General features: G+C 49.0%; 7 protein-coding genes and 1 pseudogene across 10 annotated transcripts; 3 read left to right on the top strand and 5 right to left on the bottom strand.

Moving 5' to 3' along the window:
- Positions 1 to 12,959: 12,959 nt before the first annotated feature.
- LOC144160019 (galactose-3-O-sulfotransferase 2-like) lies at positions 12,960 to 16,492 on the bottom strand. The gene is made up of 3 exons (XM_077691642.1): positions 16,476 to 16,492; positions 15,185 to 15,880; positions 12,960 to 13,567 (listed from the first exon to the last, which is right to left on the bottom strand). Exons 1-3 carry the CDS (start codon positions 16,490 to 16,492, stop codon positions 13,159 to 13,161), a joined length of 1,122 nt encoding a protein of 373 aa, XP_077547768.1. The 3' UTR covers positions 12,960 to 13,158.
- A 2,679-nt stretch (positions 16,493 to 19,171) lies between these two features.
- LOC144160020 (uncharacterized) lies at positions 19,172 to 21,143 on the bottom strand (annotated as a pseudogene).
- A 14,498-nt stretch (positions 21,144 to 35,641) lies between these two features.
- Positions 35,642 to 42,433, top strand: LOC144160021 (galactose-3-O-sulfotransferase 2-like). Its single transcript, XM_077691643.1, has 5 exons — positions 35,642 to 35,658; positions 36,227 to 36,922; positions 39,483 to 39,825; positions 41,573 to 41,950; positions 42,068 to 42,433. The coding sequence occupies exons 1-5, from the start codon at positions 35,642 to 35,644 to the stop codon at positions 42,431 to 42,433; spliced, it is 1,800 nt and encodes a 599-aa protein (XP_077547769.1).
- A 25,669-nt stretch (positions 42,434 to 68,102) lies between these two features.
- LOC144157900 (galactose-3-O-sulfotransferase 2-like) lies at positions 68,103 to 73,009 on the top strand. The gene is made up of 2 exons (XM_077688616.1): positions 68,103 to 68,794; positions 72,441 to 73,009. Exons 1-2 carry the CDS (start codon positions 68,106 to 68,108, stop codon positions 72,925 to 72,927), a joined length of 1,176 nt encoding a protein of 391 aa, XP_077544742.1. The 5' UTR covers positions 68,103 to 68,105; the 3' UTR covers positions 72,928 to 73,009.
- Positions 73,010 to 91,253: 18,244 nt separating this feature from the next.
- Positions 91,254 to 172,077, top strand: LOC144159111 (galactose-3-O-sulfotransferase 2-like). Of its 3 annotated transcripts, none has more exons than XM_077690398.1 (4): positions 91,254 to 91,304; positions 161,798 to 161,898; positions 163,849 to 164,544; positions 168,641 to 172,077. In XM_077690398.1, the coding sequence occupies exons 1-4, from the start codon at positions 91,269 to 91,271 to the stop codon at positions 169,089 to 169,091; spliced, it is 1,284 nt and encodes a 427-aa protein (XP_077546524.1). In that variant the 5' UTR covers positions 91,254 to 91,268; the 3' UTR covers positions 169,092 to 172,077. The 3 variants fall into 3 exon arrangements, with proteins under 3 accessions (XP_077546524.1, XP_077546526.1, XP_077546525.1); XM_077690400.1 differs by lacking the exon at positions 91,254 to 91,304 and adding an exon at positions 107,894 to 108,424; XM_077690399.1 differs by lacking the exon at positions 91,254 to 91,304 and adding an exon at positions 127,506 to 128,269.
- Positions 172,078 to 194,758: 22,681 nt separating this feature from the next.
- Positions 194,759 to 207,884, bottom strand: LOC144157901 (acetylcholine receptor subunit beta-like). The gene is made up of 8 exons (XM_077688617.1): positions 207,770 to 207,884; positions 205,359 to 205,507; positions 203,196 to 203,240; positions 202,969 to 203,078; positions 201,299 to 201,395; positions 200,114 to 200,274; positions 196,776 to 197,038; positions 194,759 to 195,211 (listed from the first exon to the last, which is right to left on the bottom strand). Exons 1-8 carry the CDS (start codon positions 207,837 to 207,839, stop codon positions 194,901 to 194,903), a joined length of 1,206 nt encoding a protein of 401 aa, XP_077544743.1. The 5' UTR covers positions 207,840 to 207,884; the 3' UTR covers positions 194,759 to 194,900.
- A 4,389-nt stretch (positions 207,885 to 212,273) lies between these two features.
- LOC144159113 (neuronal acetylcholine receptor subunit beta-3-like) lies at positions 212,274 to 230,507 on the bottom strand. Of its 2 annotated transcripts, none has more exons than XM_077690402.1 (8): positions 230,378 to 230,507; positions 227,953 to 228,116; positions 223,431 to 223,475; positions 223,167 to 223,279; positions 220,847 to 220,952; positions 217,613 to 217,770; positions 214,583 to 214,864; positions 212,274 to 212,742 (listed from the first exon to the last, which is right to left on the bottom strand). In XM_077690402.1, exons 1-8 carry the CDS (start codon positions 230,436 to 230,438, stop codon positions 212,559 to 212,561), a joined length of 1,113 nt encoding a protein of 370 aa, XP_077546528.1. In that variant the 5' UTR covers positions 230,439 to 230,507; the 3' UTR covers positions 212,274 to 212,558. The 2 variants fall into 2 exon arrangements, with proteins under 2 accessions (XP_077546528.1, XP_077546527.1); XM_077690401.1 differs by having other exon boundaries at positions 212,277 to 212,742; positions 214,605 to 214,864.
- Positions 230,508 to 232,533: 2,026 nt separating this feature from the next.
- On the bottom strand, positions 232,534 to 242,834 carry LOC144160022 (acetylcholine receptor subunit beta-like). The gene is made up of 7 exons (XM_077691644.1): positions 242,673 to 242,834; positions 239,766 to 239,810; positions 239,503 to 239,615; positions 239,280 to 239,382; positions 236,101 to 236,258; positions 234,010 to 234,269; positions 232,534 to 232,790 (listed from the first exon to the last, which is right to left on the bottom strand). Exons 1-7 carry the CDS (start codon positions 242,832 to 242,834, stop codon positions 232,534 to 232,536), a joined length of 1,098 nt encoding a protein of 365 aa, XP_077547770.1.
- Between the last annotated feature and the right edge of the window lie 8,287 nt (positions 242,835 to 251,121).

The following is a 251,121-nucleotide window of genomic DNA, read 5'->3' on the forward strand; positions in this document are numbered from 1 at the left end:
GTACTCAAGTGCTCGCGGCTGCTGCCGTAAGTCATAAAAAGAAAAGCCGCAAAAACACCAGTAAATTTCACCTAATTATTGTCTTCTAATTTAGAAAGCAAGCTTTATTTTACAAAAATTTTGAATAATAATAGTTTAGTAAAGTTCAGTTTTTGTCCCCTAGGGGCGCGTCAGTACGCTCGCCCAGCAGCTTTAACGGAGCAGGGAGGTCTGCGCCGCCCGGATTCTGAAGTGGGGTTTCGCAACTGGTATATATTGAAGAACTCTGGTTCTAGCCTTCTACCGGCGAACTGCTGCTGCTTCCGGGGAACACTAGACTTCAGAGGACTTCCTCTGGCATGGCTGCGGTTTTTCAATGATGAGGCAACGTCATCTTTCCACGCCGTTGCGATGAATTTTTCTTCCACAGCGCTCGTGTGTGTCAAGTACTCTCCCCTGTGTCCGTGTGTAAACCGCGCTGTCGTCTCCTAAGCGTTTAGCTCAAGTTCCACATCTTAGACATAGTCTCTATGCTGATCACAATACTCTGTGGTGCGCCGGAGGTAGTGATGCACAAATTGAGGAGGCGCTTTAGTCAGGCACAGACATCGTTGTAGCAGAAGCGGCACTGGCCGGTCTTGAATTATCCCCGAGTAAGTTGGAGCTCTTGACCCTCCCTGCCCCCCGCCGGTCACGCTCCACTCCAGACGTAACAATACGAATGCAAAATAATCCCTTACCTTGTGTCCCTATTCTTCAAGTCCTCGGTTTGATCATACAGCGCAACAGAGCCAATACACGATATATCTCTCAACTCACCTCACATGTCAACCAAACTATTGGCCTCATCTGTCGCATAACAGCTCGAAACAAAGGAATAACAGAATTTGAGCGCCTCCGGCTGGTTCAAGCATTCGTGCTCAGTCGCCTGACATACGCCCTCCCGTGCCTTAACCCAAGTAAAACGGAGCTGTCTAAAATCAACTGTCTCATACGAAAAATGTACAAAACGGCGCTTTTATTCACTCAAAGTGCTTTCACTGCCAAACTGCAACGTCTAGGCATTTACAACACAGCAGAAGAGCTCATAGAAGCCCATTCTCTCAGTCAACTTTCCCGCCTTTCTACCACTTCTACTGGCAGATACATCGTAGAGTGGCTCGGGCTTCGTGCACGGATTGGTGCTGACCCCAAAGTATACATTCCTGCCGACTTGCACAATCTCCTGCTCATGCGGCAGATTCCCCGCAATATGCACCCGGAGCACAATAAATAGTAAACGCCGTGAGCATCGCGCACGCGTCCTAGCCCGCAAATACCCCGTGGGTCAGTCCATCGCCTATGTGGATGCCGCTAGTTATACCCGTCACAACGCCTACGCAGTCACCGCCATCTTTGACCCAAAAGCAACCTCTTAACACTCACTCACTATCCGAGCGCTCTCCCCTGCAACTGCGGAAGAGGCGGCTATTGCTCTTGCGCTCACTCATCGCCCTACCCCAACAACTGTTATCTCCGATTCGAAAACGGTCATTCGAAATTTCGCCCGGGTGATTATTTCCCCGCAGCCTCTCAAAATTCTCCTTCAAAATCCTCCCACTTCCCCCGCGGAGTTGATTTGGACTCCTGCCCATGCGGGGCTGGAAGGAAACGAAGCGGCTAACCTTGCAGTTTGAGAGCTAACCCACCGAGCTGGGCCAGGTAGCATCCCTTCCCATGGAGCCCAATCAACCCGCGACAGCCTTCTCACTTTCCAGGAAATTACCTGCCACTACCGCCTCTCTCGCGGGCGCTACCCTCCCCCCCATTGGTCACTCTCTATCACCGAGAACGGTATTGACGCCTTCTCCCGACCAACACCCTGCCCTGTCGCGTCAGACTACACGCAATTTATCCATCTGTGTTTCCCTCTCCGCAATGCCCCGACTGTGGAGCCCACGAAACAGTTGCCCATATTATTTGGCAATGCCCTCAAAACTCATTCCCTCTCGTCTCTTGTGTGTAGCACTGGGAGCTGGCGTTAGGCAACTCGGATCCCGGGTCCAGCAAGGACTCGCTGAACGAGCAGCCCAGGTCTCCGGCGCCCTTCAAGCGCTGGTCACCACTCGTCGTTGACGCAACGGTTGCAGAATAAAGTTCTCTCTCTCTCTCTCTCTCTTTATCTCTCTCTCGAGTAAGGAAGCTCTACCACTGCTGAGGCTTGTGCAATTACAAATTGCATGGTAGAGATGCGGCACTGTGTGATATACTTGTGCGCAGAAGGTGAACGTAGAGTCTTGTTGCATACTTGAAAGCGTCCCAGCACCGGGCTCTGTCGCCTCCGTCATGCGAGGTAGCGTGGTGGTCGGGCGGCTAGCAAACATTGCTACCTTGGTGACGACGACAAGAAGCCGAAGGCAAACTTAATTGGTTTGCTGCGTGGGGAGAGATGAGCCGAAGCGATACAGGAACAATGCCCTTACGGGCGAGGTTGCAGTACAGGACTCGACCAGAGCGACAGCATTGATTCGCTGCTTCAAAAGGAATGCGTTTCTGCGCTCGGGGCCCTGTATTTATACCCAAAGCGCCAACGGAAAAACATAGCACGGACGGTTATTTCCAAACGCTTCGCTGCACAGAGCACCCACGTGACATTCTGTTCGCGCAATGGAGAACTGCAATTCAACGTGATCATTGGCTGATGCCAAACCTAAAGCGACCTAAAACATACCAAATCATCATTATTAACAAAAGCGACGCGTAGATTTCGGTGTATAAAAAATTAAATTTGAAAAAAAGCAAGAAAAAGAAACCAAATATATGGACCTCCTGGGGCTCGAACCCAAGCCGTAAGCTGCAGTATTTAGGGCTCTACGTCGAGGCTACAGAGCAAGAACAATTGGTTGGTTTTAGCAGGCGCTCAATAGAATAGCGTGCGCAGTGACATCACACATGTCACGTGGGTGCTCTGTGAAGCGAAGAGTTTGGAAGCACGCAGCACGGACACAGACATGCAACCCTCTTTCCGGCGTCCGTGAGGGGTCGGTATTGGCGGCGCATGCACCCTGAGTCTGAGAGAGGGGGAGAGGAGGTCTCGGCTGCTGCGCCCGCGTCGCCGGGTCAAATCTCAAGACGCCGAAGTTTGAATCACGCCGACAGCGAGGCGCCCTTGCGTCGGCCGTTCTGCGGCATGTTGTGATCTGTCCGAGGCAGGCTTGCACTCGCAAAAAATTGCACGACGCGCGAACATGGTTGTGGCGCACAGAATCATAACAGCCGGTATTGTGCCATTTCAACGTTTACAGGATTGTTGTCCAGCTGAGGGCTTTTTCCACGTGTGACACTGAAATCGGCAGGTTTATCAGAACCTGTGTACCACATATAGTGACGCCCTTCGAAACAATTTGGCGCCGGCTATAACCATCTTTGCCGCGCTCAGAAGTCTCTGATTCACATCGTCACGGATTTGCACGCCGACTCGGATGACATCGCACCGAAGCTGCCTGTGGCCAATCCAGTTGACCGGCTGCCTGCCAAAGACGCGCTCAGTCACAGCTTCTGCGACGTCGCCATTTAGCGGACTCATTGCATTTGATGCCCTACGCTGGGCTCACTTTTCAATTTCAATTTATATTACGCAATGAAATTACCCAATAACAAAGTAGAAAAAAAGTTCACTGGTTTCTTGTTGCTGTGAAATAGGGAGAAAATCTCAGATTTCTCCTTTCCTTTATGTTCCACGTGAGGTCTTTTTTTCAAGGGAAGCCAGCAAGCGACTCCCAGGTTAGCCTCCCTAGGTTTGTTCAGGGTGGTCTTCCTCCACAGCATTCTAGGGCCCTTATGTGACCCTTCTTCTGCAAATCTGCCTGGCGAAGTTCGCGACGTTAACGTATTGAATTGAATAACATTTAGTGGGGTGGGGAAGGCCACAGGACCGTAGTTGGGAAAAGATCGGAAGGGAAGAGAAGGACGTGGTGGCAATCAGTCAGTCGTGATGGGCCTCGTTGGAGATGGTCAGTGATATCTCAGGCGGACGGGTGCATAACCCATGTCGCACCACCCTTGCCAGGCCAATTTAAAATGCGCCTAGAGCACGTAGGAAATTAGTGTCTTCGTAAGGGGGTCATCAGGAGACGAGTTAGGGAGCAGAGAACGTAAGGCCAACGTACCCGCTGGGCCCTTCGATTCGCTCCATCCCTCCCTTTTCACACGCGCGCATTCACCCACGCGCAGACGCACACACACACACACACACACACACGCGCGCACACACAGACACGCACACACACACGCATGCACGCACGCACACCCACCAACACACGCGCACACACATACGCACGGACGCCCACATGTGCACACATACACAGACACACGTACACACGCACACACACGCACACGGACGTACACACACACGCATGCACACCCACCCACACACCCACACGCGCACGCACACACACTCGTAAGCACGCACGCGTACATGTGCACACACACAGACACACGTACACACGCACGCACACACGCCCGCACACACACAGACATACATACACACCCGCACACGCACGCACACACATACACACGTACACACACGCACACACACGCACGCACGAACACACACAGGCACGCATGCACACACATACGCAAGCACGCGTACATGTGCACACACACATACACACGCATACAAACGCACACACACGCATGCACACACGCACACCCACACACACAACCACACTCACACGCACAGACACACGCACACACACACATGTCTCTTTACAGAGACCGTCTTCTCATGTCTTTCGCTTAAAACTCGCTGTCATTTATCGCAAAAAATGGCGTTAGTCGCTTTCTTCTCCCTCCAACCATTCATCTATACGTACGTCATATCAAACGACACATCGCACGACACGCAGACAACGACATGGGGCAAACGATTCCGTCTTGTACACTTGGGGTGCGAAAAAACCGACGTGGTGCTAATCTTAGCCTTACATACTAAACTTTTTACGCCATTTCTAGCCAGAAAGGGAGTAGTATAAGCGGAAAATGGTGTTGGTAAGCCATTACATCCTCTTGTTTGAATGTCGACACCCTTATTCGTAGCTCTACACCCTTCTTGTGTGAAAAAATGGTGTTCACCAACTTCAGCACACTTGGTTCTTGGTAAGGGTTTGAAGGGGTGTGGAAAAACTTCAGCACCCTTGGTTCTTAGTAAGGTGTTGAAGTGGCGGGGCCCGGGGTGGAAAAGACGTTCAGGTGTTGATTCGTTAAGGTTATGTATGCATATATAACTGCACTGCGAAGTACAAGACATCCCATCATATCCTTCTCCCCACCACATAAACAATGTTCAATAACACAAAAGTTGTTCGTCTGCAATGACCGCTCATTTCCATATGTGGTACGCTTCATGGCTCAAGTTTAGATCTGGTATGTGACCCGTGAACCTGAACTTTTAAAGTTAAAAATACCATATACATACTAAACTCTGTGCACCCTTATTGCCTACAAAAGGTGCAGCGTAAGTGGAAATAGAATGTTGGGAAGTCACTGCACCCAATTTTTAAAATTCCAACACCCTAATTTCTAGCTTTACACTCTTTTTTGCGTGCCGTAAAGGGTGCTGAGCGACTGCAACACCCTTGTTTTTTTTTGTAGCGTGTTTAAAGGGTGTGGAATGGCTGTACAATTGCAAAAAAAAAAAAACAGTGGAGCTGGGGGTTGGCCTAGCCTCGTCCGGTGTAGCTGAAAGGGTGTAGAATAGATGTACAGTTGCAAAAAAAAAAGAAACAGCCGAGCTTGGGGTCACGTTGTCACGTTGTTGCTAAGTTCTGCTAGGTTTTTCTAGGCTTTACTAAGTTTTGTTAGGTTTTTCGAGTATCTTGCTAGGGTAAGCTAAGCGCTGAGGGGTGAGGCCAAGCTTAGTTGGATTTTACAAGGCTTGTCTGGTGTGTCCCCCTGACTGACAGCGGATCCAAGGGGGACACAAGCTACGTCGACCCCAGCGCCACTGTTTCTCCAGCCTTGCACCACTATAATGCACGATGCGCCAATTCTTTTTTTAGTTTTAGTATCCCAAACAGTCTGTTACCTTTATAATGATATCAGTAAGGGGTGCGCACACGCATGCGCCCCCTGTGCTCACAGTCGAATCGGCTCGAAAGCCCTCTTCACTGTTATAAAGCCCAATCTGCGGGGGAGCACCCTTTACAGGCGGCGGACTTCTTTTTCTGGATATTTTTTTTGCTAACGCCACCGAACCTAGCTCAAGCTTAATCAGCTCCGCTGGTAAGCAGTTATCGAATTCATATTGTTTTAAACATCGTGAGGTCCAAAACATCCCCCCGCTTGTAGAACATGTTCAGTCCACCCGTCTAAACGGCTTTGAAAGTGCGGAAGGGGCATGGGTCTTGTTGCAAGATGTAGCGCCCGTCTTTGAAGAGCCCGTTTAGGGCGTTAGCGAAGAGCTCGTTGTCGATGACTTGGCTGGATGCGGGTTATAGTCGGAAATGCGTGGGAGCCTAATGAGTCCCTTGTTTGGGCCCCGCGCATTCACAGAACACCAACCGCTGCTGAGAACCTTGGACACATACTCGATCTAAGATAAAATAGTCTAACCAGGCTATTGTGATACATTTTCTTTTCGTATAGTTTTGATAAAACAAAAGATACATCGGTTTACAGAAACCAAACTCACTCCTTGAAAATTTCCGTCGTTCGGCGATTTTTTCGCCCACCGCAAATGCGGAAACCGAGAAATATCCAGCTTCGCTGTCAAACAAATGAAATCCCACTGCTATTTGTTGGGAAAGAATACTGCCAATGGTCTATAATATCGCTAGTCTAAATGTCCTGGGCGGAAATTTGGTCCCTCAATGCAGATCTGTTGGCTGCATGACGAAGCTCACATTGGGTGAGATCCGAAGAGTAGCACCTCGACTGTCGGCTGCGGAAGGAGCTAGCACGTTTCGGGGACATGGACTGGCAGCACGCAGCCGTTCACATCCGCACGCATTCGCCGGGGCAATTATCTCGAATATCGAAGGGCCCTCCAAGGGGTCAGAGAACACTTGCGCATTGTCTGCTTCAAACAGATTGTGAGAGGAGCAAGGAGCTAACACAGCCACACGTGTGCATAAAGGAGCTGCACTTCGCCCTCCTCCACATTTGCAGCCAAGGTATATGAAGCTTTCACCCAAAACCGGCTCCTGAGTGGCGCGCTCAAGACCCGTTAACTTGAATGATTGGGTCTTACCCGCCGCGGTGGCTCAGTGGCTAAGGCGTTGCGCTGCTGAGCACGAGGTCGCGGGTTCGATTCCCGGCCGCGGCGGTCGCTTTTCTGATGGAGGCGAAAAGCAAAAACGCCCGTGTGTACGAGATTTCGGCGCACGATAAAGATCCCCAGGTGGTCAAAATTAATCCGGAGCCCTCCACTACGGCGCGCCTCATCGCCTGCGTTGCGTCGGCGCGTTAAACCCCACAATCAATCAATGAATGATTGGGTCGCAAATTTGTTTACTGGACCACATGCAGAGCCGCTGAAGCACCACCCACGGAAGACGATGACATAGAGATGAAAGGGACTCATGCAAGTGGCAAAGATTGCGATATGCACGGAAGGCGGGCGGTGACATCAAGGGCGCCTACAAAAGCTGGCCTCTGCTTGTAGGTGACGTCGTGAGTGTTCTTAAACCCCATTAGGACGTCACGAACTCCTGCCGGTGTGCAAAAATGTGAATAAGAAATTAAAAAAAGAAAAAAACATGCCGCACCCCTAAAACTAGAGAGAATAAATGAGGAAAATAAAGCCCCTAAAATTAGTTACGGGAACGCGATGGTGATCTTTATCATCTGGCCGTACGTAAATATCCAAATCAAAGTTATCCAGAATCATCAACATTCGGTATGTTTTCCATTTGTGCTCAGGGACCCTCAGAAATATGGGCCTCATTGAAACAACTATCCCTCTGCTACCGAGTCAGGCAAGGAGTTTTTACCAGCCGAGCTTTGCTAGGGCTGAGCTTTACGACAGTCGGGTGTGGTATCGCACCACACTTCTTCTGGAGCAAGTTGTTCCGCCCCTCCGCCCCACCCCAAAATAGAGCTCAGTGAGGGAAAAATCATAGAAACATAAAAGTAGTCCAACGACCTCCATATTTTACAGAAGACTGCTTATATTTCCTCTAAAGTCATGTGTCCTATACTGCATTTGTTCTTATAGATGAAGCCAACCTTCAAAGAATGGGTGTAATCTTCGTCTTTGTAGGCTGTCTTTCCCGCATTGGTTGTTGCGCCGCGAAGAATTGTCATCTACTGTGGGAGAGAGAGAGAGAGAGAGAGAGAGAGAGAGAGAGAGAGAGAGAGAGAGAGAGAGAGAGAGAGAGAGAGAAATCCCGTTAGCTGCACCCCCTGCTGCGAGTGGCCCAGCGTGTCCTGCCACTGCTCAGTGCTGCCCAGGGGGAGATGGGTTGAGGAGACAGTCTACATGCCATGACTGAAAGTGTCACCGAGGGGACAGCTGGGGGAAGGCGAATGAGAGGGACGGATTTTGTGTAGCAGGGAACGACTGACGCCGGCATTGCTGTGAAGGTTTTGCATTCGGGCATCCCTGCCCGTTGGTGAGGGATGCAAGGTAAAGGAGGATAGCAGATGCGGGAGAGACGCTGATGCTCCGTGACTTCTTGCTACGACAAAAGTCGACCACGGGCCGACCGAGAACCGTGGTAGGGCGCCTCGGGGGAGTATGATTACAGAAAACGGCTCCAAATTTGGTGTTCTTAGCAATGAGTGTTTAAACCACACAGCATGACTTTCTGCTGTCCGCCCGCCATCTACTGAGGGAGGTTGGTTACAGAAAACGGCTGCAAGTGTTGTTTTACCGCAACTATCTGGAAATAAACTATATTATAATGAGGCGCTAAGACGACTCTAAGTTCACGCTCCGCAGCTCCGCTGGCCATCCTTCGCATAGGGGTAGGGCACTGATTTTTTTAATGGCGCGGGTCGAAGCGTCGGCTAACTAATATTTTTTTTACCTTACCATCGACGTAACAGCGCCAAAGAACCAAATTCAAAGATGCAACCTTTTCTTAACTAGTAGAAGATGCTCGTTTAAAATAACAACGTCGGTTTTAATGCGACAATCCATGAGGCCCTCTGTAATAGAAGACAGCGATTGTATCCATTATTTAGAGCGTCCTTAACCGCAGACAATTTCCACCGCATTGGCGTTTTCTATTTTCTTTTCGTCCTAACAGAGCTGAACTGAGTGGCAGCAATAACTTGAGAGAAACCCAAGATAAAAAAAATGTAAAAACGACATTTTTGTTTTCAATGAACACATTTTCTGTGAATGTGCATTCTACATTGTCCCGGGCAATATTGTCGTCGTATTACAACTAATTACATCGCAATCACATACAATGGTGAACCGCAGCGGCCTACAATTTTATACCTTGCTTAAGAGAGCGCAACAAGACACGTTTACGAGCGCGCGTAGCTTCATCTGTAGTTCATATCACAAGCTACCTGCAGCACTGTGGAGGCTACATTGTTGTCCCCCTCAGGGCGCCTATCTCCCCGCGAAGGGAGCGACAAAAGGCGCCGGGGCCTTGCTGGGCCACTTGCCGAGAGGGAAGAAGGGAGTGTCCTTTCACGACCCCCTTCACGGCGAGTTAGACGCCCTCAGTGGGCGTACTATTGATAACAACGTAGCCTCCACAGGGCTGCAGCTAGCTTGTGATATAAACTATAGTTCAACAGCGGCGGATTCGGTCGCTGTTAATGCCTCCGAGCAGTAATGCAACCAGCGCCCCTCTATAGAATGGCGCCGCCTTTTCAAGACCGTCATGCCCAGTATGATACGCCAGCAGAGCAGTGATTACACATATCAGTTACGGCGGCGGGGGCAGTGCCAACACACTCTCAAGACGGCGCACGGCCGGACTGGAGCAGCGGCGAGCGCGCACTTTCATACGGCCTGCGCACCCAAGAAGGAACCAATACAGCAGATTCTTTACAGTGGGGCGCTTCGAACCAACCCTCTGCCCTTCCAACCCGCCTTCGACGCATCGCCTCTCGCCGAACAGCTGTGTGTTTTTGACAGTGCGCTTCGCTGCCGGCGGGCCGCTCAGCCCGACCGGAGCGTGAATAGCAGAATCACGTTAACTAAGCGATAACCCTATCTCCCTCGACGGGAAATCATTCGCGTCACTGGTCGTGCCCTGTGCGTGTGCAAACCAAGACATCATCCGAAAGGAAAAATAAAAAATAAGAAATGATATTTCAGTCACGGAAAGTGCCGTGTTTATTTGCCTGTCTCACCATTTTCATAAAATACAGTCGCTGATAAGATATGAAGGCCTCGCATATTTTTCTTCATGTGCCTCGAGTTAAAATGTTTCTTTCAATTTTTTGATTAGGCGCCTCCGAGTGATAATGTTAGGCTGTTTGACCCTATTAGACCGAAAATTCAGAAGGGGGGAGGAGTCGCCTGTTTTAATGACGCACATGTAAATTTACACGGACAGGTATCGCGTGTAGCCACGGCAGGGCTAGAGCAGTGGCAAGTGCGCGCGCGCCGCCGCTCTACCTACCCCGCGCGTGCTGTAGGTCAACCGGCGAGGGTTGGTCCGCAGCGACACGAACTAGCGGCGGTCAAAGGTGGGAACTATACTCGAAGCGCAGGCCGTATGAAAGTGCGCGCCCGCCGCTCCTCCAGCCCGGCCGTGGACGGCGTTCCTTGGTTCCCCTCGGCGCCCATACGCGGCGCAGCGATGCAGTTTGGCAACCTCTCCCGTGCTCCGTTTACTTCTTCGTCGGCCTGTACCTATACTAGAATACCCACAGCCCCTAAGAATATTGTATCTACTTCAATTGAACTGAAACACAGCTTGACGCACTGCCGTCGGAAGGAGATTCAGGCTTTCATTGTCGACAGCAATGCATAGGTGGTGCGTTGATTGCGTTCAGCTGTCGTAAGGACGATATTCTTACTCTTTCAAAGTTGAGCGGACAAGGTGGACGTTGTAGTACGCCAAAAGTGGAGCTCTTGCATCATTTCCAGAGCGCAGAAATAGGAGAATGAAGACACGATATCATCGCATACCTTTTGTGCATACCTGTGCATATAACGAGACTTGCACCATGCGGAGCTCTTTAGAAAGCATGTGGTTTTTTCCTTAAAAGCAGCAGTAAAATTTGCAAGGGGTCCTATTTTTTGCGCTAAAGGAGCGGCTGAACGCGCAAAGCCCACTCAATCCCTTGCCTGGACAAGCTGATCACTATCATGTGATCTGCCTACTGTGCACTTAGATGCAGCGTTATAGAGGTTAATGCAGACATAACTGAGGGCAGGACACAGTGGTACATTGAAATTCGACTTCATTTGTGCGCGTTCTTAAGTGTTTTAAAATTGTATACGGACTAACGTGAAACCCGAACACATGATTACGAAGTCAATGATGTGGCTAAACCATCTTGAGCCTTCGCTTTAACCGTAGCCAACTGACTTCCGGACTGAAGTTAACAAGGCAACAGAAAGCACAGCTAACAGGGAAAATTCCGCCGTCGAAGCTGCTCCTTCTGTGGCCTAGTAAAAATAAAATACACGAAATCGTTGAGAAAAGTGCGGCCTCGAAAACTACAGAAAAGAAAAAAAGAAGCTGCATAAGTGTCGCTTAAGGCACCAAAAACGTGTCTTTCTACATGGCGGGCACAATATTTGGTGCCGAGCATAAACTGCGCCCACGCGTATTTGGGAGCTTTTGTTCAATAAAAATAACCAATCAATGATGGCTAATACTGCCCACTTAAAAATCGCTGTTTGCGTGGAGACATATTCAGAGCTGTTTACGAGTTAACCTTACGTAGTGGCTCACATACGAAAAACGTAATGTACAAATGACACCAACAATAATGAAAAATAGTTGTAGCGAACCAGATAACTGGATTTGTAATGTACGATTGGCGTCACTTCCCGCCCTCAGAAGGCGCATGCGCACTCGGTCCGACAGAGTACTGCGTGACGGCTTTTCTTATACGGCATGGTTTCGCATACTTCCTATCCGTTGCATGCCGGGTAAAAAGATAAGAAATTCAACGGCGCATGCACGGAACGTTTTCACGTGCAACGCAAAAAACTAAATAGCGCTCCCGCTTCGGGCCAACTACCAAAAATGGCGCCAAGGCAGAGGAACTGCTGTGACCTACACTATGATGTAAACTGTGTTGTCTTGAGCGATCTCTAACATTAGGAATTACTATTATTCCATAGTTCCAGGATGAATGACGGGAGGGACACGTGGGAGAAGGGCTAGGGAGCGAAAAAAAAGAAACAGGCTAGTGTATGTGCAGAGCTAGGTTGAATTCGATTTTTTTCGCTTTGATAAATTCTTTGCCAGTCTGTAATCCTGTGTACAGCGGTGAAAGGTGAAGATGGAAACACAGATGAACAACATAAGACACGATCATTTCTTAGAATCACAAGCGAAAAAAAAGCGGCCCCGAATTTTTTTTAAAGAAGTAGTAAACTCGTGGCTGTGCGGGCAGCCTCGAGTCAACTCGTTAGACTCGAGGCGGCCCGAACTTTGATAAGTCCTCTTGGGAAATTATCACAAAAACCCCGGAAAACATGGTTCCACAAAGGTACAGTACATTTTCAAGTGTGTTTTACAAGTACGAAACACTAACACTCCTCCGTCACGGGACAGCCTAAAGAGCTCTTCGAACTTTTAATTATAAAAAAGCTGTAGCTGTGAAGCAGTCCTTCCAGATCATGAACCACGTGTGCGCCACTTAAAAACGAAAATATTTGCCATAGGCTCTTCGTACACTTCCTAGCGATTATCGGTCACGAGACGCACACTGTACCAACCAGGGCACAGCGCTTGTAAACTAAGGCGCAAGGAAAAAAAAAGCTCATCAACGCTTCCGAAGTCATATGCAGAGTTCGTTGAACAGCGTTTGTGGACTGAGGCGTTACGTGAAACACCTTCACAAACGAACCAAGCATAGAGAGTCCAGTCTAGCAAAGTGTCTTTGGTCATTCATCACGAACAAAAGAATGGAGATGAACAACGCCGACGTCTCTTAACGTGACCTGGTGCCCTCTGCGTTCAAACGCTATGTTTTGTTCCCATAAATGGATGCCTAGGCCGGAGGGATGAACTCTTGGCGGCTTTCGATTTGCAGCTGTCCTTGTCAGCGTCAGGAGCGGCGTGTTTCCTGGAGCGCGCTTTCTTGTGGCATGTCACACTTCCGAATCATCCTCGCCTTCTGTGTCGTCCTGACCTGCTCGTGGAATTCGAGCTCCGTCCAGGTGAGGCGGCGACAGAGTTTGCTCGTGTCGTGGGTCTTGAATGCCACGATGTCCTTGCGCTTCTTTATGGTGGAAACATTCTCCATAGGTTCTTCAGCCATGACGCAGCGGTCGTAGTAGTACCGCTGGGCGGCCCGCAGAACCGCCACCTCCTTGGCCATGCGGTCCTCACCGAAGGCCTTGACCCGGTCGTCGAAGACCTTCGCGAAGTGCTTGTACAACTTCCAGTCGACCGAGTTGAGTTGCAGCAGCCGCTTTTTGGTGTCGTCCGAGAGCACTTCTTTGTACGCGCTGTACCTGCGCGGGACGAAACGGGATATATGTAGAGAGGGCCTGCGCACATTCGAAACGTCACAGGGAAAATGTACTACGATCGCAATGCGGAGACATATGCTTTGTGGAGAAAAACACTGAACGGACACTTTTTGCATCTACAGTAGACGTTCCCATGCTTGACTTGCCGACTTCGTCTCTGCCAGCGATACGATGCTCCCCTTTTTCTTGCAGTAGGTTTACTGCCGGAAGGTGCATGTATGATAATTTTTGGCTCAATTAAGCTATACGTGGGGTGAATATGCACACCGTAGACCTACCTATTGCAGGCGCAATCATCCTTAGCTGGACAAATAGCAGCGGAAGCTGACGTAAAACAACCCTATGATATAGAATAATGCGGAATATGCTTACCACAGCTAAGAAAGCATAGCTAGGTTGTGCTACTTGCGCTACCATTATGTGTAGACTAAGGTGCCCAAAAAAGTGAGCAAAATGCCTTAATAAGTGAGCAAAACCACCCGAAACTGAATAAAATCAACCGCAACATACCTTAAGCAGATGAAATGGCGATAATGTTTAAAAAGTGCTCAAAATAGGAGGAACCGTCCTAAATGAACGAAATAATTTAAACTTCCGCATGCAGGCGATGGGACTGACTTAAAAGAATCGAAACTAGTGGAAGTTAAATTTTCAACTGCAAGAAAAATTACACTTTAACGAACGCAAACAGATTAAACGAGCAACACCAATTCTTCTGGGATTTAACGAACGCAAACACATTAGACGAACAACACCATTTCTTCTGAGATTTGAACCCAGCTTGGCACCTATCCAACCCAAGGCGGAATCTCCATATGCCAAGATATTTTTAACACACCAGGAGATACGCCCGTCAGGTTCTTTTGAAGCGAAGGTTTCGTGTTCTCACTGATGGCGTCTGTACCGCAAAAACGGGTGAAGTGAATTAAAAAATATTTCCCGTGGCTGGAATCGAACCTCGGTCTCTCGTATTGGGAAGCCGGCGTTTATCCGATTGCCTCATTTCGACATTTTTTTTATTACAGTTTGTCTCAAACTAAAAACTAGGTTACAGTGATTTCATAACATTTGCCCCCCTTGCTGGCGCTCACTGGCGCTCACGCATTCTCACATCATGACAGAACTATTAGGTGCCCTTTAACCTTTGTGCCACTCTCTAGCGCCCTTTCGATGCAGTTTTTATGGCCTAGAGTCAGTGACTAACTGAATTCGCAACATCCACTTGAATGTTTCTTATTCAGAAGAACGATGTTGGAATTGGCTGAAACCTGTGCTTTGCCGCTTAAGTACTTACTATTTCATTTGTTTCATATAATTTTGTCATGTGTGAATCACCCCACCATTTCCAGTATTAAAATATGTTTACTTATGTACACTTCTGTACGAATCCAGAAGGCCACCCCAATCCCCTGAAGCAGGAATTACTGGCAATAAAGAGCGGGAAAACAGCTTGCAAATGGTATTTTATACAACCTAATTCGTCTCTTTGCACCATCATCGCTGCAATCATAAACGGGGCCAGCAAACGGAATCCTCTTTCACGCGTACGACGACACAGCGCACACAACACGCTTCCGCAAAAAAAAGAGCACCACGTACCTGGAGTTGAGTTTCAACGCCACCATGTCCGTGGTGTTCCAGCAAAGGAGGTGCTTGAGGAGGACAAGTGATTCGTCCAGCCTGTCCGCCAGCATGACCAGGTCGAAAGCGGTGTCGATTCCGATCACGAACTTGTCCACCACGGCCTCCGAGTCGTACAGCCCGTTGTAGCCCAGGTCGAAGGACATCTGGTTCAGCCCCACGCTCTCCTTGACTAAGCGATGCCCCGAAAGGTACACCGTGAGATTCTTGTCACGGACGAACGCCGTCAGGTTCCTCTTGAAGATGGAGGAGAAGTTGCAGTAGGAGTAGAGGGACTCGAACAGCGAATCGGGCCTGCGGAGGATGGTGATGTAGAGCGTGTCGTGGGGCATGAGCTGCCGCATCTCTTCGAAGTTGAAGCGCGTGTGGTGCGCGAGGATGTTGTAGGTCATGTTGCAAGCGGGTAGGTCGGCCACCAGCTTGCGGTTGAAGGGCTGCGGATGGCCCAGGTAGTGCGTCTTCTTCGACTTTGGCAGCACGAAGTTGAGGTTGTGTGCGCTGCCGAAGCGAAGCAAGATGTTCATCACCGTCGAGCTGGCGCACTTGTGCGTCTTGAGGAAGACGACGTTGGTGCGCGGAGGCGCGCACGACTGCAGGTATGGTGTGTTCTCGGGCCACGTGATGGCAGACCTGGCGTACTGCTGCGTCTGGATACTGGGAAAGGGAGCAGAGGAGACCACGTGATCAGGTTTCTTGAATGCAAAGCGCAACATGCTTAAATAAAAGGCAGTACATAGATCTTGGCATCCTTACATTCGTTTAAAAGGGAGATCAAGGATTTGGACTCACAGTTTCTGCTCCTTCACTAGTTCTTCCCGTCGGTCTAGTTTTTGAGATCATATTGTTATCTACTAAATTCGTGTTTAAAAATTTTTTATTTACTACAACCAACTTTCAGCATTTCCAGTATCCACTGCCTGGTATCCCGTCTTTCTTAGTTACTGCCGATGCGCTGATTTTTGTTTACAATTTTTAGTGAGTAAGCGAATCAATATGCTTCGGATATCTTGGCAAACCCATAAGAGTGTTTACATATATACGTTTGGATCACATAACCTGCGGTATCGGCGAAATGTTTACACATTGTATACAGACTGCCTCATTGAACAAAGTGTATTCAAGCCTACATCTTCAAAAACCTCCACAAAAAACTGCTTGCAAAAATTAAAACAGGGCTGACATACACAACTTCATGTCTGCATGTCACTTAAGAAAAACAACAAGCAGTTCATGCTTAAGGGGGACTCACCTGACCACATTTGGCATTGGACTTATTAATTAATTATCCACGGGCTTCAAAACCGTCTTGTGGCGATGCAAATGTTTTTACAGATGCATGAATATGTTCCTAAGGGCATAGACTGCTTATTTTATACATATATAATCCCTTTACCTTAAAAAATATATAAACAAGAAACCCATTTTGGTTTATCTAGTTTCCACTAAATGGCACTGGTTGTCTAGAAAGCCAGAGCTTTGTTTTTTATTTCAGTACAGACGTGACGCATTTCCAAAATAAGCAAGCCAGAGCGGTTGGAGCGTTTTTATGGATCTGTAGAGATATTCGTATTGGTGCCCGATGGGTTTTGAGCCCATGGGTCATAAAGTAGTCACTCCCATAGAAATGTGATTAACTGAGTCCCCCTCAAGTGTCTTTGGTTATCAAGCCGCTGCTATTCGGCCGCAGTCGCTGCCGACGAAATCAGAACATTTGCAATCTGCAGCCGCCACTACTTAGCCGCCACTGCTAAAGTGTTTTAGTTTTAGTAAATAAATGCCCACCTGTAAACTAAATCCAATTCGGCCACCCCATTATCACCCAGTAGAACTGCACAAAGCGGGCCGACCTCCGACTTTTCCTCACATCGTTTGAATACCTTCCTGCTGTGGTAGCTCTTCAAGAGCAGGCAGCTGTGCCAGGCTCACAAACTATACTACGTTTCAGCAGGACCCTTTATCCTGCATCTGCATGCGTAAAAATTACACGAACTGCCTAGTTTACCTTGACCTTAAGCCGAACTTCTCGTACGTGACGGTACCACTCCTTCCACAATGCAAACAGGACCCACCTCTACACGTGCTAAACATATATAGTTCGCCGAAACTAGCCAACAATTCATTCGCAGACCTTTTTAGCCGCGAAGAAGAAGACGAGCACCGTTGGGGTGTCGGAGTTTCTTCAGGGTCGAGATCTGGCGTATCACGGTACTCGGTACACCCTCGGTTTTGTTCTCAAGCCGGACTTCTTTGAGGACGACGTACCGGCCGGTGTCCCCGTCCCGATCCTTGGACACAACGCCGTTGGGACGCTGTTCGATCTTCTGAAGCTTTTCACTGAATCAGTGTGCCATGAAGCCATGAGAACAGAGATGGAACCCCAAGGCCTGGCCGCACACGCACTGTTGTTGTTCATGGTGACCTGGCACATACCCACGTGGGGATTGGCCAGGAATCGGGTGTGACGAGGGCTAATGCACACGCCTAATACACTGGAAATTATGAACCTCGCGATTTATATGCAAAAGGGGAGCATTATTAAATATAGAATTTGTTGAAAGTTTAAAGAGAATTCGGAACAGAAAAATGAGCTTTTGGGGCCGAAAAAAGTACATGCAAGAATCAAGGCTAACAGGGCAGGCACCTGGTCTCGGAAACATATGCATGAATGGCTGAGGCCACCCCTCGGTGGCAATATCCCACTCACCCAAATGATAGTAGTACGGCCATAGAAATTGGAAGGCAAATTTATCGCAACGGCATGGCAAGATGACGTTGCCTCATCATTAAAAAACCGCAGCCATGCCAGAGGAAGTCCTCTAAAGTCTAGTGTTCACTTGAAAGAGCACATCGGCACAGAACAGGGAGGATTTTAGAGAAGCAAAGGTCCAGCTTTGCCTGTACTGCCAGAAAAAGCGTAGTGGCGGCGTCGTGAACTACATAGGACGCCCGCTTGATGGCGCTGTAAACACGGCTTTGTAAACATGGCGGATGCTTTTTGCACAGGCCGCTTGAGCTCCTTAATAACATGGCTGCCCTCGCGCGGCGGCCGCCGGCTCTCTGCTCCACGGCCGGACCGGACTCTCCTCCTCCCAAGCGCGAAAGGAGCGTCGAGTCCGGCCGTGGCTGCTCCTGCTTGTTCCTGGCTGGCACGCTGGCCGAGTGTTTACTTGCGCCGCGCTAGTGAAGTGATGGTACGCCAGGTGACCAGATGGCCTCGACTGGCACAGACCACAGTGAGCAGCAAGTGAGAACAAATCGTTTATTGACTTCCGCAAGTTTACAGAAGCCAGGACATCATTTCATTTCGATCGCTGCAATTGTACGTCCCTTTCGTGACATTTTTTTTGCCATAACAACTCGTTCACTTGCGCTAAGATTTCGAACGAAGGGCACATATTGCTTACAATATTCTGCTGCTCGTATCTTTTGTTCTTTTTGGACGTCGCAACAAGTTACGAAGGACACAGACGCTTGTAAATTCTCTCGGATTAAAGCGATAGTTATTGCGAACTCTATCGCTTACTGCGAACATATCTACATTTGGACGTAGCAATGGAAATAAAATCCGTGAGCGAGTGTTTGAGGCACGGCGTTTTTTTTCTCTATCTTTTTTGGGGGGTGCGACAGGCCCCAAGCACGCGCTAAGCAGCATCACAAGTTGAAAGAAAAACACCTACGGCGTTAAAAATATTTATCTGACTTTCTTTACCAACACTTCAAAATTTTTAAAAGTACTCCGACATGCTCTGTTGCGTGAAAATTGCTAACTAGTTTGCAGGGTGTCGAACCGAAAAAAATACCGGTTCGGTTACGGTTCGGGTTCTGGTGAAATAATTTCGTTCCGGTTCAGTTCCGGTTCGACAAAATCACGTACCGAACCGGTTCCGATGAGTTGAATTATCACTGAAATTCGAAAAAAAACATTTACTAGTTTATTGGAGTCAGCTAAGTGAGGGCCGCTTGAATCTTGTGGCTGTCGAGGAACCGATCACCAACCGGTGGCGCCGCTGTGTCTTGAAGAAACAGGAGGAGGGCTCGCCAGAGCTCGGTGGCTCGATCCGGAGGCTTGGGATCCGGACAGGCCCATGTCCGGAGAGAAGAAGGCCAGGGTCCCTGTTTTATGGTGGCCAGGGCACGAAGCCTAGCTGGAATGTAGAGGGGGCACGCCCAACACAGGTGGTTGAGATCAGCGCGGCAGTTGCACGTGGAGCAGGTGCCAGTTACAGGCGGTGGTGTGTCACCTCTGTGGAAACGGTTCAGCAAAAAAGGAGCAAGGAGTGTGCCAGTCTGAATTCTTCGAAGCAGGACAGACTCTCGCCGTGTGAATATCTTCGAGGGGAGCGGTGGTATCAAGAGTGGATTGCCAACTGCTGTGAGGTAGGCCGCACGTTGTTGTTCTGGCAAATACTTGCCTGCCATCGGATCTGCTAGCTCGCGTGGGGTAGCTAGGGCAGAAAAAGGAGTATCGGGAGCTTTAGCTAGCGCGGTGTAAAGGTGAGCGCGGGCTAATCTATGAGCCTTCTCGTTTCCGAGGATACCACAATGCGCGGGGACCCGGAGGATGGTAACATCATGACCGCGTTCACGGAGTAGGCAAGCCTGGTGTCGCATCTTCTGCACCACATGATCTGTGTAAAGAACATTAGCGCATGCTCGATGGGCAGCCTGAGAATCAGTGTACACACGATGGTGAACGGGGTAAGTTTCAGATGAAGTTTCGAGGGCCCACTCCAAATAATCTAGAATAACCATTACTCTGCGCAGGTGCTACACATCGCCTCTGTTGATACATGATGGCGTCGGTTCTGGCACCCATTTGTCTGGTACCACGCAGTGGCATAGCAAGTGTTGCTGGTACCATCTACCGGAAGTGCAGCGTCCGTGTATACGATGCGTTCAGTCAAGCGGAGGGAGCTCGTAGCCTTAGCATGCCTCTTGGCATAGGCAAGGCGCCGCACTCGCTGAGTGAGGTCCATATTAAGCGAAATTTGCTTGCCATCGACTTCCCACGGCGGTGTTTTGTTGGGCAGAGTGGGCAATGTGTGGATTCCATACCCAAGGAGCATGAGCGTGTACCGCCCGGCATTTGTCGCGCGAAGCCTTGTCTCCTGTGTGCGGATGTGCATGTCGACGAGCTCAGAAAGGTTGTTGAGCTTGCTACAGCTCTTGAGCGCATCGAGGCGTGTGTACCTTGGAAGGCCAGTAACAATGCGTTTGGCCTCGTTAAGTAGCCGATCGAGCGCGAGCATTTGTGTGCGGTTGACCGGACGATACGGCAGTCCATACATGATGCGGGAAACGAGAAAAGCTTGAGCAAACTGTCGCATTTCGCAACCACGAGTGCGGTTAGAGATTCTGCGTAAAGAGTGCAGGATTTTTTTGCTGGTCCTAGTAACCCGTTGGAACCAAGTGCTCGCTGTGCAGTTCTCGTTAAGGTGCATACCGAGTATTCGGATAGATTTCCGAGTCATGGGTCGATCACCGATGTAAAGTTTAAAATTCCGTTTTTCTTCCTGTTTGAGAGGGTTGTGTCGGCCACCGGGAATGACGACGAACTCGGTTTTGTCTGGGGCGGTGTGTAAACCTGTTTCCGTCGCGTAGTCGTGAATAATGTTGAGGGCTTTTTGTGAGACCTCCTCGTGCTCACCGATGGATCCTTGTGGGTCCACGCAGTGACATCGTCAGCATACACCGCGGGTTTCAGGCCCGGTACGTCCGCAAGGCGTCTTGGCAGCTGATGCATAGCTATAATAAACAGGGTGGGTGATATCACCGAGCCTTGCGGAACGCCTACCTTTTTAACTCGTACAGCACTGGCGTCTTGGCCAAGTTCGACTTGGTAGCTTCGGCCTTCTAGAAAGCTCGCTATGAAGTTGTACATTTTTCCTCTGATGCCAAGGGCACGTGCTTTGGTCATGATGGCACTGTGTGGAACGCCATCAAATGCCTTGCGTATGTCCACTCCAACAGCAGCTCGTGGGTGCACTGAATTAGTGTCGAGTACATCCTCTTTTAGGCGGAGGAGCACATCCTGTGTTGATATCCCAGGGCGGAATCCGTACATTGTAGGAGCCAATAGGTCGCGATCTTCAAAGTACCACAGCAAGCGTGTGTTGACCATTCTCTCTATTACCATGCTCTCCATTACCCAGCGTGTCAGTTTACGTTGATTGCTACCAAACGAAGCAGCAGATGCGTGAATATACCATGAATGCTAGTACTGGTGTGATCTTCCTATCCGATTGGGTGTCTTACATACCTACTGCGACATTTAAAGAGAGACTTGCAGCCTGAGCTCAGCGTAGATCAGCCATGCCGGGCTCCGGCGTTTGCTGTCACAGACAAGGAAGAGCGGAAAAGAGGGCATCTATGCGCTCATATTCCGAGCAAGGTCAGTAACATTGTTATTTTATGTTTGTCGTAGTTTTTGCGTTTATAATACTGTACTGTGTACCTAAAGCTGCGTGAATTCTTGTTTGCGTGGCCGCCTCGGCCTCCTAGCTCTCGTTCTCGTTCCCGATAGTATTGTGACGTTAACAATTTTTGTATAATCTTGAATTCAAATTTAGTGTGCGCTTCATACTTGGACGAGGAACACAGACAGTGGAAAAAAAAAAACCAGACGTTGGCGCGCAAACCAAGACCTGCTTCGTGTAGACAACGTCGCTGTGGCTTGTATTTTCCCAGTCCCTGTTTCTCGTCCAAGTATGCAGCACACGCTAAATTCAAATTACTATGCTACGTCCCCACACACTCCGGCCACAGTTTCAAGCGTTTCGTTGTTGTTCCTTTTGTGTAGGAGCCCATAACATTGCTCAAGTTTGATCGAACCGGTGGCGTGTACTCCCCGAAGCACAGTCCTGGATGTGTGAGGTGTAGTGCCTCGATCGTAAGAATTCCTGTGTTTGATAACGTTAATTCCATGAATATGTCGTGCGCACGCATCACAGTTCTAGCGCTTCGGGCAGTTAAGTTGCGTTGCGGGAGATGAATGGGAAACGTCGGTTCTGTACAGAGAACGTAACTGCTACAGGAACGTTAATTTGTAGATGTAGTTCCTTTTATTTGGTGTTCTATGTTTATTTATTCAAGATACCCTTATGGTCCCACGGGCATTAATGAAAGGTGTGGTACCTGAGAAGATTGAACGAAGAATAATAACACCAGAGAAGTCTGCCAATCGGATACAAGAAAAAAAAGAAGAGAAAAAATACAACAGAAACGTCAGTGTCCATACGCATACTAAAAAACGTACACGCAAGGAACACAATAGTAGTATACTGTGTTTAAGCTATTTGGTCATTTCAATTTTGAATGGGAGCATCCTAAGAAAATATATGTAGTGCTTGACCAGTTTTCAAAATGGTATTTCTTTTTTGCTTTTCAGTGACAGAGGTCTCAACGAGCATCTGGATGCACCTACGACGTTTGTGCTGGGCACCTCTGATATCTGTCGTCTTGTATGGTTGTGGAGCTGGTAATAAATAAAACTTAAAACTGTGTCTTTTATTTGGTATATCCCTTTTGCATATAGCAGGACCGTGGAAATGGTGGGAAATAGTGCAGGAACGTGGAAGTAATATGGAGGACAATACACGGGCACTTGCATGTCATCGTCCCCTGGTCTCTTATCTTGTATTTACGCTGCAGTTTAAACAATGAAATCCCAGGAAGCCAACATTCACAACCATTTCATGTTGTACCTCTCAAGCTGAAAAGTTATAATTCATTTGTCCGAGGAAGATTTTAAAGGTCTTCACAGGAGCACATGATTAAAGATTGATATGCTACACTGCAGGTTCACTTACAACAGAAGGTACTAAAAATTTTGCATATTTTAATACTGGCCTTCACATCTGCTCTTGAAGCCTGTAAGTTGGAAGCAATCTAATGCTTGCTCTACATCGGGTACTCTGCCTAGTGTCATAGCAATAAAGCATCTTGCAATCACAGAAATTTGTTTAGAATTAGAGCCTCGAAATAAGCTACGCTACCATCTATCGCCAATAAATGTGCATTTTGGAATGACCAGATGTGGAAACTGACTTACAGGGGCAATATCTCATCCTGCGTTTTTTTTAGTTGAAAAGTGGCACACTGCACAAGTTTAAGTGCTATTGCGATTACCCCGGCCGGTACACGCGCGCACTTCTAGGAAATGTCGCAGCTCTGCACCGAATTTTTCTTTGATTTTCTCATCGTTCTTAAAAAAAGCAAGAAACCCAATTGCAGAGGTATTTCCGTGTCGGAGAAAAATAATGAGTAAGACGTCCTCTAAGTCTGATGATTGGTTGGTGCGGCGCAGAAGTAATTTTAGGGTCACACAGAGGAGGAAATGTTGAAGTTTGTAGGAATAAAGGAACCAGCGCAGAAAAAAATTCTGGGCGATACCATGGACACGGTCAGGTAGGAACGCTCTGCATTAAAAAAACATCGTCAAGCAAGACACCCGTCAAAACTGATATAATTACAACAGGAAGCATAAGTACCAGCCTCTTTCTTGCGTCGTCTGCTGCTAGGCGCCGGCACTCAGCTTCTTACAGGGAATTCCTTAGGAGGCGACGAGCGAGGCCAAGCCTACTCGCTGACAACACATTCCCTAAATGTCCATAACTTTTGTCCCTAACTGACAGTAGTTTCAGGAGCCAATCAAAAGGTATAATATTTTCCTCCTTTTGGCCGCATGCGGTATTGAAGACTGCGCGTCCAGTAGTGAAGGTCAGCTGGTCGTCCTAGGTGGTACCCAATGGCCCTCATGTGACGAATTCGTGCTACCTGGAGGCCCGAGCATGAACCCAGGAGGTGGTCCAGGGTCGCTTCAGGGCACAGGGTAAGGCAAAATTTTGAAAAAAATGATTTATTGTTTTTCTTCGCAATTAGGGAAGTTCAATTCCTTGTGCACATTTTCCATATTCACACTTACCTTACAAAGTCTTATTTCTCGCTAAAAAGCAGTTTTCCCGTAAGCAAGTAGTAAGTGCCCACATCCTCTTAAGATGTTCTCAGGGTTTATTGTCATTTTTTTTTCATCAGAAAACTTCCAGTTTCAGACCAAAATGCTTTTCTGGAACCAGCTGTATTAAGAAATTGCATAGCAACCATTGCATAGCTTATTTTTCAGCGAGAGCAATCCCAAGACCCTGTTGCACGTTTTTCCACATTTGCCCTTCGAAGCTGCGCACAAAAAAACATCTTTTTTGGTCTTCAAACTCTAATGATTGCAACATTGGATGCTGTTCATTTATTAAATGATGAAGCAACGCATGAGCCAGCATTTTGAAATCATTCAGACCAAAACCTGGAAGCAAGACCACCATCAAGTGGCTTAAAGAGGTTGACCACAAGCAAAATACTTTGTGAACAGATCTGTATGATGGTGCACAAAATAGTCAAGGAAGGGCAGACGACCGGGTGAAAAGCGAAAAAAAATCACGTTGACAGCGATTATAAACCTGGTGCTTTTTAAATAAATGGCTCCAGTGGTGTTTTTCGAAAAAAAGTATTGTTTTTGACCCATTTTTTCACCTATTTTTTTTCACCTATTTTTCACGAAATGCCATGAATTTTTTAATAATTTAGCATCCATGAATTTTTTAATAAAAGAACACTGTAAATATCCCTTGTGTACTAATTTCCTGTCTTATATTTGCGTAATGTCTTGTTCTTGTTCAACAAAGTTGACAAGTATGAACAAATGAACCAGGCTTAGACGTTAACATTTGGCTGTGAGTATATAAGACAATTGCGCAGTAAGAAGTATAGTTTGGCCGGGTGGCTGAATCGAGTTACAGACAGACAGACCTACGGACAGACAAACAGACATACAGACAGACCAAAATTTCTGGGTTTAAGTAGCCCAAGAAAGATTATCATCTTTAAAAATGTTTGATTGTTTCAGGGACCTCGCACCGCACACATAGTTCCCTATGTGAAAGCCCTGTTCTAAACAGGTAGAAATTTAGTCCATTGCTAGGAACGCAAAGCACGAGCGTTTCTTTTTCTTCTTTGATCTTCTTCCTCGTGTCAGTATTGCATCGTACCCACGTAGGGGATTGGCCAGGACTTGTGAGTGGACTGTTTGGGAATGGGAACAAATAACAATAATTTTCGCCTGATGGACCTTATTATGTTTAAAGCAGATTGAACCTGACACAAATACTGTTCGGGCTGAGCTTCCGTTTCTCAACCAATTTCGACGACCAGGTCGGCCGGCTAGTTTTCTCTGTGGTCTTGATCGGCGAGCGACGCAGTGAAGCCATACGGAAGACACTGCCAAAACGTTACAGAAAGCGTCACAAAACCGGGCCAGGAGGATGGCGAAAGGAAAACAGCACTTTTGAATTAATTTTTATAGCACATAAATTCCCTCAAATGCACCCACAGGAGCCAAAGCATGGCTTAGGGACTCCAGACTTCACTTGGGCAACTATTCGCACGATGTTTACAAATCGATTTTATTTCCTTTTAGTCTTAAGTATTTTCAGTGTTTTCATCGATAGGCTAAATCTACCTGCTACACGAATTGCTATCAGACTTTTTCAAACTGTGTTTTCGTAAGCATGCAGACAAACACTAAAGATCATGCGGTAAAGTACCCATCTAGCATTTTTAGTCTCTTCCCGATACTACCCAACCCCCTATCAATCATGTCAACGCACTAGAAACAGGAGATGGCTCCAGCTACCCAGTAATGCATTGTCGTTCTATTTTTCTCCTTCGTGCATGAAGCTAACGTTGCTTGCTGCTGAATTCTCAGTTCTGTCAATTTCACTTCCGTCTTAAAGTATGCATTACCAAAGAGCACTGATTGGCTGAAAGCAGACAACCCAGATGTGACAAAGCACAAGCAAAGCGGGGTGTCAATTTCTGCGTGTGTGACTCGTCAGAAGCATCGAAAGTGTCATCACGTCAGATCGAAACGGACATGTTTGAGTCGTGAAACACTCAAAATGCTTCCCCCGTTCTTGATCCGATGTCTTCAGGCCACTACACGTCTCTTTGCGAGGCGAAGAACCGTTTCGAAACAAGTAAGCGGAATCTGGCATGTGTGTGATCGCCAGGTTATGGGCCTGGTCAACATTAGGAGTTTGAGTAAGGTCACGATTAGCCGCCCATCGGTGGCTTCGCACACCGAGTGGACATCACGAAATTGTTTGCCTTTGGGCGTTGTCCACTTGTCGCGCGGTGGGCCGATTGCAAATACAGACAGACAGATAGATAGATGGATGCAATCCGAAAAGCAGTTAATCTTATTTGGTTGAACTAAATGGCATCCTGATCCCTGGATAACCGGAGGAAGAAATTTTAGGGAGAAATACTCCTATATTTTCACCGCCGAGCAGACGTACTGAGGCAGAGAAAAATAAGCTAGTGTGTTATCCAGTACGTGTGTGTGTTGAAAGAGAAAGTGGAGGACAGCGGGCGATTGAGTGGTCCGGCCTGTGTATTGGTCATACATTCATTTAACGGTGACCGCCTGACAGCTTTGCCAAACAACGGTCGCCTAAGGGTCTTTGAATAATGTGGCAGAAGGCTAGGCATCGCTTCCGGAAAACTAACCTCCGGGAGAGGGGTGCGGGGACAGTTAACCGAGGAAATTTCTAAGGGGGGCTAACTATAGGGGCTTTTTAGCCCGTCTTTTTAAAGAAAACGTCGTAGCAGATGTGAGAAATGGGTAAGTCGATGGTCTAATCCTTCTTTGAAGAAAAAAAAAATGAAACTAGTGCAATTCATTTTTAATTTTTTATCGTAAGGTATCGTTACGTGTTGCACATATCGGAGCGGAATAGTCATGCCACAAGCAGGGGGCAAGAAATGCGACAAAACCGCTGAATGGTAGCGCCACGTAACCAGCGGCGGCTGAGTGCATTTATGGCAGGCTGGCTAGATTGGCATTGGCAAGGCCTTCCCTTCGGAATATCCAAGCCCACGAAATTGTTGACCAGTGACCTCTACTCTCAGCCCTCTGAGCGAAGTCTTTTCATCGGGCCTCCGGATGTGCCGAAGACGGGGCAGCGCCGGTGGATTCCGGAGTCACTAGCGAAAAGCGCCCTCAGCGTGAGCGTTATGGCAAAAATGCAGCCAATGCTCCAGACACTGGGCGAAGTCATGTAGAACCGCGAGCTCAGCCGGTACCAAAGGGTGACCACTTCGGGCATGCATAGGGCGCCGTGGGATCTCACATGCACGCGCCAGGCCGGAATAAGCCATCTTGATGTTTCCTTCTACACGTCGTCGAACAGGTTTTGTGGCTTGGGGTCCCCGGGCGGGATTCGGTTCGAGTGGCATTAGGCGGTGCACTGTGAGAGCTACCACAGCTCTTAGCAAGGTTCACATCCAGTAGAGTCTTGCACTAACGGCTTTGTCTATTTGCTCCTTTGAACTTCCGTCATTTATTCGAACATTAGGTACAGTCTTATGCTGTTGGGAAAGTCATCGACAAGAACAGCACCATTTAGCTGTCGGAGTTGCTTCGGGAACGAGGTCCGTTGTATCGCTGTGCTCGGTACACCTTCGCGTCCATTCTCCAGCCGGATTTTGGTCTGGGTGATAAACCTTCCTAGATCCTGTCCCGAGCCTTGTACACAATGCCGTTGGGGCCTTGATTTTCTGAAACTTCTCGTCGAGCGCAGAGATGAAATCGCAAGGCTTGGCCGAGAACGCACCGAATGCCTGGCACGCAGTGGTTGTTGTTGGTCCTTTAAATATTGCGCATACCCAATCAGGGGATCGGCCAATCAACAGAGGACGGTGAAAAGGAAAAAAAAAATATTCTTATTTAATTACGGACCGCTAAGAAAAGATAGTTTAGAAAGGTTGGAAAGCGTTTTGCACCCATAAACGACAGAAAAACAAGAACTGAATATTGAAGACGACAGTAAGCGATCCCAATCATAATGTGAATCGGTCAGAATTTTTAATGGTTGCCCGGGAGCCTAAAACCTTGTCGTGTGCAATCCAGGCGTCTTTTTCTTATCGTTCGAATTAATGGCCCGTTGTGGCATTTCAGGCGCACGGACAACATCACAGATGCGATTTTATAGCTATCGCTGTGAACATGTTGAATCCTACGAGTACCTAACGATCTGTCCTTGACACTTCGTATCACTGAATATCGTACCGTTCTCAGACAAACCACTCGGTTTTCTAAGACGTCACATTCGCCGTGATCCCAAGCCTGTTAAACTACTCGCCTATAGATTCACTGCTCGATCCCAACTCCAATAAGCGTCTCCGATCTGGAACCCACACTAATCATGCCTCAGCGATCGACGCACCTTCCGTGCTTTGCCTCCGCCGTCCACGAGATGTGTTCTGCGTTGATGCTCGCAGGCTCTTTTTCGGAGCGAGATGCTTCGCCACTTCCACCGTGTCCCGGTCACCTGCGTGGCGTTCCTGTTGGCCGCTCTGCTCGGAGTGTTGTTCCTCACGAAGTAAGCCTACTTTGTTCCACTTTCCGCGAACGAGCGCAGTGCACGAACGCTCTGGGTATAGTGTTACGAAGACACTAAGCAACGGCTGCTGAATGCGCGCCGTTGGCTTTCGCTCAAGAACGTTGCCGAAGATTGATCCAGTAAAGGTTTGGTTTGTTCTTTCGTTGTTGTTGAGGATGATGATCTGCGTTGGTGCCTGATGGTTGCGGCACTGATGACATGAGGATGATGGTTGATGGAGGGTTTTTAAAAACTGCATATTTACACGGAAGGCATATACAGGATATTTACAGACTGAAGTAGACAGAGTAAGAAATAAAATGGGGTTCTAGGTCAGCTAAGACTTTGTGCACGCGGCACCCCGTCAGCGACGGACCCTGACCTAAAACTACCCAAGTGGTGAGATCCTCCCTAGCCTGATCTGGCTATCCCGGCAATACGCCGGCCGTGCAGAGCACATTAAAACCCTTAGGATTCGACCCCGAGACCTCGTGTCTCGTGGTTTTAATGGGTTACTTAGGCCCCACCCCCGATACACAGGCCAATCGGTATCTCCTGGGGACCTGATAGGATGGATTAGTAAATCCGGGCCTAAACCACGGTGGGCAATCCCCGCCGTAACCCTCAAACGCTGGTCACTCTCTCCCACCCCAGAAAAAAAGGAAAGGATCCAAAGCAAACCAAACAAACACGGCAAACACTCAAAAACCCGCGGAAACACGTGTAAGCGGCCGGGAACAAGCCTCCAGGAACGCGGCCTGCGCCGCCCGTTCCCACGCTTCCCGTCCGAGACCGGGCAGCTACTCAAGCCAGCTGAAACCCATAAACATCCGTCTTAACGACCCGGCGCGTCCCCAAGATTCTCCGCCGTTGACATGCGATGCCCTGTTAATTGGACCGTGGGCCAGAAACAGCGCGTAGGGACAAAAAGGACACGGCGGCCAGCTCAGGCGTCGCCTCTGCCCTGCCCATCCCGGGCCGCTACGCGCACACCCTCACACGCCTCCACTCCGCGGGCGCACGGGCCAACAAAGAGAGCACTTTTCCCCAAATCGACTGCTGTCCCGCTCCAGCCGACAGCTCCAAGCCTCCCCGTCATCAGAAGAGCGTCGGGCCAATTGGTTTTACAACCGTCCCTCTGGCTAAACGCGCGCGCAGGTAGCCCCCTAAGAAACCGCCGCCACGTCCGCGGAAAGCGCCTCGAACATCCGACCCACGCTTTTCCACGCTCGTACTGTGCTTTGGAACGTGCCGTTCAAAACAACGCCACAGCCCAGCTGAGGGTCAAGACAATTCGTCTCCACGCAGGCGGCATGATCCAAAGGCCGTTCGCTCTTAGCAAGCTGGCTGCTATAAAGCCCTTCATGCGCCCTTCAGGAAACCGCCGCTTCCCACGCGTTCGACTCTACAGAGTCGCTGGCGCCTGGAACCCTTACAGATCTCAAACTTTGCAAAGAGTTTCCTCAACATGAGTGCCTGTAGCCACGTCTGGAGGAAAAAGACCCGATGCGCTGTTTAAAAAGCTTTCGGACCACGTTTTGCACACATAGCCTGTTTCGCAGCCTAGAGTTCTTCAATATGTGTGGGCCACATTTGCGCACGTATGGAGACTGTGGCCGAAGACAGCTGAAGGTAATGGGTGGGTGGTAGGTTGGCTCTATAGACAGCACACGTCTCACGCAATGGCAACATTACAGGCCACGGCCCTAGGTGTACAATATTTATTGGAATAGGGCCTAAGTTTACACTGACTGGCTGAAAAACATTTATTTACAGAAGTTTTTACAGTGAGGGTGGAGAGCGGTCTTTAAGGGGGCGACCCGTAAAATGACTAAGGCGAGGGCCCGTTGAGCCGTCAGTTCAGAGCAGCCGAGCAGGGCTGCCTCCCAGTCCTTCCGGAAAAGGTTGTGTAGAGGGGGTAGGTTTGGGGTTTTTTGGCACGCCTACACCATGTGGAAAATCTCAGAGGAATCTTTTTCGCAGTGCGGACACTTCCCTGTGTAAGCGAGGTCGAAGTGCTTTAAGACTGCCCGGCACAAGAGAGTTTTGGTATAAAGGCGAAGGGGGATGTGCTCCTCCGCCTCCGTGAGGCTACTACAGTGCTTGGGATAGACGGAATGGCCGAATAATTAAAACTTTGTGACCTGCTTAAATGTGTTAGTGGGATTGGGTTCTTGGTACAGATCGGTAGGGGACGAGATGATGATGCCCGGAGAGTGAGAGCGCGGGCAGCGGCGTCATCCGCCTCATTACCCTCAAGGCCCGTGTGAACCGGAGCCCATATGATCGTTCGATTCGCGGAGGCACCTAGGTAGTTACTGTTTTGCAGAATTTTGTAAGCAAAGGACTGAATTCACCGCTGTTCGACATTGCGGCAGGCACCCCTTGAGTCGGTGATAATGACCCGCGAGTCCTGATCTGGGCCGGCTAGCGCGATGACAATCTCCTCCGCCTGTGTAAAGTTGCGTGCGCGGAAAGTGAGGCCGTTCAATGCGGTGTTTTTGTGGACGACCGCGGCAGTGTACCAACCCCCGTAGTGCAGGCCGGAGGTGTCTACGTAAAAGACTACGTTTTTACGACCATAGCGGTGAGCCAATGCTTCTGCCCGCTCGACGCGTCGGCCACTGTGGTCATCTCGTGTCATGTTGGCCAGAAGAGGCCGCACTTGCAGGGCGTATCTCCAGACTTCAGGAATCTGTACCCGCTTTTCCGTATGTATCGAGTGATGGATGTGTAGACGGGCAAGGAGGCGGCAACCCGACGGCGTCTTAGAGAGTCTAGTGTATTGATTCGTCGAGTGCGCCTCACGCAGCTCCTTGAATGTGTTTACCATACCCAGGCCTAGAAGTTGCTGGTTGGAGGTGTGGAGCGGAGGGTCGAGAGCGCGCTTGTAGATTTTGCGGGTAATGACATCGAGTACATTTTTGTCAAACCTGCGTAGGTGGAGGTATGGAGCCGAGTACAGTTCTCGGCTGGTTACGAATGCATGCGCCAGCAGAAAGCATCTTTGCATCGTAATCCCCCGTGCTTATTGGAAACCCGGCGGATCATCCGGTCCCCCTGGTCCCCCACTTTACGTAATTTGGTCAATGTTGTGTCTGCTCTGCGGTGTTTGTGAACGAAGAGCCCCAGTACGATAATCTCATCGCGTTCGGGTACGAGTCGGCTGTAAAGGGACAGGTTGATTTTGGTGGGGCAGTTTTGTGATGGGCGTATGTGCACGAATCCCGATTTATAGGGGGAGCACTGAAGGCCGCAGCTGCGGGCATAGTCGTCCACGATGTACGCCGCTTGCTGCAGGTTGGCCTCCATGTCTCCTGTCGAGCAGATGGTCATGTCGTCGGCATACAGCGCATGCCAGATGCCTTCGACTTTCGCCGACTGAGCAGGGAGCCTTATCATTGCCAGATTGAATAGGAGGGGCGAGAGGACCGCTCCCAGCGGGGTCCCTCGCGTGCCTATTTGGTAAGGGCGGTGTTCCATATCCTGAATTCGAATATATGATTGTCGGTCAGTGAGGAATTGCTTGAAGGAGCCATGAAGAGAAAACAAAAGTTTGTTTTATTCGAAAGATTAGGTGTTTCATAGTACCCCAAGCGCTTTCCCGGAAGCAAATGATGCTTTATTCACTGAGAAATAAGGCAATTTAAGCCAAAATTTTAAATCTCCCGCTAAAATTGCACATTTGGTGACGTGAGCAACGGCGTCACACGGGCCGGTCTATGAAACAGATACTTAGTATGTCGACTCCGTATAGCACCCACACGCGGGAGTCGACCGAGACGGCGGCCATTTTAAAAATACTTGTAAAACCTAGTGCACCCGCAGCCCTAGTCATGGAATCGCCTGATCCGGAGAACAAAACTCTCGCCGAGGAGCTAGGGCTTGCATTTAACAACCTCACACCACTTGAACGCTCAATGCTTCTAAGTGCACGAGCGGCAAGAGTTGTGGGATACGCGGTGGACGGGAAAGCGACCATTCCGCGATAGCCACAACAGACGAACGCCCTGCCATCGGCACCGCTGCCTCGTCAGCCCCGTCGCGACGGACGAATACAGACTGGTACGTATGTGCCGTATTTTTATTACGGTTAATAATAGTTCAACTTCAGTAGCAGTATCGCTTATGCCAGTTGGCCGGTGTCGTGTATGGAAAGCCGTTCGCGCGAGCTCTCTGCTTCGACCAGAAAGATACGAGCGTCAATGCGCGGTGTTTACGGCATTTTTCCCCCAAGGTCAGAGCGCCTCGAACCCGAAAATTCGTCTGCGCGATGGCGAGATGTCGAGCTCGGCCAGGCGGTAGTTTCGTACGCATTGGCGCACACGCTTGCGTGTTCGTTCGGAACTTCAACCGTTTACTCCACCGTTCTTTGTCATAAAAAGAATGCGCAGTATGTTTCACGGGCATTTAGCTCGCTATGCAAACTGTAAGCCCTGCCTAACATGCGTTTGCTTTTGCCGGCCTCCGCCAATCGCAGAGCATTCCCCAGTGACATCATAGGTTCTGTTGCGGAAAATGAGCTGGTGGGTCGCATGGTCATTTCCTTTTTTCCTAATTATGTAGATTATTTGAGCGAAGTTTGCGTTATAAGTGGTGTCGTTATGGTTCTAACGAGGCAATCTTTCGAATGAACCAAACTTGTGTTTTCTCTTCATGGCTCCTTTAATATAGATGAAGGCATATTGACCACCGTCCACTTGTGAGACATGTGTTAGGATAATTTCGTGAGTCACGTTATCAAAGGGCCCCCTTCAAACCCAAAGCAAGCACAACTTTGTCGCTGAGAGGGTACTCGACGGGATCGAGGATATCACTATCGAGGTGGAGCAAGACATCCTGCGCGGACCGGTGTGGGCGGACCTCGAACATGGTGTCTCCAAATACATTTTTGTTCTCCAAAAACTCGGACAGCCTGTCGCGCACCCTCGTCCCCATTAGTTTTTCCACACAAAAAGTAAGGGAGATGGGCTGGAGGTAGTCAGTGTTCAATGGCTTTGCCCGCTTGTGGTATGCAGGTGATCAGGGCGGTCTTCCAATCAATTGGGAGGGGTGTTTCCCCTAGGCAAATGGAGTTTATGTAAGGAAGAGCATGGTGTAGGCAGAGTCTGGAAAATTGGCAAGTAGTTTCACTGTGATATAATCTCGTTCTTGTGCCGTTCCTCGTCTCATTTTTGCTAGGGCCACCTTCAGATCGTATAGCTGGAACGGTTGATACATCTCCGCGTTCTCGCTACGTGCATACGAGTACGCGAACCGTCGGGGTGTTCTGCTGTGTGCTTAGGTATTGGTCTCGCAGTTTGCATGCCAATTTTGTCGTGTCCCCACCGAAGCTGCGAATCGCTCGTTGGAGGTGCTTTTGTGTCTCTGTTCAAGTTTGGGTCGGATTGATCAAGGCGCGGAAGCGGCGCCAGGTACTCGCGCTGGACATTTGCCGCGTGGCCGTGTTGCATCGGTTCACCCTGTTAAAGTCGGCGAGTTGGGCCGCGTACTCCGTCACTCGCTGGGTGAGCTAGGCGATGCGAATTTTCAGTTTTCGATTGTGTTTTTTTCGGCGCCACCGCCAAACGAGCTCTGTGCCGAGCACCCCAGAGGGGAAGGAGGTAGTTATTCACCTCCGGAGTCGCCTCCAAGAGTTTAATGTGGGTCTCTGTGGAGCGAAGGGTCGAAACCAATTGCTGGGACCAAGCGTGTTACGCTTGCTCCTGAATGGGGGTGTATTTAATGTATGTCTGTCGAAATTTAGTCCAATAGGGTAATTTGTTCTCTAGGTAAGCTCTTGCCAAGAGACGGGTGCGAATGGTGGGGCTGAGTATGTAGTAGTCGCTGCCGAGGGTCTCCTCGGTGTTGACCCAATCGGCATATTAGATGTTTTTGGTGAGCATAAGGTCTGGACATGTGTCCCGGGTCACGGAGTTACCCACGCGAGTTGGGAAGGGAGGGTCGGTGAACATAAGTTCCGCCAACTTACGTCCACGCCGCTCTTCACGCACATATCCCCAAAGTGTACTGTGGGCGTTAAAATCGCCCACACTCACCAGGGGGTCCTTGCCCGCAGCCTTTAAGGAGCGGCTGAAAAGGTCTGCGAATGAATTGTTGGCTAGTTTCGGCGAACTATAGATGTTTAGCACGTGTAGAGGTGGGTCCTGTTTGCGTTGAGGAAGGAGTGTTACCGTCACGTACGAGAATTTCGGCTTAAGGTCAAGGTAAACTAGGCTGGTCGTGTAATTTTTACGCATGCAGATGCAGGATAAGGGGTCTTGTTGAAACGTAGTATAGTTTGTGAGCCTGGCACAGCTGCCTGCTCTTGAAGAGCTACCACAGCAGGAAGGTTTTCAAACGATGGGAGGAAAAGTCGGAGGTCGGCCCGCTTTGTGCAGTTCTACTGGGTGATAATGGGGTGGCCGAATTGGATTAGGTTCACAGGGGGGCATTTATTTACTCAAACTAAAACACTTTAGCGTTGCTGCCCGCTCTCCCATGATGGTGCGGAAGCGCTGTATTTGCCGTTAAAGTAGTGGCGGCTGCAGAGTGCAAATGTTCTGATTTCGTTGGCAGTGACTGCGGCCGAATAGCTGCGGCTTGAAGACCAAAGACACTTGAGGGGGACTCAGTTAATCACATTTCTATGGGAGTGACTACTTTATGACCCATGGGCTCAAAACCCATCGGGCACCAATACGAATATCTCTACAGATCCATAAAAACGCTCCAACCGCCCTGGCTTCCTTATTTTGGAAATGCGTCACGTCTGTACTGAAATAAAAAACAAAGCTCTGGCTTTCTAGACAACTAGTTCCATTTAGTGGAAACTAGATAAACGAAAATGGGTTTCTTGTTTATATATTTCTTAAGGTAAAGAGATTATATATTTATAAAATAACCATTCTATGCCCTTAGGAACATATTCATGCATCTGTAAAAACATTCGCATCGCCACAAGATGGTTTTTAAGCCCGTGGGTAATTAATTAATAAGTCCCATGCGAAATGGGGTCAGGTGAGTCCCCCTTAAGCATGAACTGCTTGTTGTTTTTCTTAAGTAACATGCAGACATTAAGTTGTGTATGTCAGCCCTGTTTTAATTACTGCAAGCAGTTTTTTGTGGAGATTTTTGAAGATGTAGGCTTGAATACACTTTGTTCAATGAGGCAGTCTGTATACAATGTGTAAACATTTCGCCGATCCCGCAGGTTATGTGATCCAAGCGTATATATGTAAACACTCTTATGGGTTTCCCAAGATATCCGAAGCATATTGAATCGCTCACTCACTAAAGAACTTTAAACAAAAATCAGCGCAACGGCAGTAACTAAGAAAGACGAGATACCAGGCAGCGGATACTGGAAATGCTGAAAGTTTGTTGTAGAAAATAAAAACTTTCAAACACGACTTTGGTAGATAACAGAAGAACTAGTGAAGGAGCAGAAACTGTGAGTTCAAATCCTTGATTTCCCTTTTAAACGAATGTAAGGATGCCAAGATCTGTGCACTGCCTTTTATTTAAGCATGTTGCACTTTGCATTCAAGAAAGCTAATGACGCGTTCTCCTCTGCTGCCTTTCCCAGTACCCAGACGCAGCAGTACGCCAGATCTGCCATCACGTGGCCCGAGAACACACCATACCTGCAGTTGTGCGCGCCTCCGCGCACCAACGTCGTCTTCCTCAAGACCCACAAGTGTGCCAGCTCGACGGTGATGAACATCTTGCTTCGCTTCGGCAGTGCGCACAGGCTCAACTTCGTGCTGCCAAAGTCGAAGCACACGCACTACCTAGGCCATCCGCAGCCCTTCAACCGCAAGCTTGTGGCCGACCTCACCCCTTGTAACATGACCTACAACATCCTCACGCACCACACGCGCTTCAACTTCGAAGAGATGCGGCAGCTCTTGCCCCACGACACGCTCTACATCACCATCCTCCGCAAGCCCGAGTCGTTGTTCGAGTCCCTCTACTCCTACTGCAACTTCTCCTCCATCTTCAAGAGGAACCTGACGGCGTTCGTCCACGACAAGAATCTCACGGCGTACCTTTCGGGGCGTCGCTTAGTCAAGGAGAGGATGGGGCTGAACCAGATGTCCTTCGACCTGGGCTACGACGGTCTGTATGATTCGGAGGCCGCGGTGGACAAGTTCGTGCTCGGAATCGACACAACTTTCGACCTGGTCATGCTGGCCGAGAGGCTGGACGAATCACTTGTCCTCCTCAAGCACCTCCTTTGCTGGAACACCACGGACATGGTGGCGTTGAAACTCAACTCCAGGTACGTGGTGCTCTTTTTTTTTGCGGAAGCGTGTTGTGTGCGCTGTGTCGTCGTACGCGTGGAAGAGAATTCCGTTTGCTGGCCCCGTTTATGATTGCAGCGATGATGGTGCAAAGAGACGAATTAGGTTGTATAAAATACCGTTTCCAAGCTATTTTCCCGCTCTTTATTGCCAGTAATTCCTGCTTCAGGTGATTGGGGTGGCCTTCTGCCTTCGTACAGAAGTATACATAAGTAAACATATTTTATACTGGAAATAGTGGGGTGATTCACACATGACAAAATTATATGAAACAAATTTAATAGTAAGTACTTAAGCGGCAAAGCATAGGTTTCAGCCAATTCCAACATCCTTCTTCGAAAAAATAAACATTTAAGTGGATGTGGCGAATTCCGTTAGTCACTGACTCTAGGCCAAAAAAACTGCATTGAAAGGGCGCTACACAGTGGCACAAAGGTTAAAGGGCACCTAATAGTTCTGTCATGATGTGAGAATGCGTGAGCGCCAGATATCGTCGAGTTCTGTAAGCATGTGTGTGTGGGAAGCTATGTTGACATTGCTGCCGAAATGGGAATAGCAATAATCAGCGACTTTCTAGCTGCTGCTGTCATCTTTCACTCGCCAATCCCCCTGAATGCGTGTGTTAGAACTGTGGATTAGTATTCAACGCTTCAGCCAGATTTGTGAGTTTGCCGTGAGCTTCTGACGGTTGCTGTCATAGTTATTTGCCAATCCCCCTGAATAGATATGCGAGAATCGTGGCTGGGCATTTTGAAGTCGCAGTCAGGTAGAAATTGGTGAATGATTACCGAAACTAAAAAAGGGAAGGGAAGATGTCCTAGAAACACCTCGCCTCCTCAGACGGTGGCCCTTGAGCGTAGGCGGCGTCCAAGACTAGTTTTGTGAGAGCTTTTCGGTGAATCAGCCAATAGCTTCTGATGGCTGCTGTCCTTGTTACTAACAAATCCACCTGAGTGGGTAGTATGTTGTTAGGCCGTCGCAGCCAACGGGAATTTCGCTGACGGCTTCGCGCTACGCTTCTCTGGGGACGCCGCTTTTTTCACCGAATTAGCCGACCAAAGCGACAGCGATGCTGAAGCATTAAAAGCGTGTTCGAACGTATACCCAAGTACTTTTAAAAAACGACGACGATGGTTGGGCACCAAGCTTTCTCGTGACAGATCATCTCCGTCTTTACGCGGTGGGGTGCGGGGTTTCTCTAATTTTGCACGTTCATGCACCCCTCCCCAAAACCCAACCACTTCGGCCATGCACAGCTTGTGGCGCACAAGGATGGCTGACAGGCATGCCGATCCCAATGCGCGGCCCGCCAGAGAGTATTTCATTGAGAGTATGGTCAACATACGTGAGGTATACAGAGAGCTAAGCGAACCACCTGAATGGTTACCAATGCTAGATGAACTTGTTCAGCTGAATAGATTTTAAAATTGTGTTATCGCAAGGGGGGCGAAATTTATGAAACCACTGTAACCAAGTTTTTAGTTTGAGACAAACTGTAATAAAGAAAACAAATGTGGAAATAAGGCAATCGGATAAACGCCGGCTTCACAATGCGAGGGACCGAGGTTCGATTCCAGCCACGGGAGATATTTTTTTAATTCCCTTCACCCGTTTTTGCGGTACAGACGCCATCAGTGAGAACACGAAACCTTCACTTCAAAAGAACCTGACGGGCGTATCTCCTGGTGTGTTAAAAATATCTTGGGATATGGAGATTCCGCCTTGGGTTGGATAGGTGTCAAGCAGGCTTCAAATCTCAGAAGAAATGGTGTTGCTCGTCTAATATGTTCGCGTTCGTTAAACCCCAGAAGAATTGGTGTTGTCCGTTTAATCTGTTTGCGTTCGTTAAAGTTTAATTTTTCTTACAGTTGAAAATTTAACTTCCACTAGTTTCGATCCTTTTAAGTCAGTCCCATCGCCTGCATGCGGAAGTTTAAATTATTTCGTTCATTAAGTACGGTTCCTCCTATTTTGAGAACTTTTTAAACATCGCCATTTCATCTGATTCAGGTATGTCGCGGTTCATTTTTTTCAGTTTCGGGTAGTTTTGCTCACTTATTAAGGCATTTTGCTCACTTATTTGGGCACCTTAGTCTACGCACAATGGTAGCGCAAGTAGCACAGCCTAGCTATGCTTTCATAGCTGTGGTAAGCATATTCCGCATTATTCTATATCATAGGGTTGTTTTACGTCAGCTTCCGCTGCTATTTCTCCACCTAAGGATGATTGCGACTGCAATAGGTAGGTCTACGTGGTGCATATTCACCCCACGTATAGCTTAATTGAGCCAAAAATTATCATACATGCACCTTCCGGCAATCAACCTACTGCCACAAAACGGGGAGCATCGTATCGCTGGCAGAGACGAAGTCGGCAAGTAAAGCATGGGAACGCCTACTGTAGATGCAAAAAGTGTCCGTTCAGTGTTTTTCTCCACAAAGCATATGTCTCCGAATTGCGATCGGAGTACATTTTCCCTGTGACGTTTCGAATGTGCGCAGGCCCTCTCTACATATATCCCGTTTCGTCCCGCGCAGGTACAGTGCGTACAAAGAAGTGCTCTCGGACGACACCAAAAAGCGGCTGCTGCAACTCAACTCGGTCGACTGGAAGTTGTACAAGCACTTCGCGAAGGTCTTCGAAGACCGGGTCAAGGCCTTCGGTGAGGAACGCATGGCCAAGGAGGTGGCGGTTCTGCGGGCCGCCCAGCGGTACTACTACGACCGCTGCGTCATTGCTGAAGAACCTATGGAGAACGTTTACACCATAAAGAAGCGCAAGGACATCGTGACATTCAAGACCCACGACACGAGCAAACTCTGTCGCCACCTCACCTGGACGGAGCTCGAATTCCACGAGCAGGTCAGGACGACCCAGAAGGTGAGGATGATTCGGAAGTGTGACATGCCACAAGAAAGCGCGCTCCAGGAAACACGCTGCTCCTGGCGCTGACAAGGACAGCTCCAAATCGAAAGCCGCCAAGAGTTCATCCCTCCGGCGTAGGCATCCATTTATAGGAACAAAAAATAGCGTTTGAACGCAGAGGGCAACAGGTGACGTTAAAAGACGTCGGCGTTGTTCATCTCCATTCTTTTGTTCGTGATGAATGACCAAAGACACTTTGCTAGACTGGACTCTCTAAGCTTGGTTCGTTTGTGAAGGTGTTTCACGTAACGCCTCAGTCCACAAACGCTGTTCAACGAACTCTGCGTATGACGTCGGAAGCGTTGATGAGTTTTTTTTCCCTTGCGCCTCAGTTTACAAGCGCTGTGCCCTGGTTGGTACAGTCTGCGTCTCGCGACCGATAATCGCTAGGAAGTGTACGAAGAGCCTATGGCAAATATTTTCGTGTTTAGGTGGCGCAGACGTGGTTCGTGATCTAGAAGGACTGCTTCACAGCTACAGCTTTTTTATAATTAAAAGTTCGAAGAGCTCTTTAGGCTGTCCCGTGACGGAGGCGTGTTAGTGTTTCGTACTTGTAAAACACACTTGAAAATGTACTGTACCTTTGTGGAACCATGTTTTCTGGGGTTTTTGTGATAATTTCCCAAGAGGACTTATCAAAGTTCGGGCCGCCTCGAGTCTAACGAGTTGACTCGAGGCTGCCCGCACAGCCACGAGTTTACTACTTCTTTTAAAAAAATTCAGGGCCGCTTTTTTTTTCGCTTGTGATTCTAAGAAATGATCGTGTCTTATGTTGTTCATCTGTGTTTCCATCTTCACCTTTCACCGCTGTACACAGGATTACAGACTGGCAAAGAATTTATCAAAGCGAAACAAATCGAATTCAACCTAACTCTGCGCATACACTAGCCTGTTTCTTTTTTTTCGCTCCCTAGCCCTTCTCCCACGTGTCCCTCCCGTCATTCATCCTGGAACTATGGAATAACAGCAATTCCTAATGTTAGAGATCGCTCAAAACAACGCAGTATACATCACAGTATAGGTCACAGCAGTTCCTCTGCCTTGGCGCCATTTTTGTTAGTTGGCCCGAAGCGGGAGCGCTATTTAGTTTTTTGCGTTGCACGTGAAAACGTTCCGTGCATGCGCCGTTGAATTTCTTATCTTTTTACCCGGCATGCAACGCATAGGAAGTATGCGAAACCATGCCGTATAAGAAAAGCCTTCACGCAGTACTCCGTCAGACCGAGTGCGCATGCGATTTCTGAGGGCGGGAAGTGACGCCAATCGTACATTACAAATCCAGTTATCTGGTTCGCTAAAACTATTTTTCATTTTTGTTGGTGTCCTTTGTACATTACGTTTTTCGTATGTGAGCCACTACGTAAGGTTAATTCGTAAACAGCTCTGAATATGCCTCCACGCAAACAGCGATTTTTAAGTGGGCAGTATCAGCCATCATTGATTGCTTATTTTTATTGAACAAAAGCTCCCAAATACGCGTGGGCGCAGTTTATGCTCGGCACCAAATATCGTGCCCTGTATGCAGAAAGACACGTTTTTGGTGCCTTATGCGACACTTATGCAGCTTCTTTTTTTCTTTTCTGTAGTTTTTGAGGCCGCACTTTTCTCAACGATTTCGAGTATTTTATTTTTACTTCGCAACGAGGGGAAAAAGCTTCCCCCATGCCCCACAGCCCTCGGGACAGTCCTTTTTCTACCGAAGGAACCGAGGGCAACGTTCGCGAAGCTGGCGCGCGGTGCAATCGCTGGGCAGCTCACGGCGCAGCCTGGCGTGCTGAACGTGCGTATGAATGCGCGCCGTATCGTCGTGGCGGCGGACGCGGGCACCGAGGAGGCCATGGAGGTGCTCCTGGCCATTACCACCATCGGTGGCATCGACGTGAGCCCGCGAGAGCCGTCGTCAAGCAGCACGGGCGTCATCGTGGTCGACGACATGGCGATCACGGCCGAGGCAATTGCCACCAGCCTCGAAACGCCCGTGCCGGTGCAGTCAGCTGTTCGCAGGGGGACTGCAGTATACCTGCGCTTTTCGGCGACCATCCCCCCTGCGGAGGTTGCGCTGCACAATCTCCGACGGCCAGTGAGAATGTGCCGACCGCGGCCACTGCAGTGCGGCAGGTGTGGCAGGCTGGACCACGCCACCGCGAGCTGAAATCGCGAGAGGAGGTGCTGGCGATGCGGGGGTTCCCACCTGAAGGCAGCGTGCAAGGCCGCGAAGCCTTATTGCACCAACTGCGGGGGCCCCCACATCGTGCTCGACCACTCCTGCCCGCGCTGGCAGGAGGAGCGCCGTGCGTGTGCAGAACTAGCACGAGCCCCGGCGCTTGCCTCTCGCTTTGACGTCCGTGCGGCCCTGCGAGCGGCCACCCAGCCACAGCCAACGCCTGTCGCTCCCGATACGATGCGCCAGCAGCCAGGCAGCAGCAGCAATGCCGTCGGGACGCAGCAGACAGCCCAGCGACAGCCCAGCAGCCAGGCAGCCTCGGCGCGGTCGAAGCGAGGTCGGAAGAGCGGATGCAAGCAGCCGCCCTCGCGGCCACACACCGAGCCCCTTCATGGCTAGGAGCCGCCGCACACAGCCACTGGTGCCTACAGTGCTACATTGGAACGTCAATTCCCTGCGACCGCGTCGTGCGGAGTTGAGTGCGTTTCTGCTGCAGCACGAGCCCCATGTCGTGGCTCTACAGGAGAGCTATGTGCGTGCGGGAAGGGACGGCTCGGGGGGGGATTCGCCTGCCGGGCTACATCGGCTATCACAGCCCCACGGCGTGTGACAGTGCCCAGTGCTCGGCGGTGGTGTGTGGCGACCCGTCCCACCCCCAGGAACCTCGCGTGCCTCACTGTTTGTGAGGAACGATGTGCAGCACGCAGAGCTGGATACCAGTGCGGTGACGACAGTGGTGCAGGAGTGCGTGGCAGTGACGTTAAGGCTGAGTGCGAGTGGTGCAGACATTACAGTGTGCAGTGTGTACGTGCACCCTGGTCAGCGCTGGGACGCGTGCCTCCTGGATCGGCTGGTGTCCCTGTGCACAGCCCGCCATCTCCTCTGTGGTGACTTCAACGCACACCACACTGCGTGGGGAGATTGCCGGATGGACGCTCGCAGTGAGCATCTGTGGGACGCCATGCTGCGCCTCAACCTGTCTGCGCTGAACACTGGTGAGAGCACCTTCCGGCGTGGCAATTCCGCAGCCACCGCCATTGATCTCACCCTAGTATCAGCCGGGGTTGAGGCCACCTGGAGGAGGGAGCCCAGCACGTGGGGCTCTGACCACTACCCACTGCACATCGCACCACCCGACAGGACAGCCAAGCGAGCCGCACTGCACCTCGTCACCCACTGGGACCGGTTCCGGCGCTGCCTCGCCGAGCAGGACCTGAGGGAAGGAGCCGAGCTGTTCCGGGGCCTGGTTTGCTGCGCCAGGAAATCCACACAGAGCTGCACAGTAGCCGAGGGGGCCACCACGCCGGACCTGAAGCTGCTGCAGCTGCGGGCGGTGCCCAACCGCGCGGAGAGGAAGGCTCAGCGCTCGGGGGAGCGGGCGGACTGGACGGTGTACCGGCGAGTGGATGCGGCATGCCGCCGTCACGCCAACCGCCTGAGCCGGCAGCGCTGGGCCGAGCTTTGCGTCAGCTCGGAGGCCGACCCACGCTGCCGCCGCCTCTGGGGCATCTTCAACTCCATTCTGAAACCCCAGAAAAACCGCAACCCCCTGGCTGCCATGACCATCCGCAAGCAGGCCAGCTTTGCGGAGTTGGCCGACCTCTTCGCTACACAATTCCTGCCGCCACACCAGGCGGAATCAGGGCCCGCTGCGGCTGTTGCTGGGACGGGGGAGGTGCACCACCCCCTCAACAATGCCCCCATCACAGAGACTGAGCTCCGCAGTGCCCTCCGCAGCTGCAAGCGTAAGGCGGCGCCAGGAGCAGACGGCCTCACCTACCAGATGATGCGCAATCTGGATGGGGTGGGGTTCGGCCGACTCCTGGCCGCCTACAACGTCATATGGGACACGGGCCAACTGCCACCTGAGTGGCTGCTGCTCAGCCACTCAGGTGGCAGTTGGCCCGTGTCCCATATGACGTTGTAGGCGGCCAGGAGTCGGCCGAACCCCACCCCATCCAGATTGCGCATCATCTGGTAGGTGAGGCCGTACCAAAGCCAGGCAAGGGCCTTGTGGCAGTCACGGCATACCGGCCTGTGGCCCTCACATCTTGCGGCTGCAAGCTGCTCGAACGGGTGGCACTGCGGAGGATGGAGGCCATCGCTGCGGAGGAAGAGGCCATCCCCGAGCAGCTGACGGGCTTCCGGAGGCACCGAGCAGCCACCGACTCCATCGCCGACGTCGTGGCGGCCCGTGAACACGCCAGGGCCACCAAGCAGGTGGCGGCCCTGGTGCTGCTGGACGTGAAGGGCGCCTTCGACAACCTGCAGCGTCATGCCATCTCTCCCTGGCCATGGAGGAGGCTGGCATTGGGGGCAAGCTGCGGGGCTTCGTCGAGGCGTTACTGACGGGCCGCACAGCGCAGGTGCAGGTGGGGGACGCCCTGTCGGCTCCCCGGCCGGTGAACGTGGGCACCCCACAGGGCTCCGTCATCAGCCCCTTCCTCTTCAACCTGGTGATGGCAGCCCTGCCAGGCTGCCTGCCCAGAGGAGGGGGCCACCGAGTGTACATTTCGGTGTACGCCGACGACATCACCTTGTGGGTGCTGGGGCCCAAGGGTCAGGGCCGAGCCATTGTGCAGCAACTGCAGGCGGCCATGGATGCAGTCCGTGCCAAGCTGGCGGGCGTCGGCCTACAGCTGTCGGCGACAAAGACCGACGCCATGCTGGTGCATCCGGACGCCGCCGCCCGTGGATGGACCCGGCGCCTGACCATCGATGGCGAGGAGCTCCAGTGGAGAACCAGGGTGCGGTACCTGGGGCTCACCCTGGACCACCGACTGAACTTCCGGCAGGCGGCCAAGGAGCTCCGAGCCAGGGAGCAGCTGGCCACCATGGCAGTGCACAAGATGGTGGCCCGGGATAGCGGCTGCTTGCAGCGGAAGGCCCTCCGGCTGTACAGTGCCTCGGCGGTGGGTATCCTTATGTACGCGCTCCCACTGGTGACCCTGCAGAAACCCACCTGGCGGCAGCTGGAGGGAGACCACCGCAAGGGGGTCCGCGCTTGCCTCGGCCTGCCCCAGAGCTCGCCGTGCGAGAAGACGCTGGCCGAGGCGGGGGCGTGGACCCTAGAGATGACAGCTGACTTGCGGGCACTTGGCCAGATTGACCGGCTGAGACGCGCAGAGGGGGGCGGTCCGCTGCTGCGGCGGCTGAAGAGCCACCACCACTCGCGCATGGGGAGCATGCTGATGCTCTACGAGGAGGTGGTGGGCCCCGTGGATGCGGGACCTCGTGGCCCCGCTCCTGTTCTGGCAGCTGACGTGCGGCTGGACCTTCCGGGGCTGCACAGCAAGTGGCGGACACCCCACTGCGGGCAACTGTAGCTGGCCCGGGGTGTCGTCTGGAGCGACCTAGACGGCCACGCCCTAGAATACACACATGGCTCGGTGCAGCAGCAGCAGGGGTCGGCCGCAGCGGCCGCCGTGCTGGGAGAGGCCACCCGACAGGCGCGGCTGTCCTATGCCTCTTCTTCGGCCACGGCTGAGCTGGTGGGGGTCGGACTGGGCCTGGACCTGCTGCTGGAGATGGAGCCCTTGCCCGAGCGCTGCACCCTGCTGTGCGACTCCCGAGTGGCCCTGATGCGCCTTCAGGACGGAGACTCGCACTCCCTTTTGGTGCGTGGCATCCGGGAGAAGGCGGCACAGCTGGCGGACCGGGGCACTCAACTGTGCCTGCAGTGGGTCCCCGCCCACATTGGTCGGGATGGCAACGAGCGGGCGGACGAGCTGGCCGCCGGGGCACACGCGCTGCCTCCCGCGGACATGGTGGCTCAGGCGGCAGCGGACGACGCCCGCCTGCCCATCCAGCGACAAATCCGGACCAGGCATCCGGACCCGCGGCTGCGTGTCGGAGGGGGCCTGCCGCCTGTGCGGGCCTCACGCCTGCCTCGACGACTGCGCTCGGCCATCCTGCGCCTCCGCGTGGGGGACGTGTGGGCGATGGAGCGGAAGCACCGTCTGGGGCGGGCGACCAGCCCCGCCTGCACCCACTGCCGAGCGCCCGTGCAGTCCCTGCCGCACGTACTATACGAGTGCCCCAAGTTTGCGTCAGGGCGGGCAGAGCTGCTGGTCGTGCTTCACGGAGCGCGGCCACGGAGCGGGGCCACGGAGCGCGGCCCCCGGGCAGTGCTAGGGAGCGAGACAAAGTGCTCGAGGCCCTGAGTACATACCTGCGGGCCTCGGGGCTGCACAGCGCACTCCACTACAACTCTGCCTAGTTGCCAGTGCTGGATTAAGGGGGGGGCTAAGGAGGCTGCAGCCCAGGGCCTCGTCTCCAAGGGCAGGGGAAGGGGGCCACATTAACTGGCCTAATGTACGGAACCTCAGATAATGAAACTTCGAGCGACACGCGTGACAGGGAGAAAAGCAGAACGAGGAAAGGGGGGCCCACTTCGTTCGGCCAACCCCAAGAAAGCAGCGGGGGGTCGCGGCGGCTTGTCCGCTGAAGTTTCGACGCGGCCCCTTGTTTCCGAGCGAGGGGGTTCAGGTTGCCAAAAGCGCCATGTGTCTCGTGTTGTTAGTTTGTTTCGAACCCTGCGGGGATCGTTCGGTCTCGGGGCGTCCGCTATTAAAAAAGAAAAAAAACATGGGTTAGCCGCTGCGCGCGGGCTTGGGTATCCCGTTTCGTGTGTCTCTTCCCCGTAGACGGCGGAAGGGAACGGCTCAGCCTCCCAGGAAGTGGAGTCCGAACTCGCAGCCAGCCGAGTTGACAATTCAATGGGCCGAACTAAGCAAGCAAGATTTGCAGCGGTGTTCGGCTGCTGCTTCTCAGTGTTCGCAGAATTCAGCTTCTGCGTGTCTTTCGTCAGTTGTCATCACGCCGTGCGAGAGTCGGAGCATAAGAGGCACACACGTTCCTGTTGTAGCTTCCAATTACGCAGCGCTCCTCTGAAGGGATGGGCCCTAACAGTGCCAAAGCAGCGAGCTGGGTCGGCCCACCCTGTGTACATCGTTCCAGAGGATGCTTGCTTTCTCGGCGTCTGTTTTCTGTTTCACCGCCAGCTGCAATGCGTTGAGCTGCCATCGGCAAGCCGCATTCGTCTTGACTTGAAACGTCCGTCGTAGGGAAGGAACACCGTTCACCAGGCTGGACAAACCTAGACGCGCTGAAGATAACGCGGCGCCGCGAAGCCGTTAAAGTCGCAGCGGGTGGCCGACCAGCGTTACCGAATCCATCGGGCGGCCAGCCACTGTGAGTGGTACGCTTCCGATGCGTTGACTGTGTAAATCTGACGGTTGTTTGCGCCGGCTGCGCCGCTGCTCGAAATTCGAGAAGCCCAGAGTCGAGGCGGCGCGTCAGTTGTGCCCGAAATCCCGAAAAAGGCGGCCTGCAAGAGGAACAAAGCAGGAACGATACGTACGATAGACATCGCCAGTGGACTGCCCGAGCCCCGGCTCTGGGGCACCAGTAACATGGCATGAATAGACACCCTGCTCATACCGAGAAACAATTTAAAGGCAGCGACGGCTGTGTTATTTATTGGCAAGCCATTCGTTTCAAGGCCGGATCGCTTTGACGGCGCGAGCTTAGACCCTGCGTCGCATTCCCCCGACAGGTTGGCGCCAGGCATCGCGAACCCTGGGACTTACGTGAGAGAAGGCACGTAGTGAAAGGCGTGGTTAAAGCAGACCAACGGACACTATGGGAGAGACGGGTGCGCAGAAGGTGAATGGTGCATTTGGACCGGGGCTGGACATCTTGAAATCAACCAATCGTACTTTAGGGAAGAGGGAAAACCTCGCATTACGATTGGACAGGACAGTATTGTTTTTTTATGTTGCAAAGTGTTTGTAACGTCATGTACATAGTATGTAAAGTCAGTGGAAATAGCGTTACTTCTGGTGTAACATAAATGACTTCGCCGCTGTCGTCTCGTTAAGATGCCAACAGATAGAAGCAACGAGTTTTCCTTGGCCTAGCGTTGGCGCACGATCCAAGTCTCATTTCACCAGCTTGGTGAACGAAAGGAAATAGCTAAAAGAGAAGATGTCCACTCGAAAGCATCAAAGTGGTGCGTCCAAACGAAAGGCAAAGTTGGAAAGAGAAGAGCGTGAAAAGAAGCTGCCAAAGATGACGAAATATCTGTTGAGTGCAGCTTCCGTGAAGTCGTGTCATTGCTCCAGTACGACTTCGTTTCAAAATCCTGAGTGTGCCGGGAGTGCTTCTGTGGAGGACTTATCGACTCCATCACAACGATTCCCCGGTGAGCAGCAAGACTTCACTCCCCTTGGTTCACCGGGTTCTGCGCAAAGGACGGCAACCTCCTCCGTTTCTACCTGTGAGCAACCGACGTCAAGCAAGCCCTGTCCTGTCCCTACGCAAGCAACATCCATGCCACTCGGTGCAACCCCTGCCATGGAGTTCCACGTGTGCGTTCTGCCCCACCCGATTTCTACTGCTTCTGATCAACTGGCGCCACACCTCTCCAATCAGCCCGCTGATGACGAGCTCCAGCAAACGACGCTCAAAGACCCCGCTGACTTTTTTCACGGTAGCTCGACTGCGGATCATCTTCCCGCGTGCCTCGACAGGACGGATCAGCTGGCGTCTTGTGGCGACAAACTACAGGACCCACAGCAGCAAGAGGTAGGCCCCGAGATTCTGCAAAGTGACCCAGCTAAGTGGCCGGACATTATTACTGATAATTTTCGGGGCGAATGCATTGAGAAGGGGCCGTTGTATTTTCAAAATCGGGCAGAAAGTTTTCCGTCTTCCGAAAGACAATACAAAACTCAGAAACGCTATATGTCACCTCATCTTTTCGCGAGAAAGGCTGTCAATGGGGAGGCATACGAGCGACATTGGTTAATTTATTCGAAGTCCAAAGGCTGTGCTTACTGTTTCATGTGTAAACTCTTTTCGAGCAACCCGAGTTCTTTCACCACGCACGGATTTTCTGATTGGAAAAGAGGAGAAGAAAAGGTTTCCGCGCATGAAAACAGTGTCGAACACCGGAACTGCGTGGCAGCATGGCTAACCCGCTCTAACTCGAGCAGCACAATTGACAAGGAGCTGGTTAAACACCTGGTCACTCAGACCGCTTACTGGACAGAGGTGATGAAGCGCGTAGTCGTAGTGATCAAGCTTCTAGCTGAGCGTGGCCTGGCGTTTAGGGGCAGCGAGGAGGTTTTTGGCTCCCCGAGAAATGGCAATTATATGGGAGTACTTGAAGCCATTGCCCAGTTTGATCCCTTCCTAGAGGAGCACATCAAACGCTATGGGAACAAGGGGAAAGGCCACCCATCTTACTTGTCAAAAACAATTTGTGACGAATTCGTCGAGCTCATGGCCAAGGCTGTCAAGGACAGGCTCACTGACGAAGTAAAAAGGGCAAAGTACTTCTCTCTAATTGTTGATTCGACTCCAGACCTTACTCACGTTGATCAGCTGTCAGTGGTTTTACGGTACTGTTTAAATGCGAAAGTGCACGAACGCTTTCTGGGGTTTGTTCCCATTGAATCCCACACTGGCTTGTACCTTTTTGATACCGTGATGTCCCTACTGACAACCAACGGCATCTCAATTGGCAACTGTAGGGGGCAAGCGTATGACAACGCGAGTAACATGTCAGGCAAATACAAAGGACTGCAAGCACAAATCAAACAGCTCAACAATTTGGCAGTATACGTCCCGTGCGCTGGTCACTCACTGAACTTAGTTGGCGCATGTAGCGTTGACAGTTGCCTTGAGGCCGTCAAATTCTTCAGTGTCACTCAAAGACTGTACGTGTTCTTTGCTGCCTCCCCCAAGCGGTGGAAATGTCTTCTGGACAGCATGGATTCCACTGGGGAACACCTCGTACTAAAAAGCCTTTCTCAGACCAGGTGGTCAAGACATGCTGAATCATGCAAGGCTATTATGAAAAATTTCAGTGCAATTTTGCGTTGCCTTGAACACATCGCGAAGAACGAGGAAGAAAACGGTGACACTAGGAGTGAAGCGTGCTCGCTCCTTAAGAAAATGGCAAAACTGGAGACGGCATTCATGGCGATTTTCTGGTGTGAAATCTTGGAGCGTTTTGACAAGACGAGCGTAGCACTTCAGAAACCAGGCTTAGACATTTCAACCGCTGTAGACCTTCTGAGCTCCCTGGAAGGCTTTGTTGATTCGTTGCGACCTCTTTTTGATACCTTCGAGGCGAGAGCACGCAAGCTGAGTTCTAGTCAGTGCTATCAGGATGAAAGCAAACGCATCGCTTTGAGTAAGTACCCGGACGGGAAAAGCGATAGTACGCTGCGTGGTAGAAAAAAGTTTCTTGTAGAGACCTATAATGTAGTACTTGACTGTCTAGGCTCTGCTCTGCGAGTGCGAAAGGCTGCCTACGCTGATCTTTGCGAGAAGTTCGGATTCTTAAAATTGCTGACGGAAAATGGAAGCATGATCTCTCTTGCACAGCAAGCGGAGAGATTGGTGGAGACCTACCCAAACGATTTGGAGCCAGTATTTCCGGCTGAAATCGTTCAGTTTGCGAACTTTCTGCAAAGCTCTGTGTGCCAAGACACGAGTGCCCTGGGTATAATAAAGTTGCTACACGAAAGACAACTGATTAACGTGTTCCCGAACCTTTCCATTGCATTAAGAATGTATCTAAGCATACCCGTGGCGAACTGTGAGAGCGAGCGATCGTTTTCCAAGTTGTCACTGATAAAAAATCGCCTTCGTTCAAACCTTCTGGACGACAAGTTGAACTCGCTTGCTATCATGTCCATTGAACGTGACCTTGTAAGAGACCTATCTTTCGAACAAACTATATCGGATTTTGCCAAGGCAAAGGCCCGAAAGATGCCGTTTTAAAAGAGCACTGTTAGCGCTATACATGAGTGCCCGTGAGATTTTTTCTTGTGTCTTCTCCCAACCTGCATGAGTAAACGTTGAACTGTAACCCAAAAAAGGGTACGTCTTCTTGTTCATCTTTGTTTGTTGTTCTTGCAATGTAACTCCCGCTTTTAATCATCCGTAGTAGTCTGTTTTCTTCTCTCGAATCATTACAAATGGCGTTCGTTCGCACCACGTGTATTTGGTGTCCTCTTTTCTTCGTTTGTTAACTGAGCCATTATCAAAGAAATGCTTTATAATTAAAGTTTGTCATTTAATCTGAAGTATATTGTCCATTTTCTTGTGCTTGCAAGCTCTTAAAATGAATATATACCGAATCTACTATGTACTTATTGCATAACATGAATAACAATTTCCGCACTGTGATGCTTCCGTTGAATTCCAATAAACACTGTTCTTGATACAACGGCATGTCTCCTCACGAGATTATAGATTTAGGGGCCCACATAAAACCAAACGCTTAAGAAAACATATCTAGATAAATCGAATTCACATAGTAAACATAGCTGTGGTGTTTTCACTGGGTGTTTTTCTTTTTTTCTTGAGCTGGACCAAACTGTACCAATGGCCGCTCTGTGGTTTACGGCCACGGAACGGACACGTATCGCGAGTTACGACGGTCGTGTTAGTGACTGCGTTTGTGTTGTGTGTTGCAAAAACAGATCTGATGCATCACTATCGCATGAATCCCATTAATCGTACTTTGTTCTTTTGTAATTGGAATACCTTTTTTAAAATAAAAAACTGCTTTTAGCTGAAATAAAACAAAATGGTACATTTTAGTAGTGGAGCGGGGGGAGGGTGGGGACGGAGGCTTTAAGAGAGAGAGAGAGAGAGAGAGAAAGAGATATTTTTATTTCGGGTAAAAAAAGGCGTAGGGGATGCAGGGGGGCGGGTGGGGGGGGGGAGTCGAGGGCCGACACTAGCGCAGTAGCCCAGGGCCCCCATTTTGCTTAATCCGGCCCTGCTAGTTGCCCAGATTGTGGTGGTGTGCTGCTGCTGAAGCAGCTTCTGTACTTGTTTGTGTGCGTGTGTGACCCCTTTTACATGTGTGCTTTGTCCTTTGTAGATTCATGTGTTGTCTATATCTGTAGTTTTCCTCTGTAATGTTAATTTTCTCAATGTGCAACTCCTTTTTTTATCTTATTCCCCTTTTTCCTTTTTTTTCTCTTTTGTGTTTTATATTTACCCTTGTGCGTGTTACATACATTGTAATGTCAACCTTCTCCCCTATCCTCCTATTCCTATGTATTCTTTTCTCCCTATCCACCCCCTCCCCCCCTACACCAGCAGGCATTCCGGTGTCCGCCCCCTAGGCGAGACAATTTACGCCTGTTGGTGGATTTTCCTTTTCCTAAGAACAATAAATACATACATACATTTTTACTAGGCCACAGGAAGGAGCAGCTTCGACGGCGGAATTTTCCCTGTTAGCTGTGCTTTGTGTTGCCTTGTTAACTTCAGGCCAGAAGTCAGTCGGCTACGGTTGAAGCGAAGGCTCAAGATGGTTTAGCCACATCATTGACTTCCTATTCATGTGTTCGGGTTTCACGTTAGTCCGTGGACAATTTTAGAGCTGTTAATAACGCACACAAAGGAAGTCGTATGTCAATGCACCACTGTGTCCTTCCCTCAGTCATGTCTGCATTAACCTCTATAACACTGCCATCTAAGTGCACAGTAGGCAGATCAAATGACAGTGATCAGCTTGTCCAGTCAAGGGATTGAGTGAGCTTTGCGCGTTCAGCCGCTCCTTTAGCACAAAAAATAGGCCCCCTTGCAAATTTTACTGCCGCTTTCAAGGAAAAAAACCGCATGTTTTCTAAAGAGCTCCGCATGGTGCAAGTCTCGTTATATGCACAGGTACGCACAAAAGGTATGCGATGATATCGTGCCTTGATTCTCCTATTGCTTCGCACCTGCAATGATGAAAGAGCACCACCTTTGGCGTACTACAACGCCCACCTTGTTAGCTCAACTCTGAAAGAGTAAGAATATCGTACTGACGACAGCTGAACGCAATCAACGCACCACCTATGCATTGCTGTCGACAATAAAAGCCTGAATCTCCTTCCGACGGCAGTGCGTCAAGCTGTGTTTTAGTTCAATTGAAGTAGAAACAATATTGTTAGGGGCTGTGGGTATTCCAGTAGTTGTAGTAGGTACAGGCCCACGCAGAAGTAAACGGAGCACGGGAGAGGTTGCCGAACTGCATCGCTGCGCCGCGTATGGGCGCCGAGGGGAACCAAGGAACGCCGTTTTGAGAGTGTGTTGGCACTGCCCCCGCCGCCGTAACTGATACGTGTAATCACTGCTCTGCTGGCGTGTCATGCTGGGCATGACGGTCTTGCAAAGGCGGCGCCGTGCCATAGAGGGGCGCTGGTTCCATTACTGCTCGGAGGCATCAGCAGCGACCGAATCCGCCGCTGTTGAACTAGATGAAGCTACGCGCGCTCGTAAACGTGTCTTGTTGCGCGCTCTTAAGCAAGGTATAAAATTGTAGGCCGCTGCGGTTCGCCATTGTGTGTGATTGCGATGTAATTAGTTGTAATACGACGACCATATTGCCCGGGACAGTATAGAATGCACATTTACAGAAAATGTGTTCATCGAAAACAAAAATCTCGTTTTTACATTTTTTTATCTTGGGTTTCTCTCAAGTTATTGCTGCCACTCAGTTCAGCTCTGTTAGGACGAAAAGAAAATAGAAAACGCCCATGCGGTGGAAATTGTCTGCGGTAAAGAACGCTCTAAATAGTGGATACAATCGCTGTCTTCTATTTCAGCGGGCCTCATGGATCGTGCGCATTAAAACCGACGTTGTTATTTTAAACGAGCACCTTCTACTAGTTAAGAAAAGGTTACATCTTTGAATTAGGTTCTTTGGCGCTGTTACGTCGATGGTAAGGTAAAGAAAATATTGATTAGCCGACGCTTCGACCAGCGCCATTAAAAAAATCAGTGCCCTACCCCTATGTAAAGGATGGGCAGCGGAGCTGCGGAGCGTCAAGTTAGAGTCGTCTTAGCGCCTCATTATCATATAATTTATTTCCAGATAGTTGCGGTAAAACAACACTTGCAGCCGTTTTCGGTAACCAACCTCCCTCAGTAGACGGCCATCTATTGATAGTAGAAAGTCATGCTGTGTGGTTTAAACACTCATTGCTAAGAACACCAAATTTGGAGCCGTTTTCTGTAATCATAATCCCCCGAGGCGCCCTACCATGGTTCTCGGTCGGCCCGTGGTCGACTGTTCTCGTAGCAAGAAGTCACGGAACATCAGCGTCTCTCCCGGTCCTGCTAACAGCCTCGACCATGCATCCCTCACCAACGGGAAGGGACGCCTAATGCAAAACCTTCAGAGCAATGCCGGCGTCAGTCGTTCCCTGCTACACAAAATCCGTCCCTCTCATTCGCCTTCCCCCGACTATCCCCTCGGTGACACTTTCACTCATAGCATGTAGCCTGTCCCCATAACCCATCCACCCCTCTGCTGCACTGAGCAGTTGTACGACGCGCTGGGCCACTCGCAACAGGGGGTGCAGTTAACGGGATTTCTCTCTCTCTCTCCCACAGTAGATGGCAATTCTTCGCGGCGCAACAACCAATGCGGGAAAGACAGCCTGCAAAGACGAAGATTACACCCATTCTTTGAAAGTTGGCTTTATCTATAACCACAAATGCACTATAGGATACATGACTTTAGTGGAAATATAAGCAGTCTTCTGTAAAATATGGAGGTCGTTGGACTACTTTTATGTTTTTATGATTTTTTCCGTCACTGAGCTCTATTTTGGGGATGGGGGGAGGGGCGGAAAAACTTGCTCCAGAAGAAGTGTGGTGCGATACCACACCCGACTGTCGTAAAGCTCAGCCCTAGCAAAGCTCAGCTGTTAGAAACTCCTTGCCTGACTCTGTAGCAGAGGGATAGTTATTTCAATGAGGCCAATATTTCTGAGGGTCCGTGAGCACAAATGAAAAACATACCGAGTGTTGACGATTCTGGATAACTTTGATTTGGATATTTACGTACGGCCAGATGATAAAGATCACCATCGCGTTCCCGTAACTAATTTTAGGGGCTTTATTTTCCTTATTTATTCTCTCTAGTTTTAGGGGTGCGGCATATTTTTTCTTTTTTAAAAATTTCTTATTAACATTTTTGCACACCGGCAGGAGTTCGTGACATCCTAATGGGGTTTATGAACACTCATGACCTCACCTACAAGCAGAGGCCAGCTTTTGAAGGCGCCCTTGCTGTCACCGTCCGCCTTCCGTGCACATCGCAATCTTTGCCGCTTGCACGAGTCCCTTTCATCTCTAGGTCATCGTCTTCCGTGGGTGGTGCTTCAGCGGCTCAGCATGGGGTCCAGTAAACAATCTGCGACCCAATCATTCAAGTTAACGGGTCTTGAGCGGGCCACTCAGGAGCCGGTTTTGGGTGAGAGCTTCATATACCTTGGCTGCAAATGTGGAGGAGGGCGAAGTGCAGCTCCTTTATGCACACGTGTGGCTGTTTTAGCTCCTCGCTCCTCTCACAATCTGTTGGAAGCACACAATGCACAAGCGTTCTCTGCCCCCTCGGAGTGCCCTTCGAGATTCGAGATAATTGCCCCTACGAAGGCGTGCGGATGTGAATGGCTGCGTACTGCCATTCCATGTCCCCGAAACGTGCTAGCTCCTTGCGCAGCCGACAGTCGAGGTGCTACTCTTCGGAGCTCACCCAATGTGAGCTTCGTCATGCAGCGAATAGATCTGTCCCCATTTGCGGTGGGCGAACAAAATCGCCGAAGGACGGAAATTTTCAAGGAGTGAGTTTGGTTTCTGTAAACCGATGTATCTTTTCTTTTATCAAAACTATACAAAAACAAAATATATCACAATAGCCTGGTCAGACTATTCTAGCTTAGATCGAGTATGTCTCCCAGGTTCTCAGCAGCGGTTGGTGTTCTGTGAATGCGCGGGGCCCAAACGAGGGACTCATTAGGCTTCCACGCATTTCCGACTATAACCCGCATCCAGCCAAGTCATCGACAAGGAGCTCTTCGCTAACGCCCTAAACGGGCTCTTCAAAGACGGGTCCTCAATGCTACATAGTGCCTCAAATGAGTCCGTATATTTGACGGAAGGCCCGGTGTTGTCTGGTCACCTTAGCCCAGTTTGGCGTTGCCAGTGGCCTGTCGAGCATGATTTAGTGGGCGTCTACCTCCCTCCCTATTCCCCCTCTTCCCCCTCCAGTGACCTTCGGTCCTCCCCTTCCTAATAAAATAATTTATCATCATCATCAAAGACGGGCGCTACATCTTGCAACAAGACCCATGCCCCTTCCGCACTTTCAAAGCCGGTAAGACGGGTGGACTGAACATGTTCTACAAGCGGGGGGATATTTTGGACCTCATGATGTTTAAAACAATATGAATTCGATAACTTCTTACCAGCGGCGGTGATTAAGCTTGGGCTAGGTTCGGTGGCGTTAGCTAGCAAAACAAAATATCAAGAAAAAGAAGTCCGCCGCCTGTAAAGGGTGCTCCCCCGCAGATTGGGCATTATAACAGTGAAGCGGGCTTTCGAGCCTGTTCGGCTGTGAGCACAGGGGGCGCATGCGTGTGCGCACCCGTTACTGATACCATTATTAAGGTAACAGTCTGTTTGGGATACTAAAACTAAAAAAAAATATTGGCGCAGCTTGCATTATAGTGGTGCAAGGCTGGAGAAACAGCGGCGCTGGGGGTCGACCTAGCTTGTGTCCCCCTTGGATCCACTGTCAGTTAGGGGGACACACCGGACAAGACTTGTAAAATCCAGCTAAGCTTGGCCTCACCCCTCAGCCCTTAGCTTACCCTAGCAAGAACATCGAAAAACCTGACAAAACTTAGCAAAGCCTAGAAAAACTTTGCAGAACTTAGCAACACCGGACAAGGTGACCCCAAGCTCGGCTGTTTCTATTTTTTTTTGCAACTGTACATCTATTCTACACCCTTTCAGCTACACCGGACGAGGCTCGGCCAACCCCCAGCTCCGCTGTTTTTTTCTTTTTTTTTGCAATTTTACAGCCATTCCACACCCTTTAAACACCCTACAAGAAAACAAGGGTGTTGCAGTCGCTCAGCACCCTTTTTGGCAGGCAAAAAGAGTGTAAAGCTAGAAATTAGGGTGTTGGAATTCAAGAAAATGGGCGCAGTGACTTCCCAACATTCTAATTCCACTTACACCCTGCACCTTTTGTAGGCAATAAGGGTGCACAGAGTTTAGTATGTATATGGCAATTTTAACTTTAAAAGTTCAGATTCACGTGTCACGTACCAGATCTAAACTTGGGCCATGAAGCGCACCACATAAGGAAATGAGCGGTCATTGCAGACGAACAACTTTTTTGTTATTGAACATTTTTTAAGTGGTGGGGAGAAGGATATGATGAGATGTCTTGTACTTCGCACTGCAATTATATATGCATACATAGCCTTAACGAATCAACACCTGAACATCTTTTCCACCCCGGGCCCCGCCCCTTCAACACCTTACTAAGAACCAAGGGTGCTGAAGTTTTAAATGCGAATGCATTTCTTAGTCGAGCCATGTCAGGCGCCGTGCGGCGTCCACGCGCCCGCAGGTGTTATCTCTCCGCTCTCACCCCCTCTCCCATAGCAACAGCTGCGAGCGCGCGCGCTCCTCCTCTCCCCTAGCAACCGGAGCAGCTGGTGCGGGCGGATCAGCGGCGAGTGAGTGGAGAGGAGGAGCGCGCTCGGGCGTGTGAGGGCGCTCGCATCGCGGGAGCTCGCCGGAGCTCCAGCGTGTGTGGGAGTGTGTAGGTGAGAGTAGGCGCGGTGGTTCGGTGCTTCTCCTCTCGACGCTCGCCCCACTCTCCCACGCCCGCATGCTTCTCAAAGACCCTTTGACTGTGCACTTTACCGACCACAAGGCAGTGATCGTGGCCGTCAAGTACAACGACAACACAAACAGGTGTTAAATAAATGGTTACGCTACAAATCACCGTCTCGTCATTAATTATAAATTCCGCGCACTCTCGCGCAAAAGAAATGCATTCGCATTTCCTCACGATTCCCACGATTCCCTTCGGGGAGGTGGGGTGAATTTTTTTTCCACACCCCTTCAAACCCTTACCAAGAACAAAGCGTGCTGAAGTTGGTCAACACCATTTTTTCACACAAGAAGGGTGTAGAGCTACGAATAAGGGTGTCGAGATTCAAACAAGAGGATGTAATGGCTTCCCAACACCATTTTCCGCTTATACTACCCCCTTTCTGGCCAGAAATGGTGTAAAAAGTTTAGTGCGTAAGGCTAAGATTAGCAGCACGTCGGTTTTTTTGCACCCCAAGTGTACAAGACGGAATCATTTGGCCCATGCACGGTGGCCCCATGTCGTTGTCTGCGTGTCGTGCGATGTGTCGTTTGCAATAACGTACGTATGGATGAATGGATGGAGGGAGAAGGTAGCGGCTAACCGCATTTTTTGCGATAAATGACATAACGATTTTTAAGCGAAAGACATGAGAAGACGGTCGCTGTAAAGAGACATGTGTGCATGTGTGGGTGCGTGTGTGTGTGCGTGTGATTGTGGTTGTGTGTGCGTGTGTGTGTGGGTGTGCGTATGTGCATTTGTGTGTTTGCGCGTGTGTATGTGTGTGTGCACATGTACGCGTGCGTGCGTATGTGTGTGCATGCGTGCGTGTGTGTTTTCGTGCGGGCGTGTGTGTGCGTGTGTGTGTACGTGTGTATGTGTGTGAGTGCGTGTGCGGGTGTGTATGTGTGTCTGTGTGTGTGCGTGCGTGTGTACGTGCGTGTGTATGTGTGTCTGTGTGTGTGCACATGTACGCATGCGTGCGTACGTGTGTGTGCGTGCGTGCGTGTGTGTGCGTGTGTGGGTGTGTGGGTGGGTGTGCGTGCGTGTGTGTGTACGTCCGTGTGCGTGTGTGTGTGCACATGTGGGTGTCCGTGCGTATCTGTGTGCGTGTGCGTGGGTGGGTGTACGTGCGTGCATGCGTGTGTGTGTGTGTGTGTGTGTGTGTGTGTGTGTGTGTGTGTGTGTGTGTGTGTGCGCGCGTGGGTGCGTGCGCGCATGTGAAATGGGAGGGATGGAGGGAATCGAAGGGCCTAGCGGGTACGTTGGCCATACGTTCTCTGCCCCCTAACTCGTGTCCTGATGACCCCCTTACGAAGAGACTAACTTCCTACGTGCTCTAGGTGCATTTTAAATTGGCCTGGCAAGGGTGGTGTGACATGGGTTTTGCACCCGTCCGCCTCAGATATAACTGACCATCTCCAACGAGGCCCATCACGACTGACTGATTGCCACCACCTCCTTCTCTTCCCTTCAGATCTTTTCCCAACTACGGTCCTGTGGCCTTCCCCATCCCACTAAATGTTATTCAATTCAATACGATAACGTCGCGAACTTCGCCAGGCAGATTTGCATGAAAAGGGTCACATAAGGGCCCTCGAATGCTGTGGAGGAAGACCACCCTGAAGAAACCTAGGGAGGCTAACCTGGGAGTCGTTTGCTGGCTTCCCTAGAAAGAAAGACCTCACGTGGAACATAAAGGAAAGGAAAAATCTGAGATTTTCTCCCTCTTTCACAGCAACAAGAAACCAGTGAACGTTTTTTCCACTGTGTTATTGGGAGATTTCATTGCGTAATATAAATTGAAATTGAAAAGTGAGCCCAGCGTAGGGCATCAAATGCAATGAGTCCGCTAAATGGCGACGTCGCAGAAGCTGTGACTGACCGCGTCTTTGGCCGGCAGCCGGTTAACTGGATTGGCCACGGGCAGTTTCGGTGCGATGTCATCCGAGTCGGCGTGCAAATCCGTGACGATGTGAATCAGCGACTTCTGAGCGCGGGAAAGATGGTTATAACCGGCGCCAAATTGTTTCGAAGGGCGTCACTATATATGGTACACAAGGTTCTGATAAACCGGCCGATTTCAGTGTCACACGTGGAAAAAGCCCTCAGCTTGACAACAATCCCGTAAACGTTGAAACGGCACAATACAGGCTGTTATGATTCTGTGGGCCGCAACCATGTTCGCGCGTCCTGCAATTTTTTGCGAGTGCAAGCCTGCCTCGGACAAATCACAACATGCCGCAGAACGGCCGATGCAAGGGCGCCTCGCTGTCGGCGTGATTCGAACTTCGGCGTCTTGAGATGCAGGAACGTGGAAATAATATGGAGCACAATACACGAGCACATGTATGTCATCGTCCCCTGGTCTCGTAATCTTGTATTTACACTGCAGTTTAAACAACGAAATCCCAGGAAGCCAACATTCACAACCATTTCATGTTGTACCTCCTAAGCTGAAAAGTTATAATTCATTTGTCCGAGGAAGATTTTAAAGGTCTTCACAAGAGCACATGATTAAACATTGAGATGCTACACTGCAGGTTCACTTACAACAGAAGGTACTAAAAATTTTGCATATTTTAATACTGGCCTTCACACCTGCTCTTGAAGCCTGTAAGTTGGAAGCAATCTAATGCTTGCTCTACATCGGTTACTCTGGCTAGTGTCGTAGCAATAAAGCATCTCGCAATCAGAGAAATTTGTTTAGACTTAGAGCCACGAAATAAGCTACGCTACCATCTATCGCCAATAAATGTGCATTTTGGAATGACCAGATGTGAAAACTGACTTACAGGGGCAATATCTCATCCTACGTTTTTTTTTAGTTAAAAAGTGGCACACTGCACAAGTAAAAGTGGTATTGCGATTACCCCGGCCGGTACACGCGCGCGCTTCTAGGAAATCTCGTAGCTCTGCACCGAATTTTTCTTTGATTTTCTCATCGTTCTTGAAAAAAGCAAGAAACCTAATTGCAGAGGTATTTCAGTGTCGGAGAAATAATGAGTAAGACGTCCTCCAAGTCTGGTGATTGGTTGGTGGGGCGCAGAAGTAATTTTAAAGTCACACAGAGGAGGAAATGTTGAAGTTTGTAAGAATAAAGGAACCAGCGCAGGAAAAACCTCGGGGCGATACCATGGACACGGTCAGGCAGGCACGCTCCGCATTCTTAAAAAAAAACATCGTCATGGAAGACACCCGTCAAAACTGAAATAATTACAACAGGAAACAACAGTACCAGCCGTTTCGTGCGTCGCCTGCTGCTAGGCGCCGGCACTCAGCTTCTTACAGGGAATTCCTTAGGAGGCGACGAGCGAGGCCAAGCCTACTCGCTGCAACAACAAATTCCCTAAATGTCCCTAACTTTTGTCCCTAACTGACAGTAGTTCCAGGAGCCAATCAAAAGGTAGAATATTTTCCTCCTTTTGGGCGCATGCGGTATTGAAGACTGCGCGTCCAGCGGCGAAGGTCAGGTGGTCGTCCTGGGTGGTACCCAATGGCCCTCATGTGACGAACTCGTGCTGCCTGGAGGCCCGAGCATGAGCCCAGGAGGTGGTCCAGGGTCGCTTCAGTGGCAGGGGCCTTACAGAAGGGGCACGTTTCTGGGGGAAATTGCGTCCTCCATGAGGCTTTTATCGCCGGGCTCAAAGTTGCGCCCACGCGGATTCTCGAAAGCGCCACCTCCTCGCGGCGGGTTAAACCGCCGGGAAGGTTCCACGCGGGGGTAGAAGGGCACGCGTGGAACGCCGGAGAGACTCCTTACGAATGATGAGGGGGTCACTCTGCGACAACTGGAGCAGGGGTAGCGGCCTAGTCACCCTCTGGGGATGGTAGGCCGCGTCAGCGTCAGTGTGGGCAGGTGTCGAACGTCTATTCCAAAGAACTCGCACGGGACACGGGAATGAGTTCACAATGCGATGCAAAGTCAGCCTGTTCATTAAGCAGTGACCCTTTCTGTCCTGGAACCCAGATGAAGCAGGTGTCGAGCAAATCGGAAGGCACTAGATAGTTGAATTCACGAATAATGGTGGAATTTTCGGATGATGACAGACCCTCAAAGATTTTTGGCACGTATCCACAAGGGGGTATTGGCCAGGGCTTAATCAATTGCTGAAATTCTCTAGGACCTCAAGATACTAATTTATTGCAGGAAAGAACGAGGCCGTAATATGAAACTTCGCTATGATTAAAACCCTAATTATTCATAAATTCTTACACTTCCGCAATTCAAGTTACGTGAAGCAGAAATAAAAATTTGGATACAATTATATATATCCCTTTTTGCATACCCGAAATTTCTGGCGTAAATAGATAATATTTGTGGAACCGATAAAGTCAACCCCAAACGCTCAATTGGGTGTCTCAAAAGCAGCTGTCTAGCTGCCGAGACGCGGCGACAGGCGAGGAAAAATGTTTGATTGTTTCAGGGACCTCGCACCGCACACATAGTTCCGTATGTGAAAGCCCTGTTCTAAACAGACAGAAAAAGCACGAGCGTTTCGTTTTCTTCTTTGATCTTTTTCCTCGTGTCAGTATTGCATCGTACCCACGTAGGGGATTGGCCAGGATTTGTGAGTGGACTGTTTGAGAGTGTGAACAAATAACACATACGCTATGGTGCGCAATAATTTTCGCCTAATGGACCTTATTATGCTTAAAGCAGATTGAACCCGACACAAATACTGTCCGGGCTGAGCTTCCGTTTCACAATCAATGTCGACGACAAGGTCGGCCGGCTGGTGTTCTTGGTGGTCTTGATCGGCGAGCGGCGCAGTGAAGCCATACGGAAGACACTGCCAAAACGTTGCAGAAAGCGTCACAAAACCGGGCCAGGAGGATGGCGAAAGGAAAACAGCACTTTTGAATTGATTTTTATAGCAAATAAATTCGCTCAAATGCATCCATAGCAGCCAAAGCCTGGCTTATGGACTCCAGACTTTAATTGGTCAACTATTCGCACCATGTTTACAAATCGATTTTATTTCCTTTTAGTCTTAAGTTCTCAGTACAGTGTTTTCATGGATAGGCTAAATCTACCCGCTACATGAATTGCTATCAGACTTTTTCAAACTGTGTTTTCCTAAGCATGCAGACAAACACTACAGCTCATGCAGTAAAGTACTCATCTAGCAATTTTAGTCTCTTCCCGACACTACCCAACCCCCTGTCAATCACATCAACGCACTAGAAACAGGAGATGGCTCCAGCTACCGAGTAATGCATTGTCGTTCTATTTTTCTCCTTCGTGCATGAAGCTAACATTGCTTGGTGCTGAATTCTGAGTTCTGTCAATTTCACGTCCGTTTCAAAGTATGCATTACCAAAGAGCACTGATTGGCTGAAAGCAGACAACCCGGATGTGACAAAGGACAAGCAAAGCGGGGTGTCAATTTCTGCGTGTGTGACTCGTCAGAAGCATCGAAAGTGTCATCACGTCAGATCGAAACGGACATGTTTGAGTCGGAAAACACGGAAAATGCTACCCCCGCTCTTGATCCGATGTCTTCAGGCCACTACACGTCTCTTTGCGAGGCGAAGAACCGTTTCGAAACAAGTAAGCGGAATCTGGCATGTGTGCGATCGCCAGGTTAGGGGCCTGGTCAACATTAGGAGTTTGAGTAAGGTCAGGATTAGACGCCCATCGGTAGCTTCGCACACCGAGTGGACAACACAAAATTGTTTGCCTTTGGGCGTTGTCCACTTGTCGCGCGGTGGGCCGATTGCAGACAGACAGATAGATGGATGCAATCCGAAAACAGTTAATCTTATTTGGTTGAACTAAATGGCATTCTGATCCCTGGATAACCGGAGGCAGAAATTTTAGGGAGAAATACTCCTATATTTTCACCGCCGAGCAGACGTACTGAGACAAAGAAAAATATTCTAGTGTGTTTTCGCGTACGTCCATGTGTTCAAAGAGACAGTGGAGGACAGAGGGCGATTGAGTGGTCCGGCCTGTGCATTGGTCATACATTCATTTAACCGTGACTGCCTGACAGCTTTGCCAAACAACGGTCGCCTAAGGGTCTTTGAATGCTGTGGCAGAAGGCTAGGCATCGCTTCCGGAAAACTAACCTCAGGGAGGGGGGTACGGGGACAGTTTGCCGAGAAAATATCTTAGGGAGGCTAACTAAGGGGGGACGATTTAGCCCGTCTTTTTAAAGAGAACATCGTACCGAATCATCATCATCATTTATTATACCCTTAAGGGCCCCTTTCGGGGTATAATAGGGGGGAGCAAATACAGAAATTCCACAGCAGGTGATGGTCAATGGTACAGGCGTAGAAGGTAGGCAGATTCATAAAGAAATGGCAGCAACACAGCAAATATATGTACATATGCACCTAAAGGAGCTGTAACAATAAAATAAGGAGTGATTACTCGTTTCAAAATAATTAATATAAGCCATTGATTGGCCACATCAACCAATCAATCCCACACATATCACTCATACACAAGCCCACACAATCACACACACACAATCCCACTCATAGCAGTCATTGACATAGAGTCACTGACCGCGTGGAGTGGTCAAACCATTTCGTCAGGCGGGCAGCTCATACACAAGGCCAAAGCCGAACGCCTAGCGCAGTCCCCGCGCGGACAACATTCCAGTGTCCTTGCTTCGTCGCCCCGCAGTTGTGCGCGAGCGCTCGCCGGCACAACGAGGCAGTCGCTGATCCCCTGAGGGACGCCGTCCGCCGCCGGACTCGCGGGAAGAATGTGAGGAATTGAGAAGTAGATGACCTAATCCATCTTTCAAGAAAAAAAGGAACATGAAACCCGTGAAATTCATTTTTTTATTGTAAGGTATCGTTACGTGTTACACATATCGAAGCGGTGTAGCCTTGCAACAAGCAGGGGGAAAGAAATGTGACAAAGCCGCCGCGTAAGCAGCGGCGGCTTAGCGCATTTATGGCAGGCAGGCTAGATTGGCCTTGGTAAGGCCTTCCCGTCAGAATATCCAAGCCCACGACATTGTTGACCATTGACCTCTGCTCTCAGACCTGGAATGATGCTTGGGGGCGCTAGTTGGTCACTCTGAGCGAAGTCTTTTCGTCGGGCGTCCGGATGTGCGAAAGACGCGGCAAAGCCAGTAGATTTCGGAGTCGCCCGCGAAAAGCGCCCTCGCATGAGCATTATGGAAAAAAATGCAGCCAATGCTCCAGACACTGGCCGAAGTCATGTAGAACCGCGAAACCAGCCGGTACCAAAGGGTGACCACTTCGTGCATGCATAGGGCGCCGTGGGATCTCAGGCACGCGCCAGGCCGGAATAAGCCATCTTGATGTTTCCTTCTACGTCGACGAGCAGGTTTTGGGGCTTGGGCTCTCCGGGCAGGATGCGGTTCGATTGGCATTTGGCGGTGCCCTGCAAGAGCTATCACAGCTCTTCCCAAGGTTCACAGCCAGTAGAGTCTTGCACGACCGACTTTGTCGATGTGCTCCTTTAGAACTTCCATCTTTTATTCGAACACTGGGTAGAGTCTTATGCAGTTGGGAAAGTCATCGACAAGACCAGTACCTTTTAGGTGTCGGAGTTCCTTCGGGAACGAGGTTCCTTGTATCGCGGTGCTCGGTACCCCTTCGCGTATGTTCTCCAGCGGATTTTGGTCAGGGCGATATACCTTCCCGGATCCCCTTTTCGAGCCTTGTACACAATGCCGTTGGGGCCTTGAAGGTTTTCTCAAACTCCTGAAGCTTTTCGTCAGGTCCTTTCGCGGTGTAGACTTGAGCGCAGAGATGAAATTCCAAGGCTTGGCCGCGTACGCACCGAATGCCTGGCACGCAGTGGTTGTTGTTGGTCCTTTAAATATGGCACATACCCAATCAGGGGATCGGCCATTCAACAGAGGATGGTGAAAAAGAAAACAATTCTTATTTAATTACGGAGCGCTAAGAAAAGATAGTTTAGAACGGTTTGAAAGCGTTTTGCACCCGTAAACGACAGAAAAACAACAACTGAATATTGAAGGCGAGAGTAAGCGATACCAATCATAATGTGAATCGGTCAGAATTTTCAATGGTTGCCCGGGAGCCTAAAATATTGTCGTGTGCCACCCAGGCGTCCTTTTCTTATCGTTATAATTCATGGTCCCTTGTGGTATTTCAGGCACGCAAACAACATCACATATGCGATTTTATAGCTATCGCTGTGAACATGTTGAATCCTACAAGTACCTAACGATCTGTCCTTGACACTTCATATCACTGAATATGATATCGTTCTCAGGTAAAGCACTCGGTTTTCTAAGACGTCACATTCGCCGTGATCCGAAGCCTGTTAAACTACTCGCCTATAGATTCACTGCTCGATCCAAACTCGAATAAGCGTCTCCTATCTAAAACCCACACTGATCATGCCTCAGCGAAAGACGCACCTTCCGTGCTTTGCCTCCGCCGTCCACGAGATGTGTTCTGCGTTTGATGCTCGCAGGCTCTTTTTCGGAGCGAGATGCATCGCCACTTCCACCGTGTCCTGGTCACCTGCGTGGCGTTACTGTCGGCGTCTCTACTCGGAATGTTGTTCGTCACGAGGTAAGCCCGCTTTATTCCTCTTTCCGCGAACGAGCGCAGTGCGCGAACGCTCTGGGTATAGTGTGACGAAGAAGCTAAGCAACGGCTGCTGAACGCGCGCCGTTGGCTTTTGCTCAAGAATGTTGCCGAAGTTTGGTCCCAAATCTTGCAACGAGTTTCCTCAACACGAGTGTCTGTACCCACGCCTTGAGGAATAGGACCCGATGCACTGTCTAAAATACGTTCGGACCACGTTTTGTGCACACAGCCTGTTTCTCAGCCTAGAGTTCTTCAATATGTGTGGGCCTCATTTGCCCACGTGTGGAGACTGTGGAAGACAGCTGAAAGTCATGAGTGCGTGGTAGCTTGGCTCTATTGAGGGAGCACATTTCTCTCGCAATGGCAACATTACCGCCCACGGCCTTAGGTGTGCAATATTTATTTGAATGGGGCCTACGTTTACACTGACTGACTGAAAAACATTTCTTTACAGACGTTTTTACAGGGAGGGTGGGGAGCTGTCCTTAAGGGGCCACCCCGTACAATGACTAGGTGGGCTCCCCCTAGGTGAGGGCCCGTTGGGCCGTCAGTTCAGAGCAGCCGAGCAGGGCTGCCTCCCTGTCCTTCTGGAAAGGGTTGGGTAGAGGGGGTAGGTTTGGAGTTTTTTGGCACGCCCACACCATGTGCAAAATCTCAGAGGAATCTTCCTCACAGTGTGGGAACTTCCCTGTGTAAGTGGGGTCGAAGTGTTTTAAGACTGCCCGGCACAAGAGAGTTTTGGTATAAAGGCGAAGGAGGATGCGCTCCTCCGCCTTCGTGAGGCCTCTACAGTGCTCGGGATAGAAGGAATGGCCGGATCGATAAAAGTGTGCGACCTCCTTAAAGGTACAAGCAGGATTGGGATAATGGTCCGTATCGCTAGGGGACGAGCGATGATGCCCGGACAGTGAGCGCACGGGCAGCGGCTTCAGCCGCCTCGTTACCCTCAAGGCCAATGTGAGCCGGAGCCCATATGATCGTTCGATTCGTGGGGGCACCCAGATAGTTACTGTTTTGCAGAATTTTGTAAGCAAATTACGGAATGCACTCCTGTTCGATATTGCGGCAGGCAGCCCTTGAGTCGATGATAATGAGCCGCGAGTCCTGATCTGGGGCGGCTAGCGCGATGGCAATCTCCTCCGCCTGTGTAATGTTGTGTGCACGGAAAGTGAGTCCGTTCACTGCGGTGTTTTGGTGGACGACCGCGGCAGTGTACCAACCCCCGTGGTGGAGGCCGGAGGCGTCTACGTAAAAGACTCCGTTTTTACGACCATAGCGGTGAACCAATGCTTCTGCCCGCTCGACGCGTCGGCCACTGTGGTCATCTCGTGTCGTGTTGGCCAGAAGAGGCCGCACTTGGTTCAATGAGGCAGTCTGTATACAATGTGTAAACGCTTCACCGATCCCGCAGGTTATGTGATCCAAACGTATATATGTGATCAATCTTAAGGGTTTGCCAAGATATCCGAAGCATATCCATTCGCTCACTCACTAAAAAAGTTTAAACAAAAATCAGCGCATCGGCAGTAACTAAGAAAGACGGGATACCAGGCAGTGAATACTGGAAATGCTGAAAGTTGGTTGTAGAAAATAAAAAAAATTTTCAAACATGACTTTAGTAGATAACAAGATGATGTCAAAAGCACGAACGACGGGAAGAACTAGGAAAGGACCAGCGATTGTGAGTTCAAATCCTTGATCTTCCTTTCAAATGAATCTAGGGGATCCAAGATCCGTGCACTGCCTTTCATTTAAGATCGCTTTGCATTCAAGAAACCTGATCGCGTGTTCTCTGTCGCTCCCGTGCGCAGGACCCAGATGCAGCAGTACGCCAGGTCTGCCATCACGTGGCCCGGGAACACGCCGTACCCGCTGTCGTGCGCGCCTCCGCGCACCAACATCGTCTTCCTCAAGACGCACAAGTGCGCCAGCTCGACGGTGATGAACATCTTGCTTCGCTTCGGCAGCGCACACAACCTCAACTTCGTGCTGCCCAAGTCGAAGAAGACGCACTACCTGGGCCATCCGCAGCCCTTCAACCGCAAGCTGGTGGCCGACCTGCCCCCTTGCAACATGACCTACAACATCCTCACGCACCACACGCGCTTCAACTTCGAAGAGATGCGGCAGCTCATGCCCCACGACACGCTCTACATCACCATCCTCCGCAGGCCCGATTCGCTGTTCGAGTCCCTCTACTCCTACTGCAACTTCTCCTCCATCTTCAAGAGGAACCTCACGGCGTTCGTTCGTGACACCAATCTCACGGCGTACCTTTCGGGGCATCGCTTAGTCAAGGAGAGCGTGGGGCTGAACCAGATGTCCTTCGACCTGGGCTACGACGGTCTGTATGATTCGGAGGCCGCGGTGGACAAGTTCGTGCTCGGAATCGACACCACTTTCGACCTTGTCATGCTGTTCGAGAGGCTGGACGAATCACTTGTCCTCCTCAAGCACCTCCTCTGCTGGAACACCACGGACATGGTGGCGCTGAAAGTCAACTCCAGGTACGCGGTGCTCTTTTTTTTTCGGAAGCGTGTTGTGTGGGTTGTGTCGTCGTACGCGCGGAAGAGAATTCCGTTTGCTGCCCCGTTTATGACTGCAGACTGCAGTGACGGTCTTGCAAAGATACGAATTAGGATATATAGAATACAGTTTCCAAGCAGTTTTTGCGCTCTTAATGCCAGTAATCTCTGCTTCAGTGGATTGGGGTGGCCTTCTGGCTTCGAACAGAAGTATACATAGGTAAACATATTTTAATGCTGCAATTGGCGGGGTGATTCATACATGACAAATTTATATGAAACAAAGGAAATAGTAAGTATACTTAAGCGGCAAAGCACAGGTTTCAGCCAATGCCGACATCGTTCTTCTAATAAAGAAACATTCAAGTGAATGTTGCGAATTCCGTTAGTCACTGCCTCTAGGCAAAAAAAAACTGCATGGAAAAGGCACTAGGGAACTACAGAAAGGTTAGAGGGGACCTAAGCGATCTGTCATGATGTGAGAATGCGTGAGCGTCAGTTATAGGCTAGTTCTATAAGCAGGTGTTTCTGGGAGGGTGTGTTCACATCGCTGCCAATAATGGCAATTGCAAAAATCAGCAAAGAGTTTGCCGCGGCTGTTTTCATCTTTCACTCGCCAATCCCCCTGAATGCCTGTGTTAGAACTGTGGGTTGGTATTTGCGCCTGAGCCAAATTTGTGAGTTTTCCGTCAGCTTCTGATGGTAGTTGTCACAGTTATTGGTGAATCCCCCTGAATAGGTATGCGAGAATTGTGGCTGGGCATTTTGAAGTCGCAGTCAGGTAGAAATAGGTGAATGAGTACCGAAACTAAGAAAGGGAAGGGAAGATGTCCTCGAAACGCCTCGCCTCCTCAGACGGTGGCCGTAGAGATTAGGCGGCGAACGAGGCTAGTTGGGAGAGAGTTTTTCGGTGAATCAGCCATTAGCTTCTGATGGCTGCTGTCATTGTTACTGGCAAATCCACCTGAGTGGGTATGTTGTTAGGCCGTCGCATCCAACGGGAATTTCGCTGACGGCTTCGCGCTACGCTTCTCTGGGGACCCCGCTTTTTCCCCCGACTTAGCCAACCAAAGCGAGTGCTAGGCTGAACCATTAAAAGCGTGTTCGAAAGTATACCCACGTACTTCTAAAAAGCGACGACGATAGTTGGACACCAAGCTTTCTCGTGACAGATAGTCGCCGTCTTCACGCGGTGCGGTGCGGGGTTTCTCTAATTTTGCCCGTTCATGCCCCTCTCTCCAAATCCAAACCGCTTCTGCCATGTCGGCAATGTCGGAACAGCAACCGTCAGGCAATCGGATAAACACCGGCTTCACAACGCGAGGGGACCCAGGCTCGATTCCAGCCAGGGGAAACATTTTTTACTGCGAAGCAGTTTGCATTCCGGTGTCATCGATTTACTCGGCGCCGCTCCGGGGCCCCTCCTCACCACCACTGGCACCTCTTTCACAACTATTTTATTTGCCGCCCTCGCTGGTGCCCCTTTAGCAAGTTGCGCAGTCGGCAGCTAACGGCGGTATGCGGTTATCAGATGATTGCAGAAAGTAATCTCAAGCGCGGATGGGCGTAAAAAATGCACTGACGATATTACTACAATCTCTAATATGAAATTTGTGCGCAGCGCGAGCTGCAGTTCTTTCGGTCACGGCGCATTTCTGTTGCGTCTCAGGAAGTGTTCGCCTGATCAGTGAACATAAGGCGGCGTGCTACACTCTGCTGCTACCTCGCAAAGCCCCGCCGCCGCCGGCCAGCATTTTGCAAATCGTGTTTGAACCTCCCGCGCAAATGTCACGTGGTTCGGATTACCCCGTACATGGTAGCTGCGAGGATGTTGTTGCCTATCGCGTTTAAACCTCCTGCGCAAACGTCACGTGGTTTGGATATGCGAAGAATAGAACAGCGTTTGGGGAAGTGTCAAGGGAAGGGCGCTCCTTTGTGGCGACACATGAAACACGTGTGAGGGAAAGGCAGTGAGAGAGATGGCGCCGTAGCCGCACGTGCCGTAGCCCACTTTACTGTTCACCCTTCACTAGACGCTCCTCTCCGTTCCCTTTCTTTCGTCGCTGCTGCCTTCGCTCTCAAACAGACACCGCTCCCGCGAAACCCATTTAACGGCTGCCAAGGGGCTGCCCCCTAAAACGACCGAAACTCGCCGTCGTGGCGTCTGTCACTTCTAAGCGCGCGCACATGACCGGTTGCCGGTTTATGCGTGCGAAGGTTTGTAGTGAAGAATAGAGGAGGGGAGGCGTGCAAGCGCAGCTATAGGTGTAACGCCCGTACTGATGGATGGCATGTCTGTTGTGCTGGTGCGAGATTTAAACGCGGATGTAAAACGGCCCAGTGGCACCTGTGCAGAGTACTCAGTGGTAGAGTGGATTGGTTTGTGTATTAGGCTATGTTCAGATTATCGACGCAAAACCCTTATCGTGATCTATGGACGTAAAAAATGCCATGTCACGCAGTTCGGTTGGCTGAGACGTCAAATAACGTAATTCGTTAACGTCATTAGGAAAGTTGCGGTAACTATCTGAATCCGGCCTTACAAAAACAGTAAGATGGTTACGACGCGGGAGGGACACAGGCAGTTACATGTTAATCTGCAAGAACGAAGCTTGGATCCGTTACCGGTTCATTCAGCTAATTGTCTAGGAAATATGCTCCATCGCAAATTACGATAAACGTGTCTTATTTCGTGCACTCCGTGGACTGCGTCCAGCTTTGCCGGTCATCCTTCTTCGCAGAGTGGAAGGGCACTACTTTTTTTTCCTTAACTTCACCTGTTTTCGTGGTACAGACGCCATCAGTGAGAACACTAAACCTTCACTTCAAAAGAACCTGAAGGGCTTATCTCCTATCGTGTTAAAAAATACCTTGTGATGTGTAGATTCCGGCTTGGGTTAGATAGGTGCCAAGCTGGGTTCAAATCTCAGAAGCAATGGTGTTGTTCGTTTAATGTGTTCGCGTCCGTAACTTTTTTTTCTGTAGTTGAAAATTCAAGTTCGGCTAGTTTTGATAATTTTAAGTCGCTTCCATCAACCTTATTTCAGTTTCAATGCTTTCGTCCATTCAGGACGGTTCCGCCTACTTTGACCATTTTTTTAACATTATCGCCAATTTATCTGCTCGAGGCTTGTTTCGGTTCATTTTTATCAGGTTTGGGTGGTTTTGCTTACTTATTAGGGTAGCTTCGGATACGGATATTGGTAGCAAAACAAGCACAGCCTAGCTATGCTTTGCTAGCAGTGGTAAGCTTATTGCGCATTATTCTTTATAATAGGGTTGTTTTACGTCAGCTTCAGCTGCTCTTTATCCAGGGTAGGATGATTGTGCCTGTACGTCTATGCGGTGCATATAGACCCCACGTATAGCTCAATTGAGCTACAAATTATCATACATGCACGTTCTGACCATAAAACCATTGCCAGGGAATGGGGAGGATCGTATCGCTGGCAGAAACGAAGTCAGCAAGTCAAGTATGGTAATATCTACTGTGGGCGCAAAAACTGTCCGTTCAGTGTTTTTCTCCACAAGGCAGGTGTCTCCGAATTGCGATCGGAGTACATTTTCTGTGTGACATTTCGAAGGTGCGCAAGCCCACTGTACATGTATCCCGTTTCTCCCCACTCAGGTACAGCGCATACAAAGAAGTGCTCTCAGACGACACCAAAAAGCGGCTTCTGCAACTCAACTCGGTCGACTGGAAGTTGTACAAGCACTTCGCGAAGGTCTTCGACGACCGGGTCAAGGCCTTCGGCGAGGACCGCATGGCCCAGGAGGTGGCGATGCTGCGGGCCGCCCAGCGAGAGTACTACGACCGCTGCGTCATGGCTGAAGAGCCCATGGAGAACGTTTCCACCATAAAGAAGCGCAAGGACGTCGTGGCATTCAAGTCCAACAACACGAGCAAACTCTGTCGCCGCCTCACCTGGACGGAGCTCGAATTCCACGAGCAGGTCAAGAAGACACAGGAGAAGAGGATGCGGAAGTGTCTGGCGCGCCACATGAAAGCGCGCTCCAGAAAACATACCGCTCCTGGCGCAGGCAAGGGCAGCTCCAAATCGAAAGCCGCCAAGAGTTCAACCCTCCGGCGTAGACGAACAAAAAATGGCGTTTGAACGCAGAGAGCCCCAGGTCACGCAAGAGCCGTCGGCGTTGTTCATCTCCATTCTTTTGTTGGTGGTGAATGACCAAAGACACTTTGATAGAGCGATCTGTACAACGATGTGCCTTGGACACTCTGCGCTTGGTTCGTTTCTGAAGGTGTTTCACGTAACGCCTCAGTCCCCAAACGCTGTTCAACGAACTCTGCATGTGACTTTCGAAGCGTTGATGAGTTTTTTTTTTTTTTTTCCCTTGCGCCTTAGTTTACAAGCGTTGTGCCCTGGTTGGTACAGTGTGGGTCTCGCGACTGATAATCGCTCGGGAGTGTACGAAGAAACAAGACTATTTTTTTCGTTGTTATGTGGCGCATACGTGGTTCTTGATCTAGAAAGACTGCTTCACTGCGACAGCTTGCTTATAATTAAAAGTTCGAAGAGCGCTTTTGGCTTTGCCGTGACGGGGGTATGTTAACGTTAAGTACTCATAAAATACACTTGAATATGTACTGTACTTTTGTTGAACCATTTTTTGGGGGGCTTTTGTGGTAATTGCCCAAGAGGCTTTATCAAAGTGGGGCAACCTCAAGTATAACCAAGTGACTCGAGGTTGCTCGAACAGCCACGAGTCGACTACTCCTTTAAAAAAAATTCCAGGTCACTTTTTTGCGTTTCTCATGCTGAGAACTGACCGGGAATTATGTTTTAACCTGTTTTTCCGTCATGACCCTTCACCGCTGTACACGGTATTACAGACTGGCAAAGGATTTATGGAAGCAAAGCAAATGAAATTTTACATAAAGTTGTGCATACACTAGCCTATTTCCTTTTTTTTTTTTTGCTCCCTAGCCTTTCTCCCAAGTGCCCTTCCCGTCATTCACCCAGGAACTATGGAATAACAGTAATTCCTAATGTTCGCAATCGCTCAGAACAACGCAGTTTACATCACACTATAGGTCACAGCAGTTTTTCGGCTTTGGCGCCTTTTTTTGTTGTTGTTGGTCTGAAGCGGGAGCGCTATTTAGTTTTTTTGCGTTGCACGTGAAAACGTTCCGTGCATGCGCGTTGAATTTCTCATGTTCTTACCCGGCATGCAAAGCACACGCAATATGCAAAACCATGCCGTATAACAAAAACCGTCACGCAGTACTCTGTCGGACCGAGTGCGCATGCGCCTTCTAAGGGCGGGCAGTGACGCGAATCGTCTCACCGGTACGGTACCAACATCCAGTTAAATATTTTTCATTTTTTATGGTGTCCTTCGTACTTTACGTTTTTCGTGCGTGAGCCACTGCGTAAGGTTAACTCGTAAACAGCTCTGAATATGTCGCCACGCAAACGCGATTATTTAAGTGGGCAGTATCAGCAATCATTGATTGCTTATTTTTACGGAACAAAAGCTCCCAAATACGCTTGGGGCAGTTTATGCTCGGCACCAAATATCGTGCCCTCTATGCAGAAAGACACCTTTTTGGTGCTTTATGCGACACTTATGCTGCTTCTTTTTTTCTTTTCTGTAGTTTTCGAGGCCGCACTTTTCTCAACGATTTCTAGTATTTTATTTTTACTAGACCACAGGAAGGAACAGCTTCGACGGCGGAATTTTCCCTGTTAGCTGTGCTTTCTGTTGCCTTCTTAAAGGTGTTGTGCCACCAAATTTGTTGTTTGTGCATTCTTTGTTGCAAACGTTTTATATTTCGTTAGAAAGCATGATACATGCTCTCACATGCACATATTCTCAGTAAAAAATTTATTGTCGCACGATTCATGTGAACAGGATTCGGTTTCGGTTTCTGGACGCCGATTCAAGCAGTGACGTCACAGTGTTGCGAGGACGCTTTGCCACGTGTGTCTACCGTGCGGCGCTGCGGTACGCTGCTACTTTACTGCGGCGTCTGCTCCCGCACACACGTGCTTCACCACGGAAGTAAACACGCCGGCTCGTCATGTCAAGCCACGACAGCTCCGACACGGACTCTTTGTCTGCATCCTCGGGTGCAGACAAATGATAACCATGGATATGCAAACCATGCCCCTTAAAAAAACCGCTAAAAAAAAAAAGCTGCCCCCGCCGCGAATTGAACCCGCAACGTTGACCGAGCGGGCCCGACGCGCGAGACCACTGGGCCACCGAACTTTTTTCTTTTTTGTATTGCCTGCTTTGACATTTCTACAGCACATCACACATCATGTATGTAATGATCTGTCAACCCTACTTGACTGACTACGTGGCTTTAAAACTTTCTAAGACACTAAATAGTCAAGCACAGGCTCAGGAGGATCATCCTCAGCACGAAACACTTTCCGTATATACTGTACGTTTTCAATGAAATTTTCCCTGACAGGCCGGGCATTTCTATCCGAATTCCTCACCGCCATTCTCGTCCTCCATATACGATGAAGGCTGAGGAGCATGATCAAATCGTATGGCACACCGCCCTCATTTTTTTCAGGTAGGAACTGAATTCCACGCGGCGTTATGGGTAAGTCTTTCTTTAACGTACGTTGGAGGACGTCCCAGTGGAACACTGGGTCCCAACAGTCGATGAAGATGTGAATTATAGTTTCTGGCTTTTTGCACAGTCTGTAGTCGGTTGTCCACGGCACAAAAATACCTCTTTCTGCTATCCAAGTATCTATGGGAAGGGTTTCACTGTGTAGTTTAAAAAAAAGGACTTCATTGCAGGCTTCATAGGCATACTTTTAACCCTCCTTAAACATCAAGCCCTGTGCCCGCACCGTATAACGACCTATACAGTGGCAGAGGTAAACAAACATCCACTAAATCTTTGTACAGGTACTTCCTGGAAACACTACACAGGTAGTCGAAAGAAAACCGTACCTTCAAAAATTCAAAGACAGAGCCACTTCTCGCAAATATCCTTTCACCCCCCCCCCCCCCCCCCCTGCACACAACATCACTTGAAGACACAACAAAGTCAGGCAGCACATTTTTCAACCGCACTTGAATTAACTAGTGCGCAAGAAGGCGTCTTTTTCATTCCGCACAAAACAAAACCTTGCGACAACTTGTCGTAAAAATAAATGACAAAGACCAAGACCCCCCTTTTTGACTGGGCGCAAGCGCTATTTAAGAAATTTGAGTTTACAAGCCAGGAATTCTGTAAACTAGCTAGTAAACACCGACGTACGACTCCAAGGATGGGCCTCCATCTAGTACACCGGCTATTTCGCCGCGTGAAACAATTTGTTCGGTGGCGCAGTGGCGCAGGGTATTGCCCCTGCCCTGCGCCACCGAACAAATTGTTTCACGCGGGGAAATAGCCGGTGTACTAGATGGAGGCCCATCAATTAGGACGTTACGCAGAGTAACAATTGTTACGTAGAGTAACAATTTGCGACCCAATCATTCAAGTTAACGGGTCTTGAGCGCGCCTCTCAGGAGCCGGTTTTGGGTGATAGCTTCATATACCTTGGGTGCAAATGTGGAGGAGGGCGAAGTGCAGCTCCTTAATGCACACGTGTGGCTGTTCTAGCTCCTTGCTCCTCTCACAATCTGTTGGAAGCCCACAATGCGCAAGCGTTCTCTGCCCCCTTGGAGTGCCCTTCGAGATTCTATACTCGGATACAACTAAAAAAAAATGCGGCTTTTCTTCATCAAAGGACCCCCCTCCAGCCAATGGTGTCACCGTATCAACGTGACGTCATGGTAGACCGCCTCCACGCCTCGTTCACGGAAGAAATCACAGAGCATGTTCTTCCGCGCTTACGGACTTCTACCAAAATGGCCACCTCCGCTGTTCGCATGGCTGTCCGCGTCAATCCATCGGTGTCGTCGGCTCTGAGAATGATTTTTAGTGCCGTTCAGTCGTATTCCTTGTTTGCGTGTTGTGTGCAGTGTTCTTAACATACTCGGTAACGACAACCGCTATGGTGTTTTCTCTTCTGGTTTGTGAGCGACCGGCGTTGCCGGGAAACAGCCGCCGCTGCTGGTACTGGACTCTGTGTACGCTGCGTGATACAAAGCGGTCGTCGTCATCCTGTGCGGGCGTTAAGTCTTGAGCGTGAAGTGCTTCTCGTTCTACCGTTTAGTCCCTCCTGTGTCTGTGCTACCCACGTTATCACCCAAGTGACTGCGACAGGGGGCGATAACTCCTTGTTTATTTCTCGTTGATTACGCCAGTCGCAAATATTACTGTTGTGCATAGCGCACGACGTTAACGCCATGGAGAGTTATGCTCGGGGCCACTATATTATCTCTATGCACGGGGCGAAACGCAAACAGCGCGATGTCGCGCGCTGCATTTCGTTAGAGCATATGTCGAGCCGTGTGTCCCAAGTCCATGCAGGGCGCAAGCGTATTCGCCCACATTGTGATCAAGTCGCAAACACAAGAAGCTGAATTATCGCGTTTTTTGAACGTGAACGCGTACGAGCTGCAGCTTAGCTGCGTGGTGTGATTTAATATGCAACCTTTTCTATTTTGATTCTCCGTTACGCTGAGATTCCATTGTTAAATGTGTTATTTGCAGCTGGCATGTTTTCGTCGCCTGTTTTAAGTTGGAGCGCTTTAAGTTGTTGTTTTGGACAAAAACATTTGTGAATCAAATACGAATAGGGATCTGCGTTGAGTTTGCACTGTCTATGATAATAAAGATTACACATGAGTATTACCACTGTAAGTTCAATTTCATTGTCTTGCTTAGGCTTCGTGAATGAGCTGTGCTTCGCGATAGGGAAATTTCATGAGCTAGATTTCACCGGTATGACCAGCTGCAACAGTGCATGTGAAGACATCAAACGCAGCACTGAAATCAAATAAACCACCTTTCAGCTTTTCCTACTCATGCGCATGCATATCCTTCACCAATCAAATTCTTGAATCAGAGATGTGCATTATTGAAGCTATATAGGCAGAGCTAGCCTTGTGTTCATATCACTTAAGTAAGAAGCTGCTGCTGTAATGGTAATTTGTACGCATTCGCTGTAAATTCGATAAAGAGGAGTCAGGGTGAAAAACGTGAGCATTTCACCCATTCTCCCTGTTGCATCACAAGTGGCTGCTTGAGCAAGAAGCTCACTGCTCCAACAGTGCTCAACATCGTGGATGCCAAGTCGAACACTAAGCTGCTGCTTGCTGCAGCGCTCTTCACAACGCAACACGTGCAATGTCTACGCATATATTAGGAATGTAAATCACCGTGACAGCACATCAATTGATGCCAAATTCATGACACGGGCAATGGAGTATGTCTGAAGGGTTACTTAGTGATCTGTACCATAGAAAGTTATCTGCACTGGTTGATGTATGACATGTCGGTTGAGTGGACGCATGGAAGCACACATATGGTACATATCGCTCCGCTGAAACTGGTCAATGCATATCGTACTTTTCTTGTTACGCAAGAGTCGGAATTGGATCATATGCTCAGGAAAACATTTATTATCTTGCCAAAAATGCAATATATGAAATTATTCCCATACAAGGGAGGATCGATTGACGCCAACATTGTTTCCTCATCCCAAAGCTTTGGGAATTGTTTTTATTGACGTTGTGCTTCTGCATTTTATCCAGTGGCTTAGAAAATAGATAAAACCTATTTATCCCAATTTCTGCGTAATACAGCAGATAGCCAGATAGAGGCTAAACAGAATCAAAGTAGAAATAAAACACCGAAGCAACTTTTCTGGTCCTCACTGCTATCATAAGTTAGATTTGGCTCAGAGAGCTAAACAGACACACTGCTGAATTATGCAGAGCAAATGAAATGAGCAATTAGAGACTGAAGCAGATTTATTTGTTCTTAACGCTCTATCAGAAGACAACTTGGCTCAGCCAGCCACACAAGCAGACAGTTACAAGCTTTCATGTAGGCATTTTATTTGCAACTGTTTCTGCATCCCATACGTGAATACGTGTCCAAACAATGTAAAAAAACTTGCAGTGAAAACTAGTGTCTTGTTCTGTAGGTGAAACTTGCCTTTATCACCATTTACAGTGTCGCACAAGGAGCCCCAACGCCACACAACGCAGAAGTGATTCTCCTTGAAGTGAATTTGTGAACTCGCTTGACTCGGCTTGCACATACCTCATGCTATACATGCGAATAGTAACCCTTCTCGTGCAGTGTAAGCGTGGCTTTACTTCCAGAAAATAGTTTGGAACACTGCGGGTTTTCTCTAGCTCGAGATGTACGATTTCCTTTTATGAATACATCTGCCACGCAGTATCCTGTAACGACTGAACTTATTCGGCTTAATTCCTGCACCACACTTTTAACAAATGAGATCAGAAACCAAGCACTGCAACAGCCTTTTCTTATTCTCATAGATACATATCAAGGCAATCAACCATAAGCCAGCACCACACAACACACCGCTCCGTTCACTACAGCAAATGAGATCATTACCCGATTGTTGAAATAGTTTCTGCCGCCCTCACTGTTACACTGTAAGATCACTGTTGAGTCTACGACACAGCAGACAACACTGAGTAATGGCAAATGAGAACACAAACCAAACATTGCAATGGCCTCTTCTGATTCCCATAGCTTCATGTCCAAGCAATCAACCCTGAGCAAGCTACGCACCACACACAGGCTGCTTAGTTAACTCCAGAAATAAGCCTTAATAGAGCACACAAACGGCATATCTGGTCTTCTGCAGCTATGGAAACACAGGTATTTAAGCTAAACGCCGCACTCCACATTAACTGAAAGGGGCAAAGGCGGCACTGGCGAATAGTTCGCAGCCTAACACATCTTGAAAGGACTCAGATAGGTCACAGTTGGAGTCCATGCCATCTTCACCTAGGTCTATTATAATAGGTTAAACATGCGCACTTGCTCCACCATCTCCTCTGAACTTTGTTTCAATGCTGATCACATGCTGAAAGGTGTTTGCCCTGTGCTTAGCTGTTACCTTGGCAACTTCTTCCCTCAGGAGCACCTCTACATCTGCCAGCTTAAATGTGTCATTTCTTGCTGCGACGCCTCACCTCATCTGTGCCCATATGCGCTCAATAGGACTGAGCTCACAATGGCAGGGCTCCCGAATACATCCTGTCCTTTCAGCTGCACTGTCAATACGATACCTGATTTACCGTGTCTTAACAGAGGCCACAAGGCTGAGGAGCTCCGTTTTAAGCGTTTTTCATCCCAAGCAAGTCCTACGGACGTTACCCAGTCCTGAACAACATTTTTGCGCGAAGTCGTCGTAGGCACTGCTTCTTCCAGCCACGAGTAGTACGAGGTATTGTCCATGACAATTACACTACCGAGTGGCAGTTGTGGCAAAACGGCACCAAACCACCTTTCAAAGCGGGTGTCGTCCGTCGCCTCGTGGTAGTCGCCTGCCTTCGTACCTCCAAAGATGTCCAGGCATACACCGACGAAGCCACCCTCGCTGTCGATGAGCGTTACAATCAGGCGCTATCCTTTCCCTGACGGCTGCATCAAACCTGTCGTCAGACCAGGCATGAAGGCGTCGTGGTGGGAAGCAACCGTCGTGTCCGTCAAACAGTCGATATCGTGTGTCCCGCATTTACTCAGGTTTCATCAAAGTAGAATATTTTCGATTTTCAATCCTGTACCTGGAGATGTCGTAGAGGTACTTCTGCTGCCACGCGACAATGTCGTGCCGGTTGATCAGCAGCGAGTTCCGGCTCCTCTTCTCATACCTGAACCCGATGTCATTCAGCAGCCGGCGCACAGTCCATGGCTTGAGACGTTGCTTGAGAGGAGTAACATCGCCGCTAGCGTTGACATCCGCAGCAATTGCCGTCACTGTCGAGATCCCATTGCGGCAAAAAAGGCGATGCACGGACGACCGCAATGCGCACTTCGTGAAGTCGTCGTACACTTCTGTGCGTCGTCTCTTTCCACCGCTTCGCGGGCACTTTCGGGAGGGCGTCGCAAGATTGTCATCGTAATTTTTCATCTCCTTCTTCACGTCCATCACCAAACTCACGCTGATTCCACGAAGATCGCTCATTGCCGCGACCGTTTCTTCACCGCTGCGTTCTGGGTGTAGATGCCGCAAGCGAACGTACTCGTTCCGGATCATCTCCCGCCCGCAGCTGAAGATGACATGACACTTTTGTTTTTCTTGTACCATCGGCGTAGCCGGCGTAGCGTGGATGGGAACGCACCACTACCCTCAGTCGAGAACGATAACGCAGACTCGGACGCCACTTCTTCGGGCTCCAAACCAGAAAAGGAAACAGGCAATGCATAAAACCACAAGCAAGCGGTTGAGGGAAAACCCGGAAGAGCAGAAATTTACCACCAGCAATAAAATTTAAACTCACTACTCCGGCTGATGAATAAGTTTTCACGCGTTGAATTATATCGGCAAATAAATAATTTTTAGCTAAGGTTCTTATCTCGGCCCAAAATGAAGGCGTCCTGAAGAACTACTTTTCGCCGCGGACTCACTCAGAAAAGCTTGGCTCCGAGCGCTGCCTGCAGGTGCAAGGCGGTCGGCCGCGACGTCACGTTGGTAGAGCGACACCATTGGCTGGAAGCGGGTTCAAACTTTTGATGGGAATATCTGCTTTACGCGGGATAGCGTTGGACCCGTCACTGAGCAGAAGATTCCGTCGAAAGCGTGCCATAGTTATGGATGTCGGATTTGTGCCCAGATTCACTACAGGACCGCCTAACGCGATGTCAGCTGAAGAATCCGAAGACTAATCGAGTCCTTCACCTGCATTCCCAGGAATGCCCACCATACGCGCAGATGACAGTTATTTTGGGGATAAGTACCAACAAGTTCTTAGCGGCCCACCGTACAGCTCGAGCTCTTGTCACCCGAGCAGGCCCTTCTATTGGCTCTACCCACGGCACCCCCAGCTTCCGGGACGCTCTCGTACCGGGATATTACCCAGCACTTCCGCCTCCTCCGCAGTTTATACCCTCACCCACACCCTTCCCTCACCCACGAAGCCGCTCGCCACTGGCGGCTACTACAAACCCACACAACCCCCTGCCGAACTCTCCTACACCGCATCAACCCCAATCTCTACCCTTCGCCTCTTTGCCCTCAATGTCTCCAGCCGGATACCCGCTACCATTCCCTTTGCGAGTGTCCCCACGACCCATTTCCCCCTTTTCCTTCCCCCTTACACTGGGAGCAGGCTCTGGAGAGCTCCGACCCGGAAGTGCAGGTGGCACTAACCAACCGGGCCGCCCAGGTCGCGGAGAACATCGCATCCTCCGCCACCCCTCTCCCCTAGACCCAGTTTGCAAATAAAGTGTTTCTCCTCCTCCTCCTCCTCTTAGATGATATGCTTCTCAGATTTGCCAAGCGAGGCGCTGATGGAAAGCCCGATATAATAATTAGTTTGATATGACGATTGACAATAACAAAATGGTTAGGAAAATGGGGAAGGTGTTCTTCTGAAATATGTCAGCGACATATCCGGCACTTGTTAATACCGTGAACATGATGGTTAAATGGAGAATAAGCTCAAACTCCAATGCAGTCATAAGGAAAGAAACGTTTAGCAACGTTAGACAACATTGAACTGGGGAAAAATGCGGTATCCTGTTGTTGGATTCGTTACAATGATATCAAGATTGCGGACCAACTGTACGAAGTTGTTTGAAATGTTCTCCTAACTCTTACGTTAACGGCGCATCCCGAATTGTCAACTCACCGCGCATACGCTTGTTCATATCTGGCTTTTTCGCAATATACGTTTCTTTTCCTCCGACTCGCCAGATTTACTTCTTTTCTGGTTTATTGTTCTACCGGGAAGGAGGAGGAGGAGAAACTTTAATTGCCGAGCATGTCAGCGCTAAACGCGCTGTGTGAGAGTGGATCCCTCTTCACAGGATTCCATATGCTGCCTTTGCCACATGGCCCCTGGTAACCAGCCGTAGCTGATCCTTCAAGGTGGGGCTGGACAGCAAGATCTCCCATCGCTCGCTAGCGGTAAGGGTGGGGTTCTTGGTAGAGGAGTTGCGGATGGGAGGTGGGTGTTTTGGGCTGACGTCGCACTCTCCTATCATGTGGCGAAGAGTACCGAGCTGCTTGCATAACGGGCAGGTCTTGTCGTACTGATTTGGAAACAGCTATTGAATAAGTGAGGTTGAGGGAAAGATCCTGATTGAATCTGTCGATACAGTACTTGCGGCTCCCGCGTGAGTTCTGGGTGCGGGGCAGGAAGTTTCTGCCTATCATCTCGATAGTTCCGCACTATCTCTCTGTAGGTGACCATAGGTTCACATCTGACCTCCTCCTTAGCCGTTGCCCGGTACGTTAACGCGCGGGCCGGTCGGTGGGCAAACTCACCGCCCTCCACCAAGGAGTGGGCTGGAACCCATACTAATTCAACATGGCTCTCTGGGGGTGTTTTGTCTCTCAGGATGCGAAGTACCCGCCGGGACACCCAGCCTGAATGGAAGTTCCTGTACGCCTGCTGTGAGTCGGTGACAACCTTGGAAATTCCCGGAAGGGTGAGGGCTAGGGCAATCCAACTCTTCCGTTTCTTCCACATCTCTGATTTGAAACGATGCGCTTGTCAGCAGCTCGCCCCTAGTTGTCACCGCCGCCACCGCTCTGGTCGTCCCCTTGTTTTTGGAGGCGTCCGTGAAGACGACACCATCTTCGCTCTCCAGTAGCCTGTTGAGGGCACGAGCCCTAGCCTCACGCCTGCCGCCATGGTGAGCCGGGTTCATGTTCTTTGGGAGGGGCTTGGTCTTTATTGCGTCTAGCCATTTATCCGCAAGCTGTTCTCGACCGGTCAGCTCTGCCACGCTCCAGCCGATTCTTCCCAGGACACGGCGGCCCACCTTAGTGTGACTAAGCTGCGGTACAAGACACTCCGTGGGCGTAGTTCGTTCATGTTGGAAATGCGCCCGTCATATCGTCTTTTGTTTCCCGTATTACAGCGCATTTTGAACCCTTAACGATGGTACTCTAGCTGGAATTTTTTCAGATCATTCTTTACGTATTTCCTGTGTATTAAATTTATATTTGTGCGGTATTGAACGGAATGAAGTGAAGTGCGTTGGTGGCGATAACTGAGTGCTGAGAAACTCTTTTAAATTGAGTTTGGGAAATACGGAATAACCAAGCCACTCGATAATATATCACCACGCATTCTCCCTCCATGGGCTCATTCATGCGAGCAGAAAACAAACGTGAGCCGTCAATTTTAACGTAACGGGTTATGTCACAAACCACGGTCTGCGCGGTGGTCCTTGTCCTGAAAGCCGATCTGCCTTCGGCTCGCAAAACAAGTTAATGAGGAAGACTGAGACGCCATCTGTCATACACGGTTGACGTGCGCTCGCAAACGACGGCTTCTCGTTTCCCTGCGTTGTTTTCACCGTGGAAAAGAGACGTTCATCTCGCGTGCAGAGCATAAAAAATGCTCCTGTGAGCGCAAGGTTTGTGGTGTGTGGTGAAGTCATCTATGAACACAGGGCTTGTAGACGGGTGGAAAGCGCCTTCACGCCTGTCACCGTTCTCAAGTGCTGTGTCCTATATCATACCGTTAAGATAGACAAGAAATAGTCTGCTTAAAAGCGGCACTACATCTACAAAGGAATGCTTCAGATTACTGACATGAAATCTTCTACAACCCAGCGCAGGGGAAGGGAAGTAGAGGAGGAATGAAAGGATAAAGTAGAGAGAGAGAGTGGCGGGTTGCGAAGATGTACGACTAACCTTGTGACCCAGAACACCAATGATCCGAAATTTTCCGAAACCACCCCGAATATGCGGCCCTTCCGAATATTCGATGCCCGTGAAATCGGTCATCGACTGCGCTCTTTGAGGCACGGCTGTGGTTCGGAGACGGGCTGTGTACATAGGTATCGAGCAAGCACACGCTTGCTCACGCCAGCGTTCGGCGCAGAACAAAAGCTAGCCCTGTCGACGGCTGACAATGCACGCTACTGGCTTGTGCGACCAGCTGTCGTCGTCGATCAAAATTTGTTCGACTTTGACGCCGGACGACGAGACAATACGGCCAGCGGGCGAGAGTGGCTTTCGAATAATATACGCGTGAAGGCGCACGGAGAGAGAGAGAGGCAGGCCCTGAAGTGTAATGAGCAAGTCCTATGTCGACGAACTCGCGTCAGCTCGACGGGGACACCGGGCTGCACGCGAACGGCAGCTCGCCGGCCTGATTCGCCAAAGTGATAGCAAGATCTTCTGCGAGAAGAGAAAACTTTACCATCGCTTCCGAAAGACAGTTGTGAGAAGTTCTAAAGCTTTGTCCAATCCAAGGAAAGCGCGTCCAATCGATCTTCAGACCTACAAAGAGCCCATTCCAAACGAAAAACGAACCCATGCGACGATTTTTCGCGCAATTAGTAAACGCGCCTATACGAACGATCTTATTGCATATTCATTTCATTTTATTTCAAGTCTGCATTTATTTCACGTTTTTTGGTGCACAAGGATGCGGGAGAAAAAGCCACCCAACGGTAGCTTGACGAGGCCCCTGCCTCTTGTAACATGGACAACATTAAGCACAGTACATACAAGAGCATTTCGTTGTCAACCACAGACAAAAGAATATGTTGTCAATTTTTCAACATTGTATAAATACATAGTTACGCACAGATACATCAAATACATACATACGCGAAGGTAAAATCAACTTGGCATACATGCTAAAATTCCCATGTATCCCGATGAATGCAAGTCAGAAGTGTAACAAGTATATACACCTACATACAAATGCAGGACAGACCAATGCAATTCTTCATACTTTTACATCAGCATCAATCTTCCAATAAACACAAAATTTATTTAATAAAATCAGGAGTTGATACACTGATACATTGACACAGATTGATACATTGTTTGTGAGACAAAAGTGCTCCTTCTTCTTTTTCGCTACGTGTATTGTTTTATAGAGCGGTTCCTTTTTGGCGATAAGCGTTTTGGCATAATGGAATCCCGATTGCACGCACGCGTCGTGAGTCCAGAGATGCTCAGAGCTCTCCGGTCGACCAACTGGTGTATGGGGAAATGCATTAGTTTTTTGACAGGACGGCGTGAGTCCCACTAGGACATCTTTCACTTAAAAAAACGTATTTACTTGGCATTGAATACTCATTAGTAAGGCTTCTTTGTTTCAGCACAGACACAACCAAGGGTTGAATTTGAATATATCTTGAATAGGCTTTCAACTGCTGTTTAAAATGAGTCATTAGAAGCCCGGATAATATCATTCTGGTAGTTCCCACCTGCATTGTGAGTTAAGGTTCGAATGCTTGTCCTTAGGCCTTTATGCGGTTGGGTCTGCAGCCTGGTGGTGGTGGCCCTACTGAGCCCGTGGGAGCGATGGTGGTTCATTGCACGACCGCCGCAACACTCGAGCGTCGAGAGAATAACGAGAATAAAACTTTATATAGATGACGACTAGAGTTCTTAGGTGTCGGCCACAAACCCCTGGACTTTGGCAGCGTTTCGGGCCAGTTGGATGGCCCAGAAGGGATCCTCCGGGTTGAGTAACTAATATACAGTGGTGGGCGTTGCATCACGGTAGACAACTTGTACGTTTAACAAGAACAGCACGCTGCTAACCTAGAATATCTTTATCTACGACAGCGTGTCTAACGTGATCGCGCAGGATCTACATTTTTAACATTGCAAGGCGCAATGCGGGACTGCGGGAAAAAAATGAAGAAAACCTGGAGATTAGAAACGAAAGGAAAAGGCTGTTATGACTCACTGGCGCCATGTTGCGAGGGTCAGTCGCCCGCCGGTCGACCACCCCACCGCTTGTCGACGGAAACGAAAGGAGGCCGACACGACGCCGCGGCGGCCACTGATTGACAGCGGCTTTTGAGCGGCGTTGAGTGTTGTTGACCCAAAAGGGATTAAGGAGCCGCCGGTATTCCCCCGGCCTGAGCAACTGAACGCGTGTGCGCGTGAAAGCCCAGACGGCGACGAAGAAGGCAGTGGCAATGGTCAAGCCATTAACCCTTCCCGGAGTGATTCCACGAACCTTGGTAATCTGTGCTGTTGGGCTCCCTGGGAACGCAGCGCGCGGCAGACACCAAAAGAATACGCGGCGCCCGCGCGGGTCCTGACGAGTGGCAAGGGTGTGTGTGTGTGTGCGTGTGCTGTGCATCTGCCGACATACCTGAAAGGCGTGTCCCTACCCGAGGGCGGTGCTTCACAGCGAGGAACGTACACATCACCATTGGTCCGCATTGTTTTGTATGGGGTTCCCTAACCTAGGGAACTAGGGATCGGGGGTCAACAAAAAGGGCGTGCTGCGGCCCGCCAAGAACTGTCTTCTGTCTTGATCTCGACAACTCACTGTAAAAATGTAAATAAACCTGTTGAGTTTGCTCTAAGCTCTCCCCTAGTCCTGGCTCGACGGAGCGACGGCGACCGGCCCCGCTACCAGCAGACTGCGGTCGCTACAACTCGCAACAAGGCGAAGACGATCGAGAGGTAGGCTACGATAAACCAACTGGCGGTGTTGGATTAGCTAACTAAATTCGTTTGACGGTTCACGGATCCATTCAGATTCGGCCGGTGAGGGTGGTGGAGATTCACGCCTCGTTCAAGGCCCCCGCCACCTCGTTGGTATTCAGAGAAGCAAGTATACACATACAAGAACAGTACGGTGCTGTTGACGGCTCCACCGCGGGGTGTGGCGCTCTCCGGGTCGTCCATTGTTCCTCTCCATGTGAGGCACCGGAATAAGCGACGTGGTGCAGCGGAGACATGGCCACGTCGTTCGTGTCCTGCGTATCGGCGTGTGCCGCGTTCTGGCTGGCGTGTAGCAAGAAATTTCCCCGTCCGCTTGTAACCGCTGCGGCTGCTATTTGTTCCTCTCTTTGTTATACATTAGCTAACACACCCGTGCACGCACAGCCAATGTGGTCCAAAGAATGTATGACACAGCTGGTGGGTTAATTAGTCAATCAAAGCTTCCTTGTGAAGGAAAGTTTGACATCCACCTGAATGCACCTATACGGCTACAAAGCAGCAGCTGTGAAGTTTCAACTGCGAAGTTTCAACAGCAGCTTCAACTGCGAAGTTTCTGAGGAAGCTGTTAAGCTTTCCTTTGTAGCCGTATGGCTGTATTCAGGTGAATGTCAAATTTTCATTCACAGAAACTTACTCCACCTTGGGGATTTCCCCTAAATCTGGTCGATTAGCTTCCTTGTACTACATCTATGCATCCGACTCGGGCGATGGAATATCCAAGCACATTCACACAGAACACAAATAAGCCGAAATGGGAATAAGTGGCTTGTCGCATAACTCAGTACCAAGTCGGAGTTTTCAATAATCCTTCCTATGGGAGTATCGACTTACTCCGATTATTGCCACTGTTTATTCATTAGCATATGGGAATTTCATTTTATTGCCACTAGAATGGGAGTTTTCAGGGGAACCATTGGGAGTATATTATTTCCTCCAACTTGGAGTTTTCAGGGGGCGCGTTGGGAGTACTGTTGACCTGCATTCGGGGTATTTTTTTGTTTTCCGGCGTTTTATAGAAGCGCTACAGAGGAATTTTTTACTGTGTGTTGACTCCGTAATGAGCGCATGGGCCGCATTTTCATTTTTCGTTTAGGAGTGTGTAGGAACCCCATTGGAAATAATTTCTAGTATTTCCCCGCATCAAACGTTTTAGTGGAAAAACGCGAACAGTTTGTTTTCTGAACGCAATCAATTTATTGCATAGCAATTACATAAATACAAAATACGTGTTAACACGCGAATCAACACCGACATCGATTATGAAAAGTAACAGCGCAATAAACGACGAGAAACACAAAAGAAATTCACAAGACGGTCGCTGACTCACAACTAGTATTTTATTGAAAATGAACACAAATTTATAGACGACACGTACAATCTGATGTGGTGAAAACAAACAAATGTTGAAACCTCTGATAAAACGACGCAAAATCCTGATAACCGCTCACAGCGTTAGGTGGCACCTAAAAAAGCTTTTTTTTCTACTCGTACAGCGACAGAGAAGGCTGGCTTACACGGTTGAAGTTCCCAAGGACCATAGCTACAATACTTTGACCTCAACTTAAAGTTTAAGGAGGATCATGTATGTCATGTAATTCGGCATAATAATGAACACGCTCCGATCAGCTTTAACAAATTCGTGTGTGCATGAGATTGGGGTCAATTTTCAAGTCCAGGTTAATAGGCTTAAACAGCAGGGTACCACCAGAATGCCGTCGCGCAAACCTGCGAAAGGCTAATAGAACTTCTCAAACGCAAACCAGACCGCGAGCAAAAACAAGATAAAAATAAGGAGAAAATAGCAGTCACTCTGTGAGCGGTTACCAGGCCTTTACGCCGTTTTAGCAGAGGTTTCAATATTTGTTTGTTTTCACCACGTCAGATTTTACGTGTCGACTAAAAATTTGTGTTTCTTTCCAATAAAATACTACTTGCGAGTCAGCGCCCGTCTTGTTATTTTCTTCTGTGTCCCTCGTCGTTTGTTGCGCTGTTACTTTCCATCGTGAATACGTACCAACTCGCCCAACTTTCCATCTTGTTGACCTACACCGAGAATACAAAGTATCTTGGTAAAAACTTGGTAGTAGCATTGCACTGTGCGCAAAGCAAGGGTGAATTTCCGAGGGGAATCGAGGAGGCTATGGCTGTGCGGAGGACCAGCCAGGCCTATAGCGTCAAAGTACCGTGAAAAAAAAAACGTAACCCACGCAACACGAAACGCATTGAGAAGAGCTCATGACGAAATACATCATGAACAGTGAACGAATATGCTCATAGAGCAAATGCAGTCATTACCTCCATTACCTTCAGGCTAAAACGCCCGTGTGTTGAGATTTTGGCGCACCGCAGCTGCGTCTAAATTAATCCGGAGCACTCCAAAGGCGCGCCTCATACCCCAGCGGCAGGTTCGGCACGTTAAACCCCCAAAATTCAATTCAACCTCCACGACAGGCAGACGTTTATTGTGACCCGTCAGGTGTCTACAAACGCGGGACAAAGTTTGCAAGGACGCGCACCATCGAGCCCTCAGATTCGTGCTCCTTACGCCCCGTTAGACCCGGGACGTAAGACGAGCGCGTCTGATGCCGTATGAATGTGCACTCGTTCAGCGGCCGCGTCAAGGAAGTCCTGGGTGACGAAGACTGTCGGACTGGCCAGAAGAGCTAAAGGTTAAGGGCCTAATTCCTCTGCGAGCGCGAAAGTGACAGCTAAATTACTGCAACAGCTCTTTCCGGCGCGGCGAAAACTCGATATCGCGGTCTCTTGAAAGCAAACTGCAGACTCTATATACGTACAGACACGTCCCCTAACCAAATTATCCGCCACACAGCGCAAAATATCAAAGAACACGCGCATGTGGGTACAGTAAAACAAACCAAAATTTTTCAAACCGCAAACCTACTGACCCAATATCAGGTGTTGGACACGTGAGCTGAGAAATTCGTTCAGCCATTCTTTTAACTTACTTTGGGAGTTATCGTTGTTCGTATCTTAAGTTCACAAACGCATAGAGATAAATCTTACAAGTCCCCTCTCCCTAGTTGCGTGCTAGCAGTCATCGAGATTATCGCTGACACTTATAACTTATATCGACCCATCTCGCTGTACCTTTCTGCCTTTCCAACCTATTCTTTTTTTCCTCGCTTCTACCAGAGGGTGCCACGCGGGGATGTTCGCCGATTGCGTGCATGGGGGCGCACGGCGGCCCGCAAGCACGCACCCTATACCTTTACTTTTCATACCTCGCGTGGGCTTTCTCTATGAGCCACTCCGAAACAACCGCCTTGAGCTGACAAACGAGCCGCGAAATTAACTTTTTCCCTCTTTTGTGCCTGTCTTTCTACCGGGCTCGTGTAAATAAACACACGGAGCCAGCGACGTAAGTGGCTCTTCACACGCGACCGATAGCAGCGTGTCGAGCGTATACTCTCAGCCCGAAAGTTCCGTAGTCTGGTCCACGTCACAGTATAGACTGTATGCGCCAGCAGCTGTGCCAGCTACTTTCGCATGCAAATTGGGCCGCGGCCGTTGTTTCGGTCCCTGTATCGCCTGAAGCCAACAGGTGGACAGGCGCTGCGTCGCGCTGACCGCGTGCAAGTGGACGGTGAAAGAGACGTACCCGTTTGTCACCGTCGCATGAACGATGCAGCAGAGGAATAGTAACTAGCGTTGCCGGCATGCATGCATCGCTCTGGCCGTGTCATTTTTCGAGAGGTGCGTAGTGTGGAATCGACGTGTATCACGGAGGTTTTTGGAGGCGTGTGCTGGCTGACTACTGAAGCTTTCTTGGCGTCGATAAACTGGATGCCATCGCCAGAATCAGGGAGCATGTGTCCTCGAGCAACGATGTGACAAACGAAGTGTTTTCGCCAGTTTTCAAGCTCCGAGTACTGAAGTCAGGACCTCCTCCTGCCGGCGAGTAGGGAACAATGACAGCTCGCCCACAGGCACTCGCTGAGAACAAGGTACGATTGCTGTTTCTGTATTCATTTTTTACAGCCCGTTAATATGTCGATGAGGCGGCAAAAAGTTTATCATGACTTTTTAGATCTTTTCAGATCCACTGACAACGGAAAAAATTGTAATGATGGCCGGCGATTTCGGACTCACCACACGATTACCCCGTGTTGGCCTGCGTTACAGCGCATGCCTCCCCCGGAATAAGTTATAACAAATTACCCTAGGCTATTATTATCATCGTACACCAGCATAAATTATCCAGTCAATGCTCTAATAGTTTTCCTCGCTAGTGACTCAGCTAACTACCCTCACCGCAGCTTAAGTCTACTTTCTTATGGCGAAAGCTTGCCACGCAGTATGAAGAGAAGCAAATATATAAATACACTCCAGATTTCAGAAAAAAGAATGCAGCAGCGTGTGCAGCCCGCATCGACGATATGAAATCTGCAGGAGGTGATGTACAAAAGCTTTTGCAGAGTAGGGCAGCTCCACACCAAGTGTTCTGCTGTAGACTGCTTGACAGGAGCGGTGCACAAAGGGCAAGTCGGTGTAAACTGGGCATGATAAAAATGAAGTGGTCACGTCCCTGTCACAGCCGGTGCGAGGTCCGGACAGCGCGGGGTTGTGAGTACTCATGTTGTGCGCCTAACATTCCTTTGCACTGACAAGGCATGCCCGTAGCGGAATATGTACCATCGGAAAAAAGAAAAAAAAACATAAAATGAGGAAAGGTGGATGATGATATGGAGGTGGGAAATGCGCTAATATCTACACACAAGGACACGCGCGAAGAGGTCGGTCATCGATCGAGATATTCCCATCCCCTTATCTTTATCTGTTTTTCGACTTTTTATGTCTTTCTTTGTTTCGAGAGCATACATTCCGCGACGGTGAAGTAAACTTGTCGTTAGTCAGCGCCCTGTCTTATCACTTCCTCTGTCCCGTTTAAGCGCTGTTGTTAAGACTCAGTACGTACCAACAAGCCCGCACTAACATGTTTTTTAGCTCTTCGTTATACACGCATGGGCCGGCATCTGCAGCCTGCATTCAGAAGTAACTACATGTTGCGTTGGCCCCATATCACGCGGAGTGGGCGAGGATAGTTGTCCAGCGAACTGAAAAAACTACGACAAGTGCGCTATATACAAGAATCCAGCGAAGCTCTCGAACAGCTGCTGATGAGCAACTGGGTGCACATCTTGTGTTTAAGACGGGAAAATAAGCGTGGTTGTATCTGTTGCCTATCACGCACAGCGAGGATTTCCCCTTGGGCGGATGGACACTAATCTGCCGTTACGTGAGTGCTCACAAACGGTTGTGGCTTTATGTTCAGACAAAGTAGAGCGTCATTTGCAACGGTATCCGATGTTCTGGCGTCGCAAACATCAGCGTGTACGAAGAGGAAGTGGTGGACTTTGCCCATGGGCTATGGTAACAGAATCGCTATCGAAAGACTGGAGTGGAAGTTGGGAAACAAAGTTTAAGGACAGTGGACGCACGTACCGGACAAAACAACCCCCCTCCCCCCTATTACAATCCCAGTGTGTCTTGTGGTTAGAGGTATGCGTCCACAAACGTGGCCTTCAAAGAGATTAGCATCGCTCGGTGTCAACGGCCTCACTCTCCTCCGTGGTCGCGGTGCATCCTAGAACGTATTTTTCTGCCCTTATCTTCTCTCAAGAGCTCCTGAAGAGATGCCGCACCGCCTTATCTGCAAAGAAAAAAAATCGTGGAGCGTAAGCGAAGAGCGAATGAGCCACGGTAACCTGGAGGAAGCTGTGATCGCACTTTTTTGAGTGCCGCAGTAAATATCTTTATCACCGTGACACGACGGCAACAGCTATGAAATTTCCTTTCCTGTCTATACACCTTGGCGTGCCCCTCTGGGCAAATGGAGTTTTTCGTATCACGACAAAGACCGCCACTTCAAACTAAATCATCCTACATCACACCACTTCAAGGCTAGCTAGTACGATCTAAACTACTGACTAAAAGTTAACCAAGTGCAAGGCGTTGAGCTCATGGGTCCGCGCCTGTAATAGCAAGTGAAAAACAACAGCCATACCATTCGCTTCACAGTGGAAGAGCGCAATCAGGACTGTTTCTTTTTCAACGAGCCTGTACGAGGTGGAAATATTTTCCCCGCGTTGTTGAAATCGTCAACGCTAATCGCCTTGAAAACTGGGGCAAACGGTTGCGATAACGGAACGTCCCAGCCCATGCAAGCTTCCCTGTGTAGTTCGGACAAAAGCGGCACAGATAAGGTAGAAACAAAAGCCTTCCGTGTCTGCTCCTCTCCAGTGTTCTTACCTTGAAACGGGATTGGCAGCCTCGGCCGCACTGCACTGAGGTTTCATGAGCTCGGCCAATGGGATAAAACGAAGGAGACTTATTGGTCTCACAGTGATGATCCCGTCGGAAGGCTTTCCTGTCTTAATGGCGATGGCCCTGCAGAAACGCCCGTGACTCGCGTGCTGAACTCGCCTGCCGCTCTGCTGTGATGGCGGTGCCTGATAAGGACCTCCTGTGAGGGGGATCAGAAAGCACAAACGGCGGTTTCGAGTGGGGTTGAAATGGCTCTCTGCGGAAAGCTTAATGATAGAAATCGGGATGGCCGCTCAGTTGCGAAGATGCTATCGGAATGCAACCCAGTGAACGGCGACTGTCCCTGAAGGAAATACTTGGTCCTTCGCGAAGAGCGGGAAGTTCGAGACTTTTTTTGAAGACAATGGCGCACCGCCTGATTACTGATGTACGTCTACGTCGTGCTGACTCGGCTCTATATACTACTACACAATACCAGAGCGATGAGAGTCAAGAGGGCGAAAGGGCGCTCTTGGTTCGCCAACTCTTCGCGACTGGCTTTGTTCGTATACGCTGCTGCTGCATTATTTATTACATTGTGTCTAACCTTCAGCTTTCCGGGACTAAAGCGTTTTCCTGGTAAGTGTCGCAAGGCAGCATTCGTTTCTGGATCACAATGCCAAAAAGGAATGCCGTTTGAGCAAAACTGAATTACGTCATGTAGTCCGAATATACACATTTCGTTTCATTTATTTCCACCTAAAAGGGCCGAAGGCATTACATAAGCTGGGCGGGGAAGGGGAGGGGGGGGGGGGGGGGGGGGGTATACAACTCAACAATACTGAAACAGCAGAAAAATAGAAAAATAAAAAAAACAGAACAAAGGTACAAATGAACATCGCACGGACAATGATGACAAAAAACAGGGCTCAAAAGCGTAAAATGGCATAGGTCTATTGCATTCAGTCAGATTGCGGCGTGTGATTTTCAAGTTTATACCCGATAGTTTGGCGGTTACAGCACGCGGGCAGGTTTTTCCGTAGTGTTATTCCCTTGGGAAGAAGAAGAGTTGTCACGCTGAAGTACAGCGGGTGATTGGAGCTAGACGGTGGCGGTGGTTTCTGCGGGATGAAGTTCTGTGTGGCGGTTGCAAGAGACGTGCCGTGATTGTGGGTGATAGAAAAAAAACCGCGGATGAGGCACAGCCGAAAAACGATAAGACTAGGTTCAAGTAACGGAGGGTTCAATGGTCCTTTTTGTGCGGGGACGCTGATTTCGTTAGACTACTGGGAGCAAATAAGACGGGCGGCGCGGTTTCGGATCCCTTTTAAATCAGAAGTAAGATATATTTGCGAGGGGTGCCAAATTGGACAAGCACATTCGTTGTTTCGGTGGCACAAAAGTTTTGTAAGCTAACATTTTAATGTCTGGCGAGGCTAAGTTCAGCTTTCGGCGCAAGTATACCCTAGTGTGCGTGAGGCTTCCGAGCAGATAGTTCGTATATACATGGGTTGATTATGACAGTGACGATGACATGCACTCCAGGTGTTTGTATGATGATGTCGGATGATCGTATCTGAATAAATGCTCTGGACGTGATGTGCCGTGTTCATTATGCGGATGAACATCGACATTGCTTTACATATTGTTATGTATCACACCAGGTTGCAATCAGTTGAAGTTCATGTTGCCAACGCTGTAGACTGGATTACGGATCGGGGAGTACAAACCACAATCATCAGCAAAAAGTATTAACCTGGTTGATATGTCAGTAGGCAAGTCATTTATGTAAATTATAAAAAAATAAGTGGGGAAAGGCAAGCACCTTGGGGGACGACCGACGTTACATCAGGCAGAGGTCAATTGTAGTTGTTTGTGCTTGTGTACTGCTTCCGGTTTTCTCAAAACTTTTTCTATCCAGGAAATTGTGTTGAGAGGGATTCCAAGGTTACAGAACTTAGCGAGCAACTTGCTGTATGTGAGGGACATGGTGGAATGCTTTCAAAAAATCTAAAATATGGCTTCGGTTTGAACGTTTTCGTCCATGAAGTGTAGTATATCGTGAGTTTCGCACGACAGTTGTTTTCGGAAGCCGTGGATATATATATATATATATTATAGTGCGAAAGACGAGCAAGTGGCGCGCAGCCACCATGCGAGCACTAACGAACAACTGATTTGCTACGCGGCCACAACAGTCAGCATTGTCCTTGTGATTGGCGTATGCCCGCTCAGGGGGACTGATCACCTGGTTTGTACAGACGACGACGAGGCAACAAGGTCAGCCACCGCAGCGGCATCGTCATCGGCATGAAGCTCGTGGAGTGCTCGAGACATTCTGCCGGCTGGGCCACCGATCCGTTTGCCACTTTTGGGTGCCCCTCCTTCCTCCCGCTGTCAAGGCAATAAACCCGCCTTACAATATATATATATATATATATATATATATATATATATATTATTTATTTATTTGAATACCCTAAAGGCCCCGAGAGGCATTACATAGGGGGGGATATTATCCATACAATATATATATATATATATATATATATATATATATATATATATATATATATATATATATATATATATATATATATATATATTGATTGATTGTAGGGTTTAACGCGCCGACGCAACGCAGGCGATGAGGCGCGCCGTAGTGGAGGGCTCCGGATTAATTTTGACCACCTGGGGATCTTTAACGTGCGCCGAAATCTCGTGCACACGGGCGTTTTTGCTTTTCGCCTCCATCCGAAAAGCGGCCTCCGCGGTCGGGAATCGAACCCGCAACATCATGCTCAGCAGCGCAACGCCTTAGCCACTGAGCCACCACGGCGGGTATATATATATATATATATATATATATATATATATATATATATATATATATATATATATATATAACACAGAAATAAGAATTAGCAGTCAAGAAAACCTCGGAAAGCAAAGGGGAGGATGTGGTAGGTCATTTAAACCGATTAAAGAATTTGGAAAGAAAGAAAGAAAGTGGAGCATTTTTTCTCCACTTTCTGTCTTTCCAAATTCTTTATCGGTTTCAATGACCTATCACATCCTCCCCTTTGCTTTTCGAGGTTTTCTTGACTGCTAACTCTTATTTCTGTGTTATTTTCAACGAGCCCCTCATTTCCTATTCTGATTCGCTATATATATATATATATATATATATATATATATATATATATACCCCCCCCCCCCGTGGTGGTCATCGCACCAGACCGGTATGCTGGAGGTCGTGGGTTCCGATCCCACCCGGCGGTCATTTTTTCACCACTTCTGACTCAAAAAATGCTTCATCCGTTTCTATGACCTACCGCATTCCCCCCTTTGCTTTCCGAGGGTTTCTTGACTTCCAACCCTTATTCTGTCTTAATTCACCGAGCCCTTCATTTCCCATTTCTTATTTTCTGATTCGCTTAATATACACACATATATATATATATATATATATATATATATATATATATATATATATATCTATATATATATATATATATATATATATATATATATATATATATATATATATATATATATATATATATATATATATATATGTATTTTTGTTTGTGTGCAAGCCGCGAAAAGCCACCAGTCGCGCTCGGTAAGAAAAATGGAGAAAAACATGCACACACGGCGAGGTCTGAACCCGCCACCTTGGGATTCAGGGTGACGGTGCCTTATCAGATGGCCTACTTGGGTGTTTGTATTCTCTGTCACTTTCTGGATTATTTACAGTAAGCTAACGGCATCCTACACTTGGGGGTGCGATCTCACCCTGGACGGGTCCTTTACATCATCCAGGCAGTAACACCGCCCACAATACTTCCCGAGAGCTAATCCACAGGGCACCACGAAGGATAAAGGCTGCTGCAAGCCCGCTGCTCACCTACCACAAGATCACTCAGCTTTACACGATCGGACGCAGGGTTTATCCCCCGGCCCACGAATTCTCAACGAAAGCCCAGGAGAGGTCACTTGGGTAGCTTCAAACAAATACGCTTCTTTGCCCAACAAAATTGCACTTGCAGTGTATCTCACCCAGTACTCCGCTCTGTGTCAGTTTGTAGCGAACCTGGCACGCTCTACCATATGGTTGGAGGGTGTCGAGAAAGTCCCAGTATAGGCACAATTCCTCGCCCTTCTCATGAACAGTGGGCGAGCGTGCTGTACAGTTCCAGTCCGGATGGCCAGCTTCGATTAGTGGAAAGGGCCGTCGCAGCTGGAACTAGGCATGGGGTCCTGAAATAACAAAGACGCCACTTCGTAATCGTTTTCACTGATAAAGAAGTTCTCTCTCTCTCCTTCTCAACTTTCGTCCTTAACCTTTCTCCAAACTTGTGACCAAACTACTTCTCTATGCTTTTCTTAGTGTGCCGAACTGCGGGCTTTCATTTCTGTATTCATTCAAGAAGCCCCCGTATAGAGAGATATACCTGAAGTTGGCTACACATTCTCTCTATTACCGTTGGCTTGGTAACGTACGCTACTCTTGCGGTGCACGCGATGTTCCTGCACGTATGACAACAGGCAATGCGGGACACCGCTTTTCCAGAGAAAAACAATGGGGATCGAAGTCGTTTAATTCTTCATAACCGCCAGCCCCCCGCATCGCGCACTGCCGTCAAAAAAGGAAATATCCATGCGTGAGCCAATCGGTAATCGAAAAAGACTGCAGCTGCCACAGACTGGCCGGAGCACGCTGTACAGCCCAGTGATGCTTAGTTCTGTTTTCGTCGTCCTCGTCGTTCTTAATGTTAATTTTTATTGTCGTCGTCACCGTTATTGTTTGTTTGTTTGTTTGTTTGTTTGTTTGTTTGTTTGTTTGTTTGTTTGCTTGCTTCTTTGCTTGCTGGCTTCTTTGTTTGTTTGTTTGTTTGTTTGTTTGTTTATTTGTTTGTTTTTGTTTTCGCAAAGGCTAGCGATGCGAAATTCCGTTTGTCATTCGCCGTAACGCATACGGCCCAGGCGTGACGACGCGTCACTCCCGCGGCTATGGCGCGCGCACAACAAGGTTTCGGCACTCGCATGCATTTCGCTGGGAATTAGGACTTCGCAATGGCGGCGGAAGCGTCGCATGTGTTTCCGTAGCACAGGAATCTGCTTTTGTGCAGGTTTCTCCCCCCCCCCCCCTCCATGCGTGTCTATCGTTTCTTTTGCATGATTCGTCATCATCAGTAACAGTAATGTAATGCTAAATGCTAATTGTCTGTACACTAAGGGACGTAATTCGTTTCCTCAACGATTATCTTTATAGCATTCAATTTCTCCTAAGCATACGAAAGGTTGCCAACCTACTTTCCCCCCATATCATCGAGAGCCCAAAGCGGGCTGTCGGCTCGCCCTCTGCCAGCTGCCGATCACAAAGCACTAACTTTTTTTTCCCTTCTTTTCTTTTTTTTTTTTCGTTCGCTAGCGGCAGCGCGTTAGCAGTAGAATTGATTTATTGAGGGGTTTAACGCGCCGATGCTACACTTGTGCTATGAGGGGCGCTGTAGGGGAGTGCTCTGGATTAAGTTTGACCACATGGAGATCTACAACGGCGTGCGCCGAAACCTCGACACGCGGGTGTTCTCGCTTTCGGCCTCCGTCAGAAAAGCGGCGGCCGCGGCCCGGAATCAGCAGCACAACGCCTTGGCCACAGTGCCACCGCGGCAGGTGCGGTCAGTAGAATCAGCTGCCTGGCCCCATTCAGTGACTTTCGGCTGGCGTAATTTATTGTTTACTTTTACTTATAATATGTTTGTCGTGTATCGACGGGGTTTGGGAGCTAAGGGATGTGAGATTACCGCACGGTATGTCCTGTCCTGGTAAGAGGAGCCAAGCTTTCTCTTAGAGAACCTGTATTGTCACAGCTAACGTGATAAGACTAAGTTAGGTAAACGTAGTTCGCATGAGTGGCCTGACTTTCCTGCTCTTTGAATATGTTAGCCCGGAGTTGAACTGGCGTTATCGCTGAACCCTGTCGCTTTTTACGCATGCAGTCTTGAACCTCGCACAAGTGCAAACACAACGCAAAGGCAGCCAGAGTGATGAAGCCTTTCACCGAGATGCAAATTTTGACACACCGTGGCCTCTCAGCCTGGTCTTTTTTACTCTTAATCTCAACTGAGTGCCGTGGTTTCGATCGATAAGGAGAACAAAAGGTTTTACAAATCTGGTGTCCGAGGAAAGTGCCCTTGAAGCAAGCATTTCGAAACCAAAATGAAATTAGAGGTTCGTCAGGAATTTGATTATTCCCGAACCGGGGTTTGGGTCTGTTATTATAACCGAGCTAAGAGCCGTTGCTGCAACGAAGTTCTACTGGATGCCGAGTCGGTGGATAAGGCCGATCAATCATCCGCGGTCGCTTGGCTCGACCTTTGGCGAAAAGTCAACAGGACGCTCTTCCTCTGCTCTCCGTGCGTTGTCGGGACACGGTTCGGGGCAACGTACTCACGCATACAGCGGCAGCGGAAATAGCGGGACCTCCTCGCCATGTCGATGATTCCCCCCGGGTACACACCTGAGTACAGACGGAAACATGCTGAACGTGCGTGCCGGGGAAATCCGGTCGTTCCGCGAGACGGAGCGACCGATCCAGTGACAACTCACTCCGCGTGGCCGCCGCATCCCCTCGTAGCGCGTACCTTGATGGATTAGGAACATCGAAGGCAGAGGGGAGGGAACGCGACGCACTCATTGACGGGTCTGCGTGAATGAATTGTGTCGTCAGTCACGCTGTCTTTCACCCACTCATTTGAGGGGAATCTGGTCGTACTTCTCGTTCAAAGTCGAATAAAAGAATAAGAGGGACGAATGTACGCTGAAGTATAACTTAATTGTAAAATAATTGCTTAATCTTTCGAGTGTGTTTTTTGCCGAATAACTGCTGAAGTCGCTAGGCTGTATACTGAGCCAGTTTAAAGTCGGATGGATGGATTGTAAGGTTTAACGCGCCGACGCAACGCAGGCGATGAGGCACGCCGTAGGGGAGGGCTCCGGATTAATTTTGACCACCTGGTGATCTTTAACGTGCGGCGAAACTCGTACACACGGGCGTTTTTGCTTTTTGCCTCCATCAGAAAAGCGGCCGCCGCGGCCGGGAATTAAACCCGCGACCTCGTGCTCAGCAGCGCGACACCTTAGCCACTGAACAAACGCGGTGGGTCGCCAGTTTAAAGTCAGCTTCACTTCTAGACACGTATGCATTACTGGGAAGAGCTTTTTTATGTGTTTTATCAGTTTTTTTATATCAAAGGAAGAAGACCCCAGGAACTGTTATTAAATATCTCCGTTGCATCCCTTGCACCCACAACGATTTGCACCGAGTTTCATTGAAGTTTTGCGCACAAGTAAAGACAAGTGCTTTGCTGGAAATACATTTTTCATCTGGGGCAATACCGGAGGTCTTGTGTAAAATATAACGTCTCTGAGGCCTTATATTAAATATTTCCGCAAAACCCAATGTATACCTACAGAAAGCTATACACTAAGCCCCTTGAAAGTGTGCTCCACTGCTGCGCACAAATGCATTGCTAGAAAGACACTGTAGAAGTCTGATATCAAGGTATTAAGGTCCTACAGCCCTTATTAACAGCATTTTCTTCTGCGGCGAAAGTGTGATACATCGAGTTTACAGACAGACTGACGGAGAGAGAGATACGTTTATTAGGAAAAGATTGGCCGCGTATCTGCTCCTCTCGTTGCAAATGTCGACGCAAGACAATAGTCGACTAACGCCCCTGGCAAGTAAATGCAACCCTTTTCTTTCCCGCTCACTTCTTATGCTGTTCCTCTCCCGTCTCGTTCCTTCCAGGATAACACGCTAAAGGTCTGCTCAACTCAATTTAAATTTACCGCGTTCCACTACTACAAGTGGGGTGCCTCGATGCCAGCGCTGCCGTACGGCGGTGACACGCGTGAATCGAGGCACCCGACCACAACGTTTATAGAACCATTGAGGTAAGCTAGTAAGAAACTCTATGTATAGAACCACGTTGCCCTACTCCACGAACGTTCCAAGCGGAACGCGGAATGTCTAGTCGAACCTTTCGTTGCTGTTGCCGTTTGATTTTTTCGAATTCCGTCAGGTAGCGCGGGCAACAGCAGGCGACGGTTTTCTACAGTTGATGTAGTATTTTATTTGCTATCGCAAAAAAAGCAAGCACTCGTAACTTTTTAATAAAGGAAAACTGCAAATATTACTCATGTATTGATTTTCTGCCTTGTATCTGAGTAACGTCTTGTTCTTGTTCAACAATGTTGACAAGTATGAACATTGAAACCGGACTTAGACGTTCAGATTCGACTGACAGTATATGAGACTATTGCGCAGCATTTGCTGAGTTTGGCCGGCTGGCTGAATGGAGTGACAGACAGACAGACAGACAGACAGACAGACAGACAGACAGACAGACAGACAGACAGACAGACAGACCAAAATTTTCCCGTTCAAGCAGCCCAAGAAAGACTATCGTCTTTAAAAAGGAGGAGTCGCGATTGCCCTATGGGTAGTTCTCTCCTTCCAGGGCTTCAGACTATTCTGGTCCTCTCCGGGCTCGAAGAATTAAGTCCTTCTGAATCCCAAAGTCGGAGCTGGCCAGAGCTGGCTCCCATAACGCGACCGTGTTTGTGGGCGTGTGTCCTGAAGGCTAGATGATAGGGTAGACCATAGGCCCATGTTGCACGAAATAAGTTTAAAGGGTTTTCGAATTCATAGCATGCGTCCATGTGGGTTTGAGGGAACATTTTGAATAGCCGGGATTTATTAGGGTAAGTGTTTGTCTGGATTTGCCTCAGTGTTTGAGCTTCAGCGCCAGGAAGGTTCTTGTCCGGGTTAGGGGAAATGGCTCGTTCACCTCGTTGGACGGTGAGGGATTCTCCAGAGCCGCTTGGAAAGGACTGCCCAAGGCTAGGACTGTTAGCCCCGCGGTTTGTAAGATGTCGCGCAGCCTGGTCAGCTCTCTCGTTTCCCTCCAGCTCCTCGTGTCCTGGAGTCCAGACAATGCGGTGGAACTGATTCGGTGTTTTTGGCTCCAGCTTTTTAAGACGTTGGTGAATTCTTCCATTTATGATATTCTGCATAGCCTTTCTGAAATCTGTGACTATTTGGAGGCTTTCGTTCTTGTGCTGCCCATACCTCATTGCCAGGAGGAGAGCACCACTTTCGTCTTCATCGGCCGTGGTGTGTGTTAGTGTGAGGCAATCTTTGATGGCTCCTTCGTGATCGAGTATAACGAGGGAGGCATTGTTCCTGTTGTAGAAAGCAGCGTCGGTGTTGATGACTTGTTTTGTTTTGTTTTCAAGTTGTTTCCGTAGGAAGACTACTCGTACTCTTCTCTCTTTGTGCAAGTACGGGTCCATGTTTCGAGAGGGGGGGGGGGGGGGCACTTTCAGTCTTGTTCGTACTTCTCTGCTCATGGCTAATATGGGCTACAGACTGATGTTCTTCGTCGTTAAATCCACAGGAAAATTCTTAAGCATTCAATAAAAGTTATTAAACTAGTAGACCGAACATTCGTGGCTGTGGTGGCTGGGACCCCCCCTCTCGTTCGCCCTCAGCCACATCCGCCGTGTAGCCGACGACCTACGAGTGCATGGCTGTACTAAGCGAGGAGGAATGGAGGAGCCATAAGATACCACAAGTGACGTCGCATGCCCAAACCTTCACGCAGGGCCGGGTTAACAGTGCTGAGGGCCCGGTTCAAGAACCAAAGGGGAGCCATTCCCCACCCTCCATCCTTGCCCTATCGTGATTCACGATTTTTAGAATTCCCTGCAAAAAACAAATGCCATACTCTCAGGATCTCCAGAGGGTTTATGAACATCCCCTGGGCGTCTACTTTCTCGCAGAGCACGTCGAGAGATTGTCGTCCGGATTGAACTATATATATACCAGGAGACGAAGAGACATAGATAGAATTAAGATTTGCCGGGATACTGGGCTCCTACTGAAAGAAGGGTAAACTGCGCGAAAAGTTAAGACGAAAAGAAGGAAGGAAAAGTTAAAAGGAAAATACGAAATACATACTACCCTTAAAATTGCAATTCAATTCTCGTATGTGTTTCTTCCATTCGCCTTATCTTTAGCGCAGTTTACACTTGCTTCAAACAACAATGTTAACCCTCAAACATCTGGAAGCGCATTCGTGAAAAGTGGCTTCCTCTATCTGCTTCCCTAATTCGGCAGCGCACGCTTTGGTTGCCTGCGCGTGAGCACTGGTGAAGTAGACAGGTAGGCCTTTTTCAGAAAATGTTCGCATATCCATACAGTAAATGCGCTACCAATCGTCTGGCTATTTTGTGATTTCATCCATCAAAAGAAATTTCAGCTCTCCTAAGGTCGCGTTTCCATATAAAGAGTGATATGTATATTGTATACGCCGACTGAGAGCAACAAATATTCTAAATGGCTCATTATTCAAATCTTTTCATCATACGGGAGGCTAAGCCTTTAAAGGAGCCATGAAGAGAAAATACAACTTCATTTAATTTGAAAGAACTAGGATTCAGTATCTCACTCAGCTCCATTACAGCCCCAAAATGTGTTTTTTAACGAAAAAAAAAGCAAGAGGTATTTAAAAACTTTCAAAATTTGCGTAACAGTGACGTAATATGAGCAAGAATGACGTTATATGGGCCAACAATAAAACATAGTTTTCAGTGCGTTAACTGCACGTTAGCATTCAAGTGATGCCGTCAAATGGAACTACAGGCCCCATTACAGACGTCCAGTTATGTGTCGTCGCGATAGGTCAATTAGGCGGCCGCCAATCGCACAAACAAGGTTCCGTGACGTCATAGAAAAGTTGCGGGAAATCGGATAGGGGGTCGCGACTGCTTCACACGTTTTCTTTAATATCTCCGATATTTGTTCGAAGATTGCGATTATATTGGTATCATTGTTATCGGGACTAAGCACTCTTTCTAATAAACCAAACTTGTATTTTGTCTTCATGGCTCCTTTAAGAAAATGTGGTGCCTGTAGAAAATGAGATCGATACCGAACTATTACAAAATGTTATAAATAACGCCATCGAATAAACAATCATACACATACTTCTTACGCACAGATCATTCACTTTTAAACCAGTAAGACATTTATATTTTTGCAGCCAATATCCACTTTTATAAGAGTAGGAAACACATTCATATTGCACACACCTTTCCTGCTGTTGAACTGCGGCATAAATTTACATTTTCACCAGACATTTCTACTTCAACACGGTGTCGAAAATACGCTATGCGTTCCGCAAAAATTCTACGTTTAAATGGGGCCTGTATACGTATTACGTGTTTTCCTATTTTATTCATATTTCAAGAAAAGAAAGAAAGGTATGTACGTTTCTACAACCGGTTTCGTTTCTTCTACTGGGACAGTTTGTTGACGAGATCTTGAACATTGACACTTCTACGAATCTCCGTCTCCACGCCGCGAAAAATCGCTTAGGCGGCTGTCAGTCATCGTTGATCCAAGCCTGTTCGTGTTCAAGTTCAGACTTCTGAATGACCGTTCGCCGTGCATTTTTTTACCATTATACACAAAACAAAAATAATCCTAACAGCAACATGAACATCTCGGAATGATCCCTCAAGCTTTTAACGAATTACAAGTTTCAGGATGTCTGCCCCAAACGTGTTCAACGCCTTCGTTGCTCGCAAATCAAATAAACTGTTCAAGCTCATCGGGAAATGTGCCGGCCAGATCAGAAGGATACTTTTCGCGAGGTCCATCACCTGTATGTGCCTCTCCGCTGAGGAAAAGCAGTTCCAATCTTTAATTAGAGTAAACTGCGGGAAGGCTTAGGTGTAAGCGCTCATGGCGAGCTGTGAGAGCGTGCAGGAGATTTTGAATCATGACGAAGACGGTTTCACAGCGGAACTTAGCTGAAGGGTGTTGTGGCTCTGGCGTGCTCGTGCCTTCGGGGCTGTCGTATCGGGTCGATTGTTTTCGGTACTTGCTTTGTAAGAAACAGTGACCGACGTTTCCTTCGCAAGCTTTTAGGTGCGGAGTACCTTAGGACCGCACAATGTCCGTCCGCGTCCGTGAGCATAGCATTTACAATCGCAAAAAATCACACAGGCACCGGCAGGATCCGAGCGTATGTCCGGTAGACCAGTGTCAGTCGTCCGACCCAGTGGGCTACGACCGTGAGTTAGTACCCCGGAGTAAAATGGCTTACTCCCTCGCCTGTAACGGTGCGGATTACCTTAGGACCTCCCAACGTCCGTTCGAGTCCATCCGTGCGCACACCACCATCATGCGAAAATCAAGCGAAATATGATTTGAGCCGTCAGTTGCAGTTTCATTTAAGGAATAATCAAGGTGCAATTCACGGCACAAATCGAATGGCGGTCGGGGCGCAAATCGGATGTCACTCGGGGCGCAACTTGGATGTCGTTTCGAGTCCCCGTACTCCGCACCCTCGCCATCGTCCACGGAGTGGAGATGCTGCCATTTTCAATTTCCATCGAACCTCGCTCTTAAGCCGGATACATAATCACATAACGATTTCATCAGACTTGCGGCAGCATTCAATGTCAGTGTCGGGCTCTTAAGTACCATGCTGGCGGCATTGAAGCGCTGCAAAACTCTATCACAGAACTCGGCCATCCGCGTGGTTTCCAATGCTATCATTGCCTTCAGCAAAGAAATTGCCTCGTGCTTCGTTTCCGCCAGTTCATAATAACCTTTAGATAATTGCATCAGGGCGGTTTTGACTTTTTTAGAACCCGCCACGAGAGCCCTCGTTCCATCCGCTAGCGCTGACCACCGCGTATCTGAGACTGGATTACAGCGGACGCGTCTTGTTTCAAGTGAGCCTGGAGTACATACCAGCGATAAGTAAACGCAGCAAAGAAAACGCATAGAGGCTGTACAAGCCCAAAGAAACTAACGGCTTGCCCACGAGACTCTACAGCGCGCTTCAGACTGACGAACTGTGAGCTGACTTCAGGGTTATGCACATTATGCAACCGAAAGCCTTTTCGAAGTATTCCCTATTCAAATAGATAAGCTGTGTTTCAACCAGGGTGAATGAGAAGGAGGCTTAAACGTTTTCGAACCAAACCACGAAGCCTGCAATTTTGCCCGTCCTCGGGAGGCCCCTCTAAGCCTGGGGGGCCAGGTTCATTTGAACCCTTTTAAGTTAACAATGGATAATCCGCCTGTGCTGTTACGCCTATTGCCAAAGCACAGAAGCAGGGTTAGATTTACTCCAGAGTGTTGCACTAGCCGCAACGTCTCACGTTGGCAGCTCACAACTGCCTAACAGTCTCCCTACATTCTTAGAACTCCGGTTATAAACGAAAAATGTCGGAATCTAACGGCCAGCAGATATCGAGCACGTTCTCTGGCGGCTTCGTCATTCCGTGGCGCCGTGCGGCGCGTCTCGAAGTTTAATCTCTCTGCTGAGGGTTGCGAGAACCCTATCAAGACCGTGTGTTGCATACGCAATGGCGAGCGTTGAGTCACACCGCACACCGCGCTCCGCATTAACTGAAAACACGGAAAACCAAACACCGTTGCCGGGACTTTGCAATACCACCAGAAACACCACAGGAAGTAGCAATTCAAACAAGCGCTGTTGACCATGTGACGCTATCTGAACGTTCGCAAGCATGGAGGAAAGTATTCTTTCCTCCTTGTTCGCAAGGCAAGGTCGCCGGCGAGGCAGAAATAATTGGGAGAGTCCTTCTGGACCGGTAATATTTCAATGCCGAACAGAGAGAGAGAGAGAGAGAGAGAGAGAGAGAGAGAGAGAGAGAGAGAGAGATAAAGAGAGAGAGAGATAAAGAGAGAGAGAGAGAGATAGAGAGTGTGTAAAATAGCATGACGCCCGGCGAGTGGGAGGAAGCAATGTAGCTGAGAAAATGTAACACAGAACCGATCCGACAGAAAGAGAGTACGTAGCAGACCAGGGGCGGTGTTGGTGTTTCGCAAAAAACTGTAACCGGAGCATCGTTGTTGCACACGCCCACGCTACTCCGCTCGTCTGGACCGCTCTCGCGTAGACTGGACAGAAAACGGAGACGCGAATAGGGAGAGAGCGAGAGAGAGAGAGAGAGATAAAGAGCTATGAGAAGGATGAGGGTAGCGACTGATTAACGGACGGACTGTTGATCGGCTGCTGGCGCTGTCAAGCCGGAGGGCCTTTTCCCGTCCCCTTTCCCGTCTGCTGTCGAGCGCAACCAACGCGAAGCTTCAAAGAGGAACAGCGCCGCAGGGGGGGAAAGATGACGTCACGGGGAGAGGGCGACTCTGCCGGCGTTTGGCGCGCGAGCGACAAACACACGCCGTGCACCACTCGTGACGGCGCTCCCGAGTCGACCGGTGGTAGCGTGTGATATATACACCACGCTGTCGAACTTGCTCCGCAGGGTGGCTCCCGTTCTCGGACCAAGCCGGAGCCCTTGCCCGAAATTCCGATCCTGGATTGTTCTCGAATCTTTTCGAGGTTGAAGTTAACACCCACGGGCTGAGTTCCGTTTTCTAGTCTCAGTGTTACTGCTTCTCGAAACGTCGCCTTCCTCTGAAGTGCCTTGCGTTCTGCGACCGTCAGGAATCGCTGCTGTCCGCAGTACGGATAGACGCTGCTGGTGTGACCAGCGAAGACCTGGTGGAAGTTGAGGTCGTGTCCCTTCGCCGCACGACGCGGCGCTCGCCGAAGCCTCGTCCTCCGTTCAAGTGGCTCGCCGATTTCGGAGGGCGCGTCTATCAACGAGAACGGACGGCCTGCGATGAATCGCTCGGAGGAAGTGGCATTGAAGCGGAAGACGGCGCCGTGCGTCTCTTTCTAGGGCGTCAGCTCCCAATGCTGTGAGTTCCCGTTACTTTTGCTTGTCGTGAAGTGGGTTAAAAAGGGCGGGTGAGAGGATAGCTCCTTGTGGAGCACCACACGTGATGAGAAAATTGATCGAAGACGCAGGGAAACGGGGATATACGGAGATACAGAAATGCAGGGAAACGAGGGCAAGAAACTTGTCATACGACAGCTTGACGCGGTCCCAGTACCCATGGCATACATACAAAGGCAGATAATTTATGTGCACATGAAGTTTCTCTCCAAAGTAACACAAAGCCATGTGAATAATGTACACATGGAAGACAACGCATATAAAAACACGCAAATGTTTTCCTCCTGAGTAATGAAAAATCACGTAAGAGATTTTTACACGGAAAACAACTTCGTTATAAGCCTCGTTATAAGCGAAACTTCGTTAAAAGTGATACTTTGTCATAGACGGGGTTGATCTGATCTCTGGGGACTGCAATGAGGATGATGAAGCAATGCGAATAACGCGAGATTTGTAATAAAGCGACTTTCCTGTTCTGTATAGGGTATACGCCCTCTCTTGTGATGTGGTAGTGCGCATTAATTGAACCCCCTGTAACCTGAATGCAACTGCCTTGAGGTCTTCCATATAGGATGTGGCGAAATTAAATAAGGTGTTCTTTATAAAGTCCATTCTTGTATAAATGTCGAGGTTCAACTACAATGTTCAACACTAACACTAAGTTCAACACCAACTTAAGGCACATAATCATGTGGACATAGGCCAAGACCAGAACATAGGACATAGGCAGATTTGGAGCGTCGCGTGAAGGACAATTCGGAGCACACCGTGTTAAGTATAGCGGCTTCCTTGGCTGCTAACTCGGATGGTTCATCTACCATTGGGTATAAGACAGCTTTATGCAAGAAGAATGAAGCGGTATTTTTTTTTTACTTTTGTACTTGGCTCCAGCTCACGTGATCGTTCGTTACAAACGGAGGCCGGCAGCGTGCGGCAATTTCAATCATCTTCATCAAAGAACTCCCTCCTCAAACGTTAAACCTTTGAGGAGGAGGACTGCCGTAGGCTTACCAGCGCCCTTCAATTAGGCTTAGCAGTTCTGCATCAATGATGCCACAAAACCGAGGCCCTCGGGACGAGATTATCTTATCCCTTTTGGAAATGGGTAGCTCGTTGAATGAACACGAAAAGCGCTGAGCTTGGCTTGCTAAATGAGAAATAGGGAAACAGACGGGCAAAGAAAAACACGCACACGGCGCGCTCACAGGAGCATGATTACGGTCCAATTAAACCACAGTCACGCATAAACAAAACATTAGGACTCTTGTAGCCCGTTTTGTATATAGCGCTTTGGGGGCCAATACCTATATCAGTACATCGAGGTCTTCCTCGAACACCGTGAAGCCATCCTCAAAATTGGTGAGATGGAGTGGTAAGCGCTTACACCTCGAAAAATATACATGAGCAATAAGTGCGATCACGCAAGCCCTTTTATATATTTTCAGCTTCTCACGCATTTTCACGCGTTACCTTTTCATATACATTTATTCAATACAAATAGCGTATATATGTGGCGTTCTTTCCAAAAATCAGTTTGTTAGTTGCGCTGTTATCTTCTGTGGTAGTATTTTTGCTGTCCTCTGTTTTTCAGAATTTAAGCGCTTTCCACTTCAGCTGTGTAGCACAAACTAGCCCCCACTGATGCTCAAACTATATAGGGACTTCGCCGATCCCTTGCCAGCAGGAGGCTGAGGCACTCCGCAGGGGGCTGTAGTGTGCCCCATCCCCCTTTTTTTAAACATTGCTTTCGTAGGCCTCCCTGCACTTCCTAATTAGCAGCGCCCAGGGCATCAACCACAGTTCCCCGGGAGCGACGGAAAAGTGGATGGAGGAAGCAGTTAACGTATAAATAGTAAATAACGGAAAGTCATGGACACTCAGCTGCGCCCCCCCCCCCTCCCCTCAGGCAAAAAAGCAACCATCAGGAATACCAATAATCAATATTCGCATGGTGAAGCCCACTATCATCCCTGCCCAAGACGGCAATACACCAGGTGTGACCTCCCAGGATATCAAAACAAACACCACGACAATCGACAAGGTCAAGACCATGACTTAGTAAGTCACGCACATGGTCAAACGCGTTGCGAAAAAGGCCAGAGGCACGGGCGATTACGACACGTTCCAACCTGTACGGGCTGTCGTCATCTTTCAGATCGCACGCTCATTACCTTAGTAGTACGCTCATACCTTCACCGGCTGCGGCGGAACAAGTTAAACGCCGTCATGAGGACACCGGCTGCAAACAAGGCCTCCAATCGGTGTCTCAACGGACATGTTACTACGTCTCGGTCTAAACACCACCGCTGATGAACTTATCCGGTGTAACATCTCCCGCCAGAGGGCAGAGTTAAGCACCAGAGGAACCGGCCGATCCACCTTCACAAAATGACAGATCCATCATTGACTAGGACTGTCAGTTCCGCTCCAACATCTACAACCACCATGCACGGACATCCCCCGTGACTTTCTCCCGCTAAACATGTATCTAATTGCCGTTAGGCGATAAGCCAGTGGCCTTGAAATCCCTTTCGTCTCTGCCCGGAGCGTTTTTCAGGCGAAAAGAATCAAGAAAATAAGAAAAGACGAATAAATACCGGCATGCTCAGTGAAAGCAATGCTTTGAAATGCGAGTGTGCTATTTAGAACCGCCGATCTTGCACGACCGTTTGTCATGCGTGGCACAGGCTTCATCCCTATGCGCGGCCTATCCAGTCGAACCTGTATATGCCGACTTCGAAATCGATGAGCAAACGTTCGATATAATAACATGACTGATAGCTCGGTGTACAATGCATACATAAATTTTCTCGGCTGTATAGATGTGAACAATGCATCTAAATGCCTGAGCTCGACGTAAACGGATAGTGTAATGTATAATTGGAGAACGAATTAATTTGTTTCATACAATTTTAAAAGCGTTTGGGCAGAAGACAAGATGGAGTGATAGAGAGAAGCATGTAGGCGACTGTAAATGCCGGCAAACCTCTCTGCTTTTCCAATAAAGAGCCTGATGATGATGATGATGATGATGATTGCTATTGGTTTCCCCTTTGAAGCGGGGTGATGACATGTCATCTTACCAAAAAGGACTAATATAACCATGTTTTACACTCTTGGTTTAATACTAGCGCTGCTTAGGGCAGGCACTAAAGCTTATTAGGCCCGAAATACTTTTTTTTTCCTTGTTACAGGTGGTAACGGTCATAGGCAATATTCCCCTTTCTGCTTTTCGTTCACCAGCATTCTAATCTTCTTTTCGTCCCCTCGACAGCCTTGAAGTTAACTTCCTCTGTGATACCCTTAAATCCTAGGGCTTCTGGAAGCCCAATATTCCCTTCATGTAGATTTGGATGGATACCCTCACATTCTAACACTATGTGCCGCATAGTTTCTGTTTCTTTTCCGCAGACCACACATACCCCATCATTTTGTGAATACTTCCCCACAAAACTCTTAGTTCGCAGGCAACCTGCTCTAGCCTCAAAAAGCAAAGCACTGCCCTGCCATAGCCATACCTCTCTCTCTCTCTCTCTCTCTCTCTTCAAGAACATGTACTGATCCGATCAAAAGTAAACGGAGCATTGGAGTGATGACCGAAATAAGGCCCCTAGACTATCTCAGGTGTTTTAGCCGAAATCCACAGCTGCCCCGCCCAGGAGCGTTGGCGGGAACCAACGGCCAGCGTATGGGGGATACGTTCCTTCTGACCCGCCATCCTATATCAGATATTCGTCGCTCCGCTGGCGAGTCAGATTGGGCGTAATAGTTCTCAGGGGGCAGCGCTATGGGCTATACAAGCTGGTTGCATTTCAGCTCGCAGCCATTAGCGCTACCAAATACGTTGCTTCTGAGTTCGAGGAAACCCGCGAAAACGTTCTTTTTGGTTCTATAACGTGCAATCATCCACCCCCATGTTGACGGGTGGAACAATACATTATTTCGTGGTTATCCGGTTCCCAGCAGCGTGCCTTTGCGGTATACAAGACATTATAAAGTGTCGAGAGAGAGAGAGAGAGAGAGAGAGAGAGAGAGAGAGAGAGAGAATCCACTGTATTGGAACTCTGGTTTTAGGGTGGGGGAGTGGCGGTAAATTCGCCTGAAGAGTGTAGCACACTCGGAGGGTGAATCTCTATCAAATTCGAAAAAGAATTGAGCGCGAACAAATGGACAGAAGACACAGAAAAACCAGACGGGACTAGCGCTTGTTTGCGCTCAATTCTTCTGCGAATCATGAACCAACTATAGCCTAACACAAGTTCCACTAAGTTATACTCGACAAAATTATCGTTATTTCGAGAAAGAACCCCATTTTCATTTTTCTTGCCTTCTTTATTTCAGTATAAAGGGCTTGCGATTAAAAAATTGCTTTATTTGAACCATAACCTCTATGACCTACGAAGCCCCTTATACTAGTGGATATGCGAGCAGACGTAAACCACACACCGCGCGCCCTTTATTGCGGAGCAGATTCCAATGGCATGGGCATTATGTAGTACTCCTTCGTCGGAGCTGTCCCGAACTAACGACAGCCGCACCTTGTGAGCGAACAAGGTAGCACCAACTAAAATAACACGCTTTTTTTCCGAAATAAGGATAATTTATCTACAGATTCATCCTTTGAACGTGCTTCCTGTACTCTCCGGGACAATTCTGTTATCGGTTTATGATGTCTTGCATAGCAAAGGCATGCCGTTGGTAACTGGATAGATCGGCAATACTATCCCGCCCGCTAACGTGCATGATTGCACTTCGAAATACAAAGAAGACACGTTTTCGCGGGCCCGCAGCTTCGACGAACTCAAGAGCGGCTGATTTGGTTACCCCTGATGGCTGCGATCGGAGGTGCAATCAGCGCCATTGCATAGGATAGCGCTGCCCGTTCGAGAACTGTTACGCCCAGTCTGACCACGTGCATTTTTTTTTTCTCGGGAGCCAGGAATGTACATATCACGTATAGGTGCCAATCGCCGTGAAGTGAAGCTTTACGTTTGTGCTTGTACACTAGCTGACATCATCACCTGCATGTTTTTACGGGTTAAGATTTCTTTCCGTCGAAAACGTCGCGCGGAAGGGTCGTCCACCTCGACCGGCACGTTTACATTCGCGGCTTCGACAGCGGAGACGCTCCTGCTGGCCTGCATGATGTTTGGACTCCTCCAGATCCAAGAGTAGCGAACATTAAACACGCCGGAAATATATAAACGACTTCCCCGCCGCCAGTCGCTTCCTGGCCCGCAGCCACGGTACGCGGAAGCCGGCGTTATCTGGTACCGTTAGACAAAACCCCGCGATGCGTCATACCAAAAAGCAGCAGCAATGGCCGCTCCCTGCAAAACCTGGAAGAAAGTCAAAGAAAGCTTCGCTTTAAACAACACACAAAAGTATGTCGAGGCTGTTGGATTATTTGCGATTGCATATCAAACAGTCTCCACGACGAATCGCGGCGAGCGTCGACGTTCCCTGTGAATGATGCGGCGCACGCATGGCGTCCGCTGTCCAAGGTTACGCATACGGGCACGCGGTTGTCTTCAAAAAACACCGGAGGTCTTTCAAGGCTCTGCGCACCGAAGCGCGTAAGAATCGCTAAGAACTTTCCAGGAGCCGTACTCGTGCGCGACGACTCGGCGATGCGAACGTCGTAATCTGCGCGCCGTGCACTGGGAGCCTTCAGGGTCGCACCCTGGGACAAACGCTGTTTCCCCCGCCGCCGCTGTAACCTATAATATGCAGAACCGCAGACAGTGTAGATGCGCTGCAGTGCGTGCCTGATTCAGGCCGTCGCGACTTTCCCTACGGGTGGAGTCAACTTGAGGCGGATAAGTGAGAATAACGGGCTCACTTAACGTTTCAGGGCCAGCGGCTGCAGTCGGTGCCGATACGGTGTCAGAAGAGTTGCGGTTCCGTGGCATAGGGTGCTACAGATGTCGCAAAGAGACCTTGACGTTAGGCTGCACTTGGTGTCACAAGGTATAAAAATGGGCGTCAAAGAAAAAAAAGCGGCAGCAGTCCCGTTTCTCACCGCATTAAGACAACGATGAGGCCTGGATAAGTGCGTTTTAGTGTACTCCCTTTCGTGGCTGATGCACGCCCAACTAAGCATTTCCATCTACTGCTCGAGGGTTGTTACGAAGTCCTCCTTTTCGGGTATACATCGGCCGCTGTGTTGAGCTGTGCCTTATTTATTAGCTGGCCCGACATTTCTTGCGCTTAACATGATCCCCAAGCTTTTGCAAGAGCCACAAGTAGAACGAGGTTGCCGTAAGGCTAGAAGTCTTAGGACGGTACATCCTATAAAAAAAATAGTTCTTGCATGACATGGTATGAATTGGTAAGCGCATTGTTGTGGTGAAGCCAACTCGGTAGGAAGAGTTTACCTGATTTAAACTTGATTAGTTAACGTTGTGGACCCATGGTGATGGGTGGTCTCATTGGTCTAGAAGTCGCTGGGCGGTCGGCTCTTTGTTTTTTTCTACGATATGCACAACTGTGGTATACGAGGAACAGCGGCGAATGGTACTTCTTATGTTAAGGCGAAAGATTGAGTGTGTCGTCAAACGCGAAAAGTTACCGTAGTCGTAGTCGTCGGCGGCATCAATGCGTATAGTACCGATATGGCCGCCGCTGGGATGTGAAAACGAGTTGGGTTAATGTTGGATTTGAACACTGGTCGCCAGAGCAGCGGCCAAGTTCTCTAATCACAGCGCATTTTGTTGCATGGCCTGAAGTATCGTACTCGCGGTGCCCCAAGTAACATTGGGCTATTAAAACGTTTATCTAACCCTTGCTTCCCCTTGCTCTGATTTTGCAACAACGTCGACAGCCTTGACTTTTACTGTCTGGACATTTGCCTTCGTAGCTGAGTCACAGCACCATCTAAGATAGAGAAACATTATTAGTCATTAGGCTTATCAGTATCCTCACGCCCGCCCTCGACAACTGAGGAACAAAATTATTTCTGCTCGTGCATTGCACGTCGAAGGATGAGTTCCGGTTTGCGCTTCTTATAGGGTTGGCGCTGCTTTGCGCGTCATGAAGACACCGGCTCAATCCTGGTTGACTGTTTCGCTTGATTTGATTAATTGTGGGGTTTAAAGAAGTAGTGAGACGAAATTTCAAAGCTAAGATAACTATGTAAAATGCTTCCTTTTTATAAGGAGACGCCTACCAGCAAGTTTAAACAGTAAGCGTTTAGTATAACATATTTTAAATCAATTTTAATCTTTGCCCGCACGAGAAAGTCCAGAGTGGGCCGACATGACATCATCTGCTCCTTGCCCCAAACTTCGGGCGTCGGGGCTCCCGTGACGTAGCCGACGCACTGGCTGCGATTGGCGCGCCCTGCTACGCCATGTGTACACGTCATGGTTTTGGGACTGACGTTATGCTGCACGGGCGCGTGGGGATGGTGAAGACCTCGGCCGCTCTGGGCGAGCTCGCGCGCGCGCGCGTCCAGGCCGGCAGCGGTGCGGCAAGGATGGGGACGTCACGGGCGACCTCCTGTCAGGGCGGCCGCTCGGCGTTCGTTTTGTCGAAACCGAAACTGACACGAATAAACGACGCCGTAAATGATTGTTTATCGACCGTCTAATGTGCCATTCTGGGATTAGGGGGTTAATAGGCACCCATAGCAGCGAAAACAACGTAACATGTATATTTCGTGTCAGTACTCCTTTAACGCGCTTACACTTCACTGCACAATATCATCCCTGAAGCATTGATTGATTTGATGATGAGGTTTAACGCGCCGAAGCTACGCCCGGGCAGTGAGGCGCGCCGTAGTCGTGGGCTCCGGATTAATTTTGACCACCTGGGCATCTTTAAACGTGCGCCGAAATATCGAACCCGCGGGCGTTTTTCGCTTTTCGCCTCCTCCAGAAAAGCAGCCACCGAGGCCGGGATGGAACCCGCGTCCTTGTACTCAGCAGCAAAATCACTGTTGCACTCGTGCAGCGTAAAAGGTACACACAGCGACAACGAAAGGCCTTCTCTTCCAGTCGGTGTTTCTCGATGACGGGCTGATGCGTCACACACTCGCGGTTGCACTGCAAGATATCCGGCGGTACTTTTCCGCGGGAGAAGCCGTTTTTCGAGGATCTCTCCTCGCTTAACGTCTTCCGTAGCGGGAACGGCAGACATGCGGCCCGCCATCTCGGAATTCCTTCCGCTCGAAACGCCGGATGCCGTGACGGGGCAAGCGTGGGCGAGGACGTCGCTTGGGTGTCACCACCGAATAAAAAGAGCTCCGGCGACTGCTCGTCCAACACCACCTAGGTGGTGTTGGCTCGTCCGTTACTGTATACCAATCGGTCTCCCATCGCCGGCCCGCGCGTACTTCCTTACCTTCGTTGACCTTAGGTTCACTCGCTCCAGTCACCGCGCCCTGCTCCTTCTCGTACGTGGACGTGGGCTCGTCTTTCAGACTCGGGGGTGACATTGTGAGGAGGACGCCAAGCAGACGGAATTCCGCCCGTTCAAGGTTCCTGACGCTCGCTTCGCGAGAACATATCGTAGCAGGTGCGGAGTGTGTCTGCATTGCACTTCAATTGAGGGTTTCGGTGCAATGCGGCCGAATGCAGTCTGAACTGCAGCCAGTGCACAAACTGATGGGTGATCATCCCGATGGAGTCAGCAGCGATTGCAGTGCGGTTCCGGATGTGTTCAACAGAATCTTCATTAATTCGCCCCTCTCCTCCCTCCACCCTCCTCGCCTCATTGTCTTCCTGTTCCATTTTTATATTGTATTGGGGATGAAAGCGCCGAAACTGCACGTGGGCTGTGAGGCGCGCCGTAGTTGAGGGCTCCGGATTAATTTTGACCACCTGGGGATCTCTAACGTGCGCCGATATCTCGAACACGCGGGCGTTTCTCGCTTTTCGCCTCCTCCAGAAAAGCAGCCACCGCGGCCGGGATCGAAGCCGCGTCCTTGGTCCCAGCAGCGCGACGCCTTAACCACTGAGACACCGTTTCTTGTCAGCGAGGCTGCAAGACACCAACAACGGACAATGACGCGGGGTTTTCGGCGAAAGGACTCCACCAATGCTGTAGCGCAGTATAGAACAATGAAGTCCCGCCCGTTCGCTGGACTTTTTGGCTTGAATTCCAAAGCTACCCGCCGCGGTGGCTCAGTGGCTAAGGCGTTGCGCTGCTGAGCACGAGGTCGTGGGTTCGATTCCCGGCCGCGGCAGCTGCTTTTCTGATGGAGGCGAAAAGCAAAAACGCCCGTGTGTACGAGATTTCGGCGCACGTTAAAGATCCCCAGGTGGTCGAAATTAATCCGGAGCCCTCCAGTATACGGCGCGCCTCATCGCCTGCGTTGCGTCGGCGCGTTCAACCCTACAATCAATCAATGAATTCCAAAGCTGAGTTTGCTTGAGTGAATAACAGGCCGCTACAGGTGCGCTCGGAAAACGTACAGCCCGGAATTCGCGGGACGTGGTGCGCTAGCGCGCAGCTGGTTCGGCGACGGTGCAGACGTAATCACTTGATCACCGACGCGGATGTGCAGGCATGCGTGTCGAGAGAGGCAAGCGCTTATCGTATAAAGCTCATACGCCGAGTAGGGGCTGCATCATAGCGGAGCGTCCGCAAAAGTGAATTACGAGATCAGTTACGTCAGAGTCCTTCAATGCTTTGAGGCCATTGCTTCAATTCTTTGAAAAGCATTGAGAGACTCTGAATACGTGCTTTACGTACGGGCGTTCGTACTAAAGTGTTCCCACCGCAACTGTATCCAACTCAATATACTGTGCGGCCAAGTCATTGGAGCTAAGGCTTTTTCAAAAGCATTGAATGGTGTTGAAGTGCTGGTGAACAAGCTTCCTACAAATTGGACTTGATTTTTTTTTAGTTTTAGGGCTTAGCGTGTGGAAGCTGCACCTATGGGCTATCGGGTGCGCCACAGTGGAGGGCTCCGAATTAATCCATACCAACTGGAGATCCTTAACGTGCGCCGAAATCTTGGCAAGCATGCTGGCGTTTCCGTTTTCGCCTCCATTACATTTTTCTCCTCAGGCGTGCAAGGCCTTAGATGGAACGAAAAGAAAGGGCGAGGGATCAAGGCACGTCCTGTAATCCTTCCCCGCATGATGACCAAAGGCGGGACATAGCGCAAAGTTGAGTGACGTTCCATCCATTCTCGAACGCAACGTGACCAGCGAAATAGGAAGCGGTATCACAATCCCACTCTGTTCCGACTCCCCTCATGAGTGTTCCTCTGAAAAAGCCGCGTGAGCCAGTCAGTGAACGCTCCGCGAACTTCAGCTCCTCTACAAGGAGACATCTGAACATGCCATTGCTCAGCGAACTTCAAATGGACCCATTGCCTTTTGCGTGTCTTCGTAAATACCTTCCATTCCATCCCCTGGTCCCTCCTGCCTCCTTTCAATCTATAAAGGCATTACTAATACATCTCGTGAACACGTGGAGTGACGTAATCAGTGACGTCATCACACGACTTATCTTAACTGCTTTGGTGCAGAGGACGATTAAAAGCCAATCAGCGTCCCACAAAGTGACGTCCTCACTTTTCAAACCACGCGCAGGGCTTCCACAATCCCTCAGATGGCCACACAACGCCTGTCACATTTTTCCCCCTCTTTTGAACCGAGCGGAAGGCCTACATACGGCGTTGATTGTGGAGCATAACTTATTCATGACGAATGCCATCAAACAGTGATTAACAAAACGGTTTGTTTCCTCGTTGCCGTAAAAAGCGTGTTGAACTAGATAACTAAGTGGAGTGGACAAAGAACAAACAAGAGATAAAGCCACTACATCGTTATCGCAGACACTCGACACTTTATCACCCACGTAGGCACGTTGCCCCCGTCGCCTCGTGATCGTTTCCTTGACCCACACGCGAGCCATGGAACTGCTTCAGCTCCGTTTCCACTCAGATTCCACTCAACCCGCTTTTCCACGTCATTCTTTTGTAGCCTAGCGTAACAGTGTTCTACTTTTATCCACATCGAATGAAGGAGGCCTAGGAGAGCAAACATAAATCTAGCTGGCCGGAATCACAATAATGTTGCTTCGATTTGGTTTATTGGCAGAGTGACCATATGCTCTGACCACAAAGCGAGACTGGAGATAAGAGTGGAGGGAGGGGAGGGGCGGCGTAAGAAAGGGCCGTGGCACGTAGCTTAAATCATAAATTGCACTTTGTATTACTATATATGCACTACTAGGCCTTCCTGCTCCTCCCAGTTTATTCCTGGCCAGCAACTGATACTTCTTGCTTGAATTAATTGCCCTCATCAGTTCTTCATCTTCGCTGATATACACGCAATGTGCACATTCACCTCCAGCAAGAGCATTGCTTTTACTGTGGCCAAATGAAGCTGCGTCTTCTGTGCAGTCAACCTGCTACTCATCAAAGGATATCCCCTTTCCACTGGTGCGTTTGTGCCTCCTCGCAAGCACATGGCGCACTAGATGATTCTCTGAATATTGTTGCAAGGCACGCCATTTGTTTCGAAGTGCTGAGGTGTGTCCACCCATCGTTCATCAAATGTAGAAGGGTGTGATAAACAGTTTGTTGGTACACTGTAACTTCAAGAAAACAGCTCAGACGTTGAAACATGGACTTCAAAAAAACAGCGCAGACGACGGGACTAAAAGCAAGAGACACAAAACACGAACGCTGCGTTGTGTTTCTCGCTTATTCCTGTCGTTAAAGTTCCTCAAACGGTTTCTTTTGGCTTTTTCGTTCCTCCAGCTTTTCATTCGTGACCGAGGGCTTATTTATACCCGTCTTCCATACATTCGGCCGAAGGCGGGACAAAACGCCGTCCCTCAAGCAGGCTGCCAGGACAGCGGGGACTACAGCCGCAAAATCGGAACGTCGATCTGGTCACTTTATTAGAGGACATTAGGATATTTATACACACGGTGTTAACTCTACGGGAGAGGGTTGGTTTGGAAGTGGAATGGAAGAATGTTCGGAAGTTTGGGGCCGTTTTTGGGGATATTTTACAGAAGCGGTGGGCACACCACCTGAAACGGACGCGAAAAACTATGCAATTTGTCGTCCTGCGCCAGCATCGTTACTCACTACGGTAAAATACTATAAGTGAGAGCCAGGAGAAAGTTTTTGATATATATATATATATATATATATATATATATATATATATATATATATATATATATATATATATATATATATATATATATATATATATCAAACAATTTGCAATGCGATGCGGGAGCTTTGGGGAGAAAAGCTGTTAAGCGGTTGGATGCATATTCAAACAAGCATCCGGCATGTGCGACTTCTTTCAGCGAACAGCGACGAATAACGCAAGCACGTTCGACGACGTACACAGCGCGGCAACGGTGGTGACTATGATGGCCTCATGCTGCCCGTAATGCGGCAATTATCCGTACACGCGACATCGCAGAGTGCGCCCGTTGCCAAATGGTACCTAGTGACGACACGCTGTTCCGTTTCCTTCCTGGCGCTTCGTCATGTCGCAAACAACGGGGAAACGACGGCTGCACGCTGGCTGCAGGGTCTGTAAACGCTACGACTGCGTTGCTAAGGTGCTGCGACTGATACAGCCCCCCCCCCCCCCCGTCCCGCCCACGCTCAAATTTTGTTGTTTATCGCGCGGAAGGTTTATCCTGGGCTATGACACGCGCCGTAGTGGAGGGATCTGCCACACACACATAATGCATTCATGCATACACACACATACATACAGTTATGCATACGTACACACACGGATACATACATGCACACATACATATATACATACACACACATGCACACATACATACATACACACATACATGCACGCACACATACATGCATACATACATGCATACATGCATGCGTACATACATACATACATACATACATACATACATACATACATACATACATACATACATACATACATACATACATACATACATACATACATACATACATACATGCGTACATACATACATACATGCGTACATGCATGCATACATGCATGCATACATACGTACATGCATGCATGCGTACATACATACATACATACACGCACGCGTACATAAATGCATGCATAGATACATGCACGCATACACACACACACACACACACACACACACACATATTGTTTCATGCGGGGCTCTCACGAACCTCGGGAGCCGTGAGGAACACGGGGCCGCCTGCGAACGTTCGCTTTCCGGCCCCATGTCGCCTCGGAGTTGTTGCGCTGAGGTGTTGCGCTGCTGAGCACAAGGACGCGGGCTCGACTCCCGGCCGCGGCGGCCGCTCTTCTGATGGAGGCGAAAAGCAAAAACGACCGTGTGTACGAGATTTCGGCGCACGTTAAAGATCCCCAGGTGGTCAAAATTAATCCGGAGCAGTGAAGATGGTTGTGATTCGTTCTCTCCGAAGTCCGGTGTCGATCAGGAACCCAATCGCCCGGGCTCCGGTTGATTTGGCAGGAGGCTGGCAGGGCGATGTTGTTGAAGTTCTTGGAGATGGCGGTCGAATTGACGAACTCGAGGCGTTGGGGTTGATTAAATGAAACGAAGAGTTTATATACAGCTATTTACAGTAGGAAAACTGGGCACATGAGTAACAAAGGAAAAACTTCGAACTTCAGCTATACGCTAGCTCCGAGTGCGCACAAATCACTCGAACTCCTCAACTTCGTCTAACTCTCCTATTTTCGGAGCGTACACAAACCGCTCGAGAAACGACGGCCAAGACTCTGTCTCGCCGCAAGATCCGTCTAGTTGCCCGGTACGGCGCTGTACCCTAAACCTCCGACGCGATCTTAACATCTAACCTAGGGGGCTCACAAATCCCAACCTAGCTTTAACGGTCGAGACTCCTTGTCCCGCCGGGAACTACCCAGCTCGGCGCTCAGACCAGAACGATTTCCAACGGCCAAGTTCGCCCTTATAAAACCTCGAGATCACCCTCTCTCGGGAACGCCCCGGTAGCTTTCGTACACGCGTAAGGGAGTGCCCAAATTCACGTAGACAGCTGTCACTCAGCACGCCACGGAATATTCAATGAGGCGCCGCCATCTTTGGGTCAACGGCACGCTCGCAGACGAGCAGGTGCGTGCGACCCCGCGGGGTGAGAGCGAAAGGCGGCGACAGTGCACTGTGCCGGCCGGTTTGCGTTAACAATAGTGTCTTGCGCGGCGCGCGCTTCGACGCCGGTAATCCCACCACCTCCGCTCGTCATGTCGACGGTTCCCAGAATCCGGCGGCGCCGTCTGCTTTCTCAATGGGGGATTATCCCTGTGGTATGCGGTGGGCCAGACAATCCGTCTCCCGTGCGCGCCGTGACGAATTGGCGACGGCTGCGGCGTAGAGTCCACAGTGTTGAGCCCCCAGACAGAGGGGCGGGTTCTCACGCGCAGCCCGGGCGCCTGGCCGCTAATCTCATAAGTGGACCTTACAGGAGCCCTCTACTACGGCGCGCCTCATCGCCTGCGTTGCGTCGGAGTGTTAAACCCCACAATCAATCAATCAGTCAGTGATGATAGGGGCAAGTGTTTCGACCGCCCGTTTGGTGTCGTTCGCTGGTCGGAGGAGGCTCACGACGTGCGACTGGCAAGCCAGTGCAGTCGTGCCATCGTTGCGATCGTCGTGAGGCCACAGCCAATGAGAGCCCGCTGAGCCCCAACCGCCCACAACCGGGTTGCGTTGCTCTGGTCGGCTCGGGTGTCGCGAACTTTAGGCTTAGCATCCTGGCGGATATTTGATCGCCGCTATCTTTGTAACTGCGAATGACAATCCATAACACAACTTTTCACCACACTACCGTCCCCTTTCTCGCATGTGGAACTTTATTTAAGCTATAACTGCCATTTGAGCGATCGGTGACAAAGTCATCTGCGTAGCCTGTTTCGATGCTTCTGCGCAGGTATCACTATCTCTCGGCCGCTCGGCGCACCGCGCGTCGCGGCGACCGGTCAGCGTAGGCTTGCATCGCGGCAGATATCTGATTGCCGCTTTTTAAAATAAACCCTGACAACAATCCCTAGCACAATTTTTCACCACACTAACACCTACTTTCTGGCATGTGGAACTTCTTTTTAGCGATCAGATTGATTCAGAAGAGCAGCGACGTCCTGGTCCGTCCTGCCTTGGTATAGCGACCTGTAAATGGGCATAGGCATCCACCTATCTACATGGTCTCTACACAAAATTTTCGGTGTCACTCCACTCCGGTAGTCTAGAGAGAACCAGACTGTCAGGAACCGGAAAGTGATTACAACCTCCCTGAGGTACTCTGTTGCAGCCCAATCACCCTCCGCACCTGTGGATACTGTAAATTCATGCAGGCATCTTCGAAGGCGCACCTGCACTAGTGTGCGCGAAACATTGTCCTTTATTAATTCCGTGTTCCCCATAATAAAAAAAAACAAAAAAAAAATCGGGGAACGAAACCCGCTCCAGCCAAGCTATGGCAGGTTAACAGCCAATAAAAAATAAATAAAAAGGAGCGATAGCCCAAAAAATATTTTTTTTTGTAGAAACCAATTTGTAGATGAAAGAAAAAAAAGTGATACTTAGCACCAAACCAAACCCTCCACGCTTACCCAAATCACAGTCAGCAAGCTAATAATAGCGAACTGGTGAAGCACCAATGACAAAAATAAATCAGAATCAGTACAAATAAAACAGACACACTAAGGCAGCCCCGCACACTGCGAAAAGAAAACAAGCATCTGATAGGCGATCAAATAATACGCAGCTTCTGCTTTTTGGTTGTATAGTCAGATAAGAACGTCCTCGTGAGGCCAATCACTTCGGCCAAGGTGGCTCCTTGAGTGCGCCTTGGCTCCCGGCTCGACGTCATCTGACAAGCGCCCAGACGGGTTTCTGCCGCTGCCCGGATGGCTTTTCTTTTACGGCGCCCGTTATCTCTTCCGGCCCTTCTGCAGACGATATTTGCGTGTCCGTTATCACCCGCTGAGCGAAGGGGACCGCGTGAATGTGGCGGCGTTGCGTCTCTAGGACAGACTGGAAGGGAAGCCGGGGTTCTTAACATGTCTCTAGGTTTACGCCCTCCACGTGCCGAGACGTGAAGGGTGAGATCCGCTTGTCTGTGCGGGCCCACGCACGTTTCAAGCGTCCGCTAATCTACAGCTGAGAAGGACCAATGGCCACTTATTTGTCTTTTTTTTTTGTACGTTTCGAGGTAAAGGGGACACTGCAGATTATTTACACTTGGGAAGGTACCCGAGAGTGCTGTGAGGATTGATTGATTGATTGATTGAATGATTGATTGATTGATTGATTGATTGATTAATTGATTGATTGATTGATTGATTGATTGATTGATTGATTGATTGTAGGGTTTAACGCGCCGACGCATCGCAGGCGATGAGGCGAGGCGTAGGGGAGGGCTCCGGATCAATTTCGACCACCTGGGGATCTTTAGCGTGCGCCGAAATCTCGTACACAGGGACGTTTTTTGCTTTTCGCCTCCATCAGAAAAGCGGCCAGTGCTGTGAGGATCCTCGACACTAACATCACTGGTGGTATATTGCTGCTCGTTTGCGCCACGGGACTACAATACAAGAAAAAAAAACAGGCTAAATCATGCATGGCATGAAATATACGAGAGTTATGAACTGCACGCTACTCTAAGATTAACCGCAAGCAAAGTGGTATTGGGCTGGGCATGTTAACAGGGTTACCCGCGCACGCAGACAGGGACACGAAAGGAAGGAACGACAGGACAAGGCGCTTGTCCTGTCGTTCCTTTCTTCCGTGTCCCCGTCTGCGTGCGCTGGTAACCCTGATAATATGCATCACCCACCAAGCCATCCTCGTAGGCTCGGCATGATCGCCTTGAGTGCAAAATGCGACTGCGAAATCTTGTGCCGGATTCTTTTCTTTTTAACGCGAAAGTGTTTTAGGCCCGGGTACACCAAGATGTCACCGACGTCATATCCGTCACGGAAATGACATCGCCAGAAAAAGTTCCATTGGCGCGGCACCGCCCGGATTCGAGCCACGAAATCTCCCGCCGCAACGGGCTATCAATTCAAGCGCGAGTAGGCCTACGAATGCGCCTTATGTCTGTCACACTACCTTATTCATTGAGATGGCGCTGCCGTCTAGGAGAGGCGAAGCGAACTAGTTCATCATGACGCTAATGAGCGCCCCTGCTGCTTTCGGTTTCAGTTTCGTTCGCACGGTGGTTTTCAAGGGGCTGTGATTTCAGTCTGATTTACGTTCTGTTCCGGCGCGTGCAATCCAGAGTCTAACGCTCATGCGACTAACGGTGTCATACCGACGTAATGTAAGTAGCGACGTGGAAGTTCATATGGATGCACAATAAACATTCAAATGCTCCTACGAAGGCACATTTGACTTTCGTGCTTTACCGATTCTTGTGAAAGAGGCATCAACCACATTTTTTTTTTTTCAAAGGGGGGGGGGGGGTGCATCTGCATTCGTGGGCGTCCTGAGGGCACTCAGGCTTCGACTCACGCACGGGCATTCGTATGCACCGAAGATCACTTGAATGCTAGTCAGTGTGAGTACTCGTTCACTCGTACTCACAGCGGCTAAATCGTGTGGGCACTCCGGAGACTACAGTGGTGGGCAAGAACTTTAATGCTTTGAATAGTTGAAAACACCCCGGCAAAATAGCATTGCTTCAACAAATTGCAAAACCCTACTTTGATTTCATTCGATGATCTACACCAAAAAGCCTGGAGCAATATCTAGCACGCCGACTGTTTTGAACATCCGATCACCTCGAAACATGAAGTACAGGGGGGATTAGAAGAAATGCGAACAACGGAGCACACAGCCTCCGACGCATGCCGCACCGTCTGGCTGCAGTGTCAGTAAACTGAGCGCATGCGTAGTTCTGTCGGAGCGTTTGAGAGTGTGTCCTACTGTTAGGGGAAATGCTTGATAAAGAAGCGACGCCGCTCATTTATTTTGAGGTCTTTTTATCCTCTGTCGCCACTGAACATCCTGTTATCTACTGCATTCGGGGGCCAAGAGCGCAGCAGGCTGATTGCAGCTAGCATGATGTCCTTCAACGATCATCCTGCTCAGTGGCGACGCAGCGTGAAAAAGCGTCTCAAAATAAACGACGGGCGTCCCTTTTCGATCAAGCATTTCCCATAAATGTAGGCTCCACTCTCAAACGCTCTCGAAGAAGTGCGCATGCGCGCAGTTTACGGACTTTGCAGCCAGATGGTGCAGCATGCGTCGGAGGCGCCAACAGATCGCATTGTTTCTGGCACGCCTTCTGTTTTCCGGTCATCCATGCTCTGTAAATTTGTAAGTTTTGTACCGTTCTTATTTGGAGCTCGTTGGAACTTGTGCACTCAAGAAGACGAATGAAATTCCCGAAATCGCTGAGCATCTCGCATACTATGTCGCAGTGAAACTCATAGCTTGCGCTGAACGTTCCAATGCTTTATTAGTTATTTCTAACATTGCTGAGAATAACTTGACATTGCGAGGGGGATAAAGCGAATTTAAATTAGAAGTTTAGTCAGCCGAAAGCGTTGTAACCCCTCCACCTCTTGCTCTTTCTCGGTCCGTTTCAAGTCCATACACTCGGTGCGAGGCTTTCATTAGCTTTTCTCCTCACCTATTTAATCTATCTTCGCATGTGTCAGGAGGTTTCCGGGAAATTTGAAGTCAGCTCCGATTCGGGAGTGCCTTCGAAGAGGCGGTTGTGTTGCCCGACTCCGAGAATCTGTGTTGCTCCGGCCATCAACCAACGCGAATAATCTCAGCTCCCCTCCCACCCAAACGTTGCCTCCCACCAACAAGACGTCAGGAACCGGCGTCTCGTCAGTCGTCAAGCGCAGAAAGAAGCGAAAAACGAGATGCCGATAACGCGCCGACCCCGCTCTCTCCCTCTCCTCCTCGAAGAAGCAACAACTTTCTTTCTCGGGAGCATGCGAGCGCTTTGCCTCGCATTTGTGGCGGCGGGGCTAACACTGGCAGCCAGGGTGGGGGAGGGGTACAGCCATAAAGAAGCAAACCCCCGAAATTGCAGCCCGCGCGCACGCGGGCTTCTGCGGAAGTGGGTGCAGCCGCTGGCGGCGGCGGGTTCGTCTGCTGGGTGACTCGGTCAAAAGAAACGCATCCCCCTCTTCTTCCTCCTCCTCCTCCTCCCGTTCCTTCTCTTTCTCTCTTGAAGGTCTTTCACGGGCCCTTTCGTTCATTGCACGGGGCGGGACGGCCCGAGCGCGCCGGAACACGCAGCAGACGATACGCAGAAAACCCGCCGGATCCGCGCAGACGATCAGCGCACGCAACTTCAAGTTCGTCTGCTACGACGACCGCGCCACTTGCAAATCGCGCCGGCGCTGTGCACGCTGCATTGTTGCTTCGAGAGCGTCCTCGTTGCCGGGATCCCCTCCCTTCTTCTCCCGACGGCCGCTAATTTTAAACCGCGCAGCCGCGTTCGACCGAAGCCCTGCCCACGCGCGCCCGCCAAGCCCCGCCGAACCCTGAAGGTGTGGAATTCTGTGGTCCGGGTTTCCGCGAGCCGGCGTGCCGGCTAGTGACGTCCCGACGTTGCGCGTACTGGAATGGACCCAGTGACCAGCTGTCGTTGTTGGATGTGTCGCGCCGCTGCTGTTGCCATCCGCGCTTGACGAGTGGATACGCCGGAGTCGACTGCGGGATGGGTCCCTGGTGTTCGGGCGTGCGGATTTGGTTTGTGCTGTAAGTGCGCGGAGCCCCGGCGGTCTTCCAGAATACGACGTCTGTTTGAGTGCTAGGGTCACGGTCGTTGGCTTCACCCATCCATCCCCTCCGTGACGACTAACAAGACTTGTCCGGGAAATAGGCCGCAAAGGTTGGTTTGTCTCCTCTTTTTTCTATTATAGCCTGTGAGGCTTCACTTAAGAATACGCGAACGCTGATCGTCGCCAAGAATTGCGTTAGTTAAGTTCTTTGCATTTTACGGAGTCTTTCTCAAAAAAAAAAAAGACAAAAAAAAACTATGCTTTTATCTGCCCAACCTTTCCCAATTCTACGATTTTCTTGGCGCAGTTCCGCCGTCAAGAGAATAACTGCGAACCAAAGTTAACTACATTAGGTGGAAATATATATAACGCGACTAGTTGCGACTCCGTGGGACCTATCCTGCGATATGGTCCTCTGCGCACATTGGAAATAGCTAACGGTAGGGAAACGAACTTTGGGGGAGGCAGAAAAACACTCGGAAAAGCCAATGGCACGCGTAAAATGCCCTATTTTCTTCTTAGAAAAACACGTGGTTTGCACGAGGACAGCCCAGGAACGTACTTATCTTTGCGGATGACTGTGACGCGGAAACATGGATCCTAATTCCTGACAGACACATTCAATTTTCAATGAACGCAGCCAAAAAAATAAGATTCCACGAAAATCTCCGTTTATCGGTGATAATTAGACGGACGAAACAAAAAAAAAGCCCGTCCGTCCGCGAAAGTGCGCTTGGCCGACATCGTTCTTATCAGTCCGAAAGGATTTCAGTGCTCGATCGCCCAAGCAGGTCACTACCGGCTCCGACGCGCGCAGTCATTTCAACGCGAAGCGTTTTCTAAATGCATCGGTTCCGAGCAGTGCTCCCGTTACGGCCTCGATAGACAAAATTAGGGCACTCGTACTCAAGTCGCTTTATTTCGGAAGCAGTGCGCACTAAAGGCGCATCGTTTACATCCTTCGAGGGCATGCTTATTTACGAGCGTACGCTGCAGTTCCTGCGTTATGGAGGAAGTCCCTAAGACGTCCACAAATGGTCGTGGTGACCTTAATAAGTTCGTTCGCTTTGCCTTAACCGCGCGGCCTTGACGTATACAATGTATCTTTGGTAGCGTCAGCGCCGGAGGGCGTAGAGGAAGAATGGGGTGGGGCTAATTGCGTCAACGCGGGGGGAAATTGGGCCCTCGCTTTGTTTTCTTGGACACCCGTTAAACGGAGGGTAAACTCCGTTTCGGTGAACTCGGAGAAACGAGCGATTCTGCGAGGGCCGGAGTACACGTACACGGCTTCTGTCGGAACTGCCGTATCTCGGTCGAGTCGGTGAGGTTGTCTCGTTTTTCATGGCCTTCTCGGCCAGCTGATAGTGGCAGCTGTGCTTCTACAAAAATAAAAAAAAATTATCAGCCCTTCTACTCTGTCTGAAGGACGGGCAGCGAAGCTATGGCGTGTTTTGGCTGTAGTTACCGCACATCTTATCTCCAGTCCCCAAAGTCGTGAGACCCGAAGGAACCTTTTTATGTGACTCCCTCGCCTACCGCAGCCTGGCGTTTTCTGTCTTTTTTTAATCTCTCTTTCTCTCTCTACCTCCCACCCCCGTACTCTTTCTTTCTGTTTCCCTCTTTCATTGATATTGTCATCGGGTCTGTGTAGCCGTACGGCTGCATTGAGGATGACAAACTTTCTTTTGCGGAAACTTACTCCACCTTAAAGATTGCCCCTAAATCTGACCGTTTAAAAAGGAGTATTTTTGACGACCCAAACTTTGACTGTGTCTTCGTGCCTCCCTTTAATTTGTTTTCCGGTCTACTGGCGGCGACGATATACGGCCTTCGCAGTTGGAACCAAATCGCGTTTTTCTGCTCTGCCACCTTTCCCGTGGAGCTCAAATTAACAGAGGCGCGTCTATCGATGTTCAGCGGCCTCCCTGCGAAACTTCCGGCAGCGACGGCTTCCACACACAAGCACGGGCATCGCCACGGCTCGCCGAAGTTGGCAGGAGACGGACCCAGACGAGCATGCCATAAAGTGATCAGGCACTGTTGGCGCGTGCTATGCGATACACCGAGATCGAAGGGTCTAGTCACGCGACACTTTCTAGTCCAACGATAACTTTCCTCCCTGTGGCGCCAAGCTTTTATCTACACAACCATTCGACGCTGCGAGTTCATCCAGCCGTGTTGTACTTCCGAAAAAAATATTTTTTTTTTTTTTGTCAATGAGAATCAGCGAGCTCTTTTTTGCGTATTTGGTATTGATTTTCGCAGAGAATGCACGCACGGGGAAACTCCATACAGAAACTTTTGAAATCACGCCGATGAGTTTTGTTGGACGAGGCACCGTCGTTAAGTTTTAGAGCGAAAGCTTTTGGGAACGAGGGCGTTCTGTCAAAAAACTGATGCATTTCCCCATGGACCGGTTGGTCGACCGAAAAGCTCTGATAAGATCCCTGGACAAACAGCGCATGCGTGGAACGGGGCTTCCATTGTGTCAAAATGTTTCCTTGAAAATAGCGAGAAAGGAACGGTTCTGGATAAGACAACACACGTATCGATAACGAAGAAGGAGTGCAGTAGCGTACCGTTATCTTGTAAACCACGTATCGGCATACAATTAGATCTTCCGTGGATGCGTTTACTTGGTGTGCAAAAAATGGTTGCCCGGGTTCGTTCTTCGCGCTTCTGTCAAGTTTCTTTGGGTAGGGACGGTGAAGTTTTATTCTTAAAATGCACATGAATTGCAGGGTATTGAGGAAGCCCCGACGATTGAAGTAGTGTACGTCTAGTCTCCAGGCACGACTGGTGCGTAAATTTAGCAGTTGTGCTGCCGTAGAAGTGTGCTAAAGTAATGGATGGAACAGGCCAAATGCGAGCTAGTTGGTTCTTGATAATTACCCGCATGGAAGTTATAATGACTGGCTGTTAAAAAAACTACATGTCATACGCCAAATTAGTTGGAGGAACCTCGTTATAACGAAATCGCTTTGTTCGAAGTTTTTCATGTGCTCCACTGCAATGCCCCGAGAACAAATTAACTCCGCTTGTAAGGAAATAACGCTTATAACCAAGTCATTTTCTCTTCTGCCTAAGACTTTTACGACGGTGGTGTATTGTATATGCTACAATCCCGCCTTTGCGGTTGTATTTAGATCGATTCGGCCTCATCTGCGAGGCGTAATTATGATACCGTCAGTTTTTTGACACAATTTGTGGCGTTAGTTGAAGTTGTCACCTGCTGCGCCCATTACTCAACGGGGACGAGGATATCACCAGTTTCGTCCGGTCGCGCTTGGAAACTTCAATCGCGCTTGGGGAAGCAGCAGGATTGAGTTCGAGGGGGATCGGTCTCGAGCGCGATTGAAACTGGCCGTGTAGCAGCGCCCGATCCGGATTGAGCTCGATCCGGACCGACTCAATCGCGATTGAAAGTGGCCGTGTGTATAATGTTTCTTGCGTTTTTTTTTTTTTGTTTAAGAAAAACGCCTATCGCGGCAGGAACAGAGCTGTGTGAGTTAACAATGGCTGGTTCCTTCAAATTAAACAAACTGATACTTTATCTTCACGGCCTATTTAAGCGTTACACTTACTGTAAAACGAACAAAAAACAAAACCACGGGTTCATCACTTCAACACGCCTCACTTGCGTGAAGAATTGTACTGTGCAGTACGGTCGCGTCTACAGCGGGGTGTCTGCGAATTTATCGCGTGCATTTCGATCCCACGGTGTATCACGCTGAAGGAGGTACGCGATAATAGATAGAATAGTGTTCCGACGACGTGGACATGCCGGCCAGATAACAAAGGTGCCGGCATCGTTCAGGCGGAATTTCACGTTAAATTCCTTCCGATATCTTGGAGATCGCTACGGCTGGCGACATTTCGAGCTGCGTTGGCGCTCAGGAGGTGACGACGTCTGCGGGCTGAGTGTGCTCCCACGGCAAAGGTAACGCGCGTCTTTTTAACTTTGTGCAGTGCTTCTCGGATGGGGGTCCGTGGTCAACAGGTGCTCCGCGAGGGCATTTCAGGGGTCCGCGAACCTATATTCCTGTTACACGGCAAATGTAATGTTGTTCAAACGGAATGACATTAGCTGTTATTGACAGTCGGTTTGGCCGTTCGGGTCTACGGGGACTACGGGGGAGGGGGGGGGGGGGGGGAATGAATTAGTGATATCAGTGACGGTTAGCAAGCTGGCAAAATTGCAAAATTATAGTTCAAGTGCGTGTAGAAGGTTTTCATACAGAATAGCTTTTTAGAAGAAAACAAATAATTGTTTTTTATAATTAAAAGGCACAAAATCACCGTTTTTGGTGACATAAGTAGACATCACAAGCCGAGACAAGTCCCCAAGAAATCCTTACCAGCGTGCATTGGGGACCAGATTATTTTTGTAAGTTCTTGTTTGCCTTTCTTTATTTGAAAAACAATACGAAGGGGAAAAAAACTTGCGGACAGTTTTAGAAGCAGTATTTAGTTCAGTGCTGAACTTTCTTGCCTAGTAATGCACCGCGGCTGTCGAGCCTACTCATTTGGCCGCTGAATGAGCTTCCCAACCTCATATGTCCGCTAAATACCATTCGCCTCGAATGTCATTCGGTATTGTCGTGTAGCGTTGAACTAAACATTTTTTAGAGAAAATGACATTCGCTCTAAATGTCATAAGATCTGCCATGTTACAGGTCTCCCACTCATTTCACCTTTCTGCCGACCTTTGCTGCAAAATTAAAAATGTGCAAACGCTGCATGACAAGTACGTTTTTTTTTCTTCTCCGCGTTGCACATCGTTTAGCGTCGGCCTTTGGCACAGCATGCCAGCTATGCAAGAAAGCCAGACACGCACCCGCCCAAGGCAGCATATACGAGTTTGGGCGACTTTTGGCTGTAAAAGCAGATCGTTTCCCAAATGACCTACACCAGCATAAAATTCAGCCCCAAAAGACGGAAATTGAATATGTCTGGAAGAATTTTGCTTTATGTGCAAATTGTTTCTTCGACACACTCATGTTCGAGAACCACGGGTTTTAAGTGCAACGACACTAGACTGAGCTCGCGAGGAAGGAGGTGGGAGCATTCTTTAATGGGTCGGCAGAGGTTAATGTGCAGTGAGCAATAGAAGTTGCCAATACTAGTGCGTTATCTCCGCAGATGTATGCGCTCGCTACCGACAGGTCTAGGAGAAGGGGAAGGCCATTAACTTTGGTGGAGGGACGAAATAGGAAAATTCGGAGGCAAGGAACGCACTCGTGCAGATCAGGACAGGAGCGGGCCCTTTGGAGGTCTTGGGAGAGGCCTTCGTTCTGTAGCAAACGTAAATAGGCTGATGAGGATGATGACGATAATGATGATGATGAATATGGAATTTTATACAGGTCCATAGAGACAACATGGGGGAAACTTGTGCTGCCACGGAAGTCCCCATATAACAAAGTCGCGTATTTGGGGAACTCCGTTCGGTATTGAAGTTACTCCACACAGCATCGTTCCTATACGAAGGGGCCTTCATATTTGGGCGCAAAACGTTGTTTCCCAATTATCCCCTGCCCCCCTCGCCTCATTCGAACGGCGTTTTAAAAAAATCGGCAAGATTGACGTGCAGAAAACATGGGCTGTATAGCTGAAACAGTGATTCATTCCTCTGGCAAGGGAAGAACAGCGTGGAGATATACTGCTTAGCTGTAAATTTTAATGAAACATCTCTTTAGGCAATCATTTTATCACTGCTAAATTTTGTTTCGTTTGATGGGGGCCAGCCAAAACTCTATAGAAGCGGATTACAAATTAGGAGTGTTGGTCATGATCGCCAGAAATAACTAAATGCTCGGGAAGAAGGCCCTATACGTTTTCCCTGCGATCTTCAGCATAACTTACTACACTGACGCTAATTGCTCGTAACTAAAACCTGAAGCGACTGTAAGTAACCAAAACGACCTGTCCAAAATGCGGAGTATGTGCGAGAGTCACAGCGTATACTTCCAGCGCTACTGCCAGTTCTTTGGCAAGCATAACATTCGTCAAAGCGGCCTCCTTCCAAAAAAAGGGTAGCAACGCTTGGTGTCTTCTTGTTGGTGAAAATGAAATCCAAATAACCGAAACACCGTTTCACAGCCCCGCTTCTCCGGCGGTAATAAACTGGAAGAGATAACGCGACTGTTTTACCCAGCATAACGTTGTGGAGTGTGGGTTTGGGATAGTTGGTGTCGGTGGCCCTCATTTTAGTTTTAGCGCGAAATTAAAGCGAGCAGAAATAGAGAGAGACGAAACGTGCACAAGCACTACACTCAGGTACAACTTAAGAACGGCAACGGAAGTTGCCGCTGTGCCTCATCACCGCAGCCGGATGTTACTCCGCGTGGCGCAAGTAGGGCGTTACTGGGAGTGTTTTGAACATGGCACGAGCCGTTTCCGGGATTTTTTTTTTTTGACTTAATATGCTGATAAACGACTCCAGGGACGACAAACTACGTGAGAAAAGGCAGGCGATATGACGCATTCATAGTAATCGCCTTTCAAAACGGGCGCGCCCGTTTACATCTGGGTCTGTCGCTTAGGCGGAGTAATATCGTACATGAGCTGTTGCCGCTATTAACTTATTCCCGAGTATAGCACAAACATTCTAGAGAGAGATGGGAGAGAGAGAGAGAGAGAGTAACTTTATTAAGCACGAGGGTGCTGGTTTGGGCCTGTTCGTGGAACATGACAAAAAATCGAAGCGCTAAAACAACAGGGAGGAGCGAGTCGAACTTAGTTTAGAATTGGATGCGCTTCTCATGGCGCTGAACTGAACTCTCTGGGCCACGAGTTGGAGCATTGTTAGGCACTAGTGCGAGCGTAATTCCTTAGTCCATGGGCTGTTTGGGATCCAGTATCCCTGGGCGCAAGCAGGAGTTGGTCCCCAGACCGACAGCTGCACAGCTGTATCTTCCCCTTGCTCAGGGAGTTGTGCACGTTTTGGGCTCTAGAGAGACCTAAATTCCGAGGGAGTGGTGGGGGAAGTGGGGAGCCGCTCTTGAGTACGAGTTGTGCGGGAGGGAAGTCTGAACGCCCTTTCCGCACTGGAGGGGTGCGTTTTGCTTTTTCACACTTACCGCGTGAGTCAGCCAGGACGTTAGGGGGGGGGGGGGGGTATAGATTTGCTCAAAAATTGTTTCATTTGCATCCAGGATCGGTCGACAGTTGGTACTGAAACTCGGCTGATATTCGTACAGAGTCGGCATTGCGCCAGCAAAAAGAAAAATAAAACGTAGAGAGAGAGAGAGAGAGAGAGAGAGAGAGAGAGAGAGAGAGAGAGAGAGAGAGAGAGAGAGAGAGAGAGAGAGAGAGAGAGAGAGAGAGAGAGAGAGAGAAAAGAATCGTAGTAATAAATTTGCCCCTACCTACAAACATCTAGTTTGTTAAATGTAAACATGCTCCTGCTAACTCTTTTATGCCCTGCTTAAAATAATCGTGTTTGGTTTGATTAACGTAGCTTTTAGCAAAACTAAACCAAGCTTTTAATCCTGATTGTATTTATCATTCTTTTGATGGGTAAGTATTCTGATGAAGTGGAACGATCATCCGAGAAGGCTACTTTGGCCGCTGTGACAACACGCTTGCCAGACAACGTCATATCTGCCTGAAATTGGACAGTAATGAAACAGACCAGCCAACAAACTAATGAAGTCTAAAGCGCCAAAACCTGACGTCGCTAATTTATTATACTGTTCATTCACTCCGGGTACTCCGCATTATCTATGGGCGTTCTCTTATCCCGGACGCCCTTGCAGCTCGTTTGTGTTTCAGGCAGAGCTCTCTCCAGAGCAAAATTAGAGATAAAATTTTCGGTGTACGTTCTTTATTTTTTGGGGGTAAATAGCGTCTTTTCTGGCTGGAATTGAACTGAGTGGGTTACCAACGGCTAGTTCTTTCAAAGTGAACATGTGTTGTACTGTGCCTTCATGGCCCTTTTAAAAGCATTCGAAACCACGGACGTTACGGAACAGACTACGAGGATTGAAAGGCGCTGGCCGCTGCTTTCAAAAGGGGGGATTGTTGGCGTAGGCGCCTGTGGGGTTCGTTCCTTCGTTTATACATCGCCGGACGGCTGTTCGGGGCGGCCGAACATCTGCGTCTTGCGCTCCATGGGCGCAGCCGGTCACGAGCTCCGGGTGCTGTGAGTATACGTATCCGCGCCGAGATTGTAATCCCCTTTGCCGCCTGCGCGGGCGATGACGGGACACGTGTCATAAATATCTCGTTGTAGCTGCCCTAGCGACTTAACGAGGGGACACACATTCTGTGGGTCGGCAGGTTAACGCTAAGTGCGCGAAGGCACGCGAATTATGCTTTTTTCTCTCTCTCTCTCTTCGGAGCTCCGGATTTGTCGGACTAAAGTCACTTTTACGCGAAGGCAGTGTTGATTTGCGGAATCCAGGCGACATCATTAAGATTGCACGTCTTTGTGCTCTCTGGCGGGTTTGGACGGGTTTCATTAATGTAGCTGAGCTTAACAAAACCACGGTACCAAGAGATAAAAAATAGTAGTAGTACTAGTAGTAGTACCCTCCTGAAAGGTTCCGTATGTATACGGAATAATGGGAATACGGAGTACTTTCCTGGAATGACACAAAGCCGTCACAAAACACGGAATAACTTTGAGAAACACACGTGGACAAAATACTGCATACTTATCCAAACATTTGACACCGATTTTATGTCTAAGTTTACTAGAACCGCCAAATCATTGTCCATATGAATTCCGTATATACGGAGTATACGGAAAACATACGGAGCCTCATTTTGCTTATTACTGAAGATAAAAACACGCAACCTGTGCCAAACGTTTTTATTGCGCGAAATAATGTTATTCCCTGTTTATTAAACTAACGTGTCCTTTAGGTGTGATTGGGGGCGTCATACTCTGTATGAACTCCGTATTCCAATAATTCCGTATATACGGGACGTTTCAGTAGGGTAGTAGGAGTAGTAGTAGTAGTAGTAGCATAATATATTAATGGGATGACGCGAGGCCTAGTTTAGGAAGTGAAGGTTAGGAGGGGTCAAGTGTGGCTCACTTTGATGTCTCCACAGGCGCAACTCGATAGTGAGCTAAGTGTCTCTTTGGCGTCAGTTCGGGGCCACGCATGCGTTTTGGCGCAGCCAATGGTCTGGGTCTTCTTATCTTAGAACTGGACTCACTTCTCATGGCGCTGAACTAAACTCGCGGAGCCACGAGTTGGAGCCATGATAGAGCAGGCGCGCCTTTAATTGCATCGCGTGCACGAGTTTGTAGCGGCGTATACCAGCGCGCACGAAAGCAGGACGTCCCGTCGGCAGCCGGAAAGTGCGCCCGTGAGGGCAGTCCTAGATGGAGTCACGCAATCACTCCGTCCGGCACAATAGGCGGGGGGGGGGGGGGGGGGGTGTATACGAGCCGGACTCTGGCGAAGGGTCCATAGTTCGATGATAAAAGAAGCCCGGGGGAAGAGGAGAGTATAGAGGCTATTCACATGCCTGCGACCGTTTGCGTGGAGAGATGCAATCACTGTCGTATAGCGGGAGTTGTAAACCGGCGACTGCTCAAACATTGTTGCGTGCGTTTCGTTCTGGGGGCGGGAAAGGAGGGGGGCGAAAGCTTTGGAATGATGAAGCTGGTAGCGCGTTGTAAGGCTGAGTTTGCCTATTTTCGCTCGTTTCTTTTAGGTGCGGAGTACCTTATAGGGCCGCACAATGTCCGTCCGCGTCCGTGCGCATAGCATTTACGATCGCAAAAAATCACACAGGCACCGGCAGGATTCGAGCCTGTGTCTGGTAGACCGGACAGAGTTAGTGCCAGTCGTGTTACCCATTGGGCTACGACCGTCAGTTAGTGCCCGAGAGTCAAACGGCTTACTCCCTCGCCTGTAACGGTGCGGAGTATACTTAGGACCTCCCAATGTCCGCCCGCGTCCATCCGTATGCGCACACCACCGTCAAGCGAAATTCGATTTGAGCCGTGAGTCAAGCGAAATTCGATTTGAGCCGTGAGTTGCAGTTTCATTTAGGGAATAATCGAGGTGCAACTCACGGCTCAAATCGAATGACGGTCGGGGCTCAACTTGGATGTCATTTCGAGTCCCCGTGCTCCGCCCCCTCGCCATCATTCACGGAGTGGAGATGGTGCCATTTTTTTGTCCCCTGCAACCCCGTTTCAACATAGCTACACAGGGTTGAGGGCCGGTTGCGAGGTGGAGTATAACAGGACGCGAAATTAACAGCTGGTTAAGCCAGTCACCGGCTTCCCGGAAGCATACCTTGGGTGGCAAGGAAGACAGCGATACGCAAGTTGGAATTATATTGCCCAATCGCAATGCGGGCTACCGCGTTTCCTTTGGGTTTCATGGCGTTGAGGTCATCTTGTTTTGTTCAAGTTATCTTCAAGGAAGCGGAAACCATAGACTGATAAGAGCATAAACGAAGGCATGCATAGTAAACCCTGGCAACGAACTCACTTCGTTCAATTTCTCGCTTTATTCTTCCACTGTCCAAACTGCATTGCATGGAAAGCAATTTATACCCGCTTTTGACGAAGTTCCGCTTATAACGAAGCCGGTTGCCCATCTCGATGCTTTCGTTTAACGAAAGTTTAGTGTATCTGGAACAAGTGCTACGCTCCACCTAAAGAAATGTGCACTCCTGCAATACCCACAATTCGAACCGCACGTTTGTACCGCGCACTCAAAAGTTAAACGGGGCTGGAACGTGAACCATTGGTGTTGGGCTCAAAGCAAGAAACTAAGCTTCCCAGGCGCGAATGCGCATTGCCGCACAGGAGCAGCGGCGAATACGCACGCCGTCGAGCACGCAGAAAGCTCGAGCATCGCGACACTGTTGAACTCGAGCTGGCTTCCTTCTAACAGGCTCTGGAACGCGTTCCGTGCGTCGGTTTTGCCGCAATGCACCCTATTAGCCAACCGCTGTTTCGGCGAATCACTCCAGCAGCCGATTAATGGTTTGAACTGTCAGGTCAAATCAAGTATGTGTCTCGGAATAGGGAGCAAGTGGGCTGGACAAAAAGAGAGCGGAGTGGGTCAGGGAACAAACGCGTGTTAAGGAGATATTAGTAGACATTAAGAAGAAGAAATGGACGTGGGCAGGGCATGTAATGCGAAGGCAAGATAACCGTTGGTCATTAAGGGTAACAGAGTGGATTCTTAGAGAAAGCAAGCGTGGCAGGGGGCGGCAGAAAGTTAGACGGGCGAATGAGATCAAGAAGTTTGCGGGGATAAGTTGGTCGCAGTTGGCACAGGACCAGGGCGATTGGAGATTAATGGGAGAGGCCTTTGCCCTGCAGTGGGCGTAGATAGGCTGGTGATGATGGGCTGGTATGTTAAAACGCGAGAAAACAGCGCGAGAAACGGGACGTGTACTTCTGCAAACACATCGCTGCCTAACAACAACCGGTGTTGTTAGCTCGGTGTTTGTCTCTCCCAAGTTTACGTCTTGTTTTTTCGCGCTGTTTCCGCACGTTTCATCAAGTGAGTGTGCCGTCATGTTTATGCTCAGCGAACGCAACGTTTCGTGGTGAGCAAGATGGATATCGCATATTCGAAGTCTCAAATTTATGCTTTGTGTCGTAAATCGTCACGCCAGTAGCAGTTATTGGTTACTTAACTTTGTTGTGCAGACTCACATCTATGGATATTTAAGGCTGCGCCGTCTGAGCGCAGACGTTTCGTTGTCCCATGATTCACGCCAGTCGTTCGCCATAATTTTCTCGCTTCGCAAGTACGCCAGTGGAAGCCCGACTTAACACTCTCTCCACCCTCCTGTCTTCTCTCTCTTTCACTCGTGTGTTTTCTCCAAGAGCTTCGCAAGCGCAGGTGCTGTTCTCTGTGTCTCCAGCGCCTGCCAAGGGCAAACCAATTAATACTTTCCCGCTGGCCCTGAGTGAAACAAGAGACCCTTCCCGCTAACGACAGCGTGCGCTGTCAAAGCGTTAATGAGAGCTCGAAGTCCAGTAACGAGGCGCCGCAATGATTCATGCAGGGCTTGTGTCGTTGTATGTATGAATACGTGTGTATGAATATCATAGGGCTTGTATGTATGAATTAGTCTCCTACTCGTCTTCTGTGAAGCAACGTTTCCGTCACTTACTAAAAGAAGTTCGGAGCAAAAACAATGAAACGTTGTTTGCCGAATGATTCAGTTATCAACGGCAGTACCCCAGTCCCTGGTGTTCTTTTACCGCATTGAACTACAATTTATTTCCAAGGGAAACATTGTTTTCGCTTCATTCGAAATACTGGTCCTTCCCGGTGTTTCTTCGACGTTTGTTTTAGTCCGAAAACAGCGGGAATGAGAACGCACTTCACTACTCGGCCTCCCATAGCCGCGATTCGGAACGCCAAGCGTGACTTCTCAACGAGGCGTGTAGTTCATTTCACTGGGAAGCGGTGAAAATTCCGCCTTGCGCGGATGTCTATTAAATCTATTAAAGTCTGGTGAGGCGTTGGATTGCTCACTGACCTGATTACAACCCGACACGATGAAGCAGCAGTCGCCGAGCGGCTCGCGCTAAATTTAACGTTGATTCGACCGGAAGACTGATCAATACCTTTCGAGGTATGATTGGTCGAACTTGTCTCATACGATGACAGCAACCGTGCGGTCTCGCGGGAATCGGGTACATCAGGGCAGTCGCCATCGAAACGCCGATATCGAACGCAGAGTCGTGTGTATTGCAGTCGAACTCATAAATTTGTGGAGCGGAAAAGGATATGAGCGCAGTCGGGAACTCCAAAGGAACGTTCGAAATGAACCCACACGACCGTTTTTTTTTGTTTTGTACTCCATCACATCCCCGACCCCACAGTCACATTTGCCCTTACTGCAAAAAAAGCTCAACGAAACACTGCATCCAACTTGCGGCTAAAGTGCTTCCAGTCGATCGTGAAACATTTGAAGCCACAAATCGCAAACAAAGTACGAAAACATGCGACGATTTTTCGCGCATGAAGTAAGCGTATCTACGGACGATATAACTGTACACCGATACGTGGATTATAAGATAAAGGTACACTCTTGATAAAAAAAAAGTCGTAAAAAAGGTAGTAACGGCCGTATTTACTAACTCATTAAGAACCGTACTACCCCGCGGTTTCGTACGTAGGCTCTTCCACTAGCATTTGCATGGTTAGGAAATTAACTGAGTGTAGGAAGTAGTATGCACTAGATTAAGGCCGTGCTTATGACTAGGTTGTGCATGGCCAGTTAGTAAACGCATGTCAGAAGAGTGCTATCACTGGGACTTTCAGTGGAGGTAGTAATGCTTACTGCCCTGACTAGCGGTAAATTTACGACCTCCACTCACTAAGCACCTAGTGTATACTGGGACAAGTAACTTGTTATTATTCCATTAGTGAACACCCCGACCTTTTTTTTAGGAGTGTATACCATTCTACTCATTCTTCATGATCGACGCGTGGGTTGTCTTATCTAAAACAGTTCCTTTTTCGCAATTTTCCGTTAATCGTTTTGACGCAATGGAAGTGCTGTTTCACGCACGCGCCGTGTGTCCAGAGATTTTCGGTCGACCAACCGGTCTATGGGGAAATGGATTAGTCTTTTGACAGGATGCCGTCGGTCCCGTTAAGAAAGCTTCGGCTTTAATATAAATAAACACACACGTAGTGCAAATAATTAGTACATTGGCCGTGTCATTCCTGCTGTCACGTTAATATCTGCGATTACTTGTTAGCGTTCCTTATTAGCGTTAATTAGTGGGGGATATGGCGGAATATTGTGTTTCTTTATGGGCCTAATAGAGGTGCGCGTGTTATGTTCAGGGGCCAGAAAATACGGCATACACTTTTAGCATAGCGCTGTTCTTAAAGTAGTGCTTTTTAGTTTCATCCCACTGTGCACGGTAAGTGCCTGCTGCGTGCTGTGCTCACCTCGCGTTCCAAGTCTGGCAATTTAAACGCCTACTTTTATTAAGAATGACGGGCACAACCAAGAAATCCTCGCTGCGCGTGAGATTTTGTTATAATAAGTCTCGGATAAGGTGGAGAGTAATGCACTAGTTGTAACGACATACGAAACACCACACAACCCAGCGAGTAAATAACTGAGACCAGCTTCGTCCTGTAACCCACGTAGCCGCACTAAAGCTTGCATGGTGTCAGGATAAGTTCGAGGAACATCATGTAAAAAGGTAGTTAGTTGAGTTGTCAGGGCACCGTCTTCACGACAGTGTGGACTCTTTTTTTCTGCGTCCGTTTTTGTAAGAAGTTCCTAGCGCAACCCTTTTAAATGACGTAGACGCAGTACATAAGCACAAACACACCACTAACAACAACGACAAACGCGTCGCGGTAACTCAGCGGCTAAGGCGTTGCGCTGCTGAGCACAATGACGAATTTTCGGCCCTCGTCTCCGTGAGGGCTTTACAGAATGAGGCGAAAAGCGAAAACACCTGTTTGTTGATATTTCGGCGCACGTTAAAGATCCCCAAGAGGTCAAAATTAATCGGGAGCGTTAAAATTCACAATCAATAATCAATCAACAGCGACAATATCATCAGCAATCACAACCAAAAACAGCAACAACCAAGAACGGCGGCATCAACAACGGAAAAGCGGAGATAGCTTCCTGGAAGGAGGTTCTCGCGAAGCGTTTCGACGATGCCGCATCGGGCATCACGGCAGATGGTCGCTCTCCTGCCGACAGCAAGCTACGGATGTCAGTTCACGCGGGGAATCGCTCACGGTCGTTCGATTCGCCCAAATGGGTTTCGTGATCGGGGAGGGCTCAAAGGACGGGCGGCGAGTTGGAGAGAGAGGAACGGAACAAAACAAGGTGCGGACGTGTGTACGCGCCTGTTCTTTAGTCGCGCACGCCGTCGGCCATTAGCGTGGCGGATGCGTGTGGTTGAGGGGGAGGAGACGGTGTTTGGGAGGAAGGTTGGGGCTAGGTGGCATTAGATTGAAGTTCCCTCCGTCTCTGGATCCTGGGGCCGTCGACCAACCGATGCGTGGCTGTTGCTCCGCATGGAGGCCTCACGACCCGACCGATAGGGACCGGAATGAAAGCGGGGCTTTGGTTTTGCTTGGGCGCACTGCCCTGGTGGCTCGGGGGTTAAAAAAAGATGTCGGGTGGGAAAGGAGGGGTAAACCAATCTGGAAAGCTTACTTCGTACACGGCTGTACAAAAAATGGTTGCGTATCTTGTATCTACAAGAAGTGTGATATTTACACTGCAACACGTGTTGTACCTCAGTGTTCCGTACTGCGCACAGCTCCTTTTGTTGCAAATGTCGCCGAAAGACGATAGTCGACTGGCGCCCCTGCCAGGTAAAGGCCTGTCTTCTCTTTCCCGCTCACCTCTCATGCAGTTCCTCTCCCGTCTCGTTCCTCCCAAGTTAACACGCTAGAGGTTTGCTCTAGTCAATTTAAACTTCCCGCGTTACGCTGCTCCAAGTCGGGCGTCTCGATGCCAGCGCTGCCGTACGGCGGAGACGCGCGGGAATTGGGGCACCCTACTACGTTTATGGAACCAAGTTTCCCTATTCCACGAGCATTCCAAGCGGAACGTGGATCCCATCTAGTGCAACCTTTCGTTGCTACTGCCGTTTTATTTCTTAAATGCCGCCAGGAGGTAGCCCTGGCAACAGCAGGCGACGGTTTTCTGCCGTTGATGTAGTATTTCATTTGCTATCGCAAAAACCACACATCCATGAATTCTTAATAAAGGAACGGTGCAAATATAACTTATGTATTGATGCTTTGCTTTATGTTTGCGTAATGTCTTGTTGTGGTTTCACGATGTCGACAAGTATGAACACTGACACCGGACTTTGACCTTTACATTTGGCTGTGAGTATATAAGACTATTGCGTAGCTTTCGTTTCACTTTGGCCGGGTGGCTGAATCTATACTCGGTGACAACTTAAGAACGGCACCGGAATTTGCCGCTGTGCCTTATCACCGTAGCCGGATGTTTCTCCGCGCTGCGCAAGTAGGGCGTTACTGGGAATATTTTGAACATGGCGTAAGCCGTTCCCGTGATTTTTTGGGCTTAATATGCTTATAAACGACTCCAGTGACGACAAACAAACTGCGTGAGACAAGGCAGACGATATCACGCATTCATAACAAACCCCTTTCAAAACGCGCGCGCACTGACGTCACGGGTCCGGCGCTTCGGCGGAGTGATACACTACATGAGGTGGTGCCGTTCTTAAGTTGTAACCGAGTATAGTCGCAGACAGACCGAAATTTCTGCGTTTAAGTAGCCCAAGGCGGACTATCGTCTTTTAAAAAAGGACAAATACAAAGTGCGTTTGCATGGCTTTAACCGCTCACACAAGCACTTACTGGCCAATGGGCGGAGTGCCACCTAGAGCCACTGGATGAGGTTTCAGAGTATCGGCACTCTTTTCTGTCCTTGTTCTAGCCGCCGACAGCGGCCATTGTTCGAACCGCGTCACGTCACATTTGTTTACCCCGGGAAGACCTATGGGCGCTGACATTTTGGTGCCTCTGTGTTGCCGCGCGCGCGCTCTTCGATAAGTCGTGATTTTCGGAGCGCAGTGCGGCTGTTTGACACGTTGAGAGTGAGTTTTCAAGCCCCCGGACAGAGTAGCGATGCCGTGCTGCCCTGTACTGAGCTGTTTCAACCGGTGGGACCCCGCTGCAGCTCACATGTGGCGCATTCTGCAAACACACACCTTCCCCCATCGCACCCAACTGGTCCACACACACCCCCACATTTTCACATCCCCTAATTGCTCAGCATGTGGGGCTCTGGACACCCACTACCACTCCCTTTGTGAGTGTCCAGCCTCTCCATATCCCCCTCTCCCCTCCGCCACCCTCTGGGAACAGGCCCTGGGGAGCCCAGACATCTCCGATCAACTATTGGTGACGTCGCGGGCACTGGATGTCGCGGAGGCCTTATGGTCTTCCGCCACCCCCCCTTCCTAATCCCAGAGACTAATAAAGTTTGTTCTCTCTCTCTCTCAACCGGTGGGAAGGTGGAAAACGCCTGCATCGCTTCCCGCTGGGGGAGAACTGCAGTGGCCTAGCGTAACCTACAGCCCCTTAAAAAGTGCAGCTCAGTTAGTGGCTCAGCGTAACATAGAGCCACTAAATGAGCTACGCTAGCTTAACCGAGCGCGACTGTTTCGCGCCGGCGCGCTGTCTCGAAATTTTCGAAAAGAAAACGCGGCTGTCATGGTTGCCAAGCGGCGCCCGGACCGATACCGCCCGTCAACGTCAGCCGCAATAGGGCGCATAAAGCTGGCCACCCTGGCGTCATGCACCGAAATTGGAGTGCACTAGAAGTTTCTAGTACATTCTAGTACACTTCTAGTACACTCTACCGAAATGGCTGCCGCCGTGCGCCAGTGTCGTTACTCTTCAGCGTAGCTTATTTAGTGGCTCTAGTGCCACCCGTTCAACCACTATTATCTAATCTACGCGCGTCATCATCACCAGTGGGCGACTGAAGGAAGCAAAAGCCGGTCTGGCCTGACCACTTGCGTGACCAAGCTATGCATGAATGCGCTTGCATGTACGAGTGTTATTTCTTCCCTGGCTACTGCTCGCCTCTGGAACATAAAGAAAAAGACATAGAAAAAAGAACGCTACATTTAGCCCAAGCAACAAGGTATTCGGGAAAATACAAAATTAGACAATTACGGAAAAGCAGATGGACACTATTCTATGTGGAACGACCGTCAAGAAAGGGAACGCGTAGCGAATAATTGGCCGCGTATCTGCTCCTTTCGTTGCAAATGTCGCCAAAAGACGATAGTCTTTGTAGACATTTGCCAAGAAAATGCCCCCCTTTGCTTTCCCGCTCACCTCTCATGCTGTTCCTGTACCGTCGCGCTCATTCCAAGGTAAACACACTAAAGGTTTGCGCAAGGCGATTTGAATTTACCGCGTTCCACTGATACAGGCCGGGTTCCTCGATGCCAGCGCTGCAGTACGGCGGAGACGCGCGTGAATGGAGGCGGCCGACTAGAAGGTTTATAGAGCCGCGTGGCCGCGCTCCACGTGCGTTCCAAGCAGAATGTGGAACCTAGCTAGTGGAAACTTTCGTTGCTGTTGGCGCGTGATTTTTCATACGCCGCCAGGAGGCGGCGGCGGTTTTCTGCAGTAGATGTAGAATATCATTTGCCATCGAAAAAACAAGCATCCATGAATTTTAATAAAGGAACACTGTAAATATCCCTTGTGTACTAATTTCCTGTCTTATATTTGCGTAATGTCTTGTTCTTGTTCAACAAAGTTGACAAGTATGAACATATAAACCTAGCTTAGACGTTTACATGTGGCTGTGAGTGTGTAAGCCTATTGCGCAATATCAATTTTACTTTGGCCGGGTGGCTGAATCGAGTCACAGACAGACAGACAGACGGACAGAGAGACAGTCAGACAGACAGACCAAAATTTCTGGGTTTAAGTAGCCCAAGAAAGACTATCGCCTTTAATAATGCCTTGAGTTGCGGAACTTCAATTAGAACGCTTGCCGATAGGAAAGGAGATGCTGGCTTTGTCGATGTTGGATGCAGTACGCAGACAACCACAAGCGCTGTTTGTGTACTGTGTCCAAGTTTTCTGCGCTGCTTTGTAGCGTAAGATACACTGGCCGAGGTTGAGCAGTTTCGCGTGGACCCTGAAGGGCCGTGCTGCGCAAGCGCGAGGAGCATTGGATTAGATTTGGATTGAATTGGATTGCAAATCCAATCCAATAGGAGTACGGGTGTACACATTCGCCGGTCTGCGCATTCTAGAGGAGTGACGTCATAGCCGCGGCAGATGCACTGGCGCAGGCGCGTGCCCAGCTGTGCGCCTCCGTTGCGGAGTAGCCAGCCAAGTCTGACGCTGCGCCGGAGCCGCTTGATAGCCGTTCCGCGTGGTTCCTGGAGAGCCGTGCTGCGCATGCGCGAGGAGCAGTGACTAGACTGGGCTGGATTGGATTGGAAATCGTTTTAGCAGCAGTAAGCATGATAATCAGCTAATCCCAGACAACCAGGAAACCTAAGAATAACCAGCTGAACCTTAGCTCACGCTACGTATATCCTGGCATAGTCGAGCTAATCCACTGCTATTTTTTTTCTAGCAATCAGTAACCGAATAGCCCCAAGTCAAGCCTTACTGTGGTATATTTCGACGAAATGCTTCCTGACTGGAATTTCTTTTTATCCCCGCTATTCGGTTATCTCTGGCGTAATCCCAGGGACATTTCTTACTGCTTGGAAAGTCAACTTAAGCAGTACATTCTCGCGCAAGTTAAGAACACTCCGCGCTCATCATTTCTGCTGCGGCGATTTGCGGGTGTGACTATTCATTACCGGACGCGGTGGTTGCGTCGGCAATTACATCGGTGTCCCGGCGTCCTGGGTCACCTCCGATAAGCAGGAGTCTGTTGAAAGGTTGTATCCGACGTTCGTTTCTCAATCGACAGGCGACCTACCGCGGGTCGTAATGCGGCCGCCTTGTAGTGAGCTCGCTCCGCCAGACCGTGGCACTGTTTCGGGGCGGCGCCGGGACTCTGGATGAGCCGCTCGTAGTCGTCGGAGCAGCTCTGCCCGGCTCTGCCGTGGCTCTGCCTTCATTGGCGTCTTCGCCGCCACCACCACCACCACCGCGGCGGCGGCGGCGGCGGATTTCGGCGGGAGGCGACAAGGAGGTCGTGGCCCTTCGTTCGCATGGCTGCGTTCGCGGCCTTGAACCGCGTGTTACAAGCTTCGGCGCGTGGGAAGGCGCTCGGAGGAGTAAAGAAGTTTCAGACTTGGTGACATTCCGTATCGGCGGCAAGTGAATTTCAAAAGAAAAAATCCCGGGCCATCTCTACTAACGTGAAGCCTGGGGAGGGACGAACCATAGTGTGCCCTTGGAGCATTGGCGTTTTTTTCCAACGGAGATGAAACCGTTGGGGGTAGAGGTATACAGCTTTGCTGTAAAAGTTTCGTGTATTTGAAGCACGAAGCGTTCTAGCGTGAAGCGTAAACGAGTGTCCCGGTGTGTGTTTTTTAGTACGCACTACGTTATAGCGCGAGGCGTAAACGAGTTCCCGGGTGTTTTAGTACCGTGACTACATGAGACGACGATTACGACGACGACAGGAGACGCCAACAGTCCCAGCCGTTAAGGGGCTTCGCCCATAAAATGCGCCCATGCACTCCGTACAGATGGTCAACTGGCGAAGCTGTGACGTGCCACCGGTGTTTTACGTATGACGCGTCGCCTACCGGTGTTTCCGAACATTGGCTTGTTGACATAGCTCTCGCTCGCTCGAGCCAGCGCTGTGTTCGCTCGAGCCAACGCTACTAGAGTAGAATCTATTCTAGTAACGTTTGCTCGAGCTGTACTTCACGCAGCGCTCGCTGCGCGTGCGTTCTGCTGCGAGGGAGACTTATCCGCTTCTTCAGATGTTCCGTTCCCGCTTACCAGTGACGCGAGAGTGCAGCTACGTCAGCCGACCTCTCTCCCCTTACTCCTGACTCCCCTCCAACGCGGTGTTTTCGCGCATGCGCATAGGGTTCCGCCAGAGTAGTTTTCTGCGTACACCGGACCACCGGATTTCCCTTTGGTCTAGCCGTACAAAGCTTCGCTTTAATAGCTCGCTTCCCTTAAGACTTCCCGAATGCTCTCAGCCTTGATATGCGACCTTGATCGAAACGGTACTCTAGTATTATTACGTATCACAGCTGACTTTGGTCGACCCAAAGATCTCTGGAAAGAATTATATGAGTAGCACTGAGGGATAAAAAACGAGCGTCTTGGAACAGAGAGTTATAACTTGTGCGGCAGGTGTTCTAGCCCACGTTAAAAGAAGGAAATGCAGCTGGGCTGGACGCGCAATACGGAGAAACTGGCAACCGATGCACCACCAGGGTACGGCGACCGAGAGAAGTAGAAGAGCTATAACTTGATGGAGGGATGAGATGCGGAAATTTGTTGGCAGATGATAGGTGGGAGCAGTTGGAAGTCAATGAGAGAGGACTTGGTCCTGCAGTCTACATAAATCTAGACACGCACGTTGTAAACGTCGAAGCCGTTTACGAAGGTGCCGGCGTTCTTTTAGTCGCAGCTGAAGTTTACACTAACGTTGGGGCACGCCAAACAAGCATGCTGCCCTTGAACTGTATACGGTACAAGGAGCGCTGATAACCGAATGCTTCAGGGATGGACGCGGGTTCGATTCCCGGACGCAGCGGCCGCTTTTCTGGTGGAGGCGAAAAGCAAGAACGCCCGCGTGTTCGAGATATCGGCGCACGTTAAAGATCCTCAGGCGGTCAAAATTAATCCGGAGCCCTCCACTACGGTGCGCCTCATCGACTGCGTTGCGTCGGCGCGTTAATCCTCATCATCAAATCAATCAGTGCTTCAGGGGTGATATTGTACAGCGACTGTGGCGCAGCATAGAACATGGGGCGGTCCGCTTGAATGCGCAAGTAACCTACAGCGATTTACCTACGATATACAGCGGTATCGTAGCGAAAGCCTGTGGTGCTTCGATGATTTTGGTTCAAATCAGCAATGATACATTGGCGCTGAGTTGCGTACTACATCTTGGCTTGAATAAAGAGCATTCTCTCTCTCTCTCTCTCTCTCTCTCTCTCTCTCTCTCTCTCTCTCTCTCTCTCTCTCTCTCTCTCTCTCTCTCTCTCTCTCTCTCTCTCTCTCTCTCTCTCTCTCTCTCTCTCTCTCTCTCTCTCTCTCTCTCTCTCTCTCTCTCTCTCTCTCTCTCTTCACTGCTACGACTGGCTTACCGGGTGGGCCTTCTGTCGCCTCACGACCAGGTTTCGCGACGCGCGGATGCATTGAACTGTGCTGCGCCCCATAAATAGCGCCCCACTTTGATAAGAAGCAGGAAGAGGATACAAAACAGTTGTCTCTGTTGGCGGAGGCGCACTGCGAGCCCTGCGGCGATGTGACAGACACGTGCTCTTGGGCTCAGATTTACTGTGGCTTTCAACGCGCCGAATCTACACGAGGCGCGCCGTAGTGGGGGGCTCCGGGTTAATTTCGACTACCAGGATATCTTTAACGTGCGCCTAAACCTTGACCACACGGGCGCTTACTCGTTTTGCCTGCTTTAGAAAAGCAGCCACCGCGGGACTGGATCGAACCCTGGACCTTGGGCTCAGCAGCATGACGTCTCAGCCACGGGGCCACCGCGGCGGGTGCGACTTGGGTTCTTCGCTTCCACACCGGGTAAAGTCGAACGAAACTCGAATTTTCGCGCTCCGCCGGGAAGGGAGAATTTTGAGCACGTTAAAGATCCCCAGGTGATCAAAATGAATTCTGATCACTCCACAGCGGCACGCCGCAAAGTTCAGATGTAGCTGTCCGTGCGTTTAACATACCCCAGCCTCCCCATTCTTGTACAATTTTTTCAGAAACCGTATTTTTTGAAGCGGTCGGTCCGCTTGTATACCTCGCTTTGCGATTGAAAAGAATGTTGGGCTGGAAAGGCGCTGTTAGTTTGTAGATGGTTGTTTATAGGTGTGCGGGCGAGGTGTGAAATGAAATGTTTCGTAGACGCGAGTACAACGCAGCTAATGACCACATAACTAGCTATAGCTTTATAATAGTAATACTTCAAAGCGATCCGCACAGGTGAATCCAATGCTTCGGGGACGGCACGTATAGATGCCAACAATGGTAAGAAATAGTAAAGCTGGTTGGTACTGGTTACGTGTGGGTGAAGACGCAATCATGTGGGTGAAGTCGCACTGTGGGTGAAGTCGCAGCCAGACGCACGCGTAAAACCGACGTACTCGCGCAACGACGTAAACCGGAGTAAGCGCGTAAGGAACCAGCGAACTACGGCGTACGCCAAATGCATTGCTACGCGCTTGTTACGCCCAAGTCAGAGCCAGCCAGACATCGACGCAAACTTTCGGGCGCGCGGTGTTGACGTAGACCTTGGTAGACCTCTGGCGGTGTTGTTATCTGGCGGTCAGGTCGCTTAACAAGACAGCAAATTGATAAATAAGCTAACTTTACTATTAATTATGCGATAAAACGAAGTAATTTGTAAAATACGGAGAGCAAACGACCGAACAAAACACGCGAAGCAACGAGCAACTATGGGAGCAAGGCTGTTTACGCCAAATGTAGCAAAGGGTTTTCTGCCGGCCAAGTATGCATACAATCCTTAACTGTTTTTAATGTCCCAAGAACTGTTTTAGTTGTTTTTGCATTAAATACACGCATTTTTGCGAGAATAGGCATTATCTGTTTTATTTGAATTAAAATGTACGTGAACTGCTCGCCACAAAGCTGAGTCTGGGGTAGTCGAGCGCGGCGCATTGGTTTACGCGCGCGTTGCGGCGATATGCCCTCTCCGACGTCGTCAGTCGGCGTAAAAGGCAGCGGCGTATGTCGCCGCAGGCGTACGTCGGTGCGCGAGTACGTCGGTTTTACGCGTGCATGTGGTTGAGCCTTAAAGATCCCCAGGTGGTAAAAATTAATCCGGAGCCCTCCACTACAGCGCGCCTCATCGCCTGCGCTGCGCCGGCGCGCTAAACCCTACAATCAACATGGTATTCAGAAAGGACAGGGTTGGCTGCACACACTCTTCTGGCGGTGGGGCCATTGTCGCCCGGAAATCATTAGCGTGCCACCCTCTCTCTTTAAACACTGTCCTTGAGGATCAATCAATCAATCAATCAATCAATCAATCAATCAATCAATCAATCAATCAATCAATCAATCAATCAATCAATCAATCAAGTTCCTTTTTTATCGCATTTGTGATGTTTCTTCTCTGGCTTGTGCTGTTTGGTGTTTTCCCTGTACGCTGCTAAAAACTTGAAGGCGTCATATTGTACTACACTTTGGGGATTAATAATAACAGAATTATTATAACTTGAATGCTAACGTCCGATTAACACATTGAAAATTAGGTTTTCAGTGCTGACCCATATGAAGTCACCCCTGCCCTTGGTACGTCACTGTAGTTCGAAATTCGGAAGTTTTGCAATACTTCTTAAGCTTTTTTTTTTTTTTTTTTTTTTTTTGGTTAACAAAGGTCTTTCGTGGCTAGAATGGAGCTGAGGGAAGTACTGAAGCCGAGTTCCTAACAATTAAGGAAAGTTGTTTTTTGTTGGCGGTAACAAACTGACACTCGCCAAAAATGTAAAAGCAATATTGGTAGAAACAAATGACATTTCGGGGCCCGTACGGGCCCCTTGTTCAAATATGAAACGAAGAGCGGCTCGGCCGCATTTATGCATGCGCGGAACGTTGCAAAGCGCATGCGTATGTTGTAGGCATGGGCCCACGTGTCCGATTAAGAGCGTGCGGGGTTTATTGGATGTGGAATGATTTTCGGAGTAAGCGCGTTGGTAATATTTTCTCGGCGACAATGATTCTGGCCGAGTTTTTTTGTCTTTATGGCTCCTTTAACGATAAACATCCAATGATTGATTGATTGTGGCGCGCCGACGCGACGCAGGCGATGAGGCGCGCCGTAGTGGAGGGCTCCGGATTAATTTTGACTACCTGGGGATCTTTATCGTGCACCGAAATCTCGTACACACGAGCGTTTTTGCTTTTCGCCTCCATCAGAAAAGCCGCCGCCGCGGCCGGGAATCGAACCCGCGACCTTGTGCTCAGCAGCGCAACGCCTTAGCCACTGAGCCACCGCGGCGGGTATAAACATCCAATGCCACATGATTCCGATACCCGTGGTTCCACTGCCACGCATCCTCTGCGTACGCTGCCTCATTTGGAACCACGTTATGAGAGCCAGAAAGAGAGTACAGCCAATTTATCCACTGCCTCCGGCCTGGGCGTCTCATCTCTATTCGTAACCTGTCGCTCGACAGCCCTCGTCGCGTAGCAGCAGCGGAGCCCGAAACTCGCGCGTGTGTGCTCACGGCGGTGGCCGTGCCAACAGGCCCATGTCGGCGGTACATGACTGGAAACGGCAATGGAGGCGCCGCGACCCGAATGGCTCGCACGTACTGCCGTGGATGTCGCCATGCCGGGTTCCCCTGAGAAGTTCAGTGCAACCCATCGAAGGTGCAGCGTACCGTGTGACGATACACGTGCGCTAAACCAGCCCGAGCCGAGTCGGACATTGCACGTTGGTCGAATCGCGCACATGCACACATTTTGTGAAGCGAGTAGGTCATTTTTCCGAAGCAATTTGCTGGGCCTAGCTTGCATTTCTTCATGACGTCATGCCTTTAGGGTCGGGTTAGAGGGGTGGGGGGGTGGGGATATGGGTGAAGCCATTTAGGGGCTGGAGCTGTTGGCGTCTCATGTCGTCGTCGTAACCGTCGTATCATGTAGTCACGGTACTAAAACACTCGTTTACGCCTCGCGCTGTAACGCTTCGTAATCCGTACTAAAACATTCTGGGACACTCGGTTTACGCCTCGCGCTAGGGAGCTTCGGGCTTCAAAGACAAGAGACTTTTACAGCAAAGCCGTATGCCTCTACCCCCCAACGGTTTCATCTCCGTTGTCTAAAACGCCAAGGCACCAAGAATACACTTGTACACTGCACGCTTCGCCCCCGCAGGGTTCACGTTAGCGGAGATGGCCCGGGATTTTTTATATGCTGTCTTCCGCCGTGCGTGAACTGTTTACAACTGTGGGTGGTCTCTCGGAGAATTCTTTTAAGATAGTGTTGTATAGTGTTTGAATTGAATTTGTGGGATGTCACACAGTGATTCCAGGCGCATTTGGCTCCCCAGAGAGATATTAAGGGAAGCAGCCCCAAAATTTTGCCCGGTTTCCAGTGGCCGCGGTTCACCTGGATGGTATTAGTAAGGAGATCTCATTAAATGGGAGGTTGAGGGATAGAAAAATTAATAGCAACAAAATGGAATAATTTACGTGCAATGCTAATTTATTAACAACGGAGCAGGAGATACTGTTTCGTCCATACTACGAAGAAGCTCCACCACTGGTCAGTTGCTCAATCTTCGATGTGGCTGCTGACGCCGCCCCTCTCAGGAAGTCCTGGGAATACTGTCGATCGTAACAATGTTCGCTTCTGCGACACTCCGCCAGAAGAACGCGACTGAGGTTTGTGTCAGGCACGGACGCTCGGAAGTGGGTGCAAATGCAACTGCCTAAGGCATTCAGCGTTTTTGTGGTGCTGACCAGTTCAACTTGCGCGCATGGCCGACTATGCTTTTTAAGCTCTTCCCTGATAAAGATGTCAATTGGTGTAGCATGTGATTGGATTGTCAGGTAGCTTGGCGCGATGTGGCCAGAATGGGAGGAAGGTTTGTCCAAACACGGGTGCGCATTCGGGAGGTTTTTGATTCGGCCGCGCAATCGTACAAAACCGTCGAAATTCGAGAGCCTCCCGGACAATTCCGAAACCTGGCTGGCATGCAATAGTAAGAACCTAAGCAAAAGTAAAGTGAGCGTGTGAAAAAGGGAATTCATCGTAATGCAGGTAAGCATGCCTTTGTTCCCTCAATCCCGTGAAAGGCTGGCCTTCCTGCATTGTTTTATATCTGTGGGGGGTACTGCTGCATGGCGAATAACAAAAGAAGCTACGCACACACACAAGCTCAGTCTCTGTCTGCTGATAATCTATATCTATCAATATACCTCTTCATCCTGTTCTTGTGCAGGAACGCGGTGATAAAGCCAGATAAGGAGCAGGACATCTCCCCCCTCCCCCGTTAGTGAGTAGGGGAGGCATGCAGATGGCAGTGATGATACGTCCGGCCGGAGAAATATTTTCTCGTTTTCCCTCAGTCAGTTAATACTTCGATAAAACATTCTTTCTCCTCGTCAACGTATACTCAGGGGCACAAGAAAGATTAGAAGAAAACGTGCAGGAAATTAACTACTCAAAATCTTCAATGTTTGTTTTGGCTGGAGTCACGTGGAAGTTTTGGTGTAGATTTTTTTTTTTTTTTCCGTGGAGGAGGTTTGTCGCGACGTACTCATGTACAGGGGCAGTCAAATGTAAACGGACCACGGGAGCTCGCAGCATTTAAGTGACTCCTTGAAAAAGTCCTTCTAAACTGAAATCCACCCGCACCCACCCAGTTTATCCCGACAGCTGCATAGAATGAAATTATCCCGGAGTCACAGACCCGTGCTCCGTTTCCTTTTAGCTTCCCCTCTACACACGCGCCGACGCATTTTTAGCTGGATACGGACATGCGTAACATTATGCCGTACGACGCAGTCAAAAAGCATAGTAGCGACCTCATTCCTACGAACGCCTCGTTATTCCAGAGGGAGTGAATGGACCTTATCGCTTTCACGAGCTTTGAGCATGTTTTCAACGCCTCATTATTATCACTGAGCAAACAAAGGACGGCTACCGACGCCAAGCACCCCAAAGTCGACTGGATGTCGTAAGGGTGCGTTATCTTCCGTGAATCCGTTTCTTCCCACCGTTACCACTATTTGCGAAGGCCGAGCTCTGATAAACGCTTGCTCAATTGCCACAACTCGGCTCTGGCAACACCTTCCAGACGGGAACCAAGGAATGTTGGCAGCGGCGTCTGGGCTCCGGTTACGCGCGTCTATTGCTGTGATGCTTTCACCGTTCATTTGCCCTTGAAATTTTCGCACTGAAAACAAGCATTTCTAGACAGCCCAGGAAGGCCAAGAACCACCACACATTATTAAATCACAGGTCGCGGGTTCGATTCCCGGCCGCGGCGGTCGCTTTTCTGATGGAAGCGAAAAGCAAAAACGCCCGTGTGTTCGAGATTTCGGCGCACGTTAAAGATCCCCAGGTGGTCAAAATTAATCCGGAGCCCTCCACTACGGCGCGCCTCATCGCCTGCGTTGCGTCGGCGCGTTAAACCCTACAATCAATCATTATTAAATCACAAAGACAGGCTAGTCACACACAGGGATATTATACATCACTATAGGTTAGCCAGATGCAAATATCTACCTGCCCAGTATACACCCTTACTAGGCCAGAGGCAGTCGCAGGGCAACGGTTGCAGACACAATTTCTCAAGCCCTGTTTCCCTCAACCGTCGCTATCTAGACCTATATTCAGACTTCTCCACTCTACACAACAGAAGAGCTAACAGACCTAAGTAAGGCCCATGTGGTACTGTCATGAGCTAAAAAACAACAACAAAAAAAAAAGCGACTCACTATATAGCAATTCCGATATAAATACACTTAGAAGATACAATATTAAGACAACAGAACAATGGGATACTGTTCCGCTCAGCTCCACATTCGAGCCACAACTCACAGCAGTCCAGACGGGCGAAACCACCGCTGTATCCAAGACTTCTATCCATCAGAACCCATCTCGGGCATCAAATACAGTCGTCTCTCTCTCTCTCTCTCTCTCTCTCTCTCTCTCTCTCTCTCTCTCGTCGGAGGCGGCCACAACCCTTAACTGCCTTAACTAACAGTCTAAGCCAGTCACTATGTCCACAGGAGTGCTGAATAACCGTCAGCGCGAGAAGACTTTGCCGTAAATCTTCGTACAATTGCTCCACATCACCGTGTCGAACGCAGCTTTTAAAGTGTGCTGCTAATAAATTTACAGCAATCCCTTGATACGAAGAAATCTCTGATAAAATTCTCGCTTGATTCGAGGATTTTGAGGGTCCCAAGCGCAGCGCAGGGAGAGCAAATCATCGCAGCTTGTAACGAAGTAACGCTTACGGCGAAGTCATTTTTATGCCCCGAAAGCCTCGTTATAAAACAAGTCTGCTGTATTTCACTAACGTTATATTAGTAATTAGCACTCCGTTTCCCGGTTGGACCGGGCTGTTAGCATGCCGCCGATATGAACTTGAGACTCGGGGAACCTTTCGTCTGGTGCTGTTAAAGTGAAAGCTTTCTTAGGGGGACCGTTGGCGTCCTCTTAGAGAACTAAGGCGTTTCTGCATAGACCAGTTGGTCGACCGAAAAGCTCTGGTGAGGTCTCTGGACACACGGCGTGTGCGTGAAACCGGGTTTGTTGCATTGCGTTGAAGCTGTTACTTAAAAATCACGAAAAAACACCGGTTCTAGATAAGACAACACACGTATGGATCTTGCAGAAGGAATCCGGTAGTATATCTTTATCTCATAACCCACTTACAGGTACACATTTGGATCGTTCGCAGATGCGCCTACTTAGTGCGCAAAAAATCGTAGCATGGGTACGTTCATCGTTTGCGATTTCGGTCTTAGAAGGTTTGGCGATCGATTGGACGCACTTCTAGCTTCGCGTTTCTCTCAGCTTTCTTCAGGAAGGAGTGGTAAATTTTGCGACTAGACGAACCGTACAAGCTTCCTCCGGACGGGGTATATACCCCACAGTGCGGTTTTCACCGCACGGAATGTGTAATAGCAGCAGCTCTTTACAACGCTGCACACAACCACTCGCCAAGAGGCAGGAGCCGTGGCAAGTCCAAGTTTCCCTGCGTGGTCATTTCGATCGTGAAACGACTTGGTATGGGCGTCGCGCGGTTGCCTTCTCGTGGGAGTGGGTCGCCGCGCTTGCAGCGGCGACGAACCCGGGGTCCACTTATCTGCGCGCTCACCCGTATAGAGCGTTGCGGATTAGGCCGCTCGCGTAAATAGCAACTCGTTCCCTCTCGTTTGCGGAACCGGAACGGGAAACCTTGCAGCCCGATAGAGTATGGAGTCACGGCGGTGTACGAACGCCTTGGCATGCGCAACCTGTCGGGGAGCCTCCACACGCCCACCACGGGATTGCCTGCCGTTGGTGCCGTGCCGACTCTTTTCTGATAGGACTTCGGGACACGAGAAACAGAAAAGTGCAAGCGAATTGTAACGTTGTGGCGTCACGGGTGGTTACGGGAGTTACGTGCCATGAAAGAGGAATCGGCGTGTCTTGTTTGCCGACCACGTCGTTGCGGGTTTCTAATTTCCGGTCGGCGCAGAAGCGGCGGTGTTGCAGCACGTGTAGCGAAACCTTTCATGCTGTAAGATTTGCGTGCGTGCCAAGAAACGCTGGGTTAGTGGCCGAGTAATGTTCCTTTTTCCAGTAGCGTAGCCCTCTCGCGGCGGCCGCCCGAACCACACTTGGAGGATTGTAGAAGAACACGCCCCCCTTTTTTTCCGCGTGTCCTGCGCAGTTGAGGAAGCCGTCCCAGCTGCCAGGCGTGTTATTGGTGGTGAAGGAGTTTTTCGATGGAAGCCGTAGCGACTACCTGTCGGCCGCTTTCAGGGCTCAGGAAACAGAGCACCACTTTGCTGGCTCGGCGTTCGGAACTGCCTAATCCAATATGGCATCGTTGTGTTTACATTTCAACCCCCCCCCCCCCTTCAAGAATGGCGGATCAGTAGCAGAGCGCTACTGGAAAAAGTTCCATTCTGGGAACATCGTCTACGATTCTGTCGTCTGACGTGCTTTGGTTGACGAACCGTCCGTCACAAAAGTTTGGATTGCACTGTTGCTACCGCAAATACTGTAATATCCGGGAACCGGCGGGGCAGTTGTAGGTGAATGTTTGCAGAGTTAAAAACAAAGCAAAACAAATATTTATACACACCGAATTCTCTCTGATTTGCCTTCAGACGTCATGTGCGACTCCAACCCTTACAGCCTATATACGCACGATTCGCGAAGGTTGGAGTGAAGAATTAGTCCTGTGCATGACCCGAGATTTGCAACCCTTCTTTTTGTATTTTTAGCTGCGCAGCTCATCTCTGTGTTTTAAGTGACGGCAAGAACCGCAACTGAAACGTAACTGGGCGTTTATTATTGTTGCCGCTGCTCTTCAAGCTCAGTTCAGTTATTTTCCTGAAAAGGCATCTGTCAGGGGAGTATTCGTTAGGTGTAGGGAATATGTACATTGTGAGAAAAACTAGTTCAGTATTTTGAAAGTACGTAGCAAATTTTTCTGAGAATTTCATTGCACAAAATAAAGGTACTACATCTCGGGGAAGTCGCGAGCTGTTCGTCGAAACAAAGAAGCGGCAAAAGTATCACTCTTAACCCTTTGAGGGTCAAATTTTTTCGCCAAATTTGGCCCTCCCGGGTCGATTTTTTATTGCTGATTCAAATTCTTCGGATGAATCTATTTCGAGAAAAAATTGTAGTAATTTTTTTAGGGCGACCATAAAGTGGCAAAAAAATCGTTTATGTTGTTACATATATGTGGTTTATTCATGAGCAACATAGGCAAAATTTTAAATAAAAACGGAAGAGTAACAAGACGGCACCTTTGGAGTAAATCAAAATCAGATAGACATCAGTTTCGTGGGCGCAAAAAGCGGAAGCGACCGGAGGACGATACTGAAACCAGCCGCTCCGTGCGCGAGGGCCCGCGCGGCGGGATGTGGGAGTGATAGACGGCGCACCGCTCATAAAATACAAAAAAAAAGGAGAAAAGAGCCTTATCAGTTTCGCAGGCGACCTTGGTCTGTGGCAGGCTCAAGAAGCGCAAAGCGCCCTGACTCCAGGGGCGGTATTCCCGTGTTTTGTCCCTTTTGTGTCCCTTTCAAAGTGTCCCTTTTGAGCGAGCCCTGATTGGCTAAAAGCGAACACCCGGATGTGACGCCATGCAAGCACGGCGGAGCTATGAGCCGTGGCTACTCGGAGCAGACGATTTGGAGCAGACGATTTTTCGTCGCAGTTCGCTCGCGGAACAATAAACACATAAAAGATACTCTGATACGGCTTCACTTCTTTAAAATGCGTTTGCAAGAACAGTTACGCTATTTGAATAAAAGGCCCACTGCTTAACCGGAAGTACGCCACGATTAAAGGGACGCAAAAGGGACGTTTTCGAAAGGGGCAGTTACGAGAATACCGCCCCAGGTGGGTGTAGAGTTCCTGCATATCGCGTAGCGTAAGAGGTGCGCGTCTGATTGCCACATGCCGCGCGTTCCAGTTCGCCAGGAAAGCCCGCTTTAGGTGGTGCGCATAAGACCCCGTATTCAGTCAGTTCTGCTCAACTGGGCATCGCTGGTTGCAGAAGCGGAGGGAAGCGGCGGCCGCTTTTAACTGATAAGCAGCCGACCAGCCGACTATCGTGCGCCAGTTTTTGTGCGCGCCGCTCCTGGCCACTCCTCCTCGCCACTGCCGCTGGCGCGGCGGCCCGGCTGCAGCTCCTACATGCTAGACGGGTGGCTTTCCCGCATGACTGGAACTCAAGATGGCGGATGGACGCGCAACTCTGCTCCTCCTAGGGGAGCTATATACAGGAACTTTAGGTGGGTGATACCCAGCGCGCCCCCTGGTTAGCGGATGCGCAAACGATAGCCGGCGCGCCGCTGAAGTAAATCATAAAAAATAAAAAGAAGAGCCTTCGGTGGAAGAAAAAAAATTGACGTATTTCCGAAGTGTGGCAGCACATGCCAAGCAAGAGGAATTGGCGAAAAAGGCGCGCTTTTTAAAGATACAAGCAATGCCGTACATGTACGTCATTGACCATTTTGAAAGTGTTTGCTGATGCCGTACATGTACGGCCGGGACCCTCAAAGGGTTAACAAAAATGCTAGTAAAAAGGTTGTGACCGGCTGTATTTACTAACTCCTTACGAACTTTACTGCTTCCAGAACACTACGCAGGTGCTGCCACTAAGTATGGAACCGAAATGCTATCGTTACTAGCATAGGCCGTGCACTTAGTAACTGCTGCCTGTTTGATACTAAAATTCATGGATAGTAACAAACTTCTATGAATTGGTAAATATAATAACTAGAGCACTTTTCACACTCCAAATCCCGGTTAAAAAGTTTTTGCAAATACACATGCCGGCTTTTATATGCTCAGATTAAAATGCATAATTCTAAACTTATCACTAAAGTATTTCATTTTTGCGACAAGCCCACTGACTCTTCAGATTACTTTCTGCTGTTGGCTATAAAATCAAGAAGAGCAGATGTATTTCTAAGGTAACTAAGTTATACTCGTGTGTGATACTCGTGAATTCCTTTCGTTTTCTTGCTCAATATATTTGTTGCCTGAGTGAGAGATGTGCGTGTTGAATATGTCTATCTCGAACTGTGCACTCAGCCGATCCACATTGTCACGCTTGCTTTTTACTATGTTATGCATGACCAGTTAGACCAAGTACCTAGTGTGTGCTGTTACAAGTAACTGATTAGTGCGTTATTAGTAAGTGCCAGGATGTTTTTATATGAGTGTAGAATGGACCCGTAAAGAGTGAGGGGTGCGATGCGTGAGGGGGGAACCGTTTCAGAATTTGGGGCAGAGGCAGAGGCTGGCAATGCGGCGACGCAGAAGAGAGTTTGGAAGAGCAGATTGTGACTTTAAAAATATACGCTGACATCACACGAGTACGAAGAATAAATGTAACTTGCTGCATGGCTGTGAACGGACTCTAATGCCTCGCTGAGGCATGACTAGTGTGGGTTCCAGATAGGAGACCCATATTCGAGATTGGTTGGAACAATGCATTGATAGGCGAGTGGTTTAACATGCTTCGAACCACGGCGAAAGTGACGTATTAGAAAACCGAGCGCTTTGTCTGCGGATGATGTCATATTCAGTGATATGAAGGGTCAATGACAGATCATTAGGTATTTGTATGCTCATAGCGATAGCTTATACAATGGCATCTGTGACGTTGTTTGCGCGTCTGAAATGTCACAAGCGGCCATGAATTATAACGATAAGAAAATGACGCCTGGGTGGCACACAAGGTTTTAGGCTCCCGGGCGGCCTTCCGTGCTTTGCATCCGCCGCTCACGAGACGTGTTCCGCGTTTCGTGTTCGCAGGCTCCTTTTCGGGACGAGATGCTTCGCCACTTCCACCGGGTCCTGGTCACCTGCGTGGCTTTCCTATCGGCCTCTCTGCTTGGAGTGCTGTTCGTCACAAGGTAAGCCTACTTTTGCCCACTTTCCGCGAACGAGCGCAGCGCACGAACGCTCTGGGTATAGTGGGACGAAGACGCTCAGCAACGGCTGCTGAACGCGCGCCGTTGACTTTGGATCAAGAACGCTGCCGAAGATTGGTCCCAATCTTGCAACGAGTTTCCTCATCACGAGTGCCTGTAGCCACGTCTGGAGGAAGAGAACGTTATGCGCTGTTTAAAATAAGTTCCCACCACGTTTTGATCCCCCAGCCTGTTGCTCAGCCTAGAGTCCTTCGATATTTGTGGGCTGAATTTGCACGCGTGCGGAGACCGTGGCTGAAGACAGCTGAAGATGATCGGTGCTTGGAAGCTTGGCTCTATTGAGGGAGCACATTTCTCATGCAATGGCAACATTACCGGCGCACGGCCTCAGGTGTACGATAATTATTTGAATCGGGCCCTAACTTTACAGGGGTGCATTTATTGACTCAAATTAAAACACCACAACGTTGATGGCCGCTCTCTCCTGATGGCGCGGAGGTGTTGGATTTGCCGTTAAATTAGTGGCGGCTGCAGAAGTGCAACCATTCTGATCAGAGTTCTTCAGTAACTCTGGTTCTGATTGCGCCAGCAGCGATTGCGGTCAGTATAGCTGCGGCCTGAAAATCACAGGCACTGATGGTCCCCAGGACTCGCCTGTTAACATTTCTGTAGGATTTTCTATTCATGAACCACGGGCTAAGAAACTATCGTGCACCAATGCGAATATCCATGAACACGCTCCAACCGGCTTAGTTTGCTTATTTTGGGAATACGTCACGTTTGTGCTGAAATAAAGAAATAAAACTCTGGCTTGCTAGACAGCGCCATATAGTGAAACCTAGATAAACCGAAACGTGCTTATTGTTTAATTTTTATTTCGGTAAAGAAGTGACATATGCCTAAAATAACCAAATAATACTGTAAGGAACATTTTCAGGTATCTGTAAACAATTTTCTAACGTTACATGATGGTTTTTAAGCCCATGGATCATTAATAAGTAAGTCCCATGAGAATGTAATCACGTGAGTCCCCATTAAGCATGAACTGCTTGCCGTTTTTATTATAGTTCATACCACCACAAGCTGCATGCAGAACTGTGGAGGCTACGTTGTTGTCAATAGAGCGCCCACTGAGGGCGCTTAACTCAGCGTGAAGGGAGTCCTCAAAGGAAATTCTAGTCTACCCTCTCGGTAAATGAAACCTTGAGACCCCGGCGCCTATTGTCGCTTTTTTTCGCGCTCAGTTAGGCGCCCGCAGTGGGCGCTCTGTTGACAACAATGTAGCCTCCACAGCATAGAGATAATATCCACAGTGCTGCATGCAGCTTGTGTTATGAACTATAAGTGACATGCAGACATGAAGGTGTATATGTGTGCCCTGTTTTTATTACTGAAAGAAGTTCTTGTGGAGGTTTTTGAAGATGCAGGCTTGAAGTCACTTGGTTCAATAAGGCAGTCTGTAAACAACGTGTAAAAAATTAGCTGATCCCGCATGTTGTGTGATGAACGGAATCTCTGTACAATTCCAAAAGTTTAAGTGATCGCTCTTAAGGGTTTGCCAAGATATACGGAGCGTATGCATTCCCTCACTCGCTAAGAAAGATTAAACGAAAGTCAGAGCACCGACAGTAACTAAGAAAGGCGAGACCGCACGCACCGGAAACTGAAAATGCTGAAAGTTTGCTGTAGAAAATAAAAATGTTCAAACACGACTTTAGTAGATAACAATATGCTGTCAAAAAGCACGAACGACGGGAAGAACTAGTGAAGGAGCAGAAATTGTGAGTTCAAATCCTTTATCTTTCTTTCAAACGAATCTAAGGATGCCCTGCCTGTGCACTGCTGTGCAATCTGTGCGCTGCCTTTAATTTAAGATCGCTTAGCATTCAAGAAACCTGACCATGTGCTCTCCTCTATCGCTCCCGTGCGCAGGACCCAGATGCAGCAGTACGCCAGGTCTGCCATCACGTGGCCCGAGAACACGCCGTACCTGCAGTCGTGCTCGCCTCCGCGCACCAACGTCGTCTTCCTCAAGACGCACAAGTGCGCCAGCTCGACGGTGATGAACATCTTCCTTCGCTTCGGCAGCGCGCACAAGCTCAACTTCGTGCTGCCGAAGTCGCAGCAGACGCACTACCTAGGCCATCCGCAGCCCTTCAACCGCAAGCTTGTGGCCGACCTCACCCCTTGTAACATGACCTACAACATCCTCACGCACCACACGCGGTTCAACTCGAGAGAGATGCGGCGACTCATGCCCGACGACACGCTCTACATCACCATCCTCCGCAGGCCCGAGTCGTTGTTCGAGTCCCTCTACTCCTACTGCTCCTTCTCCTCCATCTTCAAGAGGAACCTGACGGCGTTCGTCCACGACAAGAATCTCACGGCGTACCTTTCGAGGCATCGCCTGATCGACAAGCGCGTGGGGCTGAACCAGATGTCCTTCGACTTGGGCTTCGACGGGCCGTACGAATCGGAGGCCGCGGTGAACAAGTTTGTGCTCGGAATCGACGCCGCTTTCGACCTGGTCATGTTGGCCGAGAGGCTGGACGAATCGCTCATCCTGCTCAAGCACCTCCTCTGCTGGAACACCACGGACATGGTGGCGCTGAAACTCAACTCCCGGTACATGGTGCTCTTTTTTTGTGTTGTGTGTTCATACGCGTGGAAGTGAATCCCTTTTGTTCGCCACGTTTACGATTGAAGCGATGATTCTGCAAAGGAACGAATTAGGATGTATACAATACCGTTTCCAAGCAGTTTTACCTCTCTTTAATGCCAATAGTTTTTTTTTTCAGTAATCCCTCCTTCAGTGGCCTGGGGTCGCCTTCTGCTTTCGTAACAAAAATATACATAGATAATAATGAACATATTTTGATAGCGCAATTGGTGGGATGATTCATACATGACACATTATATGGATCAAAGGAAATGCTGAGCAGTTCAGAGGCAAAGCACAAGTCTATCTTCATCAAAAGTACTCAGCCAATGCTAATATCGTTATTTTAATAAAAAAAAAAACATTCAAGTGGTTCTCGCGAGTTCCGGTTAGTCACCGCCTCTAGGCAACAAAACTGCATCGAAAAGGCGCTAGGGAACTGCAGAAAGGTTACCTAAGTGATCTGTCATGATGTGAGAATGCGTGAGCGTCTGTTATTGGCTAGTTCTATACGGAGGTGTTTCTGGGAGGGCGTGTTCACATCGCTGCCAATAATGGGAATTGCAGTAATCGGCAATGAGTTTCTCGCTGCTGCTGTCATCTTTCACTCGCCGATCCCCCTGAATGCGTGCGTTAGAACTGTGGGTTAGTATTCAACGCCTCAGCCAAATTAGTGAGTTTGCCATAAGCTCCTGACGGCATCTGTAATACTCATTGCCCGATCCCTCTCAATAAGTATGTGAGAATTGTGGCTGGGTTTGTTGAAGTTTTAGTCAAGTAGAACTTGGTGGATGATGATGAACAACTTTATTCAGCCCAAAACTAAGAAAGAGAGGGGGAGATGTCCTAGAAACGCCTCCTTTCCTTAGATGGTGGCCCTTGAGCACAAACGGCGTCCGAGGTTAGTTGGAAGAGAGCTTTTCGGTGAATCAGCCATCCGCTTCTGATGGCTGCTGTCATTGTTACTGGCAAATCCACCTGAGTGGGTATGTTGTTAGGCCGTCGCAGCCAGCGGGAATTTCCATAACGGATTCTTGGTACGCTTCTTTGGAAGCGCCGCTTTTTTCACCAACTGAGCCAACCAAAGCGTGAGTGACGATGACGCATTAAGGGCGGGTTTGAACGCACACCCAGGTACTTTTTAAAATCAGGCACCCCTCCACCTAACTACGACGATGGCCAGATGCGTAGCTTTGTCGTGACGGATCATCGTCGTCTTTACACGATGAGCTGCAGGATTTGTGCTACCAATTGCACGTCCATGCCCCCCTCTCCAAATTCAAAACGCTTCGACCATGTCGAAATGAGGCTCTATACAGTGGCACTGGGAAGACTACGTCACATACATGCTTATATAATTTTTTCCTTGTTACATTGGCCAGATATTGCATTGAAAAACGCGTTGCTAAAAATCGGAATGACAAAACAATTTCTTTGAAATATCCATAGACACCACCTGGCATGCAGCTTGAAGAAACCACAAATTCTGGCAAAGCACGCATTAACCGAACTCGCATTACAGTGCGTAGAAACAAAAATCGGTTTACGAGTTGCCGTACAAACAGATGAGTGAATCCTAATCCGCCGTCGCGGATTCGCCGAAACAAATTCGTCCTACTGCTCCTCTCCCACGTGGACCCCCACACAAAAACAGCAAATACGCGATGTATAGCTTCTGGACATTAAAACGCGAACAATGCAGTACTTGCATGACGAACCAAAGCTTTGCCGCGCAGACAATATTACAAGTCGTGGCTCTCGCGAACACTGACAGCCCAGTTGCTTTCACTTTTTCCGCTTTCTCTTTCAGTGTTTGCACCTGACCCAGCCAGTGGTAGGGTGGCTAGAATGGGCTAGCCACCTTACCAGTGGGGCTCACTGTCGCGATAGTATTACAGTGGGGTTCCCAAGTACTTTACTGGGGTGGTTACCCAAGTTACATTGGCAAAGATCGCTGGCGTTAACATCTATTGACCGTGCCAAAACCCCAGGCATTTTCCCCAATTTACCAGACTCCCCGTGACCTCCTCAAATTGCTTCAATGTTTCCACGGCGAAGATCACGCTTTCTTTGTTCGAGCAAACAACGGCAATGTCGTCAGCATAGGCGAGAAGTTTGACCTCTGTCTCCTGTAGTCTAAATGCGCTTATTTTGCCATTATGAATGATGCTCAGACACAGCGCTTCAATGTATACACGAACAGCAATGGTCCAGGACAAGATGTGTTCAAACGAGTGAAGCGAATGAATTTTTTTTTTTGGATTGAATTTAAAAAAAAATTCAGATCCGCTTTTTTGCGTTTCTGATGCTGAGAACTGATCGGGCATTGTTTTTCATCTGTATTTCCGTCATGAACTTTCACCGCTGTACACGGTATTACATACTGGCAAAGGATTTACGAAAGCGCAGCAAATTGAATTCAAAAACTTTCTTTTTTAAATTGCACACGGGTACACTTTCAGTCGCAACTTGGATGAAAGGAAGGGGGCTCTCAGTGCCATGGGGAACCGACTGCCCTATTTGCAAACAACCTGAAACTGTGGAGCATGTTTTTCTTCATTGTTGGGCCGCAGTGTTCCTTTGGGATGTCCTCCAATGGTCACTCCAGAAAGAATTTCCACTTAGCCCACACGGCATACGTTTTTTTGTGCATTAATAGAGAGGACGGTGTGCCATTTGACAATGTCATGTTGTTGGGTCTGCACAGCATTTGGCGTTCGCGCATGGCTTGGCTGCATTGTGATGTAGACGCGCGACCAACGAGACAGTATTTTAGGGAAAGTGTGTCACAGTTTGTTGAAGTTCAGAGAGCGAAGAACTCTCCACCAGAGTGGTTGTCTAGAATTGAACCCCTGACTACGCTTAGGGAATTTTAAATGACAACACCGGCCCTGGGGGGCATGGTTGCATTACTGTGATTTTTTTATTTGCCGTTGTACCTGGTACCTGGTGTTGCTGTCCGAGATTGGCAATAAAGAAAAAAAAATGTCGAAATGAGGCAATCGGATAAACGCTGGCCTCACAATGCGAGGGACCCAGGTTCGAATCCGGCCACAGGAAACATTTTTTTTTTTTTTGCTTCACTTCACCCATTTTTGCGGTACAGGCACCATCAGTGAGAACACTAAAGCTAGGCTGAAAGCAAAAACGCCCGTGTGTACGAGATTTCGGCGTACGTTAAAGATCGCCAGGTGGTCAAAATTAACCCGGAACCTTCCACTACGGCGCGCCTCATCGCCGGCGTTGTGTCGGCGCGTTAAACCCTGCAATCAACCGAGAACACTACAGCTTTAAAAGAATCTGACGGGCTTACCTCCCGGTGTTAAAAAAGCATCTTATGGTGTGGAGATTCCGCCTTGAGTTAGATAGGTGCCAAGCTGGGATTTAGTGTGTCCGCTTTCGTTATAGTTTAATTCTTTTGTAGTTGAAAACGTAACTACTTCTGGTTTTGATACTTTTAAGTCGGTTCCATTGACTGTATTCGGAAGCGTGAATGGTTTCGTCCATGTAGGTCAGTTACGCTATGCTTTGCCCAATATTTGAGAACATTATCGCCCTTTTATCTGTTGAAGGTTTGTTTCTGTTCATTTTTTTAGGTTCGGGAGGCTTTTTTCACTTATTAGGGTAGCTTGGTCTACGCATAATGGTAGCGCAAGTAGCACAGCCTAGCTATGCTTTGTTAGCTGTGGTAAGCATATTCCGCATTATTCGTTATGATAGGCCTGTTTTCCGCGTTTTACGTCAGCTTCGGCTGCTATTTATCAAAGTTACGATGGTTGTGCCCGCAATAGGTAGGTTTATGCGGTGCATATTTCCCCCACGTATAGTTAATTGAACTAAAAATTATCATGCATGCACGTTCTGGCAGCAAACACACTGCCAAAAAAGGGGGAGCATCGTATCGCTGGCAGAGATGAAGTCAGCAAGGCAAGCATGGTGGTGTCAACTGTAGATGCGAAAATTGTCCGTTGCAGTGTTTTTCTCCATCGGAGCACACTTTTAATGTGACGTTTCCAATGTGCGCAAGCCCTCTCTACATATATCCCGTTTTTCCCGGCGCAGGTACAGCGCGTACAAAGAAGTGCTCTCGAACGACACCAAAGAGCGGCTGCTGCAACTCAACTCGGCCGACTGGAAGCTGTACAAGCACTTCGCCAAGGTCTTTGACGACCGAGTCAAGGCCTTCGGCGAGGACCGGATGGCCGAAGAGGTGGCGGTGCTGCGGGCCGCCCAGCGGGACTACTACGACCGCTGCGTGATGGCTGAAGAGTCCATGGAGAACGTGTCCACCTTGCTGAAGCGCAAGGACGTTGTGGCGTTCAAGGCCAAGGACAAGAGCAAACTCTGTCGCCACCTCACCTCGACGGAGCTCGAGTTCCACGAGCAGGTCAGGAAGACACAGGAGGCGAGGACGCGGAAGTGTCTGGCCCGCCACAAGTGGGCGCGCGCCGGCAAGCGCGCCGCTCCTGCCTCCGACAAGGGCAGCTCCAAGTCAAAAGCCGCGAAGAGTTGATCCCTCCGGCATAGGCATCTATTTATAGGAACAAAACATAGCGATGGAACGCGGAGAGCATCGGCCGTGGTAAGAGACGTCGACGTTGTTCATCTCCATTCTTTTGTTGGCGCTGAAGGACCAAAGACAGTTTGTGAAACCGATCTGCACAACGACGTGCCCTCGACTCTGTGTGCATGGTTCGTTTGTGAAGGTGTTCCACGTAACCCCTCAGTCCACAAACGCTGTTCGACGAACTGTGCATGTGACTTTCGAAGCGTTTGAGTTTTCCCCCTTGCGCCTTAGTTTACAAGCGCTGTGCTCTGGTTGGGACAACGAGGGTCTCGGGACTGAAAATTGCTGGGGAGTCGACGAAGACAATGGCAATTATTTTCTTTCTTAAGTGGCACGCACGTGGCCTTTGATCTAGCGGCGCTGGTTCACTGCTACAGCTTTTGTATTTAAAAGCGCTTTTGACTGTGCCGTGACGCATGTGTGTTAGTGTTTCGTACTTATAGAACACGCTTGAAAATGTACTGTATCTTTATGGCACCATACTTTTTTGGTGCTTTTGTGATACCTTCCTAAGAGGCCTTATCGAAGCAATGTCCGCACATCGTGGAGTCTACTACTCCTTTTTTGCGTTTCTGATGATGATAACTGATCGGGCATTGTTTTTCATCTGTACTTCCGATTACCTTTCACCGCTGTAAACGGTATTACAGACTAGCAAATGATTTATGAAAGCGCAGCGGATTGAATTCAACCTAACGCTGCGCAAACACTAGGCTATTTCTTTTCCTCCTCGCCTCCTAGCCCTGCTCTCACGTGCCCTTCCTGTCATTGAGCGTTGAACAATGGTATAGCAGCAATTCTTCATGTTAGCGGTCGCTCAGAACGACGCAGTTTACATCGCAGTATAGGTCACAGCAGTGCCTCTGCTTTGGCGCCTTTTTTGTTGGTTGGCCCTAAGCGGGAGCGCTGTTCAGTTTTTTCCCTTGCGCGTGAAAAGGTTGCGCGCATGCGCCGTTGAATTTCTTATCTTTCCGACCCGACATGCAAAGTCCATGAAGTAAGCGAAACGATGCGGTATAAGAAAAACGGTCCCCTCTTGTCACCAGAGATGTTTAGCACTGCAGGAAACTGGTCCAAAAACAGCGCCCAGTAATCGGTCGGAGCGAGTGCGCATGCGCCTTCCGAGGGCGGGCAGTGACGCCGATCGTCTCACCGGGTCGGCTCCAGCTCGCTGAAACTATTTTTCATTATTTTATCATGTGCTTTGTACTCTAAGATTTTTGTGTGTGCGCCCTCCACGTAAAGGTAACTCGTAAACAGCTCTGAATATGTCTCCCCGCAAATGCGATTATTTAAGTGTACAGTATGAGCCATCAATTGCTTTTTATTTAACAAAAGCTCCCGAAGACGCGTGGGCGCTGTCAATGCTCGGCACCAAATATCGTGCCTTCTATGTAGAAGAGTTTCTTGTGCCTTACGCTACACTTGTGCAGGTGCTTTTTTTTTATTTTTCTGTAGTTTTCGAGGTCGCACTGTTCACAACGATTTCGAATATTTTATTTTTACTAGGCCACAGGAACAAGCAGCTTCGACGGCAGAATTTTCCGTGTTAGCTGTGTTTTGTGTTGCATTGTTGTGAACTTCGGGCCACAAGTCGCTTCAACCGTAGCTCGAGAGGATTTAGCCGCATCATTGACTTCATAGTCATGTGTTCGGGTTTCACGTTGGTGGGTGGGCAATTTTAAAACGGTTTAGAACGCACACACTTGAAGTCGTATGTCTATGCACAATTGTGTCCTGCCCTCATTTTTGTCTGAATTAACCTCTAGAACACAGCCATCGAAGCGCACAGTAGGCAGATTGTTTTGTGCCTTCAGCCACTCCTTTAGCACAAATCTGGTCACCTAACAAATTTTACCGCTGTTTTTAGAGAAAAAAAGAAGCCGCATGCTTTCTAAAGAGTTGTGCATGGTGCAAATCTCGTTTATACGCACAGGTATGCACAAAGGTATGCGATGATATCGTGCCTTGATTCTCCTATTGCTACGCTCCGGCGATGACCAAAGAGCGCCACCTTTAGCGCGCCACAACGTCCACCTAGTCAGTTCAACTCGGGAAGTGTAAGGATATCGTCCCTACGACAGCTGAGCACAATCAACGCACCCCCTATGCACTGTCAACACTAGAGAGTTTTAGCATAGCGTGCCCCGTCCGCTAACGCTACGGCGGCGGGTAGCAGGGCGCGACTGGGGAGAGCAAATTCGTCACGGTGGGGTGGATTAGTTCCGCGCGGCCTGTCTTCGCCATGCCCGCTCTTTCCCTCCGCTGAGGGGCAACCTCCTCGCACTCCCCGCGCGCGCATGCGCAGTCCGGTCCTGCTACCCGCTAACCGTAGCGTAGCGTACGGGAGCCGCTATGCTAAAACTCTCTACTGAAAGCCTGCATCTCATTTCGTGTACGTGTATAGTGTTCAAAATGCTTCCGACGACAGCGCGTCAAGCTGTGTTTGAGTGGAGTTGAAGCAGAAACAAAGTTGTGAGAGGGTGTGAGTATTGTAGTAATTGTAGCAGGTGTGTGTCACTTTAAGCTTTAAGTGCTTTTTAGTTTCACAAGTGATGACTGTGCATTTAAAAGTCTCGCCATTTCGTCTGTTAAAGTATCAGTTCACGAATGCTGGGGTGTGTCCGCCCCGCTGTTGCTTTTTCTCTCTCCAAGATGTGACGTTGTGTTGGTTGACCGTATTTCTGTGAAGCTGTTGTGCTGTTTCTTTCTCGTGTATTGAAGCACACGCGCACGTTTTGTCACAAACTCGTGGTCTTGCTTAAGGCTTTTTGTGCAGCTCGCTGGTCGTCCACAAAGTTCGCAAGTTCCGTCACGAAGGGAAGTGTTCTTCCGCCTTTGTCCAAGCGATCTCATTAATAAGCTTGGACCTCAATTTGAACCATACGAAAATAAACATGTGCTGTGCGTGTGTTTCCAATCCAATGAAAAACTGCGTTTGTGTATTCAATCGATCAATCATAAAAAATACAAACTGCATTTTTGTCGTTGTTGCCGGCAGGTTAAGCTGCTGAAAGGAATACTGGATAAGATGACAAGAACAAAATTATCAGCCAAAGGACTGTCACCTGCAATCTTGCGAAGCATGGAAGTAGAATTAGGCTCTCTGCTTTTTTTGAAAACGTGTGCTCACACTGGAGGCAGATGGCGTGGCTTAATTTAATGGCGCTGACGGGTCGAACACGTGAGTTGAAAAGCACGCGTCCCCGCACGCGTCTCCGTCCAGATAACAGGTTTAAAGCACCGGCCGCTACCGCGCGCATCCAATCTTCTAGACAATAGACAGATTTACCTGGGCGCGCGCTCCGGACGAGAGTACGCCCGGGCGGGGCGGGTCGCGAGTGCGCATGCGCAGTACGCGACGTAAACGCCCCGACGATGCGGTGCTACGCACGCAACGGCTGGGAGCATACGTTCCGAAGCGCTGCGGACCTGTGAGAAGGCAGCTTACTTCCAAAATGGCTGCTTCCCCGGCGATGTCGGTGGCAAGAGGCGAGAAATCCGGTTCCCCGACTGAAAACGCGGACCGTCGCGTGTGTTTCTCAGTGTTGTACACGTTCCTCTAAAACAGGAACGAAAGCTCGTTCCTCGTTCCTTCCCAATTTTGAAACGAGTTCCCGTTACAAGTTCCTTTATTGCGAAACGAACGCGTTCCAGTTCCACTTCGAACATTGTAACGTGTCCGTTGCATTACGTTACTTTTCATTTTTCAAATTAGAATGTGGTGTCGGATTCGTCAGGCGAAATAAAGTGAGAAATTTAATACTCGCGTAGAACTGCGTTTATTGCAGGAATATGAACACCACCGGCCGCAGTTCATCTGGAGATAAAAAGAATCCAAAGAAACGCTCCTAGACGATTTTTTAAGTGCGATGCACTTCTTAAGCGACCCTGAACCTGCGTTCACCGGCGATGTTCGCATAGCATACCCACGTGGGGGATTGGCCAGGAATCTCCTCGTCTTCCTTGGCAACGGGGGGAGATGGGCGCGCGCTGCCTGGCCGCTGACATGGCACATACCCACGTGGGGGATTGGCCAGGAATTGGGCGTGAGAAGGGCTAATGCACCCGCTTAAAGGAGTACTGACACGAAATTTCAAAGCTCAGATTCGCTCTAGCAATCAAGTACAACGACAACACAAATAGGTGTCTGTGAATAAATGCATCTTTCTTTCTTTGTAGTTGTGTGTGTGTGTGATCTCTCTTTCGCGAACATTACCGAACCGCGCAAATTCAACTCGTGCATTCGCACTTTCACATTCTTCCCCTCGGGGAAATTCGGGGAATTTTTCTGGGAGCACCGGACAAACTCCAGACATGTCTGCGATTTTGGTGCTCGTCTATTATTGGTGCAACACATATGACGCTTCCCACTTCGGCCTTGCAAATGCGCAGTTAGGTTACTACGCTTCAGATATGCGAATAGAAAGTTACTCACATGCAGGAACGTAATTAAAATGTCTTTCATTAGAAACCGCATCGAAAGGAACAATACATAGGCCTTTAATGAATGCTGATTTATTATTAAAGTTTATTTAAAATACCTTACAGGCCCCTTTGCAGGGAATTAGTAAGGGGGTTACAAAAGTGAAGCTCTGCGGATAATACATCACAAATTTGCGAGTATCAAAACACAGCAGAACAAGTAATGACTGCGAGGTTCGCCATCCACGTTTAGGTGGGAAGACGATATCAAAAAAAAAAAAAAAAAAGCCAACAGCGTAGTCACACACGAAATCTACGCACAAGAATCGCAAAGTATGCCGAACACAATCAGTGTAGTAGATAAAGGAAACAACCAACGATAGCCATGTGGACGCGACGCACAAATCAGTCGGGGTGGTTAGAAATACGCATAGGGAAAAAATCGCAGGAAATAACAAGGAGCGTATTCACGTGCATAAAAAACATTTACACTGTAAAAAATATAGTCGGAGACAAAGTGCGACACTATAAGTAAAGAAACAACAACCAGAAATAAATAAAAAAGTAATGAGAAAACAAGAAAACCCGTGCCGTGGTACAGAAATGACAGATTCTTTGGTTCTTCAAGCAGAAAAGAGTTAAGCAAGAGCTACATCACGTTGGAGTCAGCGTCTCTCGGACTTATACTCGGTGACAATTAACTTAAGAACGGCACCAGAAGTTGCCGCTGTGCCTTTGCAGCCGGATGTTTCTCCGTGCGGCGCAAGTAGGGCGTTACTGGGAATATTTTGAACATGGTGTGTGCCGTTGCCGTGATTTTTTGGACTTAATATGCTTATAAACGACTCCAGTGACGACAAACAAATTGCGTGAGACAAGGCAGACGATATCACGCATTCATAGCAAACCGCTTTCAAAAAGCGCGCGCGCACTGACATCACGGTTCCGCCGCTTTGGCGGACTGATACACTACATGAAGTGGTGCCGTTCTTAAGTCGTAACCGAGTATAGAAACCTTTCCCCGGCAGGTAACAATTCTATCGGCCAGACGCGCATCCTCGCCTGCCCAGACGAACGATGAAAAGGAATTCTCGCAGCTGCGCTATTCACCCGTCGAACGCCGCGTAAGCTCAACCGGCATGAAAGCAAGCACAAGCTTCGGCTCGCTGCGTGGTTATTCTCCTGCCTTTGACTTTCGAGGAACCAAGTTCCGCCAAAGGGCGGGCAAATTTGCCAGCTTATAGGAAGATAAACACAGTAGCGACTTGTGGATTTTTGTACTCGGGCCTTGGGATCAAAACAAGACAATTCCTAGCGATGTAACGTTTGCAGAAGGAACGCCGTTCCTGCCGTTCCTTCAAAAAATTTCTCCCACCTCCCCTCGCGGGAACCCCTGTGCAGATGCAACGCATAGGGGGTTCCGTTGTTGTTTCCGTTAGGTTGATTCTCCCATCGCGTGAAACGTGCCGTGAACCCGCTGCCGCGGCTATGACGCAACGTGGCGCGGCTATGAAGCAACACAATACAACACAATCCACTTTAATTCAATCAAATCCAAATCCAATCCAAGCCAATCCAATCGAATCCAATCCAATGCCCCTCGCGAGAGAGTGTTCGCTATCGGAGAGGAGAGGGGGTGAGCGGCGGAGAGCGCAGCTTGTGCGGCGAGGAGAATGGGGGAGGGGTGTGGACGGACAACAACAACACCGTATGGAGGGACAAGGCGAGTGAATGAGATGCAGTCGCATCTAAAACCTAACGAGTTACCGTTACAGTTCCACCGACCCTTAATGGAACGGTGGCGTTCCTCCGTTCCTCGAAAAAGGAACTAGTTCCAGGAACGCCGTTCCTTGGAAAACCAATCCGTACAACACTGGTTGCACCCGTGCCCCCCTACACAAGGAAATTTACTTACACTCACTGGCTGTACCAATTATACTTTGGTCAGCTTCAAAAACGCAAGAATGCCGACCCATGCCTACTCTTAACACAAGAGCACAGGATGCGCAAGTGTGCAGTCATGTGGAACTGGGTGTAAACGATTAGGATGATAATTTAACCATCCCGGCGTGGCGCAATGAAATGTCCCTTTTGCAAATTATGCAGACAGTTTGTTTTTTTCACTATACTGGAACTTTTTGCAACGTGGTGACATGATACTTGCGGGGCAGACTTCAGTAATGTTTACAAGGCAAAAAGTATGGAACATGTTTGAAAAGTTTTTATTTTCGATCATTCACAAATGTAAAAAGGCAATTTCACCGACACGTGAAAATAAATTGCTGCCGATCAATAAACCAAACAAGTGCACGCACAACCGCAAAATACCCGAAATTTCCTCAAATTCCACCCAAGAAACGAGTCCTTGCTTTCACGAACTAAGAGCGCTGAAGGGTCTTTCACACAAGCATAAAGGCTGTTTCCATTCACAGGCATGCAAACCAAACATTCAAGCAATGAATTTGAATTTCTTTGCGGGATGACCAAATAGATTCTTCTTGCATGTAGCAGCAATGGCATACCGTTACAATTGCAAGTTCAAACACTTCCTTCTCTGTATGCATCCACGTGTATGACGCTTTTTTACAGCGCAGCCGTAACCCTATGTGGTGGGAAGAGCACGATGCAGCTCACTCAATAAATTTGTAGAGGCAGTGTAATCATTCTTCGTGTCATCAGAAATAAAAGAAAATGTAAACCATCTTTATTATATCCAATGATAATTGTTATCGCCCTTGCTGACACAACAGATTGGTTGAATGACTGAATTGCTAGAGCTGATGAGTGTCTACCAGCAAAGTGTGCTACATCCCGAACAGTGATGGCAGTACACTGGAAGTGAGTCTTTAGTATTAATTTAGTCCATTTATATCCTAGACTACGTCACAGTAGTCACCTAGTTGGCTACTGCAGGCTGCAAGCGACTGTTTGTTACGGCATGGAGCTCGGTGGCATTGTAGTATTTCGTAGGAATGTTTTTGCTAGAATTTCCAGTTCAGCTGTTTCACTACAACCAAAGCAGCCGAAACCCTGCCTTCAAGCATGTGCATCAGGCAGCGGGACGAACAACACTTAAGTCGGATGTGTCCTGCATGAACTGTGACATTTGGTTACTCAATTTCTGTAGACCAATGAGGAGTAATACAAGCTTCAGCACAATCTGTGGGGAATTGGTTATGACTTAACAATGTGCAACAATTGGCATACAACCAGTGTTTTTTGTATACATAACAGAGGTGGACTCTTGTTTAAATGTGTATGAGCTCGTTATGGGCATGAGACAGTGGCTGTATAAGGAAATGCAAATATTTGGGGAGAGCCGCAGAGTTGTAGTTGTTTAGAGCCAACGTATTTCTATTTCACTCGAACGGCAAGTGTCGGACACAACTTGCTGTTGCTCTTTGATGCTGTTTGATGTCATCTAATCCCTGGAGCCCTAGTTTGCAGTCTTCACTGGCAATGTCTGAGCTGTCAAATGCCAGTGTCAACGATCTATTTCTAACTGAAGAATGTCTCTTGCAGTTTAGCAAAAGCCGAAATTTATCTGCATTAATGGGTGTTGTATTCATTTATTTCAAATAAATTCAACACACACACTGTCTTGGGTGGCATAGCTAAAAGCAAAAGAAAATATGCCTGACAGAGTCTTGCCACCTGTAACAATCATGGAAGCAGCGAGGTCACAAGAAACAGCAGAAATCTTGCTGCAATATCTATACAGCGAAGAAAAATAGAAACACACAGAGAAAAAAACAAACGGCTGACGGGATGTTTCGGTAAAATGACAGCCTGTATACTTAATGCTTTTTTAAACTGTCGTGGAAAGCGTGGTTTGTTGGTGTAAGGGTGAAAGTCTGGAAACAAGCTGGCGACTTTTATTTTTTAGATGCTGCTCGTCTTATCCATTGTTCCGTTTTACTCGTGCATGACTGCGTTACAGAGCTGAATCTAGAGTGATCCCCACTCCGGAAGGAGAAAGGCGTGTAAAATCGCCACAGGGGTAGGCAGTATGGCATGCATGCATTGTGTAGGAAGCTGCCGACTCTGTGGCCGCAAGGCAGCAGCAACACAAGCGATGCCAGAGGGAAAAAAGACTCTACACATACTCAAGTAGTACTGCAATCGGCTTGAAAAGGGTGCACATTGTCTGGTGGTATTCTCACCAGGTGTGTGAACAATTTGTAAAAATTTTACTAAGGGTGCGAACACAGGAAGCCACAACACAGACAGACACAAACATTAGAAGAATAAACTTGGAGAACGAAAACTACGCTGGCATATTTAACGTGAAAGCGACAGGTTGGCGAAACCCAATTAATGATGTAATTATGTTCTGGTTAAGCCCCTCTCTGTCCTTTTCTTAAAACTTACTACTTGAGCCATCTTTTGTGCCTCTATTCCTTACAGAAGAAACTTCAGGTAAATGCAGCGTCTTTTTCATCTTACCAGTGTTACTTTGGCAAAAAATCGCGCGCCATCAGCCGCAAAGGGTTCGCACAACATCCGACAGATGGCGACGAGTGTACTGGCCAGTAGGAAGACGCAGTGAAACATCCGCCTCGTGAGGGGCACGATCAAATGCAGAGCATTCCCGGGGGCGCACGACGTTAAGTAGTTTGCGTTACGTTAATGTTATTGCACTTCTGGCAACTGCTGACGAGAGAGCGCTCGTCAGCAGTAATTTGAATGAGTCAACGATATAAGGCGCGTTCATAGCGTCCCATTCTGTGTCGGCTTTGTGGTGCAGTGGTTAGAGCACCATGTACATTGCGTTCCGCCCGCAGGGTCGAGGGATCGAAATCTGGCGCCGGATAGTATTTTCTTTTTATATAGTAGGGACAACGACGGTGTGGACTACGGACGTCAACGCGGGTGACATCGTGGGTTACTGAAATGCTCTGCATTTAAAACATGCTTACCAAGCACAGAAAAAATTGTTTACTCATGCTTTCTGTTAACACACGGAAAGCGGGCTGTGGGAGTGCTCACTTGTTTAAGACCGCATGTTCTGAACGAGTTGACTGAGCCAGAATGGCACATTTCATCATCCGTTTGTATACGTCTTAAATAGTCTTTTATCTACTACTCAGTGACAGTGCTCATTGACATATTGATGGCTCGCTTTGACCGGAGGTCCGAACTCGAACTAGGCGACCTTGGTGTTGTGCGCGTTTTCCGGTTCGTGAACGACTACCTTGTTATTTTCAAGTCATTAGCCGGCACATCGGACGAAAACTCTGCTAGACGGGTTCTGGCAGTTTTCGAAGGGACGCTTCACTGCCACACACTGACCATGGAGCTGCCACTTGAACGTCGCCTGAGGTTCCTCGAACTGGAGCAGACGTTCTTAAAGGAGCACGTTTGTTGGGTGTACTCTCCCCAATCCAGGAAAGCCTTGCTTCCATTCGCCTCTGGTCACTCCAAGTTGGTCCAGTGGGATGTAGTGGTCGGTGCCTTGAGGAACGCCTTCGTAAGGTCCCGCCAGCATCAGATACAGGAGACTTTTGTCTCGCAGGTGGGGAGACTGTTCCAGGCGGGCTTCCCTGCATGGATGCTTTGCGGCTTGGCGGGAAAGCTTTTAAGTGCGCAGCACGAAGGAGCCAGCCAGTCGGACAACGGACGAAAGCAAACGCAGAAGATCGCCGTCATCCCATACCTACATGGAATATCGCATCGTATAAAGAAAAATGCGGAGCTTGCAGGTGTGCACGAGGTCTTAAGCGCCTCCAACAAACTCTGAGCTATGTGCCGCATAGTTACCCGCTATGGACCTACGCCGCCTGTCTGCACCAAAAAGTATGCCACCACGTTTCTGGAGTGTACAAAAAACGTAGTGTATGAAACTCCCTTGAAGTGCGGCCGTGTGTACGTAGGACAGACGGGGCGCTGCCTCAACAACCGGTTGCGGTAGCATGCGGCGACGCTGTAGGCGGTAACAGCAAGCAATTTGGCGCTTCACTGTAAGATAGAATGCAAGCCAAGGGGCTGCGTGCCAGCGTTCGATAGGACCCGAGTACAGTCATACCGCAAAAAAGAAGAACGGGAAATATTCGAGGCCTACGTCATACAAAAGATGAGGGACCGGTGTGTCAGCAAGCTTTTAGTTGATCTTTAGAGCGAGGTGGATTATCTGGGTGATTAGTAAGAAGGGTGCTTCAGCTGTAATCACTTCACACGTGCTGCAAACTAGTAGTACTTGGTGTTTTTCGTGCCTTTATAATCGCTTTCGGGGCGAATAAAGCTCAGTTGTTAGTGTGCCTCTTTCCTGCCAGTTTTCCTTTCTTCAGTTGTGCCTGGCGCTTAATGTGTTCCCATGAATTATAGTGGGCTCTGCTCAACGCAGGTCACCCCCCCCCCCCCTCCCATGATGTGTGAAATCATCACTGTAAAAAATTTCTGTAAATATACAGAGTTTTCACATACAATGCCTGTTGCCGTACAGAAGTTTTCTGTGATGGTTAGTAAGCAGAAACCTGTTAACAGAAAAAACACAAATTTTCTGTTATTTCCTCATCTTGACCAATAATAGGCGTGAAATCGTGAAAATATTGTACTATTAATTTGCATAAAATAGAATAAAATATGAATAATTTTTTTAATGTTTAACAAGAATTTTCTTGACCGTCAAACAGTGCCCGGCTGACGTCATTTTGTTGCGCTCCTGCAATTTTGAAATGCGGCCCTTTGCAAATGGCCGCCCCGTGGTACCAGCGTAACGATACAGCGGCGGGCTTCTTTCTTCAATTTTTCATCTTCCCAGGGTGAGTACAAAAATTTAACTATATCGTGTGGAGGCGGCGCCTAGTTCCTATTTATGCCTCTCTTTTTCGTGCCTGCACTGTTGTTTGTTGGCTTGTTGGATGGAAATAGATTGTTGTGAAGTGCTCACGCCGTACCGTAACGATAAGTCGCTTCGTGGGACAAGAGCGTTGTTACGTGCCTATGTAGTGACGCTCGCCTTAATATGAGTTTTTTTCTTCTATGAATGTTGTACGCAAACGCGGCCGCCGTACTCTCCTTTTCCTCCTCATTAACCCGCTGATGACCGCGAATCAACACCACCTCGCACGTTGTCTGTGGTTATACATAGGCATTGTCTAGCGTGGGTTGCTAAAAGTTCTGTACAGACGAAATGAAATTCGGCGGATCAGATGCCGTTTTCCGTCGTGGAGTTTAGTGTGAAGGTTACGTCTCTGCTTACGGATGTTATAATTACGGGTTCGAGTCCCCCCAAGCTTTCCTCTTTCTTTTTTTCTTTATGTTGCCGTGGCTAACAGCTTAGGTATACTTCCAGCCCCGTATGAACAGATCGCTACTGGGAAAAGTTCCATTGGACCTTTTTCCAGTGGCAATCTGCACATGCGCGGGCTGCCGGTCCACCATTCTTGGCAGTTGCCTCGGGTGAAATAAACAAAAGGGCGCCCCCTCAGCTTGCTGCTTGAAGAGCGGCTATGCTTCTTAGGGCTGCACGTTTTTATTTTCTCTTTCCGGGAAGTTCGCAGTGAGTTCGTACATGCACACAAAAAAGGCTTTCAAAGAAAGGGAAAAAAATGTTTGAGGCTGACCACTCTGCGAGTACTTGGCTACCTGTAAGGGAGCAAGGAAAATGAAAAAAATGAAAGGAAAGGGGGTGCTTCGGCCACTGCAGATTAGTCACGCGAGCGTGCGCCTGCTACCATGGCATTAATGTGAGAGGCACGGGTGACAGCTGGGTGCGGGAGGGAGTGCAGGACCAGGATATTTCGCGCAGGGGTTCCCCGAAAGCCAAACATTTTTGGGGACGTGCCTTACAGCCACTTTGATTCGCCGTGGCGGCCGCCTGGAGGGCCGGTACTGGACAAAAATCCATTCACTCCGTGAGGGCGGTCGGTCTTAATTTTTATTCAGCCGGCCAAACCGCTACCGCTTAAGCTGAAGCCAAGGCTGATGTAGCCATGGATTTGATAGAGCTACGTAGGATAATCTGCAAATATTAATAGTGATTAAAAATTAACACTGACTGGGTACTCAGTGAGCGGGAGCAGTTTGGCCGTTTGGAAAAAAAAATCGAGGTTGACTGCTCCCGCTGTGTACTGCGAAGCGGTAGTGAAGAAATACAGTGAACTGTATTTATTCACCCCCTTGCAATGTTGGTAGTCTGCTATATATATTTCTTGCCTTTGCTCAGGTGGTACGTTTGAGTCGCCTCAGTAGCACAAGAAAACGGAATGAAGTTATCAAACACCTGAGTCTAGCTTAACACTTGATTTCAAAAAAACTGGCAGCTATTATTACAGCATGATACCATACATAAAACAATGCAAAACGATGTTGTTTTTTTGGTGCACATGTATTTTATATGCGGAACGTATGCTATTCTTGTTGCAGGGTTATTGCAGCCATCAACCCTGACATGGGAGCAAAGAAGGAGAAGTCAAAGCATAAGCAGCATTTCCTGTTTCCAAATGTCGCATCCCTGATCATTGTGGTGGAAGACCACGAAATCTACTAGGCTCTCCAATTTCCCTGGGCAGCAATGAAGATGTCTCTGATGGAAGCGCCTTGCACCAAACGTGCCGCATCCTTGGTGACTTTGCTATTGTCTGAATTTACATTTATATGCTCTCTGCTTTTTTGTGATTTCATTAATGTGGAAAAGATGTTATGTTCCTAGTCTCACAACACTTCCTCCCTCATTTTTCATTACCGTGGTATTTGCGTTATGTTGCATGTTTTTGCTTCCAGAAAGCGGCAAAAATGTCGGATTTTATTTTATTGATGTTCTTTTTTTTTTGAAGTAGAAAAAAATGTGTTCCTAGTCCTATCGGAGCTCTCACCGTAGTAGTATTGTACTGTAGTAATACGAGATGTGAACATTTTGTAGCTTAATGTCACTGTAGAAAAAGTGTTGTCAGTTTAGCGTCACTGATTAAGTTCTGTAAATAGTTCGTTTTGCCTCAGTGGCGTGTTTGTGGGCATTTCTGAAAGATGAAGAAAAGATGATCTTCCTAGTCTAACAACACCTCTTTCACGGAAAGTCTCCCTTTGTTCATTGTGCCACAATATCATGAATTGTGATTTTGTTTTCATACTCATAGATCCTTATATTTGAAATTGTTGATGCGTTGTTCGTAACTGAGTTAATTCTTGGTAGCAACAGCCTTAAGTTTGGCAGAAAAATAAATAATGTCAATGATACTTTCACCCTGCTTTCTTGTGTGCCTGAGTGGTCACTTTATGCTGTGTACTGTACACCAGTAATTGTTTTGGCAGTTTCAAACAATATGATACAGGGTGATATTTTATTTTCCAGGTATGATTATTCTCACCCATGAAGCATAAAGCCGCTAAATCAGCTGCAGCACATCCAAGATGTGAAAAAGTAACAGGAAATGTATTTATGAAGGACCATAACCGAAATTGTGTCAAGGTGCTAATACTTTTGCTTTGACTCATTTTGCCAGAGATTGATGTAAAAATAAGTCAGAGCAAAACAATTTAACCTTACTTGTTAAATGAGCAAAACAATTTAACCAGAAACGTGAAACAATACATTATTATAATTTTCGTAAGAAAAAACGATGTATGCACAACACAAATAGTCTATGAAAAAGGTGCCAGTCAAAAACAGAAGGTTCATAGATTTTCTGTGGAGGAAAACACAACCTTAAAAAACAGAAAAAGTTTATAAAACTAAAAACGGAAAACAGGGAATTGACATAAATTTTCTGTAGTGAGAAATAGAAAATGCTTGTAAAATAACAGAAACATGAACAACCGAAAACAGGGAATCGACATAAATTCTCTGTAGTGAGAAACAGAAAATGCTTGTAAAATAACAGAAACATTAAAAACAGAAAACATAACTTTACAGAAAATTTCTGGCAGGACAGCTGCCCGAAAATTTCTGTTTTTTCGAGCAAAATTTTTTTACAGTGATGCTTTAAAACAGGGGTCTCAAATACAAGATTTGCGGACCTTTCGATTGCGGCCCCGCCTGCCAGTATGTCGCCTGCTCGCATAGGCAAGGATGAAGCTAGATGGCCAGGGACTACTGAAAAACGCATGGATATCATCTTTTCTGGAGGCCACTCAACTGAGGCCCCATTAAGTCGGGTGCACAACTGAACTTGTGTATTGGACACTCTACAGTGTGCACAGGGCTGGGCGAGTACGGGCCGCGGAGAAACTCCCTGCGGCGGTTTACGGCTCTGCAAACGGGGCTGCACGTCGCCAATGAGAAGACGGCGCCTTGACCGCAGTTTTCTAGGCTTCCCCGACAGCGCAAAAGGTTTCTGGGCGTTGTGTGGTGTTTGTGGATATTTGCTTTCCTGTTCGTCTTTGTGCAAACACTTTTACTGCGCTGCAGATGTGGCAAAATGGGCACAGCAACACATCGGACTCTTGTACGGGCTCCAAAATGCGCCCAAGTGCGTTTAGGGGCATGTCGCAGCGTTATTTATGGCGTGGGAGAGAGGGAGAGGGACATCCCACTTCTGAGTAAAAGACCGCACATTCACTTCGAAACTGTGCACTTTCACACACCAAACACCCCATATCTCTGCGTGTGCGCTAAATTGACACACCAAACTAAGCGCATATCCTTAGACTTGCAAGCCGTTGACAGCCCTGTGGAAGGTAGGGGTGCCCTGAGCCAATCATGATATAGCGCACTGCATGATTGTGCTCCTACGCGACTGTTTCCCCCGTAAATGCGACCGGTCACGCTTGGTGTCTTTTTGATATATTTTTTGGACGATCAGCAAACAACGATGCTATATGCGGTGGAAGTCCAGCGAGCTGCAATGTCGTCAAAGAAGTCTGCAAAACGCAAAGTAGAAGACGAGAAGGGGTGCTTTTAGGAGCGATGGGAACTGTCTTACTTCTCACAAAACCAAGAGGCAAGGTGTTGTGCTTAGTCTGCCACCAGACTGTGGCTGTGCCGAAGGATTACAATGTTTGAAATCACTTCATGTCATGCCATCACGAGCAGTACTCTTACAAGCAATGTTCACAAGCACACCGTGAGTCAACTGAAGAAGACGTTAGGAAAGCAGCAAAAGCTCTTCACAAAGGCGGCCAAAACAGGGGACGGAACAGTACGGGCAAACTTCGTTACTTGTGAGCTTATCGCCAAATAATCCAAAGTCTTCACTGAAGGCCTATTCGTCAAACAGTGCCTGCTCGGAGTCGCTGAGGCTACCTGCCGAGCATGAAAAAGACATTTGAGAAAATATTCCTCTCCCCAAACACAGTCGCCTACTGAACTAACGTGATCAGAGAAAACATTGAAAAAGGATAAATCAACCGATGCCACAAATTTGAAGCATTGTCAATTGCAGCTGACGAAAGCACGGACATCACAGAAAACGCACAAAGGGCTTTTTTGTAAGGGGTACAGACACTTGTCTCCTTGCTGAAAGTGAACAAGTTATCTATCCACTCAAGGATGACTAATGAACAGCTGCGATCAACCATGAGGATCGTCTGCGCAAGAAGTTCATACGGGCATTTCTTCTGTCGTCCCAGCCAAGTGTTGCCAGGCATCAAGCCAGAATGTTTAGAATAGCAGTAGCTATATTGTGTTTCTTTAGGAAATAAAGCTTGGTGACTTCCCTAAATGACACTCGAATTATTTTCTCGTCTGTTGGAATTAATAACGCTTTGTTCTGGCAAGCTACCCTCATGCATTTTTTTCGTGAGGCACCCACTGTGGTCAGCATGTGTTAAACCATCACCGTGGGACATATTGTTCATATTTCAGAATCAGCATCCGTATTTTAGTCATCCTGGAGACCAGTACACGATATGTTTCTCGAAGCCTGACGCCAACTTCTATTCAGAAATTACCCGGCATTTTTACAAGATTTCGGAAAGGACTACTTGTTTATTTCAAATGGCAGCGTTAGCTGTCCTTCTGTTACACCCGCCTTGTCTGAACCTTCGCTGTCCCGGCCCTTGCGGGACTAAATTTCGTGACTGCAACTCGCTCATTGCTGTGAGTTTGAGACGCCTGATTTCCAACAATCTGAATGCTTCCAACTCAACAACAGCAGAGCTGGACAGTACCTATGATATGAGGAAAGACAATTGGGAAGACGGCGTTACACTTTCACCGCACTATTTTCTGGGATGCTCCCAATTTACCTAGACAAGCCAGCTGTAGGACCTCGTTTTATTTAAAGGGGCCATGCAGATAAAATAAAAGTTTGTTGTTTTATTCGAAAGATTTTGTGTTTTATAGTGCCCCCAGTGCTTGTAAGGCAGAAAACAACGCCGTATTCACTAAGAAATTAATCAATTTAGTTTAAAACTTTGATTCTCCCGCCAAATCGTGTGTTTTCGTGACGTCTGCCATGAAGTCACAGGGGCAGGAATTCAAACGAACTTCCAGTGCATCGTTAGGCTCTGCAGCCTTGCTTACCGTCAACCCTCTCAGATTGCGCTACCATATACGGAGCCGCGGACCACTCTCCGCTTTTGCTCTATTTTTGATTCTATTTGCACCTGGCTTGTTCTTGTTACGCTAGAAAGTAATCGTTTCGTGAAACATGGGGTACGCTCGACAAACAGGGTCACGTAGACGACGTCGCTTACGCCAATCAGCCAGTATCGTGTAAGACAACTCCAGAGCGGCGGACTGCTGTGCAGCTAAAACAAGCATAGTGCGCCCAGTACCATCAGCAGTGTGCATCGGTACTTCTATGCTTACGTGTATTTTCATAAGTTTCATTGTTTACCCCACCATTCTTACTGCTGTAAAATGAATATGAATCACATTAAGGCAAAAATAGCTCGTTCGGCAAGCTTATAAGCCCTGCTTAGTTTTCGTTTGCTTTTGCCGGCCTCAGCCAATCGCACAGCTTGGCATATGACATCATAGATTCTGTTGCGGGAAATGATCTAATGGGTCGCACGGCCATTTCCCTTTTTCCTGATTATATAGCTTGTTTTAGTGAAGTGTGCGTAAAAAGTGGTGTCAGTATGATTCCATCGTGACAATCTTTCGAATGAACTCAACTTGTGTTCTGTCTGCATGGCCTCTTATATACTGAAGGACAGCCCTGAACAACCTGACCAAATAAACCAAGAACTGCACGGCTAATCAAAATGATTTTGTAAGGGCTCAACACAGCCAATGCTTTACAACCTGTCCAAAAGCCTGTTGGTATAACTGGCCCCTTCAAGACCGAAATTTCGGACTGAGATGAATGCAGTCACACTGAGTGAACTAATCTCATTGAATACAACTAGACATTGGTATCAAGACAAAACAACCTTGTCTCTATTACAAACAGCATGGCCAGGCCTGACTGAAAATAACGATTACTGACCACTTCACAGTGACCATGCTTCCAAGTGTGACTTTTTACTTCTCCTTAAGTGCGTTACCAGCAACACCCATGTCACCCAATACCGAAATAACAGGTTGCGTCATTAGGGAACATTCTGAAATACACATTGTTAATCCAATCCATTGTTAAACCCGAGATTGTGTCGTTTGCTTACAGCAGCGACCTAGACCGGGAGTACAATTTTTTGCACTTTTGAACAGAATTCGACAATGCTTCGACAATACTTCGGGGGGATACAGTTAAAACCCGATCTAACGAGGTCACCGAAAACCGCGAAATATTTTGTTAAGTCGAGAACTCCGTAAAGTCGGGACTGTCATTCTACAAGCAGTTTATCCCATAAATCCTATGTGTAAAGGAGGGGGGGGGGGGGTGGAGGGCATCCCAGCAGCTACCATGACATTGTAATTGCGGCGGCCGCGGCGCTCGCCTGCCGATAATTTAGCAGTGCGCTGAAAGTTCGCGGTGAAAATAAGGAGAATAAAACAGTAGGGGTTCTGGGCGAACAGGATTTGTTTCCCGGCAGAAAAAAAACTGTGCTTTAAGCCTGCGTGCGGTTTGTTAGAAATGGGCGGACACACATTTTGTAGCCCGCAAGCGCAGTCAACGTGTCCTCTGTTTCTTCGCGAGATCCGAGAACAAGGATCCCAGCGAATGCGCAGGCGCTGGGAGAAACCTCGAGTACTAGTAGCAGAAAAATTTTATTTTAGACAATATCGGTGGAGGAAAGGTTAGAAACATTAAAGGGCTGCGTAAAAACGAAACGAGGTGCCTAATTTTTTTCTTGACTTGGAGCAGTAAAGATCGTGGCATTCTAACGAAACACATTCCAAATTGCTCCTTTTTTAACACGAAAGTGTTTCATGCCGGGGCCCCCCAAGACTTAACTGACGTCATACCCGTCATGGAAATGACATCGCCCGAAAAACTTCGATTGACGCGGCAGCACAGGGATTCGAGCCACGAACTCTTTCGCCGCAGCGGCAGGTACGAAACGCGCTCCCGATTGCGCTATGAACAGACGCGGGAATAGAACGACAAACGCGCCTTATATTCTTTCGTTGAGAAGGTGCTGCCATCTAGAAGAGGCGAAGCAAAGTAGTGCATCATGACCACGGCCTCCGCGATCGGCGTCCGGCGGCGCGCCGTTGCTCCGGCCGTCCCAATCGCCCGGAGAGAGCGTAAGTTGAAAAGGGGGCGTGGCCGCGTATGCGGCCGCACCGTGGCGCGCGCAGCCGATGGTTCGAACGAAAGCCACGTATCCTGGAACGCTCATCGAAATGGCTTTTCGTCAACTTTCGCGCTTCCCATCGCAATAAAAAGAAAGCATAGCTGATTTTATGGGTGCAAAGCGTCTCATAGAACCTGAAAATGCATTTATTTTAGCTGCGATTGCAGCAATGCGACTTATTTAACATGGGCTGTGCCGCTTTATGCCCTCGACGCACTGACAATATTCGCTACTACCGATGGGAAATTTCTGGCGGAGAAATAACGTTCGGTTCGCTAAAATGTCATTATTTTTTCGGGTATTTCTTATCCCAACTTATGTATTTTATATAGTCTGCATGGATAATGCAGTTCAGTAGAGCGTGGGGCGCGGTCGCGTCGTACCCACGACAGATGGCTGTGCTCTTATCTAGCCTTCGAATTAATGCATGTTTGGCAGAAAAGCACCCGTCTTATTTTTAGAATTAACGCGTTTAAGGAGATTACGTTGAGCGATAGCCTCAAGGATGCGGCAATCTGCTCTACACATGCGCGTTAAGCAAGTAATGGTTTCATTTTCACTCGCAACAAATTTAAAAAACTTAGTCAGGTGCACTCTGATTTCATTGTATTCTTAAACGTATTTCGGTGGCCACAGGCAAGCCCATTTTTCCTGTTTTGGAAGGAATACCCGGCACATTTAAATTTTCAATTAGTGATTTCAAAGCACGTCTATGTGCTAAGCAATGATGACAGCTTTCATGTTTGTTTTGGACATTAGCCACTTATGTACACACTAAAAGTTGGAAACCAAATGTGTACTGCACACTCGTTCAAGAGCTGCATAGTTTATTAAACAGTTATTTACAAACTATATTGCACTTACATTCACAAATCTACACTTTCAAGGCATCTGCATGTCTTCAAAAACGGAACAGTTCACACACGAAGCACTTTGCGATGCAGGGGCTTGGGCACCAGTTTTTTTGCGGTACGCGGCTTTGTCCGTGACAGTTGCACCAACATTGGCAAGCAGTGGCTGAAAAAAAAAGCGTAAAAGTCAAACGATGGTTTATGCCGAGATTTCGGCAAAAAAAAAAAAAAATCCATATTTTGCACCAACGCCAGTTGCACTGAATCCTTTAATTAAAGTCGGATGCGGCGCTTCAATGAATGCTATTCGGGATATTCGAAAGCTATTCGAAGCTTTTTCTCAGCCCATCGCTGTCGTTTTTCTCGATCACACATATCTAGATCACACATATCTAGATCCAGCCTGCGAGCACTCGTTGCTCGCAGGCTGGAGCGCTGAAAGATTCACAATATTTTGCACGCCATTTCAGCAGTGTAATATTCAGGCCAGCCTTTACAGCTGCTTACATGCGCGGGTTCTTCAAATGACTTACAACACGCCTCAAATAGCTGCATGCCACAAACAACGAATATAAATCTCTTATCGTAAATAAAAAAAAAAGCATGGGCAAAATTATATAATCAATAGGCTGCATAACACGTGTTCCGTGAACGAGGCTTCAAACACGAAATAAACAAAAATTAAATTTCTAAAAATAACTGCCGAAAATCAAACACGGCACCTGTATAAAAATGCAATCACTGCGCTTGATTGTTGTCCATAACCCACCCTACGCAGAAATAAAAATATAACGGCTGTTCCAGCAGGCAGGCACCCGATAATTCGCTCGCCGAAAAGTTCTCGTCCCCAAATGTCCCCGCACCGAAATGTCATGCACTGATCACAGCGCAACAATCACAGCGCGATTAACTTTTCACGGCACAGTGACATACCTGGGTTTCAGTGCTGTTCCTCGAAGCTCCTAGACAAGCGGACTTCATGACCTGGTCGTTCGGTTGGTCAGCTTAACAAAAATAAAGCTGCAACACAGTTCTGCGTGATCCCGGCAGCGAAGAAACGCAGCCACAAAGGCTCCGCAAAGCCGTCCAGGGGAGCCGGTGCAAGCTTCCCAACCATCGGCTAACACCGCCATCTCGCGGCGCGTTCCGGCGTTAGCCGCATTACATGTTTTTGCTGGGGGACGCGCCGAATGGGACGGCCGGAGCAACGGCGCGCCGCCGGACGCCGATCGCGGAGGCCGTGTCATGACGCTAATGAGCGCCGACAGTTGGCGCCTCGATGCCAGCGCCTACATGTAGGGGGACGCGCTGCGTAAGCTGCGGAGAAGCCGACTTGCAGATTTCGCGCTCATGACCAGGTCCGCTGCTCCTTTCGCTGCAGCGGACCGTGCGTTCACCAAACGATTCGCTGCCAACCCGTTTGATTTCGTTCGCACGGACGGTTTGCGAGTGCCTGTGGTTTCAGTCGGATTTACGCAATGCTCCGGCGCGTGCAATCCAGTGTCTAACGTTGATGCGCATAACGGTGCCGTACCCACGGAATATAAATAGCAATTGGCAAGTTTATATCGACGCACAATAAACATTCGACTGCTCCTGTGAAGGCACATTTCACCTTCGTATTTTACCGGTTCCTATAGAAGAGGGAACAACCCCATATTTTTTTTTCAAATGTGTCAGTTCCTCGAAATACTTCGGTAAATCGGGAATGGCTTGAAGCTATTTCGTTACTTCGGGTTCATACAAGCATTGAGTCATATAGGTACCTGCGGGGGAATTCGAATTTGTTCGTTAGATAGGGGAATTCGTAAGATAGGGCTTCGTTAAATGGAGTTTGCACTGCATAAGCGACATAGAGGGGGGGGGGACCGTACCCCGTCCAATTTTATTAATTTTCCTTCCCAACAACCCGTCTCTTATCTCATTGCAGACTAGCGCACAGTTATGAAGTAGTAGCGGCTGTTCCTAAAATTGCTGCCACATAAGGCAAAACAAGTTTTGCAGTCGTGCCGGCTGAAGCCTGGACTACATGCTGCGAATTCGAAGGAAAATTCGCACCATGTAGAGCGATCTTGAGGCTGAACAGCGACACCGCTCAGTTTTCGTTTTGGGGAAGGACCTGCCAGGGACCTTGTACTAGAGGTCGGCCGTACCATGTAAACAAACAAACAAACAAACAAACAAACAAACAAACAAACAAACAAACAAACAAACAAACAAATAAACAAATAAATAAATAAATAAATACTTCTGTTCAAACTCAAACCCGTCTTTCTTTCTTTCCTCCATTCTTTCTTTCTTTCGTTCGGTCGTTGTTTCTTTTTCCTGTCTTTCCCTTTATTCCTTTCTCTCTTTCTTCCTCGTTCTCTTTCTTTCTTTCTTTCTTTCTTTCTTTCTTTCTTTCTTTCTTTCGTTTATGTCAATGTTTATAATGTACTAGCTGTTTGTTGAAAAGAGCTAAAACCATAGGGGATGACTGTTATACTTGTTACTTCAATGAAATTGCGGTATGCTTCGACAATATTGATAAGTGCGGTAGATTTCATTTAACGAGAGGGATTGTCATTAAACTTGAATACACCGAAAGCAAGTTTCACGAGAGGTGATGTTGAAATGAACCAGTTGCATCTGTCTTGGTGAGAGTGAGAGAAAACATCTTTATTTGTCCTGCAAACGCGACGCGGCCTCACGTCTTGTCAGCCGGCCACTCGGCTTCCGTCACCTACTCATGCCTACCTCCGGGTGGGGGTGACACTTTCGGGCGTTGAAGCTCGAGGGCGTCCGACACTTGCTGGACGGCCATGTGTTGTATGACGTAGTCTTTGCACGCCGCCGCACTGACAAGGTACGGCGGGAACGTCTCTGCTGCACTGGCCTCGCTCGGGTGTCTTCTGCAGTCCCACAGGATGTGGGCCGCCGTGGCCCTGTCCTTCTTGCACATCACACACACATCACTGGGGTACACCTCCGGGCATATGTGTTTAGCTATCACTGGAGTCATCAGCGGACATGTTTGCAACTGCCTAAACACCACTGCTTCGCGTCGCGTCAGCTTAGGGTGGGGTGGGCGTAGCGTCCGGCGGTTACTCCGGTACCACTCCAGGGTGTCCTTGTAGGTGGTGAGTGGCACCACCTCGTCGTCTTCCTCCGCCGCAAGTTGGGGGCTCGGGCTCGCTCCGCGGCTGGTGAGCGCGCGCGCCGCCCGGTCCGCCTCCTCGTTGAGGTTCTCGCCCATGCTCAACGGGCCGGCGTGCGCTGGGAACCGCTTTATAGTCACCGCTGATCGTCTGGGGAGTAAGGCCCCGCACACCCTCACAACACTGAGGGAGACACTGTTCGTAGCGTAGTGCGGATCGCCTATCTCGCGTCACTGATCACTGTGGTGCATTATGGGTTCGCAAGGGCTAATGCGATCGCCATCTCTTCGGCCTGGTGCGTGCTCTATTGGCCCTGACGCTGCCGGCCGCGTACAGCGCCCCGGTGGTGGCTGCTACAACCGCCGCGGCGTACGTGTTGGGCCAGTCCGGGTACTTGGCTACGTCCACGTAATATGCTCCGGTGTCTGTCGCGTGTGTCGTCACCCGTGAGTGCCTTGGCTCTGGCGAGCCGTCGTTCCTGATTGTGCTCAGGATGCATGTGCCGGGGGATGGGTGGCACGTGGAGGTTACGGAGCAGGTCCCGCGGGAGCGAGGCTCGCTCCGCGCCGTCCTGCGTTCCTTGTCCCTGGTGCCCGAGCCGCGGTAGGATCGCGCGTCCCGCTCTCGTTTGCCTTAGTCTCGTCAGCTGTGCCGTGCGCTGGGCCTCGGCTATCTCGTCGAGAGTTGTGAACTCCCAGCTCGAGGAGCTTGTCCGTGCTGGTGTGTGTGTATAGCCCGAGTGCCGCCTTATACGCCTTGCGGATGATGGCGTCGAGCTTCTTGCGCTCCGCCGCCTTCCAGTCGTGGAAAGCCGCTACATAGGCTACGTGACTGACGGCGAATGACTGGACGAGCCGGAGCAGACTTGCTTCCTTCATCCCCGCATGCCTGGTGGACACCCTCCGAATGAGTCTAGTGGCTGTTTCCATCTTAGTTTCCAGCTTTCTGATTGCGAGGCCGTTGTGCCTGAGCGCGTCTATTTGGAGGCCGAGCACCCTCAGGGTCTTAACGTGTGGGATGGCCGTGCCGTCCCGCGTTCTCAGGGTGATGTGAAAAGCTCCCAGTTGATAGTGACAATCTAGAATATAGAGCAGTAAGTAGCCTTAAAGGTCAACTGCACTCAAATTTCACGTCGACCAAATTTATTTTTAATGTGTAGTAATTACCCCCAAATCAGCTGGGACATGAGTGGTAGGTCCGCGAAAAGCCCCGTTAATCAGTCAGAAGCGTTTAAAAAAGCTCCACCGCAGACCACGCTGCTCCTGCGGGCGGATCGCGTAAACAGCCATGACGCGCGTGTGACGCTGCAGCCGACGGGGGATTCTTCCTCTGGCCAGCCACGCAGCTGGAGAACCGGTGGAGCTCTGTTGCGAACGCTGCACCCATTTGCTGCCCCGTGCGCGCGTAGAGCTTGCGCACAGGCTTGCTCCCGAGCTGCTGACCGTCCTGCCGCTCTCTTGCCGGCTGCAACGTCATTTTAATGGCCGCGATCTCCTCAATTTCGGTTTCAAAATCGCCGTTTTTCGCTGACCGCTTGCGGCATCCACGCGCATATTTCAGCTGTTGTATGTTGTATCTTGCTTACTTTTTCAGCAGCCTATATGGAAATAGTGTTTTCAAGAGGTCGAAATTTCGAGTGCAGTTGGCCTTTAATCTTCACTACTACTGAAATATTTTTCGCCACAACGCGACAGAACTATTGTTCGATGTGCCTTACCTAATTTAATTAGGGAGGCTACAAAGAGCGGGAGAGAAACTTTAATGAAAGCTGAAGAGAGGGAAGCTACCAGAAATTGGAAGCTACACATAATTTTGAGCAGGTACAGCGGGAGTGTCACAGCACAGGTGACGACCGTAGTGGCCTCGGAACGTTTTACAGAATTAAGTCATTGCGAGGACGGGTCTCAGCACTGTGCATTGTTCTCTTGCTCTGTCCGCCCTCCCGCTGTTTCTATTCTGGGTTTTAATAAAGTTGGCGTTGACAAAAAAAAAAGGGGGGGGGAATTATCTGATTTGCTTTGACCTCAGCTCAAACTTAACCTGGCCGTTTAATTTCAATTCCACTCAAGCAATGTCAGCCGAGACTCACTGGCACACTGGAGATATCGTCATCAACTGCACTGCAGATACATCGGGCAGTTGAAAGGGTCACTGGATTACATTCTTATGTGGACAGAGCGTCGAGGAGCAGCTCGTACTGAGGATTTATCAGCAGAGATGTGACGCGGGGGAAACTTTTGCGCGACCTGAACGCACCAAGACACCGTGTCCCGCTTCGAGCTTTAACCGTGTGACAAGGCATGCCGCAACAACTTTGGCCCAGGGCTTAGCTTTCCGCGTATACTATAGATGATACATCATGCCTGCAAACTTCGTTTCTGATTAGCGGTGTAGCCTCCGTTGTAGGCCTTTTGGATGCAGGAGGCAAATTGAGCCTCCCCCCCGAGGATAACGATGTGCAGCCTCCTCCAGGTGACGAAGTGGGCGCAAAAATACTGGGAAGACTCCTTACTCCCTCTCCTGCACTCTCTACAATTCCACACACTATACATGAGATGTGAAATGTTACAAAATCTGTTTGCATATTGCTTTATTTGAATACCAAAATTCGTTATAAAGTGAAAACCATTGGGCAAGTCTTCTTCTCTGTAAAAACAAGCTCTGGGGATATTCAAACCTGTTATGGGAACACTGGCGGTGCATCAAAACACCCACACGGCCTTCTTCGGCATGCAGAGAGTGCTTTCTCGGCACCTTAATCAAGCAATACAGTCAGGTTATATGCATAATAGCACAACAAAGGTCGCCGTGAAGACGAGGCCGAGAATGCGGTCCAGGGCCCGAGCCGCTGTGGCCCACTCCCGGGCCATGGCGTTGCTGAAGGACTTGTTCTGTACGCCTGCGTCTCCTCCGTTCCCAGGCTGCCCCACGGGACACGGGCACGGCAGTCGGAGGACCAGCGACTCGGAGAACCGGACGAAGGCGGCAGGAAGCGTCCACGAGGGCGGGCTCTTGGCCATGTTGGCGCTCAGGACGGTGCTGGCCGCGATCAGGGCGTTCATGAATACCGCGCTGCCCAGAACTTTCACTGCAAACCACACAACTAGGTGTTACTTGATAAATTCATTATCATCATCGCAGTCATCATCATTTGGTAACTGCAGTGACAATCCTTTTGGGGTGATTACTGCGATATACACCGATTGGTTTGGTTACGAGCTTGGATTCTTCACCACAGCTAAATGTATACACGACCGTTGAGTCGTTTCATGACTTGGACTGGTGGGGAAATTTCAAACCGACTTCATTTAGCACAAAATAAGTGAACCAGCACTTGTATGGTTTGGAAATGCCCGCACTGAAGTCCCCAAAGATCATCGCAGTGGTAGCGTTATCCCAGTTAACACATGCAAAGTGGTGGGTGGTCACAAACTTCTCGATTTGACACTTGGGTGGGCCTGGAACTATATACACTGCAGACATGTCTTTCGCTTATATGTACTACTTATACGGCACAGACACGACCCACTGGGTGTGTCACTGTCCTCTTGCGAGTCAAGGATGTACGTTTTTGTTCAGGTCTACATGACTTTTGAACAATGTGGAATTGATGTGGATATTTACGGTACTGCAGTACAAACTCTTCCTAAATCTTCAGAAAGATGTTTAGTGAAAGTAAGTCTGTTCCCTATATGTACAGTGGTTGGTTGATGTGAATCATACTGTTCAAACTCTCCCGACAGGAAGGGGATGAACCGCTTTTGCTTGCAGACATCATCATTGCAGCCACCGACGACTGTCACCCGAACGCTACACTTGCTACTCGATTGCCTGGTCGCTTTTCACACATAGTCCCGTAGATAACACTGCCTTCTCTGTTCCCTTCGTAGCTAATTACAGGCACGCTGCTCTTCGGGAGTCCTAACTATACGTGAGAGAAATAGAGAGGTCAGCCGGGTTGCTGTTGCCTTAATGATAATTTGCGTGGATGGATTGCCTTCCATAGGGTCAGTCGAATACAAATTAAGTGCCCCATGCACATGCGGGTTTATCGCAGATGTTTAAAACATTTACCATCCCTTCCCATCCCTTCCCTTCCCATCCCATCCCATCCCATCCCATCCCATCCCATCCCATCCCATCCTTTCCCATCCCATCCCATCCCATCCCATCCCATCCCATCCCTTCCCTTCCCTTCCCATCCCATCCCATCCCATCCCGTTCTATCCCTTACCATCCCTTACCACCCCAGGCGACCATTTTTGGCACGCTAAGTAAACGCACCTACGAACGATCTAAATGTATACCGGTGCGTGGTTTATGACATAAGGGAAATTATCCCTTCTTCGTGATGGATACGTGCATTGTCTTATCGAGATCAGCGTCGCTTTTTTGCGATTTCTGAGTAACCGATTTGACACAAGGGAGCCAGGGTGCGTCCAGAGATCTTATCGAAGCTCATCGGTCGACCGACCGGTCTATGGGGAAATGCATTAGTTTTTAGACAAGGCTCAATCGGTCCCACCAAGAAAGCTTTAGGCCTTTTCTTTTAAAAAACCCTGCCGCCCTATACGGTTTCGCTGCAATAGCTAGCGTGGTCATAGCTACCTGTGAGAGCAGAGGTCTGAGCCTACCGCAAAGTCGATGCTCACCTATCTTGGGCACTTCGGTCGATCCTGCCAGGATATCTTCTGCTTGGTAAAGCAGCAGCAGTGACGTCAGCAGGGCGACTGCGGTCAGCGTCCACTTGCGGTCCGACTCGGGCGGAAGCCAGAATACGAGTAGGGAGAGGAGCACCACCGCCACCGTTGGCAGCAGGACGGTGAAGAGGTGCAGCGCGCTTCGCCTCTCCAGGAGGACGGTGTAGTAGATCATGGGGTAGACGAAGCTGCCCTCCATGTAGCTCTTGACCACTCTGCCATTTGGCACCGCAGAATATACAAGGGCCGGTAAGAGAGTGCATATAAGTGTCGCCATCTCATGCGCAGGAGGCATCACCCACGAGAGGATTGTAATCCTCGAAGCCTTACTTTCGCGTAACTTTCTATTTAAGCGTGCACGTGTGCATGCGGTGAACATGTACGTATAGGTCCGCTGGTGTTCATATTTGAATGATAGACCTAACCTTTACAGTTCCCGGCGTAATCTATCAGAGCGGAGGTAGTTTGGCGAGCTGTTTTAGGGGCGAAGCTCCTAAAGCCATGGGTCTGTCCATCCCTTGTGTCTCGTGGTACGTGACCGCCGCATGCTTTCGGAGATGTCGCAAAGTGGGCCGCGTTGCACGCGCAAGAACCGGCTGCAACCGGCAGCGCAAACTCGGCACCGGGAGCGCGAGCTTGTCTGTGTAAGTTCTTTCTTTGCCGTTGTGTCCCATCCTACGTGACAAATTGTGGTGGAGGTGCGGGGTAGTCCTCGATGGCGCGGGGTCTTTCACCAGGTCTGGGCCTGGGAGCATTGACTCCGAAGCCCCGTAGCCCGAGTTCCCTGTAGGGACACCGACGGTACATGTGTCCTGCCTCGCCACAGTGGTAACAGAGGGATTTGTACAATGTACGCACACAGTCTTACGTCTTTCTTAATGATGTAATGGGCGAACTTTCACGGGAGAGTTACGGTTACCGATGATCTCCCCCTCTCGAGCTTCGCTCCACTTATCATCATTCATTCCATGGATATGGCGTGATTTTTTTGTTCCTGGTAAGGAGTGTGTTCTTCACACGGGTCTCGCCCCTCGCTAAGCTCTCGTATAGCGCACTCGTCACGACCCATGGGAGACAGTGAAGAAGGAGCTCGACAAGAGTGGGTTCATGATACCTGTACTCATAAAGTAACTGCGCCATCTGGGGCCACGAAATTTGAAGTGGCACCACGGTGACTCTCTTGAGATCAGACAATGTACGCCATCGCCCCCTCACCTTACTGGTGAGTGGATTCAAGAGAAGTGTATCTGCGTTTGTCTGCTCATGTCTGCACACATCCATCCTCTGTCGTCGCTCATAATTTTGTTTCCCTATGCGCCACGATGATCGCAGAGAGGCCAGAGCTTCGACAATATTTAGATTGTATGGAGATAAATCATCTACCGCCTACACGGACACAGCCGGTTACTCCGCAAGAGCATCCATGGCAGCCACCGTCGTTTCAAATGAGCAACACAGGTGTAGCATCTCAATCCCCGGACACAACCCTCTCCAACCCGAGGAAGCGGCGATAACATCTTGAGCTTAGCCAAAGCGACACCAAAGTTACCATCACGGACTGCCAGTGCAGGCGTGCCGCAACTTTGCCATCGATCGATTCCACGTCACAACACTTCGACTAATCAATCAGAGGCCACCAACGAGACCAATCAGGATTGTACGGGCACCAGCTCACAGCGGCATCACCGACAACGAGATCGCCAACCTCGTGGCTCGAGATTAGACGTGCCCAGCCAGCGCTCATGAAGCCGAACCCGAGCACATGCATCCCGTTTTCACATCCCAGGCAATTACACAGCACTATAGGCTGCCCCGTAAAACATACCGCTCCCTGCAAAAATAGCTACCGATTAACCACGAAAGATTATTCCGCGCGGTGCACGTTAACTGCTTCCCACACCCCACCAGATTTTACCTCATTGACCGGACACAATTCTCTACCCTTAGCCGCTTTTGAGGAGAGCCTTGGACCCTCAAACACATAGTGGGCGGCTGTGACAAATCTACCCTACATGTCTCCCACAACCACCTTTCCATAAAACTATGGGAGAGAGCCTTCACAAGCTCCGCCCTCGAAGATAAGCTGGGCTTGATTGAAAGGGCTGACGACGCGGCCCGAGCTCAAGGCATCCTGGAATAAGGACACCTCTCTGAAGCTTTTGCTTCATTGAACTAGTTTATTCTCCCTCTCCCTCTTCCTATCCCTCTATCTCTCTCTCTCCCTCCCTCCCTCCCTCCCTCCCTCCCTCCCTCCCTCCCTCCCTCCTCTCTCTCTCTCTCTCTCTCTCTCTGTTTTCTATGAAAGAAATGCTGTTGGCGCTAGACAAGCTGTCCTGAAATATTTGCCCTTCGTGCACGCATGAACCCTTTTACCAGGACCACTGCTTCTCGCCGAGAAAGGGTGCACCTGCGGGCTTCTTACAGAAGTTTCATCGCCTGTCCTAATGTCCAGGTGGCGCAAAAAATATCATGGCTTGGGGTCTGAACCAAATGTGCCGGATTACCCAGCGAACCTGTTTTGGTTTAACTTTGTTGCACACATTCACGAAACGAAAATCGATTAACGGTACAGTCTGAAGGAGTGCCCCGAACTGCTGCGTCTTGCATGCCGCTGGTGTCCTCGTTATTGATGGTGGAAGCGGATGTGTCGAGTTCTACGCCACACTCTCTCCACCCTCTGCCGCGCCTCGGCTGCTATTCTGCCACCCCCTCTATCCCTACCCGTTTTCTGTATACAAGGACGCGTTTCGTTCGAAGACATTCTTCCCGGCCCGGGTACCCAGCTGGAAAGCATGAGTGAGTGAGTGAGTGAGTGAGTGAGTGAGTGAGTGAGTGAGTGAGTGAGTGAGTGAGTGAGTGAGTGAGTGAGTGAGTGAGTGAGTGAGTGAGTGAGTGAGTGAGTGAGTGAGTGAGTGAGTGAGTGAGTGAGTGAGTGAGTGAGTGAGTGAGTGAGACTGAATTTGACCTGACGTATTTATTGTCCTCGAACAAATCATCCAGAATGACCGCGTGCACGTCGTTCTAAGCACCTCAGAGGATCCCTCAGCTCAGGTTACAGGTTACAGCATAGCTACCCTGAGCTGTAACCTGTGTCCACTCAGGCTAATCCGGGCATTTTCGGAGATCTCGAGTAAACCGTCTCTTTATTATTTCGCCTGTACTCGTTAAATAGAGCCCGTACTGGCGACCGTGATCTGGCCCGCATGCAAGAGCATTTCATTGAGGAAGACGCGGAATCGCATCACGAAGACTTAAGCTGAATAATTTGAGTTCATTTCCACTAGGCATACCTGCTAGCCTCGATGGACACGAGGCGAAATTCAGACAGCTCCCGTTCCGGCAGGACCGGTTGCCCAGTGGTGTGAAGATCGACATCCTTCTGGGTGAATATGATGCTGGAGAAGACGATGTCGCACTGGTGCCGGTCGAACGGGAAGTCGCTCATATCCGTCTGCGGGATTGATTGATTGATTGATTGATTGATTGATTGATTGATTGATTGATTGATTGATTGATTGATTGATTGATTGATTGATTGATTGATTGATTGATTGATTGATTGATTGATTCTAATTGGGAAAAGGGCACGAGCAGACACTTCATGGTTCACTCCTTTGTCAACGGGATTGGTACAAACATACGATAACATGACAAGTGATATTCGTACACATACACGCGCATGCACCCACATGTGCGATACAAATAATAGAAATGAAATTAGGGTGAAGTGTGTTTAGCAGCACGCGGCGTATCTTGAAATTCTTGTGCGTGTTAGTGTACGTACGTGGAGAAATTTGGCAGCGGCGTAAAACAAAATGGTGGCGCCCATTTTCAAGCTCTAGGTTAGAATTGAGGCCGCAGTGTTTCGAAGCAGCAGTTATATAACTACTTGGCTGCGGTTTCTCACTGATCACAATCTTTTGTGAAGCTTGTGTTAAGCCGGCCCTTTTTACGAATTTTATATTTTCAACACTTCGCGAACGTAGCGGTTTTTTTAAACTCCCAGAAAGGTCCATGTTGCGAAGCATGAACCGGTGCACGCTGTAATGCTCCCCTAGCCACTTTGGAAGGAAAGGCTGCAATGGTTGTGTATTTTGAGAACCGCCTTAACTCGCAGGTATACAGAATAAGTAAGCTGGTCTACAACGTCATATAAGATTGGGAGTTCCCTCAATTAACTTCTCTCTTAACTGACCATTTTTTAGCGTTTTCCCGCGGTTGATCTTTTTTTTTTCTTCGTTGTTGCCATCCATTTGCTACGATACAAAGACGACACCACTGTAGTTCGCCCCTACTTCAATAAACTGTAACGCCACTGAAGCAAAGAAGCCCTCAACGGGGCTAGCAACTGAAACCACAGAAGCAGTGATTCCGACGAACACTGTATGTATGTTAGGAAGATACGCTTTAAACACGGCGACTGGAATATTAGGAAGGAGAGGGAGGAAGCGTTTATTCGGGAAATGATTGCTTACTTTGCACGTAGCGCCGATGGAGTAAAGGGGACACCAAGCGACGTCCCCAGTGTGGCTTAACGACACCATGGCATCCCGCGGTCCGCGCACGTTCAAACTGCGAAACCACGGAAGGTCAAGTAAGTGAACGCCTATCGGTCGCCAGGGAATAACGTAGCTGCGTAGTGTAATACCCACATGTGCAATGCGTGTATAGAAGAAACCTGTCGCGTACAGCGTGTGCTGTAGAGCAGTGATTTTCAAATGGGGGTTGGAGGCATTTCAGAGGTCCGCAAACCTCGTCGAAACCCCTTCCCTCGTCCCCTACCTTTTTTTCTTTCTTTTTGTATAACCCGCCTGAAAATACCACTGAAGAAATTGCTTTGCCGCTTAACACATTTGTTAATTTCCATCTCTGAATAGCACGTGGTTTAAAGCTGCCTTTTTGCAGAACATCGCAGCTGTGCAAAAAAGCCAGCCGCACCAAATGCGGAGATTGAACAGGTGTATCGGCGACTAACGTTGCAAAAGCAAATTGTTTGACAATACGATACGTATAAGCGTACTTCATCGTTAATTCTCTCCTTTTACCTATGCAAGCCCAACAGAGGTCCTCGGCAAACTCTTGGTTTAGAACCACTGATGATAAAATCTAAAGTACTCTCTGCAGAAAACCGGCGACAGAAAACCGCCCGGTGCACTTGAAACCAGTGAAGTGGACCGGTTTCGTTTTATATTTGCGCCATACTTGTCTCTTACTTTTGCTTCATCGAGCTCAGTACAGCAGAGTTCAGCAATCTAAACGTAACAACCACGCCGATTTGATCTCCTCCTAACGGGACTACTGATTCACCCTCACTCGCTTTATCGGTGTCTCTAGTCGTTCTAACCTCCCGTAGACACCTTCTGCACCATGCCTTTATTAAAATACATGCCTGCGCCTGTTCTGACCCTCTAAACATCAAGTAAAAATAATTGGTTACACTTTCAACTTCAATGGTTAGGCAAATGATTCTCTCGTTGTGCTGGTTAAGAAATATTTCGGTTCGTTCAAATCATTCGCCGTGACATGGAACTGAACAAGAAAGGACTACTACGCAACATTGATGCTGTCGTACGCCAAATTTTTCGTTTGTGTTGGGTTGATTGCTTGCTTGCTCGATTGATTGATTGATTGATTGATTGATTGATTGATTGATTGATTGATTGATTGATTGATTGATTGATTGATTGATTGATAGTGGTATCCCCTTTGAAACGGGTCGATGACGTGTTATCTTACCAAGAAAAACTAATGTATCTATGTTTTATACTCTTAGTTTAATACTTGAAAACAAAATGCGGCAAAATGCTTCAAAAATGCGGCAAGCTTCTCCTGTAGACGATCTAGCTATGCAGAAAAAACCAACAAAAGCGTGCGATTGCAGATCTGCGAGGAAGACACGGCACGTTGCAAGTCACGCACTATACGACGAGAAATATACACGGTGTCATAGGGAGGTGTCATGTACTAAACTCTATGTCCTCCAAAGCTGAGAAGTTTATTTCCACTGTACGCTGCTAAATGCCCGAGGGGCATTCATAATCCAGTCCAAAACTAGCGAGAAACTTTTGCATGTAACTTGCAAAGCCTTCGCGCTGTGTCATAAAAAAATTGGGGCCATGTGCTAGTGGGTAAACTATGTACTCACGGTTCCATGTGTATGATCGCCGCCGTCCATACTTCGCTGGAGTTTGCGAAGAAACTGTCGACGCCACCGTACTGCTCTGGATCCCACGTAAGGCGATGGTCCCTCCACGACTTAGAAACAGATACAAACATACAAAAAAAGACAGGAAAGCATGGACACTGACTCAGTGGCGATGCGGTGTAAGCCATATCGTCATTGTTGGGTGAATAAAAAAACCAAGTAATTACCAGGCACAGGAAAGCGTTCATAAACAAATGATGGCGCTTTGGAGTCTGAAAGAAAAGCAAAAGCGGAAAAATACATTGGTTGGGTAGATCGCTATTTTTTCTACAATCGTAGCGAAAAATAAACACAGCTAACGGCGTGCTTGTACATTAGCGACTTTTCCTCCTAAATACTAGCGCCGTCAGTTTTAGTACACATAACAAATATCACGTGCTTCCTAAACTCAGAGCAGAATGGTGCTTAATTACGCATTAGCGGCTGACGTCATATGGTTTTCCTCCATTAATCATCATCCCGATCATCTAAACTGTGCGCACAATGTCAAAAAAGAAAGGAAATAGCAATCAGTAAGGGTTAACTCCTGAATTCCTCAAGACGCGTACATGCATAACGCAACCGTTCGTGCGTGATCTTCAATGGACCACCGTGGTTCTTTCTACCCAGATTGTGGAGCCATTCCGTTAAAACTTTACTTCAGTGGCCAAGTGATAACTATTAAGGCAGCAAGACAACTCGGCGTGAAAATAAGTCTGCCTGTATGGGTATAGCTTGTAGTCACTGGCGAGGCACGCACGCAGGCAACCATGTGATTGCGCCGTTATTTGTTACGTCGGGCTCCGCGGGATGGCGGTACTTGTCCGTGCTAAGCACAGGATCTGTGTTCGACGTTCCAAACTCTACCCCACCGAACGCAAAGTAATACCTCGACTAAAGTTTGAGTGCGATTAATAACATCTCTGTTGACACCACCGTTGAGAATCGGGTTGAAACGGAACAGAGACGCACGCTGGTGTTTTTTTCTCCTTCGGCGTGCCGGTGCGCAGTGGCACAGTGCGTGCCATGTCCGTGGCGCATCGGCCATGTTGGTGGCCGTTTCCAGTGTTGCCAAGAGAGGAAATTTACAGCTAAAGTTGGTAAATTTACAGCTAAAATGGTAAATAACACGTATAGATTACAGTGCTGTGAATAAATGTCTCGGGCGCTTATAAGTCTGCTTGCGTCCTCCGAAGGCGAAAGCCCGGGACTATCGAAGACTCGTTTACTGCTGCGTCATGTTCGCGCCTCTTTCTTCGCTTTCGTTTCTTTTTATTTTCACGGAAATTACTCCGGCAGGTGGACAGGCCGCAATTTTCGTGGCTGTCAATTGCCTCCTGCTCTTGCAACCCGGGTTCCGATCACACACGAACCCAAATGTGTCTTTACTCGTTTTCTCTTCACAGCGGCGGCCATGTTCTCCCCATTCGTGTTGACGCGGACGACGACTACGGTCACTTTTCGCGTTTGAGGAGACACCTAAAGCTTTCGCCTTCAAAAAAATGCTCCTCTCGCGACGAAAAACGCCAAAAGAGTCAAAACGGTTGTTGCCACTCCATACACTTTTTGTGTTACAGTTTTCACACCTCCGGAATTTCATAGAGCTCATATAACCATTGTTGCGAATCGACTGCGCGCGTTTGTGTGCATGCGGGTGTACTTGCGTGTGCGTGTGCGCGTGTGCGTGCGTGTGCATGTGCGTTCGCGTGCGTGCGTGCGTGTGCGTGCGTGTGTGTGTGTGTTTGTGTTACGCGAAGCGCGGGCTTCGACAGCGCGCAGCGCGATGGTGCGGCGTGATACTTTCCCGCATAGCACTATTGCTGGGAGAGGAAGACGACTTGTGGCGCTCATGCGACTTCGAGAATACGGCGCGGCCAGAACCCCTTCGAGCATGCAGGGGGGGGCATGCCCATAGAGCTTATCTACGTGCGAGGGTGCTTTTGCTTGAGTGTGTTTGACTCTAAAGTGTCGACGCTCTTCTTGACCGTTGAATTGGAGACTACAAATAGACCTTCTTTTCTGGAGGGAGGGCAATGCGTCCTGAGTCTTTGCGAAGAACGTTACTTCGCCTGTTGGAGCTGTCATACTGTAAGCACGCCAGTGTGCTGTTTCCTGGATCATTGCTTCGGTGTACTCGCTGTGCATTAAACAAGCCAAGTTTTTCTCCTGGCTCTGCGTCCTCGGAACGGAGGCAATGCCCTGCAAGCCACTCACCCACCACGCTAGCGTGACGGAGGTCGGCACTTGGAAGCCTTCGCTAATGTAACACACCCTGAACTATAATTTAGCAATGTATGGGTACGAGCTTACAGTGTTTAGACACTCTGAACCAAACAATTTTTTTTTCATACCAGGGTGGGTACGCTGACGGGCTTCAGATCGAGGTACACATCGGTCGACTGGTTCGCGGCCGTCTGTGGCCTGATCCTGATGTCATATTTACCGTTCAGGAGGAGGTCTGTTCTGAGTCGCCTTACTTCTTCCGTCCGATTACCAATCACTGCAATGAGAGCGAAATGTGGGTCAGTTGTAGCCGCCATGACAGGTCTGCCGTACGTCGTTGATGTGGGCCAGATGGCGCATGATCTAGAATCAAACTGACGCTCACGAAGAACTTCAAAAGCTCGATTCTCAACAACTCACTGATGTGTTCGTAGTTTCATTTCTATTGCGTTTTCATGTTTCATGTGGCGAGAGTAAGCCCAGCGGATAACAGTTTTTGCGTAAGTACAACCATGGACAGATAGACCATTGGAACCTTGTCCTCGGGGAGGTAGTGGGTCTCGGAATGCGACGAGAAAAAAGGAGGGCTGTAGGACTCCGATAAAACAAGGACAAGGCATTCTGAGCGGCACTTCCGCCATCGTTTCATATGGCAGTGTGTTATCAACGAAGGGAGAAGAGTTAGGGGACGGGGAGGGGGAGGACGCTCCATCAAGGACCATCTGTAGCGACTGTTAATCAGCTTTGCCGAGAAATGTTCATGAGTGCGTGCATTTGCTCACTGTCCGTAATAGTGCACTATGAGTGGAACGGATAAGCTTCATTTAACATCCACCGCTATTTTCGGACGCTCTCCAGGTGGGACCCAGGTTTCATCAGACCAGGATACCTTTGTGCTTGCTGGCGAGATGAAAAAAGGGACTAGAGCGAAAGACAAAACCGCAAACATTGGCGTAACATTTCAGGTCGAAGTGCAGCCACCTGATTTTGGCTCTGCAGTGTTAACTTGATGTTCGTTTAAATATTTACCGTATTTCACCAATATCATCTTATCCTATTCAACGTCACTAAGGGGGCAGCGTGACGAGGGTGATAGTATGGAGGGGAGGGGTGGCGGATGATGGAATTGTAACGAGGGTGGAGGGCTTGTGGAAGGTGTGTATGAGGGGGCAAGCGTATGAATTCACCTAAACACAAACCTGACCCACAACCAGTGTCGCATATCGCCGTACTGGCGCATACTCCATCGCATCAATTTGAACGATTGCTCCAAGATCACTGTGCATAGAGACGGCAACATGTGCAATGTGAGCATTCACAATCATCTTCGTGTTGGTGCCGTTCTTTTTTCCCCGACCCGGAGGTAGAGCAGCGGTTATCTCCAGTGGGGAAGTGGGCACCTTTGCCCATTGCATGCATACAAAAACTACCCACACGATGCCAGTATTCTCCGAGGAGATAATTATCCTACAAAACCTAGCTTCTGCTCCAATTTTTCTTGGCCGAATTTGCTTAATAGTGTTTCACCCTGCTCGCTTGCCTCAGTTACATCTTCGCTATGTTTGCTTAATTTTCGTCGAATTTCGCAGTTAAGATGGTTTTTGTTTGTATACAGAGCAGTCACGCATTCACACACGTTGACAAAATTCTCGTTGATCTATTTTGGTCCCTATTGTTCGTAATCTCTGTTTCTTGCATACTATAAATCGTGCCTCGCGTCTTTGCAACTGCAACATTGATTGATTGTAGGGTTTAACTCGCCGACGCAACGCAGGTGATGAGGCGCGCCGTAGTGGAGGGCTCCGGATTAATTTTGACCACCTGGAGGTCTTTAACGTGCGCCGAAATCTCGCTCACACGGGCGTTTTCGCTTTTCTCCTCCATCAAAAAAGTGGCCACCACGTCCGGGAATCGAACCCGCGTTCTCGTTCTCATCAGCGCAACGCCTTCGCCACTGAGCCACCGCGGCGGGTTTTGCAAGTGCAACACTCGCTAACATAAAGCGCCAACAAGACAACTTTAACTTTATTAAACGCCTCATGCAATAGATACCCTTCCCGTACCACCAAGGTATAACGGATACGAAAATGTATGTATTACAATGATGTGTCTCACTTTCAAATCGAAAAGCAATTCAAAAAAGCAATTACACGAGATACTTAGAGCAGAACGTAGCTCAATATTAACACATAGATAATTACAGAATATCTCGAAGTTATTCTCGCGTTATTTGCCGTTGATTTGGTGTGTCTGTGTGTTTGTGGAATTTTGCACAGAAATATGTGTGGGCCCAATGTTGAATATTACCGTCCATTAGGACTGTCATTTATTCTACAATTTTTAACGTTACTGTGCTTGCAGCTGATCGAACAAGTGCAAAGTGTGCGCCCTTATTAGATCGCGGGATCATTCGAGCTGGCCATTGCCTTGTTTCAGTTTGGCTCTCGTTCAGCTGAAACCGGGCATACGCGTGACGAAACCCGCCAAGTTCGCCGGCATACGGTTCAAGCATAACTGATCTAAATAACGTTTCACGTACCTTCGTTGAAACATAAAGCCAAGGTGCACACGCGGACTGCTAGGCTGACTCGAAGCCGTAGCTCTCTCATGGTAAGACCAGCGTCAGAAAAAGCAGCGGCGTGCGCCTCGAGGAGGCGCAGCTTACGACATTCTATACCCTGTTGCTTCGCTTTTTGTTTTTGTTTCTGCGGCGGGGGGCGTACTAGTAGGATTCTCGAGTTCCCTCAGTCGAGAGGAGCGACAACGAAGCAGTCTCCGACTTCTTCCTTGCGGTCAACGCCACCCTCTTTTTAGCCGAGACCCTAAGGTCTCTCACTGCGCGAATTGCTATAGCATTGCGTAAGTAAGGAGAACGCTAGTGCTTGCGAAAGAGTCAGCGTAGGGACCGGAACGTAGCTGTACCGAGCAGGATCTCCCCGCTGTTGCTTTTGTGTATCGAAAATTTTGAGATGTATTTTCGAAAAATCAAATTAGGGTGGGGGCCCGCTCGCGCCTCCATAGAGGTCAACGAGTTTGCCCACAAACAATCCTGTGCGGTCCTCGCACCCACAGGCGGAGGAGGAAGACTTGGAGTACTGCCCGTTCATCACTTGCTTCAGGGACATCAGGCAGCACTAACGACTGGAAAGACAGAAACACCCTACAATTTATACCAACATCTTTAGAGAGCAACGGGCAGTCCTTCGCCTTATTCAATCTGGATCCTTCCACGCCCCAACATGTCATGTTTCCGGAGCAGTACGTTGCCGAAAGTAAATTTTGTGAAAACCAGGATCACTCCGCCACATAACTGGAAAGTGCGACTTTAGCTCAGAAAATCTGCCCCCTTTTCCCCTACCCTTCTTTTAGAGAGCAATGGGAGATCTTGGTGTGCACCTCCTGAGTGGCGACACAGCTTGCGCTGGGCGACAAGGCGCAGGCAGCCATGATGTCATATGGGCTCCAATGAACAAGGAACCACTCCCAACGGGCCACACGACCTACTTTTGACGCTCAGTAAACGTATTCTCTCTCTCTCTCTCTCTGTCTCTCTCTCTCTCTCTCTCTCTCTCTCTCTCTCTCTCTCTCTCTCTCTCTCTCTCTCTCTCTCTCTCTCTCTCTCTCTCGCTCGCTCGCTCGCTCGCTCTGTTGGGTGTGTGTGTGTGTAAACAGCGGTTGGAAAGACTAAGTGTTGAGACAAGTTAGGGACTTAAGTCTTGATTACGCACATCAGAAGAAGGATATGCTGATAGCTGTGACACTGCGTCGTGCCGTAACAGTCCTCTGGGCCTGTTTCTAGGCCATGCCAGAAGCTTTTATGCCACAAAGAATTCAAAACAGAGGCCCACATATCGAATAATATTGAAAATCTATTACGGAAAAAGCTGGCAAAAGTACATTTCTTTTCTTTTTCTCATCAAATATCTTAGTCACAGCTTAACCTTATGCTTTTGTTTTGAAGTCTTTATGATCCAAAAACATTCACCGTGGCCTAGAAAAAGACTATAATAACATAAAGTCGTGGAAAAATAAAACACCAAAATGTAAGCCTGAAGATCTTTTTTTTTTCCGACTCCAGTTATCTAACGGCTCCGTTACGATGTTGAAGTGCGAATGCATATTATTCCTCCTTACTATGAACTATTTTTCCTGAAATCGTTATTCGCGCAGCGTTCCGTGCGCGTGGAAATGTCTTCACTAGAAGTATCCTTAAAATCAGCATATCAGCATCAAGAGGAAAGTGGGGGGGGGGGGGGGGTCACCTTGGTGCAATCGAAAACGGTTTATATTTCTACACATGGTGCAGCTTTGGCCAGCATCGTAGATCATCCAAACGTGTAACAGCCCGAGGGGTCTTAGGCGAGAAAGGGTGAAGGACGAGGAAAGAATGGTCGTCCCCTTCTCGACACCTCCTCAACTTCTTTACTTGCGGACTGTAGTGCAGGAGGTCCCTTTGGTGTCCTGTCCCCTTTTAAAACTGCGCCCGTCCTGTCCCATTTGCAGTGGTCTCGTCTTCGATGCGCATTTTTTCTTCTCTTGAAGTACACCAGTAACTAGCCCAACAACATGCTGTATTGTGCTGGTATGACGCAGACAAAGGAGCTTACGCTAACACATTCAAATAGTCAGCCTGAATGGCAACAGGTGTGTTTCTGTCCCGTTCTGCGTGCCTCTTGGTTTTCATCTGTGTGCACCCACGGCGTTTTCCATGCCGTTTCTGCATACGCTATTTACTGAGAACGGCTTGTTGGCAGCTGTACAAGGAGCACTTCATGCTGTAGCATTTATTCTCATTCACTCCTCATAGCCCAAAAGGTTGCTCGGGCGCTTTAGTCGGCTTACGTGACTTGAAAGCGAAATGCAGCGATTATCAGATTCCCCCGCTGCTTCGTCGTGTTTGTGCCTGTTCGCTTTCGTTTCTTCGCCTTTTGGCGGGAATCACTCCTGCAGGCAGACTGACCGCTTTCACGCGGTAGCTTCCACAAAGTCATCGCTCTCCTCCACGCGCACCTATTCCACTCAAGTGCCATCACGTTCACCTGTCACGGAGCGTGCATCAGGCTGATACTCGTTCCAGCCTTTGGCAGGGTGCCGGGTTTGCGCTGTGGTTAGCGTACCTGGACGCGGCTCCGGCTACCAGAGTTCAAATTCCACACGAACCTGATTTATATTCTCTTTACAGCATCCGCCATTTTGGCATCACTAATGTTGTCGCCGATGACAACGATTATGGTCACTTTTCGCGTTTGGGGACACACCATAGGATTTCGCCTTCAAAAAGAACACTCTTAAAAAAAGCAATTGAACAACTGCGCTTAAACGGCACAAGTTCACGCCCAAATTCGACCAGGCACGTGTGCTTCGAAAATACAAAGGGTCAGTGCGCAAGAGAGATCATCGAGGCGCGCGTCATCCATAGACGAAAGGATTCATCCGTCAGCAAACCGTCTGTTGACTTGCTACAAAAGGAGCACGATTATCTTTATCGATGACAACCTTCTTCGCACGTGTCTGTGTGTAGATATAAGTTTTTTACAATCTCTTTATTTTTATCTGTTTCTTTCTCTTCTGTATTGTTTTCTTCGAGGGTACATATTCCGCCACGACGAAATAAACCTTGTTGTTGCCCGCACTACCATTTGTTTTTCATTTTTCACTTAGAACAAGGCCGTGGCACTTGCTAACAGAACACTAACGAGTTATGTGCCTGTCACTGTACACAATATAGGTACTTAGGGCTTTTACTAACTGGCCATGAATGACCTATAAAAAGCGACACGTGACAATGTAAATCGGCTGAGCGTGCAATTCGACATAGGCACATTCAAGACGCACACATCGCACTTCGACAACGAACAAATTGAGCAAGAAAACGAACGGGATGCACGAGGACAGCGGGTATAACTTAGTTACCTTTGAAATACATCCGCTCCTCTTGACTTTATAGCCAGCAGCTGAAATTCTTCTGATAGAGTCAGTGGGTTTGTCGCAAAAATAAAAAAAAAATTAGCGTTAATTTTCGGTTTATGCATTTTAATGTGAGCATATACAAGTCAGCATGTGGACTCTATCGCACTTTTTAATCGTGATTTGGGGTGGGAAAAGAGTTGTAGTTATTATGTTCAATAATTCATAGAATTTCGTTACTATCAGTGAGTTTTAGCATCGCAAAAGCAGTAGTTACTAAGTGTGCAGTCTAGAATAGCAACGATAGCATTTAGGTTCCATACTTAGTGGCAGGACCTACCTACCGTTCTGGGGTAGTAAAGTTGCTAAGCAGTTAGTAAATAGAGCCCGTTACTACCACTTTACTTGCATTTTTGTTCAGAGTGAAGGCGACGGACAGTAATGGACAAATTAAACGCGAACGCGAAAATATGAACCGGAACGCACAAAACTGCAAAATACTGTTCGGGAGTGACCAATAATGGCACGTTGCTGGTATATTCGGAAAGCTACATTTCCCTTTTTGTTACTGTAATTAAATCCCGTGCCAGTTTGACTCGCATGGAAATAAATAGCGCTTTTTGTGTGTTCTGGTTCATATTTTCGTGTTCGCGTATCATTTGTCAGTGACTGCACGTTTTTTTGCGGCCCAGTTCAGGTTCCGCCAAACACCATTGTCTCTGGGCTACACGCTCAAATCGACAGGCTGAATGGCACGCGGTTTATAGGATACGTGGAATTATATAATGCGATTACACTTAGCACGCGCAACGTGAAGCGACATTTGGTAAAGTTGAACAAGTCATTGTGCTTGGCCTGGAATGATTTCCATGTCTCTTTTGCAAAAAAATACGCGCATGCTGGTGTAGCATTGCATCTTTTAACGTGGCAGCGACAGAGGTGGGGACACCATGGTTGGCGTCGAGTCAGTAGAGGGTCCAGTTAAGTCGCACGCCTGTGCCACGGCCACTTGGTGAAACCGCCCTTTCATCGAGTGGCCATACCTTTGTAATGATACCCCCTCCTCAAGAAGGAGAATGGGGATGTACAGGGAACCGCTCTTGACAAATATTTGCAGGTATTTGGCTTGCTTTTTATTGCCAAACATAATTAACACGCCGATAAAACAGGGAAACTAGGAGCATATCAGTTGCACATCAGCGGACGCAGGTAAACACAGGAAAGGGCGGGCGTGCGCATTTATTGGTGACTATCCCATTTATTGTCGTGTGGTGACTTCAGTGGTGATTCGCGCTTCGTCTGAAGTGGTGAGAAATCTTGCAATGCGGTGGCTTCAAACAATTATCCCTACAAAAGCCGCCAAGCTGGCAGCGAAAAGCAAACGGTCGAGAGCCCGGGTAACAGCGAAAGCGTTGTCCTGGTCAGCGCTCCCCGTCGTCTTCGGGCGAGGACACACCAGGGGCACACCGGTGGCGATCAGGCTGGACACCTTGGCGACGACTGCGGGCAGGTTGCGTCTCGACAGGCACCTGACGAGGTTCATGTTGACGATGGTGAGGACGATGGTCAGGGCGTTGACCAGAACGCTGGTGCTCAGCACGATGGCTGCGTGTCAAAAACAAAGAACACGAAATGACTCAGGATTTCAGTAGAAAAAACTGTCGATGCTTGCACTAAGTCGCGCGAGGCTTGAACCATATAGCGAAGCTGCAGGATTTCTTTATACGGGAGCATTGAAGGACACATCACCGCGCATTTGTACTACTTTGAAATTGTCTATTTACATGTTCCGTCGTCGCTTTGCGCTGTGCTGGGACGGTATTCTCGTAACTGTCCCTTTTGAAAACGCCCCTTTTGAGTCCCTTTCATCGTGACGTACTTCCGCTTAAGCAGTGGCCGTTGGAAGTAGGTTTGTTGCGCTTGCGTTACGCCACTTCCGGTTGTTTGCTTTTAGCCAATCAGGGCTCGCCAAAAGGAACACTTTTGAAAGGGACGCAAAAGGGACAAAACTCGAGAATACCGCCCCTGGTAGTAGTCTTTGTCGTATACATCGATATCATCGTGTTCCTCACGCCAAGCATTACATGAGCGGTAGCGCTTGACGACAGCTGGGGCGCAGCGGCGGCGCGTACGTGCACGACGCATGCGCGACGTTCCTGGAGTCGCGTCGAGGTTGCGTGGAGCAGGTATTGCGCCAGCTGTGGCGTTGTTGGTTGCTAGGCAACGCGATGCGCACTTCGGGGTTTTCTCCAGTTTTTCTTTCTGCTAATGCCACTGTGTGTGTGCCGGGGACGGTCGGCGGTCGCCGCGAGGCACGCGGGCACCAGCACTCGGCATTTTCTTGGTGTTCTTAACGCGTTACGCGCTGCGTGACACACATTACGGCCATCAGCTCCACTGTTAAAAAATACCGTCTCAGTCACCTCGGCCTTGTGCATTTACTACTCATGGTTGAATCCGAACAATCTAATACGAAATGACAGAAAATGGCACGCTGTAATCGATAATTTAATGAACGATATATAACACGTATAGAAAGCCTTTTAAGACGGTGTTCAGACTGTTCAATATGAGCAATATTTTGAAATGCCTGAGGTCGATGTGAACGAATTCGAAGGGGCTACGTTTAGCGCACACGCCCAGTACTGGGAACAGCAATTAAGCATCCTGAAACGCCTGACTTTAAAAGAAACTTTGCAGTCGTGCACTTATCCACAAAGAATATTCGCCGCCAGCTTCACAGGAAACACCTCGTGAATAAAAAGGCTCACTGTCAAGAGTTGAGTTGAGTTGAGTTGAGTTGAGTTGAGTTGAGTGAGTGAGTGAGTGAGTGAGTGAGTGAGTGAGTGAGTGAGTGAGTGAGTGAGTGAGTGAGTGAGTGAGTTAGGGAATTAATGAAGTAAAAAATGTGAAGTAAAACCCACTCCCCTCTTGAATGCCCATAGCCCTGAGGGCACAATAAACACAGTAAAGTAATACTTTTCTGCTGTCTGCAGAGCACGTTAAGGACTTTGTTCCGCCTTTTCTTTCTTCCCTTGTGTCCGTGTTTTTTGTTTCTGTATTTTTTACTGCACTCTCTCTCCTTTGCCTCTTCTCTGCATCAGTCTGCCATCCACTTCCATAACGTCCCCCCCCCCCCCCCCTCCAGCAGGCGTTTCGGTGTCCACCCCCATAGGTTCGACAAATTACGCCTCTGCTGGTGGGCTTTCCTTTTAATTTTCTCTTCAATAAAGTAATCGTTCATCCGTATCACGTCCGGCTGCGCGAGCGCCGTCCTTCGGTATGGTACGTAGCCATGAACAGATAGATAGCCTCTCGGTGCCGGTATCCTTGTCACGGCTGGAGTGGAACGGTGAGTGTGAGGGTGAGAACAGCGGTGCAAAATGTGGAGGTAGACACCCAACAGGCGCTCTACGCAACGAAGTCGTGTAGTACGAAGTAGTACCGAAGACGGCGCTGGGGCTCACTTATCTTGGGCACCCTGGTCGAGCCAACGGCCGCGTCGTCCACCCGGTAGAGCAGCAGCAGCGAGGCGAGGAAGGCGGCGCCCGAGAGAGCGAACCGCCTGTCGGACACGGGCGGAAGCCACAGGCTGAGCAGTCCCAGCTGCACCACGGCCACCGAGGGCAGCAGCAGCGTGAAGAGGTGGAAGCGGTTGCGCCGCGCCATCGTGAAGCGGAACAGCACCGACGAGTAGCTGCCGAACTCGCCGTAGTCCGTGATCATGCTGCACGCCCACAGAGAGAGAGAGACAACGTGTGCAGTAGCGTTTAAAGGTCAATGAAGACAAAATACCAGTCTGGTTTATTAGAAAGAACGCTTTGTCCCGCTGACAATGATAGTAATTTCTTCGCAAACATTAAAGCGAATAGTCGAGATATTAAAGGGACCCTGCCGCACTTACCATCGACTACTCTGAATGTATTTTGGGGTAAATTCTATTCTTCCAGCAATCCCCTCCCGGAAGAATTATGAAAATCCGTTCGCTATCAACGAAACTACGCACCATGAGAAATCGCGTATAATCGTCCCCTCTCAACTCGACCTAGGGCAACGCGACGAAAGCTGCTCGCTCCCTCCCGGAGAGGGGGGAAGGGGGGGGGGGGCGGTTCGTGGAGTTCTTTTCGGCGGCCTTCGATATATTACAGGCCGGAGAGTTTTCTCCTTTTCCACGCAACATGAAGGGGTATATTTCCGGTCTGGTGCAACAAAAAAGCAGGCATGGCTGCCTGCTCGCAGGCGCATGCACAGACTGGTAGGGAGCTTTTGATGCTAGAAATGTTTGTCGAGTGGTCTGGTTGAAAGGGAGGTATTGAGTTCGTCACTCAAATTCCACGTGCACTCAAAACACAAAAATTGCTGTGGTTTACGTTTCGTTAACCCTAGTTGATAGCAAAAGCTTCGCTGCTCTGGCTAGGCCCATTCTCGAGGTGTGTTCAAGGTGTGGTTTCGCCGTGATACACATACATGTTTGCAATGAATATACCGTTTATTTATCATCTTTTTTCGCCTCACGCTGTTGTTTAAGCCTCGCCGCTGTACGAGCGACCACTGCTGGAGTTCGTTTTCCTCCATCGCACACGGCTCTGCGTCGCACGTGGCCTCCTGGCCTTCCTTCTTGGCGCGCCCTTATCACTGCGGCGGCAGCCTCCTTGCCTTCCACCGCCAGGTGGTGATGCGGTTCCCGCGCACGTCTCCGTTCCCTCCTCTCCTGTCACTCCCCGCCATCGGGCCGCTGCTCCGTGTCGGGCGCTTATGGAAGGGGGTGTGGTTTGACCTATAGCTCTCAAGGTCAAATCTGGTCACCCCGTGAAGACTGGCCGAGTTAGCGTAGTGTAGCTTTTGCTACAAAAGAAACGCCAGGACTGTTCGTTTCAGGCATAGAAGAGGTTGGTGCACAGCGCCAACAACGGCGGATCGTCACAGAAATGCGTGGAATAAGCCGTGAAGTTGGCCAGCAACAGCCAATAGGACAGCCACTGCACAAATGGCGCCATTTTGGTGGTGCCAGTGGTGAATCATGAGGAAAATTGAAGAGAGCGCGTTTGGTTTTTCCGCGTCTTTCACGCCGATTTGCGTGCTCACCGCTTGACGTGCTCGTGTAATAATTGGCTCAGGTATTCCTGGCAGTGTAATCTAAACGTCGCGCAGGTTTATTTGCACTGCTCAAAGAGTGTTGCAGTGTCCCTTTAACGAAGACAGGTGGAGCGGTGGAAGCTCCCCGGCCGCTTTCCGGCGATTTCTCTATGGCGTCACAGAATCCTGTTGACGTGATTATCGGCCGACGACCGGAGACACCGTCAGAAAACATGCCGGGCGACTGTAGTGGGCCCTCTAGTTCCGTTTGATCCCACTACGTCAATGTCAACGTGCAGTTAACAGACTGATAACTATGTTTTAGTGCTGACCGATATTACGCCACTCCTATTCATATTAGGTCACTGCAGCGCGAAATTTGAAAGCTTTTCAAAGTTTCTTGCATGTTTTCGGGGGAAAAAATGTCTTATGTGGCTGAAAAAGAGCTGAGTGAGGTACCAAAGACTAGTTCTTCCAAATTGAGCAAAGTTGTATTCTGCGCTCACCTCTTTTGAAAAAGCAGCAAGAAAAGCTCCAAAATGTGACAAAATACAGGTAGAAGAGAATTGTCAGATCAATCCCCCTCGAACTAGTGTTTAGGTAAGGACATCCGCTTCGAGGGCTGCTATTATGGTTAGGAACCGCACGATCAACCGTGCCCCGGGTTAGAAGCAGCGTTAAGGTATAGCGGACAGATAAAAACAATGAGTCTTTCTCAAGCACCGTCCTGGATATAGTTCAATCAAAGCACGTGCTATAGTAGTTGCTGCGTGACAGTGAATGTAAGCGGTCTGCACAGCTTCCTCAAAACTATGTTAACCAAAAGTACACTGAACTTAGTTAAGTCTAAGCCGTACCAGTTCTTTCGCCGCTTTCAAGAAACGGTAAAAAAAATACTTTACCATCTCTTCCGAAAGAAAGTTGAGACAAGCGCGAAAGCTTTCCAGCACCAAAACTGCGGCAAATCTGTGTTGCAAAGCACTCGCTGAGAGTGCGTCGTATCATATCGATCGTAAAACCTTCAAAGACCCAAATCGCCAGAATTAACCCACGCGACAATTTGTTGCGCACTAAGTAAACGCATCTACGAATGATCCAAATGTATACCGATGGGCGGTTTATGAGATAAAGGTATACACTATCGTACTTCTTCTTCGTGATCGATGCGGTATTGTGTAATCTAGAACAGTTCCTTTTTCGTGATTTTTGAGTAACCGTCTTGACACAATGGATACCCCGTTTCTCACACGCCCCGTGTGTTCAGAGATCTTATCAGAGCTTTTCGGTCGACCAACCGGTCTATGGGGAAATGCATTGGTTTTTGACAGGACGCCATTGGATCCCACTAAGAAACCTTCCGCTTTAAAAAAAGCGCCCTTAGCCAACACCGTGCACGTACCTGGTGGCGTTGAAGAAGACGAGCTCGAACTCCGAGTCAGACTTGCCCCGAGCGTCGGTCCTGTTGACGGTGAGGTTGACATCTTTCGCGACGTCCAGGATTGTGCTGTACTCGACCTTGCACTCGTGCCGGTCCATCGGGAAGTGCGTCATGTCCGCCTGAACACGCGTGCGCAGCAGCGTTGCGCAGGTTACAGAGATAGTGTCAGTACGCTGAACCAGAGTCTGCTGAACTAACACTTTCAGCGGAAAAAAACAGCCGTACTGCCTGTAGCCACTGCTTGGGGCCGCCACAAACAGGCTATTTCTCCCCTTATACTCCCACACTCCGGCCAACCCGTACGCACTGCCGCATCTCTTCACGAGCTATGGTTGGAAATTTCTGCTTTTGGGTCAGCTGCTATGTGGCTTCAATCTGCCCGACAAAAAGCTGGCCAGATGCTTCACGTGATTCCACGCATCTCGCAGAAGTCGGTGGCTTGTGCTCCAAGATTGTTCGTCTCGTGCTGAGGTCCGTACTGCTGCCTCGACTGGTTTATCAGGGGCAATTCCAGTACATGACTCGGGCGGAATGGGCCCGACTTGAGGATATTAACAAAGCCGCAATGCGCACCATCACCTGTCTCCCTGCAATGACCCCGATAATACGCCTCCAAGCTGAGGCTCATCTGAACACGCTTGATGAACTAGTCGAACAACGTCGCTCAGCCCGTATACACAAATGCACTTTTGTTGCAGAAGCAGTGGCCTTAGCTAGTTATATGGGCTGTTCCCTGCTTCACCTGCTTCACCAGATCGCCCTGTAACCAGGCCGCCATGGCTGTGTCACCGGGTTACCGACAATCGACCACTGACTCGACTTCATACTCGATCGACCGGAAAAGCAGGTGCGAGAGGTATAGTATACTGACGGCTGAGACCCAGTGCCAGGTAGTAGAGGCCTTCGTGGTCGCTGGGGCCCAGGATGGCGTTTTATCTACTGTGATGCAGTGTCCCGTCTACCCTGATGCCTCTCAAACTTGCCTCAAACCGTCCGCACCCTGAAATCTCTACTGGCAGAGCTCACAGTCATCCGTGATGGCCTACAGGCACTAACGCCGACCTTACAGAGCGCCCCAGTGAGTTCCATTGTGCGACTTTACACGGACTCCACGGTGGCGATAAGGTATTTACGCCGAGTATCAAACAGCTGCACTATCTAAAGGGACATCCACACACCACTACACATGTACCCCTGCCCTCTCCGGCTGTTGTGGGTTCGGCGGAATACGCTCCCCGCTCACAGTGCTGCGAATCGGGTTTGTCACCCTACGTCTATTCCTTGGCCGCTGCCAATGCTAACAACCGATCCACCAGAAAACTTTCTCCAATGGAAGGACGGTCTGCGTCGCGCCACACGTGTCCTCATCCTACCATGTGGAACGGACCTAGAGGTTTTGCTGCGCAGACTTCGTGTTGGAGTGGCGATTTCACATGAAGTGACCCGGGCGTGGCCACCCCGCTACCATGCCCCGTTCAAAGACACCTGTACCTTCTGCACAGCTCCTCCCGAACAAGCTGATACGGAGCATCTAATATGGGCGTGTCTTTAACTGGACTCAGCCAGAAGGCGACACCTGTGAAGCACAGGCCTCCATCCTGGAAGACCCCCCGACCTCCAGCGGTGGCTCTGGGGACCCCACTACCGCTCCCTTCTTGCCTTCCTTCGAGAGACGAGTGCCCATCTCTACCTGTAAATAGGTTATTTCAATGCCAACGGAATTCCATCATAAATATAAAAAAAGTCAGAATAAAAGCGACGTATAGCGAATCTTCGTTAAAACAAAATTCCCTTATTCAAACTTTCGCTTTATCCGAAGTTTTTCGTGATCCCCACAGTAAAGCATACATAGCAAACAATTCCACACTTTAACAATGTGCCGCTGATGACAAAGGAAGATGGTTACTTGTAATAATCGGTAATAACAATCATTGTCATTTCCACGACCATTGTTTCTTGCTCACTGCAAAGCGCATCCCCTCCGAACAGTCTCGATCTACTTCTCATCAGCATTAAGGGGCGACGGCGACAAGCGACGCGAAAAACGTAACTCAATGGGTACAACAAACAAATAGTGTGGGCGACAGCGACAAGCGAAAAAAAAATTAATTCACTGCCACAAATGCCCCCAGTCGCGGTAGTACGCTTGTGGGTTGCTTCTGGTCGGCTAAAAGCGAGCGACAGACGGCCTATCGCCAGGCGGCCTGTGTAAATTTTTTTTCGCTCGTCGCTGTCGTCCACACTATCCGTTTTCTGTACCCATTTAGTTACGTTTTTCGCGTCGCTTGCTGCCGTCACTGCATGTATTTACCGCTTTACCCTCCGCATCACAATGCCGCGAGAATCAACTCTTAAACTGCAAACTGTTCGCTCAAGAACAATGTGAAAAATCTGACGTTTCTTCTATGCCCAGGCGTTCTCAAACCATTTCTCACGATAGAGAGAGCGCACGTGACGTTTTTCAGGGCGTAACTCTTCGATTTACGTGTACCGTGGGCTTAGGTAAGACGATTTTTTATTCCGCACACGCACGCACGCACGCAACGTAACATCATTGCACTAGTCAAGCCAACCATTGGGATACACGGCATGAGGGACATTCGTCCCACTATCTCCTTCCGATCTTCTTCAAAGGACGACAAAGTCCATTTTTTAGTTACTGTACCGGAAGGCGCATAAGTAATGTTTGTCTTGTTACTTTAGCAGGACGTTCGTATGTCATGTTTTAAGTTGTTGCGACCAAACGAGGCGCATTTTGTTTCCACGGTAAGGGTGCGTCCAAAAATGCTGTTTCCCTCACATCAACCTCTCAACCGGATTGCTGCTTTGTTCTAAAACGCGTACGTGAAAGCGGTGGCGGGAGACAGGAGACCCGTCGAGGCGGCTCAGAAACAGCTGACGAGCCGCGCTTCGACTTTACGTCACCTTGGCAACGTCGGTAGCGTTGCGAAGGCAGCTGTCTCCCCACCATCTCTCCACTCCATCGTTCGGTGCTTTCTGTCGCTCACTGTGTTACTGAGCGACGCGGATTGACGCGAAAGTTTTGTCTAAGTGCCCCATCTATTGCTAACGAAGTCAGATGAAAGCGTATGCGATGCTTTCCCTGAGCGACCGGCTGATGTCAGCTGCGCGAGCACGTGAGAGCATATAACCTACGGACTATGCATGGCGGCAAAGGAAGACGGTGGCACGTACGTTGCAGAAAGAGTGCACCGAAACAGCCGAGCACATGTGCGCTGTTCCAGTGGATTCGACGAGGAACTTGCTGTTGCCGGAGAGAAGGCTCGAGCTGACGTCGGACCTGCCAAGAAGCGTCAAACGCGCGCACACAAGTGGTTCGAAGACGACACGATGTCAGACAGATAGATGGTGTGGTGCATATCAGGAGGTATCTTATGCCGTCCGTGCACCACCAAGAACTCCGTCTGCAAAAATGCTATTGACGAGTTCAACAAGGTTTTCTCTGACCATCCTACTGTCCACCAGATTCAAGCTATGGTCAACATACTCGCTCAAAATGGCACTAAAACTCGCCTGGCATGGATACCGGGACACATGATGCAGGGACATGGCAACCAGACCGCGCACTCTGCGGCTAGGGAGAGCCTTCTCGTAACCCCTCCGCTGGATGACCAATCCCCTGCTGCTGTCTCGCCCACCTCCTTTCGCCTGCAGCTGGACCACGCTCGCCACGCGCGCCGATGCCGCCTAGCATCAAGAACTCCGCTTGGCTACCTACACGGCGTCCCTTCCCTACCACGCCCAGCCGAAATTTTCATTAATAAGACTCTTGCGAACGCTGCTGTCACTCCTCACATAATATACAAATGGATTCACCCTGGGACGTCACAACCCCCACGTTGTCCGCACTGTTCAGCGACTTCTATTGCGGACCTAAACCATTTAATCTGGCACTGCACTGCATTCTCAGACGATCGATATATTATCGAAAATGCACTCCCAAATTGTTCTTCACCAGCTAATCCCCCATACCATGACCCCCAATTCCTTGCCGCGCTAGGCACTTTTTCCTTTGAGAGCGGTCTGGCTCGAGTAGTGTGAGCCGGGGCCTACAACCCATTTGGTCCCTCAAACTGGACAATTAGATCCTCAATGGACAATTAGATCCTCCACGGCCCTTGAAGATTCAAGAAGGGTTAATCCTCCCTCCCTGCTATTCCCATATCCACCCTCTGGCCAACCGGCCGTCCCTTCCCAATAAAGGACTTTACTACTACTACTACGACATAATGTGCGGCTCTCGCGGGTCTCTCTGTGTGCGAAAGTAGGTTCAAACGTCTTAGTTGGCACGCATTTACCCAAGGAAATCCAGCATTTGTTCTACACCATGACCGTTCAAATACGGCGCCTGGGGGACTGTGCCACAAAAATTGGTTTTGTTTGCCTTTTTTTAGTTGGGATCAAAAACATTTGTTCAATGAGATATGCAAGTTTGAAGAGGAGGAGGAGGAGGAGGAGGAGGAGGAGGAGGAGGAGGAGGAGGGCTGAAAAGATATACTCAGGCGAAAGTTGAAAAATGGGCAGGCCATGTTTTTAGAGAGTAGCATGGGTAAACGGAGTGGGAAGCGAAGTTACAAAGAAAAGCATCGCGGAAATATATGGAAACGTGAGATTACGAAATGCAATTTTTTAGAGCGTTTATTTCGCTGCAGATAAGGGGTATAAGTTGATGAGGAGGAAAGTTGATCGGGTTAACATGAAAATGTTCGCTTCGCGGATGAAGTCTAGGAGGGGAAGATTATGGGGCCCATGTATCCATGCGCTGTGTGCGGATGCATCCTCTACTCGGAGGCCGGTGCCCGCAAGATGTCGCATGTCGTAGGATGCAAAGCAGGGCAAGACCATAGCAAGAGTTGTATGTCGGCTGTTGCATCGCTGCGGTGGAAAACTGGACAGCCGGGGTTAGGAGGAGGAGGAATAAACATTTATTTAACTGTATGAGTCCATTGTGAGAGGCCGTTAGAAAAAAAAATGGAATTGAGGCCATTGGCGGCTCACGGCAGGAGCTAAGGCCACCCCCACCCGGATCTTCCTAAGCACAACCTTCTCGGCACGGCTAAGACCTGGGCGAAGGGTGGCAGCACACGGCGGAATTCGAGCACGTGTCCGGCGCTGGAGGGGTTCCTTTCTAGTCAGCAGGAGAGTCGCAGCATCAAGCTCTAACGGTGAATTCAGAGATGGAATGGAGGCTGCTAGCCGGTCTGCTACGTCTGCCTTGCAGTGGGTTGTCAGTAGGTCACGCGGAACCCATTTAATCATATTATTGTGAGCAATTCGTGCCACAAGGTGCTCAGTGCCATAAAAGGACGGCTTTGCCGCAAGCCTTTACTGGGGGAAGTGCTGCGCGCTTTACAGTGAACACACGTCAACGTCACCAGCCCCCGATATGAAGGAGATGATATCAATCAATCAATCAATCAATCAATCAATCAATCAATCAATCAATCAATCAATCAATCAATCAATCAATCAATCAATCAATAAATGAACTTACCAGGATGACACGATGTACAGCATCGGCTTCCAGATGTCCTCCGCTTTGAAGTGGGTGTACACCATACCGCCGTACTGCGTTTGGTTCCACTGCAAGCGGGGATCTACCCACGTCTAATAGCAAGACGAGAAAGAACCACGCGCTCTGTTAGGCCACGCGGATCCCGTTCGCAAAAACAAAAAGTCGTTCCGTTCTTTTCACGCACGGTTAGAAAGTGCATTATAGTACGCTGACTAGTTTAACTGTAGGATGAGCTCTACTCACCATGCACAAACTGATGTCCGCGTAGAACAGTTCTTTGTCTGGGTGCTGGTCCAGAGCAAAGGTAAGAAAAGAAGGAGACCGAACTTTTATTTAGGGAGCATCGTGAAACGGGACACGGTAAGAGCATTTAGAGTGGAAGAAATTTTGGATGCAAAAAACAGCGGGAATATATGGGTCCACTAGATAACGGGATTTCGCCAAAACCACACTTAACCACTCTATCTCGCTGAAAGTAAATAAAAAAGAATGTGCGTGTTTTAAGTTCTCCAAAATATACTAAAGCAGAGGGAAAATGACGCTGAACACAGAAAGAGACCACAAGGACAGCTACTTCCGTGTGCCGCGTATTTTTTTCAATTGCGTAGTTTGGTATTTTAAGTCCCTATGAACCAACAAGCCCAGCTTTTCACGTTTTTTTAAGTTCCCCGCTCCGCAACTAACGAGATACGGAGCGTAGAAGAATAAAATATTCCTACAACACTGCTGATAAACATTTTCATGGCTTCCTTCGAGCCTGGAAGCCCCACGAAATATCACCAGCACAGGGCGGCGCTGCGTGATTTACTCGTCGTAACAGATACCTCTTCTAGTCTAGACTTTGTTTTTATTGCAATCTTTTAAGCGGCCGTAGAATGTGTTTATTGTATCCAAGAAAGAATCATCTCGCAGAAAAGATTGAGTGCCTCAACCACGCATCTATATCTTTGAAAGATCTCCTTGGACCCTGCCCCTCTCCATCATCCTAGAGAAAAGTGTTGCTTGCCTTATTTGACTATTTACACAAAATCGGCGTCGCAGAGACAATTTGGAACTTTACCTGTGAGATTGCGGGGACTTTTACGTCACCACGCAAAGCTTCGTGTTCACTTTTTCTTCTAACCTCTCCTTTTTCCCCCTCTCTTTGGCCCTACTTCTTTTAGTGCCTTTACTTCCTTCTCCCGATCCCCGCAGAGTAGCATGTAGGCGGGAACATGCCGGCAAACCTCTCTGCTTTCATCTCATAAATAGCTCTCTCTCTCTCTCTCTCTCTCTCTCTCTCTCTCTCTCTCTCTCTCTCTCTCTCTCTCTCTCTCTCTCTCTCTCTCTCTCTCTCTCTCTCTCTCTCTCTCTCTCTCTCTCTCTCTCTCTGTAGCAAATCAATAGGAAGCCCGCCAACAAGAGCCGCGATATAGGCTGAGTAACAACACTCAACCCGCAAACAATTGGTGAAAACGAAAAGATCCTTCGAGCCAGTCTTGATCTTCTGCATGTGCAAAGAGCAGTAATTTATGGCTGGAATACTTCGTGGTTAACCTAATCTAAGAGTTGGGCGCGATTTTTGACTGACCCGTCGCGGTGGCTCAGTGGCTAAGGCGTTGCGTTGCTGAGCACGAGGTCGCGGGTTCGATTCCCGGCCGCGGCGGCCGCTTTTCTGATGGAGGCGAAAAGCAAAAACGCCCGTGTGTACGAGATTTCGGCGCACGATAAAGATCCCCAGGTGGTCAAAATTAATCCGGAGCCCTCGACTACGGCACGCCTCATCGCCTGCGTTGCGTCGGCGCGTTAAACCCCACAATCAATCAATTTTTGACTGCGTTATCAAAGCATTTCTAGTTGTTGATAAAGTTCCGGAGGGCCTTCACCGAAGCTTTCAAGAGCTTCACAACTACCCTTAGTCGTGCACATGTGGCATATACAAAAATTGGGTGGCGATTAGAATACTTCCTAAGGCGAAATTTGAGCGCAGCCCGAACTCCACAGTCTTCTAGGCGACGGGGCATATCTTTTCATCGTCGCGCACCTCTGGATTGTGGCTTCGGCGGCGCTGATCCAACTCGGGCAGCTCACCGAGCTGTAGCGGCATGCGAAGCACTGCCATGGTATCAGGAAGTGATTGCGTCATCGGCGAACGCACGACGGCGCACGCTACTCTGGCGTTATTTCATAGCGGGTCGCCGCCACGGAGCATGCCTCGCGCAGCACCCGCGGCACACCGCTTCCTCCTGACACTTCCGCCATACTCTCCTCCCCCGCTTTTCTCCCCACTCCCTTTTAGGTGTCCTGCTTGTTCTCTCTGTTACATCGAGGGACGACGGCGAGGGACCCCGCGAAACCACAGGAGCAGCCGCATAAGAGCTGCGCCCTAATTTTTTAATTTTTCTCCCCTTTACAGACGACAATATTTGTTAGTATCGCTGCGTCCCTAATGGGCAGGAACTGCCTGCCGGACACGGCCCCACAAGCCTTTTTTGGCATGGGCTGGCCCAAATATATATTCAGTGCTGTAAAATAAAGATTATTATTATTAAAGTAGTGGAGACGGTGTCTCCAAAGCAGTATCGATTCACACACGCTGATGGCAACAACTTCAAGTGTCAATAATCGTCGAAAGGGCTGCAAAAAACTGACCGCATGCTTTGGCTCTCTCTGAGCGGTTTGAAATCAGATAGCACACAAATTGCGGGTGATGACGACTACGACGAAACGCACGCCGAGGAGTAACCTAACCTGGAGTGCGGGGAGAAGCGATAAGCGGAATACCGAGGGCAACAAGAGCAATAAGAGTGATAATGAGTCTGAAGAGGAGCCCGGTGAGGTGCCCGGCGAGGACGGTTTAAACTAAAACCTTTACTTTCGGCGGTTTCCTGCATGATAACGTGAGCGCAAAGCTCCGCACCTACTGTAAAATTTCGAAGGAACGCCCACCCAACTACAGAGGTATCAAGTGAAAAATACGGGATGGGCGAACTTTCGGGTCAGGTGCCGAGAACTACAAAAAAAAGTGGCCACACCCCCTACGAAAACTGTGGAGATATCAAGCAAAAATTCCAGATTGGCGAACTTTTGGGTAAAGTGCGGAAATGACAAATAAGTGACCGCATGGACACAAATACAGTGGACTCTCGATAAACGGAACTTCAAGAGACCGGAAAAAAATTTCTCCCACCTCCCCTCGCGGGAACCCCTGTGTAGATGCGACGCATAGGGGGTTCCGTTGTTGTTTCCGTTAGGTTGATTCTCCCATCGCGTGAAACGTGCCGTGAACCCCCTGCCGCGGCCATGACACAACGTGGCGCGGCTATGACGCAACACAATCCAACACAATCCACTTTAATCCAATCCAATCCAAATCCAATCCAAGCCAAGCCAAGCCAATCCAATTCAATCCAATGCCCCTCGCGAGAGAGTGTTCGCTATTGGAGAGGAGAGGGGGTGAGCGGCGGAGAGCGCAGCTCGCGCGGCGAGGAGAATGGGGGAGGGGTGTGGACGGACAACAACAACGCCGTATGGAGGGACAAGGCGAGTGAATGAGATGCAGTCGCATCTAAAATTAGTTCCGTTTAACAGGAGTTCTGTTTACTGAGAGAGATGTTCTAAGGTGCAAATTTATGTGCGTACAAACTTCTAACGGCATTTCATGGAATTCTAACCACTAGAAAGTGACTGTAACTGATAGTTTTCAGAAAGCAAGAAAACTACAAGAAGAGTAGGCACAGCATTCACAAAGTTGATTTGGCAACAATGAGTCGCTGTGCACTACAAAATGCGTCAATTATTTTTGTTTGAGTCCTTGCAACTGCATCTTCACGGAGGCTAGAGGCCTCAACTTTGCGAGTGCTTACGAGCCACCGAATTTAGAAGACGGCAACATGGTAATGAAGGACGAATAGCACAACGATGGCACGAACGAGGCGACAGGAGGTGAGTGTAGCCTCAGCGTCTAGAATCGAGACCGAACGACTGGAACAATAACTGCGATGTTGCATTCGTCGCGCTAACACGGCTAACCACTTACGAGACGAGGCTTACGAGGCCAACAAGGCTAAAAAAGCATGGAAGAAGAAAAAAAAAACAAGAACGAAACAGCCGGAACCGTAAAAAGCTGATTCTCATGCCAGTGGATTTCACAAGAAGTTCCATTTCTGGTTCCGTTTACATGGTGATGCGGAAATTTTAGTTCCGATTACCGAGAGTTTTTTTACGTTATCTGAATACAAAACCGACCAAATTCCAGGCAACTGTTCCGTTTAAGCGATTTCCGTTTATCGAGATTCTACTGTAGATGATTCGCGTTCATATAGCTCAGTCGCTGTCAGAGTCGAACACGAGCTGGAGCGCTTCGTCTACCTTTCCACCGTGCTCTCCCGAGCTTCGGCTCCCCTCGACGGTTCCCTGCTCGCAGAGCCCAGGCGCTGGTTGAACTCGCCGTCTTCAGAACCGCCAAGGCCTGTGGATATACCACACTGCTTAAACGATGCCAAGACGGTATCTCGCCGCTCTTTTATTCTTCCCATCTACTGCCAGTGAAGCCGCACAGGTTGCGCCTCTTTTGATCAAAATCGAGACATCGGTGGTGTTCGCGGCCCCGGGAAGTTTTCGTGGAGGGAGCTTCCGGGGCTGTCGAGTGCGTGGAAGCTAGCGCGATTTTATCTTCCTTCCGGCACGGCTACAGGACACGACGGCTTGTCCAATAAAATCGCTTCTCCTGCATATCGTTCCTTGGCCTCGCTGAGCGCACTTTTGTTTGCTCGTTTCGTCTCACCAAGATGGGCCCGTCGATGACGTCCATGGTGAGGTACACCTGAGTCGTGTCGTTCTCGTGGGAGGAGGGCCTCGTGCCGGAGTCGTAGCCGTTTCCGAGCAGGTCGTTCCGGAGGCGCCACGCGTCGACGTCCCTCACGCCGTCGGCCCAAGCGACGCTGGTGGCTGCAAGCATGGGTGCAGTTGTAATGTAAATGAAGGAGCAGTACTTTTTCGTGCATGATAGGCTCTTGCATGCTATGGTGCTTGCTTTCGTGCAACCAGAAATCGTTTATGAATTTCAAATCGGTTAACCCGGAAGTTCGGCAATCCGGCGTTCCCGGCACGCAGACGGCACACAAAATGGCTGTCGGCTCAGACCATGGCGCAGACAACCAAAGAAGGTGAGGGAATTCTTCAACACGAACTACTATATATATAAGCAAGACCATTTCAAACTACTAAAACTTCTCGCCATGGCTCATAGATGTCCTTATTTTTTCAGTGAAAGGGAACCTCGTCAATGTTTGAAGCAAAATATAGACGCATAACCGAGAGTACTAGCCTTTTTTAATGAAGACATTTTACCATAGCAGGTGAAAAACGAAAAATAACGCGTTAAAGAAGTTGTTGAAGTGAGGCGACGTAAAAGCAAACGCAAAACAAGTGTAGGCTCGAGATGTCTCAAGTAGGCACACACGCCCACACACAAAAAAAAAACAATATAATAAAAACAACACTCAGTGTACCATCACACGCGTGCCCTGCGAACACGGGGAAGCTGAATTGCATTTCGTAGACTTTATTACAAAAAGGAGGATGGCCTAACTTGGAAAAAAAGCGTTAGTGGGTTCTAGGGTGCGTACATGTGGAGGAAGGGAAGGTGCAAAGAGGAAAAGGATGGTGATGACAGTGAGTGAACTCGTTAGGAAATTTGATACTAAGGCACTGTGGAAGAACCGGCGATGTTTTGGCTGATGCAGCTGCCCGGAGAGGCCATGACAGTGAAAGCACCATCTTGCTTCCGCTTTCAAGGACCGATACCGCTAGTATGCTTCGTCAGTTCGCGCGAGACCTCTGTTAGCCAATGGAGGTTAGCCACGACCACGACCCTCTACTCCAGCGCCATTTTCCGAGTGGGCTGTCTCGATCACAGTCTACTTTACTTTGTAGACTGTGGTTGGGCGTGGCCTGCACGAAAGCCTACTCCTTCCTCATCGGGATGGGCAAGTAGCGCCCACTGCGACGCCTGCGAGGTTGAAGAGACAATCGACCATGTGCTTTGTCGTTGCCCCCAGTATTCATCGGAACGACGCGTGAATTGGCCGCCGAGCTCAGCTGATTAGACAATCAACCGGTCATAATATCCCAGGACATCGACCCCTACAATCGACTTTGCAGAAGGCAACAAAAGCCCTTCTGCGTTTCATGGAGGACACGGGGTTAGATGAAAGACTATAGTGCCCACAAAGGGACAAACTGTGTGCGCGGCCCCGCTCCTCTCCATTTTTTTTCGCCTGCCCTCTCTTTCATCCCCTGAATACCCTTCCCCCAGTGCCGAGTAGCAATGCCTGGGTAACCTCCCGGCCTTTCCGTTCATTTTTCTCCTCCTTCGTACGTCATAAAAAGGGCTCCGGTGTCCACGTAATTTTCGAACATCCCAATCCGGCTTCAGCGAGCACTGCGTCATGAAATGCCAGTTCCCTCCTAGGCCCAGCCGCAGCATATGCATGGCCACGGGTGCAGTTTTCTTTTTGGTACAGCTTCATAGAATCTCAGATACCGGTTCCTAGAAGTCGGGTGATAGAAAGTGTTAGGTCTCTTCGGGCAGTATTTTCAGCGAGGGAAATGTATGAACTTACGTAGCTATTTTGTTAACCTAATTACGTGCTGTGACCACGCGCACCGTAGGGGAAACAAAACTTGAGAGGAAAAAATATGCGCTGCAAGATTTATGCTAAGCCAACATTCCATACTCGGTCGTTCAGCATAATTTCTTTAGGGGAGGGTCTGGACAGTGTGTTCCGCGCCTGGAGACGGCTTTCGTTGTGGAATGATAGACATGCAAATTGCAAAAAAAAAAAAAAAAAAAAAGACGATATAAACGAGCAGTAAGGAATCCGGGTGTTTTCGCGGCTTTGTAAACAAGACACAACAACAACAAAACAAGAACAATATTTCACTGGTTCCTCTCATAATGTTAGAAGCCCCGAGTTCCAAGTAGCATTGGAAGAGTGGAAAATGTAAAAAAAGCTGCTTAATTCAGACGTCAGGCAGACAAGGCCCGGGGGCCTTGGTGGGATACCGAATGATTGCTACGTGGTTCCCACACCCTCCGGTTATACTTCTAGCTACACAGCCTGTACGCCCCCACCTTATCTGCTTACACCAAATAAATAAAGCAATAAAGCGCTAGAATACAAACAGAAACGGGCGAAATACGTTACCGTTGTCGAGGAACAGACAAAACATAAACAAGGTCACCCAGGCGTGTTCCGAGCGAGCCATGCCACCTCCGTCGTCCCCTTTCGCCGACAACCGTCCGCAGAGGAGTGACTCCCCTGCGTCTCAGTTACACCAGTTTGAGCATCGGTTACGCGCCGTACAGCGCCCTGGCGGGAAAACTGCACACGCGATGCTCGCAAAAGAGAGCGAAATTAGTGCCACTGCATTGCCGATGCTATACCTACAGTGAAGCAATTTAATTCGTTTTCTCTCAATGCCTTGCACGCACTGCAGAGAAAAACGGATGACAATATCAAGCGGCGAAAGAAAAAAATTATACAGACGATTATTGTTAGGTTACGGCAGGTATGGGGGTCCGCTGCATTTCAGGGGTTTGTGAAGACTTCCCCAAAAATGTCTCCCTCACACCATTCATTTCTACTGCTTTGCCAAACGTTGCTGTCAATACAAAAAATTGTCTTCGCTGCATGACATGTACGTTATTTTAGGGGCGAAGCCCCTTAGGGGCTGGAGCTGTTGGCGTCTCCTGTCGTCGTCGTCGTAATCGCCGTCTCATGTAGTCACGGTACTAAAACACCGGGAAACTCGTTTACGCCTCGCGCTATAGGGAGCTTCGTTCTTCAGACAAGAGAGTTTTACAGCAAAGCTGTATACCTCTCCCGCAACAGTTTCATCTTCATTGGCAAAAACGATAAGGCGCCAAGAATACGCTTGTACACTGTATGCTTCGCCCCTCCCCAGGTTTCACGTTAGTGGAGATGGCCCGGGATTTTTTTTATACTGCTAGGTGGCGCTTCTCGCTTTCGCGGTGCTCGCTTGCCTTCTCCTGGGACAGTTTGCATCGTGTTCTTTATCTGTTGTTTCTTTTTCTGCATAGAACAGCACGAGCGGGAGTTATTTTGGTACTTGCTTTCATCTCGCACATGATCCGGGAGTCTTTCTGCGCATTCTGAACGCGTCTTTTTTTCCTTCAGCAGTCACGTTTTTTCGCCTACTGTGGTAAAACCCAACCCCACCAGCATTCCTAACTGAATGAACGCTGGGACTGCCGCTTAAGTACATATAATTTGCCTAATTGTACCTGCAGTTTTTTTTTGCTAAATAATGGGGACATATGTGACCAGTGCCAGCGGTTTCAGGAGTTTCGAACGGTTCTGACTTGATAGCCCTCTTGTTCAAGTATCCCCCTAACTTTTGAGCGGAAGGCGGAATCGAGGAACACGCGGGTATCTTTTCGAATCCTCTGTTTGGGTCCGTGACGCCGCGTGACTGTATTTCAGTGTGTGACGCCGCTTGACACCGTGATACGACAATCCTGGCCCCTAAACTGCTCCGCACTTAATAAATAAACCCGCCGCGGTGGCTTAGTGGCTAAGGCGTTGCGCTGCTGAGCACGAGGCCGCGGGTTGCATTCCCGGCCGCGGCGGCCGCTTTTCTGATGCAGGTGAAAAGCAAGAACGTCCGTGTGTACGAGATTTCGGCGCACGTTAAAGATCCCCAGGAGGTCAAAATTAATCCGGAGTCCTCCACTAGGGCGCGCCTCATCGCCTGCGTTGCGTACGGCGCGTTAAACCCTACAATCAATCAATCAATCAATCAATCAATCAATCAATCAATCAATCAATCAATCAATCAATCAATCAATCAATCAATAAATCAATCAATCAATCAATCAATCTTAATAAATAAAACGGCATAGTTGGTCTCCAATAATTTTCCCGTATCTGCTCCGCCATAGAGCGCACCTGCTGGTACAGCGTTAAACTTTCTGACGTGTCAACGGCAACAGTGGTAAAAATGCTAGTTACTGGCGAGCCAGTTGAGTGTAGACCGGAGTCGTGCGACATTGTCATTACCCCCCTCTTGAAGCCGGGCAAGATATACAGGGCACCACACTCAACAAATTTTTCCTTTAGGCGGACGTTAGACTCGTATTTCATCGTTGAACGTGATTGACACGGTGATCAACCTAGAAACGACCAGAATAAGGGCATGCCCGTCAGTGCTCGAAAATAAAAGCAGTAAAGGGCGGTCAGACGCATTTACTGGCGATTCACATTTGCTTTGGATCAGAGATTTTATTGGTGATTCGGAAATGGTCTTAGCTGGTGAGAAGCAACGTTTGTGAGAAGGGCCTTCAAACAATAATCCCCACGAAAGTCACTAAACTGACCCCGAAGAGCAAACGGTCGAGGGCACGGGTAAGAGCGAAGGCGTTGTCTTGGGCAGCGCTCCCCGTCTCCTTCGGGTGAGGGCACACCAGCGGTACACCGGTGGCGAGCAGGCCGCACGCCTTGACGACGACTGCGGGCAGGTTCCGTCTGGACAGGCACCTGACGAGGTTCATGTTGACGATGGTGAGGACGATGGTCAGGGCGTTGAGCAGCACGATGGCTGCGTGTCCAATAAACATGCACCCTCGTTATAACAGAGTCTTCGCTATGAAACAAATGGCTTCGTTATAAGCAATACTTCTTTAAAAGCGGGTGTGATGCGCCTTGTATCAATTGCACTAAGGGGCACGGAACATTTCGAATTAAGCGACATTTCGAATCAAGGGATTTTATTACAAATGCGGGTTTACTGCATAAAGCGCAAAGGATGACTCAGAATCTCGGTAGAAAAAACCTCGCTTCAATTACTGTGGCTTTTCGTATTTACCGCACCGTCGAATCCGAATGTATCAAATTCGAAATGGATTCGGAAATAGCACATTTTAACCGATAATTAAATGTCAGATGTATTAAAACTGTAATAAAAGCCTTTCAAACCGATGTATTCATTTTTCTATATGAGCAATATCAAAATCCGCGAGTTCGAAATAAACAAGTTCGAAGGTTGTATGTTGCAACGTTACTACGTTTGGCGTACTCACTCTGTGCTGGGTATAGTGAATGAGTGAGTGAGTGAACGAGTGAGTATGAGTGAGTGAGTGAACGAGTCAATGAGTGAGTTAGTGGGCGAGTCAGTGAGTGAACGAATGAACGAGTTGGTGGGTGTGAGTAAGTGAATGAACGAGTGAGTGATTGTGTGAGTGAGTGATTGAGCGAGTGAGTGAGTGAGCGAGTATCAGTTGGTGAATGGCCGAGTCAGTCAGCGAGTCAGTGAGTGAGTATGAATGAGTGAGTGAATGAACGAATGAACTAGTGTGTGAGTGGGTGAGTATGATGGAGTATGAGGGAGGGACTGAGTGAGTGAACGAGTGAGTGAACGAGTGGATGAGTGAGTCAGTGAACGAGCGAAAGAGTGGTAAGTGAATTAACGAGCGGCCGAGTGAGTATGAGTGAGTGAGTGAGTGAGTGAGTGAGTGAGTGAGTGAGTGAGTGAGCGAGCGAGCGAGTGAATCTTCTGCGGTCTGTAGCAAGTCAGGCTGCGCGAACAACCTGCTTCGGTACGTTCCCCGTAGCCATGGGTAGATAGTCACACGGGTATCGAATTCTTTCTGAGTTGGAGTGGAGCTGCGTGTTGTGAGGGGAAGAAAGAGTGGCGTGAGAGGTGGAGCGAAGACAGTGAATGGGCACCCAACACTATACAGCCAATAAACATCGCGGTGATGTCGAGGAGACAAAGTTGTGTAGTGTGACGCAGTAGCGAAGATGGTGTTCTAGCTCACTGATCTTTGGCACCCGCGTCGAGCCGGGAGCCGCGCCGTCCACCCGGTAGAGCAGCAGCAGCGAGGCGAGGAAGGCGGCGCCCGAGAGCGCGAAGCGCCTGTCGGACACGGGCGGAAGCCACAGGCTGAGCAGTCCCAGCTGCACCACGGCCACCGAAGGCAGCAGCAGCGCGAAGAGTTGGAAGCGGTTGCGCCGCGCCATCACGAAGCGGAACAGCACCGACGAGTAGCTGCCGAACTTGCCGTAGTCTGTGTTAAAGCTGCACGCCGGTGAAGAGAAAGGGAAAGAGAACACCGTGCAGTAGGGTTACCCCCACCCCTCCTGCACAAGGTGAATGCAGGTGGGCCCTAATACGAGCGAAATAATATCCTTGGTGTAACCTTCCGTTCTTTCTTTAGAATAAATAACACACTACCGTATTTTCTCGCGTGTAACCCGCTGGAAATGCGAAAATTTTATGCCAAAGTAGGGGTGCGGGTAATACGCGGGGTTTTTCTTCTACTGCAGCTTCACGGCAATGCGCGTCGGGCCGTGAAGCTCCTACGCAGTAACATTGGCACTATGCAGTAACCTTCCATGGAGGGCAATTCCAGGTGGGATGGTGCAAAAAGGCGTCAAAAAATGATGCATCACAAACAACATGGATGAAACCGAAGATCTCCTTGTGTACAACGGTGAGGACTGCGACTCAAGTGGTAGCTCTAGCGAGAGCAGTGACACTGAGTGATTTGTGACTTTCACCTTGCAGTCAGTGTATTCTACCTGCTGAATACACGCTTTTTCTGTCTACACAGTATGTAATGTGTTGCTTGAGCAGTAGCATTGGTGCAGCCTTTCGTGCATCAACTGTGCGGGCAATACGCGAGGATTTTTTTTCTTTTCCGGTGGGTTGAAAGTGGGGGTGGGGATTATATGCAAGGGCGGTTTATACGCTCGAAATACGGTATACTACTACTTCGCGTCTCTTCCGAGGGAAGTGGCAAGAAAAGCATACAAAATGTGACGAAATACAAATGGGAGAGATCGCGTGCCTACCACCCAATTCCCTCGACACACCGCAATTCCTCTCCAACTAGTGGTCGCTGCTGTTGTGTACCGTTTGTTAAATGAAGGCACTAGAGCTGCCATGGTTAGTGAGCTGATTGAAGTTTGGAGTTCTTCAGCCCTAAACATCGTGAGGCAAGTGTAGTAGACACCAGCACTCATATTCAGCCACTCCTAATGATGAACTGTGCTATTTGAACGATAGCGTGTCATTCCAATATGCTAAGGTCAACAGGAGTGCTGGTGTCAAAAAAGCTAGGGGGAAAGAAAATTCTGTGATTTGTAAATTTGGGGATTTTTAGCAGGGGATGTCGAGTGATAATGTAGGGACCGCCCTTTCAAGGACTGCTGATGGATAAGATCCACACAACCTCTTACTGAGCGTTGCCTTAAGTTTTGCCGCCTAAAAATAGAAGGGAATTAAAGTGTGGTCAGCTCTGAGGAACCTGGACTCTCGGCGGCCCTTTTCGGAGAAGATTCAGTGTCACTGGCCTTCTCTGTCATCCGCTCAGGAGGCGATGAAGGAACTCTTACGCTTTCTACGGGCGACGAACTTAAACACCAGACTATAGACTGAAAGCCTCCAGTGGCAATCACTGAATTTGAACGTTTAGTGCTTCAGCGGTGGGCCTACCTGTCTGGTCCAACTTTTTTTCTTTCCTTTCTCTCTTTGCTTATGTTCCCTTTCCCACGGGCAAGATAGCAAACTAGGCTCCAGCCAAGTTACTTTCCTGCCTTCCTTCTACTTCCTTCCTTCCTTCCTTCCTTCCTTCCTTCCTTCCTTCCTTCCTTCCTTCCTTCCTTCCTTCCTTCCTTCCTAAAGTGTGGTCGTGAGGCTAAACCTGTCTCAAGGGCAGTGCTTGATGCAGTTAGATCAAAGCTTGTGAGGCAGGCCAGTAGTATCTGCGTGACAGTGGATGCGGAAGCGGTCTGCTCGGCATCCACAAAAATAGGTTAACCGAGGGGAAGGGCCCCCACTCGTTTCGCTGCTTTCAAGGACACATAATTGAGGGAGAAAACACCGTTTGTCAACACGGGGTAGGCACCTGGTGGCGTTGAAGAAGACGGGCTCGAACTCCGAGTCGCACTTGCCCCGAACACTTGTCCTCTTGATGGTGAGGTTGACATCTTCGGCGACGTCCACGATTGTGCTGTACCCGATCGTGCACTCGTGTCGGTCCATCGGGAAGTGCGTCATGTCCGCCTGAACGCGCATGCACAGCAGCACAAGTCAGATTAAAAACGGCGTACAGCGAACCCTTTTTATAACAAAAATAACTTTATTACTCATTACGAAATTACTCATTTCAAAATTACTAATTACTTATTACTTAAAACTTAATACAAAATTGCTTTATTACTTTACTTGTTTTTCGTGATTTCCATTGCAATGCATACATAGCAAATAATTCATGCTTTCAACAAAGAATCGGTTATAACGGAGGCAGATGGTTCTCTTTACAACACGATCATCGCCATGAACAAAAGCGACCTCATATCAGTGATAACAAGTTATAATCATTATCATCACCGTCCGTTCTTTCTCACTGCGAAGCGTAAGTCCCACCGAATGGTCTCGATCTGTCTCTTAGCAGCGTTACACACCGTCATCACTATGCCGCGAACATCAACCCTTCAACTGCGAACTGTTTGCTCGACTCGGAACAGTGTGAAAAATCCGAGTTTTCTTGTATGCCCAGGTGTTCACGAGCCATTACTCACGACAGGGAGAGCGAACATGCGGGTTTGCAAAGCGTAACGCTTCGAGTTGCGTATATTCAGTACGCAGATAAGACAAATTTCTGTTCCGAAAACACACGCGCTCCGTGCAACGTCCTTGCTCTAATCAAGCCAGCCGTTATAGAGACGAAGCATGAGGGACATTCATCCCCGCTGCCATCTTCAATGGCTTCTTAAAAGGGCGCCAAAGAGCATTTGCTTGTTAATTTGTTAGAACATGCATCGGCCATTGTTAAATCAGGGTCGTTCTGTTATTACAGTGGCAGTGCGTCCAAAACTGCCGTTCCCGGAACACCAACATTCTCACCGGGTTGCTGACGTCAGTTATGACGACACGCTAGCAACTTCCGCAGGGCGGGATTTAACGAATTGTGAGAATTTTTAACCTGCATAACCTGCGCATGAACAGACAAGTAGTCCATATTTAGCACGAAATCGGAGAAGAATCGGCTAAAAACATATCTGGATGTCACATTTGGATGTCACAGCGTTTGCTCGTGGGTCAGGCGCTGACGGCGCTAGGTGAATCCCCTTCCTTCGCGCATAGCAGATAACCTGAGACGTTACAATGGCGCAAAATAACAGTGTACTGAATAAAATACCAAACAGCAAAATAAAAACAAGTGATTGACGATTTTTTCGTGGATATCCAAGGATGCCTGAGCATCTCGCCCCTCTCTGGCGCGAACTTGAGGCTCGGCCTGACGATGCGCGGACCTTGCTCCAGCAGCAAATGCCCGGCTTGCTCTAGAGCTGCCCGGAACTGTCTGCACCCTCCATTCTGCAGCGCGTGTACGTATGCGGTGGAGGGAATCATGGGACCCGTCGAGATGGCGCAGAGGCAGCTGGCGCGCCGCGCTTCGACCGTCCTCACACTGAGCGTCGAGGCAGCTCTCTCCACGCCCTCTTATCGCTTCCGTCGTTCTGCCCTCTTTTATCGTTCGCTTTAGTGGCAGATCGATGCGGCTTTGTGGAGCGACGCGGAAATTTTACCGATATGCCTGATCTATTGCTCACTGAACGAAATGAAATCGTATGCACTGCTTCAGCTTACCGTGCGTCCGATTTCAGCTGATAACGTGAGTCTTTTGCCGGTAAAGATCCCGCTACTCTATAAATAATCACACAGTACGCCGTGAAAACGGTCTCTACAAATTGGTGTAGCGGTTTGACAGACTGTCCCGGACTGACCATAACTATCCACGAGAAATGCAGACCGCGTGAACTGTGCATTTTGGGTGCCGCTGACTGAGTTACGTGCGCATTTCGTGAATAGAACCCCAAGACTGCAACTAGTGCCACTAGATAAGGTTACAGAATATCGGCACTCTTTTCTCCCATTGTTCCGTGCCGCCGACGTGATCATTGGTCAGTTCGCATCACGTGACATTTGTTTACACTGCGACGGTCCACGGACACCGCCATTTTGTTGTTTATGCGTTTTCTGTCGGTCGACTGTGGTAGTCCCAGGTTGTCCTCCCTGGGCTGCGGCTGCGCGCGACTGGCGTCGTTCCGAAGGCGAATCCCTTATCCGCTCTAAATTAGAATATGCATCTGCAATCTGGAACCCACACCAAGCATATCTCATCGACTCACTTGAGGCAGTTCAAAACCGTGCTACTAGGTTAATTCATTCTTCATATTCATATAATATTAGTGTGTCATCCCTCAAAAAAGAATCTGCTCTTTTAAACCTTGACGTCCGCCGTCGCATTTCCAGCCTCTGCCTGTTTCAGACAATTTTTCATAGCCCATTCCGTCATCCCTACATTATTCCACCAGCCCGCATATCTCACAGCACTAGTCATCCACTTCAAGTTGCTCGTCCACGTATTACAACGACCACTTTTTCTATGTCCTTTTTTTACGGACTGCAAACGACTGGAATGATCTTCCCCACGACGTCGTGGCCATTTCCTGTCCATCAACATTTTTCCACCAACTGTCTGCACATCTTTCGCAATGAAAACCCCTGTCAATAAAAAAAACTTTATTTGTTAACCCACCCCTTATGTAATACCCCCTCGGGGCAAGGAAATAAAGTGAAGTGAAGTGAAGTGAAAGATAACGCGCCTCGCAGCATTTCAGCCGCACAAGTGTGTCCGAAGATGCCGTGTTGCTGCGCCTTCGACGGCAGTGTTTACAAATGACGTCATCAAAGTTAGCGGTGAGGTCGCAGGAGCGGCAATCTGGCAACACTGATAAACACCAGAATGGCTGCCGTTGCTCGCTTGCGTGCCTCAGTTAGAGTGAACTAGAATACCAAGTATTCTAGTTCACTCTACCTCAGTGACGCTACTCTGTATCTTATCTAGTGACACTAACTGGACCGGCTGTGTGCATTGTGTGAATTGTGACCTTTCCCTTTCTCCTCCCCCGCCCCAATCTTTACTTCCCCATAGGGTCTCATGGCCTCTCCTCTTTAATACAGTGTTTCACTCATCCAGGCTTTTGTCTAGTGCCACATTAAGACGGCAGCACGTACGTTGCAGAACAAGTGCACCGTTGTAGCCGAGCACATGTTCACCGCTCCTGAGTCTTCGACGAGGAACTTGCTGTTGGAGAGAACGATCGAGCTGACGTCAGTCCTGCAAACCAGGCCTGCAATCAGTCCTACAATCAACCAGGCTCAGCAGACGTCGAGGGTTAGTTATTCGCCGCAGTACCGGCTTTGAGCATAAAGTGCTGAAACGTGGGTGCAAGCTCACCAGGAAATCAACGTGTGCAGCAACGGCTTCCAGATGTCCTCCGCTTTGAAGTGGGTGTAAAATATACCGCCGTACTGCGTTTTGTTCCACTTCAGGCGGAAATCTTGCCACGTCTAACGAGACAAAAAAAGAGCCCCGTGCTCTATTAAGGTATGCGAATCCCCCTCCCCCCATCAATAGACAAATCGTCCCACCCCTTTCACGAACGGCAAGACACTGCGTAGTACACTAACCCCTTTAACTGCTGAAGGAGCTCTACTAACCATGCATAAACGGATGCCCGCGTAGAACACTTCTTTATCCGGGTTCTGGTACAAAAGAAACGCAGGAAAATAAACAGAGAGGGCGTTAATATCGAAAGCATTGTGAACGGAGATAGTGACACTTCGTCAACAGGCTGGCGAAATTTCACGTGCACCAAACGTCAGGCAAACCTGGCTCCATTAGATAGTGTGTTTTTGGTACAACCACTTCGAACACTTCTACTTCCCATAAAATGTAAAAAAATAAACAAGATGCGCGTTACTCATTTCAAAGTTCGCCAACCTGTACCTAACGGGATACCACGCATGGAACGCCAAATAGAGGTTCCCTGCAACACTACCAATACAGGCTTTCACTTTTGCCCTCGCGCCTTGAAGTCCTTCGAAAGCTATAGTTATCACTTGCACAGAGAGGCGTTGCGGGACTTGCTCGTCGCCGAAAACACCACCTCTCGCTTCTTCTTTGCTTTTTTTTTCGAGATCCTGTAAAGAGGCTATCGCATGTGTTTGTTGCGGCAACAGAAAGGAAGCCAGCGAATAGCCGCGGTGAAGATTGAGTGGTGTCACTCCAGCACGCAAACAATTCCCAGACTGAGAAAGAGACAAAAAACTGTGTTTGATTCCTCTGTCATAGAAATCGGTATATCACGAAAGGCAAATGTCCAGTGAAATCTGCGGCTGAGAATGATTTGCGGGTCGGCGGCTGTCTTGTGGGTGTGCTTGGTGAGCGACCTCGTGCTGGCGGGTCGCTTCGGCAAAGGTGTACTGGCGTCATTTCCGTGACGGATAGGACGTCAGTGAAATCGGGGTGTATTCCGGCATAAAACACTTTCGTGTTGAAATATTAAACCCGAAAACGAAACACCCTAACTATAACATATTCTTTAGTCCTAAGGGTTGCTTCCCCGCAAGAAGTCCCTGTGTGCAGGGGTGCACCCTTTACAGGCAGCTTGCTTCGTTGAACCAGGACTCTGGTTGAACTGACGTCACTACCGTGACGGATATGACGTCATTGAAATCACTGGGAATAAAGCGCTTTCGTGTTAAAATCTCTTTTAAGCTATTCCGCACAAGAGATTTTTGAAGCATTCCGGGTTCCGAAATAATTGTTGCAGGGGACCTTTCAAGAAGCCTCCAAGAGCTGCCCAATCACTCTAGCTTTTGTACAGGCATTGTATTAATAATGCAGCGGTATCGGCGCCTCCAAGGCACTTTCAGATAACACATGATGAAGGCGACAACTTCACGGCCTTATTAATAGTCGATAGGGCCGCAAAAAACCGGCCGCAGGGTTTGGCAATCACTGATCAATTGTAAACCAGACGGACGACTTAGACAATTGGACAAAAATTGGCCAGGTTGCTGGCTTCACTGCAAATCTCGTCGAGAGACAAGAATCGTCTGTCGCCTCTGCCACGTAACCCGTTATCCGCTCTCCGTTACCACTCTTCCCATCAATTCTCTCGCTCCCCTCGAGATGAAATTGAACGCGGGTCTCTGCAATGCAATTCAATTTTCCCGCCTTCGCAATGCTCGCGCGCCCCCTGCCTGGAACAGCGCACATCTTTTTTCTGTATCTTCTGTTTCCTGTTCCGTCTGGAACCGCAAGAGCAGAACCTCTGTTCCTGCTGAGCATTCTTTTACATCGAACGAACTGGAGCCATTCTCCGCCATTTTTAATGCTTTAACTCGCTTTTTTTTTAAATTGATATCATTAATCCAACACAAAATATATTGTTCACTAAAAGAACGTGTATATTACTACCGGATAAGTACTAAAGTTTTGCCTTAAACGTGCCTGAGGTTTCATTTGCGTTATATGATGGGGACATTTACGACTTGCACTAGCATTTTAGTAGTTTGGAATGGTTCTGCCTATAGAAACTTCTTGTTGACGAATGAATTCACCTTTTGGCCGGAAGACCGAATCTGGGTATAAACAAACAAATAAACACACAGACAAGCAAACAAGCAAACACACAGACAGACAGACAGACAGACAGACAGACAGACACCAAAATTTTCGCGTATTTGTAGCCCAAGAAAGACTTGCCTTTAAAATATTAGGTTGGGGTGGCCGAGGAGAGAAGCAAACGGACGCCCATATATGCCATTTGTTTCTGTCTGTCCACTTCAGCTTAGCGCCCTATGCCTTTTCACCCTAGAAATTTGACGAAATGGGCGACAAGGTGTAGGCTGACGAGAAGTGCGGGCAGGTGCAATAAGCGGAATAACGAGGAGAGCGATAAGCAAGTAAATAAATCTCCCACGCACTCCGTACAGATGGTTAACTAGCGGATATGCTACGCGCGGCATGTGCTCTACGCACCACGCGTGGCCTACCCATTGCGAAGTAACTTGCAACCGATTTTCGCCATTGCCAACCGATTTTCGGCATTGCAAAGCGGGCATCCCCGCCGCCCCAGGACTCAAATGTCGCTTGACCTGTGCTTCCCGCAGTACCTCGCTACGCGCGCGCTCTGTTGCGATAGGCCTAGCCAGTTTTTATCTTCTTACCTTCTCTCAAACCTGTTTTTCTGCGCATGCACATGGAGTTGTGTCGGAGGATTTTTCTGCGCACACGGGACCGCCAAATTTTCATTTCGCCAAGCCATATAAAAGCTTCGCTTTGAAACAGAGCCGAGGAGGCCGACGAAGAGACCAGTGAAATGTCCTGTGAAATCAGTGTTTCGACTGAAGCCTTTGCCTCCAGATTGAGCGATTTCCTGCATTATAGCGTCAGCGCAAAGCCGCACACCTATACTGTTCTGCTCGCTTCTTTCCGGCACGGCTACAAGACACGGCCGCCTGTCCAATAATTGCTACAGCATTCAAAATCACTTCTATCGGATATTGTCCATTCGCCTCGATGACCGCGCTTCGATCTGTTTGCTCGTTCCCTCTTACCAGAAGCGGTCCCTCGATGACATCCATGGTGAGGTGCACCTGAGTCGTGTCGTTCTCGTGCAAAGCGGGCCGCGTGGCGGAGTCGTAGCCGTTTCCGAGCAGGTCGTTCCGAAGGCGCCATGCGTCAACTTCCCTTACACTGTTGGCTGAAGCGGCGCTCATGGCTGCAGGTAGAAGCGCAGTAGCCGGGTAAAGGGGCCACAAAGGCAACAAACAAATTGGCTCATTTAGATGGAACCAGCTTTTGGTAACTCACTAAGCCTCATTCCAGCCACGAAAGAGGTTTTTTAAGAGAACAAAGAAATGGCGCAGCTTTAGTGGTGCAAGGCTTGAGAAACAGCAGAACTGGCCGCCCCTCTCCTTACGTCGGAGACTCGGTTGTCGCACTTCGCATGAATTCCAAACAAGCCGCTGAAAGTTCTCGGTGACTTGCAAGCCCGGGTCATTTTTCGATGCGACGCTGAGAGCATCTCTTGTCGGCGGCCCTGTCCCCGTCCGTCCTCGTCGGCGTCAGCACTCTCCTCCGCTCACCCCCTCTCCTCTCCGATAGCGAACACTCTCTCGCGAGGGGCATTGGATTGGATTCGATTGGCTTGGATTGGATTGGATTTGGATTGGATTGGATTGGATTGGATTAAAGTGGATTGTGTTGGATTGTGTTGCGTCATAGCCGCGGCAGACGCACTGGCGTCGGCGCGTGCCCAAGTGAGAGCGAACACTCTCTCTCAACATCTGCGGGTGTGCGGCCCAGCGCGCTCTCACTCCGCCGGTGGGCGGCGCTGCGCGCGGTGCTGCGCATGTGCAGTACTCTCTCTCTCCGCGGTCTCCTCTCCTTCGGGCGCGCTTAGCATATAACCGGTGTGCCGGTCTCCTGCGGCCTTTCGGTCGACGGTTGCTCTCCGCTTGCGCTTGAACCCCCCTAAGCGTCGCATCACACCAGGGTTCCCGCGAGGGGAGGTGGGCGTAATTGTTTTATTAAAAAGACCGCAGGCTTTCACGTCTCTCCCAAAGTGGACCGCGTTAGCACGTGCTGGAACCCGCACCAAACGGCTCAGCGAACTCGGCGTCTGTGCTCCTTACTTCATACGCGGACGGACGTGAACTGTTTTCTTGCTATTTTTTGCAAGCTCCTCGTGTGACGCAATTCCACGAGCAAGCCTGGGTGACACAGGGTGCTCCTCACGAGGCGCACGCTCACGTGCGCTCGGTATTTTTTTCTTGGTTTTCTTTTTTGCGAACGCTCACGGACCAAGCTCAAGTTGTGTTGTTAAAGCGCAAGAAAATTAAGAAAAACTTTCAACTTTCGCGATAAAGTGACGTATCGCGTGCAGGGACGACGCACTATGGGTTAATATTGAAAAATTTCAGGTTAGCATTCGAGTGGCACGATTAAACTGAGCTAGAGGCCTTGCTACAATGGCAAGAGGTTCTTGGCGGTAACTTATTCCTAGAGGCCGGATCTTTAGGCACTAAAAAAAGCGAGTTTCAGGCGCCAAAAAATGGCAGGCAAAACAACGTTTCAGGCTTCCAACGTCGGAAATATAGGCACCATAAATTTTTTACTAGAATGCAAATGATTTCGAACGAAGACGTCAGCGACCTGTACGTACGGTAGGAAAACCGAAATTGCTATTGTTTCCGATGGCACAAAAGCGCCAACAGTTCAACATGTATCCGTTCAATTGGCCCACAAAACTCTGCTAAACCAGTGTAGATCCATTGGCTTAGTCCAACAAGCGCAGTGGTCACATTCGTGTGCAACGGCCACTGTCAGTTGCTCGTGCGTCGCGTATGCTGAAACAGGCATGAAAAAGAAAGCTTGAGGGATCGGATTACTGAAGTTCTATACCAGGATACAGCGGCAATTAATAGCTCATGCAGTGTACCACTCCGCCGAAGCGACGGCCCCTGACGACAGCGCGGGCGCGCGTTTTGAAAGGAGATTGCGGTTAATCCATAAGTGTTGCGCTAAATATGCGCTTGTGTTTATATAGGCGCCGATATCTAAAAGAGGCATTGAAAACAGGCATTTATGCCGTTTTTAGTTGTTTAGGCACACACGCCCCAATAGGCACTATAAAAATACCATAAAAATCTTTCGTAACCTCTAATCTATGCTCATATATCAAAATGGCGTGATGGAGGGCAAGAAACAGAATAGGCATTTGCCCTAAATCCCGTTTCTTTTTATTACGTCGACAGCCGGCGGACGTGTGCGTGAAGTTTACGACAAAATATGCATCATCGTTATCGGGACAACGCAGTCGCTTCAATTAACCAAACTTGCATTTCGTCTTCATGGCCTATTTTAGCGAAGAGACGGGGTGCAGAGCACTCTCTAACAGGAACGGCCTGAGATCAACCTATAGGTGGCGAAAGCGTCGCGCTTGGATGCCCCACTGGGATGTACGGTGTGGGCGCGCTTCGCGTCTATTTGGCGCCACATGTGCGCATGAAACGTGTAGACAAGAGGAGTAGGCCGCATTTCCGTTTCTCAACGCTGAATTAATTGCATAGAAGCAGGAGTAACCTTTAATTCTTACGCCAAAAAAGCTGCGACCCGTCGGGAATCCCTGAATGCATAAATGACACGAAACCTGTAAGCCGTGGATTGCAGCAAGCGCTTTCCCGAAAGCGACTTTGAACATTGAATAAAAGCAGATGCAGAGATAAATCAGGAAGCCCCAATCTCGGGAATCCAGTTCACGAAAGCAGTTTCACTCGCTTTCGTTGGTAACATGGCGCATAATTGTATTTGGTGGATTTCGCTAAAATGGTAACAGCACTTCACGGCTCCCACATTTTTTTTTATAAAAAGCTTGTGATATTCTTTATTTTTATCCAGAAAGCAATACAGACTTTCTAAATTTTAACCATGCGCAGAGATATAAATGCAAGCGTTCACACGGGGCTTTTACGTGAAGTTTTGGGAAAGACAAATTGAAGACAGATTTGTTTAATTACCTCTCGCGTCAGCTATTTAGGGCTTTCGTCGCAAGTGAGGTTGCGAGTCAAATTATTTACGCGGTCAGTACAGTCAACATCTTGTTTAGCTAGATTTTTTTCAACGTGACTAGCACCGGCATACTGCGATGTAAAGCCAAGCTTCTTGGATGCTTATCTTACAGTGAGCACAAACTTTAGGGATGCATGCGCCGTTGACCACTTGTGTTCCTTGTAAAATCTAACAGGTGCCTGGAACAGCGAATTCTGATTGCAGTCTTGTAAAATGTCGTTTACGAAGACATTCAAACAGTGGTAAGTCACAAAACCACTAGGATGGGTAAAGAACTTGCCCAGTTACAGGTGTAGCAAACATTCCTCCCCAGTTTTCTAGTTACAAAATAACGTAACGGGCTCCCGACAGCTGCGCTGGGATGCCAACTGGACTTCGCATTTGTATTGGCAATCAGTTTTTGAGGTTGGTTCGAAAGTGCACGCATCAAAGTTTTGTGTAGTTTTCTTTTTGAAATTCTGCCGACGTTCCAGTCACAACGCCAAGCGAACACATATGTAACGCGGAAAGCCATGCGTTGGTTGCAAGTATTACCCTCGGTGTCGCGTGTGCGACGGTGAAAAAAGCAGTATTTCATCAAGCAATAAACACCAGTATTTTGAAAACTAAAATCCCCGTTTTGACACGAGATTGCACAGGAATTATGGCTCGGCTTTTTTCAAATTGATATTTAAATCCGGCAGTGTAGGAGCAAAAGAAAACTGTGGTTGATTCCTCTGCCGTAAGCATCGGTAAAACACGAAAGTGAAATGGGCAGCGAAATCTGCGGCTGAGCATGATTTGCATGTCGCCGGCTGTCTTGTGGGTATGCTTGGTGAGCGACGTCCTTCTGGCAGGTCGCTTCGGCAAAGGTGTACTGGCGTCACTTCCGTGACGGATATGACATCAGTGAAATCTTCGTGTATCCCGGCATAAAACACTTTCGTGTTAAAATATAAAACTCGAAAACAAAAAACCCTAAGTATAACATGTTCTTTAGTCCCAAGGGTTGCTTTCTCGCAAGACCCTGTGTGCAGGGGTGCGCTTTTACAGGCCACTTGCATCGTTGAACTGGAGTAATTTCCGTGACGACGGATATGACGTCATTGAAATCTTTGTGTATCTGGGAATAAAACACTGTCGTGTTAAAGAAAATCCAGCGAGTCGTGGGGCACGCCCTGCCTACATGCGTGCAATAAGGCACTCCACGCTGTAGAAAACATTCGTGATTTGCCCAACTGGACGGGTAATGTTCAAGTACGCGATATTTACTTATTCTTTAAACTTATACATGAGGAAAACACATTTTGGGGCAAGGTACGTGACTTGTGTCACGATTTAAAAATGGGATACATGAAAAATGGGACACGAAACCCAACAGGACAGACGCAAACTCACAACTGCCTAATTCCAGCGAAGGATACGCCTGAAATGCCCGAGCAATGAACAAAATCCGCAAAAAATATACATCAAATTATTCATGAAAATTAGCAACAATGGCGCATAGCAGCAGCAGCGACTGTATAATAAGAGCGTGCATTTTTGAAAAGGAGTGCGGAGAATTCCCTGACATAGGCTCTTTAGCGAGTATGAACTACATCCCCGTTAATGTTTGAGCGACAGCTTCCTGGTCCTGCGCAGAATAATTGCCTTGCACGGGTCTCGTCGACATCGTCTCTTGCCCGTTTGATGGAGTTAAGCCACCTTTAACAAAGTACTCTTTGACGTTCCCAATACGGCAGACGACTGCGCTCATTGGTAAGAAAAGTTCAAACTATCGAAGCAATGTGATCATGCATTACGTTTCGCGCTCAAGCGAAGACCACGGTGGCGGTATTTCGTGGAACTGAACTAGGCCGTTATCTGGCAACAACCGCACACCATTGCGTTCCTAGATGAAATTCACAAGCAGACGTAACCATATGACATTCCTTACTGGCGGCAAGTACACATATTCGTCTTTTTATCCTTAACAGCGCGCGTCTTGCGTCGTGCGCAATGTGAAAGAGTAGCCGACGCTGGAGCTATTCGCACCAAGAGCGGTTTGTCCCTCCGTCGCCAGGGGCCGACTCTGTTCTATCTCGGGGCGAATGCCGTGCAGCCAGAAATTGTTTATTAATGCCAAAGCGTTAGTTAACTCAGAAGGTAGAAAATTCGGCGTCCCTTACACGCAGACGTCGCCCAAAATTGCCAACGGATGGCCCGCAATATGGCCGACGGCTCAAATAAGAATATCCCGGACCATTTCCACTAACGTTAAACCTGGGGAGGGACGAAGCATGCAGTGTATAAGTGTATTCTTTTCGCCTTGGGGTTTTTTTCCAACGGAGATATGAAACCGTTGTGAGGTAGAGGTATACAGATTCGCTGCAAAAGTATCTTGTCTTTGAAGCACGAAGTTCTGTATCGCAAGGCGTATGTCCCAGTGGTTATTTAGTAGGCGTTACGTTCTAGCGCGTTAAACAAGTTTCCCGGTGTTTTGGTACCGTGACAACAAGAGACGACGATTACGACGACTGGAGACGCGAACAGCCCCAGCCCGTAAGGGGCTTCGCCCCTGAAAAAACACAGACAGATGAAAGAATGAACACGAAGTATATAGTATGCAAGAACTTTCCAGCCTACTGAAACTGCTGGCATGACTCATAAGTATCTTCGTTGTTGAGCGCGAAGAGAACCCTGGGCATATTTGAGACAAAATGTGGCTACATAACCCGGAGTACCAGGGTTCTTGCGAAAAGGAATACACGCTGGATTGGTTTTTACGATAGCAAATGAAGAAGTAAATACAAGGCGTTAAAAACGTTGTTAGAGAGGTGCGAGGTAAAAGCAAACACAAAACCGACCAACTCGAGCTGTTCCAAAAAAATGGCTGACGATTACGATATTCCCTAATGCCGAATTTGAGCGCCGCTGCTTAGCTGTTTAGACCGCAAAATACGTTGAGGCAAAAAATTTGAGACAGACCTATATGCATGGTTTCAGACCCTTTTTATTCTTCACATATTACTCATTCTTTACTGCTGCAGCAGACGCTGCATTTTCTTCGTCCCAGGAAGTGATCGCGTGATCGTGGAACGCACGACAGTACGTGCTGCTCTGGCGTTACCTAATCTGGCGTTATCTAATCTAACGGCAATCTGGCGTTATCACTTGGGGCTGCTTCGTGGAATCGACGATACTAATCCCGGAAGCCAGTTTCTTATTCAAGATGTTACAGCCCCTTCAGACCGAATTTTACGAAAGCAAACTTACGAACTTGCGTGGCTAACTTGCTCTGTTAGCCTACTCTCGTACTGACCACGTGCACTGTGAGTGAAACAAAACTACAAAAAGAAGTGTGCTAGACTAGTTAGGGCGAGCCAGTACTCATGAAGTCGCTCAGCATACTTTCTCTGGAGGCGGGCTCGAAGAGTATGTTAAGCGGCTCAAGACGACTTATGGCCCGTGATAATGGACATGTGCATTTTTTTTTCTCAGAAAGAACAATGCAATCCAACAGTAAGGAATCTTGCTGTTTTAGTGGTTTTCTAAACCGAATCAACAACACAAAAACATTTCATTGTTCCTGCCACTGCTCAAAATGTCCAGCTCAAGCACTCTTGGCCCCAGCTCCAAGCTGCATTAGAAGAGCAAAAAAGGCACAAGAATCTCCTTGGTCCTCACCTCAGGCAGCGAAGGCCTGAAGTAAGGGCATTGGTGGGATAAGTTAGGATTTATGCTTGGTTAATTATCACATCCCCGGTTTGTACTTTGAGCTATGCACGGCGTGTAGGTCGGCAACTTATGTGCTTCAAGTATTTGTTCAGTCTGAGACTGAACAAATACTTCGCTAGAATGCACACTGAAACAAACGAAATACGTTACCGTTTTCGAGGAATAGACAATAAAGCAACAAGGTCCCTGAGGCGAGTTTCGAGCAAGCCATGCCGCCTCCGTCGTGCCCCTCCGCCTACGAGTGGCCTTAGGAAAGTGACGCCCCTGCGTCTCAGTTACACCAGTTACGGCAAGTTATAGCATCGGTAACGCGCTACGCGCCGTACAGCGCCCTGGTGGACATACTGCACCCACGACGCGGCGCGCCACGGTTATTTCGCGCGGCAGAGAGAAATGAATGTCATTGTACTGCTGATACAAACTTCGAAGTGAGTGATACTTCCTTATAACGAAGTTAATGGCGTTCCCTTCTTCTATACCAATCTCTTGGTATCCACTCTGTTACCCTAATTGACCCCCAGTTGGCGGTTCGTCTCACTACATGGCCAGCACAAGTCCATTTTTTTTTCTTTTTTGAACTGATATATTCTACTCCAGTTTGTTCTGTGATCGAGGTAGCTCTTTCCCTGTGCGTCAGTGTTACTCCTATCATTATTCGTTCCATGACCCGTTGAGCCGATCTAAGTTTGTTTACCAGTTCTTTAGTAAGGCGCCATGTTTCAGCTCCGTACATCATAACCGGTAGTATACACTGGTTGTAGATTTCTGTTTTGAGTGACAGAGATGGCTTACTTTTCATTATTCGGGAGTGCTTGTCGAGTGCTCTCCAACCCATACTATTCTGCGCAGGATTTCTCTTTCGTGTTTAGGGTCAGTACTAACCATATGTCCGAGGCAGTTATATTCTTTCACTTTTTCTAGCGTTTCGTTTGCTAAGCTGAAGAGGACGTTTTTGGCATGCTTATTACTGATTACGTAAGATTTATTCAGATTTATTTTTATCCCCACGGCCGTGCTTTTTTATTGTAGTTCCTCAAGCATTGTTTGCAAGAGCTCTGCAGTCTCACTCAGCAATACTATGTCGTCTGCAAACCTCAAATAACTCAAGTATTTCCCGTTTATCCTTAATCCTGTGTTTTCTCAGTCAAGCTTTATAAATACCCCCTCGCGACATGCTGTGAACAGTTTTGGAGAGATGGTATCTCCCTGTCTTACTCCCTTTTGGATCGGAAATTTATCGCTTTGCTTGTGGAGGGTTATCCTACCTGTGAATCACTTGTACTACTGTGTACCCCTTCTTCATGATCGATGCGTGTCACTGTGTTATCTAGAACCGTTCCTTTCTCGCGATTTTCAAGTGACCGCTTTGACGCAATGGAAGCCCTGTTTCCCGCACGCACCGTGTGTCCAGATATCTTACCAGAGCTTTTCGGTCGACCAACCGGTCTATGGGGAAATGCATCAGTTTTTTGACAGGTCGCTGTCGCTCCACTAAGGAAGCTTTTGCTTTAAAGGGGTCCTGAAATGCCTTCCGCCGATGCATGAATGTACACGTAACCAAAAAAAGCAATGTATTAGCAATCTCCTCCTGAAAGAATTTTGTTAAAGCGATGAGTATTAGCTGAGAAATCGTAAATCAAAAACCGCGCATTATCGTCGCGCCGTATTTCCTCCTCCTTTCAACCGTTTCTTCGCTGTTGGCCTCCCCTCCCATGATGCTCCGCTCCTCAGCGGTGA

Source organism: Haemaphysalis longicornis, unplaced genomic scaffold, assembly GCF_048455015.1.
Source record: "Haemaphysalis longicornis isolate Haplotype H1 unplaced genomic scaffold, Haemaphysalis longicornis Haplotype H1 scaffold_10, whole genome shotgun sequence".
Classification (NCBI taxonomy): Eukaryota; Metazoa; Arthropoda; class Arachnida; order Ixodida; family Ixodidae; genus Haemaphysalis; species Haemaphysalis longicornis.

Bases quoted from the DNA above. Each gene is read 5' to 3' on its own strand.
- LOC144160019 (XM_077691642.1), bottom strand. The intron at 13,568-15,184 runs GTACGTGGTGCT...CGTCCCGCGCAG, and splicing joins GCGTTGAAACTCAACTCCAG to GTACAGCGCGTACAAAGAAG.
- LOC144160021 (XM_077691643.1), top strand. The intron at 36,923-39,482 runs GTACGTGGTGCT...CGTCCCGCGCAG, and splicing joins GCGTTGAAACTCAACTCCAG to GTACAGTGCGTACAAAGAAG. The intron at 39,826-41,572 runs GTGAGGATGATT...TTTCTACCGAAG, and splicing joins AGGTCAGGACGACCCAGAAG to GAACCGAGGGCAACGTTCGC.
- LOC144157900 (XM_077688616.1), top strand. From the start codon at position 68,106: ATGCAGCAGTACGCCAGGTCTGCCATCACGTGGCCCGGGAACACGCCG. The intron at 68,795-72,440 runs GTACGCGGTGCT...CTCCCCACTCAG, and splicing joins GCGCTGAAAGTCAACTCCAG to GTACAGCGCATACAAAGAAG.
- LOC144159111 (XM_077690398.1), top strand. From the start codon at position 91,269: ATGACAGCTCGCCCACAGGCACTCGCTGAGAACAAG. The intron at 161,899-163,848 runs GTAAGCCTACTT...TCCCGTGCGCAG, and splicing joins GGAGTGCTGTTCGTCACAAG to GACCCAGATGCAGCAGTACG. The intron at 164,545-168,640 runs GTACATGGTGCT...TTCCCGGCGCAG, and splicing joins GCGCTGAAACTCAACTCCCG to GTACAGCGCGTACAAAGAAG.
- LOC144157901 (XM_077688617.1), bottom strand. From the start codon at position 207,839: ATGAGAGAGCTACGGCTTCGAGTCAGCCTAGCAGTCCGCGTGTGCACC. The intron at 205,508-207,769 runs GTACGTGAAACG...CTCTCATTGCAG, and splicing joins GGCTTTATGTTTCAACGAAG to TGATTGGTAATCGGACGGAA. The intron at 203,079-203,195 runs GTAATTACTTGG...TCTGTTTCTAAG, and splicing joins TGAACGCTTTCCTGTGCCTG to TCGTGGAGGGACCATCGCCT.
- LOC144159113 (XM_077690401.1), bottom strand. From the start codon at position 230,438: ATGGCTCGCTCGGAACACGCCTGGGTGACCTTGTTTATGTTTTGTCTG. The intron at 223,476-227,952 runs GTGAGACGAAAC...GCTCTGGACCAG, and splicing joins TCATCGACGGGCCCATCTTG to CACCCAGACAAAGAACTGTT. The intron at 223,280-223,430 runs GTGAGTAGAGCT...TCTTGCTATTAG, and splicing joins CGGACATCAGTTTGTGCATG to ACGTGGGTAGATCCCCGCTT.
- LOC144160022 (XM_077691644.1), bottom strand. From the start codon at position 242,834: ATGAGCGCCGCTTCAGCCAACAGTGTAAGGGAAGTTGACGCATGGCGC. The intron at 239,811-242,672 runs GTAAGAGGGAAC...CTTTTGTACCAG, and splicing joins TCATCGAGGGACCGCTTCTG to AACCCGGATAAAGAAGTGTT. The intron at 239,616-239,765 runs GTTAGTAGAGCT...TTGTCTCGTTAG, and splicing joins CGGGCATCCGTTTATGCATG to ACGTGGCAAGATTTCCGCCT.